General features: G+C 39.6%; 3 protein-coding genes, 1 non-coding gene and 1 pseudogene across 8 annotated transcripts; 4 read left to right on the plus strand and 1 right to left on the minus strand.

Moving 5' to 3' along the window:
* The first annotated feature begins 5,229 nt into the window (after positions 1-5,229).
* On the plus strand, positions 5,230-6,007 carry LOC104660870 (annotated as a pseudogene).
* Positions 6,008-40,654: 34,647 nt separating this feature from the next.
* Positions 40,655-60,730, plus strand: LOC104660868 (dnaJ homolog subfamily C member 25). The gene is made up of 4 exons (XM_010361343.2): positions 40,655-41,073; positions 53,646-53,798; positions 56,325-56,795; positions 60,289-60,730. Exons 1-4 carry the CDS (start codon positions 40,738-40,740, stop codon positions 60,409-60,411), a joined length of 1,083 nt encoding a protein of 360 aa, XP_010359645.1. The 5' UTR covers positions 40,655-40,737; the 3' UTR covers positions 60,412-60,730.
* An 8,154-nt stretch (positions 60,731-68,884) lies between these two features.
* Positions 68,885-78,082, plus strand: GNG10 (G protein subunit gamma 10). Of its 3 annotated transcripts, none has more exons than XM_030919768.1 (3): positions 68,885-69,259; positions 74,664-74,795; positions 77,123-78,082. In XM_030919768.1, the coding sequence occupies exons 1-2, from the start codon at positions 69,179-69,181 to the stop codon at positions 74,787-74,789; spliced, it is 207 nt and encodes a 68-aa protein (XP_030775628.1). In that variant the 5' UTR covers positions 68,885-69,178; the 3' UTR covers positions 74,790-74,795; positions 77,123-78,082. The 3 variants fall into 3 exon arrangements, with proteins under 3 accessions (XP_030775628.1, XP_030775629.1, XP_030775630.1); XM_030919769.1 differs by having other exon boundaries at positions 77,126-78,082; XM_030919770.1 differs by lacking the exon at positions 77,123-78,082 and adding an exon at positions 76,329-76,820.
* A 16,715-nt stretch (positions 78,083-94,797) lies between these two features.
* SHOC1 (shortage in chiasmata 1) lies at positions 94,798-202,619 on the minus strand. Of its 3 annotated transcripts, XM_010361341.2 has the most exons (27): positions 202,580-202,619; positions 198,265-198,388; positions 193,309-193,396; positions 188,538-188,722; positions 171,060-171,213; positions 170,437-170,548; positions 168,661-168,814; positions 160,146-160,253; positions 158,280-158,388; positions 153,264-153,358; positions 150,068-150,310; positions 136,348-136,764; positions 132,508-132,627; positions 131,112-131,288; positions 126,889-126,993; positions 123,169-123,347; positions 121,816-121,888; positions 116,557-116,626; positions 115,260-115,438; positions 113,924-114,041; positions 112,583-112,694; positions 110,817-110,938; positions 108,647-108,740; positions 102,462-102,593; positions 102,030-102,179; positions 99,772-100,732; positions 94,798-95,047 (listed from the first exon to the last, which is right to left on the minus strand). In XM_010361341.2, the coding sequence occupies exons 3-27, from the start codon at positions 193,371-193,373 to the stop codon at positions 94,947-94,949; spliced, it is 4,335 nt and encodes a 1,444-aa protein (XP_010359643.1). In that variant the 5' UTR covers positions 193,374-193,396; positions 198,265-198,388; positions 202,580-202,619; the 3' UTR covers positions 94,798-94,946. The 3 variants fall into 3 exon arrangements, with proteins under 3 accessions (XP_010359643.1, XP_010359642.1, XP_010359644.1); XM_010361340.2 differs by lacking the exons at positions 198,265-198,388; positions 202,580-202,619 and adding an exon at positions 195,787-195,892; XM_010361342.2 differs by lacking the exons at positions 188,538-188,722; positions 193,309-193,396; positions 198,265-198,388; positions 202,580-202,619 and adding an exon at positions 171,518-171,952.
* Positions 202,620-251,184: 48,565 nt separating this feature from the next.
* LOC115894148 lies at positions 251,185-251,289 on the plus strand. The gene has a single exon (XR_004054182.1). It is a non-coding gene; the product is annotated as a U6 spliceosomal RNA (small nuclear RNA).
* Positions 251,290-288,358: the final 37,069 nt, after the last annotated feature.

The following is a 288,358-nucleotide window of genomic DNA, read 5'->3' on the forward strand; positions in this document are numbered from 1 at the left end:
TTTCGCCCAGGGCTGGGGTGCAGACACTCTGCCTGTCCGTCCCCGTACGCCTGCTGAACACCTACTCGCCTTCCAGGAGCCAATTCAAGGTCACCTCTAGGAACCCTTGCCAGACGCCCCCAGGCAGGAGTAAGCGCTTTTGCCACTGAGGCGCCCCACGTATCACACCCTAGCAAACATCAGGCCTTGATCCGGCCTCTGCAAGGAGAGGTGGTATCAGGCAGGGGTTGAACCTGAAGCTAAGTGGTTGGTATTAGACGGCTGCAGGTTCGAAGCCTGCGCCTGCCACTTACTAGTTGTGTAGCTTTCAAAGACTTACTTAACTTCTCTTTGCCTCACTCAGTTCAGCCTTCTGCACGATGGGGATAAGAACAATGCCTAACTCCCAGTCATTATGAAGATTCAGTGTCTTTATTTACTTAATTTTAATTATTTTGAGGTCTCACTCTGTCACCCAGGCTGGAGTGCAGTGGTGGGTATCACAGCTCATTGCAGCCTTGAACTCCTGGGCTCAAGTGATCCTCCTTCAGCCTCCCTAGAAGCTGGGATTACAGGCCCACCACCACACCCGGCTCATTGTCTATGCTTGTGAGGGTACCTGTCATATTGGATTAGAGCCCCACTTGTCAGCCTCAGTTTAGCTTAATCACGTCTTCCAAGGCCTTGTCTTCAAATGCTGTCAAATGGATTAGGGCTCACTAATATGGCCTCATTTAACCTTAATTACCTCTTGAAAGGCCCTATCTCCAAATACGGTTACATTCTGAGTACTGGGACTTGGGGACTTTAACACTTGAAATTGGGGAAGACACAGTCCAGCCCATAACAGAGTGTGTGGACCAAGTGTGGTGGATGCATACCATGGGATATATGCAGCATCAGAAGCACTGGGATTAATGTACATAAAGCGACTTGGATGCACCCTAAAAACAAAATGCTGAGAGTTGAATTCTTCATACTCATCAGAGTTTATGGCACTTTATCCCCACTGGGCTGCCAAATTCTTTCTTTCTCACTCACTCTCTCTCTCATTAATTTATGTAACGTAAAATAAAACAAAACAAAATTCCATTCCCAGGCTGGGTTCTTTGGCTCATGCCTATAATCCTAGCACTTTGGGAATCCAAGGCAAGAGGACCACTTGAGGCCAAACATTCAAGACTTGCCTGGGCAGCATAGCTTTAACCTGGGAGGTGGAGGCTGCAGCGAGCTTCAATTGTGGCACTGCACTCTAGCCTGGGTATCTAAGTGAGATCCAGTCTCCAAAAAAATAAAAATAAAATAACAAAATAACTCCATTCCCTACTTTTCTTCTCCTACTATAAGTAACTACTGTGATTTGTTTGATGTGCATAGAGTTTTTTTTTTTTTCCCCCATGTTCTTACATAATGTGCACTGTGGGCATATACTTTTAATTTATAGAAACAGTGTTGGGTTATATATCTCCTTCTGCTTGTCTTTTTTTTTTTTTTTTCTTTTAAAATATCTTGTCATAGAATCACTCTGTTTCTTTTGGATATCAGAAGTGTTAATAAAATTACAGGCATAAAAAGTCTTTGCAAAGCAAGAATAACAGAAAAAAGTGCCAGAAACAGAGTGGCTCACATATTTACTCACTTGTCATGAAATAGAAGATGTCGATAATATTTGGCAGCACCAGGACAAATAAAATATCTTTCCAAATCATTGACTCAGTCAGTCTTAAAGGCTGCAGTTTGTCAAGTCATGGTGATCAAGTTAATCATGACTGTTACATAATCACACACAGAGTCAGAATATGGAATAAAGGATCAAGGAAAAAGATTTTTCTTTACTTTTCCCTAAGACAAAACTCTATTCAATTCAGTTCTCTGATCTTAGGTTTCAATGAGTTCTGATCTAACTATGGAGGGAACAGTTCACTTAAAACAATAAAGTAATAACAAACAAGTAATTAAAAATGCTTTTTATCAAATAATTCAGACAATACAGCTGTGTACAATATAAAAAGCAAAAGTAATTGTTATCCATTTGGTGGATTTTTCTTCTGGATCTTTCTTGTACTTTAAAAACAGACAGACTTAGTCGGGAGTGGTTGCTCACGCCTATAACCCCAACACCTTGGGAGGCCGAGGCAGGCAGATCACTTGATGTCAGGAGTTGCAGAAAGACCAAACAGTATTTGTGTATGTGGTGGGCAGAGCAGGAAAAACTGGATTTAAATGCTGGTTTGTCTGTTGATAGCTATGTTCCTTTGGGTAAGACATGTTTTTTTTTCTCAGAGTTTGTTGCTTCATTTTATCACGGTAGTACATATGTGTCCATGAGCTTGACTTGTGACATAATGTATATGAAAACAATTTCCTTCTTCAAAGTGCTAGACAAATTAGGGTATATTATTATTGATATTGTTATAAATAAAATTTTGGTGTCACAAAAGAAATAGCACTCTAATATAAAATTTTCTTTTTAATTCTCAGCAAGGCAAGGTACTTCTATAGAAGACTGAGCCCTTACAGATGGAGCAATGGTGAGCGCACGCCTGGACAAGGGAGGGAAAGGGGTTCTTATCCCTGACGCACGTGGCCCCTGCTGCTGTGTTGTTCCCCTATTGGCTAGGGTTAGACGGCACAGGCTAAACTAATTCTGTTGGCTAATTTAAAGAGAGTGACGGGGTGAGTGGTTTGACAGGGAAAAAATGGTTGTGGCAGAGCAGGAAATCAGAATGAGTCAGGGTGGAGAATGAGGAGGTAATTGGAATGAGTCAGGGTGGAGCAGGTAATTGAAAAAGTTTTCTTTACGAGGAAGTTAAGTTTAAAAGTAGAAGGCAAAGAATTGAATGTACTGACATATTGATTCTTTGAAGAGAAAGTTAGAACTTAGATCTAATAATATAGGGACCAAAGTCCTCTGTGATAGGAAAACTTTCAAGGAGAGAAAGAGCAACTGACTGTATTCAGTTTTCTCCACTTGCGCTCCAGGGCCACTCTCCAGCCTGCTCAGCATAAACTGGACCCCTATCCTCAAGCTTCTGCTTGGTTTTGGTGGAGGTCTGATGCTTGTTGATTCTCTCTGTAAGTTACTGCAGGTTGACTATGTCCCTCTAGCAAAAGCCACAGCTCTTTCAGGCAACCCCTGGGCATGCCTCCCCTCCCCAACTCCTTCAGGCCCAAGTGGGAGCTTCTCAGGCTCCACTGGTTTCCCTGTTCCTTGCACACTGCCCTTTGGATGGGTACAACATCTGTTTCCTGCTGGGAGACTGCTCAGTCTGGTTTGTTTATGTATTTATTATAAACAAAAAAGAGATGAAAGTACATTGATTTTGAAAAAGAAAATGTGTTTAAAAAGTTCTAGACAAGTGGTGTAAATTAATGAAAATTTGAAAAGGACCCCTCCACCTCCACCAAAAAAAATCAGGACATATGGAAGTAAAATGACATCTTGCCCTGTCACCATTGTAAGTATGTACATCACATCTCCCCATCATATAAAGGAGTTTTTTTCATTCTGAAATGCAAACAAAAGGAAAAACTAGGGTTAGTACCCGGTATACTACTAGTCCCCCCAAAAATGTGTTACTGGACCAACAGGTTCTTATGCTTGCTGTCCAGTAACAGATCAATACACAAAGACAGCAGGGTTTGCAGCAGAGAAAGAGTTTAATGGTCTTAGCATGACCAAGCAAGGAAACGGGAAGAGACCGTCAAATCTGTCTTGCCAAGGAGTTCTGGGCTGGGGCCCTTAAGGGGATTGTGGAGGGGAGGGGCTGGAAAATTGGGGTCAATGATTGGTTGGGATAAAGGGGATGAAATCATCAGGATGTGGACACCACATTCTTTGGTGAGTCAGCTTCTTGTGGGGTCCTTCAGAGCAGCTGGCGTCTGTAGTTTCACTCGTGTGCAGGACCTGAAAGAATATCTCAAATGGAAAAGCTGACATTTCACAATGTTCAAGATGTTATCTATAGAGCAGTTCTAAGGAGAGCTGTAATCTTGTGATGGGGTGTTCCAGAATACCTCTCAAACCATGTTTTTCCTCTGCTCTCACACCACTACAATGGCAATCATTAACACAGAAGAAGGCTTCTGTGACCAAGTGTGTGGGGATTTCTTCCCACCACCAAAGGAGCAATTAATTCTGCAGTGAACACCAGCGGGATGTTCTCCAAATCAATTTCAACACTACCTACCTGGAGGTAGATCCCACAGGTTGAGGGCTCAGGGGAAACCAACATGAACATGGACATCATGCTGTTTCCTGTGCCATAAGTGATAAAGTCCTTTGCCTCTGATCCAGAAGTCTTGTGTCTTCTGTCAGCATCCATGAAACTGAGGCAGGCTAACTTGTTGGCTTTCAAGGGAAGGCAAAAATCTCAGTCCCTTCACCGTTCTTGACAATTGTAAAGTACAAAAACATGCAGTCATATTTAAAGAAGCACAATTTGGCAGCCAAAAGTAGTTAAAAAGCAACCATAGGACTTCCTGTACAGGGGAGGGGGCCAGGCAGCCATTAGACAGCTGTTAAGACAGCCATTAGACAGCACAGCCCAACCCAAGGCCGGGGCCAGACAGTGGGGGCTTGGACAGGAGCAAGGTCCGAGGGCGGCCAGGTGCCAGAAGCCCAGGAAGCACGTATCAAGGCTCCGTTGCCAGCGGGGTGCTGCCAATAAAATGTAGTCATGTGGAATTTGGAACGTGGAAAGGAGGTAGAAGTCATCCTTTCCTCTCTCGTAGCAGCAGGTGTGCAGGCTCTGGTGGTCAGCTGGACTCCATACTCCCCCCTCAGTCACCAGCCTGGGGACCATGGGGGTGCAAGGACCTCACCAGCAGTTTCCCAAGTTTCCTGACTTCTTCCATCCTCTGGAAATCAGCTGTGATGGAAACTGCGAGGGTCCATCATTTACCCCACATCCCTGTTGAGGATCTCCTCCTCATTAGGAGATTCCTTGTCATGCAGCTTCTGTGCCATGCTTTTCAAGCATGTGACACTGACAGCAATGAATCCTCCAATGTACCTGAGTCACACTTCGCCATGAGCATCTCCGATGTGCCAGAAATCTGAAAATGCCCCTGGGGAGACACATGCACAAGACAGGTGATGACAACTCTATGGGAGTGGAGATTATACGTCTCTCATCATTTCAGCAACAAGGAAATAAATTAGTGGCAGCGTAAGAGCGACTTGAGATCTCCTGGAAGCGAGGATCCTTTAAAAATCCTGGAGTAGTCTCTCTCTTCCCACTGTCCAAGATGCCAAAAGGAAGGAAGGCCAAGGGGAAGAAGGTGGCTCCAGCACCTGCTGTCGTGAAGAAGTAGGAGGCCAAGAAAGTGGTGAATCCCCTGTTTGAGAAAAGGCCTAAGAATTTTGGCTTAGGACAGGACATCCAGCCCAAAAGAGACCTCACCCGCTTTGTGAAATGGCCCTGCTATACCAGGTTGCAGCGGCAGAGAGCCATCCTCTACAAGAGGCTGGAAGTGCTTCCTGCGATTTACCAGTTCACCCAGGCCCTGGACTGCCAGACAGCTACTCAGCTGCTTAGGGTGGCCCACGAGTACAGAGCAGAGACAAAGCAGAAAAAGAAGCAGAGGCTGTTGTCCCCGGCCAAAAAGAAAGCTGCTGGCAAAGGGGACATCCCCCCTAAGAGACTACCTGTCCTTCAAGCAGGAGTCAACACCGTCACCACCTTGGTGGAGAACAAGAAAGTTCAGCTGGTGGTGAATGCACACGATGTGGATTCCATTGAGCTGGTTGTCTTCTTGCCTGCCCTGTGTCGTAAAATGGGGGAAGGCAAGACTGGGCCGTCTAGTCTGCGGGAAGACCTGCACCACTGTTGCCTTCACACAGGTGAACTAGGAAGACAAAGGTGCTTTGGCTAAGCTGGTGGAAGCTATCAGGACCAATTACAACGACAGACATGATGAGATCCGCCGTCACTGGGGAGGCAATGTCCTGGGTCCCAAGTCTGTGGCTCGTATCGCCAAGCTCGAAAAGGCAAAGGCTAAAGAACTTGCCACTAAACTGGGTTAAATGTACACTGTGGAGTTTTCTGTACATAAAAATAATTACAGGCCGGGCGCGGTGGCTCAAGCCTGTAATCCCAGCACTTTGGGAGGCCGAGACGGGCGGATCACGAGGTCAGGAGATCGAGACCATCCTGGCTACACGGTGAAACCCCGTCTCTACTAAAAATACAAAAACTAGCCGGGCGAGGTGGCGGGCACCTGTAGTCCCAGCTACTCGGGAGGCTGAGGCAGGAGAATGGCATAAACCCGGGAGGCGGAGCTTGCAGTGAGCTGAGATCCGGCCACTGCACTCCAGCCCGGGCGACAGAGCGAGACTCCGCCTCAAAAAAAAAAAAAAATAATAATAATAATAATAATTACAATAATACAAAAAAATTCCTGGAATATACGTTGCAGTAAAAGAACAAAGCATACCTCAGTTTTAAACAACTGAAGAAGAATGTCAGATAGTAGCAGGTGGGAAAGTGGCTTTGATTTTCAGTTTGTCGGCTCTGAACCTACACAAAAACAGGATTGTATTCTGAAAACCTGAATTAATTGTTGTCCTTACCTCAATGAGATGGAAAATTATAATCAGAATCATCACTATGCAGGGCTTATCGGTTGCAGTGAAAGCCAATAATGAGTTTTCAGACAATTCCAGCTGAGCGGGGCGGCAGGGCAGCTCTTCTAAGAGAGTCTGCCCCAGCATCTGTCCGCCAAGTATTCATTGAAAGGGGTTGTTAAACCACAAACATCCACTAGATGTCTTTTTTGAGGTCGGGTCGTGAGACACCTGTGGCCTTGTAAGAGCACTCAAACTGCATTCTCAGGAGGCTGTTTTCAGTGTTCCTTATCACACCACACACTCCACTCCCTGTCCTGTTTTCAGGGTCAAGGAGTTTCATTCACATGCACAAATAACATACACACAGGGCCTCATTTTCCCATGCCCCAACCTTAAATGCCTTGTACATAGGCTGGAATATGTTGCTGTGCACCCTACACACACTATATGTATATACATTTTTTTTCACTTGGAGTCTCGCTCTGTCACCCAGGCTAGAGTGCAATGGTGCGATCTTGGCCCACTGCAACTTCCACCTCCCCGGTTCAAGCAATTCTCCTGTGTCAGCCTCCTAAGTAGCCATCATGCCTGGCTAATTTTTGTATTTTTAGTAGAGACAGAGTTTCACCATGTTGTCCAGGCTGGTCTCAAACTCCTGACCTTGTGGTCCTCCCGCCTCAGCCTCCCAAAGTGCTGGGATTACAGGCATGAGCTACCATGCCCGGCCTCCCCATACACTATTATAGTCACAGTTGAACACACTCCTAGCGGAATCTGCCTCCGGAGGATGATGGTAGGTTGTGTTTTCAGAGATGGTGCCTTCTGGCATAGTCGTGTTTTCCATGAAAATGTTTTCTTCAAAGGCATTTCTTGCAGTGGTGTTTTCCATATTAATGTTTTCTATAAAAGGTTCTGAAAAGGCAAATACTTCTGGAAAAGGATTTTCCTGAGGACTCAGGTCCCCGAAAGACGAAAAAGCCCTCGCTGAAGAGAATGGAGGCCTCTTTGCAACCATCAGTCATCCACCATCCAGTCTCTCCCCAGTGCCACCATGGTCCCCAGCTTATCTCCTGGTTTGGAGGGTACTTTAATGACTCTTGGAATCTACATCTACCTGGCTATCACCCCACCTAATCAGTGGCCACAAGGGTCTGAAGAGAACTTGCATTTCTATATCTCCTCCAGTATCTCCATTGGTTCCTGTCCTCACCACCCAGCATGCTGTGCACAACTCCAGCATCTTCTTCTAGAACACCCCATTTCATAGCAACTATAGTTTTATCCCTATTACTTCCTCAGTTCATGCAGTACCACTGACATCCTGATGGGTGAGTTGCTCCTAAGAGATATATAAGCTACCAAGGACATCCAGGAAAACCCCTGGAGGAACAAACCTATTAGAAGAAGTATGTGAGGCCAGGCGCAGTGGCTCACACCTGAAATCCCAGCACTTTGGGAGGAGGGCGGATCACGAGATCAGGAGTTCGAGACCAGCCTGGCCAACATAGTGAAACCCCATTTCTACTAAAAATACAAAAATTAGCTGGATGTGGTGGCACATGCCTGTAGACCCAGCTACTCAGGAGGCTGAGGCAGGAGAATCACTTGAACCCTGGAGGTGGAGGTTGTGGTGAGCTGAGATCACACCACTGCACTCCAGCCTGGGCAATAGAATGAGACTGTCTCAAAAAAAAAAAAAAAAAAAAATCAAAAAAGAGTATATGAACTGCCACTTGCTTTAGAGAAAAAAATCCAAGTGGTAGACACTGCCTGGTTCTACCACCGTGATCTACATATGTTCAAGACTGAAGTTGGAGAACAGTTTCTTCAGTTATTTCAAAGTGATGGAAGTTATTAATCCAAGAATCTTTGGAACCCAGTGTATCTACTCTATATTCAATGAGGCCCCTACACAGAGCCTCAGAATAGAAAACTAGAGAACGTTATTCAGGAGAAGCTGAACTCATGGCAATTCAATGGCAGCTCCAGGACATAGAGGAATGGTTGTGGGAATGAATCGCTTTTTTTTTTTCTTTTCTTTTTTGAGACAGAGTCTCACTGTGTTGCCAGGCTGGAGTGCAGTGGCACGATCTCGGCTCACTGCAGCCTCCGCCTCCTGGGTTCAAGTGATCTCCTGCCTTAGCTGGGATTACAGGTGCACACTACCATGTCCAGCAATTTTCTTTTTTTGTACTTTTAGTGGAGATGGGGTTTCACCATGTTGGCCAGGATGGTCTCAATCTCTTGACCTCGTGATCCGTCCGCCTCAGCCTCCCAAAGTGCTGGGATTACAGGAGTGAGCCACAGTGCCTGGCCGGAATGAATGACTCTTACATGATTACAGCCTTGCTCCTCAAAGGTGGTCTCTGGACCAGTAGCATCAGGATCAGCTGAGAGCTTGTTAGAAGTGCAGAACCTCAGGTCACACTTCTGACCTATTGATTTAGAATCTATATTTTAAACAAGACCCAGGGGTGATTTAGCACATTACTGTTTGGGAAGCACTGTATTAATGCTTTCTGTGCAGGTGTCTTAGTTTGTGTAAGCTAAGTAAACTGATAACAAAATACTATCAACTGGGTGGCTTATAAACAACAAACATTTACTTCTTATAGTTGTGGAGGCTGGGAAGTCCAAGATCAAGGTGCTGGGAAATTTGGTGTCTGGGGAGGGCCCACTTCCTCATAGGTGTCTTCTGTGACCTTGCATGGTAGAAGTGGTGAGAGGTTTTTTTAGGGCCCCCCTTCCTTTTTTTTTTGAAACACAGTCTCACTGTGTCACCCAGGCTGGAGTGCAGTGATGCCATCTCACCACCTCAGCTCACTGCAACCTTTGCCTACCAGGTTCAAGTGATTCTTCTGCCTCAGCCTCCTGAGTAGCTGGGATTACAGGTGCCCACCACCATGCCCGACTAATTTTTTTTTTTTTTTTTTTTTTTGAGATGGAGTCTTGCTCTGTCACCCAGGCTGGAGTGCAGTGGCATGATCTCGGCTCACTGCAAGCTCCGCCTCCCGGGTTCCCGCCATTCTCCTGCCCTGTCCCAGACACTCCTTCATCTCAGAAGTGTGCAGAGTGAGGCATTAGGGAATACAAGGCTATTTCGATTACACATAAGTACACAGACAGACACTCCTTCATCTGAGAAGTGTCTCCCAGCCCCAACTCCTGCCTGGCATTCTGAGACCACACAATGTGTGTGGAGGGCTATGCTTGCTATCTCATGATCTCATTCCAGGTTATCATCTCCCCGATACTGACTTGTCTGCACCACACACTCCCAGCTTGCCATCTCCTTACCTCCACACAGACATCAGACAATCTCATTCCACGTGTACCCCACCAGCCCCATGTTGGCTCCCCCAGATCCTCTTTGTATGGGGCTGGGGTTTAACAACAAATAACCATTTCCCTGCCAGAGTACTACCTGCCCAGCTAGAAGCTTTTGACAGGAAAAGGTGAGTCAGAAAGTGAGTCAGAAAGTGATCCTTCTGGAAGGCTGGGAAGAAGAAACGAATCCTGGTTGGGTCCCCAAAGCTGAGGCTGAGAGTTCTGCCTGGACACTTGTGGGCATGCTTGTTCTGGCTGGCGCTAAAATGCAATGCTGGTGTTTGCTAATTCATTCACCACACTTGCCGGGCCTTGTGAAAAGATTCCTGTCAGGAAAGGAACCAGGAATCATGAGTTGGCTGAGGTGACACAGCATAAAGCTCAACTTAAACAGTTTATTGGTCTTTTATTTCTGTTCTCTTTTTTCCTTAATTCTGGTTTTCTGGCTTTTTATTACTATTATCAGAGTGGGCATAAATTTCAGTTCAATTTAGCTCAGATATGATTCCAGCCAGGCACAGTGGCTCATACCTGTAATCCAAGTACTTTGGGAGGTTGAGGTGGTGGATGGCCTAAGGCCAGGAGTTTGAGACCAGCATAGGCAATGTGGTGAAATCCCAGCTCTACAAATTTTTTTTTTTTCTTTTGAGACGGAGTCTTGCTCTGTCGCCCAGGCTGGAGTGCAGTGGCACAATCTCCACTCACTGCAAACCGCCTCCCGGGTTCATGCCATTTTCCCCCTCAGCCTCCTGAGTAGCTGGGACTACAGGCGCCCACCACCACACCTGGCTAATTTTTTGTATTTTTAGTAGAGACGGGGTTTCACCATTTTCGCCAGGATGGTCTCGATCTCCTGACCTCGTGATCTGCCTGCCTCAGCCTCCCAAAGTGCTGGGATTACAGGCGTGAGCCACTGCGCCCAGCCCTGAAATTTTTTTTTTTTTTTTTAATTAGCCAGGTGTGGTGGTGCACGCCTGTGGTCCCAGCTAATTGGGAGGCTGGGGTGGGAGAATCACCTGGGCCTGAGGAAGTTGACGCTGCGGTGAGCTATAATCACGCCACTGCACTCCAGCATGGGTGACAGAGAAACCCTGTTTCAAAAAAAAAAAAAGAAAAGATTCCAATTCCAAGGTGCTTTGCTTTGTTACAATCACTCCCTGGCAAATGCTTTCAGTTTACTTTCTTTTTTCTTCTTCCATCAGTCACGCCTGGCATAACCCTAACCCCGAATGACAGCAATCACTGATTTCTCCACGCCTTCCCATGAGCCTCTGAACATTGTTGGCGAAAATCACTTAACTAGACTGACTGGTTCTCCTCTAATGAACACAAACAACACAAAGGCACACATGACACTGCCCAGCAACCCCAGAGACTCTCCAGGAAGTTTGCTTACTCGCAAAATTTGATGACAATTTTATCCTTTCACACAGTTCACAAGCCTCACCCGTCAACTATTCTTACCTGATGCTTCACTGATAGATTAAAAGAGATTAGACCAGAGACTTTGTCTTTTTATGGTCAAGACTACAAATTTTTCTGCATATGCATCCATCTTCACTTCTCTTTCTTTCTTTCTTTCTTTTTTTGAGACAGGGTCTCACTGGGTTGCCCAGGCTGGAGTACAGTGGCACAATCTTGGCTCGCTGCAACCACCACCTCCCAGGTTCAAGCCATTCTCCTGCCTCGCCCTCCCGATTAGCTGGGACTACAGACATGTGCCACCACACCGGGCCCATCTTCACTTTTCTTTCTGTGACAACAGAGGAAGGTTCTCTCCTCCTACCAAAGGTTAATGTACTTCGGTTGCATTTCTCCTAATCTTCCTAGGTTACTTGAATTACTTCTTTTGTCCTGCGTAACCTCTTCTGAATCAACTAGAATACTTTACACTGCAAGCAAAAAGGCAAAGGCCATCGGCAGACCAAACACTCCCAAATTTATATCTCCTGGCCAGGATGTCTTCCAACCTCCATCTATTAATGAGCTGAAGAGTCTCCTGTTCAGCCTGAGCAACATGGCAAAACCTCGTCTCTACAAAAACTACAAAAATTAGCCGGGTGTGGTGGGGTGTGCCTGTAGTCCCAGATACTCGGGAAGCTAAGGTGAGAGGATCGCTTGAGCCTGGGTGGTCGAGGCTGCAGTGAGCTGAGATCATGCCACTGCACTCCAGTCTGGGTGACAGAGCAGAGGGAGACTTTGTCTCAAGAATGTTAAAAAAAAAAAAAAAAAAAAAAAAAAAAAAGTCACCTGGACATTTTTCCCATGGCATCTTAAACTGAACATGTTCTAAACCAAACTGATTTTTTTTTTTTTTTTTGAGACGGAGTCTCGCTCTGTCACCCAGGCTGGAGTGCAGTGGGCGGATCTCTGCTCACTGCAAGCTCCACCTCCCCTGCCTCAGCCTCCCGAGTGCTGGGACTACAGGCGCCCACCACCTCGCCCGGCTAGTTTTTTGTATTTTTTTAGTAGAGACGGGGTTTCACCGTGTTAGCCAGGATGGTCTTGATCTCCTGACCTCGTGATCCGCTCGTCTCGGCCTCCCAAAGTGCTGGGATTACAGGCTTGAGCCACCGCGCCCGGCCCAAACTGATTTCTACCTGGAACAGATGCTTCTAGCTGCATTCTCTCTTGGTTCTTTGCTAGCAAGTATCCCAACGTTGTTCAGAATAGCAACATGTCTAGCTAAAAAATTGTTAGCCAAGCTCCTTTATTTTTAGAAGTGATCACATGACAATTCTGCCCAGAGGTATGAGCAGAAGTTACTGAATAGGGCCTCCAGGAAAGCTTTTTAAAAGCTGGCAGAATCAACCCTCTCTTTTTTATCTGCATGGAACATGCACGGAGGTAGAGCAGCCACCTCATGATCATGAGGTCCACAAGCTGAGGGTGAAAAAGCAGAAGGTTAGAAGGACCATGAGAAGCAACATCATGGGATCCCAACGTTAGTTCTGGAATGTTATAGGAAAAAAAAACAGACACCAGTACTCGTTTTTTTTGTTTGTTTTGTTTTTGAGATGGAGTCTTGCTCTGTCGCCCAGGTTGGAGTGCAGTGGTGCAATTTCGGCTCACTGTAACCTCTGCCTCCCGGGTTCAAGCGATTCTCCTGCCTCAGCCTCCCGAGTAGCTGAGTCTACAGACATGTGCCACCACACCCGGCTAATTTTTTGTATTTTTAGTAGAGACAGGGTTTCACCGTGTTAGCCAGGATGGTCTCGATCTCCTGACCTCATGATCCACCCGCCTCAGCCTCCCAAAGTGCTGGGATTACAGGCGTGAGCCACCTCGCCCGGCAGCCCTTACTTGTTTAAGCTACTATGTATAGCAGACATTTTGTTACAAGCAACTGAACCAAGCTTTAGCTATACACCACTCAAACCTACTTCTCCCTAGCCTTCCCCATTAGTAATTGGGACCTCCAGCACCAAATCCAGAGACCTGCAAGTTATCTGGGATTCTTCTCTCTTAACACCCACCTACAATCCAATCTATAGGCAAGTACTGCAGCATCTCCTCCAAAATATTCCTATTCATGCACTTGTCTTTATCAGCTTTGCCACTATCTGGCTCAAGCCACCATCATCCCCTAAAATAACCTGATACTGGTCCCTTTGCCAACCCCTTGCCTCCTTTCAGTCTTCACCATCTAGCAGCTAGAAGGAGCTTTTAAAATGCAAACTGGGCATCATTACCAGCAGATAGTAAAACTTCCTGGAAGGAAATGAACTGCTTTGCTTAAGAGAGAGAGAGAGAGAGGAAAAAAAAAAAAAAGAATTTGGAAATCCCCATTTTAGAAGGAAAAATTAAGAGTAGAGAGAATGGCTCTGGGTTACATAATGGATTCCTTAATCAATGGCTAAGAAAAAAAAAAAAAAAAAAAAAAAACCTCGGAATATTGGAATGAATTAATTTTCTTGTGGAAATTGGTGAAGGAGATAAATATCCTAATCATCTTGGAACAAAATAGAGCTCACATTTTAAAAAAGCTAGCAGGACGCAGGAGGAGGCAAGCCCAGGGAGCCCACAGACATTGTGGGAGGACTTTGGACTATCACGGAACATAGAATGTGGATTTGTTCCAATTTAATCAGACCTCTGAAGGGGAGAGGAGCCACCCACAGATGGCTTTGGGTTATGTTTGCATTTTACTTGCCAGGTTGGGGACATTGTTTAGATATCAGCTGTTAGTCATGCTGAACTGTGAAACGGTCATCATTCCTTAACTGAGATCTTATTACCTTGGTTTGTGAATTTTGTGGGAAGGGTAAGGGTGAGTAGGGCCTGCTAATTTGGATTACTTACCTGGATTTATATCCAGATGGATGAGTGGCGCTTAGGAGGAACTTTTTAGCAACTCTCAGTGGTGTCCTAATTTTTTCATTCAAAATAACCTAAAAACAAGCCTGGGCAATATAACAAGATCCCATCTCTACTAAACTTAAAAAAAAAAATGAGTGGGGCATGGTGGTGCATGCCTGTAGTCACAGGTACTCAGGAGGCCGAAGCAGGATTGCTTGAACCCAGGAGTTGGAAACTGCAGAAAGCTATGATCATACCACCGCACCTCAGCCCAGGTGACAGAGTGAGACGCTGTCTCTAAAATAATAATTATATATATATATATATATATATTTTTTTTTTTTTTTTTTGAGACAGGGTCTCACTCTGTTGCCCAGGCTGGTGTACAGTGGCATGATCTCAGCTCACTGCAATCTCTGCCTCCCAGGTTCAAATAATTCTCCAGCCTCAGCCTCCTAAGTAGCTGGGACCACAGATGCGCATCACCACGCCCAGCTAATTTTTTGTATTTTTAGTAGAGACGTGGTCTTGCCATGTTGCCCAGGCTGGTCTTGAACTCCTGAGCTCAAAGTGATCCACCTGCCTCTGCCTCCCAAAGGGCTGGGATTACAGGTGTGAGCCAGTGCACCCAGCCTAGCAATAATAATTTTTTTTTTTTTGAAACGGAGTGTCACTCTGTCGCCCAGGTTGGAGTGCAGTGGTGCAATCTTGGCTCACTGCAAGCTCTGCCTCCTGGGTTCACACCATTCTCCTGCCTCAGCCTCTTAAGTAGCTGGGACTACAGGCGCCAGCCACCATGCCCAGCTAATGTTCTGTATTTTTAGTAGAGACGGGGTTTCACCGTGTTAGCCAGGATGGTCTCGATCTCCTGACCTCGTGATCAACCAGCCTCAGTCTCCCAAAGTGCTGGGATTACAGGCATGAGCCACCACGCCCACCAGTAATTTTAAAATATTTATATGAGAGGCAGAGAAATTTTGTAGGAAAGGAATGCTTTGTATGGAAGAGAGTTAAGATGCACAAAGACAGTAAGTGGTTCAAGGTCAAGGGGAAAAGCAAGTGCTCAGCTCAGTGTTGGTTACTTGTATCTTAACTTCAGCCCAGACTCTTGGGCTCAGACCCAAGTTCCAGCTCAGGGAGACACCAACAAAGAAAAAAGTAAGAACTTAAATAGTGGCTTCATTAAACTCTCTGTGACATACTGAGTAGCTTTGTTATGTGAATGGAAGTTGGCACCAGTGACTTCGACCCTATCGGAAACATTGGGATTCATCAATCTAATTACTCATGTGGAGGGTACCCAAGGATACCCTTATGTTTGGAGAGCCACTGGAAGGGCTCACAGGACCCAAAATATAGTTGTATCCATGGCTAAAGTTTATTATGGCAATGTAATGAGGAAGGAGAAAGACTCAGGTAGAGCCTGGGGAAATCCATGGGCAGGCATCCTACTGCCCACTCCCTCCATGAGGAATCACACAGTGCACTCTTCCTTCAGCAAGGAAAATATATTTCCCCAGCAATAAGCATTCAATGTTCCTGCTCATTAGAGGGAAACCCATTAGAGACTCAACACCCAAAATTTTACTAGGGTCTAGTCACATAAGGCACCCTCTGCCTAGCATGTACCAAAATTCCAGACCCCCTGAAGGAAGGCAGGCATTCAGCATAAACCACACTGTTTATACAGTCTAGGCAGAATGAGCCACCCTTGTCAGTTAGGGAATAGTGGGGACACTCTTCAAATCCAAGTTCCCAGGCACCAGCCCAAGGCCAACGTCATGATCAGGCTTGCTATGTTAACTCTTCTGTACACCAGTACAACCCCTAGCAATAGTGAAGTCATTAAGAGAAATTTCATCCTGGAAGTTTTCCACCAGAATTGCTAATGTTGTATGGTGTATGTTCAGAAGGTAGGAATAAATATGTTAAAGCTTGGCAGCTCATCTAACTGGTCTGTATTTAAGAAATATATTCAAGGCAGGGCAAAAGAAAAAGAATATAGCCAATTGCAAATGAGGAAGTAATTGGTCCTTTGACTATTTGTCCCTGAAGCACAGCTGCAGATTAACACTTCCTGGTGGGTTGCTGTTGTCTCAGGGGGACAGCTGATGTACATAGACACACAGGGAGGTGGGCACTGAGGGTGGGCTGTAAACCTGGTGCAACCTAGCTATGACATCCACTGTGACATCTAACCTGCTAGTAGAATGATGCCAAGGAATGAAAGTAATGCAAGCTGACAGAGGTTTGGGTCCAGGAATTTCTTCTCACAGTAGAGGAACGTGGTAGAGACATAGTCACAGAACCAGAACTGTGGGCCAAGAGAAGGTTCGAAGATGAATATTTCTGGCAGAAAGCTAACAATAACTATTTTGAATTTACCAGGCAGTTCCCCAAGGGAAACTGCTTTCAGAAAACACTGGAGCAAGAGAATAGTGGAAGATAGTTTATACTCCTGCATCCTCCAACCTAGAATTCTAAAAGAAAAAAAAAAGAGTCCCTAGAAAAAGAAAGAAGCTGAGGACCTAGGACAAATTGAACAGAGCAATGCAGCCTGGGCTGCAAATAGCCGGATACTAAAACTAGGATTTTTGCAGAGCTATCTTGGGGGTGGAAGAACCTGAACTACAGGTTAAATGTGCCAGGTGATGTTCCCGAATAGAAAGTCAAGAATGAGAATCAGATCATGCAGTGTTTGGGGTGGGACTGTATGAAATGAGTGCTAGAAGCTATAATACTTGTGTGCTTAAATAATGCCAATTTTGGAGTAAGATTTTGTCAGGGTAGAATCTGCTGTGGAAGCATGAGCTGAGCTTCCCACTTTCCCCATCCAACAATGAATTAATCCAGGGAGACACTACCTTTTCTCCATCAGTCTGTATCCTTGATCCTGAATATGCGGACAATGGTAAAATTGCACAATGTGAGTTACAATTAATTCTCTTGTGCTCCTTGAATGATGTTTTTCAACTTTAGTTTTTTTTTTTTTTTTTTTTTTTTTTTTTTTTTTTTTTTTTTTTTTCTTTTGGAGAGTTTCAGAGAGAGGAATTTGTAGGTTTGGATAGAATCAGATGGTTTTTCCATTTAGAAAACAAAAGGAGAGAAAAAAATAGAAACAATACCTTTGTGCCAAGAGAAAAGCAAATGGGAAAGTTAGATATAGAATTGTTATCAATATGTCTTCTTATTCAGTACAAAATACCTTGAAAATTTAATTAATCTTGTACATTCAACAGAGTATGTTCTGGAATGTTCTATTCACATGTTTCAGGAAGACTAACTTAATCTTTCTCTTTGTATTCTGTAGAAAATCAAGACTTCAGCATTGTGTTCAAAATGATTAAGGCAGCCGGACGTGGTGGCTCATACCTGTAATCCCAGCACTTTGAGAGGCTGAGGTAGGCGGATCACAAGGTCAAGAGATTGAGACCATCCTGTCCAACATGGTGAAACCCCATCTCTACTGAAAATACAAAACTTAGCTGGGCATGGTGGCACGCACCTGTAATCCCAGCTACTTGGGAGGCTGAGGCAGCAGAATAGCTTGAACCCGGGAGGTGGAGGTTGCAGTGAGCTGAGATCGTGCCACTACACTCCAGTCTGGCGACAGAGCGAGACTCTGTCTCAAAAAAAAAGAAAAAGAAAAAGAAAAAAGATTAAGCCATCAACACAATTTTATTTTATTTGCATAGCCTTCAAATAGGAAAGTCTAGGTTCATATTTAGAGACCTTTTCCTGTCTGGCAAGAGACCTTATACAGTTTATATACTGGTGAACTAAATTATACAAAACCTGAGAAGCCATGGTCAGAGATTATTGCGCACACACACACACACACACACACACAGTTTTTTTTTGTTTTTTGTTTTTTTGAGATAGAGTGTTGCTCTGTCGCCCTGGCTGGAGTGCAGTGGCGTGATTTTGGCTCACTGCAACCTCAGCCTCCTGGGCTCAAGTGATCCTCCCACCTCAGCCTCCAAGTAGCTGAGGTTACAGCTATGTGCCACCAGACCCAGCTAATTTTTTTGTATTTTTTGTAGAGATGGATTTTCGTCATGTTGCTCAGGCTGGTCTTGAATTTCTGGGCTCAAGTGATCCACTCATATCAGCCTCCCAAAATGCTGAGATTACAGGTATGAACCACTACACCCGGCCAAGATGATCACATTATTAGTGACCAAATTCAATTTCCTATGAAACAATTGATAATTTTTGGTGAGAAAATCACAGTTTAACAAGTATAATTTCCCATATTAATGGTACAGTATATAGTCTTGAGGTTACAACTTCTGTTGTTACAATATAGAACATCACTAATTTTACTTGGCAAACATTCACAAAGCACTTTAGTTGTTTATAGGAGGCAGAGCATGTAAAAATTTAAACTAGACAAGTTTTATCTCCCTTGGCTGAAAATTCTATCTCTGTCACTGATGTTTCTGAGCAACATTCACCTTAATAAACCACCACATTTATAAGTCACTGTGTAATCTATGCTGTCACTCCAATGCAACCAAGACAGATGATGCTCGCTCACATCAGTACTCTCACTATTGAGTGCTGGCCATGTTTCATGTTTGCAGTAGCATCAGTACTTGTAGTACTAGTAGCAACAGTGATCCTAATAGGGGTATGGGTAGCGTTGCTAGTTTCTTGGTAAATGCAGCCACAGAAAACATACCAGAGTATAGAGAAGCAGATGCTGGGTACCCAAGACAACCTAGTGATAGAACACAAAGCTTTACTGGCAACTGGGAGCCTCGTGGTGCAGATGGGGACAGTTAGAAGAATGCTTATTTTTTTTTTTGAAATGGAGTCTCGCTCAGTCATCTAGGCTGGAGTGCAGTGGCATGATATTGGCTCACTGCAACCTCTGCCTCCCAGGTTCAAACAATTCTCCAGCCTCAGCCTCCCAAGTAGCTGGGATTACAGGCGTGAGCCACCATGCCTGGCTAATTTTTGTATTTTTAGTACAGACAGGGTTTCACCATGTTGGCCAGGCTGGTCTTGAACTTCCGACCTCAGGTGATCCACCCGCCTCAGCCTCCCAAAGTGCTGGGATTACAGGTGTGAACCACCGCTCCCAGCCATAGAATACTTTTATTGTTATTATGTTGACCTCATTTGCAACTCTAGATTGGTAATGCCTGGTAACACATATATAGTGCCAGAATGAACATCTTTGTGCATACATCCTTTTCCATATTTTGAACTCTTCCCTTAAGACAGAAAAGTATTGTGTCAAAGGGTATAAATACTTTCTGGGAGTTGAAACAATACCTGGGCTCTTCTAGTACAGGTATTACAATCACCAAATTGCTTTACAAAAAGCTGTCTCAATTAGGAATTTATGCAGCCCTGAGAAAAGTGTGAGCTGTCTTCTTTGACTGGTCTTGCTAAAATTCGCTGTTGCAAGTTTTAGAATCATTGCCAATTTTGTCAGGCAAATGATAATTTGTGGTTAATGTTTGCATTCCTGTGATTACTCATCAAATTAAGTCTTTCTGTTTATCCTGACTAGTTTGATTTCCTTTTCTGAGAACGTCGATTCAAGACCATTACTATTTAAAATGTCTTTTTTTTTTTTCTTACTCTGTCACCCAGGTTGGAGTGCAGTGGCGTGATCTCGGCTTACTGCAACCTCTGCCTCCCGGGTTCAAGTGATTCTCCTGCCTCAGCCTTCCGGCTAGCTGGGATTACAGGTGCCCACCACCACGCCCAGCTAAATTTTGTATTTTTAGTAGAGATGAGATTTCACCACGTTGGCCAGGCTGGTCTGGAACTCCTGACCTCAAGTGATCCGCCCTCCTTGGCGTCCCAAAGTGCTGGGATTATAGGCGTGAGTAACTGCACCCCACCCTAAAATCATATTAATTATGCCTCTTAACTTTTAAAATAATGTAAATACTTACGTAAGATATACTAATTCTTTGTCAAATTCACTATATCTACTCCCAAATTTGTCATTTGTTCTTAAATATTGAGTTTTAATGCATACCCTTAAATTTCATGTAATCAACTTCATGAAAAATTTCTATCTTTTTTTTTTTTTTTTTTTGAGCCATTGTCTCGCTCTGTCACCCAGGCTGGAGTGCAGTGGCATGATCTCGGCTCACTACAACCTCTGCCTTCCGTGTTCAAGCAATTCTCCTGCCTCAGCCTCCGGAGTAGCTGGGACTATAGGCGCTCGCCGCCACACCTGGCTAATTTTTTGTATTTTTAGTAGAGATGGGGTTTCACCATGTTGCCCAGGCTCGTGTCAAACTCCTGAGCTCAGGCAATCTGCCTGCCTTGGCCTCCCAAAGTGCTGGGATTACAGGTGTGAGCCACCGCACCCGGCTCATTTCTTAATTTAAAAAGCCTTCTCTGCATCAACAATTTTGTTGAGTGTTCACAAGTCACATCTTTATTCTTCCAGTCTGTGCTGCATTTTGTTTTGGTGGAACACAGTGGTGCAAAGCTGGAGCTCTGAGCCAAGCAGACCTGCCTGGGGGTTATGATAATTAGCAGATGGCTATCTCCTTGAGCTTCCTATATAAAACCTTATCATAGAGAATATTACTGAAATGCCTGTTTACCCAACTTCACAGATTATTTAGACAAAAAGTGAATAGGTGTACACTGGAGATCTTCGTCTGCAAATGTTTTTCCTCCCTGACAGAACCAACTGCCAGGTTTTAAAAAGTATGTTTAGCTTACTCAAAAGTCCCCTTTGAGGATCACGTGAGCCAGGAGTTTGAGACCAGCCTGGGCAAGATAATGAGACCCTAGCTCTACAAAAACAGACAAAAATTAGCCAGAGATGATGACATGAGCCTGTAGTCCCAGCTACTCAGGAGGCTGAGGTGGGAGGGCTGCTTGAGCCTGGGAGGTTGAGGCTGCAGTGAGCCATGATCCTGCCTCTGCACTTTAGCCTGGGCAATAGAGGGAGAACCTGTCTCAAAAAAAAAAAAAAAAAAAAAAAAAAAAAAAAAAATCCCCTTCACCTCCTTCCTGATAGGAAGTATGCCAGGGGAATGAGTATTGGAGCTTTTTTTCAGTTTTCCCCGTTTGTCTGTGCAGCCAATCATACAGATTTATTTTCCCTTCTTGGGTTCTTGGTTTTAAAAAGGTGCTTCATTTATGAATTCTGAGGAAAGCAAGGGAAAATTTAAACCATTATAAACGGGAATTTAGCTTTTAGACATCTCCAACAGGCTGTGCAGGAGTGGGTAGCATCCTCTAGTGGACAATTTTGGAACTGGTATGGTCTCTGATGGGTGCATTGGAACCAGTTGGGGAGATACAGACCCAGGGTGAATCCTCTCCAAAATCTCTGCTCAGCATTTTTCTGTGGCTCTCTGATGGTCAGTAAGTAAACGGCTGCTTTGTATCCCTGATGACCTAGCAGGTCCAGTATTAAACCCGCTATGAGTGGTTTGTGTGAGCTGTGTGAGTTTTCTGCTTGCCCCAAATAAGAATGCCAGAGGAACAGGAGAATTGTAAAATGAGTTTCTCCACAAAAGTGACTGAGTGGGCTGAACAGTAAAGGACAGTGAATGTGGAAAACAAAAAAGGGAGTGAATACAGGCAGAATTCTCTGACTCCTCGCCATTTTTCAAGTGGACAGATTTTAGGAGAGGTAAGGAAGAAACATATATTAATTATCTTAATTAATTAATTAATTATTTTTATTTTTTAACTCTTTGTAGAGGCAGGGTTTTGCCATGTTGCCCAGGCTGGTCTCAAACTCCTAGGCAGGCTGGAGCGATCCACCTGCCTTGGCCTCCCAAAGTGCTGGGATTACAAGCATGTGCCACCACACCTGGCTCAGATATTAACTCTCAACAACAACAAAAATGTAGACATACACCAAGAAGGCAGAAGAGAAACTATAATCATACAAGCCTGACAAAATTAAAGATGGGGTTGGCAATGAAATTGGTGGCAGTCCAATGCCATGAACCATGACTCACACTAGTAGGTTGCTACACTGGCAGTCCACCTGCCGTGAGAAGGACAGATTTGTAAATGTCAACAAAAGGAAGTTCAAGGGCAATGCTGGTTTTGGATTAGCTTTTTAAACTGTAATTTTTTAAAAAAATGTATATGCATTAAATACATGTGCATTGAAGCATTTCTTTCTCCACTTTGAAAGGAAAATGTATTAGTCTGTTCTCACGCTGCTATAAGGACATACCCGAGACTAGGTAATTTATAAAGGAAAGAGGTTTAATTGACTCACAGTTCCACGTGGCTGGGGAGGCCTCAGGAAACTTGCAATCGTGGCTGAAGGGGAAGCAAACACGTCCTTCTTCACATGGTGACAGGAGAAAGAAGTGCCGAGCAAAGGGGAAAAAGCCCCTTGTAAAACCATCAGATCTTGTGAGAATCCACTCACTCTCATGAGAACAACATGGGGCTAACAGCCCCCATGATTCAATTACCTCCCACCAGGTCCCTCCCACTGGGTCCCTCCCATGGCACGTGGGGATTATGGGAACTACAATTCAAGATGAGATTTGGCTGGGAACGCAGCCAAACCATATCAGAAGGATTTTAATTTTGAGACTTCCTGTGATGTGTGTGAATTCCCTACAATTTGCAAATGTGTCTATTCATCAAGACTTCTGTTTTGGAATAAATATGGGTAATCCGTCCTTGACAAGTTATCATCAAAGGAAAAAATGAAAGTTAAGTTTATGGAACTCACAAGTCCATGTTGATAGAAGAAAATGTTAATTTTCTTCCATATAAATTTCCAAAGCTGTTTATCAAAACTTAGAAATGCTGTACAGACCAATCCCAATTACAAGAATCTTAGATATAGTTGTGATCAAGTTGCCAATCATAACCTGTTGCTAACCCACAAGTCCACTGATTCACTGAAGTAATTTAGCTAAAAGTTATCTGTGAAGACATTACTGTTTGCTGTGCTTCTTAGTTCTCCTTTTACATACCTTATGAAAAAATTCAATGGCTGGGTGTAGTGGCTCACACCTGTAATCCCAGCACTTTGGGATGCTGAGGTGGGAGGATTGCTTGGAGCTAGGAGTTTGAGACCAGCTGGGGCAAATAGGAAGATCCTGTCTCTACAAAAATAATTTTTTTTTTTGAGACAGGGTCTCACTCTGTTACCCAGGCTGGAGTGCAGTGGTGCAATCTCGGCTCACTGAAGCCTCAACCTCTCAGACTCAAGCGATCCTCCCACCTCAGCCTTCTGAGTAGCCAGGACTACAGGTGCACTCGATTATACCTAGCTAATTTTTGTATTTTTGTAGAGACAGGGTTTCGCCATGTTTCCTAGGCTGGTCTCAAACTCTCAGGCTCAAGCAATTCACCCAGCTTGGCCTCCCAAAGTGTTGGGATTACAAGCGTGAGTCACTGCGCCTGGCCCAAAAATTATTTTAAAAAAGAAATTCAAGGTGCAGATAGATAACTAAGGAATGGAATGTAGAGGCTACATCTCGAAATCCATCTGTGATCATCTAATCTTGACCTTTGGACTAAAGAAATAGAATCAAAAGCTAGATTTCAGGTAATAGGGAATTTTTTTTTTTTTTTTTTGGCTTAAGATGTTATTACTCAAATAATTATATTGGTCAAAACAGCCTCCCCAGAAGATTGTTCTGACTGATTGAGCATGTCCACCTAAGCAATTGGACCAGAGACAGTAAAGAACACTCAAACCTCAGCGTTTGTCTGGGTTGTAGTATGAAATGAACTAATGAATGATAAGCCCCCTGATTCTTCTATTCAGCCTTGGCAAAGAAAGCCAGAAAGAAGACAGTTTTGCTCTGTGGGAATTTCCGGAGCCATGAGGCCTGGAATTAGCCGACCTTTGTTGCTTGATCTCCGCAAAGCGGAGACAAGATGGCACATTTCCGGGTTCTTCATTACAAACCTTTCTCGCGCGCACCTAAACTTTTCCCGCGTGCGCCTAAACTTTTCCCACGCGCGCGCAAACCTTTCCCGCGTGTGCGCAAACCTTTCCCGCGCGCACGCAAACTTTTTTGCGCCCAGGAAGATATGCAGCCTACGGCGCAGGCGCAATCCCGCGCCCGGGAAAATTACCAACCAACGGTGCATGCGCAATTGTAATTTGAGAAAACCCGGCCCCCTGTTACCGCCCTGGCCCAACCTCTTCCTCTGCCAGCCTATATAAGGCATCGCACCGCCACCATTAAACGAGACTTGATCAGGCTATTTGTCTTGTCTCCATTTCTTGTGTTTTCTTGTCTCCTCCATTCCCACTTCCCCTTCCAGGGCCCGTTCAACTGTCCTGCAGGTGGGACACGTGGCGCCTGAACAGGGACCTGGACACGGGGGAAGAAGTTAGGAAGAAAGCACTAGAGTCGGCCAAAAGTAAAAGTGGAAGAAATTCCTCTGGACGTCGCAGGAACCTGCCGCATTGGAACCAGAGGTAAGTAACAGTGTCTGATCATGGGACAAGAATTGAGCCAACATCAGATTTATGTAGGGCAGTTAAAAGAGGCCCTAAAAACACGAGGAGTAAAGGTTAAAAGTAATGATTTGTTTAAATTTTTTGATTTTGTAAAAGATACCTGCCCTTGGTTTCCACAAGAGTGAACCATTGACATAAAGAGCTGGCGTAGGGTGGGAGATTGTTTTCAAGATTACTATACTACTTTTGGACCAGAAAAGGTTCCGACAACAGCCTTTTCTTATTGGAATCTAATCAAAGATATAATAGATAAAAAGGAAAAAGAAAAAGATCCTGAGGTAATGGCGGTGGTTACTCAGACTGAGGAAATATTAAGAGGCAGCTCCCAAACCGACCTCGAAAAATCCACACCTAACAAAGAAATAGACCTTATATCGCTACAAAGTGACAAAGAGGCTGGGGTCCCCTCAATAACAAATATAGAAACATCAAATAAGGAGACGGCCAAAAAATACCCAGTTTTACCTACAACTAACGAAAACAAAAGTAAAAATAACCTTAACCCTTCAGAAGTAGACTGGGATAATTTAGAGGAAGAGGCAGCAAAATATCATAATTCTGACTGGCCACAAACTCTTACTTATCCCCCTCCCTATAATAAGGCTTCTGCCCCCACAGTTATGGCAGTAATAGATCCAAAAGAGGAGCTTAGAGAAAAAATTGCACAACTTGAAGAGCAAATAAAGCTCGAAGAACTACATCAGTCTTTAATCACTAGATTGCAGAAATTAAGGACAGGAAGTGAGAGCGTTCAATACCCTAAAGGAATAGAGAAACACTCTCACCCTCAGAGACCCGGACAGCATGTCCCAAAAGGAAGGTCGCTTGGTAGTAGGGATAGGGAGGATTCCTCTCCTCAAGACGTTTTTCCAGTAACGGAAACTACAGAAGCGCAGGGCCGAGCCTGCAGACACCACAATGGGTTTGAATTTACTGTAATAAAAGAACTAAAAACCACTGTCTCGCAATACAGAGCTACTGCCCCGTACACCCTGGCCATAGTCGAATCTGTGGCCGAAAATTGGCTCACTCCCATAGATTGGAATACCTTAGTTAGAGCAGTTCTTTCCGGAGGCGACCATCTGATTTGGAAGTCAGAATTTTATGAAAATTGTAAAGATACGGCCAAGAGAAACCAACAAGCCGGAAATGGTTGGGATTTTGATATGCTAACTGGCTCGGGTAACTACACAGAAACGATGCTCAGATGTAGTACAATCCCGGACTGTTTTCTCAAATCCAAGCAGCGGCTACCAAAGCCTGGAGAAAACTCCCTGTTAAGGGGGATCCAGGAGCCTCACTCACGGGGGTCAAACAGGGGCCTGATGAGCCCTTTGCAGACTTTGTATATAGGCTTTTAACCACGGCCAGCAGAATATTTGGAAATGCCGAGGCAGGGGTAGATTATGTAAAACAGCTAGCTTACGAAAACGCTAACCTGGCTTGTCAGGCAGCAATTAGACCTTATAGAAAGAAAACAGACTTAACGGGCTACATCTGCCTCTGTTCAGACATAGGGCCCTCATATCAACAGGGCTTGGCTATGGCTGCTGCCTTTAGTGGACAAACCGTAAAAGACTTCCTCGCTAGTAAAAATAAGAGTAGCAAGGGGTGCTTCAAGTGCGGAAAAATGGGACACTTCGCTAGGGATTGTAAGGGAGAGCTAGCTAAGACCTTAGAGGCAAAAACCCCAGGCCTCTGCCCTAGGTGTAAAAGAGGAAAACATTGGGCCAACGAATGTAAATCTAAAACTGACAATCAAGGAAATCCCCTAACACCTCAATAGGGAAACAGATTGAGGGGCCGGCCCCAGGCCCCGAAACAAGCTTATGGAGCGGTCAGTTTTGTACCAACCAACCATAATCCGTTTCACAACTTAGTAGAGCAACCCCAGGAAGCGCAGGATTGGACCTCTGTTCCGCCTCCCACACAGTATTAACCCCTGAAATGGGACCTCAAGCCTTAGGTACTGGGGTATATGGACCCCTACCCTCAAACATGTTTGGATTAATCCTAGGGAGAAGCAGCGTCACCATGAAAGGCCTACAGGTCTTTCCGGGAATAGTTGATAGTGATTATATAGGATAAATCAAAATCATGGCCAAGGCTATTGACAACATCATTATCATTCCTCAAGGGGATAGAATAGCGCAGTTACTCCTGTTACCATTGTTAAAAACAGCTAATAAAGTCCAATCGCCCCTAAGGGGAAAGGGAGGATTTGGATCCTCAGACATCTACTGGGTAAAGCCCATTACTAATCAAAAACCCTCTCTCACCTTATGGCTAGACGGAAAGTTATTTACAAGACTGATAGACACAGGGGCCGATGTAACAATTATTAAACAACAAGATTGGCCCGCCAGTTGGCCCACTTCAGAGACCTTAACAAATTTATGAGGAATCGGGCAAAGTAATAACCCTAGACAAAGTTCCAAATATCTCACCTGGAGAGATCAAGAAAGTAATTCTGGTCTCATTAAGCCATTTGTTATCCCTGATTTGCCTGTTAACCTTTGGGGTAGAGATCTTCTCTCCCAAATGAGGGTCATGATGTGTAGCCCAAATGATATAGTCACTGCACAAATGTTGGCTCAGGGCTACCACCCTGGGAAAGGGTTAGGAAAAAGAGAAGATGGCATTTTACAGCCAATCCCAGCCATAGGAAAATTGGATAAAAGGGGGCTTGGAAATTTTTAACCATGGCCATTGACATGCCTGCACCCCAAAAAAGTGCTCACTTGGAAGTCAGATGAACCCATTTGGGTTGATCAATGGCCACTAACCAATGAGAAGCTTGCCGCTGCCCAACAGTTAGTGCAGGAACAATTAGAGGCAGGACACATTACAGAAAGCAACTCTCCTTGGAACACCCCCATATTTGTCATAAAAAAGAAATCCAGAAAGTGGAGACTCTTACAAGATTTAAGAGCAGTAAATGCTACTATGGTCCTTATGGGCGCCTTACAGGCAGGGCTACCTTCTCCAGTTGCAATCCCTCAAAGATATTTTAAAATCATTATAGATCTTAAAGACTGTTTCTTTACAATACCTTTACATCCTAGTGATCAAAAATGATTTGCCTTTAGCTTACCATCTATAAATTTTAAAGAACCCATGAAGCGATACCAATGGAAATTGTTACCTCAAGGTATGGCCAACAGTCCCACCTTGTGTCAAGAATATGTGGCTACAGCCATACACTCAGTTAGAGAGACATGGAAACAAATGTATATTATACACTATATGGATGACATTCTTATAGCAGGACAAATGGGAGAACAAGTTTTACAGTGTTTTGCTCAACTCAAGCAAGAACTAACCACAGCAGGGTTACAAATAGCTCCAGAAAAAAATACAATTACAAGACCCATATACTTACCTTGGTTTTCAAATAAATGGACCTAAAATTACCAATCAAAAAGCCGTTATCCGTAAAGATCAGTTACAAACCCTTAATGATTTCCAAAAGCTCCTTGGAGACATAAATTGGCTCCGGCCATACTTAAAGCTCACCACGGGAGACTTGAAACCTTTATTCGACACCCCGAGAGGTGACCCCAACCCTAAGTCCCTTAGGTCGTTATCAAAAGAAACTGTTTTATCACTTAATAAAGTAGAGGCGGCCATTGCTGAGCAATTTGTTACCAACATAGACTATTCACAGCCATTAACCTTTTTAATATTTAACACAACACTGACACCTACTGGTTTATTCTGGCAAAATAACCCTATTATGTGGGTCCACTTGCCTTCATCACCCAAAAAGGTATTACTCCCCTATTATGATGCCATAGCCGATTTAATCATCTTAGGTAGAGACAATAGCAAAAAATGTTTTGGAATTGAACCTTTTACAATCATACAACCTTATTCTAAGCCACAAATCCATTGGTTGATGCAAAACACTGAAACGTGGCCAATTGCTTGCGCCTCTTATGCCGGTAACTTAGATAACCATTACCTGCCAAACAAGCTTATCCAATTTTGTAAGCTACATGCTTTTGTCTTTCCTCATGTCATCAGTAAAACACCTTTAGACAATGCCTTATTAGTATTCACTGATGGGTCATCCACAGGAACTGCTGCATATACCTTTGCTGACACCACTGTTAAATTCAAAACCAGCCATACTTCGGCTCAGCTAGTAGAATTGCAGGCCCTAATCGCCGTGCTGTTAGCCTTCCCTGATCAGGCTCTTAATATTTATACTGACAGTGCATACTTAGCTCACTCAATACCTTTACTTGAGACTGTAGCACAAATTAAACATGTGTCAGACACAGCCAAGTTATTTTTATGATGCCAACAGTTAATACATAATAGAACAACACCCTTCTTTCTTGGACATATTAGAGCTCACCCCGGATTACCAGGACCCCTATCCCAGGGCAACCAACTGGCTGATGTGGCAACCAAGATGGTAGCCATAGCTACAAATACAAACCTAGCCCAAGCACAGGCTACTCATGCCTTACACCATCTTAATGCTCAAACTTTGAGACTGATGTTTAAAATAACTAGAGAACAAGCAAGACAAATAGTTAAACAATGTCAGACCTGTATAACATACCTGCCAGTCCCTCACTTAGGAATTAACCCAAGAGGACTAGTTCCCAACATGATCTGGCAAATGGATGTCACCCATTATTCAGAATTCGGTAACTTAAAATATGTCCATGTATGTATAGATACATTTAGTGGATTTATACTAGCCACCTTACAAACAGGAGAAGCTACCAAACATGTCATAGCTCATTTACTACACTGTTTTTCCATAGTTGGAAAGCCTAAACAACTAAAAACAGACAATGGTCCTGGCTATACATCCAAAGCCTTCCAAGACTTCTGTCTTAAATTACAAATAAAACACATTACTGGAATTCCCTATAACCCTCAAGGACAAGGAATAGTTGAAAGAGCACACCTATCCTTAAAAACCACCATTGACAAAATAAAAAAGTGAGAATGGTACCCTACTAAGGGCACCCCTAGAAATATCCTTAATCACACACTTTTTATTTTAAATTTTTTAAATTTGGATAACCTGAACAGATCAGCAGCCGATCGATTTTGGCATTCCGAGTCCAAAAAACAATTTGCCATGGTTAAGTGGAAAGACCCCTTAGACAACACATGGCATGGTCCAGACCCAGTGTTAATCTGGGGAAGAGGCTCAGTTTGTGTTTTTTCTCAAACTCATGATGCAGCCAGATGGCTACCAGAGCGACTGGTAAGACAGGTACCTAACAATAGCCAATCCAGGGAGTAATTTTCTCCCTGAGAGTACTCTTTTTCTCTATTGCAGAGATGAACTCCAACTACAAGCCCCTCTGGACCATGGTGCTGATTTGCCAAGCATTCCAGGTTTATGCCGGCTTTGGTAATCCCCATGAGGCCCGTACATATATACAACAACGATACGGTAAGCCCTGTGAATGTTATGGGGGATATGTGACCTCCCCTCCAAATAAGTACCTCTCAACTGTGTCCTGCTCCGCTTACACAGCATACCTGCCTAGTGACTCCCTTAAGTGGAGGTGTGTGTCAACCCCAAGAATATCTAGTGGAGGGGGTACCACAACCTGCCCTTGTGACACATTTAAGGCTGCCATGCATAGTTCCTGCTACAATACTTATCTAGAATGTACCTCTGGCAATAAAACATACTATACTGCTATCTTAACAAGATCTAGAACCCCTACTATAGGGGCCGGTAATGTCCCTACAGTTGTAGGAAATACCAATAACCTTATATCAGCTGGCTGTACTGGAATTGTAGGACAGCCTGTCTGCTGGAATATTCACCCCCCTCTTCATATCTCTGACGAAGGAGGACCACAAGACAAGGTCCAAGAAATTAGGGTATACAAAAAACTTGAAGAGTTGCAAAGGTCCCTGTACCCGGAAATTCACTACCACCGTTTGGCCTTGCCCAAAGCCCGAGGGAAAGAGAAAATTGATGCCCAGACCTTTGACCTCCTCACTGCTACTCATAACCTGCTTAACAATTCCAACTCTAGTCTAGCTAATGACTGCTGGCTGTGTCTGCAATCAGGAGATCCCGTTCCTCTTGCCATATCCAGCAATGACTTAAATTATACATCCAATACCCCTTGCACCATAATTCCTCCCCTTAAAGTACAGCCTTTAGAATTTCCTAGTTCCTCTTGCATCTACTCCCCTCCCCTTAATAACATTTACGACCTCGATGTAGGATTCAATGAATTCAATAATTGTTCCACCATAGTAAATATTTCCGAATCGTTGTGTGCCCCAAACAGCTCAGTTTTTATATGTGGCAATAATAGGGCTTATACCTATTTACCTACTAACTGGACAGGACGCTGTGTCTTAGCCACACTTTTGCCAGACATAGACATTATCCCTGGAGATGAACCTGTACCTATCCCAGCTATAGATCACTTTTTAGGAAAAAACAAAAGGTCAATACAATGTATCCCCTTACTTGTAGGATTAGGCATAACTACTGCCGTAACAACTGGGGCTACAGGCCTAGGGGTTTCTGTTACTCAATACACCAAATTGTCTCGCCAATTGATCTCAGATATGCAGGCCATTTCAAGTACTATACAAGATTTACAAGATCAGGTAGATTCTCTGGCAGAAGTAGTGCTCCAAAATAGAAGGGGCCTAGATTTACTAACCGCAGAACAGGGAGGCATCTGCTTGGCTTTACAGGAGAAGTGCTGTTTCTATGCCAATAAATCCGGGATGGTCAGAGATAAAATCAGGCATCTACAAGAAGACCTAGAAAAACGATGAAAAGAAATAACCGATAACCCGTTTTGGACTGGGTTCCATGGACTCCTTCCCTATCTTATGCCATTCCTGGGCCCCCTGCTTTGCCTATTGCTCTTACTCTCTGTAGGACCTTTGGTCTTCAATAAGCTCATGACATTCATTAAGCAACAAGTCGAGGCTATCCAAGCGAAACCTATACAGGTCCATTATCATCGCCTAGAACAAGAAGATCGCGGTGGTTCATACTCACAACCATTATGACCACCTTCCCTATGCACTGAACTGGACAGCCAATGACGGGTAAGAGAGTATCATCTCTCACTAACCTAAGACAGGAGGGCTGTCATAAGCTACTGCCTAATCCCATGACGTGTACCAGTGATGAGATGTATTACTCCGCAAAGCGGAGACAAGATGGCACATTTCTGGGTTCTTCATTACAAACCTTTCCCGTGCGTGCCTAAACTTTTCCCGCGAGCGCCTAAACTTTTCCCGCGCGCGCGCAAACTTTTTCGCGCCCAGGAAGATATGCAGCCTATGGCGCAGGCGCAATCCCACGCCCAGGAAAATTACCAACCAACGGCACATGCGCAATTGTAATTTGAGAAAACCCGGCCCCCTGTTACCGCCCTGGCCCAACCTCTTCCTCTGCCAGCCTATATAAGGCATTGCACTGCCACCATTAAACGAGACTTGATCAGGCTATTTGTCTTGTCTCCATTTCTCGTGTTTTCTTGTCTCCTCCATTCCCACTCCCCCTTCCAGGGCCCGTTCGACTGTCCTGCGGGTCAGGACATGGGAAGATATCGTGGAGAGAATGTTATAAATGATATAGCCCTGCAGCTGCAGTTAGAGGTACATCTAGACTAAACCCTGACTTCTCTCAGATTGCAAAGGTGGAGATTCATGTAGTAAGTAGTCCAGGAAGAACCATAAACAGCAAGTTCATCATAAGCCACATTCACTTAGACATTCAACAAATGTTTATTAAGCACCTACTATATACTGGATGCTGAATACATAGTAGCGGACAAAATATATTCCATTTTATAGTTGGTTATTGCCAATAGAGAGAAATGCTATTAACTTTTCTGGGTTGAATTTGTGTGTTAATCTTGCTCAACTCTAATTCTAATAGCTTGATTGTTGATTCTGTTAGTTTTTCTAGATGCTCATATTATTTGTAAATATCCGCAGTTTCATCTCTGCCTTTATAATCCTTACACTTTTTTCTTTTCCTCATAATGCAGACAAGAACCTCCAGTATCATATTAAACATTGGAAAGGATATTCCAATGGCTTGTCTTTTTCCTGATTACTTAAAGTATAGTTTGCTGTAAGTCTAACTTTGCTGTAGATTTTTTATATATAAACTTTTCAAGGTAAGAAAAATGTCCAGTATTCCTGCTTTGTAATTTTAAAAATCAGTCATTAAACATTATAAAACATTTTTTTCTGTATCACTTGTGGGAACATGTGGTTTTTTCTTTTAATTTATTATTAATCCCTTGATAAATTTTCTGATTGTAAAACATCTTTACATTCCTGCAAAGGTTCTTACTGGATCAAGATGTAGGACTTTTTAAAGACATTATTGTTGGATGCAATTAGCTGTTATTTTCTTGTATTGCCCTTATCTGATTTTGGAATCAATATGACAATAACCAGTAATCAAATGAATGGGCAGATTTTGAAAATCTTCAATTTTCTATAGCAACTTGTTTCGTCTTGTTTTTTTCAGGAGAGACAGTCCTGAATGACTTTTAAGTTTCTTTAATATTAACACAAGCACTAATTTTGATATTTTATATTTTTTAGGAACTTTTACATTTCATCCAAATTTTCCAATTTCCTGTCCATATGATGACTATGTCAATATTTTATTTCAGATTCTGGTTCATAGGGTTTCCTATGGTGAGAGAGATGAAGTGAGACCTGGTTCACCTGGCAGCACTTTTCAAGCATGGTGTTCATTTTTTTTGAGTAGGATAAGTCCATCAAGGATGTATCCTTGCATGATTAGTCTGACAGCTGATCTTGGCCTGGGCAAGGCCTTTTGTGATTCTTCCTGGCTCCCCTGTAGTCTGCCTTATCTTCCTTCAGGTAGGGCATGCCCTTTTATGGTGATGGTCCTGGTTAGCTACTAAAAGGGAGAAGAGAACCTTAAGGAGTACAGAGCAAAAGATGCAGTAATTGCATGCTTAGGAGATACAGGATTTCCATTTGGAATGATGAAAATTTCTGGAACTAGATAGTGGTGGTAGTTATACAACATTGTGAATGTACTTAATGCTACTGAATTTTATGCTTTAAAATAGTTAAAATGGTAAATGTGATGTTATATTAATTCACAATAAATAATTTAAAAAAAAATAAATAATGAGGCCGGGCATGGTGGCTCATGCCTGTAATCCCAGTACTTTGGGGGGCTGAGACGGGTGGATCACCTGAGGTCAGGAGTTTGAGACCAGCCTGGCCAACACGGTGAAAGTCCGTCTCTACTAAAGATACAAAAATTAGCCAGGCGTGGTGACAGGTACCTGTAATCCCAGTAACTCAGCAGGCTGAGGCAGGAGAATCGCTTGACTTGGGAGGCGGAGATTGCAGTGAGCCCAGATCGCGCCATTGTACTCCAGCCTGGGTGACAAGAGCAAAGCATCATCTCAAAAACAAATAATAAATAAAGAATGTAGAGAGCAGCTAATTACTCCTAAAGTGGAGGGAAAAGTAAACAGATATGGAACTCAGAAACTCAGAGAAAGCTCTTCCCTGATCTGAGATTTTTTAAAATTGTGATAAAATACACATAACATAGAATATACTGTTTTAACCGTTTTAAAATGTACATTTTAAAGGATATCCAGTACCTGTTAAGCATGCATTTACTACTCCTTTTGCTCTGAGGGGAGAGTGTGGTTGCCCCAGGAGTGTGCTGCCTGCTTTCCTAGGGAAGAAACTGGCCTCTGTTGAGAGCTAACAGCTGCCACCAACCTGGTGACAAAGTAACTGACTCAGGCTGCATTAGTGTCCTAGGGCTGTTGTAACAAAGTACCACACACTCAGAGGCTTAAAGCAGCTAGAAATCTATTTTGTCACAGTTCTGGGGATGGGAAATCTCAAATCAAGGTATTAGCAGGGTTGGATCCTTCTGGGGCCTCTGAGGGAGGAGGGATTCCATGCCTCTCCCCAGGTTCCTGGTGGTTGCCAGCAATCCTTGGCATTCCCCCATTTGTGGTAGCATAACCCCAGCCTCTACCTTTGTCTTCTGCAGTCATCTTCTCTTGTGCCTCTGTTTTCTCTTCTTACAATGACATGAGGCCGGGTGCTGGCTCACGCCTGTAAACCCAGCACTTTGGGAGGCCGAGGCAGGTGAATCACCTGAGGTCAGAAGTTCGAGACCAGCCTGGGCAACATGGTAAAACCCCGTCTCCACTAAAAACACAAACATTAGCCGGGGTGGTGGCACATGCCTGTAATACCAGTTAGTCGGGAGGCTGAGGCAGAAGGATCGCTTGAACCCAGGAGGCGGAGGTTGCACTGAGGAGAGATCGCACCACTGCACTCCGGCCTGGGCAACACAGCAAGACTTGGTCAAAAAAAAAAAAAAAAAATCCACGGGTTGTTGGATTAGGGTCCACCCTAATCCAGAGTGACTTCACTAATGACATTTACAAAAAATGTCACATTCACAAAGGCACCAGGATTTCGGACTTGAACATATATTTTTTGGGGGACATAATTCAACTCACAACCACAGCCATCCCCAATGTGGCAGCAAAGAAACTGGTGCTGAACAGGGAAACCTGTACATTGATCCGTTTGCTTTGAGAAGAAAACGTCCTTCTTTTTCCAGGTTTGTAGTGCCCTTCAAGCACCCTCTGTTGGCAGCGTTTAACATCCAGCCAGCTGGCAAAGGGGAAATGGACTTTGCATCGTTCCCTGGGGCAAGGAAAGGTGGGTTCAAAGCTCAGAGGCAATAAATTAATAACTGCCACATCAGGGGACCAAAGTTCTCTCTGCTTTGAAGTGAGCCTTCCGTGAGCCTCATTGTCTTCTTAATTTTATTTTATTGTGGTCACAACACTTAACATGAGGTCTACCCTCCGAACACATTTAGTTTTTTCTTTCCTATGGCTGACATAGAACTTGTTGTTGTTGTTGTTGTTGTTGTTGTTGTTGTTGTTTGAGACAGAGTCTTGCTCTGTCGCCCAGGCTGGAGTACCCTGTTGCAAACTAGGCTCACTGCAAACTCCACCTCTCGGGTTCAAGCGATTATCCCACCTCAGCCTCCCAGGTAGCTGGTATTACAGGCACCCACCACCACACCCAGCTAATTTTTGTATTTTTAGTGGACACGGGGTTTCGTCATGTTGGCCAGGCTGGTCTCGAACTCCTGACCTCAAGTGATCTGCCCGCCTCGGCCTCCCAAAGTGCTGGGAGTTTTTTTGAGACCAGGTCTCACTTTGTCGCCCAAGCTGGAGTGCAGTGGCCTAATCATATCTCTGCAGCTTCCAGCTCCCGGGATTAAGCAATCCTCCTACCTAGGCCTCCCAAGAATGGGACTTCAGGTGCGAACCAGTGCACCCAGTAAATTTTAAAATTTCTTGTAGAGGCCGGGCGCGGTGGCTCATGCCTGTAATCCCAGCATTTTGTGAGGCTGAGGCAGGCAGATCACCTGAGATCAGGAGTTCGAGACCAGCCTGGCCGAAATGGCAAAACCACATCTCTACTAAAAATACAAAAATTAGCCTGGTGTGGTGGTGTGCACCTGTAATCCCAGCTACTCGGGAGGCTGAGGCGGGAGAATTGCATGAATCAGGAGGTGGAGGTTGCAGTGAGCTGAGATCGATCGCACTACTGCACTCCAGACTCCAGCCTGGGTGATAGAGTGAGACTCTGTCTCAAAAAAAAAAAAAAAAAAAAAAAAATTTCTTGTAGAGACAGTGTTTTGCTGTGTTGGCTAGGTTGGTCTTGATCTCCTGGCCTCAAGCGACCCTCCCACCTTGGCCTCCCAAAGCGCTGGGATTAGAGGCATGAGCCACCGTGCTCAGCCAGCCTTAACAGATTTTTAAGTGTTCAATACAGTATTGTTATCTACAGGCACAATGTTGTAAAGCAGATCTCTAGAACTTAAAACTTTATACCTATTGATCAGCAAATCCCCTTTCCCCCTCCCTCCAGTCCTGTAACCACCAATCACCATTTTATTCTTTGCTTCTATGAGTTTGTCTATTTCAGATACATCTAAATCAGATGTGGGGCTATGACCTGGGAAGGGAAGAGTCAGGAAATTTCTTCCAAGTAGAGGAGACACTTGGGCTAAGTACTACTGTAGGATATAGGAGGTTGGAGAGAGCATGGGGAGGTGGGGAGGAATATTTCAGGCAGAGGGACCACTGTGAGCAAACGCAGAGCATCTGAGATCCTAAATTGCCACAAAATCCTGAAAGCTATGTGTTCTAGTCCATTTGTGCTGCTATAACAAAATACCATTGACTGGTTAATTTATAAATAATAGAAGTTTATTTCTTATAGCTCTGGAGGCTGGAAAGTCCAAGATCAAGGCCCCAGAAGATTTGATGTCTGATAAGGGTTTGCTCTCTGCTTTGAAGACAGTGCCTGTTGCTGTGTCCTCTGCAGAGGTGAATGCTCTGTCCTCACATGGCAGACAGGACAGAAGAGCAAAAAAAGGGGGCTAGCTAGTTCCCCCATGCCCTTTTATGAGGGCGCTATTCCTTTCATGAAGGCAGCTTGTGCATGACTCAATCACTTCTCCAAAGGCCCCACCTCTTAATCCTATCACATTGAGTATTAGACTCTAACATATGAATGATGAAGGGCACATCCATTCAAACCATAGCACTCAGGGATTTGAACTCTAATCTTAGGGGAAAGTTGGGTGAAAGTTACATGGCCAAATTTGTAATGTGGGAAATTTCCTCTTTCTGAAGGCAGTGTGGGAACTTCTTCAATTTGGGAAGAAGAGCCCTGAACAAGTAGCAATGAGCATCTTTAACAGGAGCTTGTATGGAGGAAATGGACTGGGTAACCTGCATATCTGAAAGGCCTCACGGGAGGCAAGGGTCAATGAGAATCCTCAAAGGTTTCAAATATGGAAACGACATGATCCAATGCGGAGATGGTTGGCATCTACAACACAATATGTTTCAAACAAATGCACCATCCTACTCCATAAGTCTACTTTCCTTCTGTGTTCCCTGTTTCCAGAGTGGTACCTGGTTGCACAAACTGGAAACCTGGGCATTATCATGACTCATTCATCTCCTTCACTCTTTCAGAGCCAACAACTAAATACTGTCCATTTTGCCTCATAAGTATATTTTAACTTTTTTCTATTTATTTTCCTTTCCCAGAGCCACTATCTAGAAATAGGCCTGTAGTATCTCTTACTTGGACATTTTCTTTTTTTCTTTTTTTTTTTTTTTGAGACAGCGTCTTGCTCTGTCACCCAGGCTGGAATGCAGTGGTGTGATCTTGGCTCACTGCAACCTCCGCCTCCTAGGTTCAAGCAGTTCTCTCTGCCTCAGCCTCCTGAGTAGCTGGGATTACAGGTGCTTACCAGCATGCCTGGCTAATTTTTGTATTTTTAGTAGAGAGAGGTTTTGCCATGTTGGCCAGGCTGGTCTTGAACTCCTGACCTCAGGTGATCCACCCACTTTGGTCTCCCAAAGTGCTGGGATTACAGGCTACTTGGACTCATTTATTACTGTCTTCTAATGGTCTTCCTGATACATCCCAACTCATTTTCCCAGGCAGAGTAATGGTTCTGAAATGTCAATCCGAAGGTGTCACTTTTTTGCTCAGAGACCCCATATTGGCTTTCTATTGCTCTTAAGATAAGGAACAACTTCTTCAACACGGGATAAAATGACCCTTCGCAACTTGGCTTTCTTCAGTTTCATCTCCTGCACTCCTTACCTCTACTCCTAGTCATATAGGAGTTCATTTTTCTAGTTCATAGCTTTTCATTTTTTGAAAAGCTTTATTATTTTTCTCTTGCCCGTGGCTTGTTTCTCTTCTTGGTAGTTATTTCACACTCCCTTACGTCCAAACTGCTCTCTAACTCACATCCTTCAAACCATTCTCTATTTGTCCTCCAAAGTCAGTTTAGCTGTCAACTCCTACTGGAACTGATGCTCGTAATTGACCCTGATCCTAATAATTTCAGGTTAGGAGACCCTCCCATACGTTTCCATTAATTTTATCTCTCTCATTTTTTAATATATATATAAGCATATATATAATGCATATATAAGCATATATAAACATGTATGATACAAATGTAAATAAGCATATGAAACACAAAATTATATCACATATAATTTTCATATCTCATTACATATATTATATATATGTATATCTCTCATTACATATATAACTGTATATGTTGCTATATTGTCCCATGCAATATTTGGTGGACTGAGGTGAGAAATAGACACACATATATGTAATGAGGGACACATATATATGTAATGAGATATATAGATATTCAATGAGAAATACAAAATTATAATGTATATGCATTATGTATTATAAGTATATAATGCTATATATCAGTATTCTATTTCACTTTATTAAAAGAGTTGATTATATCTGAAAGTTTATTTATTTGTTACTGACTGTCATCCTCCATCAGAATATATGCTCTCTGAAGTCCAGCTTCTTGTTTACTTCGCTCACCACTGTATCCCCAGTGCCTAAGTAACAGTGCCCAGCTCAGAGTGGAGACTCAATAAACATTTACCAAGTGAATGATAGAAATAGATTTTTTGAGACAAAGTTTTTTATGTTGCTATATAGTCTCATGCAATATTTGGGACATACTTATACTAAAAAAATTATTATCTGAAATTGAAATTTAGGCTGGGCACGGTGGCTCACGCCTGTAATCCTAGCATTTTGGAGGGATCGCTTGATCTCAGGATTTTGGGACCAGCCTGGGCAACAAAACGATACCATGTCTCTATGAAAAAAAAATAATAAAAACTAGCCAGGCATGGTGGTGGGTGCCTGCAGTCCCAGCTACTTGGGAGGCTGAGGTGGGAGAATCACTTGAGCCCAGAAAGTTGAGGCTGCAGTGAGCCATGATCGTGCCACTGCACTCCAGCCTAGGCGACAAAGCGAAACCCTGTGTCAAAAGAAAACAAAGAGAAAAATAACAAATGTAACTGAGCATCCTGTATTTTTTTCTGGCAACCCTACCCCCGGCAGACATTTGAAAATATCTAGAGAGTTTTTTTTTTTTTTTTTTTTTTGTCTTCATAATGAAATGTTCAATCACATAATGCAGAGTCCGAGAAGAGATACAAAAATGAAATGTAGAAGTTTGATTTGTTTTTTTTTTTTAATCAGAATCAGATACAGAGGGCTCCACAGCGAGGCCACAGGTGGGGCAAACCCCTCCTGGCGTAAACAACCGGCAGCATCCTCCCTCAGGACTCGGGAGGCCACGGGGAGAGTAGAACTGCACTAAGCAGAGCGAGCTCAGCTTCCCAGGCTCTCGGCTGTCTGCGGGTGGGCTGAGATGAGAAATAGACACAGCCCAGCAGGTTGTCCCGGGAACGCATAACCCAGGGTGGACGCATAGACCTGCGTACAGAGATTTTTGATTGTCATGACTGGGGGTTGTGGCACTACTGGCATTTAGTGTGGAGAGGCCAGGGATGCTGCTAAACATCTTACAATGCAAAGGGCAGCCCCTCCAAGGCAAAGAATTATCTGGTCTAAAATGTCAATAGTGTGGAGGCTGAGAAAAACTGAACTAGATGGCCATGAATTTGCGGGGTCCCTATCTAGTACACTGGCAGCGCCTAGAATTGCTAAATTCATCTTCCGTTTGGAACGGGCAGCATGGGGTTAGTGAGACGAAGGCGTCCTGGGCTGGCTGCTGGCTTTAAAGGCGTACGTGCAAATCTTCTTGAAGCTGATAACGGGACGCGAGAGAGCCAGGTAGGTTATCTATTGCAGCAGGTCAAGTGATGATGTCGAAAAGGCCGCGTGTGCCGGGCACTGTGGTAGGGAAAGCGCTCCGCACACCCCGCCTAAGCGCGCCTGGGACAGAGGCATCCCGCAAGTCCGACCAAAAACAAATCCTACAGCTGCTGGGACTGGGAAGGCGTTAAGTGACACACCGGAAGCAGCCTAGTGGCTGAGGCGTCCTTCTCCCTAGCAACCGGTTGCGAAGGAAGTAGTTGCTGTAGCGCGCCCTGTGCGCCTGCGCGGAGGCGCCGGCTGCTGACGTGGAACTGGGGGCCAGGCCGGCCGAGCCGGGCCCGCGGTGGAGTGCTGCAGAGTCTCTGGGGTGGTAGATCCGCCAGCGAGGCTGGGGATGGGGGCGCCGCTGCTCTCTCCCGGTTGGGCAGCTGGGGCTGCCGGTCGGCGCTCGTATGTGCTGCTGGCGCCCTTCCTGCTGACGCTGCTGCTGGTGCGGCCCTCGGGGGCCCTGGTGGAGGGGCTCTACTGCGGCACGCGGGACTGCTACGAGGTGCTGGGCGTGAGCCGCTCGGCGGGCAAAGCGGAGATCGCGCGGGCCTACCGCCAACTGGCCCGGCGCTATCACCCCGACCGCTACCGGCCGGAGCCCGGCGACGAGGGCCCCGGGCGGACGCCGCAGAGCGCCGAGGAGGCTTTCCTGCTGGTGGCAACCGCCTATGAGACGCTCAAGGTGAGGCCTGCGGGAGCGGAGGGGCTTCGAAGCACGGCCGCGGGACGCGCACGGCGCCTTCCGACCCCGGTCCGCGGAGCGTAGGCCTCTGTGACTCCGAAACTGAGCGCATCCGCCGCCGCGACCTTTAAGATACTCACGTTTCCCACATGGCCCTGTGAAAGAGCCAAGTCGGCCCCCTGGGGTCTCAGGCGGCACAGCTAACCTCCTCGTCTTCCTCCTTTTTGTGACAGTCATTGTTATGCAAAGCTTTGGTCATCTTACGATTTCGTGAAAATATTTTAATAACGTGCATTTCACATTCGAAAAGCAGGGTGATCATTATTAGTGGGATCCGGGGTCGCCCACAACAGGGAAAGTGTGGAATATCGACTGACAACTGTGATCGCATCAGTTTGATAGGACAGAAATTTGGTTTCTGGAAATAGTGTTAATGGTGACACTTAGCTTGGGTTTTAGGAACTAAGAAAACACCGAGAAGAACAATGAACAACCAGTCAAGAGACCAGATGTGACTCTTTGCTGTGACACCCCAGTGTGACCTTGGATAGTGACTTAATATGTTGGAATAGCTGTTTCTTCGTATGCCAAATTAAGGCCATGATACCTCCTCCCAGGGTTATTATGGGGATTAAATGATAAGTGTACGAACCGCCCCCCCTTTCCATAGGGCCCATAAATGGGTGCTTAATGACTTGGGTACTAAACTCTGAGAATTTCTAGTAGGAAATATTTTGTGAATATGTATTTATATTTCATTTGACAGAGGTTTTATTGAGTCTTGTGGGGATGAGAAATTTAGCCCAATGCTGTTTTCTTCTACTACTGCAAAAAATGAAGCCAACCAGGACATCACGAAGTATAAATCTTATTTGATGGTGGTATTACTGCTTGAAAGGCCCCATCATACTAATGCATCAGCGATTGTAGTTGTAAAGTATTTCTTTCTAGCCTTTTTTTCCCCGAAGCAAAATTTTCCATTTTGCTAGGTAGCCTGCTTTTAATGACTGTGCTTTGAGTGGATATAATTTAACCTTGCATTGTTTCTCCAGATTGTTTTTCCAGAGCTGAAAATAGTCAAGGAGCTAGCAACTTTATTCATGCCTTCCAGAACAGTTTGGATAATCTGGAGTCATAAAATGACTGGTGGAGGGGCGGGCCCTGAATTAGGTAAACTAGGTAAATTGAACTAGGTAAAATTTAATTTACCTAGTTCATTAAATTCTCACTAGCGTTAGTGAGATTGTAATTTTTATGGCAGTTAACTGAGGGATGGCTGGGGAACTAGGAAAGTGCTGAGGCCCCAGAGGGCTTTGTTACTAATTATGTAAAGAGTGGTGGAAAAAATACTCCAGAAAAAATTAGGAAAGAACTCTCCACCCAGTGCACTTCAGCATATGAAGCTCCAACCTCTGTTCTTTGTATTCAGCCAGAAGCCCTGATGGTGCATAAGGGAGTCCTGGACCAGTGTGTGAAATCATAGTGGGATTTACTAGGGATAGTAAAATTGATAGAACTAGGGATGTTAGTCATGTTAATTTGTTTCAGGCACGAGATAGTAATAGGGTTGTGGTGCTTGAATTTAGGTTGAGCGTCAGGAGTGGAGTAGTTGTTAGGATGATATAGATAATTAGGTTAAAGATAGTAATATTTGGATTGTGTATTAGTTATCCCATTATGATTTCACACATTGATTTATAAACCAAGACCATGCAATAGTATTTAGTGTGTTTGACTTTTGTATATTTAGGGAGTTTATGGACTTTGGAAGTTAAACAAGTGGACACTTACCCTCTGTGTCAACCCATCTTCTGGAAGATGGAGAACTTCCAGAAGAGAGGGCAGCAGAAACACTGCCAGCTGTTGCCTTCTGCTGGGCTCTGTAGGATTGGAGATGAGTAGGTTTGGCATGAGAATGGTGAGCATGTTGGTAAGAACTTAGAAAGCAAGTGCCATGATTAGAGGGTAGAAATAGTGACTGTAGGGATTCCTGCTGGGAGGGCCACCAGGAGAGACTGATCAGTCCCTCCACCCCTGGGACTGATCTGATGAATCTGTATGGTTGCCTCTAAAGGTTTCTACCCCTAAAGTTTACCACTGATTGTCAGCTAATGAAAAGCTAGATAAAATAAGTGATCCACTCAAGATCATGAACGTTTAGGCAGTTAAAAACCAGTATGTCTGGAATAGGTAACACTTGTACTCTTGACTCTGACGGGTTTGTGGTAGCTACAGATATCTTGGAACAGGGGAGTAGAAGTGGAGTTGTACTGATGGAGGAGGGAGTGAGGTGAGTGTTCTGTAGCTCCCCCAGAACCCCCAGTGTCTTACTGTGGAAATTAACTGTGAGACAGAAGGGATGTCTGGAGATATTTTGGACCCTTGAAAATCAGACCTAGCAGAACTCTTTGAAAACTTGCATTTTAAATTTATAGAGATGAACATGTATTCATCTTCCAAGTGGAGCATCTCCAAGAACTATTTACCTCATTGAAGATGCTCTCTCTTGGAATAAGGATAAGGACTTTGGCTTGCTGTGTGTGGGAGCAATTATTACAGGGTGGCCTGCTTTAATTTCTGTCATAATGGAGAATTGTGAGGAAGTTGCCAAATAGTATATTTTCTGGGTAATGCAAGGTTTTAATGAACTGAGGTCATCCAGTTTGGAGGGCTTCAGCCTTCTATATTATCCCATTGAGACAATGGAGATGTAATGGCTGTTTTGTTTGGATTGTATCCTCTGGCTGTGAAAAGGGTTTGTGAGGGGTAAGAGGTCCAGGTGGTGTTTGCTAAGAGAAGGTCAGATAGAATAGTGGGAGAAGTTGAGTTGCAGTGACTCTGGAATAAAAATGGGATGCAGAAGCCTGTCTCTGAATATTGATAATAAATACATCACCAAAATGGAAACTATAATTATGTAAAACATCAGTGGATTTATGATTCTGAGGTTGTTTTGGTCAAATAAATGCCCTTTTGAGAGGGTTTTGTTTTTTTTTTTTTAGATGGTGGTTGTTAAAAAATAAGTACACTAACATGACTTAAATACAGTTGGTAAGACAAGAAGATACGACATTTGGTTATTACTATTTTAGCAAAAAGATTTTACCTGTGCATGGAGAAATGGAGGAAAACCAAGAAAAGAAGTGTGGCTAGTAATGGAAGGCAAAGGCACTGGCCGCATGCTTTCACCAAGTCATGCTTAGTTCACATCCCCAAATAAATTACAGTTCCAGATCTCAGCAAAACCTCAAGCCATTATGATTTCACACACTGCTTTAGAAACTAAGACCATGCAATAGTATTTAGTGTGTTTGACTTTTGGGGATTTAGGGCGTTTATGGACTTTGGAAGTTAAACAAGTGGACAGTTACCCTCTGTGTCAACATTGAATCTCATGAGGTAGAATAATCTGGTCCCATTACATGTTTTTAAAGTGGCTATAGCACTTATCACACTGCATTGTATAAGTACTGAGTAGGTCTCTCTTTCCCACTAAACCATGCTCCTTGTTTTTTTGTGTGTATATCCGTAGCACCTAGCACAGTGTCTGGCACATCAGAGCATTAATGTTATAAAAACTCTTATCTGGAGACATTCAGATAGAATGGAAATGGAAAGTGGATTTCTGGTATTTTGACATTGGTATGTGCAGCGCCCTTTGCCATTTCACTCAATTAATTGCAATTTTAAAGAGTGGTATAGATAAGTAAATTAGATGGTTATGAGTGAAAAATTCCTGCGTGAGAGAAAAATTGCACTTCTACTTTTAATGTTCTGAGGGTTTTTAAGTGAGAACAATAATTTTTGAATGTAGATAAAAATTGGATAATACATGAAATATGAGAAATGGCATAGAAATAAGCAGATGAGAGAACAACTTGAAAGGATGCACTTAGAAAAACTATGATTGGTAAAAAATGCAGAAGTGTAGAATTTGATGGCATTTTGCAGGATCACAAGAAAAGAGCCTAGAAAAGGTCTTGGGAATATTTCTGGCATGAAGGTGAAGGCTATTTGATAAGTTGAAAGGATGTGTAGAGAGGGCATTCTACTCTGGACTTGTCTTGCAAAGGAAACATTACAAGAACACTTCAGTTTCCTTTTATCAGTCTGATGTGGCAGGGCTTTAGCACTTAGGAATAATTTAGCAAAAAACAATTCTGAACTCCGTGCCCTGTTATGTTTCTGTTTATTGTTCATTCCTTATATTCTGTTACTCAACCCTTTCTTTAACTGGGACTGACATAGGCGCTCAGAGGAGACCATAACAAAGGAAAGGAGCAGTTTCTGACTTAAAATTTTTAGTAACAAGGGAGACAGATACTTATTGTTCAGTTGTTATTTAAATTATATAATACAAGTCTGTGCAGATTGTATTGCGGTGCTGAGAGGAAGTGATTATGTCTTCTTGGATTAGAGAAGGTGGTACTTTTTTGAGTTCATCAGGAACAAAGTCACCAAGGTTGATGGTGAAAGGACATTTCTGGTAGAGAGGAAACTTGATCAACAGAAACATAGTCATGAGTGTGCAAGTCTTGTTCCAGGAATGAGATGTAGTTTCATGAGGTATTATAGTAATGAGCATTTCCTCCACCAAGGATCATTTTTATCATATTTTTCCCAAGGACTCTGTTTTAGGGAAAAAATGAACTGCATGTATTACTATTCTTTTTCGACACTATCCAGATTGTATTTAATCAGTCATTCATGGTAATTGAATAATCATAAAAATATTTAAAAATTATATAAATTGCTTTCTTTTTTGAGACAAGGTCTCACTATGTTGCCCAGGCTGGTCTTGAAATGCTATGCTCAAGCAGTCCTCCTGCCTCAGTCTCCCAAATAGCTGGGATTACTGGCACATGCACTGAACCCTAAAATTATATAAATTTCTATTATAGGTGTGATGCTGATAAACAACCAAATTAAGTTAATTTATAGTCCACAGATGGCATATAGTTTTCATTTCATATGCCAACCCTGATTGGTCATGATTACCTGGAACAAAACTCTTACCTTTTAAGAGTTTTGAGACCTTTTCTGGGTTTATTGGGAAAGAGTAACACGTTTGATAGTAATGTTTCCCATGGCCCCAGAAAAAGGATGTGACAGCATATGTACCACATTTACTATTTCTGCTGTGAACCCATAAATGTTAGTTTTTACTGATGTCTTAATTTCAGCGGTTGCTCCCTACTTATGGCCAAGGGTGATTATATACCAGCCATGTTTGATTCTGGTGCCATGACTGGCTGACATATGATGTAATCAACAACCAATCAGAGTTCCTAATCAACCTGAAAACTACTGACTTGATATAATACTAGTCAGAAACTGAGTACTAGACATTTTAATTTAGCTCGTACAGATTTATCGTAGGTAAATAGAACATTTTGAGATACTCACAAGAGCGCAGAGACACTTACTGTTTTTCATAGACTTTAGGGGATCTGCTATTTCTAGGTTGGGAGCCTGCGAGGTGCCATGGGAGGGAGAATGTTGCAGGATACTGGAACATAGTTTGGGATCAGATGATGAATGACCCCTTACGTTGTGTTCAGGAATTGGAACTTTATGTATTGAATAGTTACCAGAAGTTTTAAAATGGAGAAAAGACACAATCTTATGTTTGTTTTAGGAAGAAAACTCTGGGAGCAATTTTGAGAATGGTTTGGGGAGGGCAAAAAGGTATTCTTGACTGAACTCATTTTACTTACACTGTCTTCTTCTAGAATCCCTCTTCTGTCGTTCTTCTTCTGGAATCTTCTTCCGTCATTCCTCTTTGGCAACTTGAAAATCTCCTACTTGGTTCATTTCCCACTCCTTTCGCTTCATTTTGCTTCTTTTAAAGCTACACTCACATTTTTCCTTCCTTTGCTTGCTGTTCACTGTCTTTACTTTCTCATCTCCCTTTCATTCATGCTATCATAGACTGGCCTGTGCACCAGCACATGTGTTGAAACTGTTCTTGTTAAGGTGAACAATGACACTCTACTCACCAGATCTGATTAGATTGACTGCTCTTCATTTCTTCCTCCTCCTGGAATTTTGTGTCATGTGATATTGTTGACCATTTAGTACTTTTTAAGGTGTTCTTCCCTGACTTCCTTGATGTAGTCTTTGTTTCTCTGTCCTCACCATTTCTTTTCAGTCTTTATAGTCTTTTCTACTACCTACCCTGTAAGCATTGCGATTCTATTGAGTTCTTCTTTGTGTACTTTTTCTTTTTTATTTTCTAAGCTCTTCCTGATGAAACTCAACTGTATCCTTGACCTAAGCCACTGCTTTTAAGCTGACAATTCTAAAACCTGCATGTTCTCCAGGCTCATACTTTCAGCTGCCTCTCCTGTAGCACAGGTACCCACGATTAAACATGTCTGAAGTCAATCTTGTTATCTTTGTGAAAGCATAAACTTTAAAAGAAGATATAATTATGACTCTCACAAATACAGAATGAACATGTGTCAGAGATTTTATTTAACATATTAATCAGTGAGGGAACCAGTAAGATACTAAAACTAGTTGAAAGAGAAAAAGTGTCAACATTTGTAATCAGATAGGGAATGCTGAAATGCCTATAACACTGGAGAATACCTACCAAGCAATAATGTGTTGCATTCCACTGGACAGAATTTGTCTTTCTGTGAATAGGAGTCATTTGCATTATTTCCAGTTTTCTACAAGTTACTTCTGTCTGTAGAGTTAAAATAGGTTAGTCAAAGACAAAAGGTGCACTCCTCTGCAGGAATAGATAATCCTTAAGGCTTCAGAAATTGAAAGGATATCTAGTAATATTTTTCTTCCTAGTTCAAAATCTTCCACAATTTTTCCTTGCATCTTCTCCAAGCTTGCTGTTTTTTTCCTGTATTCATTATCTTAGTAACAGTGTCTACATAGTAACTCTAATTAAAAACTTTGGTATCATGCTGAACATCTCCTTTGATTCTTGTGTACCCCTTTACTTATCAAGTCCTATTCTTAGCTGCTAAAATCTGTTTCTCCCTCATTCTACTTTTTGTGATACTACCAGAATTGTCTTTCAGCAATATATACTTCTACACAATGCTATTGTTCTCATACTTGGAAGCATTTTTGTTTTTGAATAGCCCAGATGATAACATCCTAACTCTTTGGCGCAGCATACAAGATCCTCAACAGTTCTTATTCAAACTTGCCTTCCTAGCTGTATTTATTACTCCTTTCTTCCTAAATTTCCCCAATGCTTAAGCTTTCCTGAATCCATGATATTTTTTGATACTTTTATACCCTTAACACTTGCTGTTTCCTTTGCCTGGAACAAGTTTCACTATACCTTACTTGCTTTCCAAGATCTAGCCCCCATTTCCCTTCTGCGGTGAATCCCATTGCTAGTGTTTTTAGGCAGAGTCAGCCCCTTTTCCTTAGCACACTCAATTGTGCTTTTCTCGCTTGCTAGATTCTTCTTCTAGATGGAGGGTTCTTGAGGCGATGGCCTTGTCTTGTCTTTTTATTCTCTTTTTGTGCTTAATCCAAGGCCTAATGCCCTGCATCATCATTTTTGAAATGAAAACAACTAAGGTTTTTAAAAACTCAGGTGACCAAGTTGATGCTGATAGTATTAACTGAAACACAGAGGAATAGACTTGGTTTTGTAGCATGTTGAGTTGAGATATTTATGTTGCATTTAGAAAGTGTTCAGGACATAGTTGAGAATAAGAGGAGGCAAGAAAAACAGATACAAGCATTACTAGTATGTAGGTAATATTCCAAATCATGGAAGTTGTTGAGACTATGTGCAGAATGAGAAGAGAAGATAGAGGAGAAGATAAGTTGCACTAGTGACTAGTGGGCAGGAAACAAGAAAAAAAATGAAATGGGTAGCAGTTAATTTTCTCCCTCTTTTGTAGGATATAATGACCTGGAAAAAAAATTTAGACCAGAGATTTTTTTTTTTTTTTTTTTTGAAGGATCATTTATGTGTGTGTGTGTCGGGGTGTGTGTGTATGGATTTACAAAAAATGATTAATATATATTGAGTGGATACAGTAATACATTTTCATATAGCATTGATTCCTGACCTTTACCACCCCAAAAATGGTTTTTATACTCTGTGTAATAGGAAGTTTTAAATGTAAAACTAGCTGCAGTATCAAATTATTGCAATTTATGTACTGAGATCATACAGTTCATGATTTCCTTCAAGGACAAGAACATAATATATTTTTGCCTCTGGGGAGGGGGATGACCCCTTTAAGAGAAGGAAGGATTCAGTGCTTTCTTTGCTTGTGGGTTTCCTCTTGTTCACTTTTGATCTAGATATTGGTGGTTATGTTCCAGTCCTCCTGCATATGCCCAAGAGGATTGGGAGTGGAATGGACACCAGCAGAAGCACTACAGTTATTCCTGTAGAGATTAGAAACAAGGAGCTTATTGCCCTGCTTGTCAAGGCTCAGGACAGACAGGAGGAAGAAACAAGTATAAAGGTTTTGGTTTTGGAAAGAAGTTGGAATCTCCAGACCCTGGGACCTTAAGATCCACAAAATTGCTGAAAGAAAAAGTACTACCTTATTGAAAGGTAAGACATTAAACTGTTTTAAGGTTTAAGCTATGTTAGCCACAGTAGCATATTTTCATAAACTATGAATTCAAGCAGTCACTTCTGCCAAACTGAAGTTTTTATGACATCGCTACCCATCCAGCCTTGCTGGTGAGATGGAGAACTACGTAGTGGAGAGATGCATATTGCAAGGAAAAACCTTCACAAAAGTTCACTCGTTTTTGAAATAATGTTTACTGAATGCCAGGCACTGTACTAGGCCTTGGATATACAGAGATTAATGAGTTACCCTACCTACTTTCTAGAAATTCTCATTCTAAGAAAAGAAAAAACTGATTATTACAATGTGATAAGTGCTATAATAAATAGGTACCAAGTGTAATAAGAATGATCTGACTGTCTGGGGCAGTAACGTTTACATTCTAAAGGATTAATAGGACTCGTGAGGTTCAAATTAGAGAGAAACATACGTTTGAAGACATAGGTATGAAAAGGAACGTTGTGTTGGAATAACACACCAAATTCCAGAAATTGCTCTCTGAATGTTTGCTATGGGTAAAAGAGGGGAAAATGATAAGGGATGTTGCTAGGTAGGTAAGTTTGGACCAGTTGTGAAGGCCTGGTGGCATGCGAAGGAAATTTTAACTTTGGCCATGGGAAAACGTTGGAGATTAAAAAAAAAAAAAAAAAAAAAATTGTGCGGCTACCTTAATTCAGGATGAGTAGGAAAAAAAAATATGGTATTAAAATAAGAATGTACCTTAGCTTTCTACTTGAGTCCCAGAAAGAAAGATGGTCCTTCTTATTATGTCTTTTCTTTGCTAATATTCTTGGTATCCTGTTGTTCTTACTAGGTTGATTCTAAACTTTATAGGTTACTAAAGAGCAGAAGTTTGACTTAGGCTGTTGAGAACTCCTAAATTTTACCAATTTGTACTGCCCTTGATTCTAAAGTGTATGCATGCCTCACTGATCGTCATCAGTATGCATGAAAACTGATCATTTTCTTGATTTTGGAGAGAAAGCTTTAAGCCCTAGAACGGAGATAAAATAAATGAATAAATGCTGTAACAAGGAAGTGTCCAACTTTTTAGTGTAATCATGGCCAAAACAGGGTCATAAATTTGTGGTGACCCTAAAGAAAAGAAAACCATCCAAAGAAAAGTCAGACTTGACCCTGAGATGTCTTGCAGGGATTTGGTAGTTTGAGGACTCCATTGGGGGACCTTGAACAGATTCCACAAGCTCTGCTTGCAGTAGAGAGGCCAGACACAAGGTATAAATTTTGGAGTTGCTTGTGTTGGAGTATTAGTTGACCATTGTGTTAAAGGAGTTCAGGACTTGGTAAAGTCAATGATCTAGAAACCAGTGAGAAAATGGTGACCCTGGTGAAAGATCTGAGTGAAATGCTTGAAGAGGGATGATATCTGCATTCTGTAGAACAGAGATAAGAGAACAAAAAGAGGAGATAGTCATTGGACACATGATGTCCACATACCAGATTTCAACGACACTCCAAGACCTTATTCCATATGCTTCAACCAGGAGGAGTACAGACAGCTGGGGCAAAAGGCTATGAGCCTATGAGGCTCATAGGAATCTGATCTCAGTATGGCATTGTATTTGCCATACTGATTTCTTGAGGTACTCAAAATGAGACACATGAAGAGACACGGGCTTTAGTCTTCAGGGCTGTCTGTGTGGCCCTTATATAGGTTTACTGTTTCTGGGTTAGAAGCTCTGGAATAGGATGATGACTTAAAGAAGGAGTCACGGATTGACAGTTGAGGCGTATAGCAGCTGCCACAAGAAAATCCTTTTTGACTGAAGAGAGCATACAAGGAGTGAATCTGAAAATAATACTAGCTTGAGCTCACCCCTCCTTGTATAACTGACAGTTTTCATATTGGCCCTCCATATAAATATATTCATATCTAATTAAGCTAGCTACTAGTTTACATCATTTCATATACTGATAAGAGGTAAGAAATTTTTTGAATGTAATGAATATAGGAGAACTTACTGAGAATGATCTCACACAAATTCAAAATTTTTATTTTATTTTATTTTATTTTATTTTATTTTATTTTATTTTATTTTTTGAGACGGAGTCTTGCTCTGTCGCCCAGGCTGGAGTGCAGTGGTACAATCTCGGCTCACTGCAAGCTTCGCCTCCCAGATTTACACCATTCTCCCGCCTCAGCCTTCTGAGTAGCTGGGATTACAAGTGCAGGCCACCATGACCGGCTAATTTTTGTGTTTTCAGTAGAAATGGGATTTTGCCATGTTGGCCAGGCTGGTCTCAAACTCCTAACCTCAAGTTACCTGCCTGCCTTGGCCTCCCAAAGTGCTGGGATTACAGGCGTGAGCACCTGTGCCCGGCCCAAAATTCTTAATAGAAAATACATAATGATTTTAATAGATACAAGGAAGATTTTGTCATCAGCAAATTTCTTACTTTAAATCTAAAAAACTACATGTTGGAGGACTCAGAAAGTGGTCCTGAACAGACCCCAGAGAATCTGTGTGCAGTAACAAGGTACTAAGTTTAGATTTTGAAATGCCTTTAGCTAGGAATCTACAACTTAATAAATGTTGAGTAACTCATTCCTCTAAGATAAACAAAGACTTTTTTTTTTTTTTTTTTTTTGAGGCAGGGTCTTGCTCCTTGCTCTCTTAGCCCAGACTGGAGTGTGATGGCATTATCATGGCTCATGGCAGCCTTGACCTCCCAGGCTTAAGTGATTTCCCACCTGGGGAATATCCTGGGAAGCTGGGACTACAGGCACATGCCACCATGCCCTGCGCAAATACAATTTTTTAAATTTTTTGTAAAGACGAGGTCTCACTATGGTGCCCAGGCTGATCTCAAACTCCTGGGCTCAAGCAGTCCTCCCACCTTGGTCTCCCAAAGTGCTGGGATTACAGGCATGAGTCACCACACCTGGCAAAACAGACTTTTGTTTTTGTAATGGTTTTTATTATGCTCATGTATAGAGATTAAAGAATTTGTTTTGATTTTATAATAGTTTTTAAATAAGTTTTCCCTGTTATTACGTTTTTTTGAAATGGGGCAAGTTGGAAAATGTAAGAGGTTTCCTGTGAGATAAAGTGCAAATCGTGACCTGGTTTAATAACTCTGCAACCTGCCTAGCTCAGTACAACATTGGCATTTATCCCTGTTAGAAATTGATTAGAATCAGAGAATTTTTTTTTTAAAATGTTTTATCTGTGAACATACAGAGCAGCATTTTGGAATGCTATAATTCTTTCAAGGAGTTTGTATCAGTAAGAAAGATCTATATATTACCTCATTTGTGACCTGGGCTGGATGACACATTATAGTGAAGTACTACATGTTTGTAACATGTTTTTGTATAATATTTGTTATTTGATCTTCACAACAACCATGTAAAAATAATACAGCAGGGATTGTCAGCTTTTTTTTGTAAATGAAGGAGGAGGCTCAGAGAGGCTATTTTATCAGGTCACAAAGCTAGACTTTGACCGTTGGGCTGCATGAGTGTCTCAGTGTTTCTTTGAGATGGGCATAATTGAGTTTTGTAGGCACAGACTGGCTTCACCGACTTTTTGCTGTCTTAATCATTGCTTTTAGCAGAAAACTATCTATACAAGGCTGGGACATGATTATGAATATGTACAAGAAATAAGCTTTTAAAAAAAAAATCAACAGTTGTTAAGAGTAGTTGTGAACAGGCTTTTATTAGCACCAAGCATTAGCTAAAAAGATTGAAAGGTTAATTGTTATTAAAGTGTTTTTATTTTTCCAGGAGGACTAACAATACTCAAGAACTTAGACAAATATTTTTGTTATGCTTTTATATCTAATATTGAAGTTTTGGAAATTTACATGGCTTTGAAGAATAATGGGAAATTTTTTGATTTTGACAGTTTCAGTATTTTTACTCAGATTAACCTTACATAATTATAAAATTCTGTATTTGATTTAACAGATTATAAACTAAAGCCATTTAATGGACTGTCCTGTGAAGTTGGATATCTTGTCATTTTACAGGATGAAGAAACACGAAAAGATTATGATTACATGCTGGATCATCCAGAAGAGTACTACAGCCATTACTACCACTACTATAGCAGGCGCTTGGCCCCTAAGGTGGATGTTAGAGTTGTGATTTTGGTCAGTGTATGTGCTATTTCAGTGTTTCAGGTATGTATCACTGGATATTTGTATCTATATTTATGTGCATTTAGTGCACATTGCCTAGTGCTAGTCATTAAAACCTAATTGCGAGTATCTTTTTGTAAAATTTTACTTCTAGTTGAGATCTGTTTTATTCTTTGGCAGTATTAGAATCTTTGTCAGTGGCAAATCTAAGAAATTGTTGAAGAATGTCATTATTACTACAAAACAACCCCTCAAAAATCCAGAGCCTTTTTCATTGCTCCCTCTGGAGTATTTTCTACATAGTAGCCAGAGTGAACGTCAGCTAATTCCTATCATTTATTTGACCTTTGTAGGACTTTTCAATGACTTCCCATTAAACGTGGGAGAAATCTGAATTCCTTAATCTGGCCTAACAAGTCCCGGCTCCAGTCACCAAATGCCAGTAGTGCTTGCCATCATTATTGTAACAACCAGAAATGTCCACGCATTTCTGTGTGCCCCTTTAAGGGTGCTTCTGCTCAGGTTGAAACCACTGAAATAGATGAAAAGAGACATAGGAACTTTTTTTTGTTTTGTTTTTGTTTTGAGACAGAGTCTTGCTGTGTTGCCAGGCTGAAGTGCAATGGCGCGATCTAGGCTTACTGCAACCTCCGTCTCCTGGGTTCATGCCATTCTCCTGCCTCAGCCTCCTGAGCAGCTGGGACTACAGGCGTGCACCACCACACCCGGCTAGCTTTTTGTATTTTAGTAGAGACGGGGTTTCACCATGTTGGCCAGGATGGTCTCGAACTCCTGACCTTGTGATCCGCCTGCCTTGGCCTCCCAAAGTGCTAGAATTACAGGCGTGAGCCACCATGCCCAGTCAGGAGCTTTTTATGCTGTAAAATATCACAAAAATTTAACTTCTGCCTGAAATAAGTTTTCCCTGTTATTAAACTAGCCACACCTATCACATGCTCCTTTAGAGGAAATGAGCAAGTCAGATGACTAGAATGAAGCAATTTGCTTGTTTGAAAATTACTTCTCCAGTCTGATTCCCAGAAACGACATGATATTCAGTGTGGTATTTTTTTTTTTTTTTTTTTTAAAGAGATGGGGTCTCACTCTGTCACTCAGACTGGAGTGCAGTGGAGTAATCGTGGCTCACTGTAGCCTCTACTTCTTGGGCTCAGGTGATCCTCCCACCTCAGCCTCCCGAATAGCTGGGACTACAGGCATGTGCCACCACACCTGCCTAATTTTTGTATTTTTTTTATTTTGCCATGTTGCCCAGGCTGGTCTTGAGCTCCTGGGCTCATGCAATCCACTTACTGCAGCCTCTCAAAGTGCTGGGATTACAGGCATGAGCCCCTGCACTTGGCTGACATTCAATTTTTATGAACTATATTGGAAACTAAGGTGGTATATTTAAAATGTGTCAGCATTTGTAGAACGATTTACCCTTTCAAAGGGGAGAGCAGGGATAATTTTACTTTTTTGTTTTAAACAATGTAATACTGTAGTAACTTTAAAATATATTCTCAATAGATTGCTACTATTGCAGGATATTATTTGTATATCTGCTATATTCATTCAGTTAAACAGGAGCTGAAATTTATGGAGGTACTATGTGAGAAGCAGGGTATTTTCTGACAAACCCTTTGTGATTGAATACAGTTATGAAGTAAGTTAATGTTTTCCTATCCAAATAGGTAGAGTTCAACCGTATTTGAATCTCTCAGAATAGGATGAGTGCCACTGTGATATATGTAGATGGCTTAGGAAAAGAGATGGGAATGAATATAGTTGCCTGAGTCTATACCCTATGAGGTTTTTAAACAAATTCCTCACCAGCTAGATTTTGCCATTTACCTCTTTTTCTAGTAAGTAGGTTATTGTTTAAAAAAAAAAAGAGGCCGGGTGCGGTGGCTCAAGCCTGTAATCCCAGCACTTTGGGAGGCCGAGATGGGTGGATCACGAGGTCAGGAGATCGAGACCATCCTGGCTAACACAGTGAAACTCCGTCTCTACTAAAAATACAAAAACTAGCCGGGCGAGGTGGCAGGCGCCTGTAGTCCCAGCTACTCGGGAGGCTGAGGCAGGAGAATGGCGCAAACCCAGGAGGCGGAGTTTGCAGTGAGCTGAGATCCGGCCACTGCACTCCAGTCCGGGCGACAGAGCGAGACTCCGCCTCAAAAAAAAAAAAAAAAAAAAAAAAAAAAAAAAAAAAGAAAAAAAAAAAAAGAAAAAAAAATTTTTTTTAAGTGATCTAGGGAAGAGCCAAATGGTAAAGATACGAAACCACAGGTGTGGTATGACACATTGATCATCCTTTGATCTTGGGTATCTCCTGACTGCATCAGTGATTTTTAGCTCAGCTCAGAGTTTACCTTACTTATCCAGGCTTGAGATCCTGTGTATGCATGGACTTTGTTCAGTTGTATCTTTTACTTAGAAAGTAGTATCTTTGAGATCCCTAGTTTTAACTGTAATGGTTTCTTGGGAGATGGTATTCACCGAGACTCTATCATTCCTTTAACTTAGATTGGGTAATGAAAATGACTCATTGTTCTCTGTTAATTATTCTAGTTTTTCAGCTGGTGGAATAGCTACAATAAGGCAATCAGCTACCTAGCCACAGTGCCCAAGTACCGTATCCAGGCTACAGAGATTGCCAAGCAGCAGGGACTGCTCAAAAAAGCCAAAGAAAAAGGCAAAAACAAAAAGTCCAAAGAGGAAATTCGTGACGAGGAGGAGAACATCATAAAGAACATTATAAAAAGTAAAATAGATATAAAGGGGGGCTATCAGAAACCCCAAATCTGTGATCTTCTCCTGTTTCAAATTATCTTAGCTCCTTTTCACCTATGCTCATATATAGTTTGGTATTGCCGGTGGATCTATAATTTTAACATCAAAGGCAAAGAATATGGAGAGGAAGAGAGATTGTACATTATACGTAAATCTATGAAGATGTCAAAGTCTCAATTTGATAGTCTAGAAGATCATCAGAAAGAAACTTTTCTTAAACGAGAGCTCTGGATCAAGGAGAATTATGAGGTGAGTAGTCACCCCGCTGTGATTTTTACTGTCATCCACCTGGCCAGGTTAAAATCAGGTGTATTATAATGAGGGATCACAGAAGTCTGCTCACATTTCTGAAATCCAACAGGTAAACAATTAGTAAAGATCTTACTTTTATTGGAAGTAGGACTCTATTTGGTAGTGAGACGGTGGGTTTTTAATCTGTAAATTCTCTTTTTAGAGGATGAACTTCAAATACTTTAATTGACTAATTCTGGAAAAGTTTTAAGAATGTTAAACTGCATTGGAAGGATATGCATGTTTGCACTAACTAAAATTTGGCCTGCCCCAAGTTTTCTTCCAATCCTGTAAACCTAGCCACAGAAACTAAAAAAAAAAACCAAAAAACAGAGAGTAAGAGGTGGAAATTTTATTGAGATGACTTCATTTCAAAATAATTGAGCACAAGATCTTCTGCATAATAACTGACATCGATAGAAAGTTACTTTTATTTTACTTTTAAATTAAATCGAATTACTGTAATGCCTCTAAACTTCTGGGCATTTTAATAAATGCTTTATGCTACAGTTGTCACCTACAAAAATTACTTTGAGGTGATCAGCTACGTAGCTGTGGTGTTAAAGGGATTAGCAGTCTCATTATCATAATGACACTGTTTTAGATTCAGGGTAAAATTAATTGGCTATATGTTAAATATAAGAATAAAGCACAGTGAAACTTTTGTGGTTTTTTTCTTTGTTTTGTTTTGTTTTTTTTTTTTGAGACGGAGTCTTGCTCTGTTGCCTAGGCTGGAGTCCAGTGGCCTGATCTCATCTCACTGCAGGCTCCGCCTCCGGGTTCACGCCATTCTCCTGCCTCAGCCTCCCGAGTAACTGGGACTACAGGGGCCCGCCACCACACTCGGCTAATTTTTCGTATTTTTAGTAGAGACAGGGTTTCACTGTGTAAGCCAGGATGGTCTCGAACTCCTGACCTCGTGATCCACCCGCCTCGGCCTCCCAGAGTGCTGGGATTACAGGCGTGAGCCACCGTGCCTGGCGTTTTTTTCTTGTTTTTATCATGTAGTGTTGGGGTTTTGCCATGTTGTCCAGGATGGTCTCAAACTCCTGAACTCAAGCAATCTGCCCACCTTGGCCTCTTAGAGTGCTGGGATTACAGGCATCAGCCACTGCACCCAGCCAAAACCTTCTTAAGAAATCTGAGATACATTAGTCTTTTTTAGTTTCACAGTCATTTCATTTTGTATGTGATATCCTAAATAGATTTCACTGAAATTAAAGTTTTGGTCTGAATTATATTTATGTAATAAGTTCAATTACTGTGAATTGCCCGATATTTTACCAGTTACACCTATATATTTATCCTGTTCATAAATAAAATCAAAAATGTTATTTAGGGCCGGTGTGGTGGCTCACACTTGTAATCCCAGCACTTTGGGAGGCTGGGGCAGGCAGATCACTTGAGGTCAGGAGTTCGAGACCAGCCTCACCAACATGGTGAAACCCTGTCTCAAAATACAAAAAAATAGCTGGGCATGGTGGTGTGCGCATGTAATCCTAGCTACTCGGGAGGCTGAGGCAGGATAATCACTTGAACCAGGGAGGCAGAAGTTGCAGTGAGCCAGTGGTACAGAGAGCAAGTACCACTGCACTCTGGCCTGGGCAACAGAGTGAGACTCCATCTCAAAAAAAAAAAAATGTTATTTAGTTACAGCATATCAGTTAGCTCCTAAACTATTTGAAAAGTTTGTTCTTTTAAGTAAGTTAAAAGTTTAAAAGTTTTCTTTTTTAAGAAGGTAAAGCAGCTGAATCTGCAAAACCGTGTCTGTCTTAGGGTGCTGTTGTGGGGTGAATTATATGTTATCATATGAAGTTGTCTTAGTCTTTACTTCCTAATAATTTGGAAGTAAAATCATTTCTTTCCAAAATTTTATGTGGCTATGAAACTGGCTAAGACAGCTTGTTCATTTTGCTTTAGTTGACATGCATTAAAAGTTACAGAATTGCAGGCCGGGTGCGGTGGCTCATGCCTGTAATCCCAGCACTTTGGGAGGCTGAGGCAGGCAGATTGCTTGAGCGCAGGAGTTTGAGACCAGCCTGGGCAACATGGCGAAACCCTGTCTCTACCAAAAAATACAAAAAATTAACTGGGCGTGGTGGTGCCTCTGGTCCTAGCTACTTGGAGGTTAGAGTGAGCCAAGATTGTGCTACTGTATTCCAGCCTGGGTGACAGAGTGAGACCCCATCACAAAAAAAAAAAGAGTTGCAAGAAATGCAGATGTTCTGTGTTCTCACAAGTTTTAACTCTGTGGTTTATTTAACCTTCTTTGGAAACTTTAATTTTAAAAAATGAAAAAATTCATAATTATCTTTAGATGAAAGTAGATGTAAGTTCAGTTTGGAGATAAACATGTATGTAAGGTCATTTTGTTCCTTAGTTAAGATCACCACATCTGAAAGTCATCAGTTAAATTTACAAAGGACCATATAAAAAAATAAAGTTTTGATTCTTTGATATTAGACATTAGTTGTAGAGGGGAAATGTTAAGCCCTTTAGTCAATTTTCATTGAGGAAAAGAATGTATTCCTAGGTTACAGAAATCAGTGACAAAAAATTATTAGTTCTAGACTGGGCGCAGTGGCTCACACCTGTAATCCCAGCACTTTGGGAGGCCGACGTGGGTGGATCACCTGAGGCCAAGAGTTGCAGACCAGCCTGGTCAACATGGTGAAACCCTATTTCTCCTTAAAAAAAAAAAAAAAAAAATATATATATATATAAATTAGCCAGGCGTGGTGGCATGCTCCTGTAGTCCCAGCTAGGGAGGCTGAGACAGGAGAATTGCTTGAACCCAGGAGGCAGAGATGGCAGTGAGCTGAGATGGCACCACTACACTCCAGCCTAGGCAACCAAGAGAGACCCTGTCTCAAAAAAAAAAAAAATTACTAGTTCTTTTTTTTTTTTTTTTTTTGAGTTAGAGTTTCACTCTTGTTGCCCAGGCTAGAGTGTAATGGTATGATCTCAGCTCACTGCAACCTCCGCCTCCCAGGTTCAAGCAGTTCTCCGGCCTCAGCCTCCCCAGTATCGGGTTATAGGCACGTACCACCACGCCTGGGTAATTTTTTATATATATTTTTTAGTAGAGATGGGGGTTTCACCATGTTGGCCAGGCTGGTTTTGAACTTCTGACCTCAGATGATCCACCCGTCTCGGCCTCCCAATGTGCTGGGATTACAGGCGTGAGCCACCACACGCAGCCACAAAATTGCTAGTTCTTATACAGGTTGTTCTTTCATGTTTAACCCTGAATGTTAAAATGGTTAATTGCAAATAAATGAATAAATAAAATACTTAATTGTTTAGTATTTTTAGGAGGTGAATGATTATCAATACATTCACTGGAAACTTTTTACCTAACGTTATATTTGAAAAATGTAAATATGCCATAAAGCTAATGGCAAATGCTTCTCTTTGGATTGTGAAGTTATCTAGTTATTTATACTTACAGGTCTACAAGCAAGAACAAGAGGAGGAATTAAAGAAAAAGTTGGCAAATGACCCCAGATGGAAGAGATACAGGAGATGGATGAAGAATGAAGGGCCTGGGCGGTTAACATTTGTGGATGACTGAAGATTGATGAAATGCTACTATGCCAAACCTTAATTGTGATATTATTTTCATAACTGAATTATTTTAGAAATGTATCAATTGCCGCTCAGCAGTAACTAAAATTCCTCAAGTATTTGATTAAACAGAATAATGTCGAAATTTAAATCTTCCTTTAAAACTTTATACATAAGACATTTATGATTGTTCAATTTTTATAATCTATTTGTGGATTTTGTTAAAAGATTTCACATGAAGATTTATTAGTTGCCATTTAAAATTTTTATATGTTTAGTTAAAAGATTTGACATGAAAATTTATTAGATACCATTTAAACATTTTATGTGTTATGTGTTTATTCTTCAAGAGTGTTTCCTTACTCTTTGTAATAGTGCTACATTTTTCTGTTTTCATGGCCTCTGTATTTTCACAAAACACCAAAAACAGCATTTAATTATATTATCATGAGTGTTTTTCTGGACACAAACTTCAGTAGAATGACCTAACATGTCGTTTTCATTACAGTCATTATAGGATTGAAATACATTCAAAATAACCTCTCTAGGAAAGTCTTCTGCTAGAATATACCCCCTCTACTCATTATAATATTCTTTGTTTTTAAAGCCAGTCAAATATAATAGTCTAAGTAAGATCAGAAACTCTCCAGGAGAGTGAGTCTACCCTCATGTCCTTGTAGGATGATCTTGATTATAGTCTCATTATAGGACTATAACTGTATTCTCAACATTTCTCCAGAAAGGACCTTGTAAAAAGGTCTTTTGTGGCACAGTATTGGTTTTTTTCCCCTCTCTCTTCACTTAAAAAAAAAAAAAAAATAGCAGGCAGAAATAGCGTATTGAAAAGTTGTTCATCTATTATGAAGTCCTTGAGTGGTGAAAAATCCATTGTACATGAGAACATTTCTGTGCATTTAAACCAGAAACGAGGTACATGGCTGTGTGCTCTTGTATCAACCAATGAAATGTAAGTGTTTTTACATGTGTGGCAGTGCAAGTAAATAACACATTATTTGACTTAATCAGGTGTGATACTGTACCAAAGTATCAAAGTATCGGTACATATTCATGGTAGTAAGTCAGTACCCTTGTTAAAGGATTTATCCCATTGCTTCATGTTAATAAAATGGTTACAATATATCACGTTTGTTGGTATGACATTTTAAGTGAAAAATTAACATTGCTTTTATGTAATTTTTAAAGATGAGTATAGCATATTCGATATGCAGAATCTGTTTCTAGCTAAAGCAAGCTAGTCATTTTGAGAGCTGAGCCCCAGACAATGTGAGACAAAGCTGGAAGGCTGAGTTCCATCCATGCTAACGTAGATAAGGTAGTTAATCTGCGAGGACTTCAGTTGGCTCAATTATAAACTTGGGGAAGTGTCTGACCAGATTATCACTAGGGCCCTTTTGCAGCTCTAAAATTATTTATATTTTTGTAAACTTTAGATGAAAGTGTTTTATGCATCCATTCTGTTGGAGGAGTGTGGAGAAGGTATAGAACTGAATTACAGGTAGCTGTGTTTTAGACTTCAAATGCCCACCTCTTAGCTATAGACAAAATGCCTTTCAAAGATGCTCTGGTTGCCTGTAGAGCCAGCAATCCCTGTCTTGGTGAATGTATTATCATATAGTTAACACACAATGGTATTTACCGTCTAAAAACATAAGTACGTAGCATATATTATGAGGACTAAAAAAATGTCAGTACTCTGAAAATTTTTGAATGCCTCTTTTTAACCTAGTGATAAAATGTAAGAGGACTGGACATGTTAGCATTCATAAAGGTTGGCTGATGAAAACAGTTCATCTTTGATATTCTTTTGCAATCTGCTAGATTACTGTATTTCTTCCTGTCTTTGTAGATATGTTTCCAGAATTGTCCCCAGTAGCCTGCCCACTTGGTAATGTTCGGTCAGTCTTTCGGAATCACGGTCATTGCGTGAGTCTAGATAAATGGGCCCTCCTTAACAGAAGAACTGAGTCTTCCTTCTGTGAAGAACAGAAGAACTGATTCTTCCTTCTGTGAAGGAAGAGCCATTAGTTGTCACAAGTGTCAGTCAAGTCTTCTGGGTGTCCTTATTATCTGTACCCTGCCCGTCCCTCACCAAAAACCCAATAACCTCTCCATTTTAGAAACATCTGGAGAAGAATCCTGGGTAGAGAACCCCACAACTCCACTAGTTAGAAAATTTTCTTGAACTTCATTTTAGGGCTATTCCCATTTCCTTTTTGGTTGGTGTTCAAGGGTTTATAGAGCATAGCTGTTCAATGCTATCTATTCATCATCATGTTACATAGTTGAGGTCTGCTAAAATTACCCTTCAGGTTATATGAATAACAGATATTCTCATAACGGATTCCATGACTAACTCTTCACTGCCTTATTTATGAATTCTAAGTTCTACAAATCAGAGATTACAGTTTCATAACATATTAGGTACTATACCTAGGATCTTAAATAGAACCATTGAGATACAGGATTTTTTAAATTTAAAAAATTTTTAAATTGTTTAAAATTTCACATGAAAGAATGGTTCTGTTTAGAGAATTAATTACTATTTAGTACTATTTATGTTTAGAAAATCTTAATTCATTACTTTGAGGGGTTTTTGTTTTTTTGTTTTTGTTTTTCTTTTTTTTTTTTTGAGATGGAGTCACGCCCTGTCGCCCAGGCTGGAGTACAATGGCGCCATCTCGGCTCGCTGCAACCTCTGCCTCCCGGGTTCAAGTGATTCCCTGCCTCAGCCTCCCAAGTAGTTGGGATTACAGGTGCCCGCCACCATGCCCAGCTAGCTTGAATTTTTAGTAGAGTCAGGTTTCATCATGTTGGTCAGGCTAGTCTCGAACTTCTGACCTCAGGTGATCCGCCCGCCTCAGCCTTCCAAAGTGCTGGAATTACAGGCGTGAGCCACCGCGCCTGGCCTAGTAGTAAACTTTTTATTTTTTTTAATTTTTTTAATTTTTTTTTATTTTTTTATCGAGACGCAACCTTGCTGTGTCACCAGGCTGGCGTACAGTGGCATGATCTTGGCTCACTGCTACCTCTGCCTCCTGGGTTCAAGCAATTTTCCTGCCTCAGCCTCCCAAGTAGTTGGGATTACAGGTGCCTGCCACCATGCCTGGCTAATTTTTTGTATTTTTGGTAGAGACAGTTTCACCATGTTGACCAGGCTGGTCTCAAACTCCTGACCTCAGGTGATCTACCCGCCTCAGCCTCCCGAAGTGCTGGAATTACAGGCGTGAGCCACTGCATCTGACCCAGTAGTAAACTTTTTTTTTTTAGACTGTCTCACTCTGTCACCAGGCTGGAGTGCAGTGATAGGATTTCGACTCTGCAACCTCTGCCTCCTGGGTTCAAGTGATTCTCCTGCCTCAGCCTGCTGAGTAGCTGGGACTACAGGTGCCCTCCACCATGCCCTGCTAATTTTTTATATTTTTAGTAGAGACAGGGTTTCACCATGTTGGCCAGGATGGTCTCGATCTCTTGACCTCGTAATCCACACGCCTCGGCTTCCCCAAGTGCTGGGATTACAGGCATGAGCCACCACGCCCAGCCAGTAGTAAACTTGTAATACCCAAACCTAGGAGATATTTTTCTTGAGTGGAGGCCAATTGCTAGGGTATCACTCAGCTAGTGTGAACCAGACTGCTGGCCACAAACTGAAAATAATGTGGAAATTAGAAGTGGCTTTTATTAGATAGTATAAATGGAATCTAGCTACTTTAAAACATTAAATCAAACCTGGTCTCTTTTGACTTAGAATTATACACTTGAAGCAAATAGATAAATGTTGGTATTGATACAAACCAGTTGTGTATGGATGAATTATAATTAAATGTCATTTATAAAACGTGATGTGGTTCACATTTAAATATTGGCAAAGGCCAAATCTAGAACCTAATAAACAAATTAAATTTACTTCATAAATTATTTCAGTAAAAACCTACATAATTAGTTGTAAACTTTAGCCTCTTAGCCTCTTAATTCTTTTTTAATTTATATATGATAGTTGTACATACTTCAGCTTTTTTTTTGGAGACAGCATCTCTTGCCCAGGCCGAGTGCAGTGACTTGATCATGGCTCACCACAGCCTTGACCTCTTGGGCTCACATGAGCCTCCCACCTCAGCCTCCTGAGTAGCTGGGACTACAGGGGCTCATGCCACTGGCTGGTTAATTTTTTTATTTTTTATTTTTTCAGTCAGGGGGCTTACTATGTTGTTCAAGCTGATCTGGAACTCCTGAGCTCAAGGGATCCTCCTTTCAAAGTGCTGGGATTATAGGCATGAGCTACAGGGCCTGGCCTTAGCTTCTTAATTCTTAAAGGATTTAGGATATCCTCGACAATTGTGTATGGAATGGATCATGTGGTCTCAGATCAGTGTCACAGATTCCTCCTTCCTGGTTTCATTCGGGGATGGAGAAACTTCCTGTCATGTGACACTCTTTCCTTTATAACCTCAAGAAGCAGGACATAGTGGAATGACTGACTTTATAACCAGATAGACCAAAGTTGACTGGGCAGGTTACTTTAACCTCTGAGCCTTGTTTTCTTTCGTGTAAAGATAATATTTCAGAGAGTTCTTAGAAGATAACGAGGGGAAAATGCCTGGCATATATTAAGTGATCAGGAAATGTGAGTTATTTCACCTTCAGAGGGAATAACAAAGAGTCCCATTTGTTAAAAAAAAAAAAAATCCATGGTAACAGGAGAGTGTTTTGTAATGATTACAAACCCATTGTTTATTCTTTTAATACATATTTTAATCCCTTACCTTGTGCAAGGCACAGTGCTAGAGTGAAGAAGTGATGCTCCTTAGGGTTGGAATGGGTATTTTAAAAAGCAGCTGCCTGCCCTGTTGCCACCAGTGTGCAAGGTAGAGCAGTCAAGATCATGACTCAGGAAAGAAAGAAAAACCTTCAGAGATGACAGAATGATCAGCAACTTGCTAGTCTAAGGCCTACATTTAGTGAAGTGACATTTTCAGTGTAGCAAACAGATGCTTAGAATGGTTGCTCAAAAAGACATCTAATAGCCCTGAGTTCTACCATCTCCCAAAGTCTCAAAAGTACCTGTGAAAATCTCTCCAGAAAAGCCATTCTGAATCTACAAACCTGCTGGTGATTCTTTCAGCTCCTGATTCATTATTTCTAGGTTCTAAAAATAATGTAACAGGCAAAAAGAAGTAAAATAATTTGTATGGTACATGATACTGTGTCACATTAAATATAGTTATTAATGTGTTTTCCTACTGTTAATCATTTTGCAAACTATAGATGGTACATATTATTGTCATTTTGATATAACGTTGGCAGAAATATCTTCCCATTATGTCATTATTTTTATGGAGAAGAGTGATTCACAGCCCCTTTCCTGGAAGAATAATCCACTGTTAGTAGAAAGGTGATAAAATGCAAGTCAGAGGAGTGAACTGTAGATCCTAACAGGGAAACAAATGAAACATTTGTCATTACAAGGGTATTGACATTCCTAGAAAGTTTCTTGGAAATGAGATTTATAAGTTTGTGCTTAACCAAGGAAAAAAAATGTGTAACAAAATTTTAAAGATATTATACTGGTGACCCATGCATTTTAGCTGTGGTGAGAAGGATAGAAGGGTACTCTGTCTCTATCCCTCACTGTTTAGAGCCCTGGAAATCACAGCACATGTGTGAAAGGCCTCTGGTCCTCTAGGTAAACCTGGAGTTCTCTTTTTGTTTGTTTGAGACGGAGTCTTGTTCTGTCGCCCAGGCAGGAGTGCAGTGGCACGGTCTCACTGCAGCCTCCACCTTCCGGGTTCAAGCAATACTTGTGCCTCAGCCTCCCAGGTGGCTGGGACTACAGGCATGCGCCACCATGCCCGGCTAATTTTTGTATTTTAAATTAGCCGGCCATGGTAGAAACCCACCATGTTGGCCAGATTGGTCTTGAACTCCTGACCTCAAGTGATCCACCCCGCCTCGGCCTCCCAAAGTGCTGGGATTACAGGCGTGAGCCACGGCGTCTGGCCTGAATTCTCTTGAAAGCTAAAATGAAATTCTTTTCCCTGCTCCCATTTTGTGATACTGGGGAAGTCACTTCACTTTCCTTAGTGAGTCTGTTTCCTCACCTCTGAAATTGTAGACGCGCCACACTGTCTGATGGTTCCCTTCAACTCTGAAGTTCCATGATGCAAAAGTAATGGATGAGAAGTCTTTTGAGGGGGAAAGTCTGGAGCATCACACAGATGGTCAGCCTTCCTCATGTCCAAGTGGCACCCAGCCTGCTTATCCATGGATCACAGACCATTCCTCTTGAATGGCACAAAGTAACACTGAGGTGGGCGGGGCAGTGGGTGTGTACGGCATGAAGGAGGCAGACACAGCACATCCCTAGACTGTTCCTGCTACCTTATGACTGATAACACACAGTGTGACATGGCTGACGTGTGTCTCTTCATTAAACGCAACTCCAAAGCCTTCATTTCTAATGATTTTGAGGTAATCTCATTATTTCAGCTGTCACTGCTGTGGAGACATCTTTCACATTAACATCTTGGCTGCTAAACATTGTCAACAGCCTAAAGGCATGTAGCAGTGCCATGGAAGTCACTTAGTTACTCCTAAACCAAACCCCACATTATTTTTTACTCATCTCAAGCCAAGTCTTGTTTCCTAATTTCTGTTTTGGCATTAGTTCTGGCCCACTCTCTGCTACAGAACCCTTCGTCCTCTTTTCTTTGCATTTCATGAAGTACCACTGATTTCATTTTCTAAATTTGTTCCCCCTCATTGCTACTCTAACAGTCCTACCCAGGGCCTCATTCCAGCTACTCCCCCAGCATCAACCATCTTATCTTCTCAACTTCAGTTCATTTTGCACGTTCATCTCAGATTAATAGTCCCAAAATGTCTTACCCTGTGGCTATCCCACTGTTTACCACAAACTTTTGTGTGTATGTGAGGTTTTCTATGACTTCTGGCCCTAGCAACTTTGTATCTGCTGTTAGTCACTACAGCCTCCTCTATTTTTAAATTTCTTCACTCTACGTGTGTGCATCACCTCCAGCTCTCCTCCATACTGTAATGTTCTTCCTTTTCTTCTTAGCCTTCTGCAAGACCCGTATCTCCAAAGTCCAGCTCTCACGATCTATGATGAGCCTTTCCTAATCCAGTATGTGTATCTTTGCACTGAGTTCTTTGCCATATCTTTTAAATATGAAATCATTCTATTTTGTCCTATTCATCAATCTAAGAATTGATTGTTGAATGTTCCCAACATGTACTTTCATCTCTCTACTGAAATATTTATTAATTTATTTGTGGTGAGGAAACTGGCCACTAGAGAGGGCTTTCAAATGTGCAAGTCTCCCTTTGGCCCAGGCACAGCTAATCTGAGCACATCAGTGCCACATATCCTTGCCTTCAAATAGTAATTGGGCCAGGGGTGGGGCCAAGACTCAATACCAGTCAGTGAGGTTCATTGTGGGGATGTTTGCTGGAACGATTAGAAAGAGGTACTCTTGTTCCTGGGTTTGCTAGATGCGGACAGTGAAAGTGTGGCGCCTTCCTTCATACCACTAGAGAAGTCAATCCACCACCAAGGAAAATGAGGCTAATCTCAGAAAAAGCAGAGTGAAAACATGGAGCATGAGAGCCCCAAAATTATTATCTGGGTAATTGAATTCACTAGTTTAAAGTCCCTTTGCGTTGTTCAGTTTAAGTGAGTTCTGACAAATACAATGATGCACAAGAATAATGACATATTCATGTTATGGAAAAAAGCAACACAAAAATGTTAAATATAGTAATGATCCCAGTCTTGTAAAACACTTATTTAAAAATGCAGTAGGCCTATAATGCCAGCCCTTTGGGAGGCTGAGGTGGGTGGATCACCTGAGCCCAGGAGTTCAAAACCAGCCTGGCCAACATGGTGAAACCCCGTCTCTACTAAAAATACAAAAATTAGCCGGGCGTGGTGGCGTGTGTCTGTAGTCCCAGCTACTCAGGAGGCTGAGGCAGGAGGATCACCTGAGCCCAGGAGGTGGAGGCTACAGGGAGCTGTGATCACGCCACTGCACTCCACCCTGGGTGACAGAGCAAGACCCTGTCTCAAAAAAAAAAAAAAAATAAAAAGGCAGCAGAGTAGAAACAATGATGACAGTTAAATGGTGAGATGAGAGTGAGAGACACTGAATTTAATTTTATTCTGTATGTTTCACAAAGACGTCAGGGTCTGGGATTTTATCCAATTTACCATACTCACTCCACCAAATCAACTGGCAGGATCTCCATGAAACAGTAACAGGCTCATTTAGAAACCTGTTGCAGCCTCATGAAAATCCTATGAACTATCCTTGGTTCCCCGGGGATACTGTCTGGCAAGGCCCCTTATCTCCCCAACTCATGTCACACCTTGGCTCCAGTTCTCATTTCTCAGGGGTGTGTGTTTGCTGCCGCCCACTCCATCTTCGCGTACCAAGCCCTCGCGATTCCTGCACATCCTAGGGGCGCCAGCTTCGCGGGAGGACGCCCAGCTCGGCGGGTCCCCGCCTCGGTTCCAGGCCCAGCTGCAGGTGCCACCCAGGTTTCGAGCGCTGAGGAGCGGAGAGCACTGCCAGCCCGCTGGGGTCCCCGCTGTCTCTGGCAAGCCGCTCGGCGCCGGGTGGGCTGGGGCGGCGGGGCGGGCGCAGCTGCTTCCCCGCCCCGGGGTGGCGCCCGCGCTCGAGGCTGGCGGCTCCTCCCAGCCCGGCCGGGCCCAGCAGCCCTCGGAGCCCAGCGCCGCCGCCATGTCCTCCGGGGCTAGCGCGAGCGCCCTGCAGCGCCTGGTGGAGCAGCTCAAGTTGGAGGCTGGCGTGGAGAGGATCAAGGTGCGGGCCCTGGGGACCCACGCTCCGGTCCTTCTGCCCGCGGGGCGTGAGAAGAGGAGGGCGGCAGCCAGGGCCGGGCGCCAGCGGGGGGACGCGGGAGCGGCGGCGAGGCCTCGGCGGGGCGCGCGGGGGGCGGCGGGGTCCGCGGTAAGGGAGCGCGCGGGGCAAGTCGGGGGCCCGGGCCCGACGGGAGGAGGCCGCGCCTGGGGGGCCCCTCGGTCGTGGTCGGGACCGGGTCCCTGGGGGCGCGCCCACTCCAGAAGGTGGCCGTGGTCAGTTCCTCGGAGGGCTCCCGGGATGCCGGCGACGCGCGGGCCGGGAGGATTGGACCAGGGCTGGGGAGGCCAGCGCAGGGCCGCGAATTAGTGATGGATTGGTAGGATGAGAACGAGAGGGAGGAGAGCCAGGATGCTCGGGTTTCTGTCGTCGTGACGGGGTGGACGGCGCTGCCACCCGCCGAGGTAGAGAGGAGCGGGAGCGGGTTTGGGGAAGTGATGAGTTCGGCTGCGGACCTGGGGACTCCGGGGAGTCATCCTGGAGGTATTTGTCCTCATGGCCTGAAGCTCAGCGCCCAGGGCTGAAAGAGGTCATTCAAGCGCATGGGGGTGAAAAAGCCTCTTCTATGAAGAGCAGGGCTCAGAGACTGGGACCCGGGGACCAGGCACACCGATGGCCGGTGGCCGAGAGAAGAGGAAGTAAGGGACAGCAAGGTTTCCCAGCAAGGAAGGAGGGATTTCCAAGAACCGGGGGCTCAGTCATGTCCAGCGTTTAGTCAGTTGGCTAAAAGGCGTCTGCTGTAGAGCCGTGTTTAGCAACGAGTGCAGCATTATTTGCAGAAGGTCTATAGGAAGGAACACACCCGTGATAGTCCCTGTGCCTCAGTGGCACCTTTGCTGTGTGCCTGGCGCTGCTACAGGGAATAGGGTGGTTCTGGAGGGGAAGGTAAACAGCAACTTAACGGATACATAGCATCGCTTCACATGCTAAGTGGAGTGAATATTATAAACAGGGTAAAGGGAGAGAGGGCTGTGGAATGCAGAGGTCTTGGTGGCTTATGTGTTAGTAAAAGCAGAATCTGGACTGTCTTAGGGTAGGCAGACTTTTTTCTTTTTGAAGAAATCTAGTTTTTAAGAGGAAATAACGTGTTTTTTAAACTTAGGAAATGAAAAGCCATGTTTTAGGGTTGAGAAGAAGGAACAAATTATATTTTTAGGTTCCAGGGAAGAAACAAATGGAAGCCAATTGCTGGTAGAGGAGACAGGGCTACTTTGGGGGCGGGGGCGGGGGGCGGGGGGATTGGTGGCACAGCTTCTGAGACAGGAAGAAAGAAGGTAAGGATGTGTGTAAAGATAAGTTTCTAGATGTGGGCTAAACTTACATGGTGACACTTTTCTTTGTGAAATAGGAGGCCACGTTTTCTTCTAAGGCAGAGGAAAGGGTACTAAGGGAGTGGCCCCTGAGCAGGCACGTAGATGCGCTGTGACTCTGAAGGCCCAGCTGCTGTGAGAAGGGAGACTGCTGGTCATATTTGTGATTTTTTTTTCCTGCAGCAATCTTTGACCATCCTGGAATGTGAGTGCTGAAGGTGAACGGTAGTTGAAAGAGGAGTGAGTTAGCAGGGCAGGTATGCCGGAAAGGTTGGAGGTGGGGCGGGAGGGCAGGGTGTGTGAAGGTCTGGCCAGAAAGAGGCTGAGCCTAGATGGATAGAGAAGGAATGGAGCCAGCCTCCTGGTGATAGGTGAGACAGAAGGGGAGGAAGTGATGCCTGGTGATCTCGGTGAGGTCAGAGCAGAATAAAGGAAGAATAAAGGAGGCAGCACCCTGGATGGGAAGGAGAGATTGTGATCACAGAGTAGGATACTGGAGTGTAAAATTTCAGAAGTAGAGCAGTTACAGGTGTTGTAACTGTATCTGTTAGCACTGAGGAGAAGGCTGTTTGAGGGGAGGAAGTCAGGGAACTGAAAGCAGGGTTGTTGGAAATTTGCAAAGACAGTGTGGGGACCTGAGGTGGAAAGGAAAACTGTGAGCCAGTCAGATGCCTGCCTACCCGCCAAGTGGCTAAGAAAGACGAAATACATTCTTTTTTTTTTTTTTTTTTTGAGATGGAGTTTCGCTCTTGTTGCCCAGGTTGGAGTGCAGTGGCATGGTCTCAGCTCACTGCAACCTCTGCCTCCCAGGTTCAAGCGATTCTCCTGCCTCAGCCTCCCAAGTAGCTGGGATTACAGGCAGCCGCCACCACGTCTGCTAATTGGCTAATTTATATATATATTTTTTAGTGCAGACGGAGTTTCACCATGTTGGCCAGGCTGGTCTTGATCTCCTGACCTCAGGTGATCCTCCCTCCTCAAGCTCCCAAAGTGCTGGGATTACAGGCATGAGCCATGGCGCCTGGCGGGAAAGATATTCTTATCTACATTTTAAAAATGATGATGAAACCAAGAGCCATATAACTCAGGTGAGTTGCCCAAGCTCACAGTAAACTTATTTACTAATAGGATAATAAACCTATTTAAGAGGTGCGCTCATGAAAGTGTGATCTGCAGTACCTGGCTGCACTTTTCTCAGACAATACCTTAGAGAATCACAACATTCTAGGGTCTGGTCTACCTCATTTCAGGACTCAGTGTTGGATGTGCTTAGCATAGCCAGAGGTGTCTTCTCTTTGACAGACTTGCTATCTGGAAAATAAACCAGGACCGATCTTCTAGCATAGAATAGAGGACATCCCTTCCTGGCTATAGGAATGTTTCGTATCCTTCCAAGAACTCCTCCTTTAGAAGAGCCTCTCAGAAGTTGCTGGTTAAACACGGGCTCAAACCAAGGAAAGTCATGTAACCTGGGTGGAGGTTATCCCACCTCCAGTGGCAGAGGACAGCTTGCAAGTATTTGGGCTTATAGTCTCCCAGCCCAAAGCCTCTCTCCCTTGCTAGTGTTAGAGAGATGCTGACCACGTTTACTCTTCTCTTACTTTCTCTACATATCCCCTTACCTTAACTTTTTGACCATGTTCTTGAGACTAGAGTTCAGTTCGTCTCATTTCTCCAGGAGTCCTGGAAGACAGTGTCCTTCCACCTACCATGTGTGGAGTTGACCTGTTGCCCCAATGCAAAGATAGTAAGCCTGAGCGTAATTGATTCTCGATTTCTTTTGAATTAATAACTGGCATATATAACCATTAATTCCAATTATAATTAACATGAAAATGTCAGAGCTTCTATTGAGAGAAAAAGCAAACTTCAGCATTAGCCCTGTAATATTATATTATGGTTCTATATTTATATAATACAGAGTAAACTGTCATTACATTAATGCAACCAAAATTCCTAGAGCTGTCCAGAAACTTGGTAGCAATTGTAGCATAAACAGTTAATTTTCCAGTTATTTGGAGGCTTGGAAAATTAACACAAAGTAGTAGTAATATCTGAACAGCAATCGGAACCATTTTTGTACAATATGGGTGAATTTTATTGAAAACACCTTTTTTTTTTTTTTTTTTTTTTTTGAGACGGAGTCTTGCTCTGTCGCTCAGGCTGGAGTACAGTGGCCCTGTCTTGGCTCACTGCAAGCTCTGCCTCCTGGGTTCACACCATTCTCCTGCCTCAGCCTCCCGAGTAACTGGGACTACAGGTGCCCACCAGCACGCCCAGCTAATTTTTTATATTTTTTTAGTAGAGACGGGATTTCACCGTGTTAGCCAGGATGGTATCAATCTCCTGACCTCATGATCTGCCCGCCTCAGCCTCCCAAAGTGTTGGGATTACAGGCATGAGCCATGCGCCCGGCCCAAAACACCTTTTAATGCAAAAAAAAAAAAAAAAAAAAGTACAATGAGGAAAACCTCCAAGTAGAATTACGCATCAAATGGAAGATAAGAAAAGGGATAATAATATTGTATCAGTTAGTTTTTGTTGCCTAACAGACCACCCCAAAATTTAGTGACTTAAAACATTTATACTCACAGTTCTTAGATGGACAATTTGAGCTAGGTTCAGGTGTACAGTTCTGCGATCTTCTGGACTCTCCCATGCATCTGCAATCAGATAGAGTGTTGGCTGGTGTTGGCTGGTGTCTGGGTGATTTAGAATGGCGTCGCTCGCATGTCTGCAGGTTGATAGGCAGGTGCTGGTTCTAGCTTACCGGTTCTCCTCCACAAGATCTCCAGGAGGCTATCTTGGGCTCGTTCAGATAGTTGTCTTACCGTTCCACCTGCACCAAGAGAGGTAGGTGCAGAGACTCTTGAGGACTACCCTGGAACTTGCCCTTTATTCTACCACATTCTACTGGTCAAAGTCAGCCCAGATTCTTTTCTTTTTTTTTGTTTTTTTTTTTTTTGAGACGGAGTTTTGCTCTTGTCGCCCAGGCTGGAGTGCAAGGGCGCGATCTTGGCTCACTGAAACCTCCACCTCCTGGGTTCAAGCGATTCTCCTGCCTCAGCCTCCTGAGTAGCTGGGACTATAGATGCACGCCACCACACCTGGCTAATTTTTGTATTTTTTTTTTTTTTTGGTGGAGATGGAGTTTCACCATGTTGGTCAGGCTGGTCTCGAACTCCTGACCTCATGATCCACCACCTCTCGGCCTCTTAAAGTGCTGGGATTACAGGTGTGAGCCACTGCGCCTGGCTGCAGTCAGCCCAGATTCAAGGGGTGGGTCAATAGACTCTACCTGTTGGTGGAAGGAGCTGCAAACTATTGTGATCACGTTTGCAGACTACCACAAATGTATTGCTATATGTTAGCGCTATTCTAATGGCTTTATATGTGTGAACTCACTCAATTGTTACAGCAACCCAGAGAGGTGGGTTACTATTTCTAATCATTTCACAGATGAGAAAACAGCTACTGAGATGTTGAGTAACTTGCCCAAGGTTATCTAGGTAGTGACAGAGCTGAATTTGAGTCCATGCAGTGTGGTTCCAGAGGCTATACTCCTAAACAATAAGCTATAATGCCTCAAAAGCAAGGCAGAAGAACTTTATCACTTGTTTGGAGCAGACTGAATAAGCCTTCAGACTTGTAAACATTAAGACAATTTGCTCATTTGGCAAACTTGGATATATCAATGCATGTTTTATATAAGTGAAAATTTGTAAAGGGAATGCTAGAATGAGCTATTTCTTTATCCATTCAGTCTCAAAACTAGATTTCTAAATGGATCAAAGATACAGCTTTTTCTTGCCTGTGTTGAATAAGCAACTAAACCAAAAAATATCTAAATTGAAGTTTATGGAAATTGTAACCTTTCCTCTTTGTAGTTCAACTATTAGAACGTTCAGCAGAAAGAGACTTTTGGAGGTCACAAAAAGTTGATATTTACCAAGTTGGATGATCATTTGCAGAATATCCTTGACTGCCGGATGGCTTGGCCGTGAGCAGTGTGCCATGTTGCTGTCCCTTTGTTTCAGGTCTCTCAGGCAGCTGCAGAGCTTCAACAGTACTGTATGCAGAATGCCTGCAAGGATGCCCTGCTGGTGGGTGTTCCAGCCGGAAGTAACCCCTTCCGGGAGCCCAGATCCTGTGCTTTACTCTGAAGACTCGTGAGTAATGATACACCATTATGTCTTGGGCCCATAGCGTTATCACAGGGCTTCCCAAAGGACTTGAGCAACTGAGTTTTGAATGTCTACAGTTCTTGGGGGAATTAAAATAACAGCCAGCAAAGTGCACAACTTTCCCTGAAGGGTGATTCTAGTGTATAGTTACTTTGCCTGTAGAATACATCTAATTAGGACAGTCTGAAGTCTCTTTGGCACTAAGTCATGAGATGCCAATATCCTTCTGTACTTGAGCTCTTTAATTGAGTTGGCTGGTAGTAATTTCTTTTCTTTTCTTTCTTTTTCTTTTTTTTTTTTTTTGAGACAGTCTCGCTCAGTCACCCAGGCTAGAGTACAGTGGCATGATCTTGGCTCACTGCAACCTCCACCTCCCAGGTTCAAGCAATTCTCTTGCCTCAGCCTCCTGAGTAGCTGGGACTACAGGTGCATGCCACCACGTCCGGCTAATGTTTGTATTTTTAGTAGAGATGGGATTTCACCATATTGGTCAGGCTGGTCTCGAACTCCTGACCTCAGATGATCCACCCGCCTCAACCTCCTAAAGTGCTGGGATTACAGGTGTGAGCCACCACTCCCGGCCAGTAATTTCTTGACCTTAAGCCCACCCTCTCTGTCCTTATAGTATCCCAGGGTTGGGATCTGCTACTTTTGGGACTAAGGACTCCCCAGAGTGGGAGATGTGTGCCTACCACCTGCTGTGATTTCTGTCCTAATGGTTTTCAGAATATATCTTTATGTTTTAATGGAGGAAGAAATGTAGCTACTGGGAAAAAGTGTGAGTGGGGTTAAAAGAGCTTTAAAAATTGATAAATGAAAACACCTCTCGGGTAGCATATTAGAAATTTCATGGGTTTGAATACTTTGTATTGGGGTCATTTTCACAATGTGTTTCCCCGGTCACCACTGAGCTCTGTTGCCCAGGCTGGAGTGCAGTGGCACAATCTTGGCTCACTGCATCCTCCGTCTCCCAGGTTGAAGCAATTCTCCTGCCTCAGCCACCCTAGTAACTGGGATTACAGGCACATGCCACCACGCCTGTCAAATTTGTTTTGTATTTTTAGTAGAAACAGGGTTTCACCATGTTGGCTGGGCTGGTCTCGAACTGACTGGTCTCAAACTCCTGACCTCATGATCTGCCCGCCTTGGCCTCGCAAAGTGCTGGGATTACAGGCGTGACGCAATGTTTTTTTAAGATGACAAGGGCATGAATTATTAGAGTCTTTTGAGACCAACATATTTCAAATGATGTATTCTAAGGGGTGTTTATACAGTAAGTAATTATCTTAGCTCCTTCTTCACAAGTAGCAAAAGGAAATTGTTCACATTTAAAAGAAGGAAGCAATCTATCAAATCCTATTGTACTTTTTAATGGAAAAAGTTCATATTTATGGTGTTAAGATAATAGTCTTATGTTGGCATAGCATTTTTCTTTTTACAAAGCCCTTTCCTTCCTTCCTTTCCTTCCTTCCCTTCCTTCCCTTCCTTCCCTTCCTTCCTTCCCTTTTAAAAATTGAGATGGAGTCTCGCTCTGTCACCCATGCTGGAGTTCAGTCGCATGATCCTGGCTTACTGCAACCTCCGCCTACCAGATTCAAACAGATCTCCTGCCTCAGCCTCCTGAGTAGCTGTGACTGCAGGTACACAGCACCATGCCTGAAGGACTTGAGCAACTGAGTTTTGAATGTCTACAGTTTTGTATTTTTAGCAGAGATGAGGTTTCACCGTATTGCTCAGGCTGTTCTCCTGACCTCAAGTGAAGTGACCTGCCCATCTCGGCCTCCCAAAGTGCTGGGATTGCAGTTGTGAGCCACTGCACCCCGCTTTGCAAAGCACTTTCATGGGGGCTGCTCATTCAGTGGTATGGTTTACATGTCTTTTGTATTCACCTGTTACTTTCTTTTTTTGTTGTTGTTTAAGACGGAGTTTTGCTCTCGTTGCCCAGGCTGCAGTACAATGGTGCAATCTCAGCTAACCACAACCTCTGCCTCCTGGGTTCAAGCGATTCCCCTGCCTCAGTCTCCCTAGTAGCTGGGATTACAGGTGCCCGCCACCATGCCTGGCTAATTTTTTTGTATTTTTAGTAAAGATGGGGTTTCTTCATGTTAGTCAGGCTGGTCTTGAACTCCCGACATCAGGTAATCCGCCCGCCTTGGCCTCCCAAAGTGTTGGGATTACAGGCGTGAGCCACCGTGCTTCGCTCACCTGTTGCTTTCTATTTCTTGAATACTAAAGTACCCTATGAAATGATGACTAGGTAATTTTATAAATAAATCTTCCTAAAGTGAAAACCAAACAAACTCTTTTTCCAGTAGGAGAGCAGTTCGCTGAGGAATGCCTTCAAGCACAGAGTGACGAATGACTGCCTTCAAGTCTCAAGAAAACACTTTTCCCTAACTCTGATTAGAGATGTTTTAGCCCTTTCCTGTGGCCTGGTCCCATAGCGAAAATCACAGACATTCATGAGTTTCTACTTGAGTGAGGAAACTGGGTGAAGAAATAGAGTTTTAAATAGTAATAGCCTGCTTTTTGTACAAGTACTTTTATACATAAGACAAACACAAACCTTACCACCAAATATACCAAAATGCACCTGTTTCATCAGTGAGTTACTAATATTTCTACACCTGGAATATCATGTATGTTTTATTTACTGAATGTTTACATTTTAAGAAAGAAAATAGTTGTGTTTGTTTAAACTTGTAAACTGTTGTTCCTGGAAGATATTTATACCATAAAAAATGTGTTCTTTTCTCATGAATTCACAATTCCTAAATGAATACAAGAAAGTACAAATTGCTGGGAGGAAGAATAGGCTTTACTAATTGACTGATGTCTTGATTTTTCTAAATGGGAAGATTATTTTATTTTTAACACTAAATATAGGAGCAGTTTCTTAGCAAACTTTTTTGGAAAAGTTAATGTTATGATGTGCATTAGGCTGCCCCATCGTGTATATAAATGAAGCAGATTCGATCTTTGTATTCTTAAGTTCCTCTACTTTGTAGTTGTGGCTGCAAAGAAATACAGAATTTTATATATTTAAAAATGTTTAAAATGTGACCCACAGAACATTGTAAATGGTTACAAACTAACATGAAAATATTACAACCTAAAATAATTCTTAACGTCACAAGTGTTTTACTTTGATGATGTGCCTTTGATTTAATTTGGGACACTTTTTTAGAAGGATACATTATTCATGTCTGTAACAGTCTTTGAAGAGCTTGGAAATAAAATTTCTGCTTAATTAATCATTTTTCTATGACAGCAATATTTTGTGTCTGATTTTGTATTAAGGACTCTTGGATTTCTGTTTGCCTGTGAGATTGAGTGCTGGAAATGAGAGAGTGAAATTCTTGTTTTTAAGTCTGTAGAGTTTTGCAAATGTCCTAAAAAAATAGATAACTGTATAACACGAAGAAAATATCTCTATTAATGGCAACATTTGTTCTCTGAAATAGCTATATATAAGCTCATAAATAAACAGAAATATTTGTGAGTGTAAGTAGTGTTACAATAGAGAAAATAGAAGTCATTAGATGGTAACTAACTCACTTAACTTTTAGCTACTAAACTCCTAAATCTAGTGATTGGAATCCCTTCCATTCAGTCATAATTCAGGCATCCCTTTTATAACCTATGTGTTCTCTGCATCTGTTTCACCTTCTCTGAAATTTCCCTCTACCAGTGATCCTTTCTCCTTCATCTTCAAGTTCTCTGCTGGATGCTTTCTTTTTTTTTTTTGAGACAGGGTCTCACTTTGTCACCCAGGCTGGAGTGCAGTGGCGCTATCTCAGCTCAATGCAGCCTCAATCTCCTAGGTTCAAGTGTTCTTCCCACGTCTGCCCCCCAAGTAGCTGAGACTACAGGCGTGAACCATCACACCTGACTCATTTTTGTATTTTTTGTAGAGATGGGATTTCGCCATTTTCCCAAGTTGGTCTTGAACTCCTGAGCTTAAGCGATCCACCCACCTCAGCCTCCCAAAGTTCTGGGATTATAGGCATGAACCACTGCACCTGCCCTCCAGTGGACCCCTTCTGTCACCATTTAGCATGTTCCATTCTGTCTTAACAACAATAGCATTTTTAAAAATCCCCATTGAAAAATAAAATTCTCTTTTGATTCCACTTCCCGTTTCAGAAACGTTTGATAAGATAGCACAATAAAACTATAAGCATCTCACTTATAGATGAATATAGATGCAAATAGCCTAGATATAAACAGATAAAATTCAGTAGTTATAGTAAGAGAAAATACAGCCGGATAAAACTACTTTAACATAAGGAAATCTATCAATGTAATTCACTACTTGAATCACTTAAAGAAGGGAACCTATGCCAAAAAGTCATTTGATAGAATCAATTGCTGTTCTGGGCCGGGCGCGGTGGCTCACGCCTGTAATCCCAGCACTTTGGGAGGCCGAGGCAGGTAGATCACGAGGTCAAGAGATTGAGACTATCCTGGCCAACATGGTGAAACCCCGTTTCTATTGAATTTCAAAAATCAGCTGGGCATGGTGGTGCGCCCCTGTAGTCCCAGGTACTCGGGAGTCTGGGGCAGGAGAATCACTTGAACCTGGGAGGCAGAGGTTGCTGTGAGCCAAGATCATGCCACTGCACTCCAGCCTGGCAACAGAGCGAGAGACCCTGTCTCAAAAAAAAAAAAAAAGAAAAGAAATTTAAAAAATAGCTGTTCTGAATAAAAACTAAGTGGATTAGTGAAATGAGAGTAGAAAGAAATTACTAAGATGATAAAGACAATTTTTCAAAACCAACAGCCAATATACTACATGGTGAAAGGCTGACACATTCAGGATATCAGGAACAACATAAGAATACCTTTTATCACCACTATTATTCAGCATTGCTTTGAAAGTCTTAGCTAATGCAGTAAGCTGAAAAAATGAAGTGATGTAAACATTTTAGAAGAATTATCTGTATTTATGGGTTATATAACTGTACACCTTGAAAACTCATGAGATTCTCGTATAAGAAATACTTGAATTTATAATAGAATTTGGGAGGCTAACTGGATAAAAAAGACATAGGCAAATAACATTTTCTATACTGACAATAGCTGGTTTAAAATGGAAATGGAAAGTATATCCCCTTTCTACTTTAATGATACAACTATAAAAATACTTGGGAATAAACTTAACAAAAGTGCAAGGGCCATAAAAAAGATTTTATTGATGTTATAAAATGGGGTGTAAATAAATGGAGGGACATGGCAATTCTAGGATATGAAAACAATTTTGGCCAGGTGCTGTGGCTCACACCTGTAATCCTAGCTCTTTGTGGGGCCGAGGTGGGTGAATTGCTTGAGATCAGGAGTTTGAGACCAGCCTGGGCAAAATGGTGAAACCCCATCTCAACAAAAGATGCAAAAATTAGCTGGATGTGGTGGTGTGCACCTGTAGTCCCAGCTACTTGGGGGGAAGAGACAGGAAAATCGCATGAGCCCAGAAGGCTGAGCCTGCAGTGAGCTGTATTCATGCAACTTCATTCCAGCCTGGGCAACAAAGTGAGAATCTGTCTCAAAAAAAACAAACCAAAAAAAAAAAAAAAAAAAACCCAACATAAAAATATAATTTCATTAAAATGTCAATCTTACTAAATAAAATATCTGCTTAATCGTTAATCATGTGTGTATGTGTGTGTGTGTGTGTGTGTGTGTGTGTGTGTAAAACATGAGGAGGGGATGGGCATGGTGGCTCATGCCTATAATCCCAGCCTAGGCAAGATAGTGAGACCTTGTCTCTAAGTTTTTTAAATTAAAAAAAAAAAAAGCCTCTTGTAAAAATCATTACAGACCAAAAAACAAACAAACAAACAAAAACAAAAACCTCTTGTAAAAATCATTACAGACCAAAAAAAAAAAAAAAAAAAAAAAAAAGAAAAAGCAGAGCCAGGCATGGTGTGTACTTGTAATCCCAGCTACTTGGGAGGCTGAGGCAGGAGAATCGTTTGAACCTGGGAGGCAGAGGTTGCAGTGAGCCAAGATCGCACAACTGCACTACAGGTATAGGAGAGATAATGGGCTAATATCCCTAATATACAGAATATTCTGATTGTATATGATGAGACAAAAATGAGTCAAGGGTATGAAAAAGCAATTCACAGAGGAGAGAATCCAAATGAAAGAGCACATAACTCCACTAGTAAGCAGGGGAAATGTAAAGACAGTGATAATGAGGTATCATTTTTCAGTCCCTCAAATTAGAAAACAAAAAAGAAAAGGGCATATTCATTAAGAACTCACATGCCATGTTCTAAGTATTATGTGTATTAGGTCGTTTACTCCTTATTGGTGTGACCTTGAACAAATCAGTTTCTCTGGGCCTCAGTTCCATCACCCATAATTATTTTTAAAATTTGGATGAGAATATCTTCTTTGTCTCCTTTGCACAGATGTGGAAAGTGAGGCGCAGGTGAGTTGAACATCGTCCATAATCCAACAGTTAATGGATGATAGAACTGCTATCCGATGTCGAGCAGTCCAGCTCTAGAGCCCACACCCTAAACCACTGTGCTGTGTACCATTGCTGGTGACGATGAAGGAGACTGGGCAGTTTTATACCTTATTAGGGTGTAATGTGCTATGACCCTTTGGGAGAGGAATTTGGCAAAATCTCTGTAAATCCCAAACAAGATTGAGGAGTCTGAGATCAGATTAACCCTCAGGGCTTCAACTTAACTGTCATTCAGGTTTGGAGAGGCATGGTACAAGGAAGCAAAAATAAATAAATACAGAAATAAAGTATGAGGATTATGTCTATGCAAGAACATTGGATGTAGTTACCGGTACGTGGAACTAACTGGAAACAAATAGATCAGAACCCATCAAATTTTTGAGGGGATTTGAGAAAGTGGCCCTAAAACTGTTGAAGTTGAATAAACTTAACTCGAGGCCCTTAAACTTGCATTTCAGAAAGTAAGTGGAGAAAGCTTTGTAGTCCCTAAGGAAGACACTCTCTGAAGGGGTCCAAGGAGAGTAATGGATAAGGGAGGACTTCCAGAGGGAGGAGCTGAGGATGGGGTGAGGATGGAAAACCATGGATAAGGGTGGACGACCTACCAGAGGAGGGCCTTCACGTCTGCATGGCTGGATTTCAGAATGCGGACCACTGACTTCCGTGTGTCTCTCATTCTTTCCCCTTCTACATGGGAAGTTCATTGAGTCTCCCACTCTTGTGTTTTTAATATTGGTATGTGAGAGTGGGGGAAATGACAATAGATAACCAAAAAGTTTCTAGGTCACTAGACTTTCAGGAGCCATATCTAGCCCCGATGGGGAAAAACGAGCATTACTTCATAATCCTGGCCTTTGAGCTGCCTGCAGTGACTAGCTGAACTTTGGTTTTCCTCTCTTGAGGTGGGACTCATTGTATTCTGTGTGTGAGAGGATGAATGAAATGGCTATTTGGGGACCAGAATGGTAGAGTGCAGTAGAGAAGAGACTTTCTAGCTCTTCACCAAATCCTATTTCTTTTTCTTTCTGGGCACCCTGCTAGAGAGATTACAATTTGCAGCCTCTTTTCTAGTTAGATGTGGCCATGTGCCTCTGGGCAGTGGAATGTTTTTGCTCTTCCCTTGTTTGCTGTCTGTTTGGAAGTAAATACCCTGGGTGGCTGGCAACTGTATGTTGAAGATGACAGGCTCTCTCTGTGACTCTGTAGAGTGGAGTACTCTCCTTGCCCTAAGCAAGTGATTTCAAGTGGTCAAGAAATAAATTTCTCAGTGTTAAGCCACTGAGGTTTCAGGGCTTTTCTGTTACAGCACCTAGTACTACTGTAACAAATACAACCTAGAAAGCTATCTATGATATAATAAGTACAGTCTTCCCTTAATATACATGGGGGATTGGTTTTAGGACGCGCCCCTCCACCCCACTCCAGTTTACAAAAATCCACTCATACCAAGTCTGGCTGTTGGCCCTGCAGAACCTGTGTATACTAAAAGTTGGCCCTCCCTATAAGTAGGTTTTGCAACTGGCAAATACTGTATTTCCTTCCTTCCTTCCTCCCTCCCTCCCTCCTTCCTTCCTTCCTTCCCCCTTTTTTTTTTTTTTTTTTTTTTTTTTTTTTGATGGAGTTTTGTTCTTTGTTGCCCAGGATGGAGTGCAATGGCATAATCTCGGCTCACTGCAAGCTCCACCTCCTAGGTTCAAGCGATTCTCCTGCCACAGCCTCCCGAGTAGCTGGGATTACAGGCGCACACCACAATGCCCTTCTAATTTTTGTACTTTTTAGTAGATGCGGGGTTTCACAATGTTGGCCAGGCTGGTCTTGAACTCCTGACGTCAGGTGATCTGTCCACCTCAGCCTCCCAAAGTGCTGGGATTACAGGTGTGAGCCACGCCGCCTGGCCAAAATACTGTATTTTCTATTCACAGGTTGTTGAAATAAATCCACCTGTGAGTGGACCTGGTAATTCAAACCCTTTTTGTTCAAGGGTCAACCATATAACATTAAAGAAGTGGTAGCTTCAGCTTAGCGAAGTTGAATTGACATCATAGCCATATACCATGTGGTATATGGCTATATCCAAATATTCCCCATGTTCAACGTGGTTGATATTTACAGCTTCACAGATGATCATCAACTGTCATCTAAATCAAACGGCTTAATTTTTAATTTCCTACTGCTTCAAATTAAATTCGTTTTAATTTTTTTTTTTTTTTTTTTTTTTTGAGGCGGAGTCTCGCTCTGTCGCTGGGACTGGAGTGCAGTGGCCAGATCTCAGCTCACTGCAAGCTCCGCCTCCCGGGTTTATGCCATTCTCCTGCCTCAGCCTCCCGAGTAGCTGGGACTACAGGTGCCCGCCACCTCGCCCGGCTAGTTTTTGTGTTTTTAGTAGAGACGGGGTTTCACCGTGTTAGCCAGGATGGTCTCGATCTCCTGACCTCGTGATCCGCCCGTCTCGGCCTCCCAAAGTGCTGGGATTACAGGCTTGAGCCACAAATTAAATTCATTTTTCTTCATAGTTGTGCTAAAACTAAATAGGCTCAAATCATCACAACAGAATCGCTTATCTAGCTTTTTGATTACTAAGTTAAGGTGTTTCTATTTAGTGGCAGGGGCAGACAAGAATGGTGGATTGGTTATATTGACACTTTGGGTGTAGATAGATGGTGGTCAGTTTAAGATGTTCTGAGAAATTATGGCAAAAATCTTCACATGGGAGTTGATATGCGCAGAAACTGCCATAGAGATGGTTTTTCTCTTTGATGAGAAGCAAGTGCGACTGATGATGACTACCATTCTGCTGGAATGCAGTGGCATGATCTCACCTCACCACAACCTCCATCTCACAGGTCCAAGTGATCCTTCTGCCTCAACCTCCTGAGTAGCTGGGATTACAGGTGTGCACTTCTACTCCTGGCTAACTTTTTTATTTTTAGTAGAGATGAGGTTTCACCATGTTGGCCAGGCTGGTCTCGAACTCCTGACCTTGAGTGATCTGCCTGCCTCAGCCTCCCAAAGTGCTGGGATTACAGGCGTGAGCCACCACATCTGGCCATGACTACGATTCTTCAGTAAGGTATACTGTGTTCTTTCTGTCCCTGCCAAAAATTGCAGTCTAAAGCCTTTTGTTCAAAATTTGTTTGGATTATTATCCTGTATCGAACAGATATTTGTTAAAAGTTCCTTTAATTTTTATTTATCTAGTTATTTACCTAGAAAAAGCTTGTCTCAGCATTTCTAAATAAGATTTTTTTAAAAAAGATGGTGACTGGAATATCACCATAAGTCGTCTGTGGAAACAAAACAATTGCATATATCATGTTAAGTTTACCCTAACCGATTGAGGGATGATATTTACCTATAAAATCAAACAGTTCCAAAATACTTTCTATCAACAGGATGGCTGGAAATCCCGTAACAGTAGGATTGCATCCCATAGGAGTAGCGTAAACTTCCCCTCACAGCTCCCTTAATTCTAGATTGTTACAGGATGTAATGCACATATTTTTTACCTTCTCATTTCGCAGGTCTCTTAGTATTACCAGATAATGCTGCAAATACACTTTCTCTTTTTTTGCCATTTAATATAGATCATGGATCCAAAATGAACCCACAGGTTGATCCCTTTCTTTATGGGTATTATGTTTGAATTAGGAATAAGTCCAATAATTGCCTCAATACATGTCTTTTTTTTTTCAGCTCTCATTCTGGATTACTATAGTTTGCACTCTTCACCCCGCTCACCCCAGGCTACTCCACTTATTAAAATTGTTGGATCCCTTGTTTTAGGGCAGGCCTAATTATTGGGGGTATATAAGGAGCCTCCTATTGTGAGAGGCAAGGAAATGGGACATCCTGGTGTTTTTCCCCAGTTATATTCTGAGTCTCAGTGGCAAGGGAAGGAAGATCTTATGCCCATCCACAATTGGAAGAGACAGCTGATGTTTGGTGAGGCCCAGACTTGGGCTGGGCTTAGGGACTTGGAGTAAAGTCCCTAAAAAGACCTCAGAGGTGAGCATCACTATCACCAGCAATGAATTGAAGGGCAAGCAGTTCCCATTAGAACCCTACGCGGATGTTGTATTTTGTGCTGCATTCTTACACTGTATGCCATATTTCATATAGTATTTTTCTGTATCCTTTTATGTTTAGATACACAAATACCATTGTGTTTCAATATTCAGTACAGTAATGTACTATACAGGTTTGTGGCCTACGAGAAATAAGTTATACCATACAGCTTAGGTGTGTAGTGGTCCAGCCCACCTGGGTTTGTGAATTATGCTCTATCATGTCCACACAATGATGAAATCGCCTAATGATGCATTTCTGAGAATGTATTCCTGTCGTAAGCATGCATGACGGTAAAACGGTAGTAGAAAGAGGAAAATAGGACAGGCACTGTTAAGTCAAGTTAAGCTTGTTTCAAAAAGGAAGAAGTGATTAATAGTATCAAATGCTGAAGAGAGGTCAGTTAAGGTGATGTCTAAATGTCCTTTCGATCTAAGAAGGTAGAGGTTAATTATGGTAGTGATAGGTGATAATTTCAGAAGTCAGGAAATAAAGGTGGATTATACTTGTGATCTTCAAACATTTTTGCTTATATGCAACCTAAATGAAATAATGTCAGCCCTGTGTATTTCCATGTTACAGTTGGCATCTATATGTTTATCATAAGTTTATGTATAATATATAAGTTTATATATATCATCATAAGTTTAAATATATATATAATTTAATATATAATTTTATTAAAATTATAGCATTTTAACATGAAATTATTTCATTCTTCCTTTAAATATATTCAGTGGAATACAAATACCATCATCATTTGAAACTACCGTCATCCATTTAAAAATATACAAACCATACTCTCCTTTAGTCAGAAATGTTACGTGATTCTTTTTTCTTCTCTAAAATCATACTACCAATTTACTTTCCCCACAAAATTTAATCCTGTCTTAATTACCCTTTTATTGCCCCTCATCTGCAAAGTCATACTTCATTGGTTTTGTGAAAATGGATCTGGATCCTTTAAATATCTTTTCTTTGCCAATTGGCATAATGCTGATTTGTTCATAGAGGGTGTTGGAGAGATATTCCAGGAGGAAGGAATGGGTATGTCTTCCTGGGTCTCACGTGGTTTTCTCCAATGCTAGGCAAAGTGCAGCTTTTTCTAGCTCTTCATGAAGGCTGTAGTGCTGTAGCTGGAAGCCTCAGACAATGTGGCTCTGAGTCTTAGCCCAGGCTGCTGCTCCTCATACCCTCTCCTCAGCGCCTCATGCATACTTGCTGGGGCCCTACAGTGATGGCCATTTAGCAAGCCAGTCAACTGACCTTTGCTCTGCACCAAAGCCCAGAGCTTTCCAAGCCCAAGCTGTACACAGAAGCGTGTTAGGTTTCTACAGAGGGCAGCCTGTTTATTTCCTGGTTCCAGCAATGCCTACAGTGGTGCCACAACTCTCCCTACGTCCCCAACCTCCATCAACTCTGGCTCTGCTGTGTGCAAAAGGTTTTTTGCCCACAGCCCTCTTGTCATGAACATTGTGTGCTCTAGGCCTTATCCTGCCTACCAGCCTTGGCTTGCCAATGCCCCAAAGGGTTGTTCTTGTTTTCCCAGCAATTATGAACCAATTCTGGCCCCAAATAAACTAAAATTTCTTTGTTGTCCAGTGGGCTACAACCACATCTTCTTCAAAGAGGTCTTCAAATAGGTGACCAGGTTTGTCTTTCTTTTGGGCTCTCCCTCAACTTTAGGGTACCCTTAGAGTTCTCATTCACAGCTTAATACTTTTTTATATTAAATTTTGCCTGTTTAAATTACCGTGCAGTTTCTCTCTTGGTTGAACCCAGATTGATGCAAATCCTAATGTAATGTTTATGCTTGAAAGCCTTTTTGATCAATCTATCATACTTCTCTGTAATAGAATATAAATAAATTGAAATAATTAAAAAATATTTCTTGTGACCTTAAGACTCTAAGTTAAATGGTTTTTCTCAATTGCTAATTCAATTTATTTAAGTACAAGTGTTCAAAACCACATAAATATACTATAAATTTTGATAATTAAATATGAAAAGAAAATATATATTACAAATGCATGATATTTGTTAACTAAGAGGGTAGAGAAAGGGGGGCTGACTTTGGAAACGACTGGAACTCTAAAGACAAACGGATTGTTCATAAGCCTTGTATACTAGTTGGTGAAGTTGTTTCTCATGGGGTGTGGGTTAACAAATCTGAACCTACCATAGATATATATTGGGATTGAACAAAAAAGTAAATGGGTAGAGGATGGTGGGAGTTAAGTGTCTCACTGTTGGAGTGGGGGGTTGGTTTACAGATAAGCAAGCAGGGAAGCTATAATGAACCATGTGGTACTGGATTAGAATACAAATGTAAGAATGAACTCATGTTTATCTTTCTTTTTTTCTTTTTTCTTTTTTTGAGACGAAATCTTGCTCTGTCGCCAGGCTGGAGTGCCATGGCATGATCTTGACTCGCTGCAACCTCCGACTCCCTGGTTCAAGTGATTCTCCTGCTTCAGCCTCCTGAGTAGCTGGGATTACAGGCACATGCCACCATGCCCGGCTAATTTTTTTATTTTAGTAGAGACAGAATTTCACTATGTTGGCCAGGATGGTCTCGATCTCCTGACCTCGTGATCCATCTGCCTCAGCCTCCCAAAGTGCTGGGATTACAGGCATAAACCACTGCGCCCGGCCGAACTCATGTTTATCTTAATATAGATACTGATGAATAGATGTAGATAAACTTGTAGATATATGTATATACAGAGATGACTATAACACATCTATTTTTAGCTCTGTTTGCTTAGAGGGCCTTGGAGCAAGGACACTTCAGTAGCAAGGAGCATATCCAGTGCCCAGATTTTGGTGGCTAATACCATTCTCCAGTAAAGGGTACTAGAGCTCCTTGGGGAAATGACTGATTCTAGAGCTGGGGCAAGGAATATACTAGATGAGTCTTGATATCTTGTAATGTGAGAAAGTAAAGAAGTGGTCAAAAAACAAAATGGTGGGGATTTATCTAAGGAACATAGGAGCAAACTGAAAGAGCTCCTATTAGCTAAACCTAGAATAATTTGAACTTTTTTTTTTTTTTTTGAGGCAGAGTCTCACTCTGTTGCCCAGGCTGGAGTTCAATGGCACGATCTTGGCTCACTACAACCTCTGCCTCCTGGGTTCAAGAGATTCTCGTGTCTCAGCCTCCCAAGTAGCTGGGATTACAGGGGTATGCCACCACACCTGGCTAATTTTTGTATTTTTAATAGAGATACGGTTTCACCATGTTGGCCAGGCTGGTCTGGAACCCCTGACCTTAAGTGATTCACCTTCCTTTCCCTCCCAAAGTGCTGGGATTATAGGCATGAGCCACCACACCTGGCCAATAATATTTTTTAAATGTCATATTGAATTATAAACCTGTCTTAGTCCATTTTATGTGGTATAACAGAATACTACAGACTGGATAATTTATAATGAAGAGAAATTTATCTGGCTCACTGTTCTGGAGGCTGGGAAGTCCAAAAGCATGGCATGAGCATCTGGCAAGGACCCTCTTGCTGTGTCATCCCACAGAGGAGACAAAAGGGCAAGAGAGTGCAATAGGGCAATAAAGAAAGGGGGCTCAACTCATCTTTTTTATCAGGAACTCACTCCTATGGTACTAACTAACTAACTCCTGCAATAATACCACTAATTCATTCACGAAGGCAGGGTTTAATAAGCTCTTAAAGATCCTTCCTCTCAAAACTGTTGCATTGGGAATTAAGTTCTCAACATTTGCCTATTGGGGAACATGTTCAAACCATAGCAAACCCTTAGTATACATAAATATCTATGAGTAAGTACTATATAAATAAATAATTGAATAAGTAAATAAATTGGGAGAGAAGAGATAAATCTCCTGTACAGAAAGCTTCCAAATAATTTATATAGATACCCTTTCCTCAAGGAGGTGGAATATAAATCCCTACCCCTTAAGTGTGGACTACACTTTAGCAACTTATTTCCAAAAAGTACAATATGGAAAAGGGTAGGAAGTAACTTTTTAATAGGAAACCTGTCAAATGGTACCCTATCTAGGTGATCAAATTTAACATAATGAGTGGTAAGTCATGTTGATAACATGTACCTTTGGTACTATGTATTGAGAATGAAACTTTAACTCTGTAGTTTTCCTCCTCAAAGCGCATAACCCAAGTCTAATCACGAGAAAAACATCAGACAAATCCAAATTGAGCAATATTCTATAACATACCTGACCAGTATTCCTCAAAACTTCAAGGTCATAAAAAAAAGGCAAGTTTGAGAAACTGTCACAGCTAAGAGGAGCTTAAGGAGACATGATGGCTAAATCTAATGATATATCCTACATGAGGGTATATATATCCTATATAAGGATATATCCCTACAGGAGATCCTATAACATAAATAGGACATTAAAGAAAAACTAATGAGTTCTGAATAAAGGATGGACTTTAGTTAATAATAATGTATCAATATTGGTTCATTAGTTGTGACCAATGTACCATAGTAATAGCAATGTAAGATATTAATAATAGGAGAAGTGTGGTGTTTTATATTTGGGAACTCTTTATACTATTTTTGTAAATTTTCTGTTAATTTACTCTAAAATTGAAAGTTTATTTAAATTTTGGCTGAGCATGGTGGCTCACGCCTGTAATTCCAGCACTTTGGGAGGCCGAGGTGGGTGGATCACCTGAGGTCAGGAGTTCGAGACCAGCCTGACCAATCTCGTGGAACCCTGTCTCTACTAAAAATACAAAAAAACAGCCAGGCATGGTGGCTTGTGCCTGTAGTCCCAACTACTCAGGAGGCTGTGACAGGAGAATTGCTTGAACCCAGGAGGCAGAGGTTGCAGTGAGCCGAGATCACACCACTGCATTCCAGCCTGGGTGACAGAGCAAAATTCCATCTCAAAAAAAAAAAACTTTATTTAAATTTTAAAAAGTAAATGTAATGGAAATGCATCTGTTAGTGAGAAGAATGGGATGTTATGGTGGTTTAATTAAAGGAGATTTTGCTGATCCCAATATTTCAAATTGTTCCTTTATTTACTGCTCTGGTAGTATTTAGATATTAGGTCTTGGACCTTAGTAAGATTCAGGATGGGTGACAGATATATATTTATTTTACAAAGTGGAAGGACAATTGTAAAAGTGGAGGATGGAAAAAAAGAGAACCATTGTGATGTGTAGGTCTCAGGTGTGTTCTCTGGCTTGGGAAAGAGTGCCTGTGGAAATTGAAGCACTGGAAATTTACTCTTTTACAACTGTTGGTGCCTGTGTACTCACTCCTTGAAGTGTCTTTGTAATATGCTCTACTGGTAGGTGTACCTCAGTCTAAAGACTTCTGATATATATCATCTTGAGAAGTTCAGCTGTGAAAGAGAACAGAGCAGGAGTAGTTGGAGAGGATATGAAGTCTAGAAAAGCTTCCTTCAGAAGCTTCAGTACATTTAAATGTCAAGGGAAAGGCCATTGTTGAGGGAAGGAAGGAAGGGAGACTGCATGTGGACTTCAGGTTTAGCCTCAGAGTTTTGAACATGGTTTAGAGAAAGCTCTATATAGAGGTTGTATGCACAGCTCAATTTATAATAAAATGTACTTTGTGTCCCATTTACAATGTTAACATCGTAACATTATCATTATTATGGTCACTGCCTTGCATACTTTGTCAGCTCCCTTGCCCCACTCTCACTTTTGCTTCCTTACACAGTATTGACTAAGCCGCAGCCCTTTTTTTTTTTTTTTTTTTTTTTTTGAGATGAGTCTGGCTCTGCCGCCCAGGCTGGAGTGCAGTGGCACGATCCCAGCTCACTGCAAGCTCCGCCTCTCCGGGTTCACGCCATTCTCCTGCCTCAGCCTCCCGAGTAGCTGGGACTACAGGCATCCGCCACCATGCCCCGGCTAATTTTTTGTATATTTAGCAGAGACGGGGTTTCACCGTGTCAGCCAGGATGGTCTCGATCTCCTGACCTCGTGATCCACCCGCCTCGGCATCCCAAAGTGCTGGGATCACAGGCGTGAGCCACCGCGCCGGCGCTGCAGCCCTTTAAATGCAATTCTCTGTCTTTGTTTTCCTCCTTTCTACTGAGCACCCCTCCTCCATTTGTGACCTATTTAATGCTCTCACTTCAGAGTCATGATCACTAATTTAAGAGGATCTTTATATTTTCTGGCGAACATACACTATAGTTCCCCATTCCCTTCACTCTCTCACTCTTCTAGGTGACTGTTTCATAAATTATTTCTTCTCAAATCTCCAACACCGTCTCCTTCTTCACTCTCAGCTTCCTCGCTTTCATATCACTGAGGTTGAAAGTGATTCTAATTTGTCCTGGCAAGTTCCAGTTTATCTTCCCCATTTTGCTTCCAACTCTCCTGACAATGAGCTTGGCTGACCTGAAGTGACTTCAGGCCCAACACCAGATGCAAAGGCAACTGTCTTACATAACTTTTAAAGCAGTTCCCACATTTGTACAAGGCCTAATCCTTATAATAAACCCTTTATTCTGTAATACTCAGTGGTTCTGCTTTTCTGATCAAAGAAACAGAAAAGTTAAGAGAAAAAAATAGAAGCAATCAGAACAGAATGACCATAATCTCCCACCACATCTATCTGTATCTCTGCCTGTAATCTCAATGGTTCTTCTTATGTCTGTGGACCAACTCTCTATGGTCTTAGCCAAGACCAACTCCCTCCTTTTCTGCACTATATCCCATGTCTTTTCATCTTCCCAGGGACTTCTGTCCAGCAAATCTATGTCTCTGTCTCCATTAGCATTTGCTCCTGTACTGGAGCATTCCATCCCATCCATTTATTTACAAACACTGTGAGATTTTTCTGTTAAAACTACCTTCTCTTGACTTCTTCCTCTAGCCAATACCCCATCTCTCATCTATACAGCAAAAGTTTCAGAAAGAGTTGTCTAAACTCCCCATCTCCTGTTTTCCTTTCCTGTGCTTTCTGGAATCTATTATAATCAAGCTTTTGCCCCACCATTGCTCCGAACACTGCTCCTATCAAGATCACCAAAGAGCTCCACACTGGTAAATCCGATGGTTCTCTTTCCTCCTCTCATTTGATTTGTCAATAGCAGTTGACACAACCAATTACTCTCTCCTTGTGGAAACATCTTCATTTGGCTTTCAGGAAATCTGGTTTTTCTCCTCCATCACCGATCGCTTCTTCTCAATCTCCTTTCTATTTTCCTCTATTTCTGTCGAATGTGGTCCCATGGCTTGGTGGTTGAAATTTTTCTATTTTCTATCTATATTCACTACTTTGGTAATCTCATCTATTTTTATAGCTTTAAACATCATCTATACTTTGATGACTCCCAAATTTATACTTTCCAGATTTATATTTTCTATTGAACTTGAGACTTACATAATACAAATACCTACTTAGTATCTCCACTTGGAAGTCTAGTAGGTATTTCAAATTTAACTTGCCCAAAAACTGAGCTCCCAAGCTCTGTAAAGTATACCTTTGTCATAATCTTCCCCATTGCAATAAATGACAACGTCATTCTTCTTAGGTCACAAACCTTGGTGCTATCCCTGATTCCTCAGCTGTACCTTCAAAATATATCCAAATGTATACAGAATGACAACCTTTGTATTTATTACTCTATCTCCCACTGTTAAAAGTTTGAGAATGTGTCTGTCCATATATTTTTCATGACAAAGTTGGAGTCAGCCTAAATGTTCATTAGTGAGAGAATGATTAAATATATCATGGCAGATTATATTAAGCAGCTGCTAAGAAGAATATGTATCTAGTAGTGCTGCTATAATATGACACAGGCATTCCTAAAAATCACCAAGCTATATAAAATCACACAATAACCACCACAGGGCCTGTGGGAAAATGGAGTTGGGGCTTAATATTTAAAAATTTTGCCAGTAACAGTAAAAAAAGACAGAAATCTAAAGAAAATGATAGCACACTTTTAAACATGTTAAATGATTAAGGAATACACAAATACTATAATACATTTAGCTCCTTACCTTAAAAAATACTCAAAGTTTGCTCTTGAGCCTGTAGGCCCCACTGCCCCACTGGCCAGCCCTGCCTAGCAACCATGGTTGGTACCCTTTTTGCTCAAGGAAAAGAACAAAAGAGAGATAGAAAAAGAGTGGGAGAATAAATAGAGAAAAATGGCAGAGACCTGAGAGGAAAGTGGGGAACAATTAAAGAAAGGGGAAGGTAGGAAGCTGCTTAGCCAAGTTGCAACTGGCGAGTTACTGTGAGGTGGTAGCAGGTGGGCTATCTAGCCAGAAAGTTGAGACACCGAATGTGGCATTAGCTACATTGTGTGGCTCAATGACCCTGTGAAGTGTGGTGTGTGTGTGTTTTCTGTATTCCTATCCAGCTTATTTCAGTTGGGTATCATTTTTGAGTTCACCTAGTGTTTCTTGTGAACAAAATTGCATACCAGAATGTGAAATTCATCTTATGCCCACATTATTCCCTGATACAGTGATCATTTTGGAAAATTTTTGAATTTTCAAAGGTCTGTTTTTAGAAAACAGAAATGGAGTTGTGCAACATATAGTATTTTATATATTGTTTTCCCCTCTTTTTTTTTTTTTTTTACTTTATATTATGGACATCCTGCCTTGTCAGAGCTCACAGACTTAATTTCTTCTAATGGTTTCATGGTATTCTATAGTCTAAGTTGTTGGTCTGTTCCCCTACTGATAGCATTTTTATTGTCTGTAATTTTTAACTATTACAAATTATATGATATTTCATTGTGTAATTGGATATTTCTTTAAGACAGATTCCTGGAAATGTGGTTGTTGAGTCAAAAGATAGGAGCATTTTTCATCTTAGTGGGTTTACACAAATTGCGCTAAAGAAGCTGTACAAACAATATAGGAAAGTGTTCTTTTCTTCAATATGTAGATATTGGATAGTATGAATTTTCAAAAATTTTGGCAACTGATAGGTGAAAAAACAGTAACATTGTTTTAATTTGCATTTGTCTAATAAGTAATGAAACTTCATTGTGTTTCAAATGTTTATTGACAATGTTTTTTTTTTTCCTGAGGAAATATCTATTCATATATTTTGCCCATTCTTCTATCAGGTTGTCTTCTTTCTATCAGTTTGTAGGAATTCTTTAAATATGAGGAATGTGAACTTTTTTTCCTATTATCTGGGTGGCAAATACTTCATCTTAGTCATTTGTTCTTAAATTGTGTTTACAGAAAACAATACTTTAAGTTGGAAGTTTTCTAACTTCAATTTTGTCCTAGGTTTTAACTTTCTTGATGTGGGAGGGTTAACTGTGGTGATCTTCACTTCCTGACTCAAAGGGTCAGGCTGTGATGGAGACTCATTTAAATGGCTTGTGTGTAGGGGTGTCTGGAAGACATTTTGGATCTTATGATAATTATTCTACTAATTGATAAATTAGAATATTTAACTTACAAAGATACAAACCATAGGGCAGAATACATATTATGAATATTTAATACAGAAACACTGAGACATGTGGGAACAATCGCATTTTCTTTAGTGTATGAGCAAATCTAAATAATTTTGCTAGTGGATTAGCATCAAAAACAGTAGAATATTGCATGTAACATTGCTCTTCTCCTCCTTCAAAAAAACCTCAGCCGAGTCTGCCCATCAACTCTACCCGGGACTTTTTCATAGGCTAGACGTCGTTTTTTGAATTGTGGTACTTGTGAGTACATAAAACCTGTTAAAAGTAGAAAAAGGAAAACCATTTTATTGCTTACAATAGTAAAGTATAGGTTTTTTTCTTTTCCTTTTTTTTTTTTTTTTTTGAGACAGAATTTTGCCCTTGTCACCCAGGCTGGAATGTAGTGGCACAATCTTGGCTCACTGCAACCTCTGCCTCCTGAGTTCAAGCGATTCTCCTGCCTCAGCCTCCCGAGTAGCTGGGATTCCAGGCACCTGCAACCACGCCTGGCTAATTTTTTGTATTTTTAGTAGAGACACGTTTTGCCATGTTGGGCAGGCTAGTCTCAAACTCCTGACCTCAGGTGATCCACCTGCCTCGGCCATTCAGAGTGCTGGGATTACAGGCGTGAGCCAACACGCCCAGCTGAAGTATAGGTATGTTTTCCTCACTATTCAAATGGATTTTGTGTCTTCATCATCTATCTACAGAGTGTCAAAATTTCCCAACTGGGATAAAATAATAACTATTAAAAAGTGTGTTTTTAACGTAAATGCCTCTGAATCTAATGGCCCGGTATTAAAAATTAGTGATAAATGCATATATTTTTATGCTCATGCTTTGTACAAGTAGTTAAATCTCCCTGGATTTCAATTTTCTCTTCTGTGAAATGAAAAGTTATAATACGCAATCTCTAAGTTCTCTTCTAATTTTAACATTTTTAAGTAAAAACAATCCAAAATGGTTGGGGAAGCAAGTCAGGCAGGGCTTCCTAATTCCTGAAAGTTTCCAGTAAGTCCTCATTAATTAGGATATAAATTAGAGGCTCATTTTGACAGACTTCGAACCTGAAACAAAGACATACTGCCTGGTCTCCGTGTACCTTGTATCCATTTTTGTGGTGAGAGTGTATACAATTCTGTCAGTTGTTTTTTTTTTTTTTAATTCTTCTTCTTCTTCTTTTTTTTTTTTTTTTTTTTTTTTTTTTTTTCCTGGTTTGCCCTTGTATTCCTGACTGTGGCTTTTTTTCACTTGGGCTAATTTTCTTCTCATGAACATATACCCTCTAGGGAATACCATTTTCACTAGGGACATATTTCTTTTCAGGGAGAGGTTATGTGTTTAGGAATCTATCTGTAAATTCATGTCTTTAAAGGCATGTCTGGAAAACAAATCTTTAACTCCAATTGAGGAGCTAAAGAATCCTTAAGTAAACAAGTAGATGAAATACAGGGAATATTAATGATGACAGGACCTTGGTCCTTCGCTGTAAAGCTGTGGGAGAACCTGGACTACCAGTAGCATGCTGGTAAATGTTTAACAACCAGCTCTCGGGGTGGTGTGGGGGAAACAAGGAAAGGCCTGATTTGTAGCATCTGCCAATTTTTCTGATATGAAGACCCCCACCATGGCTGATTTTAAGCTACCAATGTGATAGAAACAATGTTTTTTTCTGGATATCAATCTCTCACAGCCAATTCTAAAATTTCTAAAAATGCTTAAATTTCTTTTTCTATAGCTGCCAGGAAGCTTTCTCATGAAATGAATGTATATTTTGCACCTATTTAATAACTCCAATTTATTATCCATATATTATTATTCCTATGTTAGTATCCACATATTCAATTATAAAGCACACACAAATTTCCAGTTAACCAATACAAAGTGTCCCAAGTACATTCACAGATGAAAGCAGTTTTGAAGAGATTACCAGCATTTTGGACATTATAAGCAAAATTCACTACATCCTTGCCAAGTTGGATAAGGAATCATCATTAATAAATTCATTAATTCCATTTCATTAATAAATGGAAGGAGTAAATAATAAACTGACAACAATGCAGTTGTCAGAAATAACAAAAGTTCAAAAAATCCCAACATGAGAAAAACCCCACTCTTGGCTGAAAGAAAAAATTTATAATAGATCAATAAGGAAAAAATAAAAATTAGAATACCATATTTAAAAATAGTATTAGTAGCTCATATTCAGCTGCCATTCCAGAGTCTTTAATATGCCATTTTTAATACTCTTGCTTTTAAGTTTTCCCTCATGAGCTTGATCCTTGACCCATAGCTGTAATGTGAAATTTATTCTAAGCCCTGATGAATGATAGGTGGTGATCATGTAAGAACTCAGCTTATATGGCTTTTTTATACATGATACATTTACGTGAAAAATCCCAGATTTGGATACTTACAGAGGCTGATTATGAAATCAGTGAAATGGAAAACTAAAAATTATGAAACAGTTTTAATAATTATCCCTGGGGATATAATCTCATAATTGCAAGAGTTAGGGTACCATTATTTAAAAGTTCAAAAGGCAGGGTGGGGTGCAGTAGTTCACACCTGTAATCCCAGCACTTTGGAAGGCTGAGGCAGGCAGATTGCTTGAGCCCAAGAGTTTGAGACCAGACTGGGCAACATGGCAAGACCTTGCCTTTACAAAAAATACAAAAATTAGCTGGGTGTGATGGTGCGTGCCTTTCGTCCCAGCTACTCAAGAGGTTGAGGAAGGATGATTCAGCCTGGGTGACACAGCAAGACTCTGTCAATAATAATAATAATGATAATGATAATAATAATAATAATAATGTTTTAAAAGCAATGTATTTTGTTAAACAGACATGACAAAAAATAAAAATAAAGCAATGTAGTAAGCAATTATATCATGGAGATCCCATATATACACTTCAGGACAAATGGAAAATTATCTTGAGGTTATGGGTTATGCTAATGGCTTTGGATAAATTTTCCAGGGCTGTGCCAATATTAATTCAAAAAGTGTTGTATCTTAAACAATGTATTTGGAGGTAATGATGTACTATGGAAAACCAGTTAAATAAAATTTGTCATATTGAATGTAGATGTATCAAAGAGTCATGTGAAATGTTTGAATAAAATTATTTCATGGAAATAACTTGGAAACTGGAAGAAATTAATGTTTCTAAATTGACATTATTTTATAGAGTATGTGATTTAAAAATATATAACTAAATTAATGAATTAAAATATAGGTAGATGTTTGACTATTCTAGTCATATACCTATAAGCTTTAAGCTTTTTCTAACATTTAATGTTAGAATTTATTTAAAAATGACTTCTGGGTCTTCTCATTGAAAAATGGGAGATTATATACTGGAGTGCCCTGTGTTCAAGAACATATAGTAATTCAAATGCATATTTTGTTTCAGAGTAGAAAAATATGAAATTTTCATCGAGTTTATGAAGTTAGCATAACCTTTATGTCAAAATGTGATAAGGCACAAATAAAGAACACAATCTAATATCATGAATGTGGACATGAAAATCATAAATAAATATTAGCTACCGTATTTAACAGCGTGTAAAAAGAATCTCTAAGGCCGGGCCCAGTGGCTCACTCCTGTAATCCCAGCACTGTGGGAGACCAAGGCGGGTAGATCACTTAAGCCCAGGAGTTCGAGACCAGCCTGGACAACATAACAAAACCCTGTCTCTACCAAAAATTGCAACAAATTAGCCAGGCATGGTGGTGTGTGCCTGTAATCCCAGCTACTTGGGAGGCTAAGATGGGAGGATCGCTTGAGCCCGAAAGGTGGGGGTGGCAGTGAGCCGATCATGCCACTGCACTCCAGCCTGGGCCACAGAGGGAGACCCTGTCTTACAAAAAAAAAAATCTCTTGGACAAGGTAGCATGAAATATTAAATAAAACAAAAATATAAAAATTAAAAAAAGAATCATCCCTCAAAAACCAGTTATGTTTATCACAGAAATCGCAAAGATAATTCAATACTAGTAAACCTATGAATATAATCTTTGACATGAATAGGTCAATAGAGAAAACACATTTGATTTTTCCCAATATGTACTAAAATGAGTTTGGATAAAATTTAGCATCTATTTTTCACAGAAGTTTTTACACAACTAAACACAGAATACTTCCCATTAAAGTGAGGAACAAAACAAGTTGTGACTATTAAACTACAGCAAATCCAAGTAGTACAAGTCCTGGAGCTTATACAATCTGGGAGGTCTTTTTAAAACAAAACAAAGAATACAAGATTTTCCTGGCCCCTCTCAGGCCTCACAAAAAAACCTATGAAAAAAAGAAGTTTGAAACTTCAGCTTCCCTCTGCCCTCCCCTTTTTCTCCTATCCTGGGGAAGGCCACCTTTGTATGGCCGTTAGAACTTAATATTTTGTTTTAGATGCTTGGGCCAATGCAATACGAAATGACACTGAAAGAAAAGCTAGAATCACTAGAAATAAGAAAATTAAATTGTTCTTTTAAAATTTTGATATGCTTAAATGTTCAGACAACTCAAAAACATCCACCAGAATGGAGCTAATAATAGTGCCTATTTAATAGAATTGTTAGAATTAAAGTAAATAATCCAATAAAGGACTTAGAATACAGACTGGCACTTAATTAGGCTCTTTTAATAAATGTTAGTCAATTAAATATACCTACCCCACAAAGAGGTTAATTTTCTAATTCACTGATTCCTCTGTTTAATCTTTGTTGATTTTAGTCTCCTGCTTTACTTACAGTTGCACTGCTTTTATTTTTAACTTCTTAAGTTGAATGCTTAGTTCACTTAAGGCTATAAGAATTTAACACAGTATATTTTCTTTGCATTTATTTTAGAGTTTAGATTTTCTCTTTTACCCAACAGTTATTAGAGAAGTTTTTTAAGTGTAGTAATTAAAACAAAAAAAAAAAAGGTTAAATTTGGAGATGGTTTTCTCTTTTAAAATTAAATTTGAGAGTAGTTTTATCAACTATTGGATAGTGTTACCTGTTAATGATTCCTTGTCTCCTGAGTTAAATGAAGATTCAGGATGCCTTTTCTGTCCTAAACTTTTTCCAGCTCTTTGGTAGAAATAAAGGCTGTTGAATTCTTTTTGATTTGCATTAGAATCAGAAGCACAAAATAAATCCAAACTGGGGACAGATGGTAATTCTCTCCAGAAAGTCTCATCATTCGAACTTTCACATGTGAGGCCTTCAAACTCATCTGATAGACATTTTTGCTGATCAGTGAATAAATTACCTTTCTGAGAGTACAATTTGTTACATGTAGTCTGCTCTGCACCATATTGTAAGTTGAACGGGAGATTCTCTTGTTCCCATATATTTTTCTTTAAGTTCCAATGAAGAGGAGAATGAGAGCCCTCTAGTGAAAAGATAGGGTCAGATACTTCTTTACTTATGAAATCTTTTGCTTCATGTGTTCTCCTTTTCTGAGAATTTATAAAATGGGGGACAATTGACACTCTCTTCTGAGCGTCACTTGGTGATTTTATAGTTTCACAGTTCATTTGTGTTAGACCCAAAGAAAAGACATCTGACTCTGAATCACTGTGGTTTAGAAAGGAGTTATAAGCCGGTCTCCTTGATTCTATATTAATTAGAAAAGGAGTATTCTGCACTATATTAGGTTTACAACTAGAGTCTTTCCAGTAGCTGGTCTGATTGTATGAAGTCACAGGTGGTAAAAAACCTGAGATTTCTTTTAGTTCCATAATGGAAGAGTTGTCATTCAAAGTGGTGGTTTTGTCTTCCTGCACTGTCTCTCCTAATCCTAAATACTGATAATATTCATTATGTTCTTGAATGACAGAGTCTAAATCAGATGCTGAACTCCGAGAAGACAAGGTACTAATCCGATTCCTATTGTCCTGAGGTGATGAAATTTGCGGTGATTTTGTTACAGAAGAAGAACTAATCTTGAATAGGGAAGTGATGCTACAAAAATGCTAAAAAATGAATTAATATAATGCAAACATCAGTTTAGTAAATATGAATAATGATGCTTATCTATATGGAAAGAAGGCAAAATATAAATAAGTAGTCTATTCATAGATATTACATTGATCCAGGTATTAACAACGTGAAATCATTAGGTTCTATTAAAAGCAAAACTCATTGTAATTCATACATATTTTCTAATCACTTGTAATAGATTTTTTAATAGTCTATTTTTCAGAACAATTTTAGGCTCACAGCAAATACAATAGAATTTTTAGTTAGGCAATTCATACATGAATACTATTTCCTTGATAAGAATTTTAAAATATTACCAGTAAGGCTAAAGTTATCTTTACAGCTACAATGAAGTGTGTGTTAGGACTGTTTGGAAGAGGTAATGTAAATACATGTGAATAGGGTATATAACTGAATTTTCTGTGAGCACAATATTCCAAAATGATTTAAAGCTGATTATATTGAATTTATGTGTATAAAATAGCTTTAGAATGTATAATATAGGTTGGGGTTTATGGCTCATGCCTGTACTCCTAGGATTTTGGGAGGCCAAGGCTGTTAGATCACCTGAGGTCAGAAGCTCAAAACCAGCCTGGCCAACATGGTGAAACTCTGTCTCTACGTAAAGTACAAAACTTAGCCAGGTGTGGTGGTGCACACCTGCAGTCCCAGCTGGTTGGGAGGCTGAGGCACGAGAATCGCTTGAACCCAGGAGGTGGAGATTGCAGTGAGCCGAGATCAAGCCACTGCACTCCAGCCTGCATGACAGAGAGAGACTCCATCTCAAAAAAAGAAAAAATACTGTAATCCCAGCACTTTGGGAGGCCGAAGTGGGTGGATCACCTGAGGTCAGGAGTTCGAGACCAGACTGACCAACATGGTGAAACCCCATCTCTACTAAAAAAAAAAGATTCAAAATTAGCCGGGCATGGTGGCGTATGCCTATAATCCTAGCTCCCTGGGAGGCTGAGGCAGGAAAATCTCTTGAACCTGGGAGGCGGAGGTTGCAGTGAGCTGAGATTGCACCATTGCACTCCAGCCTGGGCAACAAGAGTGAAACTCCGTCTCAAAAACAATAAATAAATAAAATATAAAATAAAATAAAATGTATAATTGATAGCTAATGAAAAGTCTGTATGAAATTTAATTCAAGTAAATTATTTCTTTGCTATTTGAAGTCCAAAACAATTAAACTTGTATACCTTCATTTAAAAAATCCTGTTGTAAGACTAGATACTCAAATAGAAAGGAAATAAATTCCTATCATAGTACAGATCTCAAATAACTAACCTTTAACACTTTTTCTGGGACTTCAGGTAGGAGTTCCTGAAGTTGACACAGAGTTGCTAATAATATCCAATGCAGTGAAGGTCCTTTATTTAGCATGAGCTGAGCCACCAATGGGTTAACACATGGAAAATCAAGTAAGTACATTTCTTCCTAGAAAATAATTTAACAAACAGTCAGTAGTCTTTTGAAAGTGATCTATTTTATTCTACAAGTACATACATTTCTTCCTAGAAAAGAGTTTAAGAAATAGTCAGTAGTCTTTCGAAAGTGATCCATTTTATTTTACTCGTTGCAGCAGATTAAAATTTTTGTCATTGTACCTACCACTCAATTTGAGACATTTGGGGGAAAAATATTACCAGAAAGTAAATTCAAATACAGGCTTTTATATTTGCTTTGCAAATATCTAATTTATACATTTAGAAAATATACCTCAGATGGTGAAACTTCAAGCCAGGATTTATCTAACCATTCATGAGGATCTCTCTTTGAGGTCATTAAATTGTGGTCAGCAATTTGTCGAATTATCAAGGCAGTTGCTTCTACTCCTGGGGCAATTACAAGCTAAAAAATATTTTTTTATGTTAGATTATAGGAAATACTAGGAAGCAAAATATAATATTTTAAAAAAATAGTTTGTAATTACAAGATAAAATTAAACAACAGCAGATTCTAATCTTTAACACTATTTTAGATAGAAACTATTGGTTTATCCTACATCCAGGACATTTTATTTATGAGGATAACCAATTTTCCTTCCTTATTTAAATGTGATATCCTTGTATTTTTAATTTTTGGAACTAAATCATTTTCATTTCATTTGGCATTTAGTAATAGAGTCATTAAAATATAGTGTTATATTTCAACTATATTAGAAAAATCAGCAATTTGAATATCACTAGTAATACTACGATTTTGCTGTTTCCAAAAGTTAAACCTAATAGTTTTCAATTAAAATAAGAATTTTAAAAATATAGTGCAAGATTTTTCAAAGACAAAGTTCAAAAATAAGTATACTTATAAATGAATTTGATCTTGTATTCAAAAAAGAAAAAATAAGGTTTTGATTTAGAGTAGTCATTCCCAGCATTTTGGGAATTGCTCATCTAATATTGGCTTACTGATTCTAAGATACCCCTGCCAAAAATGTGGTGTTTGTGTATATTACACAATTCTAAAAAATATTTTTCCCATTAGTACAGTAGTAAGAGAAAAAGTAAAGAAAAAATAATTTCATAATATCCTGTTTCCTGTCTGACACTGTTTTCCTCTATTCCCTTCTCTCTTCTGAAATGTCAGCCTTCTTCTGCTGCTTTCATTTCTTTCTTTTCTTCTTCATCTTTTAAATTTGATTGAAGGAAAGATAGTTCATGAGTTAGCAGTTTAATGTGAACAGAGAAATACTGCCCCAAATAATCATATCTTGGAAATATAAATATCCTGTACCATAGTGGAAATTTAGTAAACCGTAGAAATCTCACAAAATAATTATGATTTTTTTTCCTTTTATAAGAATAACAAATACAAAACGGTTAGTACACACCTGGGGAGTACATGCATTTTAAAGAATTTTCTTTAAATGACATTATATAGGGAGAGTACACAGAAATACATTGTTCAATTCCAAATGTACTTAATTGCTAGTTTTGGATGTTTTGAGAAGATATGACACTTTCATTTAAATATATAAACTTTATTTTTAACCCTTTTCCCATTTAGGAAAAAAAAGTGCAGCACTCATTTAATTTTACATAAACATGCTCTTTGAGGCTGAAGCAAATCTGACTGATTTTCGATGTGAAAATAAAATATAAAAACTGTGCTTGGAGTTATTTCTAAACAGAACTAACATCAGAATCATCTGAATCATCAGAATTTTCTGTTTCAGAAAAATCAGATTCACCGATAGACTCTTCAGCCAACAACTGTTTGAGAATGATGTTAACGTCACAAGTAGGAATGCTATGTTTTCTAGGATTTGACATTTTCAGGGATTGAGAATTACTATATTTTGTAATGGAAATACCACTACTAAAAATAGAATGCTATAAATAGAAAGATGTCTTTTGGGAGGCTGAGGCAGGAGAATGGCGTAAACCCGGGAGGCGGAGCTTGCAGTGAGCTGAGATCTGGCCACTGCACTCCAGCCCGGGCGACAGAGCGAGACTCCGCCTCAAAAAAAAAAAAAAAAAAAAAAAAAAGAAAGATGTCTTTTGTTTCCTAAGTTTATATACTAGAGTATGCAAAAATAATAATAAAAACGAGATATTGCGTGGCAAAGTTATCTCGGGGTAAACACTGCAGCAACAAGCCTGGCTGGCGAGGATTCTCAGGGCAAATGGGAAAAGGGTTAAAAGCCATAATTTTATGATGGTGGTAATGACGATTAATTTATTAGGGCAGGAATTCTGGGGCTCATGGCTAGATTTGGGAATTCAGGAACCTCCTTAATTTGTTTGAAAAATTTTGCACGTGTTTATTTATGCATTTTCCTGCAAAGACGGTTCATACAAAAATTACAGAACTTTTAAAAAATTGGAATAACACTTAGCATAACACTACTAGCAGTATTTTCTTTTAATTTAAGAAAATGTTCTTAAACTTCCTAATACTTCCTTGATTTTCAGGTCCTTCAGATGCCTGAAAATAAAAAGGTGCTAATGGTCCTGATGTGATCTAAGAGATCAAAAGCCATGCTACTAAATAAAGTAAGGTAAAGCAACAATATGTTCTAAACTAGTATGAGTCCAGGGGGCCTCCTTTAATACAACAATGTCATCAAGTCAGGAAAACAGGAGGCTTATGAGTACTGAGGACGTACTGATAATAGAGTAAGAGCAAATTGACCACAGTTGCCTCTCAACATCCATTGAAAAAAATGACCTGCTTTTTAGATTATTATGTAAAACCTGAAAAGCTTTTAGAATAGTTTGATCCAGATGGAAATAGACTTGTTTGGAATGAATTGCTCCTAGGCAGTACTCCTATTTCATCCCCAAATGCCTTCTTTGGATCATGCCCTTCCTGGGTCATGTGACTGTACTTGAATATAGGATCATTCACTGATATCATATGCCCCATGTATAGAGGAAAAAATTTTTCTAAAGCATATTTTGCCGGTAATGGTTTACCCTGAGCTGGGAAGAGAAGAGGCTAAATAAGTGGTAAGACCTCACTAGAGACAAATTTACATTTGTCATTCACTTATTTAGGTAACTTTTCTAAGAATTTTATTTTTGTTTAGTATGCAGCACAGAAACAAAATTATCTGGAATTGCAGTTCAAACAGATCATTTGTTGATTTTCTTAGCAAGTGGTACTTTGATTGAATTCCACTTAGTAGACATTTATTGAATGTTTTTGCTTTGTGCAAAGCACTATGCTAGCTGCTAGGTTTTACAAATAAAAAGAACCTCATTCTTATGCTTCAGGGTGGAAGATATATGAATAAATATCCCCATACTATAATAAATATATGAAGTATTAGCAGGAGAATGGAAGGAGAGATGATGTATCCTGAGAGAGTAGGATTGGGGCAAGTTTCTTTCTTTCTTTTTTAATTATTATACTTTAAGTTCTAGGGTACATGTGCACAACATGCAGGTTTGTTACATATCTATACATGTGCCATATTGGAGTGCTGCCTCCATTAACTCGTTATTTACATTAGGTATATCTCCTAATGCTATCCCTCTCCCTTCCCCTACTCCATGACAGGCCCCAGTGTGTGATGTTCCCCATCCTGTGTCCAAGTGTTCTCATTGTTTGATTTCCACCTGTGAGTGAGAACATGCAGTGTTTGGTTTTCTGTCCTTGCAATAGTTTGCTCAGAATGATGGTTTCCAGCTTTATCCACGTCCCTACAAAGGACATGAACTCATCCTTTTCTATGGCTGCATAGTATTCCATGGTGTATATGTGCCACATTTTCTTTTTTTTTTTTTTTTGAGACGGAGTCTTGCTCTGTTGCCCAGGCTGGAGTGCAGTGGCACAATCTCGGCTCACTGCAAGCTTCACCTCCCGGTTCTCCTGCCTCAGCCTCCCGAGTAGCTGGGACTACAGGTGCCTGCCACCATGCCCCGCTAATTTTATATATTTTTAGTAGAGACGGGGTTTCACTGTGTTAGCCAGTATGGTCTGGATCTCCTGACCTTGTGATCCGCCCGCCTCGGCCTCCCAAAGTGCTGGGATTACAGGCGTGAGCCACCGTGCCCGGCCATGCCACATTTTCTTAATCCAGTCTATCATTGATGGACATTTGGGTTAGTTCCAAGTCTTTGCTACTGTGAATAGTGCTGCAATAAACATACATGTGCATGTGTCTTTATAGCAGCATGATTTAGAATCCTTTGGGTATATACCCAGTAATGGGATGGCTGGGTCAAATGGTATTTCTAGTTCTAGATCCTTGAGGAATTGCCACACTGTCTTCCACAATGGTTGAACTAGTTTACAGTCCCACCAACAGTGTAAAAGTGTTCCTATTTCTCCACATCCTCTCCAACACCTGTTGTTTGCTGACTTTTTAATGACTGCCATTCTAACTGGTGTGAGATGGTATCTCATTGTGGTTTTGATTTGCATTTCTCTGATGGCCAGTGATGATGAGCATTTTTTCATGTGTCTATTGGCTGCATAAATGTCTTTGTTTGAGAAGTGTCTGTTCCTATCCTTTGCCCACTTTTTGATGGGGTCGTTTGCTTTTTTCTTGTAAATTTGTTTAAGTTCTTTGTAGATTCTGGATATTAGCCCTTTGTCAGATGGGTAGATTATAAAACTTTTCTCCCATTCTGTAGGTTGCCTGTTCACTCTAATGGTAGTTTCTTTTGCTGTGCAGAAGCTCTTTAGTTTAATTAGATCCCATTTGTCAATTTCGGCTTTTGTTGCCATTGCTTTTGGTGTTTTAAACATGAAGTCCTTGCCCACGCGTATGTCCTGAATGGTATTGCCCAGGTTTTCTTCTAGGGTTTTTATGGTTTTAGGTCTAACATTTAAGTCTTTAATCCTTCTTGAATTAATTTTTGTATAAGGTGTAAGGAATGGATTCAGTTTCAGCTTTCTACATATGGCTAGCCAGTTTTCCCAGCACTATTTATTAAATAGGGAATCCTTTCCCCATTTCTTGTTTTTGTCAGGTTTGTCAAAGATCAGATGGTTGTAGATGTGTGATATTATTTCTGAGGGCTCTGTTCTGTTCCATTGGTCTATATCTCTGTTTTGGTACCAGTACCATGCTGTTTTGGTTACTGTAGCCTTGTAGTATAGTTTGAAGTCAGGTAGCATGATGTGGGGCAAGTTTCTTAAAATAGGTAGTGTTTGAACTGGGCAGTGAAAGACAGGTAGAACTCTGACAGTTAGTGGTAAGAGAATGGGGCAATAATATTCCTGGGGGAAGGCAGGCCAGAAAGACATGTTTGTGCAAAGGCTGAGAGGTGACAGTATGGAGGCATATTCAGTAAATGGTGAGTACAATAATGTTAAAGAAGGAATCGCTAAGGGCCACATTGTGGAAGAGTTTGAATCCAGCTGAGTTTGAACTTTATGTTGATTTAAGTAGGAAGCTATGGACAGTCTTTGAGCAAGAAATTCAAATCAATAGCAAATTTTTATCAAGAGACTACTATGTACCTGGCATTGTGCTAGGTTCCAAGAATAAAAAAAAATGAATAAACATGTTTCCTTACCTTTAAGGAGCTTATAGTCTAGTGAGTGAAATATTCACAGCTGTATTTTAGAAATGTAATTGGTGTCTATATGTGATGGATTGAAGTGGGGAAAGAGTAGAAAAGGGATATTAGTTAGGAAGCTACTTTAAAAATCCAACTGTGAGGTGGTGAAGACCTGAATTTAGGGAAACAGCAGAAGTAGAAGGAGAGACATATTCTAGAGACACTGCAGAGTTAAAAAGAAGATTTAGCTACTAATTAAATTGGAATAATGATACCATAAACTAAGCTTGTGGGAGGATGAGAAGCTGTGTTTTGGACATGTAGAGTTTGAAGTACTTGTTGGATATTCATGTGGTGATTCCCAGTAGTCTGCTAGAATACAGGTGCAGACCTTAAGAAATGTCAAGAAAAATTTAAGAATTATACTCAGAAATGAAAGCAAAATCTGTGGGAATCTCTAAGTTCATAAAGAAGAGAATGTAATGTGATAATGGAACAGTGCTGAGCCCTGAACTTGGACAAATGTCTAAATTTCAGAGCGGAACACTGAAAAAGGGGACCAAGGAAAGAGAATGATTAGAGATCACCAATATATTACCTCTAGTATATGTCTTAAGAGTTCCATTTACAGCAGATACAAGCTTAGTACATCTTTCATAAGGAACATTTTTAATCAAGGGATATTTATTTTTATTCATATCCTGCTATGTTTAGAAAACATCTGAGTAGTAATAAAGAGATGAAATATGATTTTAAATTCATTAAACTAAAGCCTTTTGGAATAGAATAATGATAAAATATTTATTAATTGGAAAACTATTCTTTATTTAGCTTTTAAACAGTTTTTAACTCATTTGCTTAACACTTTTTTCTCACTGGGCACTTAAATTTGAGTATAATTTAGGTTTATAAAAAATACTTATGAAGAAACACATAGGAAAAGAATACCTTTACATCCAGTTCTTCAGAGTTTAGCCCAAATGAAACCAAAGCTGCATAAATCAGTGCTAGGTGATGAAGTGTCTTTTCTGTAAGCGGATACCTACAAAGAATTATATTACTATATTTCTATTCATTTGATATTAGATTATATTTATTAAAAATTAATTTTATTTTCCACATTTCATAATATTTTTAGAATAACCTAGCTAAGACAACACCAGTGTGGCAAATTTGTGTGTGTTTTTTTCCACTCTGTACTCTTGAAAAAACATCTCCATCTCCATTCTTTAATAATACTGTCAAATCTAGGGGATGCTAAGGGTATGTGTGTTAGGGGAGGTGTGTGTTGTGGGACGAACTTAACCCATCCCTTTACTGACTCCAGGGATGGCTTTATGACCAAAGCCTAGCCAACTAGAATACTCCATCCCCCCAGTCAAAGTAACAGGTTCAGACATAGACACACGACCAGAACCAGGATACATGGAATCCTCCCAGAGTTCCCTAAACTGTTAGAAAATGCATCTTTCTCTTTTCCTTCTGTGGTTACTAAGCAGGTCAGATGTAAGTGCTGAACTATGGGTAGATATTTCTACTACCTTTACCCACCTTATGTACCCTAAGCAACAAAGAGGAAATTACTAGCTTATATTACGAAGAAGTCGAGGGGAAGCCATTGTTGGATCCTGGGACTCAAACAATACCATCAAGATAATGGCTCTCTTTATTTCTTGGCTCTTCTTTCCTGTTTTGAATTCTTTCTCAGATTAGCTCTTTCCATATGAGAAGCTGATAAGAACACTGTGCCTAAACTCTTGACAAACAATGTAGTTTCTGTTGAACATCTGCTTTTCTTCTTAGAGTCTAGAACTTTGATTAAGTGCCAGGCAGAGGGTGCCTACTTGACCAGCCCTTAAAAAAAAACCCTGGGCATTGTGTCTCTAATGAGCTGGTCTGGTAGAGAAAATTTTACAAGTGTTATAACAGTTTGTTGCTGAGGAAGTTAAGCACATCCTATATGACTCTACTAGGAGCGGACTCTTAGAAGCTTCCTCCTAGTTTCCTCTGGACTTTGCCCCATGAGCTTTTTTCCTTTGCTGACTTTGCATTATAGGCCTTTGTAGAGTAACCTTGCACTGTAATAAATTATAGCCATGAATACAGCTATATACTGAGTTCTGTGAGTCCTCATAGCAAACCATCAAACCTCAGAATGGTCTCAAGGACCCCTGACACTCTCATTCAAACAAGAATTAATGGCATGAACACTAACGTAATTCAAACAATTTCTGTTGTATTTTCAGTTTTCCTAATTTAGTTAGTTGATTAAGGTACTTCCTAAATGTTCTTTCTCTAAAAATATGAATTGGAGATATCTAGAGGTCTGAAAATTGTAATATTTTATAATATATGATTGTGAATATTCGCTGTTTACATCTTGAATATAAAACTATCTCAGAGTATTAGATAATTATTTTCATGAAAATCTGGGTAAAAATAAGTTTGAATCTCCTTTTATTCTCTCTTGTACCTCAATTGCACTACTAGAACTATAGTTAGACAGTAATCTAAAACAACTTTAAAAAATTTCCAAATCAGTTATTTACTAAGAACACTTCCAAGTTCCAGATAAAGCTTAAAATGCTTTACAAGAAAGTTCAAAGCTTAAAATGCTTTATACCCTTTATTGTTCTTCAAAATGAAGGTTTTAGACCGGAATTATTATTTTTCAGTTCTGGTAGAAGGGTAAAACCAGGCTAAATCACTTGCTAGAGATTATTTGTTAGTAAAAGGAGGAATAAAAACCAAGGTATTTAGACTCTTATATTCGAACTTATACTTATACCAACCTGATAACAAGTGTATACAAAAAATTTAGTACAGTAGTTAGACAGAAATCAGACAAGTCCAGAATTACAAAATAATAAAATACTTAAAGCAGCAATTCTTAGTGAGATGGGGTAGGGGAGGATGGCTTTCGTAGAATGTCCAAGGAAATATATCATCTCCAAAATTCAAATTTGTTTTCCTGTGATCATACCTCCAACTTGAGAATCCTTGACTTAAAGCAAACTAGATGAGCACACAGAAAATTGCATAGCTATTTCCATTCAAATAAGAGGACTTAGGCTTAAGAAATACAAACATAACTTTGGATGAAGAAATGTTTACCTACTCTGAATTTAATGTTTCTTTGGTATATAAAATTATCCAACAATATCTGTACTGTAATGATAATGCCATCAGCCTCATAATGATATTGTCTGATGCCTTCTCACAATTCAATTCTTCTAGATCCTATCAGAAAATGTAAAAATTCATTAGGTTGAACAGTTATTATGAAATTATGTTATCATATTTCAAGAATCTATGACATACAAATAAGTTGAAAAGAGGCATGGGTATGAGCCCCCATTTCATGGAAAAATTAAAATCGTGCAGGAAGTAGTAGGAGAAAAGCTACAGTAGACGTAAAAACACCTAATGACAGCATCAGCAAGGAAGGCTCCTGAATCTCCCAAGGTCCCAGTTATGAAGAAAGTAGCCTATGGAGTGCCCCTAGTTTGGCACTCCATAGGCTAGTCCAATTTTCTATTGCCTTTGGAATAACCAGATCCTAGTCCTTTGTGGATGCAAGTCCTTTGTGGACTAGGATCTGGTCACTCCAAAGGCAACAGAAAATATGTTTAAAACCTATGAGATAATGTACACTGCATGATTATTCAGGGGAGATGAGAAAGGAGCAGTTAATGGACTTTCTGGGAATCTCTACCTAATGGTATGGAATCTCCTTTTCCTTTAACATAAGTAATTTTTGATAGATTAAGGAATTTAAAAAATGACCTTCCTCTAACAATAAGTTATATAATTGGACTACAACAGTTTTGCCAGCCAGGCATAGTAGCTCATCCTTATAATCCCAGCACTTTGGGAGGCTGAAGTGAGAGGATCACTTGAAGCCAAGAGTTAAAGACCACCCTGGGCAACATAGCGCTACGCTGTCCCTACAAAAAGTTAAAAAATTAGCTGGGTGCGGTGGAGCATGCCTATAGTCCCAGCTACTTGGGAGGCTGAGATAGGAGGATCACTTTAGCCCAGGAGTTCGAGGCTGCAGTGAGCTATGATCGTGTCATTGCACTCCAGGCTGGTCAATGGTGTGAGACTCTATCTCTAAAAACAAACAAACAGTTTTGCCAAACAGAAAAATATTGTTTAAGAACTTTAAATATACAAGACACAGTATCTCTTAAAAATCTCTAGTAGAGTTGTGTTTTTCCATCATACAATTCGTATAACATTTGCTTATCAAAACACATATTGGCCTTTAATATATTGCAATATTTATATTGCATACCATCAAACCTGGTTTCTGCTCCCACTCCCACCCCAATAAATTAATTTCTTTTCAATTGGTTCTCCAATCAAGCAAATGTATCAGGGAGATTCACCCAAGAATTTATACATAGAAAATTCCAAACTACATGAATTTTTGAAGAGAAATTCTCTCTCTAAAACTAGCTTACTTAGAGACAACTCCTATTTACATTGGAAATGCAATGAATGATTGGAAATTCAATATTATCAATCATCAATTAATATATTATCTTTTTGTAATAAATAAAGTGGCTAGACATTGCTTTTTTAAAGCTTTCAATACTATAATTATTCTATAAATACACTTAAAATAGGTTAATACACAATATTAAATATTCTTTATTTGCCCTATCTTCTTAAAGTATGTTAAAAAGCCATAAGGCATCAGAGAAGTTTGATTATAGTCATTTTCCACAGTGATGATTTTAGCACTTGTGGCCCATTTGCAAAATTTAGAGGAAATCACTAATAGATTATAGTTAAGCCTCCTACAGAAAAGATAATAACAAATTACATAGCTATATATTTTAATCTATTTTAGTTTATATTTTTTCTACCTAGTTTTACCTGCAAAATTATGGCAGTGTGTTCATCAACTGTTACCACTACATAATGCTCTGAACTTCCGAAGAGTTTCAATGACTCACTGCATTCTCTCTCTACTAGTGAGATGTTATAGCTGTAAAATACAATATTCTTGAGTGAAAAAATGAAATGCTAATAAAATTATTTCAGAAAAGTTGTAGTGTCCTCCTGCATGTTAAGTTATTTGGATTTCTATGCTTTTTCTTTTACATGTCAATTTATTCTACTTTATAAAATTTGAAGCATAAAGTTACGATTTATTCAGTATATAAAACAAATCAGCTGAGATGTGTGTTGCCTTAGGCATTGTGCTAAATGTTACTGTATATAACACTATTACAAATGTTTTGACCAATTTTTTCTAGGTCTTTAAATAATAATTCATGAAATCAAAACATTATGGTACTAAAATATTCTGCATTTATCAGAATTTCCTTTTTTTATTCCTTAAAAATGACTTACATTTTAAGCACTTTTTATTTTATTACTATATATTGTTATTATTTTTAGAGACAGCTCTGTTGCCCAGCCTGGAGTACAGTGGTACTGTCATGGCTAACTGTAGCCTTGAATTCCTGGGTTCAATCGAACCTCCCACCTCAGCCTCCTAAGTGGCTGGTACTACAGGTACATGCCATCATGCTCTTAACTACCTTTTATAAGCTCATAGTTTTCTGTGAATTCTCCACAGCCTTAATATATAAAAACAAAAGCATGGAACATACATCTGCATTTTAACTAAGGTAACAGTACAATTATCCTTCCTTGATATGAAGCCCAAGGTCCAACATGCCTGTGACAACTTGTGTGTTATGATAAAGTGTTTCACGATTTGATAACGTCTAAAGTTGGTATGACCTTAGATCTAAAGATTTAAAACCTTGAGAATTCATTTAGAACTTCACAGTCCTGTTTCCTGGGCAGTAAAGTTCCCTAAACAATACTCATTCTCAATATTCTCAATGACTCAAGACATGAACATATAATTCACAGAAAAAAGCATATAAAATGTTCATATTTGCTGGTAACAAAAGAAATGCGAGTAAAACATGATTTAAACAACAAATATTATTTTTGTCCATAAAATTGATAAATATTACCAAAAATATAATATTCTATAATTATGAGGGTGTGGTATAGGGAAATAAATATACATTGATATAAACTCTCTGGAAAACTATTCTTTTGTGATGTAATTCCAGACTTGAATCATAGACACATGGAGCCACATATACAGCAACAATATTTAGCCTATCAGAATATACACACACACACACACACACATATATATATTTTGTTAAAATTGTGAAATCAATAACTTACTTGGATTCTAGCAGCTGAAGTATGTCTGGAGTATTAAGAAGTCCTTCAGATGCAAAAAACACATATGGAATCTGAATTTCCAAAAGAAAACCTCCAAATCTATCCAACAAGGTGCTTCCTAAATAAGAGAAAATTTATAAATATTTCTCTTTTATTCTCATCTCCCAGCTCTTTCTCTTTTTTTACTAAACATGAAGATAAGTAGGAGTAATATAAAAATAATATTCAGCATAAAAAATCAGAAACAGAATAAAGACAGGCTTGAAGAAGAAAATAAAAACCATGTTATCCTACCTAGAAATAAGTTAATAGAGTTTACTAATACCACTATACACTAAAAACAGAGTTTTGCATATATTTCCAGACTTTTTTCAATATATTTTCTTGCTTATACTCACACATGTACACTCACTTCAATAAAGAAAGAAAAATTAGGGTCATTCTCTACCTGAAATGTTGAAACTTGCTTTATTCACTTAAGTATATATTGGACATGTGCTGTATAAATATATACTGATTTACATAAAGATTTTAAATTATGTGCAATAACCCATAGGGAAAACATTTTACAGATCAATAAGAAAAGAATAAATACCTCAATAGATACATGGTCAAAAGACATACACAGTTAATTTATAAAAGATCACACAAGATCAAGATCAATTCCAAAGAAACCATTATGGTGACCATATTTTTAGAATTGAGTTGGAATGTCTCAGAATCTATTTAGACTTCCCACTCATATTTGAGGTGAATAGAAAATAATTGATGGCAAGTACTGAGAGAGATGCACTCTCACACTGAGTGTGTTTTATACTCAAAAATGTATCAGATTTATGGATCTGAGAATTCGCAGCCTTAGTCATATGAGGTGTTACTGACAAATACAAAGAAATAAAGTGACATATGAAGTGGTTTAGACTTTTTTCTAAGTATTTGTAGGGAATTTGTTTTGCATATTACAGTTTTCTGAATCAGTTAGCATACTATTACACAATTGTCCTCTAAAAATCAATAAAAAATACTATTGCATAAAAGCCATCAGATTAAGATTGGATATAAATGTAATAAAATTGCGCTATTATAAGTAAAATTTAGAAGTTAGATAAAGGAATGAAAACATATAATTAGTAAAGCTTACTTTACAAATGAGGACTACGAGGTCAGAGACCGTTAAAGGACTACCCCAGGTCACACAAATAGTGGTGGGGTTAGAGGTTGAACTCAAGGCTTCTAATGTCACAGCTTATTTTTATCCATAGATCATAAACAGAAAATAGAAAATTTTCATTCTAATAGAGCAAAAAAAGAAAAGGATTTTGGTTTATATTCTTACTTTTAAAAACTGTGTCTGGAAGAATCACTTTAAAGGCCATGTAAGGAATATTCAAATCTTTGCAGTGTTTAGTCCAACAAGAGTCTTCCACATAATTGTATTCCACTACAAATGTGAAATTACTCCAGGGGAAATCTGCTCCAATATATTGATTATGTACAACTACACAGGAACTTGTACTAAAGACAAAAGAAAGCCAAGAAAATGGCATTATACTTGTGTTATTATTTGCTTGAACTATTAAAAGATGACTGTTTTCTGGCTGTTCCATCCTTCTCTAATCTATGCTTCATCTTAGAAAGGCACTGGTGTATTTTCTGTTGATTTGCTCTTCAATTGTGTTAATTTCTTTATATTTTTCTTCTTAATGATCATATATATTTTATACCAGGATATAAAAACCTGTAGCCCATTTCATATCCTCAAATGGGAGATAGCCTGATTTTATTACCTGAGTGCTATCAATAACAGAAATCAGCATGAAAAATCAGTCTCATTTTCTTACAAATATAAGGTCTTAATCTTAGATAATCTACATAATAGGATATTATATGGCAACTTTAAAATGGGATTTTTTTTTTCTTAATGGGCTTCATAAGTGATTTAACAACAAAAAAATAGATGGACACTTAAATATCATAAATTTAGCTTTCTTATCTCATAAAATCTCATAAACATTTTCAAATCTCATAAAACATACCACCTACTATAATTAAAATTCTCTATTGCTGCTTTCTATCTAGAACACTCTAGAAGTTAAAAAGTATCTATGTCCAGTTTTTATGGGCTTCTATTTGATTTATATGTTTTTTTCTTATTTGGATCCCAATATTTGAAAAAAATAATTTCTATGTAAAATGAGGCAAAATAAAGAGTTTTACACAATTCAACCCTTGCTTTATTATTAGCAGGCCCTCACTGAAAGAATTTCTAAAGGATATACTTCAGGAAGAAGGAGAACCCTGAAGAAAGAAGATGTAAAAAACAATACTGAGCAAAGAAACTGGTACAAATATACTCTAAATAGGCACTTCTGTACTACAATAACAATATTATTATTATTATTTGGGGATATTAAAATAAGATTGAATTAAATTTCTGGACGCTAATAACATATAATACACAGGACAATGATCAGAATTAAAGTGCCCTACGTAAAGCATTTTTCAGGAAGAGGGTAGAGGCATTGCTTAACTTCAGATTTTGTTAAATTTTTAAAGTTAACTTCTAGGAAGATTTTGCTTTTCCTGTGAAACTGGTATGTTTGTTCCTCATAGATGAAGGAATGAATTTTTACCCCTTTAAAACACCTTCAGATTCCAGAAAATCTTTTCTTTCTTTTGAATGAAGGACAGTCAGTGTTAAACCTGTTGGAAAAAAAGAATGCTTTTTTTCAGTGTCTTGTTCAGATACATATTTTTGGTGTGTCATGTATTTCACTACCATAAGAATGAGTTAAAAGTCTGTGAATAACAAAACTGCTTAAAATACAATTTGCTAGATTATTTTTCTAAGTTTAGCATATCAGAAAGTTTGAACCATAACCAATATTTCTCTTGTGTGTATACATAGAACATGGAAATTCTAAATTTATTATATAAAATAGTAACATGGATTAAAAACTTATTTTTTTAATTTTTAATTTTATTTTTTTTGAGATGGAGTCTTGCTTTGTTGCCCAGGCTGGAGTTCAGTGATGTGATCTTGGCTCACTGCAATCTCCGCCTCCTGGGTTGAAGGAATTGTCCTGCCTCAGCCTCCTGAGTAGCTGGGATGACAAGTGCCTGCCACCATGCCCAGCTAATTTTTGTATTTTTAGTAGAGACAGGGTTTCACTATGTTGATCAGGCTGGTCTGAAACTCCTGACCTCAAGTGAACCCCCGCCTCAGCCTCCCAAAGTTCTGGGATTACAGGCATGAGCCACCACACCCCACAAAAACTTAATTTTAAAGTAAGCAAATTAAACACTCACCAATCCTGTGCAGTTAACTTTATTTTGCTAAATATCATGATAGATTTTATCTTTGTTCTTTAGCCAAAAATTTAAGTACATAACTAAATAAGAGACTGTATTTCAATGTAATAGGAATGCCTTTATTCTCTTTCTACTGAGTATTTAGAAGCAGAAGACTTATTGGGAACTGTTTCTTAGATTCACTCTTGCTTCTCATACTTTAAATTTCTTATTTTACTAATGTTTAAATAAAATATAATAAATTTCAAAATATTCTGTACTTATCCACACAATTTATTTTTGGTAGACATAATTGATTCAAGAATAGCTAATTCTAGTTCAAATAAATTATATACTCTATTAGTGTATTTTTTCAACCATAAAGTTGACAAAGGTATGATATAATAATAATGAGAGTAATGGTTAATAATTTCATATAACTTTACTTGACATGACAATAGTTCTAGTAGTGATAAGAAGTGAGTACTATTTCTCTTTTATAATTCATAAGGTGATTCTTCTATTTAAAACCTAATCTGGCCAGGTGCAGTGGCTCATGCCTGTAATCCTAGCACTTTGAGTGGCTGAGGCGGATGGATCACCTGAGGTCAGGAGTTCGAGACCAGCCTGGCTAACATGGTGAAACCCTGCCTCTACTAAAAAAAAAATACAAAATTAGCTGGGCGTGGTGGTGCAGGTCGGTAATTCCAGCTACTCGGGAGGGTGATGCAGAAGAATGGCTTGAACCTGGGAGGCAGAGGTTGCCGTGAGCTGAGATCACGCCATTGTACTCCAGCCTGGGCAACAAGAGTGAAACTCAAAAAAACAAAAAACAAAATACAAAAAAACAAACAAACCTAATCTGCTTAAATGATTGTATTAGTTATGATCCCAAAGCAGATTAATTACTTGGTGAGTGCAGTACTAGATCTTACACATAGAAAACAGAACTACATTTTTACTTTCTAACACTAGGCAGAAAAGTCCTCGCCTCCAGAAACTGAGGATAACTGCCATCCTGAAAAAGAGTAAAAACATCTTCCAGTTTATAGATTCAAACTTTTTGTGTCAGTAGATATTGTTGAAATGAAGATAACAAGCTCAGCGATTACATAATACCGAACGCCAAAAGAGACAGCAGTATTCAGCATGAAACCTAGATATGTGACACAGAGTGATAATCTGTCAATAAAGATGACTGTAGTCAGTGATAACTTAATTGTACATTTAAAAACAAAGAGCGTAACTGAGTTGTCTGTAACTCAAAGGATAAATGCTTGAGGGGATGGATACCCCATTCTCCATCATGGGCTTATTTCACATTGCATGCTTGTATCAAAACATCTCATATACCCCATAAATTTATACACCTACTATGTACCCACAAAAACTAAAACTGAAAAAACAAATCTGTCAGTGTATCTTCAGTAACATTAAAGGAGAAGGTGTCCCACTAAGTAGGTTTAAATATTCTTCTCTGTGGAGCAGGCATATTTCCTCAGGTTCTTCACAAAAACATTCCTTTGGTTATCCAAGTCTCTTTTATAGTGCAAATATTGCTCAGCACTTTCTTGATTTTTAAAAAAATGTTTCCAATTACCCTGATTACAGACAACTGTGGTAGTCTCAGCCCCATAATTGTTAACTATTGCTCTAACGTTTTGGTACTAGTAAGGATTTTATGAATTTGGTGGATACAAACTCATCTTCCCAGGATTGGAAAACTGAATGAAATAGTAAGATCCAAGTTTACAAATCTGGACTCTGGATACATGATAACGTTGTCAAGAAATAGCACCTTATAAGACTCTGCTTGAAAGACCTTTCCATTCTCACATCACTATAATTTAAAACATTAGTTAACTTTACTTCCTGCACTGATGAGCAGATCTATGTTGCTATATTTGTATATTTGAGTTCAATCTTTTTCACCAGTTTTAGTGTGTACTAGGTATATAGAGAGGCACTAATTGGCACATTCATTTGTTCAATAAACTTTAATCGAGTGCCTTCTATGTTGTGGGCATTTTCCTGAGTGCTAGGAATATAAATTAGGGTATGATCTGAATCCCCCAAAAGCAGATATTTTAGCGAGGAAAACAGATAAGAAGATCATTTCTAAGGGTGATAACACCCTTATAGCCTGGGATGGGAAGTGGTGCCTTAGAAGTATGCACATAATGGCCTGAGAGCACAGAGGAAAAGCATTGAAATCAAGCCTTCCTGAACAAATGTTTTAATTAACTTTTTAAAAATGTGTAGGAGTTAACTTCCTAAAGAAGGGGGAAGAGTACTCTTATAGCAGGAACAGGAGGTATAAAGGCATAGAGATATGAAACAGCATGATAAATAATTTGGTAAGGTAAGAGTAAAGAACTATTTTAGGAGATGAAGATGGCAAAAGATGCAGCTTATAGAGGGAAGAGAAATGGTAACCAAACAGTGACATAGGTTGACAGTGGTATATTATTTTATTTTTAAGACTGAAGGACTTAAACATTAAGGAAAACAATCATTAAAGAGAAAGGTTGGACTAGGAAGTAACTGATGGAACAAAGTACTTGAGACTGCAGGAGGAGATGGTATCCAAAGCACAAGTGAAAGACTGGTCTTCAAAGGGCGGTTCATTTCTACAGAGAAAAGAGGAAAGGCTAAAGAACAGAGAGAAATGCAGGCAAGTCTGTAAATGGTGATAGAGACAGGAGGCAGCCAATGGTCCCCCAGCGAAACCCCTCCTTAAAGCCTAAAACAGCCTGAAGGCTGAAAAATCAGACTGCCGGTCCTGGATGAAGCCCAACCTTTCATGACTGATTCTTTCTGAATAATGCCCACCTGTGCGCTGGGAAGATGGGATGAGGCCTTGGGAAGTTCCTGCTGTTTGCAGGAGGGAGGGTCCTGTCCTCTCCTGTTCCTGTGTGGTAACCTGGGATTCAATCTGTGAGATGAGGGCCTGTTAACAGGAACTCCTCTTGCTTTGCTGAGTTTTTTCCTTTTCACCCAATAAATTCTGCTCCTCACCCTTCAAAGTGTCTGCGCCTAATCTTTTCTGGTCATGTGACAAGAGCCTGGTTTTTCTACAACAATAGTAGGGAAGGAAACTGAGGAGGATACTTAACATGATTAATGAAAATTAGAAGGCACAATTCCCTTCCAAAAAATGAAAGGATGGGTTAACATAGTAGGGGTTTTTGGTATAGTCATTCGGAAAACAGGAGTGGAACTAAGAATATATAAAAAGATTGTTAAGACGTCTTAAGAGCCCAGGTAAATTTAGAGGGCATGAGTCTGTAGTAGTACCAATCTATATGGCTGTGTGATTCTCTCCAATAGTGCTCAGCATCTCAGGTGTAGGAATAGAGAAGTTAAATGAATTGATTGATTCAGGATTGAGGTTTAAATGAAAAGTACAATAGAAGCATAAGACTGATTAAAGTGATGGGTCAAATCACTGAGTCTGGAAAGAAAAGGAGATGAAACAAAAAAAGTAGCTGGTGGATTATAGATCTCTAAGATGTTGAAGATCATGAAAGAGCTATAGGTATAGACAAAGAGCAATGTATCAGAATTTAAAGTTCAGAGGTAGGACAGTTATGCATTATCACAAGTTCCATGGCATAGCCAAGGAACTGAAGATGAATATAATTTTTGTTCATCTTCAAAATTTTTGTTCATGTGGAGGCCAATGAAACTATAAGGCCAGGGTGTTGAATGAATCATTCACATTAGGAACATTAAAGACACCTAGAATAATGACAGGACTAAAAGTGTAAAGAATACCATGAGCTAGGTACACAATTGTCCATGCATAATGGGAAATGACCAGGTGGTTAGGAGATGATGAGTGGTAGAGAATGGTATGGCAATATGGCACAGCCTCAAAAGGTGGAGGAATAATGTTTTGAAAGTGATAATGGAAAGCAAGAAATCGCTTTCTCATCTCTATGAGGCATATATGTGTGGAGAAAATGATTAGCTTTTATATGAGAGGAAGTAGTATCATGGAGAAAGTTGGGCTTCAGTTAAGACAAAGGAGATGAAGAATGAGAAGAGTTTGCATAACAAGCAATGGATTCTACAGCACAAAGTGGAAAGGGTTGACAGAAGGAGCAGTAGTGGGTAGAAAAGTGTAATAAGTGAGGAAAACAGACAAGAGAACTGAAGAACTGAGAGTTGAAGAAAGAATGATACTAAAACGAGAGTCCTAGTTTCAAGTCCTGATTCCCTAACTACATGTGAGATTTGGCAAGCTACATCACCTTTAGCATGAACTTTAGTTCCTTTATTTGTAAAACTGAGTTAATAAAACCTACTCATAGAGTTGTAAGTAGCTAATATTATTTAGCAATTAGTAGGCAATCAATAAAAGGTGTCAATTATTAGTAATAACAAATACATATAAACACCTTGTAATATATTTAAACTGCAAACTTATAATCCAGATTGATTTAAAAGCTGGTTAGATCCCAATGAGTTATACACTTTCAAAGGGTGAATTTTATACTATGTTAATTATGTCTTAATTTTAAAAGCTGGTTAGATCAATACATTTTTATAAGTTCAAGCATTTGTTATCAAATGAAGCATAATTTAAAACTGCCTACCTTCTATTTTGTTAAGAATTTGAATGAGTAAATGTTTTTCACCATCTGAGTCCATTCTTATTATAATCAGTACCTAGTCAAAAATAAAAATTTCATATATGTGTGAATGATTATTCTTTTTCACAGTTTTAATACAGTGACAAAAATAACACACTTTAATTGGTCCTATGAAACTAATGACAATAAGATTACAAAGCAAATATTTCTGTTGTAAAAGATGTCAATACTTAAACACAAGGAATATATTCTGTTAAGATCAAATATCAGTGAAGAAAATATTTTGGGGTAGGGCATTCTTAGCATTCTTCAAGTATCCCCACATATGTGACTATCAATATATAGGTTGTCTCTGTTAGTGTTAAATTCAACTCACACGTTTAAATTTATTGGAGAAAACCAGTGATCTACCGCTATATTTTCCCACTTACCATTACAGCTTTGTGGGGGAGAGGTGGGGAGAGCAAATCAGTTTCAATTTCAAATTTCTCACTTAGATTAAATTATTTTAATGACTTAAGAAAGTTATTACCCTAGAAACTATAAAGTTGTGGTTAAGAAATAGGAGGCACAGAGCGAAAAATCAGAAAAAGGCCACATAAATTTGTATCTGGATTTTTAGTGTAAACCATTTGAAATGCTTTTCTGGTTCATAAGATTTTAAAAAGCATTTTCTGTCAAAACTTCATTAATGCAATCTTTGTATGCTTGATGTAGGGTAGGCAAATAATTGTGAATGTAATCCAAGGCATAAAACTAAATGTTTGTTTTGGTGGAATCATATGAGATTCTGGCTCGGTATTTTAAAATAAATCATTGAGTTATATTATTATGCATATGTTCATGGACTTATATAAGTACCAGACAAAATTTCTGACAATTGGAGAACCAATCCATAGGAAAACCATGCATAATAAAAACTAAAGTTTGTTTATTTATTTATTTAGAGACAGGGTCTGGCTCTTTTTCCCAGGCTGGAGTGCAGTGGAACAATCATGGCTCACTGCAGCCTCAACCTCCTGGGCTCAAGAGATCCTCCCACCTCAGCCTCCCTAATAGGTAGAACTATAGGTGCACACCACCACGCCTGGCTAATTTAAAAAAATTTTATAGAGACAAGGTCTCACTATATTGCCCATACTGGTAAAGTATTTTTAAATTTGAGATATGAATAATGATGCAAATCATCCTTTCTACGGTTCTGATTCTGTTCTGTTACCTTATTCAAGGACTAAACCATCAAGGGACTAAGTAGTATAGACTACTTCATAATTTTAAAGTTAAATGCAAAAATGTTTCTTACATCCAATTCTTACTTAAACTGATTATTTTACCTGCTTTATTCCAATACTTAACCTTAATTTGCTGTTGACTTTGCATCCAATTTAGTATCTGACATTGCAATTCTTGTATCTTGTAGTTGATTTCAGGCTTTTTCCCCCTAATAAACTGTACAATTTCCAGCTGTCTCCAAATGTCACCCAAATGGGGGCCTAAAATGCTATTGTAGATATCTTTTGCCTTTGACAAATATCCTATTGAAGCAAAATTAGAAAAAAAATTGTCTAAGTCTTTGTTTTTTAAGAAACTCCACGGTAAAAAAGGCTGAAAGAAAATGAGTCAAAGCAGAGCCGATTAAAATTTCCTTTAGTTGTTTTCTGATTTTGATCCAAGATACTGACTAATAAAAACTTTGAGTGAAGCTTAAAAGTGTGTACTACATATCTCTTTTTAAGCTATATATATACACATTAATATATGCTACATACTTTCTGAATATAGAACCTATCCTGCCTCCTGGCTTGTTGAATGCTATTGCACTCTTCCTAAATCCCAGGATCTATATTTACATGGAAGTCCTGTTGAAAGGCTACTTAAGTGGAATTTTCTTGGCATTTTATCTCTACAACTTTTGTACTTGATATCTGCTTATTTATGTATATCACTTAGCCTATAAGCTCTTTCAGGGTAGAACATGGGATATTTGTACATATTTAATTCATATGGCTGCTAAAACAGCAGTGCCTAATTCAGGCTCACTAAGGGCATTTTTAAACATAGATTCATCCTTGAAGGTTCATATTCAGTACCTCTAGATTGTCTCCTAATGATTTCTCTCCATGTGATTCTGCTGCATAGAATTTTGTGAATTACTGCACTAGAGCACCTGGCATGGTAACTTACATAGATCAGGTGTTTAATGAATATTTGGGTAACAAATGAAATAATAAATTTTAAAAATTTAATGTCTATGTACAAGTTTTACGTATGTGTGCATATTAATTCTATTTTTATATTAAAATTGCTAGACTGATGGGCAACTTAGAGACTGACTTATGTTCTTTCTGCCTCCTCATCTTCAGACCTCCCCCTGATTCTCCATATTGCCATCAGAATTAACCTTTTGAAAAATAAATGTAATCCAGTAGCATCCCTGAAATTCTTTTGTGTAGCTTAAAGGGCTCTCCGTGATTTGGTCTTTTCTTATTTCTCCAGGCTTAGCTCCTGTTTGCCCTCTACCTTGTGCTCTTCAATCTAACCGCATGGAACTGTTGGCAATATTTCCACTGGTCCATTCCTCTGGGCTCTTAATTCTGCTTAGAATACTCTTTTATACTGTATCTACTTGGCAAACTTCTACTTTTTTTTTTTTTTTAAAACATATTCATCTTAAGGATAGTAGTCTCCATCCTTTGTGCCACTACCATATATCTCTGTTGTAATACCTATCACATTCCATAATAAATACTGAATTTATTTCTGGGTTAAAGCCCAGAAGAGAAACTCTATTATTTGAACCTAAAACTCACTACCTTGCCAGGTTGGGAGAGGGAGCAAACTGGAAGCTAGGAGAAAACACAGAATTCTGGGAGTGGGCAGGGCAGGCAGCCAGACCTCCATGGATTTTTTTTTCCTCTGCCATTATTCAGAGAGAAAGGACAACCTAACTTGATCTTGGCTTTCAAGAGGTATAGAGGAATGAGAAAGCCCTCTACTAAAAATGTCCGAAGCAACTAGATTATTCATATGGCTTGATACCTGGAGATTAAGAAGTTAGTTTTCCAACAAGAATCTTACTTTTATAGGTAGATAAATAGTAATGCCAAAGTATGATTTAGTAAATGCATTTCTTAGAGGAACAGAAAGAATTCTGTCCAAGTATAAAGCTCTCAGTGGTCTCACTTAACTAGGGTAAATTATAGACTACACTACTTAAAGATAAATATTGTTTAAGCCAACCTCCATAAATATTATTTCTTTTCTTTTCTTTTCTTTCTTTCTTTCTTTCTTTTTTTTTTTTTTTTTTTTTGAGACGGAGTTTCATTCTTTTTGCCCAGGCTGGAGTGCAATGGCATGATCTTGGCTCACTGCAACCTCCGCCTGGTGGGTTCAAGTGATTCTCCTGCCTCAGCCTCCTGCGTAGCTGGGACTACAGGTGCGCACCATCACACCAGGCTAATTTTTGTATTTTTAGTAGAGGCAGGGTTTCACCATGTTGGCCAGGCTGGTCTTGAACTCCCGACCTCAGGTGATCTGCCCACCTCAGTCTCTCAAAGTGCTGGGATTACAGGCGTGAGTCATGGTGCCCAGCCCATAAATATTATTTATTTAATCCAAGGCTTTGGTAAGTATTGAGCATACTGTACCTGGCTAGATTATGCACTTGGCCAAATATTATTACTAAACTACAGCTACCTTTAGAAAGCCCAACATGGTGCTGTTCTTTTTTTCCTTCAGTTAAACCACTTGAGTGTTAATACTGGACCAGGTTGTCTTATCTCCATCCTCAGACAAGTAAGGATTGGGGACTAACAACCCTACTTTACAGTACCTGAAACAAGCATAAGCGTGTAGTGTCACATGCCCTTTTATTTAGTCACCTGACTTCATTGTGCTTCTCAGCTTCTATAAAAGATTGCTAGCTCTACAAACAGTGAGACTGGTTACTACTCATGATATTAAAACAGAATTTCAGAATCTAGAATATCTGAGATCCCACTTCTTTACATGGAGTACACTTACGATTCACTGCTGCTCAATACTTACCAAACCTTGGATTAGAAAAATAATATTTATGTCTGGATCATAAATAAGACAAAATGTCTGGGTCTTAGATCAGACATTTGAAATAGGTTTGAAATAGGTTCTAGGAACTCTAAATTATAAAACCTAATTCCATAAACATACCATTATTAAACAAGTCTAGGCTGGGTGTGGTGGCTCATGCTTGTGATCTCAGCCCTTTGGGAAGCCAAGGCGGGTGGATCACCTGAGGTCAGGAGTTCGAGACCAGCCTGGCCAACGTGGTGAAACCTTGTCTCTACTAAAACTACAAAATTAACTAGGTGTGGTGGCAGGCACCTGTAATTCCAGCTTCTTAGAGGGCTGAGGCAGGAGAATGGCTTGAACCCAGGAGGCAGAGGTTGCAGTGAGATCACACCTCTGCACACCTACCTGGATAACAAAGCAAAACTCTGTCTCAAAAAAAAAAAAAAAAAAAGTCTAAATAGTCCTTCAATAAGGGGCCTAAAGCAGTAATGTAGTAAGACAGACATTTTAATTTTGATAGGTTATAAAAAAATTCCAAAATCTTAGAAATTTACAATATGTTCAAAATAGTTTGATTTTTATTACCCAAGTAATTCATATGCTAATATAGACATGACTAAAAAAGAAATTGCAAAAGATCTTACTCCTTATAGTTATATTTTACATAGCAAAGATTCAAAGCCACAAACATGCAATAAGGACCCAAAATGTTTATGGCAAAATGTCAAATCTCACATTAAAAAGTCACGCATGATAATGATTATACAATGAAATCTGCTAGATTAGAGAATCCTAAACCTATTTTTCTAGGTGATGATAGTGTTAAGGACAATTTCTTTAAATGAATACAAGCAGCATAAAATGTATATATCTCATTAGAATTATGTCAAAATGTATGTAATGCTTAGTATAATAGAAAAGAAGGCTACATCATTTCTCATAAGGTGCATCTTTTTCAGAAAAGTAAGTTATTTCAGATGAAATATTTAATAGGAAGAAAAGGGAAATAAAATATTCTCCACTAACCCAATGCTGTGTCCAAGCTGCATGTTAAAAGGACATCTCTAACTGTTACCAGAAGATGTAAGAGAGCGGCATGCTTGAAAGTCATTTCTCTTTCATCAATTGTACCTAAGTAAGCAAAAATATATTTTAAAACATAGACTATATATTATAGTTTTAGAATATGTATCAGAATCTGCCTAATAATGGGAGTTAACATTTATTATTGAGTGCTTACTATATGCCAGGCTGTATATAAGTTGCCTATTTCATTGAATCCATAACAATAATCCCATCAGACAAGTTTATTATGATCCAAATTTTATGAAAAAGGAAATAGTACTAATGAGGTTAAGTAACTGTCCAAGGTCAGTTAGTGAGTAAATGGTAGAGCTGTCATTTAAACTCAGCTAACCTGAGAATTCATGCCCTTGTTGCTTCCAAAGAATATTCAGTTATTTCTACTCCTATTGGGAAAAAGAGTCAACGATTCCCAGATATGAAACAAGAATAAAAATAAATTCATAACTTGCCAACTAGTTAAGATAAAAGTAGAGGATCATAACATGAAGAAATACCTTGAAATGGAGGTAGACACCTATGAATATTCATTTAAAGTTATAACTCAAACAGAAGATAAACTCACAGGGACAGGCTAATTGCCTACTTGTGTTCCATTTAGTTCCAGAGCTTTTTGGATGATAGATTGGATTTTTTTGCATATAAAAGTGAGACCAAGAAGATGGGATTCTAGACTCCCTGCCCCAATTTAACCAGAGAAGCTCTACTTTTCTTTTTCATGTATTGGGATCTCATGAAATATTTATTTGAACAAAGAGTTCTGCTAAAAAGTTTGCAAATTGATGATCTATTCAATGAAGATCAAGGCAAATATGTAGTAGGAAATTAAGAGGCAACAGGAAAGCCAATTATGGGTAGTATATTCAGCCCCTAGAAGGACTTGTGGGAACAAGTCAATCATGACCTGCAAGAGATGAGAATAAGCAGAGAAAACATATTTGGGGAACTGGAAATGCAAAAATGCTTGGAAAATGGAGTACAGACTAGGAAACTAGTTTGGGAAATGGTCTGACTTCTTTTAATCTAGGTTTACTTAGTCGTTACTTGTAGGCTTAGTTTTATGTCAATTCCAGGGCCAATGAAAGAATATTAAATATAACAACTATTCACTTGCTTGGGATTAATGCCATATTGTTCCAATTGGATACCCAAAACCATGTCCCTTTTTTGTCTTCCATTATACTTCATACATACTTATGCTGTATATTTTATAATAATCATCATTCTGCTCAATGATGTTCAAAGCCTTTAGAAGCTCAACCCATATTCAACTAATTTAAAACCTGAGAATTACAGGACTGAAAGTATATCCAGAAGACGAGTTTTTATTTTATGTAAGTCTTGTCTTCTTTCATAAAGGCCAGTTTGCTGACAATTGTTCTTTTCTATCCAGTAGAATCATTGCCAGAATGCCAGCTCCCCAAAGTGTTGATCTTGATGCCTTTTTGTGGCTCAGGTATTTCAAGTAGTAAATTATGGATTAACACCTTCCTCTCAGATCAGGTATTCTATCTAAGTAATACTACTGTGACCTCAAGGTTTTGGTGACTAAAATGTTGCTCCCCTCAAAGACTGGGCACTCTATATGCAATAAGATTAGATTCAACTTTCTTTTCATTTGTAAAAGATAGTTAACCTTTAAAAACTATACAGGACATCTAAGTTTAATGAATTTAGAAAACAGACTTTAAAAATAAATTAAGTAGATTCCAGGTAAGATGGAGTAAGTACACTTCACCCTGTCTCTTCCATTGAATACAACTATAAACACAAAACAGAATACATGAAATAGCTATCTGAAAACTCTGAAAGGTAAACGGTAACAAGTGGACTGGGGAAGGAGATCAGATTTCAAAATGCCACCAAACAAGTGGTGAGTTTCCTATTTTTTCTGCTTCTGGTATTTACTGGCCTACACTAAAGCAGCCCAAGGCCCACAAGTGATTACCACCATGTGGACAGAAAGAGCTCCAAGAGAAGTCCTCATTTTGTCTAATATAGAAAACTAAGTTGATGTTTTTTGCTTTCAGAATTTTCAAAATGTTACTCATTGTCTTTTCATTTATATTATTTATGTCAAAAACTCTCATGTCACCCTTATCTTTGTTCCCTGCATGTGGCATGTGTTTTTTTCCTCTGGTTCCTCCTACAGTTCTCTTTTTATTATTGGTTTTGAGTAATTTGATTATGTGAACCTTCTTTGTGTCTCTTGTATTAAGTGTTCATTGAGATGTTTGCATCTGTGGGTTTGTAGTTTTCATTACGTTTGGAAAGATTTCAGTCATTATTTCTTCAAATATTTTTTCCATTTACTCTCTTTTCTCCTCTTTTGAGAATGCTAATTACAGTGTGTTAGGCTACTTTAAGTTGTTCCACAGCCTACCGATGCTGTTTTCTTTTCTTTTTTGTTCTTTCATGCTTTACAGTTTTTGCAGAGTGACTGTTTCTATTGCTATGCTTTCAAGTTAACTAATTTTTTCTTCTGCAATATTTAATCTGCCATTAATCGCATCCACTATATTTTTCATCTCATGCATTGTAGTTTAATCTCTAGAAGTTTGATCTAGGTCTTTTTAAAAGTCTTTAACTTTTCAAGCATACAGAAAACAGTAATAAGAAGTTTCAGTGTCCTTTTCTGGTCATTCTAATGTCTTTGTTGATTCTGGGTTTGTTTTGATTTATTATTCTCATTATGGGTTGTACTTTCCTGCCTCTTTGTATACTTCATGATCTTATTGGATGCTAGACATTATGACTGTTACCTTGTTGGGTATTCTTGTATTCATATCAATCCTCTTGTGCTTTATGATGGGATGCAGCTAAGTTCCTTGGAAGTAGTTTGATCCTTGGGGTGTTGCTTTGTAATTTGTTAGGCAGGTTCAGAGCAGTGCTAAGTCTAGGGATAATTATCCCCTACTACTGAGACAAGATTTTTCTGAGTACTCTCCTTAATCCTCTATGAATTATGAGTTTTTCTAGTTTAGCTGGTGGGAACAGCCATTATTCCTGCCCTGTGTGCATGCAGCATAGTAGTCCCTCTAGTCCTTTCAGATGGTTTGTTTCTCCAACTCCAGGTAGTTTCCTCACATATATTCTTTGTTTGTTTGTTTTTGTTTTTGTTTTGAGATGGAGTCTCACTCTGTCGCCCAGGCTGGAATGCAGTGGCGTGACCTCAGCTCATTGCAACCTCTGCCTTCCAGGTTCAAGTGATTCTCCTGCCTCAGCCTTCCAAGTAGCCAGGATTACAGGTGCCCACCACCACACCAGGCTAATTATTGTATTTTTAGTAGAGACGGGGTTTCACCATGTTGGCCAGGCTGGTCTTGAACTCCTGACCTCAGATGATCCGCCTGCCTCGGCCTCCCAAAGTGCTGGGATTACAGGCATGAGTCACTGTGCCTGGCCACCTCACATATATTCTTTGATCAATCATCTGCTGAATACTCGAGGGAGAGGCTCTGCACAATTCTATACTCTCTGTGTAAAGCTCTCTGCTCTCTAACATTCTATTTTGAACTCTTATCTGTCTTGGTCTCCCTGGACTCTTACCTCCTGTCTCCTCAACTTAAATTGTCCACTAGGCTCTGCCTCAGGTAACTCTCCCTACACCATGGCCTGGCAATTCTTTCAATACAGGTAGCTTGGGTAATGGTAGGGCTCATTTCACTCATTTCGTCTCTGTCAGGAACCACTGTTCTTCATTGCCTGATGTCCAGGGTCTTAAAAACTGGTTTTATGTATTTTGTCTTTGTCTTTTTTGTTGTTATTTCTGGTAGGAGGGTAAATCTAGTCTCTGTTACTCCATCTTGGCAGAAATAAAAAGTCTAGGATTGACTTTAATTAATCTAGTTTTTGACCTCCTTTTTTAGGAGGAGACTGAGTGGTTCATATGCTGACAATAATAAAGTTAATTTCTGCAATAGGAATCTGTCAAGTAATATATGTCAATTAGGAGCTTCACTAAGAAGTAATGCCAGATGATATTTCTTATCTTTTTCTCTGCTTAGCTGATCCTCCAGTATTGGTTTGGCTGGGTATCATAAGCTGAATTACAGTCATGCCATCATCTATGACTAATTTCTGAACCTTCTATACCCAATTGTACTAATTTGATACAATAATTTCTAAACATCTTTTTAAATAACATGACTTTTATTTGCACTCACCTTGGTGAACAGCATCACTTACTACTTTTTCTTGTTCCTTTAAGAGAAACCTTGTTTGGTCAAAAATAACAGTGGCAAATTTCCACTTAGCAGTAGGGAGAGTACAGGAGGATACAAGATTTTTTAAGATAGGAGAAGCTGCTGCTTCGAGGAGGCAAAATGCTTGGCACTGGCTATCTGCAAAAGTAAAAGCTTTAATGGCAGTGTTTTAATAAAGATGGTATGCTAATTTTGATAAACCAATTAAATGTTATTTCATGGAAATCTGAACTTCTATCTGAATTATTCTCTGAGTTAAAAATAATGAGATTGTATGAAAACTTATTTTAAGATATTTATTCTAAATAAACTAATAAAAACAATCATGGAATTATATAATTTTATGGCTGTATTATTTATTTATTTATTGAGACAGAGTCTTGCTCTGTCACCAGGCTGGAGTATAGAGGCGCCATCTCAGCTCACTGCAACCTCCGCCTCCCGGGTTCAAGCTATTCTCCTGCTTCAGCCTCCTGAGTAGCTGGGACTATAGGCAGGCACCACCATGCCCAGCTAATTTTTGCATTTTTAGTAGCGATGGGGTTTCACCATATTGTCCAGGATGGTCTCTATCTCTTGACCTCATGATCCGCCCACCTTGGCCTCCCAAAGTGCTGGAATTACAGGCGTGAGCCACTGCGCCCATCCTATATTATTTATTAGAGAGAGTTTATTCCATAATTAACTTGACATGGCAAATATAAAGACCCATATAAAGAGAACTGCATTTTTTTCTTTGCCATTCTCCACTATTAGCATACAATCTTTAGCCAAACAATGAAAAATTTTTTCCAGTTATCACTAGAATAACGTTATTTAAAGATTTGCATAATCATCTAGAGACCAAAAGAATGAAAAGATATTTGAGAACCTGGGTCATATTTCCTTATTGATTTTAATAATGAATCTGATGTTCTTAAGCAGGCTGTTCTTTAGGAGTCAAAGAATACTCTTCTTTATAGCATAACAAAAAAATCAATATAGGAATCAATAGTAACTTATTTACATCACTCTGATAGCAGGTAAGAGAAGAGAGAGAGCATGATTAGTAGTTCATTTTCCAGACTGGGCAGAAGAGTCCGAGGAGGTACAATTGTTTTGATTGATATAGGGAAGCAGCAGCAGTTTAAATGAAAGAAGAAATAACACTGAGTCGCTTGGGTAAGGCAATGGGGAGAGGCAGGGGCAGTGAACAGGACATTCTAGGTCGGGATATAACTTGAAAGTAGGAGTGGAATGAAGAAATACCTGAAACAAGTGAAGAAAGTGACATGGAAAATGAGGTATGCCCTAGCTCTCTGGGAAAGGGCTTTCAAACTAAGCAAATCTGAATGCATTTTAAAAGCATATAACATACCTGACGCTTGAATTTCAATGACATTATCTGTTCCCCTTTCCTGATTTATTTCCTCCAGGGTTTTATTAACATGAACAATAGGACTTTCTTCTTGAAGTGTCAAAGAACATGCTTCTTTATCTTGAAATTCCAATAAAAAATACAAATTTTTGTTGTTCAAGAGGAACTTAATGTTGTTTTACCTTAATTTTGTAAAATATGATCACAGTTGTTAAATTTCTTCATTGAAACACATCAGTATTAAAGTGAACAACTATTCAGTTCAATGAACCTAACACTGCTAGGTAGGAAGATGAATGGTAAAAATGGAAAAAAAACTTTGATATCAGATCAGCATTTTGAGCTCAGTTCTGACTCAGTTTCCTCATATGTAAAATATGGACAAATATATCTGCTTTAAATACCAAGTGCAGTTTCTGACACAGAAGGTATGTACCGTTCTATTTAATTTCTCTGTGACTCTCCACATACCTTTTCTTCTACTACTAACCCTCTCCTCTGCCCCAAACCTTCCCTATTTCCATCTTTTTTTAACCAGGCCAATTCTTTTTCTTTTCTTTTTTTTTAAGACAGGATCTCCCTCTGTTGCCCAGGCTGGGGTGCATTGGTATGATCAGGGCTCACTGCAGCCTTGACCTCTTGGGCTCAAGCAATCCTCCCACCTCAGCCTCCCAAGTAGCTGGGAGCACAGGCATGCACCACCATCCTGGGCTAATTTATTTTTTAAATTTATTATTATTATTATTATTATTGTTGTTGTTATTATTATTATTATTATTATTATTATTATAGAGATAGGGTCTCCCTGTGTTGTCCAGGCTGGTCTCAAACTCCTGGGCTCAAGGGATCTGCCTACCCAAAGTGGTGGGATTACAGGCATGAGCTACCACGCCTGACCTGGGCCTAGTCTTATTGCTGTACCCTGCAGGTCTCAGGCATCTTCTATAAAAAGTCATATGTAACTGCCCACCCTACTTCCAGGCCAGCAAAGGGCTCCTCCCTTTGTTTCTTTAGCACTCTGTGAAGACTTCTTTACTGGTACTCGCCACATTGAATTGAAATGATCTATCTGCATATCTGATTTGCTCTATTATACTGTGAGCTTCTCAAGGTCAGCAACAGCATCATATTTATCTCTAATATGTAATTTAGTGCCAGGCACAAAGTATCTAATAAACGTTAGTTTTCTTTCTGTCCTAGGTATTATAGAGGATTTCTTCTTTCCTAAGTATTACAGAGGATTTACACACAAACACATAAAAATCTAGTTATTTTAACCATATAGTAGTATTATCCATCAGTAATATGATTACAAAACAATTCCAGAAACACATTAACATCTTTAAATACATGGTTAAAAATATAATAATGGACAATATTCTAAACTAGATTAATAATGATATTTTCAAGTAATACTTTCAATTAACCATAAACAATTAGAATAGATATGATCAAATAATATTAATTATTAAACTTTTTGAGGAGGTCTAAGAATTTATAATATTTCTTGCCCCTGAATTAACTGTAAAATAAGACAAAAAGTAAAGTATACACCAAAATATTACTTCTATTACTATTAAAGGCTAAGTTGGGGAATATAATTTAGTTTTAGAGTCAAATGAGCTTGCTAACTAAACACCAGAATTAGACAGAGTTACCCACCCAGTCCTAGGGTATGCTGGACTGGGATAGGATACCCCACTGGGTCCAGGGAGGGTGGGGGAGGTCAGGGGCACTGCCCAGGAGAGAATCATGACATAGAAAAACCAAGGAGAATTCCTGTTCTTCCTGGGCAACCATTCCCACAACTTATGTCCAATTTATTATTTTGACTTTACAATTCAGATCATTCTTTCTGTCCCCTCTAGAGAGATGTATAAAAAGGCAAAGAGGCCAGGAACTTAACACTTAATTGAGGAAACATCAGGAGTACAGAAACATTCCCCCCATAACATTCATGTTCCTTTAATTGTTTAGTAAATGAATGGCTAATTTTTTAAATAAGACAAGATAAAATAATATTTAAAGATTTCAGAATTTTGTGATCTTTCCTATTTTTATTCTTTTTTACATTGTCCTCCTTTCTTGCTGCTTTCCCTCACTTTCTGTTGATAATATACCCTATCATAAGCCATTATCACCACTATGGCAACCAGAAAAAGATGTCAGTGTTAATTTTGGTGTGGATTCCTTTTTTGCACCAAATATAAATAGGATCAGAAAACATGAACAAATCTGAGAATAACAAATCTTTGAAAACTTCCTATTTTTGTATCACATTTATACAATAATTATTTATATTTTGCTTATTTTTATGCAGAAGTGATGCTTCAATTATGGTCCAAATATTGGTTAGAAAAAGCTCAGTTACATACAGAATTGTCATCTGGCAAGGTAAGTTATAAGGTGGCCAAACTATTACATAAAAAGAAACTTTAAGTTGAATATGTAGAAATAGAAAAGATCACAGAATTCTGAAATCTTTAAATATTATTCTGCATTTTTACCATGAAAAATGCACTGATTGACACAGTAATATTACTTTTTTAAAAATGACAGCTCACCATAACCTCAAACTCCTGGGCTAAGGCATCTGCCCACCTCAGCCTCCTGAGTAGCTGAGATCACATGTGTGTGCCACCACACTTGGCTAATTTTACAGATGGAGTCTCATTATGTTGCTCAGGTTGGTGTCAAACTCTTGGCCTCAAACAATCCTCCTGCCTCAGCCTTCCAAAGTTCTGGGATTAGAGGTGTGAGCCCCAGTAATATTACTTTAAGCAGATTTATAAAAGGTTGTCACATCTTTTGGAAAAATAAATATAACCATCATGACATTAAGAACTGAAGATCTTGTGTCTATTAATGGTATATGAGACAGTAAGACCTAACTGTCTCTGAGTCACATAAATATTGTTGTATTCTTTAACTGTGAAATGGGGTAATACTACCTACTTTGATTCCTCAACAAAGTTTCTAAACAGATCAAATATGACAATACATGTAAAAGTGCTTTATAAAGCATAAAGATACCTGTATTTATGATAATATTATTAACCTTATGAAGAAAGAAAGAATAGGATTTATCAAACAAATTGATCATTATAAAATATTTCTGGTGTTTCTGAGTGTAACAATCTATAAATATCGAAAGTTTCCAATGTCCCTAGTCATTAGGTTGCATCGATGTGTACTGAAATTTAGGAATAAACAATAGCAGCCAATAAATAAATAAATATATTGTTGTATTTATTTCATCAGGGTAACCTATGTCAAACTTTTTCTGGAATGCCTATTTTATTTTTATGGGAAGTAAAATGACATGACATATTATATTACCTTTGATGTGGCTGTAAGCAGTGAATATAAGACAGTTACAACTCAAACAGAAACTGTTAGGTAATGTTAGAAAGAGTAATACACAAATAGGCAGAGAAAATTTTCTTTCAAGTACACATAAAAATATAATTTAAAATACTGAGACAGGACTGATAGCTGAAAGAGAAAAAAGAATGGCAGAATTGACCAACAAAAGTTAGAAATACTATGAATTTCTAAGGCCATGTGGTAGAAAGCAAGTTTTACAAATAGTGGCTTTTGTTACAAATTCAAATGCATTTTTAGATTTTTTGAAAAATACATATCTGTATCTAAATCATGCCTATATATCCATATCTATCTGTATATAAGAAGTATCAAGAATCAATGATATTTTCCTTGACTATGAAAAATAATATAATTTTATCTAGAAGAACTTTATCTCCTGGCCTTCTATAATAAATTATGTGCTTAGTCTTTGAGCCTACCATATCTATGGCAAAATATTATTAAATTACCTACCATGTTTTTCATCACTGTTTGTGACTTCAGTCTTTGAGGTGCAAGTCTTATATTTATTTCGCAGCATAATAAAGTCGCTCAAAAGGTCCAAATCATTCTCTTGTTTTTTACCATGTTCAAAAGATGTTTTTTTAATTATTGAAGAGGAAGATGATTTAATAGATGGTCCTGTGCAATCAAGTTCAAAGTGATCTCCATTTTCTTTCTTTTGGATTATTCTATTTACTGGTTCTTGGTCATTCTTTGGTTTTTCTTCTTTTGCTGCTCTTTTATCAGAGAAATATCCATCAGAAAAACACAGATCTGGTACTTCTTTTGCCAGAGATGGACTCTTTTGTGGAAGTGATAAACGATCATTTGTAGATTTTTCATCAATAAGTGCAATAGGTGAAGAATGACTTTTATGTTCTAAACATGCTGAAAACAGAATATAAAAAATACACAAATAACCTCCACACCTAAACGAGTGTTCTATTAGGTATTTGAATAACTTTTAGTTGTGGTTTCTTATTAGTGTAATTTGATCTTTACGAGTACTTTGTTTACTGCTTTGAAAATCAATTTTTGGTCTGAATAAAATAAATTTTTTAAGAGGATCAAAATTTAGCACCCCTTTTCATACTGTAGGAGCTAGTTTACCAAGCAAAGAAGAAATTCCAGTAAAGCCCTTTTGTTGATAGGCTTATGAGTCAGAGCCTTGGAGGTAACAGTTACTCCATGTGTCAAACACTTACCTACCAGGTAAGCCACAGTGGAAAAAAATACTTGCAATACTATAACTGACAAAGGACTGTATCCAAAATATATAAAGAACTCTTATAACTCTATATTTAAAAAGGAACCCAATTAAAAATTTGGCAAAAGACTTGAACAATAGTTCACATAAGATATGCATATTCTACAAAATAGATGAATCTTGAAAACATGCTAAGTGAAAGAAGCATCACAAAAGGCCACATATATGATTTCATTTATATAAAATGTCCAGAAAAGGCAAATCTATAGAGAGAGAACAGTGGTTCCAGAGCTGAGTAAAAAAGGGAGTGACTACTAACGGGTACAGGATTTCTTTTGGGGATGGTAAAAGTTTTCTAAAATGGTTTGTGGTGATGACTGCACAACTCTGGGCTTATACTAAAAACCATGGAATGGTATACTTTAAATGAGTCAATTGTATGGTATGTGAAATGTATCTTGATAAAGCTGTTACAGGAATACTTCAGAGGTATTGTGGGTTCAGTTCTGGACCATCACAATAAAGTAAATACGTTAAAGTGAGTCACGCAAATGTTTTGATTTCTCATTACATATAAAATTATATTTACACTATACTGCAGTGTATTGTGCACAATAGCATTATGTCTAAACAAACAAGTACATACTTTAATTTTAAAATACTTTATTGCCCAAAAATGCTAATGATCATCTGAGCCTTTAGCAAGTCATAAACTTTTTGCTAAGGGTCGGGTGTCTTTGTTTTTTTTCTTTTTGAGACATGGTCTTCCTCTGTAGCCCAGGCTGGAATGCAGTTCCACAATCATAGCTCACTGCAGCCTCCAACTCCTGGGCCCAAGCAATCCTCCCACCAGCCTCTCAAGTAGCTGAGACTACAGGTGCATACCACCGTGCCAGGCTTTTATTTTTATTTTTATTTTTAGGAGAGACAAAGTTTTGCTATGTTGCCCAGGCTGATCTTGAACTCTTGGGCTCAAGTAATCCTCCCACATTGGCCTCCCAAAGTGCTGGAATTACAGGTGTAAGCCACTGTACCCAGCTAGGGGGTCTTGTCTCAATGTTGACAGCTGCTGACTGTCAGAGTGGTGGTTGCTAAAGGTTGGTGTGGCTGTGAAAATTTCTTAAACTAAGACAACAATGAAGTTTGCCACACTAACTGACTTTCCTTTTCACAAAAGATTTCTCTGTAGCATGTGCTGTTTGACAGCATTCACCCAGAGTAGAACTTTCAAAATTGGAGTCAAGGCTGGGAGCGTGGCTCACGCCTGTAATCCTAGCACTTTGAGAAGGCCAAGGCAGGCAGATCACGAGGTCAAGAGATCGAGACCATCCTGGCCAACGTGGTGAAACCTGTCTCTACCAAAAATACAAAAATTAGTTGGGCATGGTGGCGCATGCCTGTAGTCCTAGCTACTCAGGAGGCTGAGGCAGGAGAATCGCTTGAACCCGGGAGGCAGAGGGTACAGTGAGCCAAGATTGTGCCACTGCACTCCAGCCTGATGACAGAGCGAGACTTGGTCTCAAAAAAAAAAAAAAAAAAAATTGGAGTCAATCCTCTCTGACCCTGCCACTACTTTATCAATTATGTTTATGGAATATTCCAAATCCTTTGTTGTCATTACAACAATGTTCACAGAATCTTCACCGGGGTAGATTCTATCTCAAGAAACCGTTTTCTTTGCCCATCCATAAGAAACAACTCCTCATTTGTTCAAGTTTTGGCATGACATTGCAGCAATTCAACTACACCTTCAGGTTCCACTTCTAATTCTAGTTTTCTTGCTATTTCCACCACATCTGTAGTTATGTACTTGCACCACTAAAGTCTCGAACCCTTTCAAATCATCCATGAAGGTTCAAATCAACTTTTTTCAATCTTGCTAATGTTGATATTTTGGCCTCCTCCCAAGAAAAAGGAATGTTCTTAATGGCATCTAGAATGGTGAATCCTTTCCCAAAAGTATTAGACAAGATGGCTGTGTATAATTTGAGTTGAGAAACAGATTCACCTTCAGCCTAGAGCACAGATTGGCCTTGGAGTTAATTTAATTAATGAATTGTTCTTACCTGTTTCTGGGGGCAACTACTTAGCTGTCCCTATGTGATTCTAGGATGATAAATAAAGGAACAGAGAGGCTGGGCATGGTGGCTCACGTCTGCAATCCCAGCACTTTGGGAGGCCAAGGCGGGCGGATCACCTGAGATCAGGAGTTCGAGACTGGTTTGGCCAACATAGCGAAACCCTATCTCTACTAAAAATACAAAAATTAGCCAGGCGTGGTGGCACGTGGCTGTAGTCCCAGCTACTTGAGAGGCTGAGACAGGAGACTTGCATGAACCCAGGAGGTGGAGGTTGTAATGAGCTGAGATCGCGCCAGCCTGGGCAACAGAGCAAGACTCTGTCTCGAAAAAAAAAAAAAAGTTGTTAACTAATTAAAACACCATATGAGTCAATAATATGTGGGCCGAATAGGATCTGAGTGCCACTTTTCAGATATTCTCTAGTGGTAATCTGGTATGTTTAGCAGGTGAATAGAAACTGTTTATTATTTCAGTTTTCTCATTATTTTCCCTTATTATTCTCTCTTTAAGCACCCCTACCCTGACCTCTTGGCATGGGTTCCAGATATAGTTATTGCTACTTAAACTTCAGAATTATACTGCTATACATTTAATTATACTGTTAAACATTCATTTTTTTACAAATTGAAGTTTTGTGGTAATCTTGCATCAAGGAAGTGTATTGCTGTCGTTTTCCAACAGTATTTCCAACTTCAGAATTATCATAATTTATTGGATATCAAGAATATCAAATATGAATGATATGTTTTATTTTAATCTCAAATTAGTTATAAATCACAATAAAGACTTTACATAGTTTTATAGATTTAATACATTATATGGATATTTGAAGACCTCATAAAATCTTCTGCCTTGTCTTTGTCTACTAACCTGACCTAATCTTATTTAACATTCTTATTCCACCATGGGTACCATCTAGGCCTGAGATGGACTGGTGTGTATTTGCTTGATACAGTCTATCTGTTCTCTTTCCTAGCCATCCAAACATCTTTGTCTTCTGTCCTTGTAAAAAATTTATTTTACATTGCTTATTGTTCTTTTTATAACGAATATTCAAGAAATAAGAAAACAGATTTTCTTAGGTTACCTTTGAACCTGGAATTTGTGTTACTACTACGGTTATATTACTAGTGAGCCACAGGAGTACACTACAGAAGTGAGTGGAAACACAGATGGAGATATGATGACAGTTAATTGTCTATCATATATTTATCCCAAGGAGCACTAATATATCTGTTATATATTTTGGTATTTGCTATTTGTAGTTTTTTAGTGATTAAAAAATAATTTGAACTTTTTACTTTAGATTTAGGAGTACCTGGGCAGGTTTGTTACCTGGGTATATTGCATGATGCTGAGGTTTGGGCTATGACTGATCCCATCACCCAGGTACTGAGCATAGTACTCAACAGTTAGTTTTTCAACCTTTTTCCCCACTTCCCCCCTCTAATAGCCCCCAGTTTCTATTGTTGCCATCTTTATGTCTATGAATACCCAATGTTTAGCTCCCACTAGAACATGCAGTATTTGGTTTTCCATTCCTGAGTTAATTCACTTAAGATCATGGCCTCCAGCTGCATCCATGTCACTGCAAAGGACATTATTTCATTATTTTTTATGGTTGTGTACTATTCCATGGTGTGTATGTACCACATTTTCTTTTTTTATATATATATATACTTTATATATACACATGTGCAGAACGTGCACCATAACATACATGTTATGATGGTTTGCTGCACCCATCAACCCTTCATCTACATTAGGCATTTCTCCTAATGCTATCCCTCCCCTAGCCCCCACCCCCCAACAGGCCCCGGTGTGTGATGTTCCCCTCCCTGTGTCCATGTGTTCTCCTTGTTCAACTCTCACTTATGAGTGAGAATATGTGATGTTTGGTTTTCTGTTCCTGTGTTAGTTTGCTGAGAATGATGGTTTCCAGCTTCATCCATGTCTCTGCAAAGGACATAAAACTCATCCTTTTTTATGGCTGCATAGTATTCCATGGTGTATGTGTACCACATTTTCTTTTTTTTTTTTTATTATACTTTAAGTTCTAGGGTACATGTGCATAACGTGCAGGTTTGTTACATATGTATACTTATGCCATGTTGGTGTGCTGCACCCACCAACTTGTCAGCACCCATCAATTCATCATTTATATCATGTATAACTCCCCAATGCAATCCCTCCCTCCTCCCCCCTCCCCATGATAGGCCCCAGTGTGTGATGATCCCCTTCCCGAGTCCAAGTGATCTCATTGTTCAGTTCCCACCTATGAGTGAGAACATGCGGTGTTTGGTTTTCTCTTCTTGTGATACTTTGCTAAGAATGATGGTTTCCAGCTGCATCCATGTCCCTACAAAGGACGCAAACTCATCCTTTTTTATGGCTGCATAGTATTCCATGGTGTATATGTGCCACATTTTCTTAATCCAGTCTGTCACAGATGGACATTTTGGTTGATTCCAAGTCTTTGCTATTGTGAATAGTGCCGCAATAAACATACGTGTGCATGTGTCTTTGTAGTAGAATAATTTATAATCCTTTGGGTATATACCCAGTAGTGGGATGGCTGGGTCATATGGTACATCTAGTTCTAGATCCTTGAGGAATTGCCATACTGTTTTCCATAATGGTTGAACTAGTTTACAATCCCACCAACAGTGTAAAAGCGTTCCTATTTCTCCACATCCTCTCCAACACCTGTTGTTTCCTGACTTCTTAATGATTGCCATTCTAACTGGTGTGAGATGGTATCTCATTGTGGTTTTGATTTGCATTTCTCTGATGGCGAGTGATGATGAGCATTTTTTCATGTGTCTGTTGGCTGTATGAATGTCTTCTTTTGAGAAATGTCTGTTCATATCCTTTGCCCACTTTTTGATGGGGTTGTTTGCTTTTTTCTTGTATATTTGTTTGAGTTCTTTGTAGATTCTGGATATTAGCCCTTTGTCAGATGAGTAGGTTGCAAACATTTTCTCCCATTCTGTAGGTTGCCTGTTCACTCTGATGGTAGTTTCTTTTGCTGTGCAAAAGCTCTTTAGTTTAATTAGATCCCATTTGTCAATTTTGGCTTTTGCTGCTGTTGCTTTTGGTGTTTTAGACATGAAGTCCTTGCCCATGCCTATGTCCTGAATGGTACTACCTAGATTTTCTTCTAGGGTTTTTATGGTATTAGGTCTAACATTTAAGTCTCTAATCCATCGTGAATTAATCTTCGTATAAGGGGTAAGGAAAGGATCCAGTTTCAGCTTTCTACTTATGGCTAGCCAATTTTCCCAGCACCATTTATTAAATAGGGAATCCTTTCCCCATTTCTTGTTTCTCTCAGGTTTGTCAAAGATCAGATGGCTGTAGATGTGTGGTATTATTTCTGAGGACTCTGTTCTGTTCCATTGGTCTATAGCTCTGTTTTGGTACCAGTACCATGCTGTTTTGGTTACTGTAGCCTTGTAGTATAGTTTGAAGTCAGGTAGCGTGACACCTCCAGCTTTGTCCTTTTGACTTAGGATTGTCTTGGCAATGCGGGCTCTTTTTTGGTTCCATATGAACTTTAAAGCAGTTTTTTCCAATTCTGTGAAGAAACTCATTGGTAGCTTGATGGGGATGGCATTGAATCTATAAATAACCTTGGGCAGTATGGCCATTTTCACAATATTGATTCTTCCTATCCATGAGCATGGTATGTTCTTCCATTTGTTTGTGTCCTCTTTGATTTCACTGAGCAGTGGTTTGTAGTTCTCCTTGAAGAGGTCCTTTACATCCCTTGTAAGTTGGATTCCTAGATATTTTATTCTCTTTGAAGCAATTGTGAATGGAAGTTCATTCCTGATTTGGCTCTCTGCTTGTCTGTTACTGGTGTATAAGAATGCTTGTGATTTTTGCACATTAATTTTGTATCCTGAGACTTTGCTGAAGTTGCTTATCAGCTTAAGGAGATTTTGGGCTGAGACAATGGGGTTTTCTAAATATACAATCATGTCATCTGCAAACAGGGACAATTTGACTTCTTCTTTTCCTAACTGGATACCCTTGATTTCTTTCTCTTGCCTGATTGCCCTAGCCAGAACTTCCAACACTATGTTGAATAGGAGTGGTGAGAGAGGGCATCCCTGTCTTGTGCCAGTTTTCAAAGGGAATTTTTCCAGTTTTTGCCCATTCAGAATGATATTAGCTGTGGGTTTGTCATAAATAGCTCTTATCATTTTGAGGTACGTTCCATCAATACCGAATTTATTGAGCGTTTTTAGCATGAAGGGCTGTTGAATTTTGTCAAAAGCCTTTTCTGCATCTATTGAGATAATCATGTGGTTCTTGTCTTTGGTTCTGTTTATATGCTGGATTACGTTTATTGATTTGCGAATGTTGAACCAGCCTTGCATCCCGGGGATGAAGCCCACTTGATCATGGTGGATAAGCTTTTTGATGTGCTGCTGAATCCGGATTGCCAGTATTTTATTGAGAATTTTTGCATCGATGTTCATCAGGGATATTGGTCTAAAATTCTCTTTTTTTGTTGTGTCTCTGCCAGGCTTTGGTATCAGGATGATGTTGGCCTCATAAAATGAGTTAGGGAGGATTCCCTCTTTTTCTATTGATTGGAATAGTTTCAGAAGGAATGGTACCAGCTCCTCCTTGTACCTCTGGTAGAATTCAGCTGTGAATCCATCTGGTCCTGGACTTTTTTTGGTGGGTAGGCTATTAATTGTTGCCTCAATTTCATAGCCTGCTATTGGTCTATTCAGGGATTCAACTTCTTCCTGGTTTAGTCTTGGGAGAGTGTAAGTGTCCAGGAAATTATCCATTTCTTCTAGATTTTCTAGTTGATTTGCGTAGAGGCGTTTATAGTATTCTCTGATGGTTGTTTGTATTTCTGTGGGGTCGGTGGTGATATCCCCTTTATCATTTTTTATTGCATCTATTTGATTCCTCTCTCTTTTCTTCCTTATTAGTCTTGCTAGCGGTCTGTCAATTTTGTTGATCTTTTCAAAAAACCAACTCCTGGATTCATTGATTTTTTGGAGGGTTTTTTGTGTCTCTATCTCCTTCAGTTCTGCTCTGATCTTAGTTATTTCTTGCCTTCTGCTAGCTTTTGAATGTGTTTGCTCTTGCCTCTCTAGTTCTTTTAATTGTGATGTTAGAGTGTCAATTTTAGATCTTTCCTGCTTTCTCTTGTGGGCATTTAGTGCTATAAATTTCCCTCTACACACTGCTTTAAATGTGTCCCAGAGATTCTGGTATGTTGTATCTTTGTTCTCATTGGTTTCAAAGAACATCTTTATTTCTGCTTTCATTTCGTTATGTAGCCAGTAGTCATTCAGGAGCAGGTTGTTCAGTTTCCATGTAGTTGAGCGGTTTTGATTGAGTTTCTTAGTCCTGAGTTCTAGTTTGATTGCACTGTGGTCTGAGAGACAGTTTGTTATAATTTCTGTTCTTTTACATTTGCTGAGGAGTGCTTTACTTCCAATTATGTGGTCAATTTTGGAATAAGTGCGATGTGGTGCTGAGAAGAATGTATATTCTGTTGATTTGGGGTGGAGAGTTCTATAGATGTCTATTAGGTCCGCTTGGTGCAGAGATGAGTTCAATTCCTGGATATCCTTGTTAACTTTCTGTCTCGTTGATCTATCTAATGTTGACAGCGGAGTGTTGAAGTCTCCCATTATTATTGTATGGGAGTCTAAGTCTCTTTGTAAGTCTCTAAGGACTTGCTTTATGAATCTGGGTGCTCCTGTATTGGGTGCATATATATTTAGGAGAGTTAGCTCTTCCTGTTGAATTGATCCCTTTACCATTATGTAGTGGCCTTCTTTGTCTCTTTCGATCTTTGATGGTTTAAAGTCTGTTTTATCAGAGACTAGGATTGCAACCCCTGCTTTTTTTTGTTCTCCATTTGCTTGGTAGATCTTCCTCCATCCCTTTATTTTGAGCCTATGTATGTCTCTGCATGTGAGATGGGTCTCCTGAATACAGCAGACTGATGGGTCTTGACTCTATCCAGTTTGCCAGTCTGTGTGTTTTAATTGGAGCATTTAGTCCATTTACATTTAAGGTTAATATGGTTATGTGTGAACTTGATCCTGTCATTATGATATTAACTGGTTATTTTGCTCGTTAGTTGATCCAGTTTCTTCCTAGCCTCGATGGTCTTTACATTTTGGCATGTTTTTGCAATGGCTGGTACCGGTTGTTCCTTTCCATGTTTAGGGCTTCCTTCAGGGTCTCTTGTAAGGCAGGCCTGGTGGTGACAAAATCTCTAAGCATTTGCTTATCTGTAAAGGATTTTATTTCTCCTTCACTTATGAAACTTAGTTTGGCTGGATATGAAATTCTGGGTTGAAAATTCTTTTCTTTAAGAACGTTGAATATTGGCCCCCACTCTCTTCTGGCTTGTAGAGTTTCTGCCGAGAGATCTGCTGTTAGTCTGATGGGCTTCCCTTTGTGGGTAACCCGACCTTTCTCTCTGGCTGCCCTTAAGATTTTTTCCTTCATTTCAACTTCGGTGAATCTGGCAATTATGTGTCTTGGAGTTGCTCTTCTGGAGGAGTATCTTTGTGGCGTTCTCTGTATTTCCTGAATTTGAATGTTGGCCTGCCCTACTAGGTTGGGGAAGTTCTCCTGGATGATATCCTGAAGAGTGTTTTCCAACTTGGTTCCATTTTCCCCCTCACTTTCAGGCACCCCAATCAGACGTAGATTTGGTCTTTTTACATAATCCCATACTTCTTGCAGGCTTTGTTCATTTCTTTTTCTTCTTTTTTCTTTTGGTTTCTCTTCTCGCTTCATTTCATTCATTTGATCCTCAATCGCTGATACTCTTTCTTCCAGTTGATCGAGTCGGTTACTGAAGCTTGTGCATTTGTCACGTATTTCTCATGTCATGGTTTTCATCTCTGTCATTTCGTTTATGATCTTCTCTGCATTAATTAGTCTAGCTGTCAATTCTTCCACTCTTTTTTCAAGATTTTTAGTTTCTTTGCGCTGGGTACGTAATTCCTCCTTTAGCTCTGAGAAGTTTGAAGCCTTCTTCTCTCATCTTGTCAAAGTCATTCTCTGACCAGCTTTGATCCGTTGCTGGCGATGGGCTGCGCTCCTTTGCAGGGGGAGATGCGCTCTTATTTTTTGAATTTCCAGCTTTTCTGCCTGCTTCTTCCCCATCTTTATGGTTTTATCTGTCTCCGGTCTTTGATGATGGTGACGTACTGATGGGGTTTTGGTATAGGTGTCCTTCCTGTTTGATAGTTTTCCTTCTGACAGTCAGAAGGACTGTCTGTTGGTCTGTTGGAGATTGCTTGCGGTCCACTCCAGACCCTGTTTGCCTGGGTATCAGCAGCAGAGGTTGCCGAAGATAGAATATTGCTGAACAGCGAGTGTACCTGTCTGATTCTTCCTTTGGAAGCTTCCTCTCAGGGGTGTACTCCACCCTGTGAGGTGTGGGGTGTCAGACTGCCCCTAGTGGGGGATGTCTCCCAGCTAGGCTACTCAGGGGTCAGGGACCCACCTGAGCAGGCAGTCTGTCCGTTTTCAGATCTCAACCTCCGCGTTGGGAGATCCACAGCTCTCCCCAAAGCTGTCAGACAGAGTTGTTCGCGTCTGCACCGGCCCCCACTGCTTCCCCTGTTGGTCTTCAGCTGTGCGCTGTCCCCAGAGGTGGAGACTACAGAGACAGGCAGTCTTGAGCTGCTGTGAGCTCCACCCAGTTCGAGCTTCCCAGCAGCTTTGTTTACCTACTTAAGCCTCAGCAATGGCGGGCGCCCCTCCCCCAGCCTCGCTGCTGCCTTGCGGATAGATCGCCGCAGACTGCTGTGTTAGCAGTGAGGGAGGCTCCGTGGGCGTGGGACCCTCCCGGCCAGGTGTGGGATATATTCTCCTGGTGTGCCTGTCTGCTTAAAGCGCAGTATTGGGGTGGGAGTTACCCGATTTTCCAGGTGTTGTGTGTCTCAGTTCCCCTGGCTAGGAAAACGGATTCCCTTCCCCCTTGCACTTCCAGGTGAGGCGATGCCTCGCCCTGCTTCAGCTCTCGCTGGTCAGGCTGCAGCAGCTGACCAGCACCGATTGTCTGGCACTCCCTAGTGAGATGACCCCAGTACCTCAGTTGAAAATGCAGAAATCACCGGTCTTCTGTGTCGCTCGCGCTGGGAGTTGGAGACTGGAGCTGTTCCTATTCGGCCATCTTGCTCCGCCCCCCACATTTTCTTTATCTAGTCTATCATTGATGGGCATTTGGGTTGGTTCCAAGTCTTTGCTATTGTGAATAGTGCCACAATAAACATATGTGTGCATGTGTCTTTATAGTAGAACTATTTATAATCCTTTGGGTATATACCCAGTAATGGGATTGCTGGGTCAAATGGTATTTCTGGTTCTAGATCCTTGAGGAATCGCTACACTGTCTTCCACAATGGTTGAACTAATTTACACTCCCACCAACAATGTAAAAGCGTTCCTATTTCTCCACATCCTCTGCAGCATCTGTTGTTTCCTGACACTTTAATGATCACCATTCTAACTGGTGTGAGATGGTATCTCATTGGTACCACATTTTCTTTATCCAATCCAGTGTTAATGGGCACCTAGGTTGATTTCATGTCTTTGCTATTGTCAATAGTGCTGTGACGAACATATTAGTGCATGTATGAGATAAAAGACCTCTACAAGGAGAACTACAAAACACTGCTGAAATAAATCATAGATGACACAAATAAAAGGAAAAACATTACATCCTCATGGATTGGAAGAATCAATATAGTTAAAATGACCATCCTGCCCAAAGCAATGTACAGATTCAATGCTATTCCTATCAAACTATCAACATCATTTTCCACAGACCTAGGAAAAACTATTCTAAAGCTCATACAAAACCAAAAAAGAACCTCAGTAGCCAAAGCAATCCTAAGCAAAAAGAATAAAGCCAGAGGCATCACATTACCTGATTCCAACTATACTATAGGGCTAGTGTAACCAAAATGCCAAGGTACTGGTACAAAAACAGATACAAGGACTAATGGGACAGAAGAGAGAACCTAGAAATAAAGTCCACACCTACAGCCATCAGATCTTCAACAAAGCCAGCAAAAATAAGCAAGGGGAAAAGAACTCCCTATTCAATAAATGGTGCTGGGATAGCTGGCTAGCCATATACAGAAGAATAAAACTGGATCCCTACCTTTCACCATATATAAAAATTAACTCAAGATGGATTAAATATTTACATGTGAGACCTTAAACTGTAAGAATCATAGAGGAAAACCTAGGAAACACCATTCTGGACATCAGCCTCAGGAAAGAATTTATGACTAAGTCCTCAAAAGCAATCACAACAAAAACAAAATTTGCTGAGTGGGACCTAATTAAACTAAAGAGCTTCTGCACAGCAAAAGAAACTATCAACAGAGTAAACAGTCTACAGAATGGGAGAAAATAATCACAAACTATGCATCCAACTAAGATCTAATATCCAGAATCTATAAGAAATTTAAACAATTGAACAAGCAAAAAACAACCTCATTAAAAAATGGGCAAAAGACATGAACAGACACTTTTCAAAAGAAGACTTACAAGTGGCCAACAAACACATGAAAAAAGTGCTCAACATCACCAATCATCAGAGAAATGCAAATCAAAGCTATAAGGAGGTACCATTTCATACCATTCAGAATGGCTACTATTAAAAAGTCAAAAAACAATGAGGCTGGTAAGGCTGTGGAGAAAAGAGAACACTTATACACTCTGGTGGGGGATGTAAATTAGTTCAGCCACTGTGGAAACAGTTTGGAGATTTATCAAAGAACTTAAAACAGAACTACGTTCGACCCAGCTATCCCATTACTGGGTATATGTTTAAAAAAAAAAATTGTTCTGTCTTCTGTCTTTGAAACACTCCTTGCTGATAATAATTCTTATTCAGATTGCTTATCTCCTTAGACCAATCTCCCAACATAGATAGTATTTCTAAAATTTATTTCTAAATATGTTCATTATTCTATAATAAACTATAAACTTTCCCAAATCTGACTGGGTATGATGGCTAATGCCTGTAATCCCAGCATTTTGGGAGGCTGAGGCGGGCAGATCACCTGAGGTCAGGAGTTCGAGACCAGCCTGGCCAACATGGTGAAACCCCATCTCTACTAAAAATACAAAAATTAGTCTGGCGTGGTGGTGGGCACCTGTAATCCCAGCTACCTGGGAGGCTGAGGCAGGAGAATCACTTTAACCTGGGAGGTGGAGGTTGCAGTGAGTTGAGATCATCCCACTGTGCTCCAGCCTGGGCAACAGAGACTGTGTCTCAGGGGGAAAAAAAAAAAAAAAAAACCACACACCCCAAAAAATATATAATTCATGCTAAATATGTTCAATTTACTATTAATATAATGCCATATATAGCAACCCAAATAGCTCAAGACATAGACACTCAAAAGATATTTTTGCCTTCTTAAATTGTATGGTAAAAAATGAATTAGTAAACTTTAAAGTAACAAAGATCCTCTGTTGTCAATGAGTGATATTATTGAATGCTAATGTTCAGCTTTAGGTCAAAAAACAGTTACTGCAAAATGCTGGTTTGCATCTAGGCTGATGTGAACAGAAACTGCTAGCAATTTAATCATTTATAGAAGGAAACAAAGTCACTTTAAATTAAAATGGCTAGAAATTTAAAAACTGAGACTATAGAATTTCAGGACATAACAAGCTTTTAGGGTTAGCTAGTCAAACTTCATCATTTTTTCAAGGAAATGGGACCTAGAGAAATCCAAAGTCATAAAACCTGGCAGAGCCAGGGCCTATATGGAATGCTAGAACCCAGTGATTTTCCCAGTTACCTAGAGGAAATCTAGAATCTAACATTTTCACATTCTGAAAATGTTTACATGACTAATATTTACTATTATGTACTTACATTCTAATTGAAGCACTTTTGTAGGCAAAAATACCTCAATTTCAGTGTCATTAGAAGACAAATTATTATGACATAAATATGTATTCAGATGTTCCAACGTTTCCATCATTTTCAGATTTAGTCCTGCTTGTTTCCACCACTCTGCCTTTTCCAGATTAATCACAAGGCTTTCTTCTTTAACCGAAAGTATCTTTTTCAAATCTGTAACTGAATATTGGCTGTGGGGCTCTTGAATTCTTGGCGCTTACAAAAAATAAAATAAAAAACAAACAGTTAGAAACAGGCTATAAAGCAAAAGAAACAAAACACAATAAACAGAACCACACTGGAATTTCTTTGTGAAATGCATTTTCATGCATTAGAAAAAAAGTGAAACCTGAAGTTATAGCTGGTATTTTTGTTCTCAAGATGCTAATATTTGTAAAAGTTCAAGCTATTATAGCAGTAGAAGTCACATAAAGGATTTATTTCACTCTTTGAAAATATCAAGAAGTTAAAATTATTCTAATATTTAGTAGGACAAGGAACTCTTATTTTGTTTGACCATTTTCAATTACTAAATTAGTATGTTTGATTAACATTTTGAAGTAACATAAGCTTTGTTAAATTAGAAATTCTAACTTGTTATAATAAGCCTAAACAAGAAGATACATTTGTTCAGATTTTATGATGACTATATCGTCTTAGATATTGTGGTACAAAGCTTACTGCCTCATTACTTTCTAGCCTAAACAGGGAGAAATCATAACATATAGAGGAACTGAAGTAGCACAACTACCTAATACTATTATCTGCATTATAAACATCAACCTGAAATTAGGATTATAAATTTTGAAACTCTAATTTTGGAATGGTGCTTTTATAATGACAGTAATATTAAGAAGAAATTAAAACTTAAAAATACTAACATTAATAATAGCAATTACGAGTTACTAAAAAACATCTGGCACTGTGCTAAGTGGTTTCTTTACATGCATTATTCTTAACAAATCCCTAAATAATTCTATAAGATAGGTATAATTTTTACTAGTTTTATTAAAGTATAAATGACATGCAATAAACTACACATATTTAGAGTGAAAAGTCTGATAAGTTTTTATGTATTTATACATTCATGAATCCATTACCACAATCAAGGTAATGAATATATCCATTCCCTCCAAAGTTTTATATCCCTCCTACCTCTTTATACCTCCCTTCTAATCTTCCTCATCCCCCAACCCCTGTACCACTGTTCTGCTTCCTGCCACTATAGATTAAACTACATTTTCTAGAATTTTATATAAATGGAATTATACCATATGAATTTTTTGTGGTTTCTTTCATTCTGCATAATTATTTTGAGATCATCTATGTTGTGTATACCAACAGTCCATTCCTTTTCTTCAGATAGAAATAATTGTAGATTGACATGCAGTTGTAAGAAATAATACAAGATGTCTTGTTCCCCCCCTTTTTTGGCTTTAAAAGTATATTATACTATGTAATTGATAATTTCAATATATGATCTGATTTTGATGTCTAATGTTACTGCTATATCTCATTGATGATGCGAATATATTTTGTGATTTTTGGTCTATTAGCATGTGTTTCTCTCAGTTTTTTGAAGGTCTTTGAAGCATGAGTTGAAGTACATTCCTCCAGAAAAAAATGTATTTTCCTCTAGAAAGGATTTACTTTTGTTTTTCTATGTGTTTGGGAGGCACTGTCAACCTGGGACCACTTTAAATTAAATCACCACTATTTTTCAAATTATGTAGGTGGTTTGAATTCTGACTGCAGCCAGGTATGATGGCTACCTTCTGGTTAGAAGTACTTAAGAGAAATGTTTTTTCTTTTCCTCTCTTCCAGCTGCAAGGTAGAAATATGCAAATGTATTCAGAGTTCCCTTCGATATGGTGGTCTATTTTTGTATGCTCTTATTTTGATGGTAGTTTGTTGAACTGCCAGTTTTATGTAGGGGTCCCCTATCAGACCCTCCACATAGGATATTTCTTGACTCTACACTACATGTAGACCTCAAAACAAAAGTTCAAAGTCTCCAAGGTTTAATAAAAAGCTTGGAGTGAAAGCCAGCTTTGGTGCTTACTTGCTTCCCAGGATTCCTGTCTTCACTTTGTTTTTGGCCTCCAAATGCAACTCAGTGACTCATTTAAACATTTTTTAAAAGAATACCTTATCCAAAGCTCCATTTCCATGATGGAATAGTTCAGACACAGACAAGAGTTTAACTTTACTCAGATAAATTTCGAATATACATGTGAAATGTATATTTACTTCAAAATTATTTTGTTAAACTATAAACAAGGTTTGCTAAAATGTTATTTATTTTTGAGATGGAGTCTCGCCATGTTGCCCAGGCTGGAGTGCAGTGGCAATCTCAGCTCCTGCAACTTCCACCTCCCTAGTTCAAGGGATTCTCCTGCCTCAGCCTCCAGAGTAGCTGGGACTACAGGTGTGCACCACCATGCTCAGCTAATTTTTGTATTTTTAGTAGAGAGGGGGTTTCAACATGTTGACCAGGCTGGTCTCGAACTCCTGGCCTCAAGTGATCTGCCCGCATCAGCCTCCCAAAGTACTGGGATTACAGGCGTGAGCCACGGTGTCTGGCCGTTTTTTTGTTTTGTTTGTTCGTTTGTTTGAGACAGAGACTCGCTCTGTCACCCAGGCTGGAGTGCAATGGCGCCATCTCGGCTCACTGCAACCTCCCCCTCCCAGGTTCAAGTGATTCTTGGGCCTCAGTCTCCCGAGTAGCTGGGACTAAAGGTGCGCCCTGACACTCCCGGCTAATTTCTGGCTGTTGTTAAAATGTTTTTAAATGTCCTTTTTGGAGAGCTTGGGCAACTAAAACTTTTAACATTAGATGTGATTTTTTTTTTTTTTTACAAACAATTCAATTTGGAAATACAAATTACATGTATGGGACTGTTTTATGTACTACTTGTATTTCATTTCTTTTCTTTTCCTTCTCCCATGTATAGGAATTACCCAGAAAATCAGGAAGATCCAGATCTTGTCATATACTTCTGCACCTAGCATAATGAACCTTATGGAAGATACCTTGATATTTTAGTTTTAGGCTAAGTTATATATTCTGTTAAGAAATAGTCAAAGAAAATGGATATCCCACATTTCTACTGGTTGTACCTTTTTACATATACTTTCTATTTTTCACTTAAAAGCAATTAATCTTTACCTGTAAGCAAAAATGGGTTCAAAGGGCTTCTACATCTTTCTAATTGCCACATCATGTAGTATTTATTAGCTGATTCTTCAGCAGTAAGCAAATTACTGGAAAAAAAAAGAGTTAAAGCTTAATACATTAACAATATTGACTCTTTTGTATAATAAATTTTATTTTATTTTTTTGAGACAGATCCTCACTCTGTCGCCCAGGCTGGAGTACAGTGACACTATCTCGGCTCCCTGCAACCTTCGCCCCAGGTTCAAGTGATTCTCCTGTCTCAGCCTCCTGAGCAGCTGGGATTAAAGGTGTCTGCCACCACGCCCGACTAATTTTTGTATTTTTAGTAGAGGTGGGGTTTCACCATGTTGGCCAGGCTGGTTGCCAGCTCCTGACCTCAAGTGATCCACCCACCTCGGCCTCCCAAAGTGCTGGGATTATAGGTGTGAGCCACCGCACCCGGCCCAAAATTTTATTTTTGAAAAGTATTTTTAAAGTACTTTTACACTCAAAATCAAGTGAAAAATTAACTTTATAAATGTGTAAACTTTTATAAAGTTCTACAGACCAAATATCAAATACAGTACTCACTTCCTCCATCCCTGGGAAAGTTTGGTAATTTGTAAACTAAAGTGTTCCTACTGGACTATAAATTACTTCCACCTCTACCTCCCTCAATGGAACCTGGAGCCAGAGAGGGCTGACTTGGGAGAGTTTAGCACTTCCCTCCATAAACTATGCTAGCATCAACCTTATATGCCACCAAAAATAAAAATACAATCTAAGTAAAATTACCATGCTTACCAAGCAAATAGCAACCTCAACAAAAATTTTTATAAAATTGCTGTCCCCAAGTCTATTCCATATAGAAATTCTGGAGCCTCTACTGGTTGAGGATCAGAAGTATGAAACAGTCCTCTGGAGATGGCAGAGTCCTAAAGTTTGGTTCAAGATGTTCAATCTTGGTGGGTTTGTGAGTGAGTGATGTGTGTCTGTGTACGTGTGTTTAGGGGTACTGTGGGGAGAAGGGAGAAAATATGCATGACAATCAGTGTAAATTACAGCTCATCTGTAACGATGAAGCTACTAGCTTTGGTAGGGGAAAGACTATTAATTCATAAATCCCTTAATCTGTGTCCCAAGCTTCCTGCTACCCTGAGTGAGAATTGATTATATTCTGTTTCTCATGTGGAACATATATGAGCATACTAATTATAAGTATTTTGGGCTGGGTGCGGAACATATATGAGCATGCCAGTTAAATTGACAATCTAGGGCAGTGGAAAGCTAGGTTTTATGTCTAAGGCATCCAGGTTACCCACATAATCCAAAAATCTGGTCAGCAAATTCTCAGCAAATTTGAGAACCTAGGGAATTCCTGAATCTTACCAAGATTTCTTTGACAACACCTCAGATTGTAAACAACTATTTTAAAGTGAAAGGAAGGGGTTATATCTAGCAAGCCATGTCCAATATAGACACACATTTCACTCTTAATGGAGATTTCTGAAGGCCTGTCTGAATCTGATACATTGTTTGTTCATAAAAATATATTCACAAGTCAGCACTTAGTAGGTTAATAAAATCTTATGCCATACAGACTTTTCTTTTTCATCCCATAAAATCTAGCATAGAATCTTGTATGTCATAAGCACTAAAAATATTGTTAACTGGGTATTATTTTCAGCCAAAATGTTGTGCTCTGAAATAAAAATAATTGAGACCATAAAAATAAGTTACAGCTACAATAATATTCTTTATTATTTTTCCTTCTTTTTTTAAAAAATTTTAACACCTTTTCTCCTTGTTCTTAGTTTTACAGTTGAGATATACAGTCGTTCCCCCTTATCCATGAGTTCACTATACTCAGTTTCATTTATCTATGGTCAACCGCAGTCTAAAATATTAAATAGAATATTCCATAAACAATTCATAAGTTTTTTTTTTTGTTTTTTTTTTGAGGCGGAGTCTCGCTCTGTCGCTGGAGTGCAGTGGCCGGATCTCAGCTCACTGCAAGCTCCGCCTTCCGGGTTTACGCCATTCTCCTGCCTCAGCCTCCCGAGGAGCTGGGACTACAGGCGCCCGCCACCTCGCCCGGCTAGTTTTTGTATTTTTTTTTAGTAGAGACGGGGTTTCACCGTGTTAGCCAGGATGGTCTCGATCTCCTGACCTCGTGATCCGCCCGTCTCGGCCTCCCAAAGTGCTGGGATTACAGGCTTGAGCCACCGCGCCCGGCCGTCAACAATTCATAAGTTTTAAATTGCACTGTTGTGAGCAGTGTGATGAAATTTCATGCCATCCTACACCATCTCGCCCAGGATGTGAATCATCCCTGTACCCAGCATATCCACACTATCTATACTCACTACCTGCCCATTTAGTCACTTAGTAGCAATCTCAGTTATCAGATCGGCTGTTGCAGAATCACAGTGCTTGTGTTCAAGTAACCCTTACTACATTTAATAATGACTCTAAAGCACAAGAGTAATGAGGATGGTATTTGTTATGGTTGTTCTATTTTACTATTTTACTATAGTTATTGCTCTTAATGTCTTACTATGGCTAATTTATAAATTAAACTTTATCATAGGTATGAATATATGAGAAAAAATGGTATATATAGGGTTCAATAACATTCGCAGTTTCAGGCATCCATTTAGGGTCTTGGAACTTATTCTCCCTGGATAAAGGGGGACTACTGTAAACTCATTTTTAAAATATGGATTTTTAAGAGTTTACAGTCACCAAACAAATGGAAGTGATTTATCTCTTGCTGGTAAATGTAGTTGTGAGGGGACAACTTATTTCAGTTGTTTTATTGAATGCCTTTTTTTTTCTAACTTTGCCAAATCATAAGTCATTAGTTAAAATTTGTTTCATAAATTCTTTGAGTTATAACAGAGCTTATTAGGGTTTAAACACTTTTAAAATCAAACTGAAATTAAAGATCATAACATTTCTGCTAGTTTCTGTTTCTAAATATGCCAATCTGCCATAACAGATGGATTAGGGTATATGGAGTAAATAAAAGAATAAAAGGGCACTAATAAAGACAGTATATGTCCTGCAAATAAATATCTTGTACCTTAGCAAGAGAACTAAAAGTATTTAAACAAAGTATATGTAGTTTCCATACTTGTCCTATGCTCTTTTTAGAATTCATATCTGATATGGACAATTCTTAGTTCATGATAGAACTCTGTATAGCACAAATTTACTCCAGAAGTGTAAATAATTCTCAGCCAGAAGATAAAGATATATTTAGGGCCCTTAGTCTTATGCTTTGACACATTCCTGAGACCATTAATAGAAGCCTAAGCAGCCAGTGATGAATTATAGAGCCTTGACTCCAGTTGGTCCCAGTAATCCAAATAGCACTCTCCTCTGGCAGATCAGCTAATTATAATAAGAATTCAAACCTAATACACAGCTCCCACAGTTTCCAGTCCTGGAATAATTCATTAGAGACTTGTAGACTTTACTGTCATTTTCCTAAAAATATGTTATTTTAGGACACATTAAGTTCTAGGTTTATAGTAGACTAATTGTACTGGTTATGTTCCCAATTTTGTAACTGGCATAAGAAGCAGAGGACTGGAGCGGCTTTATTCCAGGAGAGCAGACTAATCAATCTTAAAAAACATTAAGTTACATGTATGCTACATGGTTTAAGATAGCAATGAAAGTTATCTCAGACTCTGTCAAAGGGCAAGGATGCTGGGCTATTAAGCTCTGCAATTTTGGCTCAAACTAGAATATAACGACCTAGCCCTGCAATATCAATTTTACAATTTCAGACCATTCTGTGCAATAACGATGGGGTACTGAACAAGTTTATGAATCAAGCCTTGGTTCTGTATGTCTGATTCACCCAATACTGAGACCATATTGACAAGAGGTGAACAAGGTAAGTGGATGTCCTCTGTTGGAGATAGGACATGACCCCTGGTACTCTTAGTGAGAATAAACTGATAGCCAAATCTATTGATCAATGATCGTCCACACTGCTCTGTGATCTTTGACTATTTCTGGCCACAGACCTATGACAAATCTCTTAGTAGACCTCTTAACAACCTTATGAGGTATATATTATTATTATCCCAGCATTGTAGATTAAAAAAACCGGAGGCACAGAACAATTAAGGTTGCAGTTGGAAAGTGATAGAGCCAGGCAATCTGGCTCTAGTTCAGAGCTTCTAACCACTTATTATGGGCTGAATTGTGGCCCCACAAAATTCTTATGTTGAAGTCCTAATTCTGAGTACCTCAGAATGTGACTATATTTGGAGACAAGGTCTTTAAAGAGGTAATTAAGTTAAACAGGGCCATTAATACAACATGACTCGTGTCCTTATAAGAACAGGAGATTGGGGTATAGACAATGATGGAGGAAAGAATACATGAAGGCACGGGGACATCTATAAGCCAAGGAAGGAGGTCTTAGAATGAAACCAGCCCAGCTGACACTTTGTTCTTTCACTTCTCGCCTCCAGAACTGTGAGGAAATAAATTCCTGTTGTTTAAGCCACCTAATCTGTGGTATTTGTTAGGGCAGCCCTAACAAACTAATACACCACTACATTGCCTTTCATGGCAGTGACTGCCAGTAGGCACTGCCATTAGCAAGTATCCAGTGGCAATGTCCTAAGCATACTATTCCAAAGCCAGGATCTTAAAAAATTTTTAAGTTATTTATTTTTAATAATATATTCACATTAAAAATACTGAAATGTGTAAAAGCCATACTGTGAAAACTCTCCTACCCACATTGCTAGGTTACCTAGTTCTTTTCTGGATACAACCAGTATTACTTGTTTCTTGTGTGCCTTTCTAAAGATATTCTTTGCATATAAAATCAAACATATACATATATTTATATATTCCTTTTAGTTACTTATTATAGACACTGTACTAGCTCTTAAATTTTTTCACAGAGGTATCTTGGGAATTGCTTTTATATGGAGAGATTTAAATAAAGACTGCTTGTTCTGAATTGCAACTTGGGTTCTAGATATAATCTTTACTTACATTTTACACACTGGAGATAATGGAAATGTCTGAAGTTCTGTGCATAATGAATTCACTGAAGTATGTTGGCATGTTAGGAATAGAGGAGTTATTGGCATTTCTAACTCTCCTGGAATATATGAAAATTAAAGTTATGTAAACATTGAATAATATTAAGTAGGCTAGGTGTGGTGGCTCACACCTATAATTCTAACACTTTGGGAGGCTGAGGTGGGAGGATCACTTGAGTCCAGGAGTTTAAGACCTGGGCAACATGGCAAGATCAGGCTCTACGAAAAGTACAAAATTAGCCAGCAGTGGTGACACATGCTTGTAGTCCTAGCTACCTGGGAAGCTGAGCTGGAAGGATTGCTTGAGCCCAGGAATTTGAGATTTCAATGAGCTGTGATTGTGTCACTGTACTGCAGCCTGGGCAACAGAGCAAGACTTTGTCTCTAAAAAAATAAATAGATAAAAATTAAGTATAATATAGAACTTTTTGTAAACAACTATTATGTTTGGTAATTCTGGTAAAACAAAAATATTTCGACAAAAAGAAATTTGAGTCGAGATATATATAAAATGTCTTAAATGTCCATCTGTATAAGGAATTACATATATATCACATTGTGTTTCAACTACAACAGTGGTGATTTTTTAAAAATACATTGATAGATAAACTTTATTGAGTTTACTGTGTTTAACATAAATTCCAAGAGCTTTATATGTATTAAGACTTTGATTCTAACAGCTTGTGTTGTCAGTACTTAGGTGATAGAATTACTTTTATTTCCAAAGAAAGAAAAAATTATTAGTTTTATTTCCATACTAATTACTAGTGATGTTAAACAAACTGTATTATAAAGAATAATTATTCACCTTAATGACTCTGGACTCTAGATGGCCTAGCACAGAATTATATATTTATGGGGCATACTTGAAAAAGTGATTCTCATGTATTGCTAACTAGTAAGTGTGGGTTTATTACTTTCATAAGTAAAGCAGTAAACTTTCAAATAGATAATTCAGATGATCCAATTATAAATGTAATTCAGTAACAGTGCCATCAATATAGTTAAGAAGCAACACAATTTGGCATTGTACTGGAACAAAAGATGATTCTAAGATTCCAAATTTGGTAGAATAATAATATTAACGATAATGATGACATAGAGAATGATATGATTGCTTTGGGAGATTAAAAATTCAAATTTTTAAAAAATGTGACAGTGGTCAGCAAGATTGCTAATACTGAGATAAAATATGAAATTTCATTTACTGAGCTATAATATTTTAAGGTTTCTATTTTTAATATTAATGCTATTTCCTCCATTCCTCTTGTACAGTCTTTGTAACTGCCATCTATATATTATTCAGTTTTTTTGTTTGTGTTGAGACGGAGTCTAGCTGTTGCCCAGGCTAGAGTGCAGTGGTACAATCTCGGCTCACTGCAACCTCCACCTCGCCAGTTCAAGCCATTCTCATGCCTCAGCCTCCTGAGTATCTGGGATTACAGGCGTGTGTCACCATGCCTGTCTGGCTAATTTTTGTAATTTTAGTAGAGATGGTGTTTTGCCATATTGGTCAGGCTGGTCTTGAACTCTTGACCTCAAGTGATCCACCCACCTCAGTCTCCCAAAGTGCTGGGATTACAGGCGTGAACCACCACACCAGGCCTATTATTCAGTTTTGATGCCAGTAGAATTCTGAGTTAATAATAGCAATAAATATAAAGGGGCAAATAAGAAAAAAGTGACATAGAATTATAACAATCAAATTTTAAACATGGAAACTGACTCACAGTACACTGTATATGTGAATGTACTGTACTTTTACATCATAAATAGGTAATCCCCGATAAGCTCAATGATTTATCAAAATTTCTACCTGGTTTACTGCACTCTTCTGGTTCACTCTGGTTTTGAATGGTCAAAATCTCTGTGGAGCTGAATTTTATGTCCCCGATATCCTCAATTCCATGCTTGTTAGTAAGATCTGAAAAGGAAAAAACTCTACTATTAGCAAATGTACCATTACATTAATTTTCTGTAACCTTGTTCAGTGGTATTTTCCTTTTAAAGTATCTTTATTATTTTATTGCATGTCAATTTTTCCTTTTAGAGAGAAGTAGAGATTTATACTTCTGAAAAAAAATGCTAACTTAGGTAAATAACTATTCCTCCATGCACACTCCTTGTTACCCTTCAACTTCAATCAAAATTACCAAAGGAAAATAAAAATGGCAAAATCTACATAATCACTGGAAGGTAAGATAGGGTGGGCAATCCATAAGCCACAAACTTCAAAGAATGAGGTCGCTTTGAAGGGTTTCATCTCTGTCAGTATATGATGACTTTCTATGCCTTGCTTAGCTGGAACTCTACTTGTCTATATTAATACTGCTACTTTGGCTTTCTTTTTTCTTTCTTTTATCTCCCTTCTTCCCTCCCTCTCTCTCTTCCTTTTTTCCTCACTTCCTCCTTCCTTTCCAGCTGCCTGACACATTTTACCTATCCCTTTTTTCTTTGACCCACCTTCCTTCCTTCATTCTTCCCTCCCTCCCTCCCTCCCTCCCTCCCTCCCTCCCTCCCTTCCTTCCTTCCTTCCTTCCTTCCTTCCTCTCTCCCTCCCTCCTTCATTGCCAGCTGTCTGACACATTTGCCTATCCCTTTTTTATCTTTTGGATATTTTGGCTTTCTTTTTTCCCTCTCTTCCCTCCCTCCCGCTCCTCGCTAGATGTCTGACACATTTTGCCTATCCTTTTATTTTCCCCTCCCTCCCTTCCTCCCTTCCTGCCTGCTTGCCTGCCTTCCCCAGCTGTCTGACACATTTTGCCAGCCCTTTATTTTTTACCTTTGGCTTTTTTTTTCTTTCTTTTCTTAAGGCTCAACTCCTGTAAACAACATATGCAGGCCGGGCGCGGTGGCTCAAGCCTGTAATCCCAGCACTTTGGGAGGCCGAGACGGGCGGATCACGAGGTCAGGAGATCAAGACCTTCCTGGCTAACATGGTGAAACCCCGTCTCTACTAAAAATACAAAAAAACTAGCCGGGCGACCTGGCGGGCGCCTGTAGTCCCAGCTACTTGGGAGGCTGAGGCAGGAGAATGGCATGAACCCGGGAGGCGGAGCTTGCAGTGAGCTGAGATCCCGGCCACTGCACTCCAGCCTGGGCGACAGAGCGAGACTCCGTCTCAAAAAAAAAAAAAAAAAAAAAACATATGCAGTGGTTCTTTATTGTAAGACATAGATTTTGTATTTTGTTGTTTGAAATTGTGATGCATCTTACAATCTGTATGTGCATTTAGAATGTTTCTTTCTTCCCTAAAAATTCTTAAGTTGATAATACATCTTGCAGTTGGTAGGATCTTTCAATCAGACATATGGTCATTATGTCTGCTTTTTAAATTTAATCTAGGAATCGATCTCTCTTTTAATAGAGAAGCTTAACCAATTTATATTTACTCAAAGGTGATACTTTCATAATCTTATTTTATGCTTCCAATGCCTTTTGCTTGCTTTGCTCTCCTTTATTTCCATAGAATTAATTATATTGCTCAGAGTTTTTTAATTTTTTTTTTCTCTGTTAGTTCAGAAGTTATACATGTTATCAACTTTTAAGTTAAGGGGAACATGTGGAGGATGTGCAGGTTTGTTACATAGGTAAACATATGCCATGGTGGTTTGCTGCACAGATCATCTCATCACCTAGGTATTAAGCCCAGCATCCATTAGTTCTTCTTCCTGATGCTCTTCCTCCCCCTACATCACCCCCAGCTAGGCACTAGTGTGTGTTGTTCCCTCCATCACGTGTCCATGTGTTCTCATCGTTCAGCTCCTACTTATAAATGAGAACATGCAGTGTTTGGCTTTCTGTTCCTGCGTTAGTTTGCTGAGGACGATGACTTCCAACTCCATCCATGCACCTCTGCAAAGGACATAATCCCATTCCTTTTCATGGCTGTATAGTATTCCATGGTGTGTATGTACCACATTTTCTTTATCCAATCTATCATTGATGAGTATTTATGTTGGTTCCATGTCTTTGCTATTGTGAATAGTGCTGCAATGAACATACACATGCATCTATCTTTGTAATAGGATAATTTATATTCCTTTGGGTATATATATACCCAGTAATGGGATTGCTGGGTCAAATAGTATTTCTGCTTCTAGGTCTTTGAGGAATCGCCACACTGTCTTCCACAATGGTTGAACAAATTTTCACTCCCACCAACAGTGTAAAAGCATTCCTTTTTCTCCACAACCTCACCAACATCCTTTTTTTTTTTTTACTTTTTAATAATAGCCATTCTGACTGGTGTGAGATGTGATCTCATTGTGGCTTTGATTTGCATTTCTCTAATGATCAGGGATGTTGAGGGGGTTTTTTTCATATTTGTTGGCTCCATGTATGTCTTCGTCTTCTTCTGTTTTTTTTTTTTTTTTTTTTTTTTTTTTGAGACAGAGTCTTGCTCTGTCTGTCACCCAGCCTGGATGGAGTGCAATGGTGTGATCTCAGATCACTGCAACCTCTACCTCCCAGGTTCGAGTGATTCTCCTGCCTCAGCCTCCCAAATAGCTGGGACTACAGGCACATGCTACCATTCCTGGCTAATTTTTGTGTTTTTAGTAGAGACAGGGTTTCACCATGTTGGCCAGGCTGGTCTCAAACTCCTGACCTCAAGTGATCCACCCACCTCGGCCTCCCAAAGTGCTGGGATTACAGGTGTGAGCCTCTGCACCTGGCCGTATGTCTTCTTTTGAGAAGTATCTGTTCATGTCCTTTGCCCACTTTTGGGGGTTGTTTGCTTTTTTTCTTGTACATTTGTTTAAGTTCTTTGTAGACTCGGGATATTAGACCTTTGTGAAATGGATAGATTGCAAAAATTTTCTCCCATTTTGTAGGTTGTCTGTTCACTATGATGATAGTTTATTTTGCTGTGCAGAAGCTCTTTAGTTTAATTAGATCCCATTTGTCAATTTTTGCTGTTATTGCAATTGCTTTTGGTGTGTTCATCATGCAATCTTTGCCCATGCCTATGTACTGAATGGTATTGCCTAGATTTTTTTCTAGGATTTTTATAGCTTTGGATTTTACATTTAAGCCTTTAATCCATCTTAATTCTTGTATATGGTGTAAGAAAGGGTTCCAGTTTCACTTTTCTGCATATAGCTCACCAGCTCCCCCAGCACCATTTATTAAATAGGGAGTCCTTTCCCCATTGCTTGTTTTTGTCAGGTTTGTCAAAGATCAGATGGTTGTAGGTGTGTGGTCTTATTTGAGTTCTCTATTCTGTTCCATTGGTCTATGTGTCTGTTCTTGTACAAGTAACATGCTGTTTTGGTTACTGGAGCCTTGTAGCATAGTTTGAAGTTGGGTAGTATGATGCCTCCAGCTTTGCTCTTTTTGCTTAGGATTGTCTTGGCTATTTGGGCTGTTTTTTGGTTCCATACAAACTGCTTGCCTGTTGTTGGTGTATAGGAATGCTAGCAATTTTTGCAATTGATTTTGTATCCTGAGACATTGCTGAAGTTGCTTATCAGCTTAAGAAGCTTTTGGGCTGAGAATATCTTATTTTAAATCAATGCATTATCATTAATTTTATAATATATGCATTTCAATCTTTTTTATCAATTAAAAAAGGCTATGTCTCAGTTCTCCTATTTTTAAAATAAGAAATTTAGAATATTTTTTCACCAAAACTTTCTCCCTTTCAAACAGATTAATCTAATTAAAGCTGAGATCTTGGGGATCTTAGAGATGTCTAAGATCTTAGCTTTAATTAGATTAACCTATGTTTCAAATGAGGTTATAATTGATTTCTTTCAAAATTATCTGGCTTTTGTTTCAAGAAAGCAAGGAACACATATATTAGTTCTCCCTCTAAATCCTATAGAATGACAGTAGCCAGCTATAAAATACATAAAGTGAGGAGAAGGGGAAGAAATATTCATCTACAGTTCAGCGATATTAATAGAATGCTAGGAGATAAAAATAAAATTTAAAAACTAGTATATAAAGCAGAATGGAGTTTTACTTCTAGCAATAGCTCCTATTGGACCAATCTTCCTGTAGATAGCATTTATAACTCTCAACAAAATATGTAAAATGACTATCTGAAGGTCCTACAGTCTAAAGCATGCAGAAATGGAAAGCGAATTGATACTGAGTAAATTTCCCATTTTTACAGCTTTTCACTTGAAGGGATGACATATTTGGTACTAGCTGGGTCAACTAGAACTTGGATAAAAATCTACAGTCTTATTATCTTGAAGAATTAGAGGACAGTTCTACCTAAATTAGAGTTCAGGGTTACCACAGCAGCTGGAAGATAAAGGAAGAAAACCAGGAATGTAGAGGGCAACAGAGGAGGAGCCCCAAACTCTATGTATAAACTCTGCTTAATAAATCTCTGGATGATCCCTGAACTACACATGTATGGGGCAGATTGAAAGCATATCAGCTAAGGTTATATAAAGATTTCAGCTCTTTCCCACCATAGTAGAGACAAAGTTTATAGTTTGAGTTCAGCCAAGTTAACAGCCTATTAAAACAAACAGAGAAAGTCAACTCTCTTCAAAGGAACATAGCAAACTAGTTTCTGTAATGTATCAGGTGCAATGTCAGGATACAATCCAAATACATTTAGTAAAATGAAAAAACAGGAGCATGTGACTCATTCTCTACAAAAAATATGTTACTGGACACTAACCATGAGATGACTCAGATTTTGAAATTAGTATCCAAAGATTTCAAAGCAATAACAACATAACATAGTAATCACTGTGCTAAAGGATGTAAAGAAAAATATGGTTGTAATGAATGAGCAAATAGTCTCAGCAGTGAAAGAGAAACTATAAAAAAGAACAAATGGAAATTTTAAAACAATATCTGAAATAAAAAATTCACTGGATAAGCTTAACAGAAAATTAGAGGTGACATAAGAGTCAGTGAAATTGAAGACAGAGCAACAGAAATTACCCAATCTGAAAAACAGTAAGAAAAAAATTGAATAAAAATGAACAGAGGCCAGGTGCAGTGGCTCATGCCTGTAATTCTAGCACTTTGGGAGGCCAAGGTGGGAGGATCACTTGAGCCCAGGAGTTCAAGACCAGCCTGAGCAACATAGTGAGACCCCATCTCAACAATAAAAAAAGAAAGAAAGAAAACATGAACAGAGCTTCAGTGACTGTGGGACAATTTATCTACCTAGTTTTTTTAAACTATATATCTTTGTATTTTTGTCATAAAATATAATTCTGTGGTAATCAAGAACTACTCACAAAGCAATAAGCTTGCTCAGTTGCCTTCAATGATGAATTCCACTAAACATTTTTTAAAAATCAACATCAATTATTTAGTCACTCCTAAAAATAGAAGTAGAGTGAATGATGCTTAAGTCATTCTATGAGGCCCATATTATTCTGATACCAAAACCAGACAAAGACATCACAAGAAAATAAAACTACAGACCAATATTTCTTATGAATATTGACACAAAATTAATAATCTGGTAAAAAAAAAAAAGTGGGATTTATTGCAGTAATGCAAGGTTGATTGAAAATCCCAAACTCAATGTAATATACCATATCAAAAGGATAAAAAAATTTTAAACCATGATTATTCAATAAAAAATAAGAATTCTAAAATTAATTTAAAATCCCCAACAAAATACTAGTAAATTGTATTTGACAGCCTATTACAAGGATTATATACCATGATCAAGTGAGATTTCTTCCCCCCTGAGATGCAAGGATAGTTCAACATATGCAAATCAATAAATGTGATACACTACATTAATAGAATGAGGGACGAGAACCATATGATCATCTCAGTAGATGCAAAAGGGCATTTGACTAGATTCAATACCCTTTCATGATAAAAACTCTCAAAATATTAGGTATTGACAAATACTGCCTAATATTACCACTTCTATTTAGAATCTAAAAAGCCAAACTTATAGAAACAGAGAATAGAAGAGTGGTTACCAGGGGCTAGGGTGTAGGGGAAATGAGGAGAAGTTGGTTAAAGGGTATAAACTGTCAGTTATAAGATGAACAGGTTCTAGAGACCTAACATACAGCATGGTGACTATAGTTAATAATAATGCATTGTACACTTTAAATTTACTAAGAAAGTAGATCTTAAGTATTCTCATCACATACAAAAAGTAACTATGAGCTGATGATATGTTAATTACCTTTTTTATGGTAAACATTTCACAATGTATATGTACATCAAAATATGTTATATACCTGAGATATGTATAATTTTGTCACAAAAACACTTCCTTAAAAAATTCAAGTAATCCCAAAGGCAGAAGAGGAGGAATTGAGAAACAAAAACAAATGAGACAGCTTATAATTCAATAATAAAAAGAAAAATAACTCAACTAAAATGGGCAAAGGATCTGAGTAGACATTTCTCCAAAGAAGATATACAAATGGCCAACAGTATGTGAAAAGATGTTTGACATCCTTATCCATCTGGAAAATGCAAATTAAAACCACAATGAGATATCACTTCACACCTAGTAGGATGGCTATAAAAAAGTTATATAATAACAAGTTTTGGAGAGGATGTAGGTAATTGGAACCCTCACACATTGTTGGTGGGAATGAAATAGTGTAGTTACTTTGGAAAACAGTCTGGCAATTCCTCAAAAAGTTAAACATAGAATTACCATTTGATCTAGCAATTCCACTCCTAGGTATAGATCCAAGATAAATGAAAACATGTGTGGACAAAAACGTGTACATGAATGTTCACAGCAGGATTACTTTTAAGCTAAAAGGACAGCCTAAGTATCTATCAACAGATGTACAGACAGACAAAATGTGCTATGGCCATACAATGGAATATTGTTTAGCCATAAAAATGAAGTACTGATACATTGGATAATGTCAATAAATTTGAAAATATTATGCTAAGTGAAATAAGTCACAGATCACATATTATATGATTCCATTTTTATTGAATGTTCAGAGTAGGCAAATCCATATAGTTTTCCTTACACTTTAAGCATGGGAAATAGGAAGGGAGTTATGGCTGGAGATACCCCTGTGGCAGGCAACTTTATTGCTGTACTAAGCAGTTTTATTGTTATCACAACCCAAAGGTAGCTGGAACACTGCCTACCCCTGAACTTTCAATAGTGTGTATAACTTTCCTTGTTAGAAGTCCTCTGTGGCAGTGACTCTGTTTTACTTAGTACAGCAGCCAAGTCAAGTGAAAGTTGGGAGTTTAACAGTATAATCACTCAGTAAAGTCATTTGTTGTCCTTTACATTAGCATTTATGGAGCTGAGATTTTTGTCCTGCCAATAAGCCTATGGCCCACCCTGCATTTTGAGATCTACTATATTTGCAAGTTCTGGTATGGAGTTGATCTACTTTACCAGGTTGGCTTTTCATTCCCTTGCTTTGATTTGTAGGCTGAACAATAAATCCCTGATTTAGTTTTAACTGTAAGAATTCCTTCAAGTCTGTGGTCTGTTCATGGCAAGTATCCCTGTTCTCAATTGACATCACAGATCCCCCTTCCTTTCTTCCATGATATTATATATCTTCGATCATTTTAAATGAAATTTATGAGAGGGCAGTTAAATATTTGGGCTCATACTGTCATTAAAAATAACTCAATAATATTTACTAAGACTAAATGGGATGAAACCACCTCAGTTTTAAGTTATGACTCTCCTAGTCATCGACTCCACAAATCCTTACTCTGACTCTTTATTGTGAGCCTCTCCATAGTTAACTATTGTCAGTATAGAAGTTGATAATCTTTTATTGTTTATAAGAAAACAACTCTTTAAAAAATGTGTATAGTCATAGGTGTTTTAGTTTTATTTGTATAATTATCTTGAAATGGTTAAATTTCAGAGAAGTTTCAAACCTGGAAGTCATATAAAGAGAATGACGGCTGGGCATGGTGGCTCATGCCTACAATCTCAGCACTTTGGAAGGCCGAGGCGGGCAGATCACCTGAGGTCAGGAGTTCAAGACCAGCCTGATCAACGTGGAGAAACCCCGTCTCTACTAAAAATACAAAATTAGCTGGGTGTGGTGGTGCATGCCTGTAATCCCAGCTACTCGGGAGGTTGAGGCGGGAGAATCGCTTGAACCCAGGAGGTGGAGGTTGCGGTGAGCCGAGATCTTGCCATTGCACTCCAGCCTGGGCAACAAGAGCGAAATTCTGTCTCAACAAAAACAACAACAACAAGAAAATGACAGTAAGAAAATAATCTCATCAAAAGTAATACTGAGATTTCAACATGTAACTTTCAGAACATTTTTACAAAATCTGGAGGTTCAGAAAAATTTTAATAAACAAGAACCTATGTAACAAACATTCTTAAGTGTTTTTTACAAGTAATACATTTTAAAATTAAGTCTCACCTCTTTCGAAAAGCTTTTCACTTTCATCTACATAGTTTATTATTTCTGGCTCTAGGTTTAATAACTCCTTCAGTTCTGAGAGTGATGGAATATCAATTTCTGGTTTGAGGCTTGGAGGTATTAAGAATTCATACTCAATAAGAAAACTTGATGGCTGAAAAAACATAGTTTAAAAAAGTTTTTAGGGAGGCTTTCCAAATAAATATTTTTGAAATCATAAGTGGATAAAGTTTGCTTAAATGACATACCAAATTTTAAACTAAATCCACATTCAAAATTATTAAATCTATATATACTTTTAAAAAAACCAGAAATGTTGCAGCTAAAAAGACGTTCTATTATAAGCAATGATCTGAGTATTGTATTTTATGGTCACTCATTACATTAGTGATGTACAATATCCCTAGATGCAGAAATAGCTTCTTTTTGGCTAATAGCAAGTTGTAAACATTTTAAATTAAAAACAGTCACTGCAGTAGATAAGAGATAATAAATGGGGAGAAGTGAAAGAAGATCATGGAATGCAATAGATCTTTACTGTGCACCATGGAGTGTTTCTCTTTCATTCCAACAGAACTTGACTCCTCAACAAAAGAGATTAAGTCCACAACTCTCAGGGTTAACATGGCAAGCAAGAGGTACTAGAGGAATGGGACCTATTGGTGAATTAACATTTTTACCATCATGTTAAAATTTTTATTGTAAGGAAACCCCTTAAGTGCTTTAAGTCCATTAAAATCCCCAAATATAAAACATTTTACGTTGTCCTAAAAAAAATGTTTTTTGTTCATTTGTTTGTTTGTTTTGAGATGGAGTCTCGCCATGTTGCCCAGGCTGGAGTGCAGTGGCACAATCTCGGCTCACTGCAAGCTCCACCTCCTGGGTTCACATCATTCTCCTGCCTCAGCCTCCCGAGTAGCTGGGACTACAGGCACCCACCACCACGCCCAGCTAATTTTTTGTATTTTTAGTAGAGAAGGGGTTTCACCATGTTAGCCAGGATGGTCTCGATCTCCTGACCTCGTGATCTACCTGCCTCGGCCTCTCAAAGTGCTGGGATCACAGGTGAGAGCCACCACACTCGGCCAAAAAATTGTTTTTTAAAGTAGCTTTATGAATGCATCTAATCAATATGGGCCTAGATTTCTGAGCTTATCCAACTGCAAAAAGTTATTGCACTCTCAACAGCTAGAATTCTTTACATACTGATATTATAACCATTTTGTGTGCTATTGAAACTAAATGCATCTTTAAGAAGTTTAGCCTTTAATATGCAAAAAATGCTATCATCCTTGTTAAACACTGGCAGAAAACTAAAATTCAGTCTTGGACCATCTATATTCAAGAATACTCTCACAATATTCTCATTAGCTCAAGTACTATTTTTTGTGTATAACTCACAAATCAATATTTCTAGTTCCAGTGTCAATTTTTAAACTAGACATGACTACTTAATTTCCTATACCAGGTATATTGATTAGAATTATTGGAAGAGATTTTAAAGTTCCCTATGACTGGCCTGCACACCAGACCAATTAATCAGAATATATTTGTGTAGAACTCAGGCTTCAATATTTTTTTAAACTATTCAGGTAATTCCAACACACAGCCAAGCCTGAGAACGACTATTTAGAAGGAAATTTGACTTCTTAATTGATAGATGTTCATTCAATTATAAAATATTTTTAATCAGACAATTGTAGACAATGTATATTACAAAAATTTTACAAAAATGTGCCTCACTACTAAAATATTATTGAAAGCCAGTATTACAACCTCATTTAAACGTGTTGTATCTTCTAGTTTCTCCTGACAAAAGTTCACTTTATCCATACAAAAATCTTCTTTCACAAAAGCTTCCAAAGTTTCTTGAAGAGAGAAACATTCCCTTAAAAAAAATACATTAATTAGTGTTTACTAAAAGCAAGTCACACACTAAATGTAGCCAACCAAAACACATAATCACTAAAATTAAAGTTGAGGTAAAACAATGATAAGAATTATTGGCTGGGTACAGTGGCTCACGCCTGTAATCCCAGCACTTTGGGAGGCTGAGGCAGGTGGATCACCTGAGGTCAGGAGTTCAAGACCAGCCTGGCCAACATGGTGAAACCCCGTCTCTACTAAAAATACAAAAATTAGCTGGGTGCAGTGGCGCATGCCTGTAGTCTCAGCTACTTAGGAGGCTGAGGCAGGAGAATCGCTTGAGCCTAGGAGACGCAGGTTGCAGTGAGCCAAGATTGCGCCATTGTATTCCAGCCTGGGCAACAGAGCAAGACTCCGTCTAAAAACAAAACAAAATAAAATAAAACATTATTGATAACATCTAAGCTTGTGATCATACAAAAACATTTTCACTTCTTAAAAATATTTACCGCATTGGTCAATTAAGTAAGTACCTGGAAAAATTAACTTCTGTGAAGATCTGTCCTTTGAAATCTAAAAGAGGATCCTTTACCAAAAATAGTTTTAGTCTACTCAAGAGAGCATGCAAAGTTGGTAGGTGTTTTCTATTACTTACAAAAAGTATTCCTTTATCATCAATAAATAAATCTGAAAAGAAATAAGAAACATAAAGGAATAAGAAAAAAACTAAAAGTTATCCAAAGGGATCTAGATAGTTAATGTAATCAGTCATTAGATACAGTTGGGTTTCTCAATCACATTTTAAACTCTTCAGTTCTTCATTTTACTGTGCATATAGGGCATGTAGCATAGTACTGGAACAAAGACAAAAGTACAATAAATTTTAATATTATCTAGGACACTGAGTAGCCAAATATCCCAAAAGAGCTGTAACAGCTAATACTTTATCAATAAAGATTAATCAGTGGAGGAAAATATCTTATGGACTTACACTTCAAAATAGCCAGGAGTAGCCTAAGCAAAATTTTAAAGAAATAAAAGTATTTGACTTCTGCTGACCTTGGTCTTCTCTGCATCATTTTACCTCTTAATATCTCCAATTCATCCCCCAGAGTCTCTGACATGTAGGGAATGGAGATGGTCTACAGTGCCTACAACTTAGACTGATTCTATTATTCTCAAGTTATTCATACATGGTTGCTATAAAATTATTTACAGTGAAAGTTATATAGCAAAGAATCTACTCAAGGAGTATGATACAGCTTATGTATTAAGAAACACTACTGCTAACAGTTAATTTCTGGAATACATTTCTCCTCTTGGTCTCCACCCTGCCATGTATGGGTTTCTTTGAAATCTTGGCCAGTTGTCTAATAGCTTTAACAGTTTCTAAGTCACAGGAAGGAACATAAAACTTGCCCCCAATTCTTCAATAAGTTTTTGAGTAGAAAGAGAAAAAGAAAAATATAAGCTCAGATGAAGAACTACTCAAAAAGCCAACCTCCCAAAAAAGAAAGCCATCCTGAAGGGAGCAATGGTTTCTTGTTCCAGGTATTGACTTTTTGGTTAAGTGATGCTGAATGGCATGAGAAAATAAGAGTATGGAGTTTTCAGGTAGTAATGTCTCCCACGGTCAACTACATAATTGGTATGCAGGCAGCAATGGAACATCCCTTTGCTTGGTGCTAACTTGATATGCCTTAAGAGAACTTGTGGTATGAACTAGCCTCCTAAGAGATATTATTTATCTGAACTTAAGTTCCCAACAATCTCATGGCCAAAAGCTTCTCATGACACACCAAAGGAAGTTAGTCAATCAATTCCATGTCTAAGGAGGGCTTATCTGAGACAGTTAAATATGATTTACTGGTATAATCCATTCTGTAAGTATTAATGAAATCACATTAATAGTAAAAACCCAAACAGCATTAGTTTATATCCTATATCCACCTTCTGCTTCTAAACAGATCCTCCAGCCATCTTCCCTATCTAGGAGCCTCATTCTGGTATTTCTGGAACTAAATGGCTGACATCTGAAGTCAGTTATGTGCTCTTGTTTTCCATCCACTTGTTTTTAATGAAACCACTTGAGGGCAGCATCACACCACAACCAATGTTCTTTGTAATTCTACCAAGATCGTTTACAGCAAGAGTGCCACTTCCTTACCTTCTTAAGTCATACAGCATGCCCTGGAGTTCTTATTTTACTACAGCTAATATATGTACTATACAGATATAAGGAGACTGTTTTCTTCTATTGTAGAGGAATATTAAATTGTCACCAGGAAACAAATGTTTGGCTAGTTAACTATGAATAGAAGCAGAAAAAGGTCTACTAACATGAAAGAAGAGAGGTTTATTCTTTACAAAGGACACTTTTGTCTCCCTAGAAAATTCAAGATAATGAAATGAAAACAAAAGAGTTCACTAAGCAATCTGATAAAAATTATACAATTAATGGTTTCTTTTAATATGTAAAAACTTCATCATAAAAATTAATGGAAAAAACATAAAAACACCAATTTGTGAACTATCAAGGACTAAACATAAAAATATTCAGAAAGTGTATGCAGGAAATGATAAAACTTTATTGAAGATCTTTTTTAAAAAATTTGAAAAAAAAAGCAAGATAAAACACTTTCCTAGCTAGAAAGACTATGAGTAAAATTTTAAAGGATCGCATTACCATTTTAAGAGGTCTGTTTTAGAACTTGGAAAAGTGATTACAAAGTAAATCTGGAAGAATATAGTTAAGAGAGTAGAAAAAAATAATAAAATAGGAGATTATTAATATATATTATAATTATACATTAAATAGTTAAAATTATATGATACTGACACAATAATAGGCAAAACAGATCATAATAGAAAATCCAGAATGAATTCTAATGTGGTTAAGGATTTAATATATAATGTGAGTGGCATTTCTAATCAGTGGGAAAGAAAGGACTATTTCATAAATGATATTGGGGCAATAGTCAAAACACTTGAAAAAAGATTTTTTATTCCTACTTTTAAACATACATCAAATTCTAAAATAAAATTTATACCTTCAGCTGGGCCTGGTGGCTCATGCCTGTAATCCCAGCACTTTGGGAGGCTGAGGTGGGCAGATCACTGGAGGTCAGGAGTTCGAAACAAGCCTGGCCTACATGGTGAAACCCCCTCTCTACTAAAAATACAAAAATTAGCTGGGCTTGGTGGTGGGGGCCTGTAATCCCACCTACTCGGGAGGCTGAGGCAGGAGAATCACTTGAGCCTGGGAGGCGGAGGTTGCAGTGAGCCGAGATCACACCACTGAACCCCAGCCTGGGCCACAGAGCAAGACTCCATCTCAAAACAAACAAAAAAACAAACGAACCAACTAACCAACCCCAAGTACCTTCAAGAAAATACAAATAAGTATTTATCTAATTAAGAAAGAATTTTCTAAGTATAAAAGGAATCAAAGAAACCATAAAAGAAAACAATTGGCAAATTGATTAGCTTCAAGTTAAATATATTTGGAGTTAATACCTTTACATATAAAGATAAAATATATGTCAAAATATAGACAAAAGAGAAAATCATTTCACAAAATAAAAAGATGCAGATGGCCAATAAAGACCAGTAATTCTATTAATTTACTTTTTTATGCCCAGCTTGTGAACAACAGAGATCACCAGTAATTGTAAAGATGCAAGTAAAAATATAATTTTTTTGCCCACCACATTGGTTTAAATGTATTACCACAACATCAGCAGTAATATATTCAATGATGATAATGCTGGCATAAACAGGGCATTCTCATACCATACTAGTGGACATATAGCTAAAAAAGCACTTATACTAAATAGTTCAATTTCTAGGAATTCATGCCAAGGAAATAATTGGAAATAAGAATACATATTTATCTACATATTTGCAATTAAAAACATTAGTGGTCTCAAATTTGGAAATGTGTGATACATACATAAGATTAAAAACTGCAGTCATTAAAAGCCATGCTTTTGTCTAGCATGGTGGCTCACACCTGTAATCTCAGCACTTTGGAAGGCTGAGGTGGGAGGATTGCTTGAGCCTAGAAGTTTGAGACCAGCCTACAAAAAAATTAAAAATTAGTCAGGCAGGTGGCACAGCTATGGTCTCAGCTACTTAGGAGGCTAAGACAGGAGGATCACTTGAGCCCGAGGGTTTCAAGGCTGCAGTGAGATGTGATTGCACCACTATACTCCAGCCTGAGAAACAGAGTAAGACCCTGTCTCAATTAAAAAGAAAAAGAAAAAGGAAAAGACATGCTTTTGCAGAAAACTCAAGCATAAAATAAAATATTCCCAAGATCATGTTAATATTTAAAAATAATATCATGCATATATAGTATGATCACAATAGCAAAACAATTTATCTTTGACTTACAGAATTATGAGTTTTTACTAAAGGGACATTCTATATATTTAAGATGTAGATATCTTAACCTACGTAGAAAAACATAAAATTCAATCCTCATTCACGATTAAAAGCTGTTATCAAACTAGGAACAGAAGGAATCTTCCTCAACCCACAAAGGAAATGCTTCTAACATTTCACCGTTGAAAATGACATACACATGAAATGTTAGAAGCATTTTCTTTACCATCAGAAATAAGATAGCAACCATCATGGCTTCTACTGAACAAAGTTCTAGAGGTTTTAGTCAGCATAGTCAGACAAAAAAAAAAAAAAGATGTAAATATTGCAAAGGAAGAAATAGCCATCATTTACAGACAATATGATTATATATATTAGAATTAGTAATTGGAAATACCATGAGAGTTTAAGAGGTAGATAAATATGATAACACTATAAAAATCAACTGCCTTTTCTTATATACAAGCAATAAACAGAAACTTTAATTTAGAAATATAAATAGTAACGGCAGCTAAAATAGAGTACTTATGGATAAATCTTAGATATGTAACACATTTCTGAAGAAAATAAAAAATATATAAAAATAAATGATATATAAAATCTTTATGAAGAAAAATTTTAACTTTATTGAAAGACATTAAAGACCTCAATAAATGAACAATAGGAGATTCAGGAAGAGAGAACAAAAGAAAATAATCATCAAAGAAATAATTCTAGAAAATGTCTTAAAACTGAAGTGCATAAGTATCTACATGGAAGGATACACCATGTATCAAGCCTAATATATAACAGTAGACCCACAAAGCACACACCATTGTGAAATTTCACAACACTGGAAGAAAAATATCATTAAAATTTTCAGGATGAAAAGATCTTATAAAAAATATTTAGGAATCAGAATGGCACTGGACTTCTCAACAGCAATACTGGAAGCTAGAATCGAATGGAACAATGCCTTTGAAATTCTGAGAAAAAAATATAATCTGGAATCTATAACTAGTCAAACTTCAATTAAATGTGAGAATAGATTTAAGACTTTTTGGATATGGAAGTTAAAAAAAAAAATTTACTACCTACATTCCTATTCTCAGGAGGCCATGAATAGAAGTACTCTACTAAAAGGAGGGAATAAACTGACTAAACTGGCAGCTACAAGATTGAAGAAACAGGAGGCCCAATACAAGAAAGAAGTGAACAGAATCGTCAGGGATGATGATGATAATGACTTGTTCTAGAACTAAAATCCCCAAAGATAAAACTATTGGTACACTTGATGCTTCAACGCATTAAGAGGAGATTTAGACAAACAGGGGAGAGTTTCAGGATCAAGTTCTATGTACCAAATACATAGAAAACAAAACAAAACAAAAAACCAGAAAATCTGCATTAACTTCACAGAGTACAGTAATCTCCTCTTATCTAAGATTTTAGTTACCCCCAGTCAACTGCAGTCCAAAAATACTATATTGAATGGAAAATTCCAGAAATAGACGATTTATACCTTAAATTGCACAGTGTTGTGAGTGGCATGATGAAATATAGTGCTATCCTGCTCAGTCCCACCGAAATGTGAATGATCCTTTTGTCCACTGTTTCCACACTGATATGCCACCTATTCATTTGTCACTTAGTAGCTGTCTCAGTTATCAGAACGATTGTCCCTGTATTGCAGTGCTTGTGTTCAAATAAACTTTGTTTTACTTAATTCTCCAATTTTATTGTTAGCTATTTATTGCTGTTAATCTCTTACTGGGCTTAATTTACAAATTAAAATTTATCACTAGTATGTATGTATAAGAAAAAACATTGTATATATTGTATAGGGTTTGGTACTATCAGTGATTTCATGCATCCACTGGGTATTTTGCAATGTATCCCCTGTGGATAAGGGGGGACTATTGTAAAAGAAAGAAATTACTGAATAACACAATACTATTTTCAGCTACAAATAGTATTTAAGGACTCACAAGTCTGTAAATACAGAATACTGTATAACTACACTGGGAGAGTATAAAGTTATAACTACACTGGGAGAGTAGACCATAGGAAGTGTGGGGGGACGTGGTAGTGACGGTGTAAAAGAGTGAGGACAGCGACGTCTTTACTTTCATGGTGAGAGGTCAATATATAAAGTCTAAAACTAAAAACATCAGGAAATAGCAGTATAAGCATGTCATACAGATAAATAAATGACAAAAGGAATATAGTTTCTTTTCAAACTGTTTCAAAGAGTTGAAAGTGGTTGCCTCTAGAGTGAAAAAATAAGGGGTGGTTGATGAAGTCAGGAAATTACTGCTTTTAAGAAAAGTGTTGGCCATGCGTGGTGGCTCACACCTGTAATCCCAGCACTTTGGGAGGCCGAGGTAGGCAGATCACCTAAGGTCAGGAGTTCAAGACCAGCCAGGCCAAAATGGTGAAACCCTGTCTCTATTAAAAACACAAAAATTAGCTGAATGTGGTGGCGCATGCCTATAATCCTTGCTACTTGGGAGGCTGAGGCAAGAGAATCGCTTGAACCCGGGAGGCAGAGGTTGCAGTGAGCTGAGATCATGCCATTGAACTCCAGTCTGGGCAACAGAGCAAGACTCCATCTCAAAAAAAAAAAAAAAGTGTTATACAACCATTTTAATTGATGGTGTGGAAAATATAAAATGACACAGAAAAGTGTTTATAAAATCTAAGTAAAAAACACACTAAAAAGCATACAAATATTACCTTTGGCTGAATATAACAAAGAATTATACCAAAGATTAAAACTCTGGGTTTTGGCTGGGCACAGTGGCTTACGCCTGTAATCCCAGTACTTTGGGAGGCCAAGGTAAAAGGATCACTTAGGCCCAGGAGCTCGTGACCAGACTGGTCAACATGGGGAAAATCTGTCTCCACTAAAAATAAAAAATTAGCTGGATGTGGTGGCATATGCCTGTAATTCCAGCTACTCAGGAGGCTGAGGCACAAGAATCACTTGAACCCCAGAGGCAGAGGTTGCAGTGAGCAGAGATGGCACCATTGCACTCCAGCCTGGGCGACAGGGCAAGACTCTGACTCGAAAACAAAAACAAAAACAAAACAAGTTTGACGATATTTTCAGGAACCCAAGTTCTTTCCATCTTTCTTTTTGTACTTTTATATTTTGAGGTAAAATATGCCTATTAAAATTTACTATCTTTACTTTTTTTTTGAGACAGTCTCACTCTGTCATCCAGGCTGGAGTGCAGTGGTGCGATCTCGGCTCACTGCAACCTCTGCCTCCCAGGCTCTCCTGCCTCAGCCTCCCGAGTAGCTGGGATTACAGGCACGTTTCACCACACCTGACTAACTTTTGTATTTTTAGTAGAGGTGGCCATGTTGAGTAGAGGTTCACCATGTTGGCCAGGTTGGTCTCATTATCTGCCTGCCTCGGCCTCCCAAAGTGCTGGGATTACAGGCGTGAGCCACCGCGCCCAGCCCATCTTTACTATTTTTAAGCGTACAGTTCAGTGGTAATAAATACATTATGAAGCCGGGCGCGGTGGCTCACTCCTGTAATCCCAGCACTTTGGGAGGTCAAGGCGGGCAGATCACAGGCCAGGAGATCAAGACCATCCTGGCTAACACGGTGAAACCGTGTCTCTACTAAAAATACAAAAAATTAGCCGGGCACAGTGGCGGGCGCCTGTAGTCCCAGCTACTTGGGAGGCTGAGGCAGGAGAATGGCGTGAACCCGGGAGGCTGAGCTTGCAGTGAGCCGAGATCGCGTCACTGTACTCTAGCCTGGGCGACAGAGCGAGACTCTATCTCAATAAATAAATAAATAAATAAATAAATAAATAAATAAATAAATAAATAAATACATTATGTCCTTTTCCCCCCCCATCCCCCTTCCTTGCTACCCTTCCCTGCCTCTGGTAATCACCATTCTACTCTCTAACTTCATGAGATTCACTTTTTTAGCTTCCACATGAGTGAGAACATACAATATTTGTCTTTCTGTGCTTGGCTTATTTCACTTAACATAAAGGCCTCCAGTTCCATTCATGTTACTGAAATGACAGAATTTCATTCTTTTTTGTGGCTGAATAATATTCCATTGTGTAGATATACCACATTTTGTTTATTCATCCACTACTGGGCACTTAGGTTGATTACATATCTTGGCTATTGTGAATAAAGCTGCAATAAACATGGGAGTGCAGATGTCTTTTTGATATAATTTCCTTTCTTTTCCAGAGTGGAATTGCTGGATCATATGGTAGTTCTATTTTTGGTTTAGCTGAGAAGTCTCCATACTGTTCTCCATAGTGGCTGTTCTAATTTACATTTCCACAAATGCTGTATAAGAGTTCCCCTTTCTCCACATGCTTGCTGGCATCTGTTACTACCTTTTTGATACAAGCCATTTTAACTTGGGTGATATTTCATTGCGTTTTTTTGTTTTGTTTTGGGGTTTTTATTGAGATGGAGTTTCACTCCTGTTGCCCAGGCTGGAGTGCAGTGGTGCAATCTTGGCTCACTTCAACCTCCACCTCCTGGGTTCAAGCAATTCTCCTGCCTCAGCCTCCAGAGTAGCTGGGATTACAGGTGGCCACCACCACACCTGGCTAATTTTTGTATTTTTAGTAGAGACGAGGTTTGCCATGTTGGCCAGATTGGTCTCAAACGCCTGACTTCAGGTGAACCGTCCAGCTTGGCCTCCCAAAGTGCTGGGATTACAGACATGAGCTACCGTGCCTGGTCAGCTCATTGTGGTTTTGATTTGCATTTCCCTGATGATTAGTGATGCTGAGCATTTTTTCATATATCTGTTGGCCATTTCTTCTTTTGAGAAGTGTCTATTCATATCTTTTGCCCATTTTTAATTGGATTATTTGCTTTTTGCTATTCAGTTGTTTCAGCTCCTTGTATATTGTGGTTATTAATCTGTTGTCAGATGGATAGTTTGCAAATATTTTCTCCCATTCTGTGGGTTGCCTCTTCACTTTATGATTGTTTCTTTTGTTGTGCAGAAGCTTTTTATCTTTATGTAAACCTATTCATCTATTTTTGCTTTAGTGGCCTCTGCTTTTGAGATCCTATACAAAAAAATCTTAGCCCAGACCAATGTCCTGGAGCATTTCCCCAGTGTTTTCTTCTAGCAGTTTCATAGTTTCAGGTTTTAGATGTAAGTCTTTGATCCATTTTTATTTGATTTTTGTTCATTGTGAAAGATAGGGATCTAGTTTCATTCTTCTACATATAGTCATCTAGTTTTCCTGGCACCATTTATTGAAGACTATCTTCTCCTAATTGTATGTTCTTGGTGCCTTTGTCAAAGATGAGTTAGCTGTAAATGAGTGGATTTATATCAGGGTTCTCTATTCTGTTCCATTGGTTTATATGTTTGTTTTTATGCCAGTACCATGATGTTTTGGTTAATAAGGCTTTGGAGTATATTTTGAAATCACGTATTGTGATGCTTCCAGCTTTCTTCTTTTTGCTCAGGATTGCTTTGGCTATTTGAGGTCTTTTGTGGTTCCATTTAAATTTTAGGGTTTTATTTTTCTATTTCTGTGGAGAATGTCTTTGGTATTTTGATAGGGATTGCACTGAATCTAAATTGCTTTGGACAATGTTGCTATTTTAGCAATATTAATTCTTTCAATGCATGAGTATGAAATATTTATCTTTCCTTTTTTGTGTGTCCTCCTCAATTTCTTTCATCAGAGCTTTATAGTTTTTCTTGTACAGGTCTTTCACTTCTTTGGTATTTTGATAGGGATTACATTGAATCTGTAAATTGCTTTGGATAGTATTGTTATTTTGGCAACATTAATTTAGTAATATTCTTTCAATTCATGAGTATGAAATATTATATCTTTCCTTTTTTGTGTCCTCTTCAATTTCTTTCATCAGAGTTTTATAGTTTTTCTTGTATAGATCTTTCACTTCTTTGGTTAAAATGATTCCTAGGTATTTCATATTTTTTGTAGCTATTGTAAATGGCATTGATTTCCTGATTTCTTTTTTAGATTGTTCACTATTGGTGTATATAAATCTACTGGTTTTTGTATGTTAATTTTTTTTTTTTTTTTGAGATGGAGTCTCACTCTGTCACCCAGGCTGGAGTACAGTGGTGCAATCTCAACTCACTACAACCTCCGCCTCCAGGGTTCAAGTGATTCTCCTCCTTCAGCTTCCTGAGTAGCTGGGATTGCAGGTGCACAGAGCCACACCCAGCTAATTTTTGTATTTTTAGTAGAGTCGGGGTTTCACCATGTCAGGCTGGTCTCAAATCCCTGACCTCAGATGATCCACCCACCTTGGTCTCCCAAAGTGCTGGGATTAGAGGCGTGAGCCACTGCATCCAGCCGTATGTTGATTTTGTGTTTTGCAACTTTACTGAATTCATTTATCAACTCAGTTTTTTTGGTGGAGTCTTTGGGTTTTTAAAATTTTTCTTTCTAAATATTATTTTAGGTTCAAGGGGTACATGTGCAGGTTTGTTACATGGTAAATTGCATAAATCCTTGTTTTTTCTAGCTATAACATTATGTTATCTACAAACAAGGCTAATTTGATTTATTCATTTCCAATTTGAACGCCCTTTATTTCTTTCTCTTGCTCAATTGCTCTGGCCAGGACTTCACGTTTTATTTTGAATAAAAGTGGTGAAAATGGGCATACTTGTCTTATTTCAGTCCTTAGAAGAAAGACCTTCCATTTTTCCCCATTCAGTATGAAGTTAGCTATCATATACAGCCTTTATTATTTTGAGGTATGTTCCTTCTATACCTATTTTGATGAGGGTTTTTATCATAAAGAGATGTTGAATTTTATCAAATGCTTTTTTCAACACCTATTGAAATAATCATATGGTTTTTCTTCTTGATTCTTTGAATGTGATGTGTCACATTTAATGATTTGCATACGTTGAACCATCCTTGCATCCCTAGGATGAATCCCACTTTATCATGGTGAATGATCTTTTTAATGTGTTGTTGAATTCAGTTTACTAGTATTTTGTTGATGATTTTTGTATCTATGTTCATTGTTAATATTAGTCTGTAGTTTTCTTTTTTGTTGTTGTGTCTTTGTCTGGTTTTGGTATCAGGGTAATGCTGGCCTTGTAGAATGTGTTTGGAAATACTCTCTCGTCTTCAATTGTTTTGAAGCATTTAAGTAGAATTAGTATTAGTTCTTTAAATGTTTGGTAGAATTCGGCAGTGAAGTCATCAAGTCCTGCGCTTTTCTTTGATGAGAGACTTTTTATTATGGCTTCAATCTTATTACTCATCATTGGTACCTTGTTCTATTTCTTCATAGTTCAAACTTTTTTCCTTTTTTGACATAGGGTCTCACTCTGTCACCCAGGCTGGTGTACAGTGGCATGATCACAGCTCACTGCAGCATTAACCTCTCAGGCGCAATTAATCCTCCCACCTCAGTCTCTCAGGTAGCTGGGACAAGCACATGCCACCACACTTGGCTAACATTTTTTTTGTAGAGATGAGGTTTCACCATGTTGCCCAGGCTGGTTTTGAACTCCTGACCTCAAGTGATCCACCCACCTCAGCCTCTCAGAGTGCTAGGGCACAGGCATAAGCCACCATGCCTGGCCCATGATTCAATCTTGATAGGTTGTATGTGTACAGGAATGTATCCATTTCTTCTAAGTTTTCCAATTTGTTGGCATATAGTTGTTCATAATACTCACTAATGATTCTTTGTATTTCTGAAGTCTCAGTTATTATGTCTCCTTTTTCATTTCTGATTTTATTTATTCGGGTTTTCTCTCTTCCTACTTAATCTAACTAGAGGTTTTATCTTTTCAAGAAACCAACTTTTCATTTTGTTGATTTTCTGTATTATTTTTTAGTCTCAGTATCATGTATGTCTGCTCTCATCTTTATTGTTTCTTTCCTTCTACCAATTTGGGGTTTGGTTTGTTCTTTCTTTTCTAGTGCCTTGAGGTGCAATGTTATTTTATTTGAAGTCTTTCTACTTTTTTGATACAGGTATTTATTGCTATAAACTTCCCTCTTGGTACTGGGCTCTTGCCATATCCCATAGTTTTTGGTATGTTTTATTTCCATTTTCATTTATTTGTTTCAAGAAATTTTAAGAGTTCCTTCTTAACTTTTTCACTGGCCATTTAAGAGCATGTTGTATAATTTCCATGTGTTTGTGCATTTTCCAAAGTTCCTCTTGTTACTGATTTCTAGTTTTATTTCATTGTGGTCAGAAAAGCTACTTGATATTATTTCTATTTTTAAAATGTTTTCAGATATATTTTGTGGCATAAGATATGGTCTATTCTGGAGAATATTCCATGTGCTGATGAAAAGAATATGTATTCTGCAGCACAAAATACACGGTATGAAGTTAGCTATCATATGGGTGAAATGTTCTGTAAATGTTAGTTAGGCCTCTTCTAGTGTGTAGTTCATGCTCTTTGTTGATTTTCTGTCTGGATGATCTGTCCATTACTGAGAATGGTGCATTAAAATCCACTACTATTATTATATTGCCGTCTATCCTTTTAGATATATTAATGTTTGCTTTATATACTTGGGAGTTCTGGTGTTGTGTGCATAGATATTTATAATTGTTATATCCTCTTGCTTAACATGATCATCTTTGTCTCTTTTTACAGTCTTAGATTTGTAGTCTATTTTATACAAGTATAGCTACTCCTGCTATTTTTGGTTTCCAGTTACATGGAATATGATTTTTCACCACTTCGCTTTCAGTCTATGTGTGACTTTACAAGTGAAGAGAGTTTCTTGAAGGTGGCATATAGTTTGGTCTTGTTTTTTTTAATTCCTTCAGCCACTCTAAGCCTTTTATTTGGAAAATTGAGACCATTTACATTCAGTGTTACTATTAAGTAAAGACCTACTACTGCCATTTTGTTGCCCATTTTCTGATTGTTTTAAGACTCCTTTCTTTCCTACCGTATTCTTTTGTGGTTAAGTTATTTTCTCTGGTAATATGTTTTAATTTGGTATTTTTTATTTTTAGTGAATATATTGTAGGTTTTTGGGCTGTGGTTACCAGGAGGGTTACAAAAAACATTGTATAGATATAAAAAGTTATTTTAAAGAGATAATATTTTAGATTACAAAGAAAGGAATAGAAACAAAGACAAACACACAGACACACAAAATGATACATTTTGACTAAGTTGTCTGGATTTACATATTTTAATATTATATCTCTTAACAGGTTGCTATAGTTATTGTTTTTGATTGGGCTTCATACTAGAGTTATGAGTGCTTACACACTACAATTATTGTAACAGATTATTCTCAGTATTCTAGAGAATTCTTAAAATTAAGTATTCATGTACTTAATTTTACCAGTGGATAACTAAAGAAAAGTTTTCTTTTCGTATGTTAATTTTTTTTTTTTTCCTTTCAGACTGAAGTACCCCCTTTAGCATTTACTGTAAGATGATGGGTCTGATGGGGGTGAATTCTCTGAACTTTAGTGTTTGGGAAAGACTATTTCTCTTTCATATTCAAAGGGTAATTTTGCTAGATACAATGTTCTTGGAGGGCTTTTTTTTCTTTGAGCACTTTGAATATGTTGTTCCACTCCCTCCTGTCTGTACGGTTTTTCATTGAAAAGTCTGTTACTATAGAATTGGAGATCCTTTGTATGTTATTTGCTTCTTTTCTCTTGCTGGTTTTGAGCTTCTTTTCTCTTGCTGGTTTTGATCTTCTTTTCTCTTGCTGGTTTTGAGCTTCTTTTCTCTTGCTGGTTTTGAGCTTCTTTTCTCTTGCTGGTTTTGAGATCCTCTCTTTGTCCTTGACCTTTGAGAGCTTGGTTATTACATACCTTGGGGTAGTCTTATTTGGGTTGAATCTCTTGGGTATTATCAGACCTTCCCGTACTGGAGATTTATATCTTTCTCAAGCTTTGGAAAATTTTGTATTATTTCTTTCTACCCCCTGCTTTGCTCAGCTCCCTTTTGAACATCAAGAATACTTAGATTTGGTTTTTGAGGTAATTTTCTATATCTTGTAGGCAGTCTTTGTTCTTTCACTTTCTTTTTTCTTTTTTCTCCTCTGACTGTATTTTCAAATAGCTGGTCTTTAATATCACTGGTTCTTCCCTCTGGTTGTTCCATTCAGATGTTGAGCGCCTCTAATGAGTTGTTCAGCTCAGCAAATGTATTTCTCAGTTCCAAAATTTGTTTGAGTTTTTAAAGTTAACTTTAAAAATTTAACAAATTCTCTTTGTTAAATTTCTCCAACAAATTTCTGAATTGCTTTTCTGTATTATTTTAGAGATCACTGAATTTCCTTAAAACTGCTCTTTTGAATTTTTGGTCAGAGAGCTCACAAATGACTCTCTTGTTAGGGTCAGTCACTGGATTTTTGCTTTGTCTTTTTGCAAAGGTCGCATTTCCCTGTTCAGTGTTGTTTCTTGTGGATATATGTCTATGTCTTTGCACTGAAGGATTGGTTATTTATTCCAGCTTCCTCTGTTCAACTTGTCTTGGTTTTTATTGGATATATTTTCTTAGCAAATCTTCACTAATATTGCCTTTTCTTGGCTATAGGTGGTATCTTAAGCCCAGGTTTGCCTTGCCTCTAGTGAATGGTCAGGGCACTGTCTTCTCTAGATGGGAGAGTCTGAAAAACATTATCCCAACAGTGACAGAAGTCTGGCTAGAGGTTCGTGCTCAAGGGACCTGTGGCACAAATTAGCTGCTGTGAATCGGCTCCTTTGCCTGGAAAGGCTGGGGAAGGTAGCCCCTTCTCCCCTCTTTGTCTCTCCTTTCAGGCAGTCATGATGCTTTCCATGGGTTAAAGAAAGAACAGTCTCCTGTCAGGGAATCCAAGATGGAGGGAAAGCTAGTTAACTATTCCACTCTCATTTTTTCCAGCATAGAAACCATGAGTTGGGGGAAGATTTTCCATGTGGTTGTTGTCAGGCAGAATGGGCAGGGTGGGGCATCATGGATGTGGAAGTTGGATTCTCCTACCATCTGCTTGAAGTTTTTTCACTTCTCTGTGTCCCTAGGATCTGTCTCATCCTCATATTTGAGATGTGAGTTGTTGCTAGTGAAAATCTGGACATTGTATATTCGTTTTTGGTTTTCTGTATGAGCAGTGAAGCCAGCTTGCTTCTGTGCCACCATTTTAAACCATAAGTATGATTACTGCTTTTTATTATAAACTTTAACAAACTATTTGACTCTCTAAACTATATGCATATGCAACTTTATTTATTTTATTTTTATTATTTATTATTATTTTTTGAGATGGAGTTTCACTCTTCTTGCCCAGGCTGGAGGGCAATGGTGTGAGTTCGGCTCACTGCAACCTCTGCCTCCCAGGTTCAAGTGATTCTCCTGCCTCAGCCTCCCAAATAGGTGGGATTACAGGTGCCCGCCACTACGCCCAGCTAATTTTGTATTTTTGGTAGAGACAGGGTTTCACCATGTTGGCCAGGCTGGTTTCGAACGCCTGACCTCAGGTGATCCACCCGCCTTGGTCTTCCAAAGTGCTGGAATTACAGGCATGAGCTGCTGTGACTGGCCTAACTTTATTTTTAAGAATAAAAATAAAAGCTACATTTATATTTGCTTGTATGTTCCCAGAATATCTAGAGGGATGCTTAACAGTTTCATGTATTAACAATATGGGAACATTGTAGAAAAATTAGTAAATATCAATAAACCAACAACCATAAAAGACAACCAGCAACTGTTTTATGTTTTAAAGATATGTGTTTTGAAATTATAATTTAGTAATTATTTATAATTCTTATAAGACATAGCATATTTAGAAATCCAAAAATATACTATGTTTCTTTTGATTTAGACAATAAGACCAAAGTATCTACAAATCTGGCAGCAATTGATATAATTGCAAAGAAAATAAATAAAATTGAAAATCTAAATTTATAAAGTGATGTCCGGTGACACAGGATACCTGAGGAAATACAGGATATGGCATTTGGCAAATTCAAGCATACTTTCTGTCAGTCAGTAGTTGATTCTAGCTGATAGTAGCTTCTAGTTTGCCACATTTATAATAGCTATGTTTGCGTAACCCATTAGTTTTTACAAGCCATCTCGTTAAATATACTTATATAAACTTACATATATTAGTTTATCCCCACAAAATTATTTAAAAATAGAAGAATAAATAAAAGAAATAAATTATAGAAGAAAATTTAAAATCATAAAAATTTTCTTTGTCTCCAGACAGGGTCTCACTCTGTTACCCAAGCTGGAGTGCAGTGGCATGATCATGGCTTACTACAGCCTTGAATGCCTGGGTTCAAGCAATCTTCCCACCTCAGCCTTACAAGTAGCTAGGACTATAGGAGTGCCACCACACCTGGCTAATTTTTTAAAATCTTTATGTGGAGATAGGGTCTTGCTATGTTACCCATGCTGATCTCAAACTCCTGGCCTCAAGTGATGTTCCACTTTTTAAGAGTAGACTTGGACTGAAAACTCAAGTCTTCTGACTCCAAATTCAGGTTCTTTCTACTATATCATGCTCTCAAGTTTTAGTCCTTAATACAACTAATCTCTATATCTCTTCCAACTATAAGAGAAATTTCTCTCTCTATATATATCATCGCACAGCTATTTGCCAATACTAAAATTTTTATACATAATTTATATATCTACATAAAAATAACAGTAAAAAAATCAAATTATTTTTCATGTTGAAGCTATAGCATTTCTTAAATGATAGTAATAATTACATAATAGAACCTTAAGTTCTATAATTAAAAAAAAGAATAGACTGTTATACATACAAGAAAGGCAATCCTCAGCAAGTTTTTACATGGTTGAAAGAATTCAACACCCTCTAGTAAGATGAGACATTTGGAATCAAGTTTGAATAAAATATACTTTTATTTTATTTTGTTTTATTTTATTTTATTTTTTTGAGATGCAGTCTCACAATCTTGGCTCACTGTAACCTCCGCCCCCTGGGTTCAAGTGATTCTCCTGCCTCAGCTTCCTGAGTAGCGGGATTACAGGTGCTGCCACCATGCCTGGCTGATTTTTGTATTTTGAATAGAGATAGGGTTTCACTATTTTGGCCAAGCTGGTCTCAAACTCTTGACCTCAGGTGATCTACCCGCCTTGGCCTCCCGAAGTGCTGGGATTACAGGCGTAGTAAGCCACCATGCCCGGCCTACTTTTAATTATTTTTGACAGTATGTTTGTAAAACTGAGTATATTTCTTAACTTAATACTGGAACTATTCCATCTCCACTTTGAACCTTGTTTTTGCATAAATTAGATGAGATTGAAAATATTTATTATGTTGTAAAAACTAAAATATAATAATCACTTCATAATATAGTAATTTAATATTACACTGGATTGCTATATCATGGGATCTGTAAAAGATGCCAATATCATTATAGCAGTATGTTGAAGGCACACTATGATCAAATCTCTGCAGGTTGTTTTGAGGCCCAGACAACTTAAACTAAAAAATTACCCAACTTACAAAGAGGATTAATATGAATGAGGAAATACTGCCCTAATGTGGTAAAACTTAGAGTTATGCAGGTGGATCTTTAATAAAAAATTTTTCATTCAAATCAAACAAAAAAACTCACTGAAATGAATATGTGTATATCAGTAAGAAATGTTTCACAACAATATAAAATAAATGTTTTACCTTGGTTCTGTTTTTGAAGTGCTGAATATTTTTCTAAACAACTGACAGGGGTAAAGACTTCATTGTAGTCCATGTGGTTGTATAAACTGACCTCCTCTACTTCAATTTGGGAGTCTGGATTTGAACTTGGAACAAATTCCTCAAATTCACAATTAATCTGGGTCACCATTCTTGTAATTGTTTTTCTGTGACAGTATAAAATTACTAATGTTATGTACGTCCTATTTTAAAACACTTTTATTAGTAAATAATATATGTCCACTGTGGAAAAAATTATCGAGTTCCAACAGACACAGAGAAGAAACATCTATATTCCCATCATTCAAGATGAATATAAAAATTTTGTAAATTTCTCAATTAAAAAAATCTGCAAACAATAGTGGACAAATGACAACAGTATTCTATAACCTGTTCTTTTCTGTAAAAAAATGAAGCATGAACACATTTACATGTCAATCTATATACATTCACCTAATATTTGAATGGATAAATAGGGTATCAGCAAATCATAATTTATTCAACCAATTCTCTATTATTGGAAATTTAAGTTCATTATAATTGTTTGCTATTATGAGCAACAATGCAAAGAACATCTATATGCACTAATAATCTCAAATATGTTTCTTAAAAACAGAAATGATGAAGTTAAAAGTATACAGATTTTTAGGTTTTGCCACACATTGCCAAACTACCCTTGTGCTGGATATTCAGTGTCTGTTCCTCAATAAAATTACCCAGCCTTTCATGTTCTGTTCCATAACCTGGGAAGCTAACCTCTATGAACTAACCAAGCTTCCTTGTCCTCTGGCTTCTGGTTGGGTTCAGCCATGGAAAGCACTGGCAGAAGATCAAAAGTGAGGGAGACAGGTTACAATATCATTCCTCCCAAATCCTTCTCTGTTGGGCCACAGTTTGGAATTGGCTGCACTCTTCCACCAAAAGTTACATCTTCTGTCAGTCAGCCCTGCTCCTGTAGTCCCTGCTAGGTTGGTAACTGCCCAGGCACCTTGTTCCTTCAATCTTAGGGTGGTAACAACTTTGTAACTGCCCAACGAGTTCACCTTGCCCGCTGCCTAGACAAAGCCAATTTATCAAGACAAGGGAATTGCAATGGATAGAGATGCAGAGCCGGCTGTGTGGGAGATCGGTGTTTTATTATTACTCAAATCAGTCTCCCTGAGCATTTGTGGATCAGAGTTTTTCAAGATAATTTGGCAGGTAAGGGCTTGGGAAGTGGGGAGTGCTGACTGGTCAGGTTGGAGATGGAAATATAGGGGGTGGAAGTGAGGTTTTCCTGGGGTCTTCTGCTCCTGGGTGGGATCGCAGAACTGGTTGAGCCAGATTACCAGCTAGGTGGTATCAGCTGAACCGTAGAGTGCAGGGTCTGCAAAATATCTCAAACCCTGATCTTGGGTTTTACAATAGTGATGTTATCCTGAGGAGCAATTTGGAGAGGGTCAGACTCTTGCAGCCAGAGGCCGCATGACCCCTAAACCAAAATTTCTAATCTCATAGCGAATTTGTTAGTCCTACAAAGGCAGTCTGGCCCCCCAGGCAAAAAGTGAGTCTTTTCAGGAAAGGGCTATTATCAATTTTGTTTCAGAGTCAAATCATACACTAAATTCCTTCCCAAGGTTAGTTCAGCCTACACCCAGGAATGAACAAGGACAGCTTAAAGGTTACAGGCAGGATGGAATCAGTTAGGTCTGATTTCTTTCACTGTCATAATTTCCTCAGTTACAGTTTTTGCGAAGGCAGTTTCAACTTCCTACTGTTGCTAGTCCTGAGGACATCTTTTTGGCTCTTTTAACCTTGCCCTTACCTGTTTCCTGATTGATACAGGTTTATCTGTATCATACCATTAGAATGGCTGGCATTACAAGAGATCTTCCAATATATAAATATATTATTGGCAACTTAGTTTTTCCTGATATCCTGGAATATTTCAGCCCTAATAATTCTCTTGTGCAGACTGAAAGAACCAAAATCAATGTAACTCTCCAATTGGAGAAAAGACCAATTGTGTCATATCTTAAAATCACAGACGGAGAAAGCTTTAGAATTTATCCTGTATTCTAACAAAATACAAGGTAGAAGAAAAAATATTTTAACTCTTCCATGTCCGTATTATTCATTAAGATCATTGGTTCCTATGTGGATCATTATATACTTAACTTAGTGCTTACATAGGTGCTGTCTTTTTAAAATAAATGTTACTGACAGGGTCAGCACTGTGTAACAATTATTGGTACTACAGTTTTGAGACTACCTAGTAAATTTTCCTTCCGTAGATATAAAAGATCTATGAAGATCAGTGTTTCCCAGCTCTCCTCATCTACCTTTATTCCCTTTTCACTGGTGCCTTCTTCTTTGCATAACCTGTAGACACTGGTCTTTCCCAAGTTTCTACTCTAGATTATCTTTGCTTTCTTTCTATATCATTCTTTTTGAGTAAGTTCATCTACTCCTATTTATTAATTTGCAAACTTAACAAAACTATTTATTGAGTGTCTACAATGTGCTAACACCATTCTAGATACTGGGAATGGGGTGTTAAACCAAACAAGTTCTTTCCTTCATGGAGCTTATCTGCTAACAGGAAGATAGACAAATAAGTATATGACATAATTTCAGGTGGTAAAAAAATGTTATGAATGGACTGGGCACAGTGGCTCACACCTGTAATTCCAGCACTTTGAGAGGCGGAGGTGGGTGCATCACCTGAGGTCAGGAGTTCGAGACCATCCTGATCAGCATGGTGAAACTCCGTCTCTGCTAAAAATACAAAAAATCTAGCTGGGTGTGGTAGTAGGTGCCTGTAATCTTAGCTCCTCAGGAGGCTGAGGCAGGAGAATCACTTAAATCACTGGGAGGTGGAGGTTGTAGTGAACTGAGATCACGCCACTGCACTCCAGCCTAGGTGACAGAGAGAAACTCTATCTCAAAAAAAAAAAAAAAAAGAGAGAGAGAGAGAGAGATAAAGCACAGATACATGTGACAACATGGATAAACCCTGAAAATATTATATTAAGTAAAAGAAACCAGTCACAATAAAAGCACATATTGTATGATTCCACTTATGTGAAATATCTAGAATAGGCAAATCAATAGACAGAAAGTAGATTCTGATTCAGTTAGTCCATTTTGGAGCCTGAGATTCTGCATTTCCAATCTATTTCTAGGTGGTATTGACACTGCCAGTCCAAAGGCCTACTTTGAGTGACAAGATGCGAGATGATCTCTAAGATCTTTTTTTACCTTATGAACAATAATTTAGTTTTCACCAAACTAGCCTAATTATTGCCTTTGCTAAATACTTATTGCATATTCCCGTGTCTATGCCTGGAGACATACTGTTTCCTCTGCCCAAAATGCTTTCTCTCAAGTTAATTTATCTTTGATTGCCCAGCCCAAGCTCAATTCCTACTTCTGTGAAGCTGAACTCTCCTAGTTACAAATGCACAGCTCTACCAATGTAACTCATAAGGTGAAAAGGGATCTTAGAGATCATCTCGCATCTTGTCACTCAAGGTAGGTCTTTGGACTGGCAGCATCAATACCACCTAGAAATAGATTAGAAATGCAGAATCTCAGGCTCCAAAACAGACTAACTGAACCAGAATCTGCATTTTAATAAGATCCTCAGGGGATTCATATGTACAGTAAAGTTTGAGAAGAACTGATCCATCATCATCATACTGATAAAATGAGGGTCACAGGTAAAATGACCAACAAAGTAGTTAGCACTTGACTTTTCCAGTCAAGGCTTAAAAGCTACATATTTTAATTCATAGTGCAGAGCTTTTTTCACTATACCTTTCTGTTTCCTCGCTGCTAGGAGTTTACTCATATGATATATACTTCTAATTGACTAGATGCCTTGTAATAGATTTTATGTTGGTCATCCTATATTATCATTTAATTCTTACATTGTTAATTTTTTCTATGTTTATCTATTATTTTCCTAACCTGACTTTAAATTCCTAGATGACAGAGATGGTATATTGGGCTTCACTGTATCCAGAGTCTAGACACCTTTCAATGTTTTTTTGTTTCTTTTAAGCACAACTAAGGAAAATTTAAATTACAGAAACTTGAAAATGTGAATAATAACAAAATCTTTCCTAGGTCAGATCAGCATTCTGTGCATGAAGTGAAGCAAAAGAGTAAATTATTAAATTGCACCAAAATTTCTACTTTATGTCTACATTTACAATGTAGAACAGGTTAGATGTTCTTCCTCATATTATGCTCTGGGTTCCTATCTCTGTCATTGTACTTTGCACATTGTATTGTAATTATTTCTTTATAAAACTCTATTCCTTGTTTTCTTGTGTTCTTTGAAGGTTAAGACTATGTCTTATTCATTTTTGTATCTTGTATCTAATATATAGGATGATAATGAATATTTAATGAATGCTTAAATAATAAATAATGTTTTGACCAAATATATTACAAAATAGCCTTAAATCTGAATTTATAATATAGGAGAAAAAATACTAATTTTAATATAATGGACTTTCTATAGCTACTTTCTACAGAAAGTTTACTAATTGATAAACTAATTGAAAGTTTACTAATTAAAACAGAAGATATAAGTCACCCTTATTAACCACTCCTTTGTGGTTCAAATTAGGACCTTTTCTTCAGATAAAAGAAGAAAATTTATGAAGAAATAAAGGAAGAGATTTTTCCTATTTAGGTATCTGGAGAACTTAGTGTTTATCTTCTTCTACATGTAAAAGAGAAATTTGAGATTAAGGATACATACTTCTCAAGGAAATCCTCCACAAAGAAACTTGCTTTCCATTGGTCCAAGACTGAGGTATCTGTCATTCCCGGAACTGAAACAGCTGAGACTAAAAAGAATAATGGTAAACATTAATCTCCAGAATTTCCTTTTATACTTAATTCAAGAAAGTCAAACATTCACCTTTTACATTATGATTTTATCTTTATTCGTTCACAAATGTATTTTTTGCCAAAGTGATACCTGATTCCAAATATTTATATAGTCATCCTCATTATCATCAACCTACCCCTGCCCCTCAATCAACTACAGTTAGAACAATATCACATGAACATGTCACCCTCATTTTATAGCCTCTCTTTTGCTTATACAGCACTACTATTCCAAATAGTCCTTTTCAACTGCTCATGCTATACCTCATGAAGCTTCTATTAACCCTTCCAGCTCAAGCTGATACATTCTCTTTGAAGGGCCATAATATTGTCAGTAACACTTGGGGACCCAACCATATACAGTCCTATATTTAAAATTGTAGGTGGCACGCAGTGGCTCACGCCTGTAATCCCAGCTCTTTGGGAGGCTGAGGCAGGCGGATCACTTGAGGCCAGGAGTTTGAGACCAGCCTGGCCAACATGGCAAAACCCCATCTCTACTAAAATTACAAAAATTAACTGGCGTGGTAGTGCATGCCTCTAGTCCCAACTATTTGGAAGGCTGAGGCAGGAGAATACCTTGAACCTGAGAAACAGAGGTTGCAGTGAGCAGAGATCATGCCACTGCACTCCAGCCTGGGCACCTGGGTGACAGAGTGAGACTCTGTAAATAAATAAATAAATAAATAAATAAATAAATAAATAAATAAATAAATAAATTTGTGTGTGTATATAGCTTATCTCCCAAAGTAGATTCTTGGTTCCTTAAGGAGAAAGACCATGTCATATACTACTACCAGAATATGCAACTGAGTGTTCTACCTACCACCAGTGTTACTTCTTACTAGTTTTGTTATCTTGAACAAATCATTTAACATCTAAGCCTGTGCCTCATTGAAAAACATGAAAAAAAAAATACAAAAGTTTAGTGGTACTTTGGGAGGCCGAGGCAGGTGGATCACGAAGTCAGGAGATTGAGACCATCCTGGCTAACACGGTGAAACCCCGTCTCTACTAAAAATACAAAAAAATTAGCTAGGTGTGGTGGTGGGCGCCTATAGTCCCAGCTCCTGGGGAGGCTGAGGCAGGAGAATGGCGTGAACCTGGAAAGCGGATGCAGTAAGCTGAGATCGCACCACTGCACTCCAGCCTGGGAGACAGAGTGAGACTCCATATCAAAATAAAAAAAGAAAAAAGTTTAGTGGTTAAGAGTACAGGTTCTGGAAACACTCTGCCTAGATTTTAATCCTTGGACTGCTACTTATTAACTATATGATATTGCGTAAATATCTGAACCTTTTTGCACCTCCTTTTTTTTGTTTTTTTTTTTTTAATGTACAAACTAGGAAGAATAGCCTTTTCAAAGTGTTGTTATAAAGATTAAATGTAATGTGGCGTAATGTGGCATGCAGATGGCTTAGAATAGTTTAGGTTCCATAGCCAGTCCCATAACCATTGCTTTCAAAGACTCTTGATTCTCTTGCCTCTCTTTCTCTTCTACCAACTTAGGACAACCCCTACTCTACACTTTCTGTGTATGTACACTAAAACAGTTGAAAATTACTGGAAAAAAAATCACCCAGCCATGCTAAAGGAACTCATTCCAAATTATGACCATAAATTTCAAATGGCCACCCAACATTGACAGATGATAATAGTATACCCCTTAATAAAACTGGCTTTCTTGACCACAGATGAGGTTAAAAAAAAAAAAAAAGAAAGAAACAAAAACAAAACTGGCTTTCTTGCTCTTTAAGACAGCTAATTCACACATTATCCCTTCAAATCTTTAGTGTTCATTTCATTATCCACTTTCAGTGTATGACCTTACCTTCACATAGAAAACTGATACAGAGAACTACCTCATTTTCCACCACCAATTCTACCAACTTACTGGCATAAGTACCTACAAACCCTATCTTCCTATCTACACAGGGGAAGAATTATTTTAGTTCCTACTGAATACTAACTTATCCCCCTTTACTCCTGTTATCCTTTTTCTTTCCTGCATTGTCTTATTCTCTTTTTACCAAAATTGGTTCCATTGGCAAACATTTTACAGTCTCTCTCATCATGTATTGTTTAAAAACCACACATCAAAAACAAAAAAGAATAACTCTTTACTCCACTTCTCCCATAAGTTAGTCCATCATTTAAAAATTTTTCTTCATAGCAAAATTCCCCCAAATATTCAAATTCATTCTCTCACTTTCCCACTTCCCGTTATCTTCTCAACATACTCCAATCACATTCCAATATATTCCTATCACACTCCAAATATATTCTAATCATATTAATAACCAATATTCCAGGGAAACCACTCTTGTCAAAGTCATCAATGACCTACATTTAGTCAAGCTAATGGTCAACTCACTATCCTCAGATAACTTGAGCTTTTAACACGAGCCCAATGCATTGGACTGCTACTGCCTTCCTGAAGCACTTTCTTCTTTAGAATTCGACGCCAGAATCATTTGATTTTCCTGTCTTGCTTCTTAGGTAACTCCTTTTACATCAGACTTTTAACTTTTGGAGTGCTCCAGGGCTCTGTCCTAGGCCTTCTAATCTATTTATACTCATGCTCTCAGTGACTTCATCTAGTTTCACAGGTTTATGTGTAATTTGCATATTGAAAACTCCGATTTGAAACTCCAGCTTGTGAAGCAGGTTCACTGTGTACTGATTACCAACTTGTCTGAGTATGGTGAGACAGAATACCCATACACAGGAAGTTACATGAAGTAGATGTATTACTTACAGATAGGTAACAAAGGACAACAGAAGCCTAGGATTCATTGTGAACTGGTCCCGTAAGTCTCGGGAAAGCTGCCCAGGGCAAATGAAGTCTTCATGTGCCACACTTGCACAGCAGCTGAAGAACCCCAGAAAGCAGTCCACCTGGGTTTGATGTTCTGAGGTCAAAGGACGTGCTGGGCTAAAGAACTGAAGGACAGAGCGTAGGCTGTTCTGGCCAGCTCCCCCTTTATCTCTGAATGTTGCATTCTCAGCACATTTTATAGTTATTCTTAAGAACTTCAAGTGAGAAAAGGAGGCCAAGGCCACCCAGAGAACTGTCCTGAGCAGCTGCGCTCAAAATTAATATAACCAATTGCCTTCTTAATGATTCCATTTAGATGCCTAATAATCTGGCCAAAGCAGAGTTATTGACTCTGGCCACAAATTGGCTTCTCTATAAGCCTTTCCCTATTTTAGGAAATGGCACTGTCATCTACCTGGTTTCTCAGGTCAAAAACCTAGAAGAAAATCTTCATTATTCTATTTTGTAATACCCTCACTGTTGACAATTTGTAAAATAAGCTAGATTTTAAGCACATCTCACATCTCCATTACTATAAGCCTTGTCCAAGACACTATAATATTTTATCCAGAGTTTAGATTCTGGGCTACTAAAATAGCTCCCTGATAGATTTCCCTGTCTCTACTCTTGACTCCTAATCTCCACCCTTTCTATCCTCCAGACAATCATAACTATCTTTCTACAGCATAAATCAGGTTATATCATTCCCTTTCTTAAAATTGTCCAGTGACTTTCCATATCCACAATTGTCTTAGTCAGTCTACACTGCTATAACAAAAATATCATAGACTGGGTGGCTCAAACAACAAGCATTCATTTCCCACAGCTTTGGAGGCTGGGAAGTCCAAGATTAAGGCACCAGAAGATTCAGTGTCTAGTGAGGGCCCACTTCCTGGTTCATGGGTGGCTGTCTTCTTACTGGCCTCACATGGCAGAAAAGTCAAGGGAGCTCTTTGGGGTCTCTTTTATTAGGGTACTAATCCCTTTCATGAGGACTCCATCCTAGTCATCTCCCAAAGGCCCCACCTTCAAATATAAATTTGGGGGGACACAGTCAGTCTATTGCAGCTGTAATAAAAAATAAATAAATAAACAAACAAACTCCCTGTTATGGCCTACAAAGCCTTATTCAGAAATTGCCTACTTCTCAGTCTGTTTTTCATTACCCAGTCACAATAGCTTAATTTTCTGGTCTTTACACACATCAAGTTCACTCTTGAGTCAGGAACTTTGCATTTGCTTAAAAGGCTTTTCCCCCATATTTTTCATGGTTGTTGCTTTCTCACCATTCAGGTCTCAACTCAAATGTCCTCCTCTTCAGAGAGACATGTCCCTAACCATCTTAGGAAACAGCACTCCCTACTCCCGCAATTTCATATCACTTAGCATTACTGTCTCTTCTCTAGATATTTATCAATATCAGATACTAGTTTACATATTTAATGGTTTTATTGCTGTATCCTCCTTACCAGTCTAAAACCCACTGAGAGCAGAGACTACTTCTATGTCTTTTAAGTAACTGTGTCCTTAGTACTTATAACAGTGTTTGGTACATAATATATACCAAGTAAATGCTGTTGACTGACTTGACTCCTCCAAGGAGGCTACTTCTTTACTACATGACTTGATACAAACAAAAAACTATTTTGTACATATATGCTTAAAAATAATTTTATATTTGGTGTGCCATTACAACTTGAAGTAGGCCTCAGATAGTCAAGAAAAATTCTATTATAATAAACCAAATGTTTACAATGTTAGACTATTTTAAGTCTTCATCATCTACATATCTTTTATTTGGTTTATTCATATCGAATATAAGCTTTCCAATTCCTTATATAGTTACCTAGATTCTATAACAAAAATACTACGTTGTTAACTTCTTGGAATTCTGACATGAATAGATACGATGAAATTAGTAAAGCATTGCATATTCTTAATAATTTACTGTGCTAAACTCTGAAATGGCTTTTAAAGCACATTTTTAAGAAATGAAAACAAACATACCTCTTGTCCATGGCCTCCTAAATTTATTATCAGTAACTGCTACATGGTAACTTTCATCTTGATATAAACATGAAGGGATTCGAAGCAATAAAGCATCTCTGTAAAACTTCTTTCTAACTACATTCTGTGGAAGAAAGAAAGATTAGAAAATCTTTTAACATATACTATTTATCTATCAATATTCAGAATATATTAAAATTATACTTTGAAACTTATGTGATATTTCTTTAAAGGTAATACATGCTCCTTATAAAAAACAGGCATACCTAATCCCAGCACTTTGGGAGGCCAAGGCAGGCAGATCACAAGGTCAGGAGATCAAGACCATCCTAGCTAACATGGTGAAACCCCGTCTCTACTAAAAATACAAAAAATTAGCCGGGCGTGGTGGCGGGTGCCTATAGTCCCAGCTACTCAGGAGGCTGAGGCAGGAGAATGGCGTGAACCCGGAAGGCGAAGCTTGCAATGAGCCGAGATTGCACCACTGCACTCCAGCCTGGGCAACGGAGTGAGACTCCATCTCAAAAACAAACAAACAAACAAAAAACAATGACAACAACAACAGGCATACCTCACTTTATTGTGCTTTATTCTATTGTGCTCTGCAGATTTTTTTTTTTACAAATTGAAACTTTGTGGCAACCCTGTGATGAGCAAATCTGTCTGTGCCATTTTTCCAAAAGCATGTGCTCACTTCCTGTGTCTCATTTTGGTAACCGTCCCAACATTTGAAACTTTTCCATTATTATTCTATCTGTTATGATAATCTATGATCAGTGGTCTTTGATGTTAGTTACCATTGTAATTGTTTGGGGGTGGCATGAACTGCACCATATAAGATAGCAAATTAATTGATAAATGTTGTGTGTGTTCTGACAAAACAGCCTTCTGTTAGAAGAAGATGCCAACAAGGACTTTCATAGCCAGAGAGAAGTCAAATGTCTGGCTTCAAACCTTCAAAGGACAAGCTGACTCTCTTGCTAGAAGGTAACGCAGTTGGTGATTTTAAGTTGAAGCTAATGCTCATTTACCATTCTGAAAATCCCAGGGCCCTTAAGAATTATACTAAATCTACCCTGTCTATGATCTATAAATGGAACAACAAAGCCTGGATGATGGCACATGTATTTACAACATGGTTTACTGAATATGTATTAAAGGCCCCTTGTAATATCAGTAGTAGTTTGATGTATTCTCCTACAGGTATTTTTTCTAGGTTAAGCTAAAATACATGTGTAAGTAGTTGACAAAAAACAGGATCATATTATTTACATATCACTTAGCAATGTGCTTTTTTTCACTAAACAGTATAATGTGGATGTCTTAACTTTCGTTTTATCTTTGGATTATTTCCTTTGTTACAACCAGCAAATTCATTTCTAATTTTTAAAAACTTATCTAATAAAGGGAACTGTTTATTTAAAGGAATGTTAAATCAGTTAATAAGTTTGTAAATGAGTCAGTGTTCTCTTTAATTTGGTTCTGCCTTTACTTTCCAACTTTATCTTCCATTACTCTAACTAGCCTCTCTAAATAGACTAGTCTCTTCACTACCTCCCTTAATGTTCAGTGGTCACTCCCTGGTTAACACCATGGTCTACACTGTACCTCTGAAAATGTCCTGTTATTCTTCCCTATCAAGATCCAATTCATTTTTCAAGGCCCATCTTAAGCAATATCTCTTCTGTGAAGCCCTTCCGCAGTGATTCTAATTTCTCACATAATTCATTATTCTATGTATTTGGACAAATGATAATGTCTTGCATTATTTCCCAAGACTTTTTAATGTTTGCTGAAGGTGTTGTAACATATTCAGTAAGAAGTCCTTATTATCCAAGGATAAGTGGTGAAGAGAAAAAGATTACTTATGGTAATTTATATCAAATAAGGACCAAAGATTCACAGTAAATAGGAAAAAAAAAAAGGTCGATTAGTATTTAATCTAAAAAATGAAAGTTATAAAAAGTTTCATAACAAAATTTCATTTATAATTAGTTATAATTATTACTTTTTGTCATAATTTTCCCACAAACTGTACTATATGATGATATGCATGATACTACTCATTGCTTCACCTTTGATCATGAAAAAAATATTTTTAGAAAATGTTTGAAGATTTTCCCAAGGCATCTCTGACTCCTTTGATATTCAAACCATTCTCTTCCTCTTGTCTGTCAACTGATCTAATTTTGCATGATCTTCATAATATCCTTACTTGTTATTTGAGTGGTTCCTCAATACTGTTTTCACAAACTTGACAAAGTCCTGCATCTTTTTTTTTTTTTTTGAGACGGAGTCTCGCTCTATCGCCCAGGCTGGAGTACAGTGGCGCAATCTCAGCTCACTGCAAGCTCCGCCTCCCGGGTTTACGCCATTCTCCTGCCTCAGCCTCCGGAGTAGCTGGGACTACAGGTGCCCGCCACCTCGCCCGACTAGTTTTTTTTTTTTTTTTTTTTTTTTTTTGTATTTTTTAGTAGAGACGGGGTTTCACCGTGTTAGCCAGGATGATCTCGATCTCCTGACCTCGTGATCCGCCCGTCTCGGCCTCCCAAAGTGCTGGGATTACAGGCTTGAGGCACCGCGCCCGGCCAAAGTCCATCTTTTGCAAGATTTGCCATTGATTAGTATTGTATTTGTATTATATCATGGAGTGTCGCATACCAGAAGAAACCAAAATACCATGGGCAAAAAAAAAGTTTCAGGATGTTTGAATACAGACTAATTTGGCAAGTGGCCAATACATATGTTTTGTTATGATGACTTTTGATTCCTACCATGGATACTTTTAACTACACATTTGCTTCTCTCAGTTATGAGGGAATAAAACCAGAAGATGCCTCCATGTCTTTCTCATTTCCTGTAAAATGTAGCACAGTTTTGTTATACTGGAGTAATTTTTTTCTTTGGTAGATGGGGTCAGTGTTACAAAGAAAAAAATTTAACTTGTCAACTAAGATCGTAAGAACAACAAACTGTTGTATGACAGTTATTCTAATTAGTTTCCTAACAACATGTCTGGGCTCAAAATTTAGCTCTGACAATTATAAAAGCTATTTAACTTATGTGGAAACTAGTTTTCTAACCTATAAAATTGTAAAACCTGTAAAATAATAGTATCTGCCTCACAAAGTACTTATGATGATAAAATGATAGTAGGATGGTGCAAAAGTAATTGCGGCTTTTGCCATTTTAATTAACTAATGGCAAATTAACGGCAATTCCTTTTGCACCACCCTAATATAATCCATCAGAAGGGTAAAGGATCTGTCCCACAGAAAGTGGTCAATGCACGCTATTAGTATTATTTTATAAAGATAACTGGGATTCTTTTTTCTCCACTCATTTCAAGAAAGATCACTCCAGATTGTTAGCAAAATCACGCCAAACTTGTCAAGAGTTTCCATTTTTTTTCTCCTGACAGCTTTGGATTTATTTTAATTGTTTGATTTTAATTGTTTGATTATTTTAATTTAATAATTTCCTTCCAAAAGTGGCTTTTTTTTTTTTTTTTTGAGATGAAGTCTCGCTCTGTTGCCCAGACTAGAGGGCAGTGGTGCAGTCTCTGCTCACTGCAACCTCCATTTCCTGGATTCGAGCGATTCTCCTGCCTCAGTCTCCCAAGTAGCTGGGATTATAGATGCCCACCACCATGCCCGGCTAATTTTTTGTATTTTTAGTAGAGACGGGGTTTCACCATGTTGGCCAGGCTGGTCTCGAACTCCTGACCTTGTGATCTGCCCGCCTCGGCCTCCCAAAGTGCTGGGATTACAGGGGTGAGCCACCGCGCCCAGCCAAAAGTGGCATTTTAAAGATATTAAATGTGGAAAATAATTTTCAATAAATCTAAAAGTAATTAGACTAATAAACAATCTAAGGATTACTGCAAAATTATCATAAACAAGTTGAGCATCCTTAATCCAAAAATTTGAAATCCAAAACCCAAAACCTGTTGCGTACCAATATGATGCCACATGAGTGGTGAAGATACTGGCACTTTTGCTTTTTGATGGTTAGTTCAGTGTACACAAACTTTGTTTCATGCACAGAGTTATTTAAAATATTATATAAAATTACCTTCAATCTATGTGGATAAGGTGTATAAATAAATTTTGTGTTTAGACTCAGGTCCCATCCCCAAGATATCTCATTTTATATATATAAAAATATTCCAAAATCTGAAAAAAAAAATCAGAAATCTGAAATACTTTTGATCTTAAGCATTTCAGATAAGGGATACTCAACCTATATTGAATGTAGTTAACACTTTTTACATCATAATTGTCAGTAAATAGACAGTAAGCCACTAACACTCTACCTCATATAAATAGTCTATTGCACGATATTTCAATGCTGAAAACATATCCTCTTTCTTTCAAAGCAGTGCAAACTTCAACATCTGGAAATACAAAAATTAAAATTAAACATTGGTAAAATAGCAAGTCAAGTGCAGAAAATCTCAATCACAAAACTTTGGTTCACTCATTTTTTAAAAGGCTCTGAATGATAATCATTGGTAAAAAATAATATACATTACTATAATTTTAAATCTAATGTGAAAATAACGTATATTGATATAAAATTGAATATTTTCTCTTATTGTTTAAACCATATAGCTGTTAGTTGGTTGGTGGAAATATATTTAATGTGATCATTTTGCTTCAAAAGAGGTTGAAATTCACAAGACTGCCAGAGTGGTGTTCCCAGAATAACCATGTTTCTCAAGCGGTCTTGAAATTGGATAACCAAGGGGAGAACTCTGTGCTGAAACAGTGGAGGATTTGGAAAATTGGGAAACAATTCGTAAAACTGTTTCCATTCTCTCACTTAGAAAATAAGAAGTCTAAAGTTAGAATTTTCTAGTAGCTAGCTCATTTGGAATAAAGCAACTATGGCATATTGGTAAATCAACAAATCCGTCTAATGAAGCAATAAGTAAAATTTAGAATGTTGAACTCGTCCAGGATGGTTCTCATTTACTTGAGAACTCAAGGAATTATAGCTTTGAAGTTACTCTAGGACAGAGTAACTTCTGTGTAAAACTTTCAGTAAAACTTTTAGAAACTTTCAGTAAAAAGCTAAAAACAAACTTTTAAAACAATTCAGGCCAGGCGCATTGGCTCACACCTGTAATCCCAGCACTTTGAGAGGCCAAGGTGGCGGAGCACTTGAGGCCAAGAGTTTGAGCCCAGCTTGGTCAACATGATAAAACCTCATCTCTACTAAAAATACAAAAATTAGCTTGGCGTGGTGGTGCACACCTGTAGTCCCAGCTACCCAAGAGGCTGAGGCACTAGAATTGCTTGAGCCTGGGATGTGGATCCAGGTTGCAGTGACTGACCCAAGATCACACCACTGTACTCCAGCCTGGGCAACAGAGCCAGACTCTATCTCAAAACAAAAACAATCCAGAGCACAATTAGTTTATTAATGACTCAGAAGGATTTTTGGATATTACGATATGTTTTCCAATTAAAATGAGACACATATGTTATCTGAATTGTCTTTAATATTGTTAGATTCTGTGGTGTGGAGAATATATAGTGTGGCCACCCTCTTTCACTCTTAAACAGGACCAATGTGGCATTATTTTACTAGTGGCTACTTCTCTGAGAATATTTCCAATCATTGCACCTCTATGTTTTTTCCACCCAGTGTATCTTTCAAGCAAATATTGATTCTAGAATTTCCATTTCTTGGTGTTGCACTTTTAGAAGAAACTGATTGTCTCATTCTAAAAGACATGTCAAAAAGTTAACAACAAACTAAACTCTACCGATTGTACCCATTCAGCTTATCGTCAGCATTTATATTAACTTTTCTTTTTTTGTGATAGCCTAGTATTTCTATCAGCTTCATATTTATCACTCTCACCAATTACCTTAAGAAATAATTACTTTTGTATTGAAGTCAACCACTGAAATTCATGCTAAATATGGACTACTTAATAAGATGCTATATGTTATATACATGCTTAGAACCCCATTTATCAAGTTTATTTCATTGCAATACAGATATAGAATACATCTAATAGTGGTGCGTGGATGCAAAAAAGATAGATTGCTCTTATTTCTAAAACCAAAGGTATGGTGGAAACGAACAAAATCATGGTTAGAGAGTGGGGAATTTAAAATTGTCAAGTTTTGAATTGCAGCAATTCTCGAATTTTTTTTTTTACCTTTTTCTAAAGATTTTCTCTCATGCTACTTCCTGACTGACATCTACTGGGCCAAAATGGAAATGCACACGATTTGGAAATGAGGTCAGGCACAAGGCCAGGAAGTAAGCTTTCCCAAGATGATGATGATGATGATTATTTAATTAATTAATCAAATCATTTTTTGAGACAGAGTCTCCCTCTGTCCCCCAGGCTGGAGTGCAATGGTGCGATCTCGGCTCACTGCAAGCTCCAGCTCCCGGGTTCAATCGATTCTCCTGCCTCAGCCCCCTGAGTAGCTGGGATTACAGGGGGATGTCACCTTGCCCGGCTATTTTTGTATTTTTAGTAGAGACGGGGTTTCGCCATCTTGGCCAGGCTGATTTCGATCTCCTGAGCTCAGGCAATCCTCTCGCCTCAGCCTCCCAATGTGCTGGGATTACAGGCTTGAGCCACCATGCCAGACCCCAAGATTATTTAAAAGCACTCACAGGTGAATGTGAATCTTCAGGCTGGCTTCCCACCTCTCCCCACCAGCCTAAGGTATCAGGAGCTTTCTGCCTTTTTCACTCCCTCGCATAAAAACCGCACTTAAAAAAACCATAAGATCCGCCGGAAGCGGTGGCTCACGTCTGTAATCCCAGCACTTTGGGAGGCAACGCGGGCGGATCACTTGAGGCCAAGAATCCAAGACCATCCTGGGCAACATAGCAAAACCCTGTCTCTACAAAGAATACAAAATTAGCCTGGGCCAGGTGTGGTGGCTCACACCTGTAATCCCAGCACTTTGGGAGGCCAAGGCGGGTGGATCATTTGAGGTCACGAGTTAGAGACCAGCCTGGCCAACATGGCGAAACCCCGTCTCTATTAATAATACAAAAATTAGCTGGGCATGGTGGCACCCGCCTGTAATCCCAGCTACTCGGGAGGCTGAGGCAGGAGAACAGCTTGAACCCGGGAGGCAGAGGTTGCAGTGAGCTTAGATCGCGCCACACTGCACCCCAGCCTGGGCGACAGGGTGAGGCTCCGTCTCAAACAAAGCAAAACAAAACAAAACAAAAAAAGCCGGACATGGTGGTGGACGCCTGTAATCCCAACTACTCGGGAGGCTGAGGCAGGAGACTCTCTTGAATCTGGGAGGCAGAAGTTGCAGTGAACCGAGATCACGCCACTGCACGCCAGCCTGGGCGACAGAAGAGCGAGACTCTGTCTTAAAACAGACAAAAAAACGTTACACCGCAGAGAAAGCGAGGTGCACTTATTTTCCCTTATTGTTTAGCCCATATGACTTCTAGCTGATGTTTTTTCTCCTGACAGCTTTGGATTCATTTTAATTGTTTGAAATCCCACCAGCATCTCTGAGCCCTTCGCACCTTCTAGTCTCAGGTTAAGTGGATGGTGGGTCTGGGGTTTTGTCTCTACAGAGCCACATCGGTGGGGCCTCACAGATGTGTTTTCCTGAGATTCCTGAGCTGCCATACTTCTTTGGTCCCACAGGACCTTTTCTTCCCCTCAGCCCTCAAAAACACCCTCTCACCTGCCTACAGCCTCTCACGGCTCTTACCTGAGGTAAATCGCCTCCTGTGAGGTCTTCCTGGAGTAAAATTCGCGCCCACTGGACACGTGACCGTTGAGCCTGGACTCTGTGCTTCCATTGGCCAGACCAGGCCCCGCCCCTGGCCCACCCCTTGGGCTCCGGACACTTCCGTCAGCGAGTGGGCACAGCCTAGGGAGCTGAGGCTTGTGGAGCCCGAGGCTGCAACCTGGACAGCGCCGAGGTCCTCGGGAGTGAGCAGAACCCTCGTAGCACTAGGTGGAGTGTGACGGTGGAGAAGTCGGCGTGAGGCCAGAAAAAGCTGGGTGTGAAGGGTTGGGAAGGCCACTCTTTGGGAGTGACGGCTCCATGTTGTTAGCCAGGCCGGGTAAAACGCGGCAGGGTTAGCAGGAGGGCGAGGGCAGAAGCCTTCCAGAGGTAAGGGTGGGAGGATTTAGCAATCACACAGATTCGGGGAAAGAGGAAGGCAAGAGGGAGGAGGCAAATGTGCCTCAGAGGTCTGGCTAGGTGTGGGTCATGGCTTGGTAGCAGAAGAACTTTTGAGGAGGGATTAGGAAGATACTGCTTTTCCATTGGCGCAGGTGGGTTTTATACCTTAATTAAAGCCACCCCCTTACATACACACATTTAAGTATCGCTAGACTCGCCTGATGAGGAATAATTTTTCTTTCCTCCATATTTCTTAACTCCTGTCTTTTACATCAAACGGCTTGGCATTAAACTCCTTCCCAGAAGATTGCAAGAAGTAACATGCATTTGTTTATTTTACCAACACATGGGTGTCTTTTGTGTTGATTGTTCAAAAACTAATTGTGAAATGTCAGTGGGTAAGTCACTTTATTTTCTTAAGTTACTTCCTTTATTTTGTACAGGCGTGTGCAGTTTGCTTCAGTTATATAGATTTAATGTTTGACAATAATCAGTTTTAAAGATATTCACCTAACATTGAAGTGCATTAATCATCCTGTGTTCTTGGATGTCTACCTTTTATTAAAATCAATTTTAAATTAAATATCTTTGTAAAAGTTAAAAAAAAAAACTGGCTGGGCGTGGTGGCTCACGCCTGTAAGTAATCCCATCACTTTGGGAGGCCAAGGCCAGCAGATCACCTGAGGTCAGGAGTTCGAGACCAGCCTGGTCAACATGGTGAAACCCCATCTGTACTAAAAATACAAAAAAAAAAAAAAAAAAAAAAAATCAGCCGGTGTGGTGGCACACCCCTGTAATCCCAGCTACTTGGGAGGATGAGGCAGGAGAATTACTTGAACCTAGGAGGCAGAGGTTGTAGTGAGCCAAGATCATGCCACTGCACTCCAGCCTGGGGGACAGAGCAAGATTCCGTCTCGAAAACAAACAAAACCCAAAAATAACACATGCTTATCCTCACTATAACCAGGAAAACCACCCAAAGATGTATACAGAGAAAGTAATCTCCATTCCCACCCCAACTCCCAGGTAACCAGTATTAACAATCTGGGTTGATTCTTTTCACATTTTGTTGTATGTTCATACAAATTTATTCAGATATGCATATACAATGTTGATTGGTTAATTATATATAAAAATTAGTACTTTTAAAAATAGCTGTATAATATTTTATAGTAACTACATGCCATGATGTATCTAAACATTCCACTACTGATGGATTAACAGATTGTTCCCAGTTTTCTACCTTGACAAATAATGCTGCAGTAAGAATTCTTGGACCTATGCTCTTGAGTACTTTCTGTGGCATAGATTTGTTTTGGCCTGCTGGCTCAAATTGTAAGAGCATTTCAAATTTAACAGATATTGCCATTTTTCCTTCCAAAAGTGTATAGCACTTTACATTAACAGTACCAGAAAGGGATCATCATTTTCCTGAATACCCAACAGTACTGAATATATTGCTCTTCAGAAATTTTTGCCAGGCTGATGCATGAAAAATTCTATCTTGTTTTAATTTGCATTTCTCTGACTACTGCTGAGATTAAACATGTTTTAGATGTTTATGAACCCTTTGAATTTCTTCTTCCATGAATTGTCTAATTATGCATGTGCCTGTGTATGTGTGTATATGTGTATGCATCTGTATGTTTGTGTGTGTATGAGATCAAATGATTTTCCTACTGGGTAGGTTGTCTTTTTGAAAATCTAGTGTAAAGGTGCCTTAGTTAAAATCAGCTTAGCTGTATAAGTAACAGAAAATTCCAAAATAATATTAGATATATTTCTCTTTCATGTAAATGAAGTCCAGAGGTACAAAGGTTAAGGACTGATATGACAGCTCTGCCCCACTAAGTCCTCTGGGACTTAATTTCCTACCAGCTCATTTTCCTGATATTTCTGTGTAGTGGTCCTTGTTTTCATGGTCTCAGGTGGCAGTTTCTGTTTCAGGAAGTAGGATAGAGGAAGGACTGAAAAGGAGCAAAGGCGAAAGGCACAATGTCTCTTTATATATATGTAACTTAAATTGTAAAATATAATGTTCACATAGAAAAGTAATGTTCATATAGAAATATAATGTTTACATAGAAACTATACCACAATGTATAGTTATAAAAATTATTTTAAGAAAACATCCATGGAGCCTCCCCTCAAGTGAAGAAACAGAGCATTGGAATTTCAGAAGCCTGCTTTTCCTTTCTAATCACAACTCTCCCTAGAGGAAGTCTCCCTCTAGACCTAGAGATTACTATAATTCTGACTTTATGGTAATCATTGCCTTGCTTTTCTTTAAAGTGTTTCACCCAAGTATGCATTTCTAAATGACATAGTTTGCCTATTTTTGAATCTTGGTGTTTGTGTTACTTTGATTCTTGCTTCTTCCATGTTTATTGTATATGATGATTCAATTTCATCAATTTCGTTTGATGTATTGTATATGATGATTTCAATTATATATGATGATTAAATAGGATACAATAGTATCCTATTTTATAAACATACTGCAGTTTATCCATTCAACTGTTGATGGACCTTTGGATTATTCTAATTTTTGTCTATTACAAAGAATGCTGCTACAATATCCTTGTATATGTATCTTAGTACACATATATGTTTCTCTGGAATATAGATTTAGGAAAAAGTTTTGGATTATTGAGTATACATATCTTCATATTTATTGACTAACACTAAACTGTTTTCCAAAGTGATTATACCAATTCACATACCCATCAGTAATATTTAACAGTCTCTACTGCTCTATATCCTTACCAACCCTTAGCAATTTCATACTTGAAAATTTTGAGATCTAGTAGATGTCTAGTTGTCTGTTAAGGAAGTTTCCCATTAGCTGCCACATGACTCTTCTGCTTACATCTCATTTGCCAGGCCCCAGTCACATGGTCACATTTAGTTGCAGTAAAGGCTGGAAGATGCAGTGTTCATTCTGAACAGCTGCATGCAGAGTTACGATTTGGAGATTCTATTATTAATATAAGAAAAAAACATATATTAGGAAATACACAGCAATCTCTGCCACATTCAGAATACTAACTTAAAAATAGCTGGTAGGCTGGGTGCCGTGGCTCACGTGTGTAATCCCAACACTTCGAGAGTCTGAGGCAGGAGGATCACCTGAGGTCAGAAGTTCAAGACCAGCCTGGCCAATGTGGTGAAACCCTGTCTCCACTCAAAATACAAAAATTAGTCAGATGTGGTGGTGGGTACCTATAATCCCAGCTACTCAGGAGGCTGAGGCAGGGAGAATCGCTTGAACCCGGGAGGCAGAAGTTACAGTGAGCCAAGATCATGCCATTGCACTTCAGACTGGGTGACAAAGTGAGACTCCATCTCAAAAAAGAAAAAAAAAAAATTAGCTGAGTGTGGTGGCACGCACCTGTAATCCCAGCTACTTGGGAGGCTGAGGCAAGAGAATCACTTGAACTCGGGGGACAGAGGTTCCAGTGAGTGAGAGCATGCCACTGCACTCTAGCCTGAGTGACAGAGTGAGACTCTGTCTCAAAAAAGAAAAAAGAAAAAGAAAGAAAAGAAAAAAAGCTAAATTTTATTTAGCACTCATTATGTACCAAGCACTATTCTAAACACTGTGCAATAACTCATAAGCTAGATAAATTTACAAATATTACAAACTCCAGTTTACAGAAGAGAAACCTGGGGCATTGACCACTTAAGTCTCTTACCCAAGATGAGCTTGAAAGTATGAGACAGAGTTGCAAATCCAGGCAATCTGACTTCAGAGCCCAAACTGAACGAAATCATACACTCTCTAAAACGAATATTTGCTCTTGAGTCATCCATGTTTTGTAAATGTTTTCTCCCCATTCATTTTGGTGAATTTCTAAAGATAGTTTTCTTTCTATATTTACAGATAATTTTATCATATCCAAATCATCTGTTTTTTTCTTAGTGGATAATGTTTCTGCATCATTATTTCTAAAATCGTGCACATGATGAGAATCTTAGAACAACTACTTTTCCCTATAAATTTTAATTCACCATTATTTGCACCATTGTTATTTTGAACCTAAATGGAAATAAAACAAGTTGATATAAAACACACTTGAATATAAACTAAGCTGAGGATGGGATGGAGGAAAAAAATCCCTCTACTGTCCAGACCAATTCCATACATTTACGGAAATCTCTTATAATAATATCAAGCTTCATTGTTGTACTCACACACGGTGCTGTTAAGGCTATAGTAATAACATTTAATGTTTATTGAGAACATACTTTGTGCCAGGCACAATACTAGGCACTGATGATGCAAAAAATAGGGAAAACAAATATTTGCCTCCAAGAAGCTCACAAATCCTTGTATGAGTTGCTCTTATTTTTCTTCTCTTTAGGCGATTCTAAACACTGCTGCCAGGATGATATTTCTAAAACAGTTGAGAATACCACTTCCCTGCTCAAATTGTTTCAGCTGTCACCACAGCATAAAATCTGAAATCTTTAGCATGGAACAACTACCCACTCAACTCCATTTATTGTGAAATCCTGAACCACTGGCCATTCTCTGAAAGAGATTCTCCTACTCCTAAGTCTTTGTTCCTGCTGATTTATTTTGTACTCTGATCACATGTTGAAATCCTACTTATTCTATAAATTTTAGTTTAAATATTTCCTCCTCCCACTGACACACTTATTGAGAGTCAGTGGTTACCTTTTGTCATTCCTACAATTTTTGTTAATATCCCACTTTGGGCACTTCTCATGTTTTGCATTATAGTTGTTTTGTTCATGTCTGCCTTCCCCACCAGACTTCAATCTTCTTGAGATCGTGGGCCATGGACCATGTCTTAATTATCTTTATGTAAGTAGCACAATGTAATGCCTTATCCAGAGTAAGCACTGTGATGAAAATTTAATTTAATTTACTTCTTAACATCTGGCACTAGGTCATTTTGAAATAATGACTATCAATTTTTTTGCACTTCCTATTAAATGTAGGCTTTCAGTGTTTTTGCAGGAGCAATTGTGTGTGAAATATTACACACATATACATGCCTGTGCAAAATGGACATGGTATGAATATAGCAGATAATCAGCTCGAGACAGAATTGCAGATTAGCTCAAACCAGATCATGCAGAAAATCTGGATATATGGAATGGAAAGTATTGCACAAATGTATTACATAAGTAATTTATTGTCTTCTGGCTGCTAATTTATAGGTGTAACCTCACATACTGTCTTTTGATCACCATTAAGGGACTGTTTTGTGCCAATAGGCTGAGAGTGAACATTTTAATACAACATATTCAGTCTAATTAAGCTGGATAATTACTGCTGGAAAAGAGCTATGGTAGCAACCGCATGTAAATAAATTTTTGCAAGTATAGAAGGGAAACCTAACATTTCATATTCATGTAGATTATCTCTTTTCAAATACAAGAAGACAAATGTTATTCTAGTCTATTTTGGCAGTATTCATCTCTGTAAATACTATTACTTTTCTCTGTCCCATATGTTCAACCCTTCAACATTTTTCTGATTATGAACCATTTCACATATCATATGCTTATTGGATCTTTTACACACATTGAAAAATTCAGGTAAGCTAAGATTCTTGCTGTAAACTTTACCTGTGCCTAGACTTCACTTTGTAACCCAGAAGAAAGAGTGGTAATTGGGTCGCCATTTCCAAGGGAAAAGTAGAAGTACTAACCCGATACTTTCACCTCTCCCTGGGTAATATTTACCCTAAAACCTTGCACATTATATGGTTCAGTGAAGTTAAGCAATTTGCCCAGAAATACATAGGTAGATTGAGAACTCAGGTCTTCTGACTTCTACCCTGTGAAGTGTAGTTGTTTACTTATTGCTTTATCCATCAATTATTTTTAAGCATATATTATATGCAAGGAAATATGCTAGTTGGGGAAAGCAAATTGACTCTACTCTTTCAATGTGATAGGGAAAATAAGCCATTTACATAACTATTATTCCCTAAGAAAATTAACATTATAAGAGTATGGAAGTTTAAAAAAATAAATAATACTTTATTATGTCAACAAACAAGTTACAGAGATGCAAAAATTTGATTAGATAACTCATTTAGATATTTTACCAGATTAACCACACCAGTGAGATGTCTAGCTGTTTGGACCACAAAAGCCACAACATAGCACCACTATGTACTTAATGGAAGATGAACCAACTTGCAAAATAAATAACATCCAAGGGTCTAAACTTGCAAATTCGAACTAGAATAAGTTATAATAAGTGTCTCAAATATCCAGGTTAACAAACATCATCCTTCTAAAATGTGGGAAAACTCTTATTTTGTTCTCTCACCAAAATAAGGCTTAATGTTATTTGAGGTATCCTTGGTTGCTTTGCAGTGGCCAGTTCTCAGCTCACTGCAAGCTCCGCCTCCCAGGTTTATGCCATTCTCCTGCCTCAGCCTCCGAGTAACTGGGACTACAGGAGCCCGCCACCTCGCCCGGCTAGTTTTTTTTTAGTAGAGACGGGGTTTCACCGTGTTAGCCAGGATGGTCTCGATCTCCTGACCTCGTGATCCGCCCGTCTCGGCCTCCCAAAGTGCTGGGATTACAGGCTTGAGCCACCGCGCCCAGCCCCTTGGTTGCTTTTATGCCTTGTATTTAAAAATGAAGGAGATGGGCATTGGACTGAATTTGGGAAGAAGGATGTTACATTAATAATAATTTTATGGCCGGGCACGGTGGCTTCTGCCTGTAATTCTAGCATTTTGGGAGTCTGAGATGGGCCGATCACAAGGTCAGGAGTTCAAGACCAGCCTGACCAACATAGTGAAACCCTGTCTCTACTAAAAATACAAAAAATTAGCTGGGCGTGGTGGTGGGCACCTGTAATCCCAGCTACTCAGGAGGTTAAAGCAGGAGAATCACTTGAACCCGGAAAGCAGAGGTTGCAGTGAGTGGAGATTGTTCCACTGTGTTCCAGCCTGGGTGACAGTACGAGACTCTCTCAAAAAATAAAAATGATAATAATTTCATATGCAAGAAAAATCATTTTCTTGAAGGTAGACCTTTCCCATAAATAAGATTTTGTAAAACAATTCTCATAATTTTATATTTTCAATTTAGACTTAATCTTGTATCTCAGAATGTAAACTAATTCAACAAATGAATTTTGAATACCTACTGTGTGCTCAGTATGTACAACTTCAGGAGAAAGACAACTTGTGTTGTCTCTTACAGGAAAGAAGAATAGCTAGAAACAGTAATGTTATTGACCACCAACTGACCACCTACTGATCATTTAATATACTATTGACCACCTTCTTTAAGTAACCTTCTTTGTTTTCTGGCTTCCTGGATTATTTCACTGGTTCTGTGCCTGGGCTCTTTATCATTTTGGAAGAAAATAACAAAACCAGAAAATCTGGCTCATTAATTACTTAGCACAGCATATATCTGTAGCTAGCCCTTCAATGCCAGTTGTCAATCATTATTTCCCTTCATTTGTTATAGAGAGAGTGTGTTGGTATATGCCAGCAATATTCTAGGTGTGAGAAATAGAGTCTCAAACAATACATTAGCTATGTATCTATTTATTTATTTAGAGATAGAGTCTCGTTCTGTCGCCCAGGCTGGATTGCAGTGGTGCCATCTCAGCTCACAGCAACCTCTGCTTCCCGGGTTCAAGTGATTCTCCTGCCCCAGCCTTCCAAGTAGCTGGGATTACAGGTGCCCACCACCACGCCTGGCTAATTTTGTATTTTTAGTAGAGACGGGGTTTCACCATGTTGGCCAGGCTGGTCTCGAACTCCTGACCTCAAGTCATCCGCCCGCCTCAGCCTGTCAAAGTGCTGGAATTACAGGCGTGAGCCACCGCGCCCAGCCCTATCCCTTTATTTCTAAACGCCCCCTTATCGTATTCTAACAACATCTAGACCAGTGGTTCTCAATTGGAGGTGATTTTGTCCCTCAAGGGGACATTTGGGCATGTCTGAAGATGTTTTTGTTATCAAAACTTGGGGAAAGCCAGCCTGGCTCTGCGGCTCCCACCTGCTCCTGCTACTCGGATGCGGCCTTCACCTGCCAGGCCCTTCCCCGCTAGCTTGGGGCAAGCAGAGCTGCATCCAGTGGAAATAAAGCTGTTCCAGGATTATTGAAAACTGAGCAGCAACCTTGGGAGTCCTGGGTCATCACATACTCCCCAACTGGAAGGTCCTTTTCTGGCATCAATTCCCGTCTCAAGGCCCGGCCTTCCACCTACGGTGGTGGAGTCTTCCGTACCCAGCACATCAACCTTCACGAACAGGCCTCCCCACCAGATGTCCTCCGCTGGATGCCTAAGCCTTGGGAGCAACGGGCCTCCTCGAGAAGAGCCTTCCAGACGGGCAGAGGAGCCTGGGTCCCCAGGAGACAAGGAACCTGGGTTGCCCTCACACCCGGAGCTTGTATATAGATTATAAATATATAAAGGGGAAAGGGGTGGGTTGGGAGGGGTTGTGGGGCGGGAGCCCCACTTCCCCTCCTCCCCGTACCCCTGGTCCCCTGTCCCTGGGGCTGTTAACAAAGAGTAATAAAATGATTAAAAAAAAAAAAAAAGGCCAGGCCCGGTGGTTCACACCTGTAATCCCAGCACTTTGGGAGGCCGAGGCGGGTGGATCACGAGGTCAGGAGTTCAAGACCAGCCTGGCCAACATGGTGAAACCTCTTCTCTACTAAAGATACAAAAAATTAGCCGGGCATGGTGGCGCGCGCCTGTAATCCCAGCTACTCAGGAGGCTGAGGCAGGAGAATCGCTTGAACCCGGGAGGTGGAGGTTGCAGTAAGCCCAGATGGCGCCATTGCCCTCCAGCCTGGGTGACAAGGTGAGACTCCGTCTCAAAAAAAAAAAAAAAAGAAAGAAAGAAAGAAAGAAAAACCTGGGGAAAGGGTCCTGATATCTAATAGGTAGAGGCCAAGAATATTGCTAAATGCCCTGCAATGAACAGAAAAGACTCCATGCTCCCCAAAAAGAATGACCTGTTCCAAAATGAGAATAGTATTTACTACTGATTAAAGGAAATTTAAGAAATCTTGATATAGACTAATCTAGTCCCACACTCTTCACACCCTTCTAGTCGTATATATGAAACCTACCTCATTTCCTGCAGGTGACCTCACGTTCTGCTTGAGTGGGAGGTTGTGTTTTTTCCACTTTTCTCTTTTTATCTCAAAATGTCTATTTAGCCTCATTTGGCATTTTCTTACTCTCTTCTTTCTATGAATAAGTATTTTTCTTTCTAAGATACTCTCTTTCAATCTTTGTGCCTTATCTTATTCCCCAAATTATTTATACCTACAAAGATGCATTCTGTATCACAGGATACAAACAGATAAGAAAGGCAGAGCACTATTTCCCTTGGATGCAACATATCCCCACTTACCTCCTCCAAAATTTAGTTCGTAAGTGTTTTCCTCTCATGTACATCTTCATTCTGTCTCCTATAATGGCTTTTCTGTGTCTAAAACGTGCTTCATTATATTCTATCCTAAAATATTTTCTAACACTGTTATTTTGAACCTTCTACTTTTAAAGTTTTCCGTATTCCCTCTAACTCCACTACCTCTTTCTTAGACTACTGTAATTTTCTCCTAGCTGTTCTCCCAGCCTCTAATCTAGTCTACATAGTGCTGTAGAATAAAATTATATTCACTACTCTAATTAAAGTCCTTCAGTAGTTAACCAATAATAACTTTGATATGTCAAGCATCTCCTATTTTCAAGGTACTAAGCTTGGTACTTAAGTTAATATTAGTCTCTCTATTATATAAAAGAGGAAACTGAGGTTTAAAGAGGCCAAGTGACTTGCTCAAAACTACATAGCTAGAAAGTGAGGGGCCAACCCAAGTCTAATGCTGAAGTTTGCACATTTCATACAACTCTTCATTTCCTAAGGAATGAATTCTAAACTCCTTAGCGTGGCCTTCAGGACTCTGTGATCTGGTTCCAGGCTTTTTCCAGCTACTGCTGACCTACATCCACCCCACACTATTGTTAAATAACTATTGTTTTCCCCATACTATCTTTGCTTTCATCTCTTCTGTTTGCTCCTTCTCGTATTGTATTGTCTTAGTCTGTTTTCTATTGCTTATAACCAAATACCTGAAAATGAGTTACTTATAAGAAAAGGGACTTATTTTTTACAGTTATGGAGGCTAAGAAGTCCAAAATCAAGGGGTCGCATTTGGTGAGAGTTCTTGCTGGTGGGAGCTCTGCAAAGTCCCCAGGTGGTACAGGGTATCACATGGCCAGGGGGATTAGCATGGTAGATCAGGTCTCTCTTCTTAAAAAGCTACCAATCCCACTCCTATGATAACCCATTAATTCATTAATTCATGAATGGGTTAATCCATTCGTAAAGGCAGAGCCCTCATGACCCAATCACCTCCTACAGGCCACTTCTCTCAATACTGCCACATTGGGGATTAAATTTCAACATCAGTTTTGGAATGAACAAATATTCAAACCATAGCATATACCCTCTATCTGCACATCCCCATAGGTCCAAGCACTTACCCACCTTTGAAAGCCCAATTCAAGCTTCCCAGCTAAATTCCCTGATCTTCTCTGATCGGTTCTTTTCTTTTTTACTGGTAGAGCTTTTCTCACTTTCAAATTTTGTTATCATTAATTGTATGTATGCTCTCTTGTCCTTCTACTCAGACCTCCTTTAGAGCAGAGAATTTGGTATGTGATAGTAACATTTTTGCGTAGCATTTTACAAACACTCTTTCATGTATATTGAGAAACTGGCAAAGAGTAGGAGCTTAGTAAATGTTTATTTGGTTCTAATCTTCATAGCAACTCTCCAAGGTATTATTATGCTTTGCAAATAGTAAGGAAACTAAAGCTCAGAGATGTTAAGCGACCTGCCCAAGGGCATAAATGTTCCAGGATGACACAAGCTCCAACTGGAAAGTTCTGTCTCCAGTTGAAAGTTATTTCTACTACCCTACCTATGGCATCAGAGTTTTGTTTCCCCATGTATATCCTATCTCGATACCGTGGTAAATGTATGAGTAAATGTCTGTTAAGATTCTTTCATGAGAATCATGAGAGATCTGTTGGTCACCAAAAATAAAAGTATTTGAGGATATGACTCATTCTCACACATAGTATTTATTGTTCACTTACGCAGAAGGAAAACAAGCCTCCCATTCTGATAAAATATCTTAGGCAACATTATGTTGAGGTCTGTATTCTCCACGTAAGAACACCAGTGTTACACACCTTTAACAAACAAGTTTTTATATTTCATTTAAAATCAGTAGCTAGTAAGAAAATTGAGGAAATAATTTTTTCCTCTTTTGTTTTTCATTTTTATGTAGCCAAATTTATCATTCTCTTTCTTATAGTTTCTGCCTTTAGGGCCATATTTAGAAAAGCCACCACCATCCCAAAGATTGTAAAAATTTTCAAATATATTTTCTTCTGTTTTTACCATGTCATCTTTTGCATTTAGAACTTCTAGGATGATATATGTGTATATGTGTATGTAAGACATAAAATATGTTCTTAATTTAATATTGTTCTTAAAGTTTAGTGTTAACTAAACTTTTTTTTACTTTTTTGTAAAAAAAAGTAAAAAACACCAGTTTTTGACTTTTCCCTTCTGTTTTAAATTACATCTTTATCATATACTCCCATGTGCTAAATTCTAGATATTTAATTTGTTCTGTTGATGGTTTACTCCCAAAATGCTAGGATTACAGGTGTGAGATATCTCTCTGTCTTCCATGGGAAAGTGGGAATTTTTGAGGTGTTCCAGCAGTGGTGTGAGTTGCCAGCAACTCAATCACTTTGCAAGTGTACAGCTACCTCCCTGTCTCTGCTAGTAGAACCTTTAGCTCTACAGACAACTCTGCGATGAGCAGAGGACCTCTAACAATCTCTAGTCCTAGTTGTATTGTATAAAATCCTTGTCCTTAGAGAGGGCTGAGGGCATAATCTAGCTAGTGAGCATTCTGTAGGTCCACGCCAATGGGAAGAACCTCTTACCAAAGACTTACAATAATGTGGATACCAAGGAAGCATAAAAAGCCAACAGTAGAGTGAAGAGTCAATGTGGATAAGTTTGAGGGACTTAAAATGTCATCAAATCCAAATAGGCAGGCTAGAAATAGATTTCCAAACACTGGATATGCAGACCTAGTGATGACCAAAGTCTGATTACTTAAAACTGCACTTGCCAGTTGCAGTCACTTACACCTATAATCCCAGCACTTTGGGAGGCCGAAGCGGGTGGATCACTTGAGTCCAAGAGTTCCGAGACCAGCCTGGGCAACACAGTGAAATCCTGTCTCTACAAAAAAATACAAAAATTAGCTGGACATGGTGGCGCATGCCTGTAGTCCCAGCTAGTCAGGAGGCTGAGACGGGAGGATCACCTGAGCCCAGGAGGCAGAGATTGCAATGAGTCAAGATTGTACCACTGCACTCCAGCCTAAGTAACAGAGCAAGATCCTGTCTCAAAAATAAAATAAAATTATACCCTCAAATTATTTGACATTCTTCTGATTTAGGGGTAGGTCTGTCCTCTCCTGTTGCATCTAGGTAGGCTTATTAATGCATCAACAAAGAGAGTATGGTGGGAAATGAGAATGTGGATATTCAAGGCTGGGTCAATGCAGTTTCTGACTTATTCACTCACTCTTAGAGCCTTGAGCCATACAAGAAGCCTGATTAATCTGAAACTAACAAGCTGTAAGAAGCCAACTTATACAGGGCTCTGGTTCTTAGCCCTCATCTTTAAGTCATTCCAGCCAAAGTGTCAGACATGTGAGCAAAACGGTTTTCAGATTATTCCAATTTGATCATTTTGCTCCATGTAAGGAGGTTTCTCAGTGACTAACACAAATGTCCTGGATTGGTTCCTTCCCTTTCATATCAGTCTGGTCCAGAGGTTGGCAAACTATGGCCTGTGGGCTAAATCTAGCCTGCTGGCTGCTCTTTGTATAGCATACTAGTTAGGAATGATTCCTACATTTTAAAATTGTCACGATCATTTGGAAAAGAAGAGGCACTCTGGCTTTTTGAGGCTTCAGCGGTTGTTTCTTTGATTCTTTCTCATCTTCTGAGTTCATCTACCTTCAATCTTTGAGGCTGCTGACCTTTGGATGGGGTTTTTGTGGGGACTTTTACTTAAAATTAAGTTAAATTAAATTAAAATTGTTACATTTTTAAATGGTTACCTAAGTACCTTCATAATGTCCTTGATCTGTCTCTTTGGCCTGCAAAGCCTAAAATATTTGCTATATTGTCCTTTACAGAAAAAGTTGTGGCTGGGAGTGGCGGCTCACCCCTCTAATTCCAGCACTTTTAGGCAGGAGGACTGCTTGAGGCCAGGAGTTTGAGACTACCCTGGCTAGCATAGTAAGACCCTTTCGAACAAGAAAAAGAAGGAGGAGGAAGAGGAGGAGGAATAAAAAAAGCCTGCTACTTCCTGATTTAGTTCCCCAAATAGAAGAGAGATGGAAGAAAATAAGAGATTATTGCAGAGGCCTATCTAGATAGTATTGACTTCAGTTCCCCCAAAACAGAAATTAGACAGATAGGAACTATTGAGACGAATCTCTCTAAGTGTGACATAATGCTCGATAATCTACTTTAAACTTCTGTATTTCTTTCTTCAAGTCCTAATTTCCCAAGAAAAAATGACATTCTTCGTGCTCCTTAAGGAAGACTTTGATATTCCAAAGAGATGTACATCCTATGTTGCTGAAGTATTTCAAATTCTAGAATGCTGGAGCCACAGGGCATTTAGGGATTATCTAGTTCAACCCCTGTTCCATATTAAAGGAGGCTGGGCTAAATGGCCTAAAAAACATGACTACTGTGAAAGGAAAATAAATCTTGGGACCCCCAAATCACTAAGCTAAAGGGAAAAGTCAAGCTGGGAGCTGCTTAGGGCCAACCTGCCTGCCATTCTATTCAAAGTAGCCCTCTGTTCACTGAGATAAATCCACATCTGATCGCCTCCTTTGGAGAGGCTAACCAGAAACCCAAAAGAATGCAACCATTTGTCTTCTATCTACCTATGATCTGGAAGCCACCTCCCTGCTTCGAGTCTTCCTGCTTTCCTGCCTTTGCTTCAAGTTGTCCCACCTTTCCAGACCAAACCAGTGTTCATCTTGCATATGTTGATTGATGTCTCATGTCTCCCTAGAATGTATAAAACCAAACTGTGCTCTAACCACCCTGGACACATGTTGTCAGGATCTACTGAGGCTGTGTCACAGGTGCACGTCCTCAACCTTGGCAAAATAAACTTTCTAAATTAACTGAGACCTGTCTCCAGTTTTCAGTGTTCACACTACTCATCTAGAGTAAAAGGCCTCATGAATTCACTGCAAGACAAGGACACAGGAAAGCAACCACCACACAGAAGACATGTGGGCCCCAACATGTTGGTCTCTTACATCCAACCAGGTGTAATTGGCAAGCAACACAGGGCCAAGCACTACACCTGAGACACCCTGATAACAGTCACAAAGACTGAATCTAAAACTTTGTCAGTACCCTATGACTTACAGATGACTGTATTTGCTATACAACAGTGTGCTGGTATAGTTAAAGGGGTGGGCTGGGTGGGCGTGGGCACTAAGTTACTAAGTAGTTTGCACTTTACTGTCCCTAATTGTTCCTGCTAAATTGAGGCATCCTTAAGGTCCTCTGAGAGCAGAAAACCCTCAAATCTTATTGAAGACAGGCTCTTATTTCATATTCTCCTTCTCTTCTTGCATCTTTTCCCCCTATGCTTTCTTCTCTTACTATCTTCTGTAAAAAAAATTTCTTTCTACTTCTATTCCTGGTCTTCCTTGCTTTGACTCTTCCTCCTCATATTCATGCCAAACTGTTTTTATTTAATTTATGCCTATAATCCCAGCACTTTGGGAGGCTGAAGTGGGTGGATCACTTGAGTCCAGGAGTTCGAGACCAGCCTGGGCAATATGGTGAAATCCTGTCTCTACAAAAAATACAAAAATTAGCTGAGTGTGGTGGCGCATGCCTGTAGTCCCAACTAAATGTTAATATTTAATATTAAATAAATTAAATATTTCTGTATTTAACACAAATGATGGGTTGCTTCTAACTGGAGTAGCAGGTGAGAGGCTGGGCAAAGGGAAATGATCTGTAGTAACAAGGCAGAGACATCTGAAAGTCTAGGGAAAGTATTGAAAAATGTGATGAAAAAAATTCATTGATTTGCCAATACATATCATGATGGCTGAGATGGGAGGAAGCTGAGAAGTGTATAGCTCTTCCCAAAGGAAATATATGCAAAATATCCCAAAGGAAATGCAGCAGACTCATCCTTTTAATAATTTCCAAGTAAATAGTCAAAAATCCTGCTTAGGATAAACTAAGAAAATATTGCTTCCACTGGCTCCAAATGGCCTGCTGAATTCCTATGACTATGTAGACTTCCATGAAATCCAAAATTGAGGAAATTTAAGGGACACTGCATTAATAGTATAATCACCCCATGCTTTTTGATACATGCCAATGTTCTTCTTAGCTGAAAGTAATTTGACCTGGCTATTTGCTAAATGGTTCAAGATGAATGCTGGAAGATTTAGCTAACTGCCTTGTGAGAACTACCTAACACTAAGAAGAAGCAGATGCCATGTCGGTAGGCTTTGTCCTGTAAGAATTGTTGAACCAGCCTGCTTACTATTGAAACCTCCTTTGCGAAAATTATAAATGAGGAAATTATGGCAGTGAAAGAGATCAGACCTAGCCAACTCCATCCTGCTTCTAACCTTTAAGCCGTCCTTGTTCATTCCTAGTTGTAGGCCGAACTAGCCTTGGGAAGGAATTCAGTTCATGGTTTGACTCTGAAACAATATTGATAATAGCCCTTTCCCCAAAAGACCCCCTTCTTACCTGGGGACCAGTCTGCCTTTGTAGGACTAACAAATAAGCTACAAGATTAGAAATTGTGGTTTAGGGGTCATGCAGCCTCTGGCTACACGAGTGTGAACCTCCCCTATTGCTTCTAGGGATAATATCACTATTGCAAAACCTAAAATTAGTGCTTGAGATATTTTGCAGACCCTGCCTTTAATGAATCAGCTGATACCACCCAGACTGGTAATCTGGCTCAACCAGTTCTATGATCCCATCCAGCAGCAGAAGACAGCAAGAAAATCTCACTTGACCCCCTGTGATTCCATCTCCAACCTGACCAATCAGCACTCTCAACTTCCTGAGCCACTACCTGTCAAATTATCTTTAAAAACTCTGGGGGCTGGGCGCGGTGGCTCAAGCCTGTAATCCCAGCACTCTGGGAGGCCGAGACGGGCGGATCACGAGGTCAGGAGATCGAGACCATCCTGGCTAACACGGTGAAACCCCGTCTCTACTAAAAATACAAAAAACTAGCCGGGCGAGGTGGCATCGCCTGTAGTCCCAGCTACTCGGGAGGCTGAGGCAGGAGAATGGCGTGAACCCGGGAGGCGGAGCTTGCAGTGAGCTGAGATCCGGCCACTGCACTCCAGCCTGGGCGACAGAGCAAGACTCCGTCTCAAAAAAAAAAAAAAAAAAAATGAAGCATCAAAACTAGTTTCAGAGCCAGGCACTGTGGCCCATGCCTGTAATCCTAGCACTTTGGGATGTAGAGAGGGGCAGATCACCCGAGGTCAGGAATTCAAGACCAGCCTCACCAACATGGCGAAACCCTGTCTCTACTAAAAATACAAAAATTAGCCAGGCATGGTGGCCCGCGCATGTAGTCCCAGCTACTCGGGAGGCTGAGGCTTAGAATCTGGGAAGCGGAGGTTGCAGTGAGCCGAGATCATGTCACTGCACTCCAGCCTGGGTGACAGAGTGAAACTCCATCTCAAACAAACAAACAAAAAGAAATAAAAACATCTAGTTTCACATGTACTTCAACTTCAGTGGCTGACTGTCCTTGGCAGCAAAACAGCTGTAATTTTTAGGAAACTCAAGAGTGGCTACCAATGTGGCTGCAGACTGCACGGCATTAATGTAAAAGATACATCTGTGTATCCTATTTTTCTTTAGAGAAGAAACTTCATACTCCCTTTCTGGCATGCAAAAAAGCAATAGTATTAGAAGGTTAATTAGAAGTTGAATGAAGTTTCATGCAGACTAGCTTGTAGATCAACAAACTTGACCTGATTCTATCCTATATATGTGGCACTCACATGGTTTCTCATATCTCTCCCAAGGAAAAGGAGAACAATCTGCCTTATTCACAGTATTTGTGCTGAATGCCTGAGATGCACACGCCATGCATGTCACAAGGCAATCATGTCTTTACAAAGTTAGAGAAAGAGTTAAACCTATGATGGCTGGCCCGGTGACCCCTAGGGACTTCAAGAAAGCCCAAAGACTCACCCTTTGAATAAGATGTCACCCTTTGAAGAAAATGTCAGCAACGGAAAAGTCAGAGGGAGAGCAACGATGGGAAGGAGATGTGCTCTCAAAAAACTTTTGAAAACTGGCTTTTAAATAAAGTGGGAAAAAGCATGTCTTTACTTACAACTTAGACGAATACCAGCTCTCAAGCTTCTATGTGAACAGGTCTGTTAATGAAGTCGTCTTCAACGTGTCTCCAGATGTGTCTCAGGCACATGAGAATCACCGTCAGAAGAAAGAGGGAGCCACCTTTTTGACAGACGTTGCAATGTAATAATAATGACAGAATTATAAATAAATAACTTTAAGTTATGATACAGAATAGCCAGTACTTACCTGGAACTTACTATGAATCAGGGACTGTCTTGAGTACTTTTTCTATATTATCTCAGGAAAACCTGGGCTTAGAGTCATGCAGGCCTGAGTCTGAGCCCTGGTTCTGTCACTTTTTAGCTGTGTGGTCATGAGGAAGAAGTTTCTTAAACTTCTTTAATATTGAGTTTCTTCAAATGTAAAATACTCTTAGGGCTGTTGTGGAAACAGATTAGATCAGGTATGCACAAGCACCAATAGGGTCCGTTTCCTCTTGTGTTGGACACTGCAAGCCTTCAGATGACAAAACGTGGGTGTTTGGGGAACATTGTCTGAAGGTCATTGAGTAGTTAACCATTCTAATGTCACATGGTGTGAAACATTCACAGCAGTGCCCATTAACTTTGAGAAGATTGTGTTCCTCTTTCTCCTTGGGAAAAACTCATTTCTATGACCTATTTTCTACAAACATTGAGAAGTGTGGGAGGAAAGAGCCCAATAGGATTAATCAAAACCAAAGAAGATATAACAAGAATGGCAAAGATGGTATCATGAAATTGATAGAATTAATTTGCATTTCCCTTCAGGGCGCGAGATTTCAGATTTTTTCCCCAAAAGGGTATTCATGGAAAGGTACTAAATGTCTGCACTACCTCGTCAGAAACGTTTATTTCTTTTTTTTTTTTTTTGAGATGGAGTCTCCCTCTGTGGTCCAGGCTGGAGTGTGGTGGTACCATCCCAGCTCACTTCAACCTCCATCTCCTGCGTTCAACGGATTCTCCTGCCTCAGCCTCCAGAGTAGCTGGGATTACAGACACCCGCCATCATGCCTGACTACTTTTGTAGTTTAAGTAGAGACAGAGTTTCGCCATGTGGGCCAGGTTGGTCTCGAACTCCTGGCCTCAAGTGATCTGCCTGTCTTGGCCTCCCAAAGTGCTGGATTTACAGGCATGAGCCACCACACTGAGCCAGAAATGTTTATTTCTTGTGAACTGGTGCTCATTAAAATAGAGTACCCCCAGCCAGGCGTGGTGTCTCAGGCCTGTAATCCCAACACCTTGGGAGGCTGAGGTGGGCGAGTCACTTGAGGCCAGGAATGCGAGACCAGCCTGGCCCACGTGGTGAAGCTTCATCTTTACTAAAACTTCAGAAATTTCCCGAGTGTGACAGGCGTGCCTGTAATCCCAGCTACTTAAAAGGCTGAGGCAGGAGAATCACTTGAACCTAGGAGGCGGAGATTGCAGTGAGCCAAGATGGTGCCACTGCATTCCATCCTGGGCAACAGAGAGAGACTGTCTCCAAATAAATAAATAAATGCATAAATAAAAATAGAGTACCCCTTACATAGTTCCCTCTTGTCAAAAACTTCAGATACACAATATTTGCAGCTCCACCCATTCTCAATAAAGAGAATGATCTACTGATAATTTATGTTGCTAATTATTAGTACTAAAATACTTGCTAATTAAATAGTCAACAACCACAAAACTGCTTTGGGAATGAGGCTGGTCCTTGTAATTGACCTCATTTTGTAAGTGAAGGAAGGAACATGAGCACAGAAAAAGACTATGTGACCTAGCCAAAGCCACAGCTAGTAAAGGACAAGGACAAAAGCTAGAACTGATGAATCCTGAATCCTAAATTGCAATGCCTTGTTCATCAGCTTTTATCAACCTTCAGCAATTTTAGGTGCTTTTCTGTGGTTGTACTTGTGGGATTCAAAGCTGGATTTTGTTATTGTTGTTCCTTGGCATAATAAACAAAAGCAAATTTTATTTAAAAATAAACACACTTTTATACGTAAACATGCACACACATGTAAAAATCTAAATTTCTTCTTAAACAGTGGCCTACTAATAATTACTTTTAGGATCAGTGTACAAAATACAAAGGATCAGTGCCTCTGGGTTGCGGGGAGGACTTGCAGGCTTAGATACTGTATGAAGGGATGCTAGAACACTTTAAATGTAAAGTGGTTTACTTCCATGATGTGTGATGCTATTCCTGGCTCCTTCAGTTTAGCCAGCCCAATCATGTTAAAGCCAGCCACTAGTATCAGCTCTTTTTTTTTTTTTTTTTTTAGACAAAGTCTCATGTCTCGCTCTGTTGCCCAGGCTGGAGTGCAGTGATGCAATCTCAGCTCACTGCAACCTCTGCCTCCCAGGTTCAAGCAATTCTCGTGCCTCAGCCTCCCAAGTAGCTGGGATTACAGGCATGCGCCACCACACCCGGTTAATTTTTGTATTTTTAGTAGAGACGGGGTTTCACCATGTTGGCCCGGCTGGTCTTGTCAATTCCCAACCTCAAGTGATCCACCCGCCTCAGCCTCCCAAAGTGTTGGGATTACAGGTGGTGTGAGTGAACCATTGCCCTGGCCAAGTACCGGTTCTTAATGCTGGTATTTGCCTAGGATCTTGACATTTGCCTGTGATCCCCTTCCCACCTGCATAAAGATCCTATAATTTGAGCTCAGTTCCTTGAGCTCTCTGATACCCTCAGACTATACTGTGATAATAAGAAACTACTTAAGTCGCTTCTCTGGCTGACTGGTCTCATGTTGCCACTAATAATAAATAACATAGTTTGTATTCATGATCTGGGTTACACCCAAGCTAGCAGCTATACAATATTTTTGTAACCATAATAGGTTCATTGCCGATATACACAGCAAGTCAATACACTGAGACAATAGGTTGTGTGTTGCAGAGAAAGAGGTTTAATCATAGCGCCACTGAATGAGGAGATGGAAGGTAACTAATCTATCTCCCCGAGAAGTTTGGGGCTAGACTTTTTTTAAGGCTTTTGGAGTGAGCCAAAGAGTGGAGATTGATTGGTTGAAGAGTGCAGGGTGAAGTCATGGGATAAGGAGATGAAGAAGCTGTATTCTTACGCTGATCCCGTTCTTCTGTGGGCGGTCTTCAAACTGGTCTCTAGAATTCAAGGTCTGAGAAAGATCATAAGTAATCCTTAAACAAAAGCCTTATTATTCTAATGTCAGAGATCCTATCTATAGGAACAATGGGGATGCCAATGAATCTTGAACAGTCTTATGACCCTAATGTCAGAGACCCTATGTATAGGAACAACGGGGATGCAAATGGTCAGCATCTAATGCTGCATGACTTTTAGCAACAAGGAAGTGGACCAAAGTGCAGCCTGATTAATGCTTAATTATAACTATATTTCTGTCCTGAACCTGGCATGCAATTCTTGTCAACCCTGTGGGAGTAGTTTCATTTTGAGACATAGAGAGTTTTTTCCTGTTGTGCTTTCTGGATCAAGCTACCCACTCCAGATCAGTGGGGTGGCAGCAATGGTTTCTAAAAGGTACTACCTATACAGCCAAGAACAAAAAGTCATATTCTTTTTTTTTTTTGAGAGAGAGAGTCTCGCTGTGTTGCCCAGGTTGGAGTGCAGTGGCACTATCTCAGCTCACTGCAACCTCTGCTTTCCAGGGTCAAGTGATTCTCCTGCCTCAGTCTCCTGAGTAGCCGGGATTACAGGCATGCGCTACCACACCCAGCTAATTTTTGTATTTTTAGTAGAGACAGGGTTTCATCATGTTGGCCAGGCTGGCCTTGAACTCCTGACCTCAAGTGATCCTCCTGCTTCAGCCTCCACAAGTGCTAGCATTGCAGGCTTGAGCCACCGTGCCTGGCCTCCAAAAGTCAAATTCTTGGCTTTGAGTTCTCAAGTAGACTCTTGAAATTCATAGCAGAGACAATAGGCTGGAAAGCAGAGATTTCTAAATTGCAAGAGCTGGGCTGTTTGAAAGAGAAAGTATTTTTAAGTTCAGAAGCTTGGCTTTGAAAATCAAGAGTCAAAGTCCAAATGTAAACTTTAGACCATAATTATCAGACTGTGGAAGAATATAAGATGATGCACGAGCAGTTTTCCTAGCCAAAAGGAAGTAAAATTTCTACCACTTGGCAGGAGAAAGAATTGGAGAGGACATGAAGGAACTTGGCCTCATAGATGTAGTTTCTCTCCTTTACACACTTCCAAGTTGAGTCCTAAGAAGGAGACGGGGAAACACATCAGCTATTCTGCTGAGGATTAAGGGGGCTTTCAGAGCAGGAAAATCATCATCAGGCTCCCCAGGTGTTGCCTGGTATCATGGCACAATTGGTGGTGAAGCCTGTCTATAGCAGAGAGCCTGATCTGAGGAGGAGCAATGACTAAATGTGCTCTCCAGGTAGATGGGTCTCAGGGCAGCTTCTAAGAGGCCTGCACACCCCTGAATGATGTGGGAATATAACCGCCCAACGAGTTCTCCTTGCCCACTGCCAAAACAGAGCCAACTTATCCAGGAATACTGTCTAGGCCTGCTGCCTAGACAGAGCCGACTTATCAAGGAATTTCAATGGAGGAAAAGTATAATTCATGCAGAGCCAACTGTATGGGAGACTGAAGTTGTATTATTACTAAAACAAATCAGTCTCCCTGAAAACCCAGAGACCAGGGTTTTTCAATTTGGTGGGTAGGTATCTGGAAAGTGGGGAGTGCTGATTGGTCGAGTCAGAGGTGAAATCATAAGGAGTCAAAGCTGTCCCCTTGCCCTGAGCCGGTTCCTGAGTAGGGACCACAAGACCAGATGAGCCAACATATCGATCTGGCTGGTGCCAGCTGATCCACTGAGTGCAAGGTCTGGAAAATATCTCAAGCACTGATCTTAGGTTTTATAACAGTGATGTCATTCTCAGGAGAAATTTGAGAGGTTCAGAATCTTGCAGCCTCCAGCTACAGGCCTCCTAAACCAAATCTAATCTTGTGGCTGATTTGTTAGTCCTACAAAACCAGTCTAATCTCTAGGCAGAAAGGGAGTTTGTTTTGGGAAAGGGCTGTTATCTTCTTTGTTTCAAAGTTAAACTATAAACTAAGTTCCTCTCAAAGTTAGTTTGGCCTCCACCCTGGAATGAACAAGGACACTTTTGGAGGTTAGAGGCAAGATGGAGTCGGTTAGGTCAGATCTTTTTCACTGTAATAATTTTCTCAGTTATACTTTTCGCAAAGGTGGTTTCAGGAAAACCTTCAAAAGTTCCCAGTATGGTGGCTCCTCATAAAATGAAAATAGAATTATCATATGATCCAGCAATTTCACTTCTAGGTATTTACCCAAAAGAATTGAAAGCAGGGACTGAGACATTTTTACATCCATATTCATGGTAGCTTTATTCACAATAGCCAAAAGCTGGAAACAATGCAAATGCCTATCAATAGATAAATGGATAAATAAAATGTGATGTATCCATACAATGGAATATTATTCAGCTTTTTCAAAAGGAATGAAATTCTGAAACATGCTAAACATGGATGAACCTATAAAACATTATGCTAAGTGAGGCTGGACATGGTGGCTCACACCTGTAATCCCAGCACTTTGGGAGGCCGAGGCGGGCAGATCACGAGGTCAGGAGATCGGGACCATCCTGGCTAACTCGGTGAAACCCCGTCTCTACTAAAAACACAAAAAATTAGCCGAGTGTGGTGGCACGCGCCTATAGTCTCAGCTACTCTGGAGGCTGAAGCAGGAGAATCGCTCGAACCTGGGTGGCAGACATTGCAGTGAGCTGAGATTGTGCCACTACACTCCAGCCTGGGCGACAGAGCGAGATTATGCCTCCAAAAAAAAAAAAAAAAATATGCTAAGTGAAATGAGCCAGATGCAAAAGGACAAATCCTGTAGGATTCCACTTATGTGAAATATTTAGAACAATCAAATTCATACAGACAGAAAGTAGAATAGTGGTTACCAGGAGCTAGAGGGAGGGGAGAATACAGAGCTATTCTTTAATAGGTACTGAGCTTCAGTTTGAGGTGATGAAAGTATTGTGGAGATGGGTAGTGATGATGGTGGCTTGACAATATAAAGACGAACAAGAATGCCACTGAAATGTACACTTTAAAATGATTAAAATGAAAATTCTTATACATATTTTACCATATTTTTAAAAGATCTAATTAAAAAAACTATCATGCCCCCTAAAGAAGGACAAAAATGACTGAAAGTGAGGCCAGTGGACCTGGAGGGGTCAGGATGAGGAAGACTTAGAGTGACTTGTGAGGTCCTGGGGACTGATGAGCCAAGGGGGCACAGACATTTCAGCACGGTTATAGGAGGATAGGCAACCAATGCAAGGGAAACATAGATTATTCATCTCAGAAGAAGCCAACTAGATGGTTTACTGAAGCCCATGAACCATGTTCCGCTTTCCCAAAGTCAGGATGATAGACCACCCAGGACCTGGATCATTCAGAACCTAGATGTTACTCCCCTAGAAGGGATAGTAGGAAGTACAAGTAGAAAATCCTAATTTGACCATTTATCCAAAAAACATTGAGTTTAAACTGCAAATAACTGAGATTACTTTGTATTACAGAGTTAGGTTTTCCATCATCAGTGAAATAACCCACGAGCTAAAGTGAGTTATAAAGAAATCATTTCCATTTTGCACACATGAATGTGACTGTGAAATGTATTCCCGTTGTGTTGTTATATACCTTTTCTAAACCCAAATCTAAGGTGTTTCTCAAATCTGTGGCAATAATGGGGCACTTTGGTGTAGAACAGGGAGCTCTTGGTTCAAGATGATTGCATCTTCTTTGCATTCACCATCTGATGCAACCACGTAGTCATACTGATGGTCATCTTCTAGACCAACTCCAGAACATGGGTATTTATGAAGCTGGATCTTTGGAGTACCTACAATTAAAACAATGAACAAACATGGCTCTTCAGGTCCCATGTTGCACCTAGGCCTTTGAGAACCTCTTTTTTTTTTTTCTGAGACATAGTCTCTTTCTGTTGCCCAGGCTGGAGTGCAGTGGCGCAATCTCGGCTCACTGCAACCTCCGCCTCCCAGATTCAAGCAATTCTCCTGCCTCAGCCTATAGAGTAGCTGGGACTACGGGCATGTGCCACCACGCCTGGCTAATTTTTTGTATTTTTAGTAGAGACAGGGTTTCACCGTGTTAGCCAGGATGGTCCCGACCTCCTAACATCGTGATCCTCTCACCTCAGCCTCCCAAAGTGCTGGGATTACAGGCGTGAGCCCCTGCGCCTGGTCCCGAGAACATCTTTATACTGTTTGGATAACCCTCTACCAGCATTTTCCAGTGGTTAATGATAAGCATCAAGAAGGGCCTTCTGAGCTAGTAGCTATTAATAATTGTAAACATGTATTACATACTTACTCAATGCTAACACTGTGTTGAGTACTTTACATGATTATCTCATTTAGTCCTCACAACAAATCTTTGAGGTAAGTATTACTGTTAATTGCTTTTGGCAGAAAAGCAAACTGAAGGTTAGTGAAGGCAAATAACTTGCTCAAGATGACACTGCTAATAAGTAGCAGAGCCAGGAGGAACCTAGAAACCTGACTTCCCAGCTCAAGTGCTAATGATGGCATTACATTGAGTATTGTTACTGGGACATCCTCCTGATCTACTCTAAAAATCTAGATCACTGACATGAATATTCCTGGATGCAGTATAGTTAAGAATTGGCTTAACCACTAGATCTGTGTTTGAGGACTCACAGATTCATTACTGGTCCGCATACACAAGCAGAGCTTCTGCATGATACCCAATAGGACTTTCTTAAAATTGTGGAAAGCATTCAGTGTATCTTGGGATTTACTAGTCTTATGGATAATTCATCTTTCCAATTCTATCCAGATCACCTCATAAAGGAGAATATATTATGCATTGCCAGGCTGCATCATCAAGCTATGAAAAATAGCTTGCCTCTCAAGCCTTCCCTACTTCCCCATATCATTGGAAGCTCTACTTCTATCCCTGTGGTGTTAGAGAGTATCTTACTCCTAGAGAAGCCAGACAACAGTGACTTCCACAATAGCCTCATGTGGAAGTGAGAGTTAATAACTTGAAAGACAGCCATGTGCGGTGGCTCACAGCTGTAATCCCAGCACTTTGGGAGGCTGATCACGAGGGCAGATCACGAGGTCAAGACCATCCTGGCCCACATGGTGAAACCGTGTTTCTACTAAAAATACAAAATTTAGCTGGGCATGGTGGCGCATGTCTGTAGTCCCAGCTACTCGGGGGGCTGAGGCAAGGAGAATTGCTTGAATCCAGGAGGTGGAGGTTGCAGTGAGCTGAGATAGCGCCACTGCACTCCAGCCTGGCGACAGAGCAAGACTCCGTCTCAAAAAAACAAAACAAAAAACAAAACAAAAACTTGAAAGACTGCCCAAGAAAGGTGAAGGCTAAACCTTAGGGGATGATCTTGAAGCAACTGAGACAGACCTAGAAACTTGCCTCATGTGATACAAGAAGACCCAGCTTCTTTGTCTCTACCCTGTAGGCCCTGGGCAGGCATGTAGGTGATATTTTATTTCACAAACAAGGGAACTAAAAGTATGAACATTTCTCTGTTCCTTATTCTGTCTGCCCTAAAATATCTCAGCTATCTAGCCCCAGGTAGAGCAGACTGGCGCTACCTGGCAGGATTCAGAGGGGAACTGTTTTAACCAGGAGCAGCCAATTAAATCCAGGCCAGAGAAACCCATACCCAGGCACTTTATCTTTATCCTAAAATGAACCTAGCTAACCTCTTCAGGCTATCCAAAACCCTGACCACTCCACGTAGAGAGACATTTGCTAACCTTACATGTCACTTTCCACTGTACACATACCAATGACACCTGAACCAGATATAAAGACAGACCCACAAAGGTTCTGCTGAGCCTAAGGATCTGCTCACCTATTTCTGATCCTGAATGCCCCTGAGACATCTTTCAGAATGTGTGCCTCCAAATAAAGTCTAGAAAATTGATGAATCGAGAAGGAATAAAAGCCATTAGAAATTCTGGGAAAAGAATTAAGAAATATAGAAGAAAGCCAAGGGGCTGGGTGTGGTAGCTCACACCTGTAATCCCAGCACTTTGGGAGGCTGAGTCGGGCGGGTCACCTGAGGTCAGGAGTTCGAGGCCAGCCTGGCCAACATGGAGAAACCCCGCCTCTACTAAAAATACAAAAATTAACCAGGCGTGGTGGCACATGCCTGTAATCCCAGCTACTTGGGAGGCTGAGCAGGAGAATCGCTTGAGCTGGGAAGGCAGAGGTTGAGGTAAGGTGTGATCACACCATTGCACTCCAGCCTAAGTAACAAGAGCAAAACTCTGTCTCAAAAAACCGCCCCCCACCAAAAAAAAAGTCACAACCCAAATATAAAGCAAACAAACTTTCAGATCATGATGGTACAGTGTGTTTATAACACTAACAACTCACTTTTCTCCCCACACATAGCAATTGTAAAAATAAAACAAAACAGCCAGGCACAGTGGCTCACGCCTATAATCCCAGCACTTTGGGAGGCCGAGTCAGGCGGATCACCTGAGGTCAGGAGATCGAGGCCAGCCTGGCCAAAATGTCAAAACCCCGTCTCTACTACAAATACAAAAAAAAAAAAAAAAAAAAAAATAGCTGGGTGTGGTGGTGAGTGCCTGTAATCCCAGGTACTTGAGATGCTGAGGCAGGAGAATTGCTTGAACCCAGGAGGTGGAGGTTGCAGTGAGCCAAGATCGCAGCATTGCCCTCCAGCCTGGGCAACAAGAGTGAAATTCCATCTCAAAAAAATAAATTAATGAAAAACAAAACAAAACAAAAAGACTTGGGCACAGTGGCTCAGGCCCATAATCCTAGCATTTTGGGAGGCCAAGGCAGGAGGATTACTTGAGTCCAGGAGCTCAAGACCAGCCTGGACAGAATAGCAAGACACTATCTGTACAAAAATTAAACAGTTAGCTGAGTGTGGTGGCATGTGCCTGTAGTCTCAGCTACTCAAGAGGCTGAGGTGGAAGGATCACTTGAGCCCAGGAGTCTGCAGTGGGCCACTACACTCCAGCCTGGGAGACAAAATAAGACTCTGTCAAAAAAATAATAATAATAATAACAAAAAAAGAAAAAGAAAAAGAAAACCAAAAGATATAGTTAGGCTCAACTACCAGATAAAGATATCCAAAATCCAGAGAGCAATGGAAACTATAAACAGTGAAAAGGACTGAAGCTAGGTAGCTGGTAGTTTGGCTTTTATAGGGCAAAAGGATTGAAAATGCTCCATAGGAGACAGGAGACTGGAGCCAGGCACAAGCTCAAAGACCTGAACAGTGGTGGGGCACCCTCAATATTATGAAGAGAGAATGAAAATGAGCTGCTCCTAACTGCTGCTTGGGACCATAAGTTCTAGTGAGCTGTAGGCCTAAGGTTTACAAGGCCATAGCCTTGCACCAAGAGATTAGTCAAACACCCGATGGTTATGACTAGATCTGCCCTGCTTTTAATATCTTCTTTGATTCACTGCTATGAGGCTTTGTTCTAAATTAGAGACCCAGAGTGGGGAATAGAAGCAATTAAAAAACTGATGGACAAGGGAAGGTAAGGAGAAGGGTTGAGAAAGACAGAAAAAGAGGGTGGGCAGAGTAAGATTATGAAAGAAAGAAGAAAGAAAGAAAGAAAGAAAGAAAGAAAGAAAGAAAGAAAGAAAGAAAGAAAGAAAGAAAGAAAGAAAGAAAGAAAGAAAGAAAGAAAGAAAGAAAGAAAAGAAAAAGAGAGAGAGAGAGAGAGAGAGGGAGGGAGGGAGGGAGGGAGGGAGGAAGGAAGGAAGGAAGGAAAGAAGGGAGGGAGGGAGGGAAGAAGGGAGAGAGAAAGAGAGAGAGAAAGAGATAGAGAAAGAAAGAAAGAAGGAAAGAAAAAGAAAGAAAGAAAGAAAGAAAGAAAGAAAGAAAGAAAGAAAGAAAGGAAGGAAGGAAGGAAGGAAGGAAGGAAGGAAGGAAGGAAGGAAGGAAGGAAGGAAGGAAGGAAGGAAGGAAAGAAAGAAAAAAAGAAAGAAAGAAAGAAAGAAAGAGAAGGAAGGAAGGAAGGAAGGAAGGAAGGAAGGAAGGAAGGAAGGAAACAATAAATTTTCACTAAAAATAAACCCATACACCAAAACCCCAAAACAAATGTATTACTAATAAAGATAGCCAATAAAATCAACAATTGGAATAGTAATCCAGTCCAGCTGAATGCTTTATACAATGATATGACAAAGCCGTAAACATAAGTATGTTGAGGATGCAAAAAAATATATAAATTAAGATATAACTTCCCTAAAACAAAACGGGAAAAAAAAACGAAACTATTTTAGATGGGTATCTAAAAGAACCTATTCAAAATATGGAAATCAAAACTAATGATCATTTGAAAAAGGAATGAACCACTCATACATTCAACATGGATAAACCTCAAAAACATTATGCTAAATGAAAGAAGCTGGATGCAAAAGACCGGCCGGGCGCAGGGGCCCACACCTGTAATCTCAATACTTTGGGAGGCACAGATCACCTGAGGTCAGGAGTTTGAGACCAGCCTGGTCAACATTGTGAAACCCCATCTCTACTAAAAATACAAAAATTAGCTGGGCGTGATGGTGGGTGCCTCTAGTTCCAGCTACTTGAGAGGATGAGGCAGGAGAATCACTTGAACCTGGGAGGTGGAGGATGCAGTGAGCCGAGATCATGCCACTGCACTCCAGCCTGGGCAACAGAGTGAGACTCCATCTCAAAAAAATAATAATCTTTTTGGGGTGATGGAAATGTTCTAAAACTGAATTGTGGTGAGGGAACCACAACTCTATAAATTTACTAAAAATATTCAAATTAAACACTTTAAATGGGTGAATTTTATGGTATATAAATTAAATCTTGGCTGGGCGCGGTGGCTCACGCCTGTAATCCTAACACTTTGGGAAGCTGAAGTGTGTGGATCACCTGAGATCAGGAGTTCAAGACCAGCCTGACCAATATGGAGAAACCCCGTCTCTACTAAAAATACAAAATTAGCTGGGCATGGTGGCGCATGCCTGTAATCCCAGCTGCTTGGGAGGCTGAATTAGGAGAATAGCTTGAACCCAGGAGGCAGAGACTGTGGTAACCTGAGATCATGCCATTGCACTCTAGCCTGGGCAACAAGAGTGAAACTCTGTCTCAAAAAAATAAAAAAAAAAAATTACATTTCAATGAAGTTATTAAAAATTATATCATCATTGGAATAAAAAAGTGTTATAGTTAAAGATACACTCTAAACTGGACATAGTTGAAAATTAGGAATTGAAGACATCACTGGGGAACTCTCAGTATGCCATGCAAAGAGACCATGAGATTAAACATGATAGAGCATTAAAAGACACAGAGAATAGATTCTGAGGCTCCAATAATTATCTAAGTTCCAGAGAAAGAAAATGGAAGTTGTTTAGAGAAGCAGCATTTGAAGTGGAGATTGCTAAGGAGTTCTAAAAAACGGAAGAAAGACTAATTTATTTGTGAAATATTCATCAGGTGTCTGTTTTGTGCCAGGCACTGGGAACTGAACTTAGTGAACAAATTAGATGTGCATTTTCACTGCCAAGCAGGATAAATAAAAATACCAAGCTACATAACAATAGAACTGCAAAGCTTTAAGGAGATTTTAAGACATAATCTTAAAGAGACAAATGAATGATTATCTGCAGAGAAATGACAGATCAACAGCAAATTGAGTATCAGCAATAGTGGACGTCAGAAAACACAGTAATGACAGTGATGAGAAATAGCCACGTGCACAGAATTTTTTCACCTAGATATACTATGATTCATTAATGAGGGTAGGGGAAAATATGTCCAGATATGCAAAAAAGCAAAAGAACTCACCATCCATAGAGCTTCATTAAGAGTTCAGGCATGGTGGCTCATGCCTGTAATCACAGCACTTTGGGAGGCCAAGGTGGGAGGATTGCTTGAGTCCAGGTGTTCAAGACCAGCTTGGGCAACATGGTAAAACACCATCTCAAAAAAAATTAGAACATTAGCTGGGTGTGGTGGCACAGGTCTATAGTCCCAGCTACTTGGGAGGCTGAGGATTGCTTGTGCCTGGGAGGCAGAAGTTGCAATGAACAGTGATTGTGCTCCTGCACTCTAACCTGGATGACAGAGCAATACCCTGTCCCCCCCCAAAAAAAGAACTATTAAAGATGTCCTTTAGCAAGAAAAAAAAAAAAAAATAAACAGAAAGAAGACATGGAATACAAGAAACAATGAATAAAATGTCAGTAAGTTTATTTCTTGTTTTAAAAATACTAATTTCTGTGTCTTTTCAAATAAATTGAAGCCCAGTAATTTTAGGGGAAAAAAGAAAGAAAAGAAAAAGTAGAATTAAAGCTATACCTCTAAATTACAGTAGGAAGACAGAGCTAGTATTTAATGGGTTGTTAAGCATCCTAAGACCTGTGTTTGGGTTAAGAGCATAATACAAATACTGAATTATTATAAATGAATAAGAAACAGGTATAATTCATGATGTATATAAAAGTTTAATTTAAAAATAGAAATATCGGCTGGGCACAGTGGCTCACGCCTGTAATCCCAGCACTTTGGGAGTCCGAGGCAGGCAGATAACAAGTTCAAAAGGTCGAGACAATCCTGGCCAACACGGTGAAACCCTGTCTCTACTGAAAATACAAAAAAATTAGCTGGTTGTGATGGCACGTGCCTGTAGTCCCAGCTACTCGAGAGACTGAGGCCGGAGGATCACTTGAACCTGGGAGGTAGAAGTTGCAGTGAGCCAAGATGGTGCCACTGCACTCCAGCCAGGCAACAGAGGGAGACTCCATCTCAAAAACAAACAAACAAACAACAATAACAACAAAAAACACCAAGAAATCTCTGTAATAATTATTTAATTAAGGGGGAAAACAAACCCAGAAATTTTATCAAGTATCAAGTAGGAAAAAAAAAAAAGAAAAGAAAAATTAGAGTAAACAGAAAACACAAATTAAGTGGTAGAATTAGGTTAAAATATTTCAATCGCAAAATATATAAATGAATTAAACTCCTCTATATAAAAACAAAATTATCAAATTGAGTTTGTAAAAATTCTAGCTCTATATGTCTGGGATACACACCTAAAACAAAACTACCCAGGCTGGGTGTGGTGGTTCATGCCTGTAATCCCAGCACTTTCGGAGGCTGAGGCGGGCGGATCATGAGGTCAGGAGTTCAAGACCAGCCTGGCCAACATGGTGAAACCCCATCTGTACTAAAAATACAAAAATTAGCTGGGCAAGGTGGCAGGTGCCTGTAATCCCAGCCACCTGGGAAGCTGAGGCAGGAGAATGGCTTGAACCCAGGAGGCAGAGGTTGCAGTGAGCTGAGATTGTGTCACTGCACTGTAGCCTGGGCAACAGAGCAAAAGTCCATCAAAAAAAAAAAAAAAAACAAAAACAACAACAACAAAAACTACCCAGAAAGGTTAGAAATAAATGGATGGAAAGACACAGGTAATTTAAATATTAACATTACCCCTGCAAAAGCTAGGGTAGCAATATTAATATAAGACAAATATTATTTAAGGCAAACAAAGTGTAGCATAATTTTAATTGGCTGATAATGTAAGAAAATAGATGCCATCTGACCTTGATGTTAGGAACAATTTATTTTATATAGCCTAGGCATAATGACATTGAAGAAGAAAATGTAGTCCTAATATGCTACCTGGCCCAGCATTGGACAATATTTACAAGGTCATACTAATGGAAATGTTGTTTGGTTTGCAACTTTTGGAGTCATCTCAGGGAAAAACCAAGGATGTCTTGGCAGGCAGAATACATATGTTATCAACTTGACAAAGTAAAAATCAAAGTATGCAGACATTGAATAGAGATTAATGGCACATGGAAGGAGGAAGGACGCACAAGAATTAATATAGTGTACACAAATTAATATAATTATATAGAGTGGGAGTGAAGAGGCCCTGTCAAAAGTTGATGGAATAAGAAATTGGAAGTTTAAGGCCAAGCACGGTGGCTCATGCCTGTAATCCCAACACTTTGGGAAGCTGAGGCACGTGGATTGCTTGAGTTCAAGAGTTCAACACCGCCTGGGCAAAATGGTGAAACCCCAGCTCTACTAAAAATACAAAAAATTAGCCAGGCATGTGGGTGCACGCCTGTAGTTCCAGCTACTTGGAAGTCTGAGGTAAGGGGATGGTTTGAGCCCAGGAAGCGGAGGTTGCAGTGAGCCAAGATCTCACCACTGCACTTCTAGGTGACAGAACCAGATCCTGTGTCAAAAGATTAAAAAAAAAAAAAAAAAAAAAAAAACCTCATGCAGCCTGAACAAATTAATGGGGATGTAACCCAGAGCCAACGAGTGTGTGTATGTGGCTTGAGAGGAGCTATATCCCTGTGGGATTTCTGTGACTTTTTTTTGGCATTAGCTTTGACACCGGAATTTTGGTTCTACCATTGTCAATTAACAACCATAAATTCTCACATCCAGTAACATTGAAGTCATTGGTATCCTCATCCTTCATGCCTTGAATGGCGTATCTGAATTTCTACTTTCCTACCGGGGTCAGCAATCAACAATTGCTAGTATTTCTTCCTGAACGTAAAGAAGGCTGGCCGGAAAAGGATGGGTAGCCTTGCAAAGATCTTGACTGAGGTTCTGATTATTCAGCTAGAACCCTTCTCTTCCTTTCAGACACGATTTTCCATAAGGAGTAAATACCTTTTGGAAGGGAGTTGGAAGGTTGAGTGACAGGGTAAGAGGAGGACTTACTTATCTCAGTATACACTTTGGTATCTTTCAAATTTGAGGCATGGATTTTATTTTTCTTATTCAAAAGGTCTATAAAATCCTATCTGCTTTAATCTCGAAATCCTAAATTGATATATTATTAAGTTTTGGTTTTGTGTTTGTTTGTTTGTTTGTTTTGAGACGGAGTCTCGCTCTGCCGCCCAGGCTGGAGTGCAGTGGCCGGATCTCAGCTCACTGCAAGCTCCGCCTCCTGGGTTTACGCCATTCTCCTGCCTCAGCCTCCCGAGTAGCTGGGACTGCAGGCGCCCGCCACGTCGCCCGGCTAGTTTTTTGTATTTTTTTTTTTTTAGTAGAGACGGGGTTTCACCGTGTTAGCCAGGATGGTCTCGATCTCCTGACCTCGTGATCCGCCCGTCTCGGCCTCCCAAAGTGCTGGGATTACAGGCTTGAGCCACGGCGCCCGGCCAATATATTATTAAGTTTTTAAAGCTCTCTCTGCAAGGATTTTTAAGAAGAGCCGGTCTTTTGGAGCCTAAGCCCAAAGAACCTGTTGACAATTTTACAGGGAAGAAATCCAACAAATATTTAATAACGTTGGCAGTGTTATTGCAGATAATAATTATAAGTGTGCCAATGATAAACAGCAACCCATTGCATCACCTCACAACCCAAAGCACTGGAGCTTTGTGAAGAGTGAACACCCTGATTGCCTCAGAATGGCATGTCAGTAATGCCACTGCCAACTTCCCTGAAGGCTGGCCCTGTCCTTGACATGGCTCCCACTTGTTCTCAAGTGTTTCTTCTCTCTACTCTCTCAGCATATCATTCTGTCCTTCATCACCGGATTTGGTAGCCCTGACTCTAGGAATTTTCTCCATTCATTGTCAGATGCTGTGGTCGAGAATAACACATGTATTTGGGAAGAACCTACCTTTCAGTGAACTATAAATGCTCACTAGTCAAGCATCATGCACGGAAAATGTATTATTAAATGATGTGTTCGTATCTCTCAGGTGCCAAACACGTCCACTAAAGCATTGTCTGACAATTGCAGACCTGTAGACAGGGATTGTGGGGAGAGACATATGAAAATCATTGCCACATAGACATACCACTTAGCCCAATTAATCACGCATCAGTTGTCTGAATGCTGCCTGGCCCAAGGCAGACGCTGAAATTCTGTATACCTCATCGCATAGACTTGATCTTTGTCATAGAGGATTCCCCATTCCTGCTCCTCCCTCCCTCCTCTCCTCCCTCCCTCTCTTCCTCCCTTCTTCTCCTTATCTTCTCTTCACTCACCAGACATCCTTTGATCTATGGGTGCTAGACACTCCTCCAATAAGAAGGTGTCAAGAATCCTATGCCAACTTTAAATTTAGGAAAGTCTGAAAGATGCTAACATCAGGAGATGAGGTGGGTTTTTTTCAGACTCTATCCTAGAAACAAGTGGAACAAACTCCATTTGAAACTGAGCAATTTGGCTGAGCGTGGTGGCTCATGTCTGTAATCCCAGCACTTTGAGAGGCCAAGGTGGGCAGATCCCTTGAGGCCAGGAGTTCAAGACCAGCCTGGCCAACATGGTGAAACTCCATCTCTGCTAAAAATACAAAAAAATTAGCTGGGCATGGTGGCACATGACTGTAATCCCACCTACTTGGGAGGTTGAAGCAGGAGAATCTCTTGAACCCGGGAGGCGGAGGTTGCAGTGAGCCGAGATTGCACCACTGCACTCTAGCCTGGGCAAGAGAGTGCAATTCTGTTCCAAAAAAAGAAGAAACTGAGCAAATGTCATTAAGAGTTGCATCTGCTTGAGTAACTCCCTTTCCTGTAGCCATACCTGATTCGGTTGGTAGGATTCTGTGGGCAATCGTAAGTGTGACAGATGGAAAGATTCCACTGCTTCCTCTGGGTTCTTGGAAGGAGGAATAGAAAGGGTTGATGCCCCGTGTGGTTGTGCAACTTGGTCCATGCAAAGACATGTCTGGAGAAGGTAAGTCAGAGCAGAAACCTAGCACCTGCTATACTCACTGAGCCATAAGGCTAAGGACCCAGAGCATAGGGCACCTTTTTCTTATTTCCACAGAGGTTCTGTATGTTCTAGGAAGCAGACCTGTGTTCCCTGATTGTAATTCTCTGGTGGGAAGGTCAGGAAGTTTACAAATCAGAGTGGAAACCCACCGCAGAGAGACCCAAGCTTTACAGGGCAAGGTACAAGGTGGACATCACCATCCACATCAGGTTGCCTACTTTGAAACAGCCTGGGGCCAGGATTTTTCTGGATACACATTTGAAAGTCCTGACGCATTTCTAACTTGTGATCCCGACTTCATGATGGTTCTTCTGTTTTCTACCCAATCACTCTTTACATTAGTCTTATTGATTTTTTTTTTCTTTTTTTTTTTTTGAGACAGAATTTCACTTTTGTTGCCCAGGCTGGAGTGCAGTGGTGTGACCTCTGGTCACTGCAACTTCCACCTCCTGGGTTCAAGCAATTCTCCTGCCTCAGTCTCCCAAGTAGCTGAGATTACAGGCATGCGCCACCACACTGGCTAATTTTTTGTATTTTTAGTAGAGACAGAATTTCACCATGTTGGTCAGGCTGGTCTCAAACTCCTGACCTCAGGTGATCTGCCTTCCTCGGCCTCCCAAAGTCCTGGGATTACAGGCATGAGCCACTGCACTAGGCCAATCCTATTGATTTTTATTTCCCAAATAAACATATCTCCTAAATGTCAACGTTCATGCTTCATCCTAACATTTTCATATGGGAACTTCTAGAGCATTCCCCAGAAAGAGCCAACTGGACTTAAACTCTAGGAATTTAGGAGATGAGGCATAGAAATGCTGATTTCCCAAGACCAGCCTCATTGTCTCCTAAAAAACCTGCCTGGAAAAAGATCCAGGTCCCACTTGTGGTTGTGGTCCTAACTCTGTACCTGCTCTTGAATAAGTCTTTACATCTCTGTGGGCTCCACTGTCTGGATTGGTAAGATAAGAGGATTGGGACTTTCTTGTTCTGGGAGGTCATAGTTATACCTTTTGGCTGCCAGAGGTTGGAAGCATAAAATCGAGTTGGCAGCAAACCCTGCTTGTAGTCCCTTGTACCCTGCATCTAGGATAAGAAGGAAGGTGTGATGGGGAGAGCTCATAGGGCTGAGCTACCAAGACACAGGTAGCTGTTCCTCTTTCCCTATGCAGTTCATGCCAAGAGGATCAAGGATATAATTAGCTTTGGCATACTAAATATGACTGCTCTTACTTCACCTGGAGCTTCTCCTTTTGTTCCTTAAGCCCATGTGGAAGTTGACATGCCTCCCACCTTCACGTGGGTATGCAGGATGCTACAGTAAAACATCAGGTGTTTTGAAGTCCCAGTTTCACCCCTTATTAGTTAGGTGACTGATTCCCAGTTTCCTAATCTGTAAAGTAGACATAATAATGCTTATGTCATGGAGTTGCTGTGAGGAGGAAATGAGATTCGATAAAAATCCACACCAAACAGGACCTGGCTGATCCACGTTAACTTCCTTTCCCCACCTCCACTCCCCACCTCTGTTGTTCCCTCATCCAGTGTATACCCACCCATGTCAGTAAAAGCTATTATAAGTTTGCATCCTAGAGGAGTGGATTCACTGGCTAATGACACAAGCTCAGGCATGAAATAGATATGCACTTGGCTGTTTGCGGCTTGAAAACTCTCACCCCTGACATTTTTTCATTATGAGTTTCATCTGAAGAGAGGTCTCAATAGAATGACCAAATATGTCTTTCCCTCTGAAGTGGTGGGTGCCTCCAGTTACATTAGATATAATTGTCCTATGTGTGTGCTTGGAGGAGCTTAGCATCCAATGGGTTTGCTCAATGGCGTTGAGAAGCTCCCTGAAGTTTCAACCTCAGGCTCTCTGATAAATTGATTTTGTCCCACCATTCATTTGTGTTTTGAAGCCCAACTATGCTGTCCCATCTGTCTCTTTTAGAGAAATGTACAACCTGCAACAACCATATACTGTCCCTACCTGCAACAACCATATACTGTCCCTATCTGTATAAAACAGGAGACTGAGTGTAATATATTGGTTAAGTCCATATTTAGAGTGGTTCAGCTGTTTACCAACTTCGTGACCTTGAGTAAACTAGTTAGCTCCAATTTCCTTATCAAAAAAAATGAGGTCAACCTGATAAATTTGTTGTAAAGATTAAATGACTCAATATATATAAAGTGTCTGGTATGTAATAAGTTCTCATAAATAATAATTATTAATAATGGTGATGATCTCTTCTCCATGTGACAAGTGGTCATATCTTAGAACAAAGCCAAGAATGGTGCAGTTAACTGCAACAGAATAGAGTCGGTAGAGAGGAGCCAGTACCTAGAACTTGAATGAGCAATTTCAGAAACATACCCAGCTACTGGTCCTAGGAACACTATCATGAGACACACCATTGTAACTGGAAGGAGACCCAATTGTCTCCTTGAAGGAACCAGATGGAAGATATGACTATTCAATATGAAGGGTGGCATTCTGCCTATTAATCTCATTTATTTATGTTTCTTTCTTTCTTTCTTTCTTTTTTTTTTTTTTTTGAGGCCAAGTCTTGCCCTGTCACCCAGGCTGGAATGCAGAGGTGTAATCTCAGCTCACTACAGCCTCCACCTCTCTGGTTTAAGTGATTCTCATGCCTCAGCCTCCCCAAGTATCTGGGACCACAGGTGTGTGCCACCACTCCTGGCTAATTTCTGTATTTTTAGTAGAGACAGGGTTTCACTATGTTGGCCAGGATGGTCTCAAACTCCTGCACTCAAGTGACCCACCAATCTCAGCCTTCCAAAGTGCTGGAATTATAGGCATGAGCCACTGTGCCTGGCCTATTTTTTTTTCCTTTTTTTTTCTTTTTTTTTTTATTTTCAAGGTAGAGTCACACTCACTCTGTCACCCAGGCTGAAGTGCAGTGGCACAGTCTCAGTTCACTGTAACCTACACCTTCCGGGTCCAAGTGATCCTCCTGCCTCAGCCTCCTGAGTAGCTGGGATTACAGGCATGTGCCACCATGCCTGGCTAATTTTTGGTGTTTTTAGTAGAGACAGTGTTTCACCATGTTGACCAGACTGGTCTCGAACTCCTGATCTCAGGTGATCCACCCTGCCTTGACCTCCCAAAGTGCTGGGATTACAGCTGTGAGCCACCACACCCATCCTATTTATTTATTTTTCTTTAAAAATGTTTTAAAAATAAATAGAGATGAGGTCTTACTCTGTTGCCCTCTTCCTGCCAGCTGGGCCAACTGAGCACAGTAAGGTCAGAATCCGTGGAATGATGGGATTCCTGACCATCTTTGCATCATTGTCTTGATGACCATGACCCAGCCATCCCCTGGAACTTCTGCATCACAGCCTTTAGCTCAGTCTGCTGCTGTGAACAGTATATGAAACTTCTATCCGTGATCACTTGGCTCTGCCAGGACTTGGGGTACCTAATGGAGAGGATTTCTTGGAGGAAAAGGCCAAAGAACTGCGCTGGCTTTGACCTCATATCTAAATCCTAAGAGTATACTTGCTTCTGGTTGCCAGAGCCTGAATACTCAGAAAGAATATAGCACAGAACCTGTTGGTAAGGATTCCTCTGGCTTTGGTTTACTCTGCCATGCCAAAAAAAAAAAAAAAAAAAAAAGCAAGAATCAGGTTGTGTTAAGATTACAAAGGCTTCTCAGCAGTCAGAGCATGCAATCACTGCCCACTCCTGATTAGCTTCAACTTGCTGGACAAGCTGAGGAAAGCTGGGGTATTCACAAGGTCTGAAGTCAGGGAGTTTCATAACCTCATCAGAATCTAGAAGGATGCGTGGATGGCTGCATTCTACAATGACTCAGGCAACCTGAATACCGAGGGATGCCCTTTGGCTTCTGCATTTAAAGACATTAATTTTTACCAGTGTAAAGGATAAGGGATAGATAAAGATGGGATTGATTGGGAAAAGTTCCCTAGAGGAAGTAGTCCACATCCTCTCTGTCCACTTCTAAGAGCAACCTTCCACCTTTTTTTTTTTTTTTTGAATGAGTAAGTGAGTCTCTCACTCTGTCACCCAGGGTGTAGCTCAGTGGCGTGACCTCAGCTCACTGTAGCCTCCACCTCCTGGGTTCCAGTGATTCTCCTGCCTCAGCCTCCTGGGTAGCTGGAATTACAGGCACACACCACTATGCCCAGCAAATTTTTGCATTTTTAGTAGAGATGAGGTTTCGTCATGTTGGCCAGGCGGGTCTCGAACTCCTGACCTCAGGTGATCGGCTGGCCTCAGCCTCCCAAAGTGCTGGGATTACAGGTGTGACCCACCACACCTGGCTAGCTTCCCACTTTTGAACCATTCATTCTGTGACACCTGAAGTCCTCTATATCTTCAACCTCTTTTTCCTGACATAACTGATGCAAGTTCTCCCCTGAAGACATTATTTCCCCCACTGCCCTTTCCATACTCCATCTACCACAGGGCCAGAAACAAGATGAGCATTCATCTTACATCCCAATGCCTTCTACAAACCCTTGCTCCTATGCCCTCAAGCAAAAACCTTTCTTCTGTTGAATTTCAGGCTGCCACATTAAACCACAGCCCTCTTCCTTGACCTACTACCATTGTCCTGGCCCCGATCCACCTCCGGTCCCACAATCACCATAAGTGACCAGAATGTCCATGTACATAACCCATCCAACAGCTCCTTGACCTTCTCAACCCTATGACCTCCATGTAACTTTAGTCACCCCCATTCTTGGACGATTCTTGGATCTCATTGGTTGCCTCAAATTACTCCACCTCCAGAAGCTTAAATTCTAGTACCCTATTCTCTTACTTCAACTTTCCGTTTCTCTCACTCCTTTCTGCTTCTAGATTTACTCTTGGATCTTAACAAGACCTTCCTTTGATTTTTCCGTTTTCTTCCAGCCCATGTAACTCTCCCCTATCCAATCTAAATTCTTGGCTCTTCAACTCAATTACTGTGTTGACAAAACTGTCTATTCTTTTGTCCCCTCAACCCTTCATCTAACCCAACTGGAAAAACAGTTGGACCTTCCATGAAGCAGGTCCCTGGTCATTTCTCTCTCCTATTCTCCCATAGCAATGAACTCCTTCATTCTCTTTCAACTCCCTAGTTCCTCTGTATCCCATTCTACCTCCTCTTCTAAGATGGCCTCATTTAACACCTTACAAAGAAAATAAAAAGTATTGATGAGTAATTACCTTAAGTCTCTGTTCCTCAACTCCAGTATGCAAAATTACCTTCATCTGTTCATATCTTTTTCTCTTTCCTCTCATCTAAAGCTAATCCTCTTACCTAAAGCTAATCTAAAACTAGAGCCACTTGTACTCTGAATTTTACCCCGTCTACCTCATCATGGGCCTGATTTCATCAGCTAACTCTCTGGTGTCATTAGTGTCTTTGTCTCTACTTGCATCTCAGAAACTTCTGCCCCAAGTAAGCCCCTGCTCACTGGGCCTTCCCCAGGCCTGGGAAATACCCTCTTTGACCATTTCTTAAGGGGCACCATTGACAGAAGAAAGCCCGAAAAGGTGAATGATTTTTAGGAATGAGAATTTGGAATTGGGACTTTACTCTTTTTTTTGAGAGAGGGTCTTACTTTCTCACTCAGGCTGGAGTGTGGTGGCACAATCACAGCTCACTGCAGCCTCAATCTGGGCTCAGGAGATCTTCCCACCTCAGCCTCCCAAATACCTGGGACTGCAGGCATGAGACACCACATCAGGTTGTTGCCCAAGCTGGTCTTGAACTCCTGGGCTCAAGCAATCCTCCTGCCTTGGCCTCCCGAAGTGCTGGGATTACAGGTGTGAGCCACTGTGCCTGGTCTTGGGACTTTAGTTTTTAAAGTACAGGGTTTGATGGGCCATTCCAGCAGAAATGTCAGGTAGGAAGTTTGTAAATGCACATGTTGTCTTTAGGAGAGAGATTAATCCCGGACATACACTGTCTTCCTTACTCTGAGACATCAAAGGCATGTACTTAGGTATTAACTGGGACGGGGAAGTGTCCCTGGGTGTTTCTTTTCCTGGAGTTTTTCCCAAAGGACCTTTAAGTTTTCAGCATATAAACACATTTATTTCAAAGGCATTTCCATGACGTTGAAGGCATAGATGTTACAACTGAATTTTATCCCAACCTCCACATGTGGAATCCAGAAAAAAAATTCTCTGGTCTTATGATTGAACAGGAAATGAAAGACAGTGTCACTCTGGGTTCTTATTAGGAATTCCTATATTTTTACACCATTGGAGAAACATTTAGGGAAAATGTGCAGACGTGTTTTTAAAAAGGTTCCCAAAACTCTTGTTAGAGAATAATTTTGCTATTTCTCTGGAGTCACAGCAAACTATTCTAAAGATGCTTCCATCTCTTCTTTTGAGCACCACCTTCTAACATAGTGCATGCTACAATGAAAGTAGGTTGCTAGAGAGGCTGAGAAATGCTGATTTCTTGGGTAGCATGCCTTTGGCCTTTGGTTGAAACTACTCCTTGGAAAGTTATTATATGCCAAATTCCCTCTGATGGATAATTGATTTGTCAATCTCAATTTCTTCATTGTATATTTTAAAATTTATCTTATGTTGTTTTGAACTACCAAAATCAGCACACTCTTTTTGGTGATAACACACTTTGGTTATAAATATCATTGCAAAGCACACTTGAACATTCATCAGAAACTTGAAGATTTTGTTAAACTATGAGGATGACATTCATCAGGATGGCATTCATCAGATTTTGTTAAACTATCAGGATGGCATTCATTGAATATCTGCAATGCAGCTCTGCCAAATGGTCATCTGTCTTCTCTTTGAATCATGAGTCATTATATAGGTAGATGAAAACCTGTAAATAAAAAGATAGATGAGAATTATAAGACTAGAAAAGTCTTTTAAAGATTGCCTACTAGTTTTCAGACAATAAACTATAAAAGCCATTTCAAAGGATAATATTTTATAATCTATTCCTGTCTCTTTCTCTTTCTTCTTTCCTCTCTTCTCTTCTTCCTGTTCCTTCTCTTTACACAAAACATTTCCTGAGCACCCATAACATGCCAGATGCTATGTTAAGTATGATAAGTATGAATGATGAATGATATAGTAATGACCTAGAATCAGATTCTGCCTTTACTTATTTATTTTTGTTTTGTTTTGGTTTGGTTTTGAGACAGAGCCTCACTCTGTCACCCAGGCTGGAAAGCAGTGGCATGATCTCAGTTCACTGCAATCTCCACCTCCCGGATTCAAGCAATTCTCTTCCCTCAGCCTCCTGAGTAGCTATGACTATAGGCACCCGCCACCACGCCTGGCTAATTTCTTTATATTTATTTTTAGTAGAGATGGGGTTTCACCATCTCTTGATGGTGAAAAGAGATCAGGAGTTGTCCAGGTTGGTCTTGAACTCCTGACCTCAGGTGATCTGCCCGCCTCGGCCTCCCAAAGTGCTGGGATTACAGTCATGAGCCACTGCGCCCAGCCAAGTTTCTGTCTTTAGTACTCTGTTTAGAGGAAAGAGAGGATGTTACTACATCCAGAAACCCAGGTGGGACATCTGTATTCCTTAAATGCACTGGATGATCAGCAATATTTTGATGGAGGTGATGCTTGAACTCATTCTTTAAAGGACAAGTAGAGTTAGGGGAAGCAGGCAAGGGGAAAAGGGCATTCCAAGCAGAAGAGATATTGTAAGTAACATCATGGAAAACTGAGAGCACATGGTGAAACTGTATAGGTGGCGTGGCTTGAGCAAATTGTGTGACTGTGATACAGGAGAGTCCTCATCCCCCCTACTAATGATGACATTTAAGTAAAATAAAATTAGCTCTTATTTTTAACCCTCTACTGTGGTAGAATTCTTAAAAAGCAGAGAAGAATAAAATCATATTCTATGTCATTTAAACAGAACCAAATACAAGGAGAGGAAACTCAAAGGAAAATTTTCATCCATTCAATTCTTTCTTAGTAGTTATTATTTGCTGAGGACAATGGTTATTAATAGGAATAGTCAAGGAATAATTTCTCGATTATTCTCAGCTGATTTTCCTGGCTGTATTTCATTCAAATTGGAAGAATGTTAATTCCATTTTTCATAAGATAGGAGAGCATGACCATCTGTGTCAAGAAGAAACAAAACCTCAAAGAGTTCCAAGTTAGTTTGGATCAGTTTCAGGAAATCCTGACTTTTATTTGATGTGGCCCATAAGTCCAATTATTATACTCACAAGAAAGGCTCTTCAAAGACTGGCTATTAGCCTCATTTTACATTCAGGGACAGGAAATGACAAATCTTAAAACAAGGACACAGGACTTTTAGAACTGATGTCACTGAGAGTCTCTCTCTCTTATCTTTCTATCCTTCTTTTTGATCTGCTTCCTTCCTCTTTGCCCATTCTTTTTTTTTTTTTTTGTCCCCCTATTTTTCTCTTAATTTATATCTTATGCCTACCAGTGTTTCCCTAGGTAGTTTAATATTTCTAATGGTGATACTTGTATTTATGACACTTTCCCTAAAAAATATTTCAAATAATTCTTCAGATCATTCATTTCCCAAGGATTGTCAAATAAGTTCCTTTCATGGCTTCTTACACACTTCTATGTTTGAGAGAGCCACACCTGAAATGGTAGGATTATTGTCTTTGCGTCACTCAGATGCAAGTCTTGTGGAGGATTCAGTCTCTCCCTAGCCCTGCCCTGTGAGATAGTTTTAACAGAAATGTGTATGAAGACGTGCATGGCAGAATTACCAGATCAGCCAGTGACTCAAAGCTAAGATCATAAATTACAGACTCCATATCCAAAATGATCTCAATTGGTTGGAATGCCGGTATGAAATCAATAAGGCAAAATTTAAATCAGATGTAAAGGCTGGGTGTGGTGGCTCACACCTGTAATGCCAGCACTTTGGGAGGCCAAAGCCAGCTAATCACTTGAGGTCAGGAGTTCAAGACCAGGCTGGCCGACATGGTGAAACCCCGTCTCTACTAAAAATACAAAAATTAGCTGGGTGTCATGGCACATGCCTGTAATCCCAGCTACTCAGCAGGCTGAGGGAGGAGAATTGCTTGAACCCAGGATGCTGAAGTTACAGTGAGCCGAGATTGCATCACTGCACTCCTGCTTGGATGACAGAGGGAGACTCTCTCAAAAAAAAAAAAAAAAAAAAAAAAAAAATAGGAGAAGACTTGCTAGATCTCAGAATTATAGCAATGGTTTCAGTTGACCTCATCTCCCTCCTACCTGTATTCCCCTCTCTGCCCAGGTCCTTCTGTCCTTGTGAGTTCTGAAATGAGTCCAAACTTCTCCCATCACAGTCCCTCTCTCTAAGTATACAGATTTATCTCTCTATTGTGATTGAGGTATGGACAGAGTTGGCTCTGTGAGAGTACGATCTATGTTGCTGCACAGAATCTGCACTTAAATGGACCCCATGCTCAGTTTCATGTCTCCTTCTGGAAATTCTTATTTTGTTTTCTTTTCTTTTCTTTGTGCTCACTTTGGCAGCATATATACTAAAATTGGAACAATACAGAGAATTAGCATTGTGTCTGAGCAAGCATGACACACAAATTCATGAAGCATTTCATATTTTTATTTATAAAAAATAAATTTTTTAAAAAAGTTAAAAGTAATTTTATTTAATTGGCAAATAAAAATTATACATATTTATCATATACAAAATGATGCTTTGATATATGTGTACATTATAGAATGGTTAAATCAAGCTAATTAACATATTCATTACTTCACATGCTAATAATTTTTTTTGTGGTGAAGACACTACAAATCTACTCTCTTGGCTATTTTTCGAGTATGCAATACACTATCGTTAACTATAGTTACCATGTTGTGCAATAGATCTCTTGAAACTTCTTGAAATTCTTAACAATTTTTACATTTTTTTTAGAGGCAGAGAGTCTTACTATGTTGTCCAGGCTGGTCTTGAATTCCTGGACTCAAGCGATCCTCCTGCCTCAGCATTTCGAGTAGCTGGGTTTACAGATGCAAGCCACCATGCCTGGCTTTAACAGTTCTTGAATAAAGAGTGTGGCATTTTCATTTTGCACTGAGTTCCACAAATTATGTAGCCAGTCCTTGGTATGGGAAACATCCTTTTCTTCTCTGAGCAGTTGAAGTTTTCCAAAAGGAAGTTTTAATATGAAAATGAGGTAGCAAACAAACAAGTTGGCTATGCCAAGAGTTAGCAAAAATAAAATTTCAGATTACAGGTGAATCTCAAAGTGAACTAGCACCAAGCCAAAAATGGAATTAGTCAGCATTGTAGAGACAGTCCATAGCATTCGGCTCCTTTCCACTTCATTTGTAGCTGCCCAAAATGTTAAATAAAGATGTGCATGGGATCTGAGATGGATTCTGTTCGGCAACAAAACCAAACTGTAGTATCTGTAGGATTCTGGCTATGTTAGGAATAGACCCTATGTCACTGGCCGTAGCTCCATCATCACTTGCTAGGCCCATTTCTGACCCTCTCCTTTTGTTCTTTCAACTCATTTCAGATCTCCAGGGCTCTGGCTTCTTCAGTTTGGCTGCATTTACTTAATATCTGTTTTCTAGCCAACTGAAAAGGTCAGTTTGTTAGGCAAACTGGAGAACCCTGGCTTCCTTACTTATTATTAGCAAAATACAAGCTTGCCAGATTTAGCTAATTAAAATGCAGGATCCACAGTTACATTTGAGTTTTAGACAAACAATGGATACATTTTAGTATATGTTCCATATATTGCATGGCATGTACTTATAGTAAAAAATTATTTATCTTACTTAAATTCAAATGTAATTGAATGTTCAGCTGGGCACAGTGGCTCACGCCTGTAATCCCAGTACTTTGGGAGGCTGAGGCAGGAGGATCACCTGAGGTCAGGAGTTCGAGGCCAGCCTGGCTAGCATGGTGAAACCCCATTTCTACTAAAAATACAAAAAATTAGCCAAGCGTGGTGGAAGGCACCTGCAATCCCAGCTACACGGGAGGCTGAGGCAGGAAAACCGTTTGAACCCGGGAGACGGAGGTTGCAGTGAGCTGAGATTGTGCCATTGCACTCCAGCTTGAGCAACAAGAGCAAAACTCCATCTCAAAGAAAAAGAAAATTTAATTGAATGTTCTGCATTTTACCTTGGGACCCTGTCATCATGGGTACCCATGGATCATGGGCTGCCCTGAACACATAGGAGATGCCTACTATCTAACTTCCTTGGAGGCCATTGGCATGTATTCAGTTTTCTTGGGACCAAAACACTCTTGGCCTCATCTGATGTCAAATTCTCTGCTCCTGCAGTTTCTGCCCCCTCTCAAGTTCCTACTTCAACAAGAGAGCAGAAATTACTAACAAATCCTGGGTTTATTGAACAATCATGCCTCTTTCTCAATTTACCTGAACAATTCTTCCCATTTACTCAAGTTCTCTTTTGTAATTCTATTTCCAAGTACCCCCAGAAAAGCAACTGTTACCAGATTTTGCAATAGAGATGTTGACCGGTTTTCTCATCCATGTATCTACAGTAGCCACTATATTGCATGGCATACAGTGGAATTCAATTAATGTCTGTTGAGTGATTGAATTAGTTAATTAAAAAGAATATTCCCTGTAGGTTTTTTTGTTGGAACAGATAGAGTGTTCTATTTTATTCCAGAGGGAAGGACCAGGGCCAATAGCATGAACACTTAGGGAAATCATTTTGACTTCAACATCTGGAAACTTTTCTTAGCACCAGAGATCAAAGTGGTGATGTTGAGAAGTCAAGAGCTTCCTACCCTTGGCAATGTTCAGGAGGAGGTCTAATTTCCACCACTATAGCACTGCTGTCACAGATAGAATTTCTGGACTAGGGGCAGTGAGAATTAATTGTTAAACTACTTCCGAACCTAAGAATCAAGAATGCGAATGCACCCTCTCCACACACACACTTTTATTTTTTCAGCTTAAAAGTTGCACGTTACTGAATTCTGCTCTTCTGAGAACAAGGACATATAACAGATGCATGCACACATTAATGATGTGTCAGCTCCCTTTTGTTTCAGGCCTTACAGAGCATAAAGACAAAGAGGTGGTTTCTAGTAATGGAGAGTAAAAAGCCCTTAACTTTTCAGTTAATCTTTGATTTATGTTTCTGTGTTTGTGTGTGGCTAGGCTCTCCTTGGCCTTTTCAAAAGGAACATGGCATAACCACTGAAAGTGTGTGGTAACTGACTGCATATCCATGGGGGGAAATCTTACATTCCTCAAAACACAGCTGCTAATGAACACCTTGTGTTAGTCCTTCAACACGAGAGAAAAAAAACTATTTGTAGGTGTGTAGGCAAGCACAAACATTCTCCCCAATAACCCTGGAATTCTTATATATCTCACCTTTTTTTTTTTTTTTTTTTTTTTTTTTTTTTTTGAGACAGAGTCTCTCTCTGTCACCCGGGCTGGAGTGCAGTGGTGTGATCTCAGCTCACTGCAACCTCCACCTCCCAGGTTCAAGCGATTCTCCTGCCTCAGGCTCCCGAGTAGCTGGGATTACAGGGACCCACCACCATGCCCAGCTAATTTTTGTATTTTTAGTAGAGACGGGGTTTCACCATGTTGGCCAGGCTGGTCTCGAACTCCCGACCTCAAGAGATCTGCCCACCTTGGCCTCCCAAAGTGCCGGGATTACAGGCATGAGCCACCACGCCCAGCCTCACCATTCTTTTAATGTAATATGTGAGGGAAAGGGAGAGATGTTTGGGGTGAAGTAAGTGTGCATATTTGAGCTGCATATGCTGTGTATGAGGTGGGGGTAGGGAGATAGAAAGGTATTGTGGGGAGGGGACAAGATGTGTGATGTCCACGGGGCTATGGTGGGGAGTTTATGATAGCTTAGCATGTTGTGTGCCTGTGAAGGCTGAGTGGAGGCCGCCGTCATAGGCTGTGTGTGTGTGCAAGTGTGTGTGCACACATGCATGAGTGTATGTATGCATGTGCATGCAAGAATAAAGATGGTTGATGGAAACCAAGTGTCTGTGGTGGGTAGGATGGTGGGTAGAGTGTATATATGTGTAAGTGGTCAGGGTTTATATGAGGGTGAAGGTGGGAAGTGTGGTAACTGACTACAAGTCCATGGGGAAAATCTTATGTTACCCAAAACACAGTTTTGAGTAAGAGAAGTTTGAGTTTTATAGAAGAGAAATAAATCTATGTGAAACGACTGAGCACAAGTGCGTTTGTGTTTTTGTGTATGAAAGAAACTGTTGGTGGCAGCTAAATGTGAGGTATGGATAAAGTGGTAGGGACAATGCCTAAATGTATATAACAGGGTATTGTGGGAGTGAGGATTGGCTGTAGTATGTGTACGAGTGTGTACAGAAGTGAACAGAGCATGTGTGAGAGAGAGAGACAGAGTGAGAGGGAGGTAGCTTTGGGAAATGTGTGCTTATTTATGGATGGGGTATGTTTTTGAAGAGTCAGTGGTGTGTGCACAGGTTATATTTTTATGTTTGAACAAAATGTGACAGAGAAAGTGTGTACGTGAATTTAGGTCAGAGTATTCAAGTAGCAGATGGAGCCCTAGTGTGTGGTCCGGTGGTAGACCAATGCATACATGTTTGTGGCAAGTGTGCTTGTTTGGCAAATGTGTGTGTGGTGTAGGCCCTATGGTGATGGTGAGTGAGACCCAGAAAAAGGAAAGCCAAGTCACCCTTGTGCAGTTTTTCTGTCTGACCTGTTTATCCTGTTTCCATTGTCTCCAGAGACCAGGAAGGTATACTAAGTGCAGGTTCAGAGCAAGCTGATTGTGAATAAAAGAAGACCTTTAGTCTCCTCCCTGTGGATTAGTCATGCCTCAAAGACAGGAAGACAGTGAGGTGCCAACACAGTTCTTCCTCAGCTGTGCCCTGGGCATGGCCTTCCATGTGCTCTCTGACAGCCCAGGGGAAAAGGGTACACCCAGGATGTATCCACCCTCAGGGCTTTGTGCCGCCATCCTCTCAGCATCCCTGAGTCCCAGCCATGTGACACACAGGCCTCTTTGCTTACATGCAGTATTAATATCTCATTCACTTCTGTCCCAGAAATTTGTAGACCCATGGAATGTTAGATCTGGAAAGACTGTCAGAGGTGCTCTAGATAGTGGTTCTCATCTGGGATAATGGGGGAAAGGACAGTGGCTATAACAGAATCTGGGAGTTTGATTGAAAGTGGGGATGACAGGGTGGTTCAAATTCTAGGGAGCTTTAAACCACATAATGGGGGAAATGATAAATATGCCACCTGAGTTTCAATGAAAACTGAAAGATGAGCAATCATGACCTTTACAAGGCACTGTGAAATACACGTTTATAAGAGAATAATTTTATAATAGATAATGGACTAAAAATATCAACTGGTATAGAAAAATGTTTTAATGCATCAATGTGTGTCTTAAGAAGAGACACTGGTCTTCTCAAATTATGAAGCTGTATGCTTAAGAAATAGGAAATCTGCCAGGCCTGATGGCTCACACCTGTAATCTCAACACTTTGGGAAGCCAAGGTGGGTGGATCACTTGAGGTCAGGAGTTTAAGACCAGCCTGACTAACATGGCGAAACCCGGCCTCTACTAAAAATACAAAAAATTAGCTGGGCGTGGTGGCGGGCACCTGGAATCCCAGCTAGTCAGGAGGCTGAGGCAGGAGAATTGCTTGAACCCAGGAGGCGGAGGTTATAGTGAGCCAAAATTGTGCCACTGTACTCCAACCTGGGTGATGAGAGAAACTCCCGTCTCAAAAAAAAAAAAAAAAGAAAGAAAGAAAGAACTAGGAAATCTTCCATCCTTTTTGTGTCCTCAATTTGCCTTCATTCCTTTCATTGGGCTTCAGATTTAACTAGAGAACTTAGAGAAAATAATTTACTGAGTCTTTTAACAAACCTGTCATTTCCTCTGCCCTTTCTTTGATCCCAAGGTTTTTCCTCTTACTACTTAAAAAGTAGAGCAATAAAAAAGAACCCATAATTTATATTTTATTGATTTAATTTTTTTAATTTTTAATTTTTGTGGGTACATAGTAGGTGTATATATTTATAAGGTACAGGAGATATTTTGAAACAGGCATGCAATGTGAAATAACCATGTAATGAAGAATGGGGTATCCATTTCCTAAGCATTTACCCATTGAGTTACAAACAATCCAATTATACAAACAATCCAAATATACTCTGTTATTTTAAAATATACAGTTAAGTTATTATTGATTATAGTCACCTTGTTGTGCTATCAAATAGTAGGTCTTATCTATTCTTTCCTAATTTTTTGGTGCCCATTTACCATCCCCACCTCCCCTGCACCTCCCCTGCACTACCTTTCCCAGCCTCTGGTAACCATTTTACTTTTTATGTCCCTGAGTTCAATTATTTTGATTTTTAGATCCCACAAATGAGTGAGAACATGTGATGTTTGTCTTTCTAAGAACTTGTAATTCAGAATCAAAGAGATCTCTCTTTAAATCTTGGCTCCATCTCTTACTGTATGACCCTGGAAAAATTGCTTAACCTCTCAGAGTCTCAGCTTTCCCATCTATAAAACAGTACAATACTGACTATATATAAAAATTAAATAGTATGTATATACTAAATGTATGGCCCAGAGCAGGCCATAGGCAAATGTGTGCCCTATTTCCTTCTTCAGCAGATGCTTTTACCTCTACCTGTTGTGCTGACAAGTACCATTTGTCCAGTAGAGTCAATGAAGGCAGAAAACACTCCAAACTTCGTCCGCCAGGGGAACCCAGAAGGACCACGAATAGGATGAGATGAGTGAGGTGTTTTCCATGGGCACAGAATTTAAGGAGCTATCAAAGAAATCAGTAATCAAGAGAAATATGTAATGTATTTTTATTTTTATTTTTATTTTGAGACAGAGTCTTGCACTGTCGCCTGGGCTGGAGTGCAGTGGTGGGATCTCTGCTCACTGCAACCTCCGCCTCCTGGGTTCATGTCATTCTCCTGCCTCAGCCTCCCGAGTAGCTGGGACTACAGGCGCCCGCCACCATGCTCTGTTAATCTTTTTTTTTTTTTGTATTTTTAATAGAGATGGGGTTTCACCGTATTAGCCAGGATGATCTCGATCTCCTGACCTCGTGATCCACCCGCCTCTGCCTCCCAAAGTGTTGGGATTACAGGCGTGAGCCACGGTGCCCGGCTAATGTAATATTTTTATAAATAAAAATTAATGCTTTGGGTGATTAACATGTTCTAAAATTAGTGGAAATAGTTGTACAACTATATGAATATACTAAAAACCACTGAATTGCACACTTTAAACAGATGAATTTATGATATGTGAATTATATCTCAATAAAGCTGTCATTTAAAAGCTAATATAAAAAATCATGATAAATTAAATGTCAAAATTTTAATGAATGTAAGGATCAAGCCAGAATCTACCCAAACCCAAGGACACCAGATTCCAGATCTCAGGACCACAAACACTGCTTGAGAAAAGTGTGAGAAGGAAAAAGAAGAGACAACATACAGTGAGAAAAAAAGAACATACTTTCTGTTTCCTTCTTGCAGTTTTTTTTTTTTTTTTTTTTTTTTTTTTCTGAGACTGAGTCTTGCTCTGTTGCCCAGGCTGGAATGCAGTGGCATGATCTCGGCTCACTGCAACCTCCACCTGCTGGGTTCAAGCGATTCTCCTGCCTCAGCCTCCCGAGCAGCTGGGATTACAGGCGCACGCCACCACGCAGGCTAATTTTTCTAGTTTTAGTAGAGAGGAGGTTTCACCACGTTGACCAAGCTGGTCTCCAACTCCTGACCTCAAGTGATTCGCCGACCTCGGCCTCCCAAAGTGCTGGGATTACAGACGTGAGCCGCCACGCCCGACCCACAAAGACATTTTAAAGCAGGAATGTCTGAAGGGGCTTTTAAACCTTGTTTTATGTGTCCTGTGCGGTGTGACCTCTTCCAATAACTCCCTGCTCTTTAAATGAAGACTATGTGTATGGGCGGCGGTTTGTGTGGAAGCCAGGGGAAGGGCTGAGTTTCACGTGTAGATTGACCTGCTCATGATGGAAAATGGAACAGAGGAAGCAGAAGCTCAGGACGCAGAAGAGGGTCTGAGATGTAAGCCCCCTGGACTGTCCAGACACCCAGCAGTGGGCTCTGGACTCCTGCCAGCCATGGAATTAGGAGAATTGAGGCCGTTTTATCTCTAGCTCTCAAGGATCAAAGAGGCTGTATCTGAGATCCAGGTTAAGCGTAGATATAAATCCTGTTTGGAATGTTTTCGTGATCTCCATGGAGGAGAGGTGGAGAATCCTGCCAGTACATTCCGTTTATATCTAAAGGGGCAGTTGGAGGAAGGAAGAATAGATTGGATTGATACCAACCATTGCTTCAACAGACTCGTCCAAATGCTTGGGAGTCCAGTTCTCTGAGGTCTATATCTAACTTTGTTATTTGATATATTTCAAATATGTCACACTCAGGAAATTAAAACCTGTATCAAGTTGAATATCTGAGTTAGATAGATAAGTTTCTTACTATGATAACAGATTTCCAATGTAAGAGTAGGTGTCTGCCATTTTACCTTGTATATGTGAGTCTCTTCTTTCCACCTGATCCCACATTAAAGATTTCCCACTGGGGCCGGGTGCGGTGGCTCACACCTGTAATCCCAGCACTTTGGGAGGCCAAGGCGGGCAGATCACAAGGTCAAGAGATTGAGACCATCCTGGCCACCATGGTGAAACCCCATCTCTACTAAAAATACAAAAATCAGCTGGATGTGGTGGTATGCATTTGTAGTTCCAGCTACTCGGGAGGCCGAGGCTGGAGAATCGCTTGAACCCGGGGGCGGGTGGAGGTTGCAGTGAGCTGAGATCACACTGCTGTACTCCAGCCTGGGTGACAGAGCAAGACTCCATTAAAAAAGAAAAAAAAAAAAAAGATTTCCCATTGGGAAATGATAGTTTAATGTGAACCACAACGGATTTTATAGTTTCATAGGATGGCATGTAACTGGTTACTGGTTTTTCGATCCTTATTTCATGTCAATAATCACTTTTATTCCCAGAACTTTTTGGTCATACCTTATATTCGTTTTACTTTGAGCAACTCTCAAAAACACTCATTCCAGCTCAAATCAGAAACTCCAAAGGTAGGTCTTGGCATACAAGGTTTTTTGTTTGTTTTTTGTTTTTTTGAGACAGTTTCACTCCTTCACCCAGGCTGGAATACAGTGGCTCAATCTTGGCTCACTGCAACCTTCACTCTCAGGTTCAAGCGATTCTCCTGCCTCAGCCTCCTGAGTAGCTGGGACTACAGGAGCATGCCAGTACACCCAGATAATTTTTGTATTTTTAGTAGAGATGGGGTTTCACCATGTTGGCCAGGCTGGTCTCGAACTCCTGACCTCAGGTGATCCGCCCGCCTTGGCCTTCCAAAGTGCTGGGATGACAGGCACCAGCCACTGCACATGGCTGGGATAAGTAGTTTTTAAAAGCACCCAGGTTATTCTAATGTTCTAATTCAGTTGAGAATTGCAGAAACTGAATCATTGGAGGCATGTGTGTTTTGGAAAATCCTTATCTCCTCCTACCAGTTCAGATTTGTTTACTAAAGTAAGAGTTAAGATGGTCTAATTCTATGGATTGAATAATTCATTACTTTTTATTTTAAAAGTTTTTTCCACAGGTAAAAATCATATTTTTATTTGAGTCACCAGGAGAAAGACTCACTTGTGGTTAGAGTCAAATGTTCAGAATCACGAGCACAAGACCATGAAGGAAGGGACCAAAACAGACCAAAATAAGAGACAACAGGCCGGGCTCAGTGGGTCACGCCTGTAATCCCAGCACTTTGGGAGGCCAAGGCGGGCAGATCACGAGGTCAAGAGATTGAGACCATCCTGGCCAACATGGTGAAACCCCGTCTCTACTGAAAATATAAAAAGTTAGCTGGGCATGGTGGCGGGTGCACCTGTAATCCCAGCTACTCGGGAGGATGAGGCAGAGAATTGCTTGAACCCGGGAGGCGGAGGTTGCAGTGAGCCGAGATCACGCCAATGCATTCCAGCCTGGGCGACAGAGCGAGACTCTGTCTCAAAAAAGAAATAAAAAATAAAGAGACGACAACCCCATATAAAAAGATGAATGAATGGCTACACACACACACCCACATCCACACACATCCACACACACCCACATCCACACACACCCCCCACCCACACACACACGGATGAAATGTTTGGACAGAAGCAAATTTCATATGGTCATTTTTGTTTCTTTTTGAATACAGGTTTCTGGGGTCATATGTTCTTTTGTTTCTTTCCAGCTATTAAAAAAAAAAAAGTTTCAACGTGTATATGTGAGAAGAAAAGGCAGAAATTAAGCAATAAAGTAGTTTTCCCTGGAGGGACATGATGTGGCCAAAACAGGAAGCAGTGTTGGGAGAATTTGCTTTGCTTATCCCTTGGGCTTCTTGTCTTTCATTATTTGCATTTTATACTCTGTTTTTCCCCTTTCCATCAAAGCACAACCTAAGGAATGCAAATTTAGAAATTAACATATTAATCCTGAAGTATCCTGATAACTTAGTTCCTAAAAATAAAACAATAATAATTTAAATTATTCCACTGGGGCTCAGTAATTTCATTTATTTATTTGCTCATTAAATAAACATATTATTAAGTACCTATTGTGTGCCCATACTGTTCTAAGCACTGGGGATGCAAAAATGGACAAGAGAGTCCCTGACCTCAGGGAAAATCGACAAGGCAACATACAATTACAATATACTGTGTTGCAAGTTAGGGAAGAAGTAAGCAAGCACTCTGAATGCACACTGAAGGGCATTTAACTGAATCTTGGTGGTTGTGAAAGTGTTAGAAAGCGTCTAAGCTGAGACTCAGTGGATGAGAAGGACTTATCGAAATGAAGATAAGACACAAGAGAATTGTAAGTGCAAAGGTCAGGAGAAAACCACAGAACAAAACCAAACAAAAAAAACTGAAGGATCTATAAGTACTTTCGTGTGACTATAGCTTAAAATTCAAGATGGGTAGTGATTAGATATGAGGCTGGACAGGTAAGCACAAGTTTGATTTTGAAGGGTCCTGTATATCACATTATGGAGTTTGGACTTTATCCAGGTAGTGTATCACTGAAAGATTTTAAAAGTCACCAAAATGGTTAAAATTAAGATTGACAACACCAAGAGCTGATGAGGATGTGGAGTAAACTGGAATTCTGATATACAATACCTACAAATGCTGTATGACCCAGCAATTCTTCTGTAAGGTTCTATATTGAACAGGGTGTTTGTGTCAACCAAAAGATGTACACAAAAATGTGGATGACAGGTTTGTTCATAATATCTAAAAATCTGGAAATGACCCAGAGAGCCACCAATGGTCAAAAACATTAAAAAATTGAGATGTATTCATAGAATGAGATATTACGTAACAATTTTAAAAAATGAATTACTTCTACATGCCACATACTGGATGAATGTTACGGATATCATTATTATTATTATTGAGAGAAGGTCTTGCTCTGTTGCCCATACTGGAGTGCAGGGGCGTGATCTTGGCTCACTGAAACCTCTGCCTCCCAGGCTCAGGTGATCCTCCACCTCAGCCTCCCAAGTAGCTGGGACTACAGGCACATGCCACCACACTCAGCTAACTTTTTGTATTTTTTATAGAGACAGGGTTTCACCAAGTTGTCCATACTGGTCTTGAACTCCTGGACTCAAGCAATCTGCCCACTTTAACCTCCCAAAGTGCTGGGATTACAGGCATAAGCCACTGCACCCAGCCTACAGACATAATGTAGAGTGAAAAGGTCATACACAAAAGAATATACTGTATGATTCCACTTATGTAAATTTTTAAAGTCATAGATCTTTAGTCTGTAGTGACAGAATTCAGACTTGTAGTCACCTTGAGGGCAGAATATGACTCAAATGGGGGCATGAGGGAGCTTTCTGGAGTGCCAGAAATGTTCTATATCTGGATCTGATGTATATATCTAAAAATACATCAAACCATATATTTAAGATGTAGACACTTTACTATGTGTAAGTTATACCTCAGTACAAGTTGAAATAAAGGGGGGAGTATTACATTTTAGAGTGACCACTCTAGTTGTACAACAGACTGGAAGTGATGAGAAAAATTAGCATTTATCTCAGTAAGAGACAGTGGGGCCTAAAATAAGGGGTGGGCGAATTTTGCACATAAAGGGTAAGTAAAAGGAAACTTGGTATTTCTTGTGTGTGGTAGATGAAGGAGAGGGAAGAGTTAAGAGTGATTCAGAGGATTCCGGCTTAGGCAACGGGGGGTGGGGGGCGGGGGGAGGAAGGTGAGGTGAGGACATACACTGAGATGGGGAACACAGCAGGTGGAACAAGCTAGAGGTCATATTCAGTAACTGAGAAAAACTCGGGGAAGGAGAAGAACTGGGTGTGGCCACATAGACCATCCACTCTCGCCCCCTGGGCTAATGAGCTGTTCATAATCTCAATTTGAGTCACCTGCTTTTTATTGGCACTGGAAGGACAGGCTCCAGCCAGTCAGAGTGGCTGGGGGAAGTATTAAGGAACCACTGTCACCTTATGAATGAGAATCTGGTTTGAAAACAAAGTTTGTGAAAAATAAAAACGGATTTAAAGCAATGGCCCTCAAGTATCCTAAATGCCAGGAAATGGAAAAGTAAAGGCAGATTATGCCAGAGGAAATAAGTATCCTTACCGTCTTTAGCCACGTGATGAGGAACACAGCTCTTGGGCCTTGGAGAATGCATTAATGTGGTTGTGTGGAATGAGGGGTATTGGGGAAAGGCAAGGGTGCTGGGGCCCTACAGACACAGGTTCAAATCCTGTCCCACTGCTTATTTATATTATGAATGAGGGAAAGTCAGTAAATGTCTGTAGTCACCATTTCTTTATTTGTAAAATATAGCAAATAATACCCACCTTTCGGGTGTGATGTGAAAGAAATTAATTCATTATAGCTATTGAATATATGGGTTTCCCTTCCCACAAAGTGTGTCTCCCATGTGAAAGTCATATAATCAGTGATCAAGGGTAAAATGGCCTTCTCAGAGCACTTTACCAAATACCACTGTACCTTCTGTTAATTGGTTTTCAAAATCCTATTTTGCAACCTTTCCTGACAATTGCATACATAATCATTGTCTTCCTGTAATGCATGATACAAAAGAAGCAATTCTTAAGAGCTATGGGAAATCTCTTTATCTTGTCTATTCCATCTCTGATCTCTCATCTTTCTCTCACTAAAACACAATTAAAAATTGCTGCAAGGATAATGCAGTATACCCAGGTAACAAACCTGCACATGTACCCCTTGAATCTAAAATAAAAGTTAAAAAAATAAGGAATAGGCTGGGCACGGTGGCTCACGCCTGTAATCCCAGCACTTTGGGAGGCCGAAGTGGGTGGATCATGAGGTCAAGAGATCGAGACCATCCTGGCCAACATGGTGAAACCCCATCTCTGCTAAAAATACAAAAATTAGCTGGGCGTGGTGGCGGGTGCCTGTGGTCCCAGCTACTCGGGAGGCTGAGGCAGGGGAATCGCTTCAACCAGGGAGGCAGAGGTTGCAGTGAGCCGAGATCACGCTTCTGCATTCCAGCCTGGTGACAGAGTCAGACTTTGTATCAAAAACAAAACAAAAAACAAAACAAAAACGAAGGAATACAGAAAGAAAATATCTTTTTTTTTTTTTTTTTTTTTAAGAGTTGCTGTATGGCAACCAGAGACTGAATAAAGGACTTTATTGCTAGTAGTTTAAAATCATCCACTGGCAAATGTATTAGAGTTAGGATTAGTTTGGCAGCATTTAATCAAAAGCCCTAAAACAATAGTGGCTCAAAAATACAGAAATGTGTTTCTCTGTCAAGTAAAAGAAATCAAGAAGTAGGTATTCCTGGCTTGGCTTGGCAGCTCTGTGGTAACAGAAGGGACTTAAGCTACTCTATTTCTGTCCACCATCTAAGCACATGGTTTCCAACCTCAAGGTACCTCGTGGTTCAAGATGGCAGCTGCAGCTTTACCCATCTCATCTTAGTTGCAAGCCAGAAGGAGAAGAGGCAGAAGAGCAATAAGGGTACTTCCAGATAAGGCAGTTTTCTTTGCATGGTTTTTATGAAAGTTCTACAAAACATTTCATTGACCACATTACATTTCATTGACCAAAACTGGCTTCAAGGAAAGTTAAAAAACATAATTCCAGATGGTAAGATGCCCAGACAAAAATCCAGATTCTGTTACTAAGGAAGGAATGAAGAATCCTTGTTGAGGTAGGCAACTAATACTCTCTTCTCAAGGGTTTCATTCATCCAACAAGTATGTATTATATAACTTTTATTTAGCACCAGACCCTATTCCAGATACTGAGTTTTCATCAAGAAAAAAAAGACAAATTCTTATCTTTATAGAGCTTACATTCTACTGAAATGATAATAGATAGCATTTATTAAGTGATTATTCTATGCTAGGCAGAGTTTTAAGAATTTTACTTCTGGCACAACACAGTGGCTCATGTTTGTAGTCACAGCACTTTGGGAGGCTGAGGCAGGAGGATCACTTGACGCCAGGAGTTTGAGACCAGCCTGGGTAACATACTAAGACTCCATCTCTACAAAAAAATGAAAAAATTACTTGGGGATGGTAGCATGCACCTGAGGTCCTAGCTCTTTGGGAAGCTGAAGTGGGAGGATTGTTTGAGCCCGGGAGTTCAAGGCTGCAGTAAGCTATGAGTGTGCCACTGCACTTCATTCTGGGCAACAGAGCGAGACCCTGTCTCAAAAAAAAAAAAAAGAAAGAAAGAAAAAGAAAAAAGAAAAGGGCTAGACGCAGTGCCTCACACCTGTTATCCCAGCACTTTGGGAGGCTGAGGTGGGTGGATCACCTGAGGTCAGGAGTTTGAGACCAACCTGGCCAACATGGTGAAACCCCATCTCTACTAAAAATACAAAAATTAGCTAGGCGTGGTGGCAGGCACCTGTAATCCCAGCTACTCGGGAGGCTGAGACAGGAGAATCACGTGAACCCAGGAGGTGGAGTTTGCAGTGAGCTGAGATTACGCCATTGCACTCCAGCCTGGGTGACAGAGAGAGACTCTCCATCTCAAAAAAAAAAAAAAAAAAAAAAGAAGGAGAATTTTATTTGTATTAATTTATTTGATAGTTGCAATAATCCTTTGGGATAGGTACCATTATTACCCATATTTTGCAGATAAGAGAAACTGAGACATAGAGAAGTTAATTTGCCCAAATTGATATATGTCATAACTAGTAGAACCAGAATTTAAATTCAGATAGTTGAACTCCAGAGTGCATGCTTTTAACTTCTACCCTATATTGCCTCTCCACAAGTTCCCTATATGTTTCATTTGCTTTCTCTTCTGGGCATAAATAATTGTATGTATGCTTTGGGGGCTTAATTAGTTGGGCCTAGTTCTCCCACTTTTGAACTGGGTGAAACTGGTGAAACTGGGGCAGTAGAAGGCTGATGCATGGCTACACGTCCTATCAGGAGTGAATGGGAGAAAGTTGCCGTATACAGAATGTAGGAAACTATTAGGATCCTTACTGACTTACAGTGCTGCTTAGATGCTATAGCAAGTAGGAAGTGTCCTCCTTCAGTTTTTGAAGAGCCATTGCTTGAATTGAGGCCAATTACGGCATCACTAGTTGCTCAGTCCAGAAACCTGGACATCATCTCTGGTTCTTCCTACTCCTTCACTCCCACATATAATCAATTAGTCCTTTTGATTGAACTTCCTAAACATTTCTAGAATTTTCAGCTTATCTCCATCTCCATTGTCGCATCTCCAAATTCATGACATTACCATCTTCGATTGTGTAAATCAGTTGTCACACATGTGGTGTTCCTGCCTCCAGTCTAGTCTTTTTGGGTCCATTCTTTGCACTGTAGCCAGAGGATCTAATACCCAAAGCTGATCTCATCCCATCCTACTTAAAATCCTTCAATGACTCCATATTGCCCTCAGAATAAAGTCCAAATTCTTACGTTTACAAAGTCTGATTTACAAAGCCTTGTATTCCCAAAGCAGGCTGAAAGACTGTTGCAGGTTGAGTTTCCCGGGAAGCAGAGTCAGATGGAGATTAGCATGGAGGAGATTTCTTAGGGAGTCTCCTTGGTGTCACACTGTGAAGGGGAGAGGAATGAAGCAGAATGGAAAAGAGAAAGAAGCTGAATTATAATACAGTCTCAGTGGAGTCCTCAGCTACCATCATATCTCCATCTCAAACTGGGATGACCATCAGAATCATCTCAAATTGGGGTGAGAGGACTGGGTCTTTATAGCCCCATATTGATCCGTCATTGGATGTGGGTTGCCCTAGGAAGGGAGCATAACCCTGGATGAGGCTATTTACTCATTCTGCAGTCTCTTATGCTAACTCCAAGCCCTTTTTAGAACAATGACCCAAATTCAATGCTTCCAGGTGCCACACCCTTGAATACTCAGGACCTCTCACTTAATTTTCCCAGTACACTGGGGAGGGTAGGATTCAGAGAGGCTGATGCCCTCAGGCTCATCCTCCCCATTCAACTGCCTCTTACTTCCCACACTGGACTCTTGGCTTTTTTATGAGGGTTGCATCTTCCAGGTTCCTGGGTCTGGCTGTCAGAGGTTTCTTTCCCTGAGCCTCCTCTTACCCATCACAAGCAGGTATCATTTTAGGAAACTTCCCAGGAACTCAGGTAGTAGCTGAGTTTCCTTTTTCCTTCTATGCTAGTCAGTCTAATTCTTATTCTCTTTAGATAGCAAAATAGCTCTTATATTAACCTTCACTGATCTCAAATTGATCCAAAAATTTGGGGTTTTTAAATTTTGTTTTATTTTGTTTTCAGACAGGGATCTCGCTCCGTCACCCAGGCTGTAGTGCAGTGGCGCAGTCACGGCTCACTGCGACCTCAACCTCCGGGACCCAAGTGATCCTCCCACTTCACCCTCCCAAATAGCTGGGATTATAGGTACATGCCACCACTCCCAACGAATTTTTGTACTTTTTGTAGGGATGACGTTTCGGTTTTACCATGTTGCCCAAACTGGTCTGGAGCTCCCGGGCTCAAGCGATCCTCCTGCCTCAGGTTCCCAAAGTGCTGGGATTACAGGCGTAAGCCACTGCGTCTGGAGGCTGATCCAAAAGTTTTATGGTAAAATTCTGTGCTCTGAGTCCCTGAACTTCGCCCAGGCTGGAGTGCAGTGAGGCGATCTTGGCTCACTGCAAGCTCCACCTCTCGGGTTCATGCCATTCTCCTGCCTCAGCCTCCCAAGTAGCTGGGACTACAGGCACCCACCACCATGCCCGGCTAAGTTTTGTAGTTTTAGTAGAGACGGGGTTTCGCCGTGTTAGCCAGGATGGTCTCGATTTCCTGACCTTGTGATCTGCCCGCCTCGGCCTCCCAAAGTGCTGGGATTACAGGCATGAGCCACCCCGCCCGGCCAACTTTGCCCTTATTTTTTAAAGCCCAGTGTTTTTTTTCTCTTAAGCATCAGGCTTGTGAAGTTGAAAACCATGACTTTCAAGATTATTGTTTCTTACAAAAGTCTACTTGAAAGCCCAAAATGCAAAAATTCAACTCGTGTGTATGTGTGTGTATATACAAAATTCATTTCCTGTTCTTGGATAGTGGGGAGAATGATCTGAGTAAAAGAAAAAAAAAAAAAAAAATCTGGCCAGGCATGGTGGCTCACGCGTGTAGTCCTTTGGTATCAGGCCCGTAATCCTTTGGCATTTTGGGAGGCCGCTGCAGGCGGATCATCTGAAGTCGTCAGGAGTTTGAGACCTATCTGGCCAACAACGTGAAACCCCATCTCTACTAAACATACAAAAATTAGCCAGATATGGTGGCACGTGTCTGTAGTCCCAGCTACTCGAAAGGCTGAGGCAGGAGAATCGCTTGAACCCAGGAGGCAATGAGCCCAGATCATGCCATTACAGTCTTGCCTGGGTGACACAGCAAGACTCTGTCTCAAAAAAAAAAAAAAGAGAAAAAAGAAAAGAAAGAAAGAAAAAACAACATTGTTTCAAATCAAATTTACTCTGCTATACACAGGAACCTTCTCTGTCTCATTCCACCTTCTCCCTGCCTCTTGCTCCCTGGGATTGTCTCCCAAATAAATTACCTGTATCCATTTATCCGACTTAAGTTCTGCCTTCAGGGACGCTCAGAGAAGGGAATTACATTCCTCGTTAATTCCTGAGCATTCCCCAGGGTATTGCTTCATGTGTGTTCCAGAACAGGATCTTCAAGATCTTACATGCAGTTACCCCCTGAACTTCCCACTCTGCAAACTCTGCTACCTACAACTCTCATTAGATTCTGGCTGAGCCACTGACCGCAGGGTTCTCTCTTGGCGATTACATACCTGCTACTGTCAGTAGACCTTCAAGGTAAGGGATACTCTTCCAAAATGGAAACACTTTTTGGAAATTGTGTAATTTACCATGGCTCAGAGGAGATCTGTCTATACATTTTAATGGGATGTGACTAATGGTTTGAGGATCTTGGCAGGGTCACACAATAATGATTATAACCATCACACAAGTCCAAATCTGTCCTGGGGTTTCTTCCTGGCAAGGCCAATTCTTGGCTCCTCATGTACTGCCTCCATGGTAGGAGGGTCAGTTCAAACCCTCTCTCTGGAATTACGGCTGGTACCTCCACATCCCAGAGTTCAGGCCAAACTGGCCCTCAGCCCTCAGAAAGAAGGGTTGTTTTTTCCTCCTACTTTATTCTAAAACCCTTATAAGCCCTCCATGTTCTCCGTTTTTTGTTTGTTTGTTTGTTTGTTTTTTGGTTTTTGTTTTGTTTTGTTTTGGTTCAAAAAAGATATCTTTTTTCCCCAGATAATTGTTGGTGGGATGTACATTACTTGCAGAGAAATTAACCCATAGGCATGTGGTCTGGTTCTATGGAACCAACAAGATGCCAGCACACAATATCTATAATCAATACATTCTCTAAATCTTGTATAAAATGTCATATTTAGGCAATCAATGTCCAGTTTGGGTTAAGTCTGATAGTTTCAACATCTGGCTCATCTCTGAGTCTATGTAAAACTTAGCTTGGTTCCTTTTCAGTCTCTTTTTATTGAATATTCAAAATTTTAGGGTCCAGTCTCAGACTTTGTTACAAATATATATTAAAGTAGGTGGAAAGTTGGACAGTCTTTGGTTAAAAGTGACAGAAATCTGACTTATACTAGCCTAAGCAGAAAAGGAGAATTTGTAAGCTCATGTAATAAAATCATGGTAAAGAGAGGAATGATGAGACTGGGTGCAGTGGCTCACACCTGTAATCCCAGCACTTTGAGAGGCCAAAGCAGGTGGATCACGAGGTCAAGAGATCGAGACCATCCTGGCCAACATGGTGAAAACCTATCTCTACTAAAAATACAAAAATTAGCTGGGCATGGTGGCGAGTGCCTGTAGTCCCAGCTACTCAGGAGGCTGAGGCAGGAGAATCACTTGAACCCAGGAGGCAGAGGCTGCAGTGAGCAGTGAGCAGAGATTGTGCCACTGCACTCCAGCCTGGCGACAGAGCAAGACTCTGTCCCAAAAACAAAACAAAGAAAAAAAAAAAAAAAAGAAGAGGAATGATGTTTGTCCTAAGGGTCCCTGGAGCAAAGCAGTTGAATGCTTTTAGCACATGCTCCTGTCCTATCTCTCATCTCACTCCTTTACTCTTTATTAACTTTATTTTTTCACACTTCTCCGGTGAAGCTGAATGGTAGTTATGGTCTTACAGCTTTTTGGTTCTTGTATTAAAAATATTTTTAGACTGGGCACAGTGACTTATGCCTATAATCCCAGTACTTTGGGAGGCCAAGGTGGGAGGATCGCTGGAGCTCAGGAGCTCAAGACCAGCCTGGGAATTATAGTGAGACCCCATCTCAAAAAAGAAAAAAAAAGTTAAATACATATATATGTCTCTTTTATTCACAGTCATTTTTTTACAATCGTTTTTCTCATTTTGGTTATTCATTTCTTTATATAGCTCCAGATTTCCATCTGATATCATACTCCTTTTGCCTGAAGAACTTCCTTTAGCAATTCTTAATGTGTATGACTTCTGGCAATACATTATTTCAGATTTTGCTTATCTGAAAAAAATCTTTATTTTTGAAAAATATTTTGTATAAAATTCTGGGCTTACAGTTTTTTAAAAATTATTATTTCTTTCTTTTTATTCTTTATTTTTTGAGATGGAGTTTTGCTGTTGTCACCCAGGCTGGAGTGCAGTGGCATAATCTTGGCTCACTGCCACCTCCACCTCCCAAGTTCAAGCAATTCTCCTGCTTCAGCCTCCTGAGTGGCTGGGATTACAGGCATGCACCACCACACCTGGCTAATTTTTGTATTATTAGTAGAGACGGGGTTTCACCATGTTGTCCAGGCTGGTCTTGAACTCCTGACCTCAGGTGATCACCCACCTTGGCTTCCCAAAGTGCTGAGATTACAGGCTTGAGCCACTGCACCCAGCCTTTTTATTATTATTTCACTTCCTTAGAGATGCCACTCTATTGTCTTCTGGCTTGCAAGTTTCTTTTTTTTTTAATTATACTTTAAGATCTAGGGTACATGTGCATAACGTGCAGGTTTGTTACATACGTATACTTGTGCCATGTTGGTGTGCTGCACCCATCAACTCGTCAGCACCCATCAATTCGTCATTTATATCAGGTATAACTCCCAATGCAATCCCTCCCCCCTCCCCCCTCCCCCCTCCCCATGATAGGCCCCGATGTGTGATGTTCCCCTTCCCGAGTCCAAGTGATCTCATTGTTCAGTTCCCACCTATGAGTGAGAACATGTGGTGTTTGGTTTTCTCTTCTTGTGATAGTTTGCTAAGAATGATGGTTTCCAGCTGCATCCGTGTCCCTACAAAGGATGCAAACTCATCCTTTTTTATGGCTGCATAATATTCCATGGTGTATATGTGCCACATTTTCTTAATCCAGTCTGTCACAGATGGACATTTGGGTTGATTCCAAGTCTTTGCTATTGTGAATAGTGCTGCAATAAACATACGTGTGCATGTGTCTTTATAGCGGCATGATTTATAATCCTTTGGGTATATACCCAGTAGTGGGATGGCTGGGTCATATGGTACCTCTAGTTCTAGATCCTTGAGGAATCGCCATACTGTTTTCCATAATGGTTGAACTAGTTTACAATCCCACCAACAGTGTAAAAGTGTTCCTATTTCTTCACATCCTCTCCAGCACCTGTTGTTTCCTGACTTTTTAATGATTGCCATTCTAACTGGTGTGAGATGGTATCTCATTGTGGTTTTGATTTGCATCTCTCTGATGGCCAGTGATGATGAGCATTTTTTCATGTGTCTGTAGGCTGTATGAATGTCTTCTTTTGAGAAATGTCTGTTCATATCCTTTCCCCACTTTTTGATGGGGTTGTTTTATTTTTCTTGTAAATATGTTTGAGTTCTTTGTAGATTCTGGATATTAGCCCTTTGTCAGATGAGTAGATTGCAAAAATTTTCTCCCATTCTGTAGGTTGCCTGTTCACTCTGATGGTAGTTTCTTTTGCTGTGCAGAAGCTCTTTAGTTTAATTAGATCCCATTTGTCAATTTTGGCTTTTGCTGCCGTTGCTTTTGGTGTTTTAGACATGAAGTCCTTGCCCATACCTATGTCCTGAATGGTACTACCTAGGTTTTCTTCTAGGGTTTTTATGGTATTAGGTCTAACATTTAAGTCTCTAATCCATCTTGAATTAATTTTCGTATAAGGAGTAAGGAAAGGATCCAGTTTCAGCTTTCTACTTATGGCTAGCCAATTTTCCCAGCACCATTGATTAAATAGGGAATCCTTTCCCCATTTCTTGTTTCTCTCAGGTTTGTCAAAGATCAGATGGCTGTAGATGTGTGGTATTATTTCTGAGGACTCTGTTCTGTTCCATTGGTCTATAGCTCTGTTTTGGTACCAGTACCATGCTGTTTTGGTTACTGTAGCCTTGTAGTATAGTTTGAAGTCAGGTAGCGTGATGCCTCCAGCTTTGTTCTTATGACTTAGGATTGTCTTGGCAATGCGGGCTCTTTTTTGGTTCCATATGAACTTTAAAGCCATTTTTTCCAATTCTGTGAAGAAACTCATTGGTAGCTTGATGGGGATGGCATTGAATCTATAAATAACCTTGGGCAGTATGGGCATTTTCACGATATTGATTCTTCCTATCCATGAGCATGGTATGTTCTTCCATTTGTTTGTGTCCTCTTTTATTTCACTGAGCAGTGGTTTGTAGTTCTCCTTGAAGAGGTCCTTTACATCCCTTGTAAGTTGGATTCCTAGGTATTTTATTCTCTTTGAAGCAATTGTGAATGGAAGTTCATTCATGATTTGGCTCTCTGTTTGTCTGTTACTGGTGTATAAGAATGCTTGTGATTTTTGCACATTAATTTTGTATCCTGAGACTTTGCTGAAGTTGCTTATCAGCTTAAGGAGATTTTGGGCTGAGACAATGGGGTTTTCTAAATATACAATCATGTCATCTGCAAACAGGGACAATTTGACTTCTTCTTTTCCTAACTGGATACCCTTTATTTCTTTCTCTTGCCTGATTGCCCTAGCCAGAACTTCCAACACTATGTTGAATAGGAGTGGTGAGAGAGGGCATCCCTGTCTTGTGGCTTGCACAGTTTCTAATGAGAAAGATATTGTGATTATTTTTCATTTTTATTCTATTTTAAAAATTGATTTTATTGTGTATATTTAAGGTATACAGTATGATGTAATGGAATACATATAGATAGTAAAGTGGTTACTATAATGAAGCAAATTAACATATCCATCATCTCACATTGTTACCTTTTTTTTGTTTTTTATGGCAAGAGCAGCTAAAATTTATTCATTTAACAGGAATCCCAAATACAGTACAATTTTGTGACCTATAGTCTTTATGTCGTACATTAGATCTCTAGACTTTTTCATCTTACATGTTTGCAACTTTGAATCCTCTGAACTACATCTTCCCATTTCCTCTCCTCACTCCCCATTCCCTGACCCTAGTAGCCACTGTTCATTCTCCATCTCTGTATATTTGATTTTCTTTTTTTTAAGATTCCACATTTAAGTGCGATCATGCAATATATTTCTTTCCATGCCTGGTGTATTTCACTTGGCATAATGTCCTCCAGATTCATCCATGATGTGGCAAATGGCAGGATCCCCTTCTTTTTCTAAGGCTGAGTAATATTTCTCTGTGTGTGTAACATTATCTTTATCCATTCATGCATCAGTGAACACTTAGGTTGTTTCCATATCTTGGCTTTTAATGGGATATATTCCCAAACATATCCCATTAAGAAATTGTAAATACTACTGCAATAAACATGAAAGTGCAGATATCTTTATGAGGTGATGATTTCACTTCCTTTGGGTATGTGCCCAGAAGAGGGAATGTTGGGTCCTGTTGCTGTTCTATTTTTAATTTCTTCAGAAACCACCACACTGGTTTTCATAATGGCTGCACCAATCAACGTTCCTACCAAGAGGGTCCAAGAGTTCCCTTTGCTCCACATCATTTTTTCCAGCATTAGCTGTCCTTTCACTTTTTGGTAATAACCATCCTAATGGGTATGGAGGTGGTATCTCACAGTGGTTTGATTTGCACTTCCTTGATGATTATTAATGTTGATCATCTTTTTATATAACTGTTGGCCATTTTTATGTCATCTTTGGAGAAATGTCTATTCAAGTCCTTTGCCAATTTTTAAATCAAGTTATTTGTTTCTCTGCTATTAAGTTGTATGAGTTCTTTACAACTTTTGGACCCTAAATTGTTGTCAGATACATGACTTACACATTATTTGTCCTTAATCTATCGGCTATATTGTTGATTATTTTCTTTGTAATCCAGGAGTTTTTTAATTTGATGTAGTCCTGGTCATTGATTTTTGCTTTTGTAGCCTGAACTTTTGATGTGATATACAAAAACATCATGCCAAGGCTAAGTCCAGGAGATTTTTCTTATATTCTCATCTTGGAGTTTCATAGTTTCAGGTCTTAAATGTAGGTATTGTATCCATTTTGAGTTGATTTTTTTTTTTTGTATGATGTAAAATAAGAGTCCGATTTCGTTCTTTTGTATGTGGAAATGTAGTTTTCCCAGCACTATTTATTAAAGAGACTGTCCTTTCCCCCATTATGTCCACTTGTTACGCTTCTCAAAAATCAGTTGACCATATGTTTGGATTTATTTCTGGGCTCTCTATTCTGTTCCACTGGTCTATGTGCCTGTTTTTCTGCCAGAGCATGCTGCTTTAATTACTATTGCTTTGTAACATAATTTTGAATGCAGAATTGTGATGCCTACAACTTTGTTTTTCAAACAGTAATTTAAAAATATTTTGGGGCCAGCTGCAGTGGCTTATACCTGTAATCTGAGCACTTTTGGAGGCCAAAGCAGGAGAATCACTTGAGTCCAGGAGTTCAAGATCAGCCTGGGCTCTTAGGGAAACCTGCTCTCACACACACAAAAATTTTATTTTAATTAGCTGGGCATGGTGGCACACACCTGTGGTCCCAGCTACTGGGGAGGCTGAGTCGGGAGAATCACCTGAGCCCAGGGGATTTAAGGTTCAGTGAGCTTTGATTGCACCACTGCACTCCAGGGCAACAGGAAGACCCTGTCTAAAATAAAATAAAATAATATAAAATAAAATAAAAAGCTGGGCACAGTGACTCATGCCTGTAATCCCAGCACTTTGGGAGGCCAAGGAGGGAGGATCACTTGAGTCCAGGATTTCAAAACCAACTTGGGCAACATGGAAAACCCCATCTCTAAAAAGAAAAAAAAAAAAAAAGTTAGCTGGGTGTAATGGCTTGCTCCTGTAGTCTTAGCTACTCAGGAGGCTGAATTGGGAGGATCACCTGAGCCCAGGAGGTGGAGGCTGCAGTGAGTTATGATCGCACCACTGCACCTCAGCCTGGGAGATAGAGTGAGAGCCTGTCTGAAAATATTTAAAAAAATAAATAGGCTGGGCATGGTGGCTCATACCTGTAATCCCAGCACTTTGGGAGGCCAAGGCGGGTGGATTACCTGAGGTCAGGAGTTCAAGACCAGCCTGACCAACATGGTGAAACCCTGTGTCCACTAAAAATACAAAAATTAGTTGAGCTTGGTGGCACATGCCTGTAATCCCAGCTACTCAGGAGGCTGAGGCTGGAGAATTGCTTGAACCCGGGAGGCAGAGGTTGCAGTGAGCCGAGATTGTGCCACTGAACTCCAGCCAGGGTGACAGAGGGAGACTCCATCTCAAAAATGATAATAATAAATTAAATAAATAAACAATTTTTGTTGTTGTAATTCTTATTTTTGACTCTGAATGCAATTTTTTATCTGGCTGCATTCAAGATTTGCTCTTTAAACTTTTATTCTCAGAAACAGTTGACTAATAGTATAAATACAGATGATTTATAAAACCAAACTAGGGTAATTTTGTTTTTTGTTGTTGTTGTTTTTGTTTTGTTTTGTTCTGTTTCTTTGATCCTGCTTGCAATTTTTCTGGGCTTTGTGGATTTATGTCTTGTGGTTTTTCATTAATTTTAGAAAATTCTTAGCTATAATCTCTTCAAGCATTACTTCTGCCTTGTTCTCTCTTCTTCTGTTTCTCTAATTACACGTATATTAGACTTTTGATATCATATTTTGAATACTCTCTTCTGTATTTTTCACTTTTTTTCTGTAAGGTTTCAATTTGGACAGTTTCTACTGACTTATCTTCAATTCTCATTCTTTCCTTTGGCGTATCCGGTCTGCTGCTGGCTGTTGAAGGAATTCTTCATTTCTTTCATTTTTTTCTTAGCATTTCCATTTGACTCTTTATATTATTTAGTTCTTTAATGAAATTTACCATCTGTTCATGCATATTGTCTACCATTTTTGATAGATCTTTTAACATATTAACCATAGTTGTTTGAAAGTCCCTATCTGATAGTGTCAACATCTGGCTCATCTCTATCTGGTTCTGTTGAGTCCTTTATCTCTGGGTTTTGATTTCTATATAATCAAAATTTTTTATTGAATGTTAGACACTGTACACAGAAAAACAGAAAAGACTGAGTTAATAGTGTTTATGACCAGAAATAGGTATAGCTTTCCATTGTCAGGCTAATATGGTGGGGGATTGAGTCAACCTAGTCATAAATTGAGCTGGATTTGGATTTTGTTGTTTTTACCTTTAGTGCACCATAGGCTTTACACCCTACAGCATTGGCTGTTGTTACCTTATGCTTATAGGGAGATCTACGGTGCTAGAAAATTTCTCTCCATTTTCTTGCTCCTCTCTCAACTTTCAGGAGTTCCTATATGCCTGTGCCACAGAGTCTCTCTCCATGTCCTTATACCTCTCCAAGTAGTAGACTGCTGTTGCTTGTTACTTGGTACTAGGCTTACAGGATCAAGAGGGTTCTTTGTCATCCTGATCCAGCCTAAGTCTTAGGCAGGCCCTGTGCTCAAAGTTTGAGTGTCTCAGCATGTCTGCCTCTCTTCCTGTTTCTGCATCAGCTTCCTATGTCAGTTAAACTCTGCCCTGTATTTGTGGTTGGTCTTGGCCATGAGAGTTTCTTACACTTCCTTTAGGGCAGGTGACCTTACTTGGTTTTGGTACAGAATTCTGGGTCCTCAAAAAGTTTCCCATTCCTTCCTCAAGGGCAAAGGATTTTTGTTTCTGTACTTCCCCCAGCAGCAATAGGTCTTTGCCTTTGTCAGAGAGGTAAGAGTTCCTTCTGCCACTGCAGAAGCAACCAATTTTGCCTCCACTCCTCTCCCAAAGGAATGGAATTTTGCCTGGCCCTGAGAGTGGAAAGATTTACTGTCCCTCTCCAGTGGTTTAAAGCTTTTGTTTCCTTTGAGAGAAGGGTCTGGGGAATTGGGTAGGCTTTTGTGTCTGTTTCCCAATAGCAGCTGATCACCTCACCTTCTTCATGTCTGCACCCCCCAAGGGTGGGGCTCCCATTGAGTATCCTCTCCTGTTTCTATCTTTCTTATGAGTACCCAGTGGAGGCCATGGAATAGAGCTTGGCACTGAGTGCAAACTCCCCTTGTGTCTGGGGCTTCTAGTCATTCCAAATTAATGCACAAGGCCAGGCATGGTGGCTCATGCCTATAATTCCAGCACTTTGGCACTCACTGCAAACTCCCCTTGTATCCGGGGTTTCTAGACATTCCAAATTAATGCACAAGGCCAGGCATAGTGGCTCATGCCTAGAATTCCAGCACTTTGGGAGGCCGAAGTGGAAGGATCACTTTAGCCCAGGAGCTCAAGACTAGCCTAGACAACATACTGAGACCTTGTCTCTACAAAAAAAAAGAAAAAAAATTATTAGCCATGTGTGGTGGCACACACCTGTGGTGCCACTACTTAAGAGGCTGAGGTGGGAGGATTGTTTGAGCCCAGGAGGTTGAAGCTGCAGTGAGCCATGATTGTGCCACTGCACTCCAGCTTAGGTGACAGAGCCAAGACTCTGTCTCAAAAAAGAGAAAAAACCTGACACTCCCCCCCAAAAAAGCCCACCACCACAACAAATTAGCACACTAGATCACACTTAACCTTTAAGAATTGTTAACATTTTAGCTGATTTTTTCCTACCTGTTTTTATGGCAGTAACCTCTTTCTCTCATGATCTGTCAAAAGTGAAAAAGTTTATGTGTCCTCAATGGACTTTGGGGACTCAAGGGGAAAGGGTGGGAAGGGGGTGAGGGATAAAATCCTACAAATTGGGTGCAGTGTATACTGCTTGGGTGATGGGTGCACCAAAATCTCACGAATCACCACTAAAGAACTTACTCATGTAACCAAACACCACCTGCTCCCCAATAACCTATGGAAATAAAAAATAATTAATTAAAAAAAAAAGAGTTTATATGTCCCACCTCTCTTTGGAGTAGCTTGTCACTCTTTGGAATTTAGTTTGCCTGGTTGCCTTACAATCTTAGCTCTGTGACAGGCTCAAGAAAGGTCATGATTTTATAGATTTTTGGGCTTTTTTTGTGTTGTTATAGTGGGAGTTGTGTTCGCTTGAGGCTTTCTGCATTCTAAGTGGAAACAGAACTCTCTCCTATAGCTTCTTCACCAACAGGATGCTTCAATCAGGAAAAGCCCCCAGATAAGAATCTGATTGGCCTAGTCACAATTGGCCTTCATCACATGCTCTTTTCCACACCAATCACTTCTCAGAGAGGATGGTTCTATGACTGGCCTCACCTGGGATGGGGGCAGGAGATTCGGGATCTCTTACCAGAGGAAGGGGCTAAAAAAAAGTCTAATAAACAAAAATAGTCACCTAATAGTATAAATACAGATGATTTATAAAACCATTTTTTAATGAAAAAAGCAACATATGTACATGGCAAAAAATTCAAACAGTATAAAAGGAGTCTACAGTGAGAAACAATTCTTCCTCCAAAATCATACTCCAGTCATCATCCTCAGAGGCAACCATTGTTAGCAATTTCTGGAATATCTAACCAGAAAGCATCTCTGCATATACAAACACACACACATGCAAACACATACCTCTACTTGAAATAGATGCTTTCTTAATCAAACCTCCACTTAACTAACTCATAGGATTCACCAACGCTCTTCACTTTCTCTGTAAAACACACAATGAATAACTATGGTATCCATATGTCTGCTTCTACCAGGCGAGTATATGCTTATCAAAAGTCAGCATGTTGGCTAGGCGTGGTGGCTCACACTTGTGTTCCAACCACTTTGGGAGGCCAAGATGGGTAATTGCTTGAGTCCAGGAGTTCAAGACCAGCATGGGCAACATGATGAAACTCTGTCTCTACAAAAAATACAAAAATTAACCAGGCATGGTGGCACATGTCTATAGTCTCAGCTACTCAGGAGACTGAGGTGGGAGAATCTTCTGAGTCCAGAAGGTCAACGCTGCAGTGCGCTGTGATCTTGCCACCGCACTCCAGCCTGAGTGACAGAGTGAGACCCTGTCTCAAAAAAAAAAAAAAAAAAAAGTCAGTGTGTTCATTCTAAAGCCCATTTATGCCAATTGTTGTTATTATGATATTTAAGTAATTCAATGAAATGTTACACAAACTGATGAAAATGAGTGCAAAATAAACCATTGTTTGTATGAAATGTTTTGGAAAGACTTGCTAAAGGTGAGTTCTTTCAAAAAATGTATGAAATTAGCTGTGGAAGAAACAACTACAAATTATTTGGGGAAAAACTGAAAAATCAAAAAGTTTATGCTGAGATTACTTTAAGGGTGTTTAAGTCTTCATTCTACTTGGAAAATTACAAATAATATTATTAAAATTAGAGTATTACTTTAAATGGAAAGCTTAGGGCCAGACACGGTGGCTCATGCCTGTAATCCCAACACTTTGGGAGGCTAAGATGGGCGGATCACCTGAGGTCAGGAGTTCCAGACCAGCCTGGCCAACATGGCGAAACCCTGTCTCCACTAAAAATACAAAAATTAGCCAGGCGTCATGGCGGGCGCCTGTAATCCCAGCTACTTGGGAGGCTGAGACAGAAGAATCACTTGAACCCGGGAGGTGGAGGCTGCAGTGAACCTAGATTGTGCCACTGCACTCTACCCTGGACGACAGAGCGAGACTCTATCTCAAAAAAAAAAGAAAGAGAGAAAAGAAAAGCATAAAAATGCGTTTTATGTGTTGTTTATGTAAGAAAGAGAATGTGAAACTAATCAATAAATTTATACCAAAAAAAGGTTTTAAATTAAAATTAAATTGTTACATTCAAAAATGTATCATTTTAAAGGATTTCCTGGGGTTGCTTTTACTAACTTTTTGATTAACCAACAAACTGATCATCTTGACTTCATTAGATAAAAGGATGTCTACTCTGTGTATATGTATGTCTGTATGTATGAAAAAGGAAATGAAGAGAACTAGTGTGTGAGAGGGTATGTCTGTCCCCACATGCGCACGCACGCTCACGAACGTTAGTGCTCAGCAGTCAGGAAACATGTCTCTAATGAAATGATATCTGACGAGAAACCTGAAGGAAGTGAGTCATCCATCCAAATATCTGAGAGAAGAGTATTCGAGGCAAAGACAAGGAGTGCGAACATCTGATATATACCTGTGAAGGTGGGCAACTAGAAAACTATGTAACTGACTGATTAAAACTTGAATTAGATGATGTGAAAGTAACTCCAAGATACATTGCTATACAGTACAATAAAATCAAGGCATATATTACTTTTGTAATGAACTTGGACTTTAGAACCTCATGTCCTATATAACTGTACAAAATATATAAATAAAAACTATTAGGAATACAAAACAAAATGGCAAGAAACAAGAGGTGTAATAGGAATTGCAATTCAACACCATCAGTTAGTAACATTAAGTAGACAGTGTTCTAGTACATTTGTGCTGCTATAATAGAATATCTTAGACTGGATGGCTTAAAAATAACAGAAATTTATTTCTTATAGTTCTGGAGGATGGGAAGTCCAAAATCAAAGCACTGGCAGATTTAGTGTCTTGCGAAGGACAATTCCTGGATCATAAATGGCTGTCTTTTCACTGTGTCCTCACCTGACAGCAGACATGAGGGTGCCCTCAGGAGTCTCTTTTTATAAGGACACTAATATCATTCATGAGGGCTCTGCACTCAGACCTAATCACCTATCAAAGGCCTTACCTCCTAATACCATCACACTGAGGGTAAGGATTTCAACATATGAATTTTGTAAGGACATTGACATTCAGTCTACACAAGATAAAAATAAATAGGGTTTGAGAATTTAGATAAAATAAATATGAGTAAACTAATGAGAATATAATTTGTACCCTAATATGTATTTTATAATTTTTTATAAATAATAAATTTATTTACAAATAATTATACATTTCTCTGATCTCTTTTTAGAGTTACACTTCTTATTTCTATTTTGCATCTTGCAATATTGACTAGAACTTTCAGATCTATATTAAAATGTAGACTAAAAGTTATTTAAGCCCTAAATTATCTGACCACTGTCTATCACTCTATTTCATATTGTACCAATAAAGGAGGAGACCACCCCTCATATCGTCTTATGCCCAATTTCTGCCTCCAAAGAAAGAAGAAGTAAAAACTAAAAGGCAGAAATGAAATCCACAGGCAGACAGCCCGGCGCCGCACCCTGGACCTGGTAGTTAAAGATCGACTCCTGACCTCATTGGTTCTGTTATCTATAGATTACAGACATTGTACAGAAATGCACTGTGAAAATCCCTATCTTGTTTTGTTCCGATCTAATTACTGGTGCATGCAGCCCCCAGTCATGTACACCCTGCTTGCTCAATCAATCACGACCCTCTCACACGCATCCCCTTAGAGTTGTGAGCCCTTAAAAGGGACAGGAATTGCCCACTCGGGGAGCTCAGCTCTTGAGACAGAAGTCTTGCCGATGCCCCCGGCTGAATAAACCCCTTCCTTCTTTAACTTGGTGTCTGAGGAGTTTTGTCTGAGGCTTGTCCTGCTACACCAATATTCCCTTCTGCCACAGATCACAGCAGTATTATTTATGACAAATGAAGGGGATGAAATGATATTAACCTGGGTAATATTGATACAGATGATAGAAATTATTTAGGCAGATTGAAAGGGCAACAGAATCCTCAGCAGAATTTCCCTTTTAACAAAAAGCAACCCCCAAATCATTTCTTTTCTAACAAAGAGCAGCCTGAAAAATTGAGCTGCAGACATAGATAAGCAAGCTGGAAGCCTGCACAGGTGAATGCGGGCAGCTGTGCCAATAGAAAAGAGCTACCTGAGGGCCAGGCATCTTCAACTTGGAGCCTCCATCTTCCCTTTTCTTTGTCACCACACGTACAGTAAAAAAAGCAGGCAACATGGTGCCAGCCAGGTAGAGAACCCCTCTGCATAATAAAAAACTATGTGGGGAGGCCAGCTTCAAGCACTATGCAAAATGGCACACCTAGTCCTGACCAGTTCTTCACGCACTATGCAAATGACACACCTGGTCTGACCAATCTTTCCTGCCGTATGTAAATCAGACACCTCCTCCTTAAGCTCATCTGTAAAACCTCCTGCCCTTCACCGCAGACCAGAAGCACTGCTTGGGACTCCCTATCTCTGCAGGAGAGAGCTTTTCTCTGTCTTTTGCCTATTAAACTTCCACTCTTAACCTTATTCTGGTGTGTCTGCATCCTAGTTTTCTATAGCCGTGAGACAATGAATCGCGGGTATTTATCCCAGACAAGGATGCCACTTCAGTATCAGTGTACCTGGTCAAAGTTGGGATATGGAGGGGAAGAGAAAATGGAGGAAATCTAGAAAGTAGAACTAGGGTTAGTATTAAGAATCTATAAAAGATTTTTTTTTTTAAGAAAAGGAAAAGCGGGGAGTAGGGAGGGGTCTCAAGACATAAACTTCTCATTTTCTGTGCTCTGTCCCATTTTTAAAAATTTGTAAATCGTGTTCCTGTGTTATTGTGATAATTTTTAAAGAAATTAAAGAAAAATATTAAAGCCTGAAAGAAACCCCACTTTGTCATGGTGAATAATTCTATTAATTTGTGGTTGTATTTGTTATTCTAGCATTCTGTTTAGAATTTTCACATCTTTTTCTTTCTCTTTCTTTCTTTCTTTTCTTTTTTTTTTTTTTTTTTTTTTGAGACAGCCTCATTCTGCTGCCCAGGCTGGAGTGCAGTGGTGCTGTCTCGGCTCACTGCAACCTCCCGGGTTGTCCTCGTGCCTCAGCCTCCCAAGTAGCTGACATTACAGGCTCACGCCACCACGCCCAGCTAATTTTTGTATTTTTAGTAGAGATAGGATTTTGCCATTTTGGCCAGGCTGGTCTTGAACTCCTGACTTCAAGTGATTCACCTGCCTCAGTGTCCCAAAGTGCTGAGCCACCACGCCCCGCCTAGAATTTTCTTTTTTTTTTTTTTTGAGACGGAGTCTTGCTCTGTCGCCCAGGCTGGAGTGCAGTGGTTGGATCTCAGCTCACTGCAAGCTCCGCCTCCCAGGTTCACACCATTCTCCTGCCTCAGCCTCCCGAGTAGCTGGGACTACAGGCGCCCGCCACCTCGCCCGGCTAGTTTTTTGTATTTTTTAGTAGAGACGGGGTTTCACCGTGTTAGCCAGGATGGTCTCGATCTCCTGACCTTGTGATCCGCCCGTCTCGGCCTCCCAAAGTGCTGGGATTACAGGCTTGAGCCACCGCGCCTGGCCTGAATTTTCATACCTATTTTCATCAATAAGTTTGGTTTGGCTAGTATTCTTTTTTTATGTGCTGACTCTGGTTTGGGTCTGAGGATTATGTTAGGTTTATTTAACAAAATGAGAAGTTTACCAAGTTTTTTCAATACTAATTAATTAATTCATTTATTTACTTAGTCAACAAATCTTTATGTCATGTTGGGCATAATTACAGGTTTGGGGGCCACTATGATTTGAGTGTTTGTGTTTCTCCAAAATGTATAAGCTCAAACCTAATTCCCAATGTGAGGGTTTTGAGGTGGGGCTTTTGGGGGGGTGATTAGGTCAGAGGGTGGAGCCCTCATGAACTGGATTAGTGCCTGTGATAGTGTGAAATATCTATTTGGTCTTCAACCCATTTTCTGCCATAGGACTCCTAAAATCCTTCAGTTCTCCAAAGTGATGTATTTTCATATGCTAATGATAGACTGATGGCTGGCAGCCCCCAGGCAGTTTCAGGATGGAGGCTGGTCACCAGAAAGACCAAGGCAAGATTAGAGGTTTGGGACTTTCAGCCCCATCCCTCAATCTCTAAGGAGGGGCTGAAGATTAAGTCAATCACCAATATCTGACGATTTAATCAACCTTGCCTACATAATGAAGTCTCCATAAAACTCCAAAAGGATGGGGTTTGGAGAGCTTCCCAATAGCTGACCACATAGAGGCTTACAGAAAGGTGAACAAGAACTCGTCCATGTGCCAGGAGGGTGGTGCACCTCGACTCTGCAAGGACAGAAGCTCCTGGACTCAGGATCCTTCCAGACCTTCCCCTATTTATCTCTTCATCTGTCTGTTTGTTTGTATCCTTTAATATATCCTTTGTAAAAAGCCAGTAAACATAAGTGTTTCCCTGAGCCCTTAATCAACTCGAAGAGGAGGTTGTGGAAACCTCAAATTGAAACCAGTAGGTCAGACATTCTAGAGGCCCAGACTTGGGACTGGTGGGAAGGAGGGGGTGGTCTTGTGGGACTGAGCCCTGAACCTGTCGTTTCGGAGACTCTCTTCATCTAGATAAGGTCAGAATTAAATTGACTTGGAGGACACCCAGCTGATGTTTGCTGCAGAATTGATTGCTTGTGTGCTGTGGGGGTGGGGAAACCCCCACACATTTGGTCACGGAAGTCTGTGTTGATTGTTGTTGTAGAGTGAGAGGATAGAACTTTTTTTTTTTCCCCCTCTCACAGTGCCCTTATAAAACATGCTCAAGGGAGCTTGTTCACTCCTTCCACTATGTGAGGACACAGCAAGATGTCCCCTATGAAGCAGGGAATGGGGTCTCACCAGACACCATATCTACAGTTGTTTGATTTTAGACTTCTCAGCCTCTAGAACTGTGAGAAATAAATTTCTGTTGTTTATAAGCCACCCAGTCCATGGTATTTTGTTACAGCAGCCCGGGTGGACTGAGACAGGCTACAGTAGTAAATAAGAAAGACAAAGTGCCTATATCCATGGAGAAGAGCTTTCATTCTTGTGGAGTCCTAACTAGGGAGAAGGAGTCAGGCTGCCAGGACCAGGGGAAAGCAAAAAGAAAAATCAGATAAGCTATAAATCTGCCTTTCTTCATGGTCCGGGACACACAGCCCTCCCTGCACAAATAACTCATAATCTTTCTGTGCCAGCTATCACCAGACCCTTGACTGATAGGGAAATGCAAGTTAGCTCCTACAACATCGGCGCTATCAGAACTGCACGTAGCCCTCTCCAGCACAAGCACCATCCTTTGAAATCCCCAGCAAGCCTTTGTCTCCTTGCAGTCAGCTCCTCTCTTGCTGACTTGCCCATTGCTCTCTTGCGATGTATTTTCTCTAGCAGATCTGCCTTTCTTTACCTACAACTGTCTTGGTAAATTATTTTTACTGCCTGCACCACCAGACCCAGAGAGTCATTATCTGCAACAATTCTGAATTGGGAGAGTCAGTAAAAAAGGAGATAAATTAATAGACTTTTAAATATCACACATGATAAATACTTGCCAGAAAATGAAAACTGAGTGATAACTGATGGTCTGAGGAGGTGGTATTTAGGCTGAGATTCAAACAATAAAAAAGGAGGTAAAAAAAGAGAAAATTATAACTTTATATGTTGTACCACTGCTATAATCAGAAAAATAATTTCACTGAATTAAAGATCATGTATTCTGAAATTATTTTCTTACATGGAAAGTAACACCGTTATACACACACAAATAGTCTCTCTTTGGATGGGGGTATAAATTCTGCTGTTCATTAACCTAGTCAGTGTCTAGAAGTAATACATCCTATATTTCTTTCTTTTAAAATTTTACTGAAAATCAAATGACATAAGTAAAAAAATCTATGGAGACAAAGTTTCTACATCTCCAGAGTTTGCCATGTGTGACCTGGAGGGTCACTGTGTCATTCTGTTCTGCTCTTAGAGCGACACAGTGACCCCTGTTACTTTTAGGAGACTTCTCTTCTATTTTTCCCTATGTAGAACATATCCTGTCACTACAAATATAGTAGATAGACTTGCTCTAGTGAGAAGTAACTTAATTTCAAATAATCAGTTACAATTTGGAACATCTACCTTTGTTGCTTACACAATATCACAATGAAACAAAAGTTTGCTGAAAATGTTGAAAGCAAAGCTCAGGCAATGAGTGATATCCTAGAAATAAATACTAAATTACCTTTATTACTCCTTAGCCCCAGATTTGGGGAGCACCCAGGGTTGAATTAAGATATTTGGAAGCCCTAAACATTAGAAGCGTGGTTCCTCTGTCCTTACCAAATGCAATTCAAAATAAGAAAAAAATCCCAAGCCATAAATTATATCTAAAGAAGTATAGCAAATTTTAGATGTTACTCCATGATGACTAAATTGAGATTTTAAAGAAAATATTAAAAATAAAATAGTTTAAATTTTCTTGTTTTGGGTGATCCCATTTTGCTTGAGTTCTAAGCATTGATTAAGGTCAATTCTGCCATTTGTCAACTGGATCTCTCATTCATTCACTTCTACGTTAGTACTTTCCTTCTATAATCACCTGCACTCCTCTTTATTGAATCATTTACATTAGTCAGAAAACTTGCTTAGTGTTTGATATGATTTGGCTCTGTGTCCCAACCCAAATCTCATCTCAACCTGTAATCCCCATGTGTCAAGGGAGAAAGGTGATTGGATCATGCAGGTTCCCCCATGCTGTTCCAGTGATAGTGAGTTCTCATGAGATCTGATGATTTTATACGGGGCTCTTCTCCCTTTGCACTCTCTCTTCCGCCGCCGCCTTGTGAAGAAGGTGCCTGCTTCCCTTTCCACCGTGATTGTAAGTTTCCTGAGACCTCCGCAGCCATGCAAATCTATGAGTCAAATAAACCTCCTTTGTTTATAAATTACCCAACCTTGGTAGTATCTTCATAACAGTGTGAAAACGTACTAATATAGTATCTCATTTCTTAAAAGAAAACAAAATCTTCCTGGATTCTATGCCCTTTTTATAGAGCCCCTTGTTTATCTGTTCCCCATCAGAGCACTCAAAAATGTTATCTATATCCACTCCACAAAAGGCGAAACCACTTGATTAAGGTCACTAATGGCCTCCTTTTTGCCAAATCTAATGGTCAATTCTCAGGACTTATTTTATTGCACCTCTCACCAAAATTTGATATAATTAGTCATGTCCTTCCCTTTTACTCCTTTTTTCACTTGGCCTCCATGACTCTGAAGTCTTCTAGTTTTCCTTCCATGTCACTGGTTATTCTGTCTCAACTTCCTATGTTAATTCATTTTGTTAGTGTCTAAACAGCTGCGTTTAAGTGCCTTAGAGTTCAGTCTGAGATCTCTTCTTTATCAAGAAGGCTTTAACAATCTGTTTTTTATCCACACTTTATTGGTGCTGATGGCTTTTTAATCTTATAGGTCTATGGACAGAATGTCATTTCAACATAATTGACTTCCTTTTTGTACTAGTCTGTTCTTGAACTGCTATAAAGAAATACCTCATCTGAGTAATTTATTAAAAAAAGAGGTTTAATTGGCTCATGGTTCTGAGGCTATACAGGAAGTATGACTGGGGAGGCTTGGACAGCTTCTGTCACACATCTGGCACCCTGGCAGTGATGGCTGGAAAGCTGGGTTTATCTGGGACAATTGACTGAAATACCTATGGATTCTCTCCAGCATGGTGATCTCAGAGAGGTAAGATTTCTCTTTTTTCTTTTCTTTTCTTTTCTTTTTTTTTCCCTGAGACGGAGTCTCACGCTGTCACCGGGCTTGAATGTAATGACGCGATCTCGGCTCACTGCAACTTCCTGAGTAGCTGGGATTACAGGTGCTCACCACCATTCCCAGCTAATTTTTTGTATTTTTACTAGAGACAGGGTTTCACTATGTTGGCCAGGCTGGTCTCGAATTCCTGACCTCGTAATCTGCCCACTTTGGCCTCCCAAAGTGC

This window comes from Rhinopithecus roxellana, chromosome 16 (assembly GCF_007565055.1).
Source record: "Rhinopithecus roxellana isolate Shanxi Qingling chromosome 16, ASM756505v1, whole genome shotgun sequence".
NCBI classification, from domain to species: domain Eukaryota; kingdom Metazoa; phylum Chordata; class Mammalia; order Primates; family Cercopithecidae; genus Rhinopithecus; species Rhinopithecus roxellana.

Bases quoted from the DNA above. Each gene is read 5' to 3' on its own strand.
- LOC104660868 (XM_010361343.2), top strand. From the start codon at position 40,738: ATGGGGGCGCCGCTGCTCTCTCCCGGTTGGGCAGCTGGGGCTGCCGGT. The intron at 41,074-53,645 runs GTGAGGCCTGCG...GTCATTTTACAG, and splicing joins CCGCCTATGAGACGCTCAAG to GATGAAGAAACACGAAAAGA. The intron at 56,796-60,288 runs GTGAGTAGTCAC...TTATACTTACAG, and splicing joins GGATCAAGGAGAATTATGAG to GTCTACAAGCAAGAACAAGA.
- GNG10 (XM_030919768.1), top strand. From the start codon at position 69,179: ATGTCCTCCGGGGCTAGCGCGAGCGCCCTGCAGCGCCTGGTGGAGCAG. The intron at 69,260-74,663 runs GTGCGGGCCCTG...CCTTTGTTTCAG, and splicing joins CTGGCGTGGAGAGGATCAAG to GTCTCTCAGGCAGCTGCAGA.
- SHOC1 (XM_010361341.2), bottom strand. From the start codon at position 193,373: ATGACAGATACCTCAGTCTTGGACCAATGGAAAGCAAGTTTCTTTGTG. The intron at 126,994-131,111 runs GTGAGTGCAAAT...TTGCTTACTTAG, and splicing joins AAGTGATGCTGTTCACCAAG to GTACAATTGATGAAAGAGAA. The intron at 123,348-126,888 runs GTTAGTGGAGAA...TTGCTTCAATAG, and splicing joins CAGCTTGGACACAGCATTGG to GATATTTGTCAAAGGCAAAA.